Source organism: Ceratotherium simum, chromosome 37 (genome assembly GCF_057802395.1).
Source record: "Ceratotherium simum simum isolate JZ-2026a chromosome 37, ASM5780239v1, whole genome shotgun sequence".
NCBI lineage: Eukaryota > Metazoa > Chordata > Mammalia > Perissodactyla > Rhinocerotidae > Ceratotherium > Ceratotherium simum.
The window spans coordinates 23,649,143-23,937,500 of NC_141936.1; the positions used below are offsets into that span (position 1 = coordinate 23,649,143).

At 37.9% G+C, this 288,358-nt stretch overlaps 1 protein-coding gene across 1 annotated transcript; it reads left to right on the forward strand.

Moving 5' to 3' along the window:
* The first annotated feature begins 3,585 nt into the window (after positions 1–3,585).
* ABCA12 (ATP binding cassette subfamily A member 12) lies at positions 3,586–181,679 on the forward strand. The gene is made up of 53 exons (XM_087424852.1): positions 3,586–3,895; positions 29,836–29,929; positions 69,459–69,612; positions 79,152–79,243; positions 81,251–81,348; positions 83,995–84,180; positions 85,607–85,785; positions 89,839–89,951; positions 94,899–94,974; positions 98,292–98,410; positions 99,488–99,594; positions 105,391–105,647; positions 105,746–105,858; positions 107,071–107,195; positions 108,860–109,033; positions 112,035–112,199; positions 112,524–112,734; positions 113,754–113,893; positions 116,444–116,563; positions 119,535–119,625; positions 121,777–121,956; positions 122,510–122,825; positions 125,615–125,729; positions 131,604–131,933; positions 133,038–133,107; positions 133,196–133,330; positions 134,194–134,349; positions 135,267–135,453; positions 137,581–137,799; positions 138,989–139,185; positions 140,674–140,834; positions 142,208–142,444; positions 142,832–142,982; positions 145,413–145,665; positions 146,279–146,365; positions 147,156–147,249; positions 149,952–150,079; positions 152,060–152,147; positions 153,874–153,979; positions 157,818–157,872; positions 158,450–158,627; positions 160,117–160,232; positions 162,000–162,159; positions 163,280–163,533; positions 165,885–166,089; positions 166,892–167,001; positions 167,303–167,444; positions 168,476–168,610; positions 173,555–173,658; positions 174,899–174,991; positions 176,095–176,200; positions 179,040–179,177; positions 180,543–181,679. The coding sequence occupies exons 2-53, from the start codon at positions 29,869–29,871 to the stop codon at positions 180,648–180,650; spliced, it is 7,695 nt and encodes a 2,564-aa protein (XP_087280978.1). The 5' UTR covers positions 3,586–3,895; positions 29,836–29,868; the 3' UTR covers positions 180,651–181,679.
* The last annotated feature ends 106,679 nt before the right edge of the window (positions 181,680–288,358 follow it).

Sequence of the window (288,358 nt, forward strand, 5' to 3'; positions counted from 1 at the left end):
CCATCCCTGCATACCTGGAATAAATCCCACTTGATCATGGTGTATAATCTTTTTAACGTATTGTTGTATGTGATTTGCTAGTATTTTGCTGAGGATTTTTGCATCGATGTTCATCAGTGATATTGGCCTGTAATTTTCTTTTTTGTGTTGTCCTTGTCTGGTTTTGGTATCGGGGTAATGTCAGCTTCATAGAATGAGTTAGGAAGCTTCCTGCCCTCCTCAATTTTTTGGAAGAGTTTGAGAAGGATAGGTATTAAGTCTTCTTTGAATGTTGGGTAGAATTCACCAGGGAAGCCGTCTGGTCCTGGACTTTTATTTTTGGGGAGGTTTGTGATTACTGTTTCAATCTCCTTACTGGTGATTGGTCTATTCAAATTCTCTATTTCTTCTTGATCCAGTTTTGGAAGGTTGTATGATTCTAAGAATTTAACCATTTCTTCCAGATTGTCGAATTGGTTGGCATATAGCTTTTCATAGTATTCTCTTATAATCTTTTGTATTTCTGAGGTGTCTGTTGTAACCTCTCCTCTTTCATTTCTGATTTTACTTATTTGTGCCTTCTCTCTTTTTTTCTTGGTGAGTCTGGCTAAAGGTTTGTCAATTTTGTTGATCTTTTCAAAGAACCAGCTCTTGGTTTTATTAATTTTTTCTATTGTTTTTTTGGCCTCTATTTCATTTATTTCTGCTCTGATTTTTATTATTTCCCTTCTTCTACTGATTTTGGGCTTTGTTTGTTCTTCTTTTTCCAGTTCCTTTAGGTGCATTGTTAGATTGTTTATTTGAGATTTTTCTTGTTTGTTGAGATAGGACTGTATCGCTATAAACTTCCCTCTTAGAACCGCTTTTGCTGTATCCCATAAATTCTGGCATGTCGTATTTTCATTTTCATTTGTCTGCAGGTATTTTTTGATTTTTTCTTTGATCTTCCTTAACCCAGTTGTTGTTCAGTAGCATTTTGTTTAATCTCCACGTATTTGTGGCTTTTCTGATTTTCTTCCTATAGTTGATTTCTAGTTTCATACTGTTGTGGCCGTTGTGGTCAGAAAAGATGCTTGGTATTATTTCAATCTTCTTAAATTTATGGAGACTTGTTTTGTGGGCTAATATGTGATCAATCCTGGAGAATGTTCCATGTGCATTTGAAAAGAACGTGTATTCTTCGGTTTTTGGATGGAACGCTCTGTATATATCTACTAGGTCCATCTGTTCTAGTGAGTCGTTTAAGGCCAATGTTTCCTTATTGATCTTCTGTTTGGATGACCTATCCGTTGGTGCAAGTGTAATGTTAAAGTCCCCTACTATTATTGTGTTACTGTCTATTTCTCTTTTTATGTCTGTTAAAAATTGCTTTATCTATTTAGGTGCACCTACATTGGGTGCGTAGATATTTACAAGTGTTATATCCTCTTGTTGGATTGTTCCCTTGATCATTATGTAATGCCCTTCTTTGTCTCTTTTTACAGTTTTTGTTTTAAAGTCTATTTTGTCTGATATGAGTACTGCTACCCCAGCTTTCTTTTCATTGTCATTTGCATGGAGTATCTTTTTCCATCCCTTCACTTTCAGTTTGTGAGTGTCTTTAGGTCTGAAGTGTGTCTCTTGTATGCAGCATATATATGGGTCTTGTTTTTTTATCCAGTCAGCCACTCTATGCCTTTTAATTGGAGCATTTAGTCCATTGACGTTTAAAGTAGCTATTGATAAGTATGTACTTACTGCCATTTTTTAACTTTTTTTTTTTCTTCAGTGTTTTAGTAGTCCTCTGTTCCTTTCTTCTTCTATACAGAATTGATGGTCACTTTAGTTTGACCTCTGTCTCAAAGCTGTACTCTTTAACTCCCCTCCTCCCTCCTTTTATGTTTTTGATATCATATCTAACTTCTTTTTTGTGCATTTGTATCCATTACGTTCTTATCATGGAAATAGATATTTTTTCCTATTTGTGGTCTTCTCTTTTCCCCTTAAATCAGTCCCTTTAACATTTCTTGTAGCACTGGTTTCTTGGTGACAAACTCCTTTAATTTTTGCTTGTCTGGGAAAATTTTGATCTCTCCTTCCATTTTGAATGATAACCTTGCTGGGTAGAGTATTCTAGGCTATAAGTTTTTTCCTTTTAGCACTTTAAACATATTGTGCCATTCTCTTCTAGCCTGTAAGGTTTCTGCTGAGAAGTCAGCTGATAGCCTTATGGGGTTTCCTTTGTATGTAACTTGACATTCTCTTGCGGCTTTTTGGATTCTCTCTTTATCTTTAATTCTGGACATTTTGATTATGATGTGTCTTGGTGTGGGCATCTTTGGGTTTATCTTGTTTGGGGCTCTCTGTGCTTCCTGTACCTGGATGTCTGTTTCCTTCCTTAGGTTAGGGAAGTTTTCATCTATTATTTCTTGAAATAGATTCTCTGCCCCCTTGTCTCGCTCTACCCCTTCCGGGACACCTATAACACGGATGTTAGTGCGCTTGATGTTGTCCCAGAGGTCCCTTAGACTGTCCTCACTCCTTTTAATTCTTTTCTCTTTTACCTGTTCACCTTGGGTAATTTCTTCTAGTCTTTCGTTCAGCTCACAGATCCGTTCTTCTGTATCCTCTACTCTGCTTTTGAGTCCCTCTAATGAATTTTTGATTTCCAGTATTGTATTCTTCATTTCTGAATGGTTCTTTTTTATATCTTCCATTTCTTTGTTGACATTCTCACTGAGTTCATCTATTCTTCTCCCCAGATCAGTGAGCATCCTTAACACTCTTAGTTTGAACTCTCTGTTGGGTAGGTTGCTCATTTCTGTTTCACTTAGTTCCTTTTCTGGGGTTTTGTTCTGTTCCCTTGCTTGGAATGTATTCTTTTGCCTCCTCATTTTGCCTCTTTCCCTGTGCTTGTGTCTACATATTAGGTAGGTCAGCTACGTCTCCTGCTCTTGGATAGGTGATCTTATGTAAGTGATGGCTTAGGAGGCTTCCAGTGTGCTTCCCTCAGTTCTCAATGTTCCAGGGGTGTCCCCTATGTGGGCTACGTGTGTCCTTCTGTTGTGGCCTGTTTGCTGTCCCTGTAGGCACCCAGGGAGACTGAGTTATGCTCCTGGCCAGCTGTTGTAATGCTCAGCTGCTTGTAGTTGTTGTGGGCCCTTCAGTCTCTTTATCAGGTGTGGGGAGCCCCAGCACAGTTGGCTGCAAGTTCTAATACCACATTTGTGTTGCAGTATTTCTTTTAAGTGAGTAGGCCCCTAGTGTGGCAGGTTGCTAGGCTCAGGGCCTTACAATTGCTGTAAGCCTCTAGCCTATTAGGTCTCTTGTCAGCTCTCTGAGGATTGCAGCTGGGTGGGGCTGCCCTCAGGCACAGGAGCACCCAATTGTTTCAGGCTTTGGAAGGTGGGGCAAACCCCCTATGTGGGTCTTTGAGAAGCTCAAGTCTTCTGCAGCTGACAAGCCCTGCTGCCCACAGGTCCACACACACAGTCAACACACTCCTGCCCCGTGTGTGTGCCCCGACCTCCCCAAGCAGACCCAGTCTCTCCACGGTGGGAGCCCCACACACTCCGCCACCAGCCCACACTCTCCACCGGCTCCTTGTGGACTCCCTGCCCCGCTAAAGTTGGCTCAGTTGCCAGGCTGCAGAGAATCCAGTCACCAATCTATGCAGGCCCACAAGTTGCCTGAGGGCTTGTTGTTGGGTGGGACCAGTCTCTAGGGTGGGCTGCCTGCCCTGGCTGAGCTGGATTAAATCGGTGCTCTAGCGGGTGGGGCAGACCCTGGGGCAGACCCTGGGCTAGCAGGCCTCAGGGAGAACTCCAATGGCGTCTGTGTCAGCACGCCCACACCAGGCCACAACAATGGCCACCGCCAATGTCCCAGTCCCTGGAGAGGTCTCACCCCTCACCGAGATGCACTCAGGGCCTATTAGGTGAGTCTCTTTTCACCACAGCACTGTACACCTTTCTTTCTGGTGATTTTAGGATGCTTTCTGAAACGGGTGAGTTTGCGCGTGGGCCCTTTAAGAGCCAGTTTTAGTTTCTTTGTGAACCGGGTTTTCTGGGGGTGCTCCCCAGTGTTTTAGTAGCAGGCACAGTCAGATATTATGCCGCTGGTGTCAATTGTGCTGGGTCCACAAAATGCCCACAGCGGGGGCGCTCCCCGGCTCAGGGCCCCGCGCCTCCAGGGAGGCTGCGCACCTGTGAGCTGCTCCCGGCGGCCGTGACGCTGGCGGCTTGTGAAGGCGGCGTTTTTCCTCTCCGGGAGGGAGTCTCTGCCTCTTCCACCTCAGTTAGGATTGTCCGTTGTTGCAGGAGTTCCTCTCATCCAGTTTTCAGTTCTGTCTCAGGGGTAATTTTTCCACGAGTAGTTGTAAATTGGCTGTGTCCACGGGAGGAGGTGAGTTCCGAGTCTGCTTACACCGCCATCTTCAAAATGGAGAGTTTAAAATAAAACTTGAGACGTATGTTTTCAAATATTTACCAAGTTCTTTTGGATTTAACTTTTGTTTGATATCAGCTCCTTATGACTGCTGAACATCTACACGTCTTCAGGTTATTGGGTCCCTGTGTCAGTCAGCATTCCACCATAGAAGCAGAACCAGCAGGAGATATGTATTAAGAGATTTATTACAAGGAATTGGATTTTTCAGTTGTGGAGACTAGCCAGGCAAGTCTGAAATCTGCAGCGCAGGATGTCAGCGAGGGCGGGCTGGAACTCTGGGGCTGAAGCTGCTATCCACAGGATGAATCTCTGCTTTACCAGGGAAGCCTCCGTTCTACTCTCAAAGCCTTTCAACCATTGAATCAGGCCCATCCGGATTATCCAGGATAATCTCTCTTACTTAAAGTTAACTGATTACGGACCTTAGTCCCATCTACAAAATACCTTCACAGCAACACCTAGATTAGCCTTTGGTTGACTAACTGGAGACTTAGCTTAGCTATGTGACACATCAAAAGGCCATCACAGGTCCCAAAGTGTTTGTCCCCAGAGTTCCTCAGTGTCGCTCACGACCTAACTTTCTATCCTTCATCCCTTTAATCATAGGGGTTTGCGTGCATGTTTACCTGATATTTTTTGATGTTTAAACGGATTGATTCTAACCTACAAAGAAGCGTCAGTATAGTCAGTATATTCTAAACGTAGGAAATGCATGTTCGTATAAGCCATACATAATGCTATTAACTACTTTAAACCTTTGTTTACTAGTTCAGACTTTATATTTAACCAGAACCTTCCAAAGAGCAATCTTCTCTCAACTTAAAGTATAATCAAGAAATCTCGATTTATACTCAAATAGTTTTTAGAATGTTATGAACAAGTCATTTACTGCTAATTTCCTTCCTCTGTGCTGAAAGTTTAAATTTTGTTATACATTTGTACGCATTTGTTCAATACGACTGTGAATGTATAATTTCTAAGTCCACTCCTTTTCCAACTGACCCACTGCAATTAAAGTAGTATTTTTTTTGCTTCACTATGTCACGTTAATGATGTCAAATCAAAGCCTTAAAATATATAAAAAACATAAGAAAAATTTCAGTTATGAAATACCATGGCCACAGAGGAGTATTACTTTTATAACTTGTAAAGGAATTTAACGATTCTTTTGAGTTGACATACAATAGCAGATTTGTAACAATTGTTGTCATTTGCATATTAGAAGGAGAGGACCTAGACAAGTTTATCAATTCTCTGACAGGTTGAACATTTCTACCAAAGATGATCACTTGACACTTACTTGTTCATAAAATGATCATCCAGATGAAGCAGAGTAGGTTTACTTTAATTTTTCAGAGTACTATCAACACAAAAGCACCAAAATGTTAAATCTTCAAAAAGAATTCATGGGCTCCTAAGAACATGACACAGATCCTAGAAGGGTCTACACTTCTACTCAAGCTGCCTTGGGTATAGGAAAAATCAAAAATGACAATATTTCGTATGTCCTGATATGTAATTGAATATTGCTTTGAGTTAGAAATAATTGCTGTGGAATTAATCTCATTATCTTCCTTGATTGTCATTGTTCTGGAGGTTCCAAGTGATCAAGCATTATTTTAGCCAGTAATGATCGTAATTAACTGTAAGGAGTTGGAGAAATTTTTACTCCTTCGGGAGCTGCTGCCAGAGTTTTTTATGGAGAGAAAACAGTCCTTATTCTAGTGACTGATAAGCTTGGGTGCAAATGCATCCCTCTGGAGTCTGTTTGGAGGGCAGGAGGCACCCAGGCTTCAGAGAAGGAGGCAAAACTACTCAGCAAGAGAAGAGGAGACGAATTTAATTATCTCAGGAGAATAGAGTGAAGAGTGGAGGAAGGATGAAGGAGGAAGAATGGAGTGAAGAGAAGGAGATGGGAGGGGGAGAGAGAAGAGGCTGAGTCAATGAGATTGAGAGGCACACACTCTGCAACTGTTACCCACTAATCTCCAATGAGGATGCTAATCTCACCAAATACTTTGTGTGCATTTTTGTTTTGTTTTCCTGGGCACACCACCAATGGGTTGAGTTTCTATCTGGGTTGTGTAGAGTGTTAACTCAAGCCACACACATAGACAGAGGAACTAGGGGGCAGAGAGCCTTAGCTAACATCTAGGTTGTTTACATTTGTTTGATCCTTTAATTTAGTTCCTCAACAAATCTGTAGACTAGGCATAACTATTATCTCACTTTCTAGATAGAGCATTTGAGCCTCAGAAATCAACCTAGCCAGGAAGTAGCAGAGTGACCTCAAATCCGTCTCCTCACAAGACCCCCTCTGCTCTTTCCCCCAAAACACTCTACTTCCTTGTTAGTCAAATCTAACAATTAAATCTCCCTTAAATAAGCTCTTGTAGTGTTCTCTCTCCTTACAGTAAATTAGTGCCTTCTCTTTCATTCTTTCTTTTTTTTGTTAATAGACTGCTGCTGGGGAGCACCTGTCCCTTTTATTTATTTATTGTTTTGGTGAGGAAGATTGGCCCTGAGCTAACATCTGTGCCAAACTTCCTCTATTTTGTATGTGAGATGCCACCACAGCATGGCTTGATGTGTGGTATATGTCCGCCCCCGGGATCCGAACCCACAGACCTGGGCCACCAAAGTGGAGCATGTTGAACTTAAACACTATGCTGTGAGGCCAGCCCCAGTGCCTTCTCTTTCAAAATGATTTGGCGTTTCTCACATGGCCCCTAGTTTAGCGAATGAAGTTGCTATATCAAAATGGTATCTTGCCCATGACCTCCTGAGGCTGCAGAACCACAGCATCAACAGATCTCCACTTCAGAGGCCCCTTGTGCTACACAAAATGCTTGTCTGCTCTAAGCAATGAACTTTCATTGCGGAACAAAGGCAGAAGATTTGAGAGTCAAGCTGTAGGTGAGAATGGGATTATGTTTCCCATGAGAGCCTCAGTGGTAGGAAAGTTTGTGCAAGCCTCTCAGAGAGTTTTGAACAAGTTCCTTCTTTATTATCGGCTATATATTGATCACAACCAGCTTTCAAAACAAGTCCGTGGTCCAGAGAGAAAGCCCAAGTAGTGACAGAGTGGGCAAGATTAACTTTGTTGCATTCATTCAAATTGCGATTTTAGGTAGAAATATATTCATTTTGTGTTACATGTGAGGAAGGTTAATGTATAAACTTAATTTAAAAATTAGTGAAGGTGCAGTTATTTAATTTAGAATTGTTTTGAATTTGTGTGTTTAGAAAAATACTGTGGGTATATCTAGATGTTACGAAGTTTGATTCAAGAGATCTGTCCAGTTCTCTGTAGCTTTACTGATATCATGGCCATATGCTCCATTTTTCACATGCTGTCATTAAAGCACTCATTAAAATGCATATCTGGAGGGCCAGATGTTTCATTTTTATTACATATCATTTTCTTCACATTTAAAATCCATGTATGCTTATATAATGGCTAAAATTTTGTGAGTTTCTTTATATACTTATGCATATGCTTTGTATCTCTAGCTACATGTTTGTAAAGAGGCATATATGAGTATGTATTTATGTCTATATAAACACATGCAAACATGGATATTTTTGAGTGTGGACTTGTGAATTTCTTCCATTCTACTTAAAAAATATATTCTGTTGTTCAAAAGTGAAACTACCAGATACTAATGTACATGACAATTAGTTACTTCCTTCCGTTTCTTCCTGATATGCTTCCTTCTCCTTTGCTCCAACATATTGTTTGTGGGGCATGATGAAAAGGAAGTGTTATTAAAGGAAACCATATAAAGAGGCACAAAAACAGAGACCTTTAATTCTCTACATACTGGCTAAGTCTGAATCATCAGATTTTTCAAGTAAAATATTTTGTTATCAATTTGAATTGAAATTATTGGCCAGTCCCTTCTCCCCCAGTCCTATCCTTTCAAAGTAATTCAGTAGTAATACACATAGAAAATAGATAGAAAAATTGTGTGTTGCACAAGACTGAGGAGACAGATAACTGGACGACTTATTTTTCTTATACTGAAGGTTTGAAATTTTAAAATGCTAGGAATGATCATTTTCTAGCTTATTCAAGAAAAATCAATTTTTGTAAGATAGTTTCTGTTGTATACAAGAGAATGCATGCTTCCACATAAATTAGAAACCTTTAATATTTGTGATATTCTTTTTTAAATTTCTCTGGGACCAGGCCAGTCACCAAAGACTACACCACACGCAGAAATTGGTTAGCTATATTTTTTTGATAAAGAAAAAAGTGATACTAGATAAAAACATAGATTTGTCTTTTAAGCTGCTTTAGGTTTTATGGGGGAAAAGGCATATGTTGAGAAGAAGACAACAGTATTTTATTTTCATTTTTTCCTCTAAAGTGGAGACTTGATTAGAACTTCCACTGCAAAAAGAGCAAGACTGATCTTTCTTGCCTCAAATCTTTCCTTAAGTTTTAATAGATTGGCCAAGCCCCCCCCCCCAAATTTTACAGACTTTTATTATTTCTTATCCCCACAAGATTATAGCAACACATGTAGTAAAACTAATTAATTCAACATACTTTACCAGTTTAACCAAGCAAATTATTACTCATCCTTGGTAAGTGGGTGAGTAATTCTTTGCAAGATTGCAAATTACCCTGAAATTCCCAGGCTCACACGACTCAATGGTAAGTAAGAGCATCAGTTAGTTTATCAAACTGGTTCTCCTGAAAAGACCATGTTATTTGTGATGGGGCATACTGTACCATTGTACCATCTCGGAGGGAGGAGCTGTCTCACAACTTAGCTTGGAATGAGTGAGTCTTGTTTAAAGACTCTTAAAATATGTCTTAAAAATAAAATGTCATAAAAATATGTCTAAAAAAACCCCTTAAAATATGTCTTGCTTCCTGGTTTTGTGGATCAGATTTTTACCAGTTGCTTCCTGACACAATTCTTCTGTCCACATCCTTATTGAGTGTCTCAGTGCTGATAAAGTACCTGACAATGCCGAATCTGATACCTTCCTCACACCTACCTGTTTCATAGCATCAGCTGTCACCACCTTCTATCACAGGTAGATCTTAGGTAATGAGGTATTAGCAATTGGTGCCTCATCACCTTAAGCCTCTGGTGGAGCCCCACCCTCCTCATAAAAGAAGGATGTTGTTATTTTTGCCATGAGTTAGCTTCAGTTTCCCAACTTATTGCAAATTTCCACCTGGGTCAAATGCACACACTTGCCATGTTTTCTTATCCATGCTTGCTTTATGAGGACAGGCTTTGCAGACACAGAGACCTGGGTTCAAATTACTTTTCTGACAATCCTAAGCTGTGGGACCCAGGAAAGCTGCTTGACCTATGTGTCTTCATCTATAGAGCAGAGATTATAATATTGACCTCACAAGTGTATTATAAAGGTCAGATCCTGTATAAGATGAGCATACCACAGCATCCTAATATAAAAGTCAATTAATGGTGGGAAAACAGATAACTCATCACTGTAATGCCATGGATAAAAACCAGTTTGGAGGCTAAGGAGTAAAATTATGAATATGGTTGCCATTAAGATTCCTAAACTATTTTGCTTCATCATTAACTCAATTTCACATTTTTTCCCCATTCAAAATAGAGGTTTCAAATCTCAACCTGAATGTCTCGTTCTACTAACATTTGCATCTTCCCACAGCATCCGTTTCATCATGCCCTGTTTCTTTAGAAGAGTTGCCAGGAACTTCCCACTCTAAATCCTCAATGTGGCATCCTCCGTTCTTTAGCATTAAGGTCCCTCACTCTTCAAACTTTATCTTCTACAACTTCAAACCAGCTCTTAGATCTAGTCAGGCTAGAGTTCTCACTAGTCTCCAGGGATACAGAATTAATCCTCAACTCTTGGTGTTCCATAAAACATGGTCCCTGTCTTCAAGGGGCTCAGAGTGTAGATGGGGAGACAGACTGACAATAACAGAGACCAGTGATGAGTGGACTATCTTTGTGAACAGAGATCTATGGTAAAACAGATGAAGGGGTGATTAATTCAGCCAGGGGTTGGGGCGTGGTGGGTGGAAGAGCTGGGAAAGGCTTCAGAGAGGAAGCAACACTTGAGTCAGTCATTTAAGAATGAGCACGATTTCATTTGGGGCAGAAGGAGCAGCATGACCAAGTCCTGAAAGTGACTAGTCCTCAACCCGGGCGTTATAACACATGGCGGGAGGGACGGTGGACACTGGAGAGACACACCTGGTGAAGCTGGCGGGGGCCAGGCTGGGAAGTTCTTTGATGCTCTACCATGAAGCCTAAAAAGAATAGCTTTCCTTTTCCCGAATTCCTGATGCAGTTATTCTTTGTGCTCTCATTTTGGCAAGAATTTTTCATTGTTAATAAATCTCTACAAGGTATTTATAGGCTCCTACAGAACCAAGAAAACCCCTGAAGTTCTTTTCTTTCCTTCTCAGCTCTTTCCATGCAGACAGTATGCGGGATTGGAGGCAGCAGCACAGAGAGGAAAAGTATGGATTTAGGGTCTGAGATCCCTCTCTGCTGTTCCCACCATCCTCACTTCTAACTGGGTGAACTTAGGCAAGTTACATCACCTCTTTGAGTGTCACATTCTTCCTTTGAAAGTGGGGATAATGCCAGTTTCTATATGATAGGCCTTCTATGATGATTCCATAAATGCTTAACACGTGGTTGTTACTCAATTATTCAATGAGCATTAATTGACCACCTACTATAGGGCAAGATCTATGCTAGATTTCTATTATACAGTGATGAGTTAAACAGCAGGAGCTTTGTATTCTAGCATTTATTATTATTAATAGAGATCTTTAATAAGTGCTGTTGAAACAAAGTAATGTGTTTCAGCCACATTAATATCCTATCCATGGTCGGACTGATTCCCTCTTCCCCTGGTCCTGGAGTGCACTACATGACAATTGACTGACAAGATCTGCCACATCCAATGCTTATGGAGCCTGTCACTTACACAGTTGTGCAGCCTTGGCAGAGCCATCATTCTAACAAGATTCAGTAGGTGAAGTGACCCTGGAGGTGACCCTGGATGAGATCAACCTCAAGAGGATGACCATGCATGTTCAAAACTAATTCCGGGCATGGCTCAGTCAAATTTGGGCTGGTCGAACTATTCTCCAAAACTTGTAGTTACTAGAGTTCGGGAAAGCAGAAAGCTGGAATCCTGGAGTTAGCTAATTTTTGTGGAACCTGTTCCATGGTAAAGCTATATTTTTGTTTTTACTGCTGGTGAAGTGAGTGTACAAAAGGAAACACTGTCTCAGTTCTGGTGGATGTGATGACTCCTTGATTAATAAAGAGATGCATCTGTTGACTGCCAAGGAGTAGAGTTACCAAGAGCAGAGAAAGGGATTGGAGGCAGAGATTATGGACTGAGACTTGGAAGTCATCCTAAAGACAGGCTGGGTCTGCCTCTGGCAGAAGCACTGAAATGAATGAGTAGTGTGGCAGACCACCATATCCTACCAAATAGAGTAATTAACTTCTTGGTACAAATATAAGAATAAAATCTGTAAACAGCTTACTTGTAAATGCATTCTTTCATGAATTGTATTGTTCTAAGTTTGCCTCTGTTTATTTGCTGCTCAGTTTAGCTTTTTGCTTTTTAAAAAACATTTTTCAGCAGCTGTGCGTCCTGGGTGCAGCTTATTTCTGGTTGCCAAATTGTTCTCTTTTCCCTCAAGTGGGAATCCTAAGATATCTGCCAGTAACACCCCAATCCACAATCACGGGTGGGGCACAAAGCTCCACCTTCCTCTGTGCAAAAAAAAATAAAGATTCACTATCTTCAATCTTCTTCCACATTCTCTCTCCCATTTCCTTTTGGTTGGTCTAATAATTACTTCAAGTTCTGTTCTGATCAGAGGTTATAATTCCTGATTTATGTAAGCTATAGCTTCCAAGATTAATGTTGGGCAAGGCCTTTTCTGCAATGGAATTTTAAAAGATGTTTTTAAAATCAAATTTTAAAAGAAATTTAAAAACCTTAAAGAAGATACTAGAAGCCCATATGGTCAATATAGATGCCAAGGTACAGATATTCAAAGTGGGCCAAAATTTGGAGGTCTGATTATCTACGTACTACGACTTAAACTACTCTGGATCGTGTTTTGTGAAAGACTACCCTAGTCCCCAAAGAGGTGTGTGTGATGTGAAGGCATCGTGTGCCTTCAAGTACAAAGGAATATCTTACATATATTAAACACCTAAGGTATAATTTTGAAATCACTTTGAAGAAATCAATCTCCTGCGAGGTCATGGGTTGTAATAAATTGCATTATCTTTATCAAAAAATTAGAGGTAATAGATGAAGTTGTCTGGGCAAGAGGACCTCCTGAGAGAGAATCTTTAACCAAAGTTAAACAAACAACAACAAAACAACTCCACGATTATATGGAGGAGGTGACGAGCAGCTTTTGGGAGAAACCATTTGGTACCTTTCGAACTGAACTTTCACCTGCGTCAGTCACGTGGTGAGTCAGTTTTTAACCTGAAGTAACCTGACTGAATAAAGTGACCCTGTGGCGGTAAAGTGCCTTAACACGTAGAGTCACATCCTCAAATCCCACCTTATCTTCACAACTGAGTAATGTTTATTTGCGAACCACACCATTAGTGAGTTGTAGACTGTGACAGGTGGCACAGAAAGGGAGGGAAGCAGGAGCTCGAGTCATCGGCAAAGCTTGAGAAAGCCAGAGGAATCTTGGACACTGCATCCCAGGACTGGTGAAGGAGGGTATTATCTCTGAGGCCTTCAGCTGTCTGAAGAATACCGTGTCTTTAACCTTTCAGAAAAAAAATAAAATTTGTTGGATCTAGATATTCAGGACTGACTGCCTCACGAGGATTGGGCTTGGAGAGATTCCTCACAGGAGGGACAGAGCCAAATTTGAGGCAATGGGCGTGTGCCAACATGGCTCCAGTCAGCCCTGGGCTGGCTGCCACCAACATTGCAGAGCTGGCATGGGGACCAGGAAGCTGAAACAGCATTTGCTCTGGGTTTGAAGGGAGAACTCAAGTATTGCTTTAACTGATTCCACAGATAGAGTCTGGATCAGTCATGGAAAAGTGTGAGGATCGAAAGGGAGCTTCCCCAGCCTTGGCTCCAATAGTCTATTCAATTAAATTCAGCAGCTGTCATTGAGCATCGATCACGTGTAAAGTACAGTGATACAAAATAGTCCAGGCTTGGCCGGCCCCGTGGCTTGGCGGTTAAGCGCGTGCGCTCCGCTGCCGGCGGCCCGGGGTTCAGATCCTGGGTGCGCACCGAGGCACCACTCCTCCAGCCATGCTGAGGCCGTGTCCCACATACAGCAACTAGAAGGATGTGCAGCTATGACAGACAACTATGTACTGGGGCTTTGGGGGAAAAATAAATAAATAAAATCTTTAAAAAAAAAAAAAAAAAAAAAACAAAATAGTCCAGGCTCTCAAAGAATTTGTAATCTAGTGGGGAAAAATAAGACGTACAAAAATAACAATAAGGCAAAAATGTAAGTTCCTTGAGAGAGATATAAACAAGGAACTCTGCTGGATTCAAAGGCAGGAGAGAGGATATCTTATGGGGTATATGTAAAGAGTCTTCATGGATTATGTCAATTTGGGGATAATTTTGAAAGGTAGGAGCTTAGAGAGGGAGGCTTGTATCCCAGGTAGAGAAGATGGCATAAGCTAGTTAGGAATCAGAAAGCAGGGGTTGTGTTTGCACATTGTAATATACACAGTTTGGCAGATGGTCAAGCATTTGTAATAGACTATTGGAAGATGAGATTGGAAAATTGGCCGGAGCATTGAATATCAGGGCAACGGGTTGCCATTAAGGTGCTTAAGCAAGGTTATTTCCAGAAACCCTTATGTCAGACTTCTCCATCGTATATACTCTTAAATCACAATTAAAATTACTTAATTATAAAGTACCTTCAATAATTCAAGCATAGAGCCTTTTTTCTTCTCCTCTAATCTACACTTTATTTCTTCTGCTGATTTAGATATTTCCAGTGCAGTAGAACTGTCTTAAACCATAACTCAGAAATATCCTGGGTCAACATATGTCTACTTGAACCATAAAAGCCTAAAATAGGGTGATGGGGTGGGAGGGCGGCCCAGTGGCGAAGCCATTAAGTGCTCATGCTCCGCTGTTGTGGCCCGGGGTTCGCAGGTTCAGATCCCAGTGCACACAGATGCTTGTCAAGCCATGCTGTGGCGGGTGTCCCACATATAAACTAGAGGAAGAGGGGCACGGATGTTAGCCCGGGGCCAATCTTCCTCAGCAGAAAGAGGAGGATTGGCAACGGATGTTGGCTCAGGGCTAATCTTCCTCGCAAAAACAAACAAACAAACAAACAAACAAACCAAAAAGCCTGAAACAGTACAGCTTTCCTGTAACAGGTACATGAATCCCTGCCCCCCGAAATGAGGGAATCCATTGTATGTCATTTATGTCACGGTAGAGGAGGAATTTTTCCCTCCTTCCCTTCTAGGTTCTTTGGCTGGTCTAATAATTAAATTGACATAAGACAGGTTAACAGGAGAGAAATTTAATTTTGTACATACTGGAGCCCATAAAAATATGAGATTCAGAGAAGTGATCAAAGCAGGCAGCTTTTATACCTTTTAGACAAATAAACAATAAATTCGCGAAGAATCGAAGAGACAAAGAAGTTTGGGCTTAGGGCAGTAAATTAGTGAGGACGTAACACGTTTTGTTTATATAGCCTTCTCACCCTTGAATTCCCTACTCTGGTGATAAGCATGCCTTCTACCTGGTATAGAAATGGTACCTTTCACAAGGGAGATTTATATCCCGTTTCAGGGGGACTAAGGAGAATCAGAGTGTCCTTCTTGCACCTGCTGTTTCTTAAGTAAGTTTAATTCAAAATAATCAATATGCCAAAGTGGCATATTTTAGGATAGTATATTTTGCTCCCCTTTATCACCCATAGCCTGCCTTTTATTTTATGCATTGCTTAACCTAGTAAATTGTGATAGAAGGTGAGATGTAGCCAACATAGTTACTTCCCCTCAACTCAAAGCATTCCACTGAACTTTAGGCTGAAGATTGAGATTTTCTCTATATTCTCTAATGATGGGCTGAAGTTCAGAGCTTTTCAGCTGAGTTCTGGCCTTATTGACTTAAAGCATCTTAATGACACTTTAAATATTATAAGAGTCACTGGGCCCAGAGTCTATAAAATGCTCTCTGTGCCCTGCCTCTGCTAGAGCAGGCATTACATAGTAAAGAAGGTGAGAGAATGTAGGACAAGTCCTACTGGCCTGGCCAGAGTCCCACCTAATTCCTCATGACGTGTCCAGTGCAGGTGACACCTTCTCAAAGGTGTGGATAGGCAGTTAATTTCATGGAGAGTAGGAGGTGTGGGTTCAGCTTTTTTTTTTTACAGTAGAGCATTATCTGAATGATATTCATTCTTCCTTGAGTCTGGGCTTCATGCAACAACAGCAACTGGATGTTGTTTTAAAATAAACAAAAGCCACTGAAAGATCCTGATCTGGGTCCTTGTTTGGGAAGAAGAGTTGGTTGACAAGTGCTCCTTGGTCAAGGATTAACCCAAGAGAAAAATCCAGCAGGAAGAGATTTGCGGGTTTTTTACCCTAGCTCCCACGTAGTTATGCCGTGAAAAGGCTTTTGACCCATTGACACACAGCAACTTGGACCGGGTACCAATTCTTTTTTTTGAGGGGTGGAAGAAAAGAGAGGAATTCTCTTGTTCGTGGTGTTTGAAGGATGGCTTCTCAGTTTCATCAGCTTCGGGTCCTGGTCTGGAAAAATTGGCTGGGCGTCAAAAGGCAGCCGGTGAGTAAAAAAGGCAAGAGGGCTTGAAAGCGATGCTCCAGGCACTCCTAAAATGTGGCGTTAATGAGAGGTAAAAAGAAGAGTTTTAAGGCATTTTCTAAAGCAGGAAATTAAATATTTAGAAATCACCCCTGCATCTGTCTTCTACCTAATGGGGCGAGTCTAAGCATGCCCCCAAAGCAGCCTTTTGATTTCGGTAAATTAAAAGAGTAAATCAGAACGTGCCCTGGGCAAGGAAAAGAATACCTCTTGTTACTGGTTGAATTGGAACTAATGTTGGAACTGGTTGAATTGGAAACCAGCGAATTCTAGGTTTTGGGCCAAAATGCTTTCAAAAGTTTTCTTAATGAATTTAGTTAAAAATGAGATGAACAAAAGTATCAGATGAAAGGTACAATAAATGGGAGAGAAAGGTACTGAAAACCAGAAACATTAGAAAGCTTGGTTGAAAAGTAAGGTAAAGAAAGGAAATAGTTTGAAGGCTGTTGGTATAGAAAGCTTCTAAGAAATTTTAGTACCTAAAAGTTATTTACTAGAAATGCCAAACAAGAGTCAATATATGTGCCATGTTCAAGAATTTTCTTGACTCACGTAACTTTACTGCTGCGGTCTGTCTACTCTGCTCCTCACAACACGTTTTCTGTGTTCTCACGTTCACGTTTGCTTTTTAAATTACAAAGCTAGCTATCAGATCCTGACCAGATAGGGTCTAGGGAGATTGAGAAAGGAATTGGCTTCTGTGAGTTGTCACAGATTCAGAAGACTGTTTGAAAACCAGGGAAATCTGAAAAGGCACTGAATCTACTTCATTTTAGCGTGGTAATTCCCAGCCTTGAATGAATAATATAAATATTATGCAAATAATATGTGTCATAGAAACCAACGTCTCATCTATGCACCTTATCTCATTCTAGGTTAGCTTGTGGTTCCTGACCCCTTACTTAAGAGTTCTGATGTATATATTAAGAGGGAGAAGTAAATGTTCACTCACCTTTGTGAATTTAGTGGGTAAGATTTAAAATCATAAGGCGTTATGTGATTCCATGAGTGTGGGGTTTGGACATTACATTTAAAATCATTATTATTTTTATTTCATTGTTTTTTAATTGGAAACAAGACAAAAGTAAAACTTCCCATAATTATCCCATAGGTAGGTTCTGTGTGGAATTCAGCAGGGAAGGAGTCTGGGGAGGTGGATAGGGTCAGAAGATGAGAGTTGCATTCTTGGTTCTGGGCCTCACCAGCATCGTGACTTGAGTAGCGTATCACAATTTCTCTCAGCACTGGCTTTCCCATTTGTAAATCTATCTCACAGTGTAGTGAGAAACCAATGCACTAATGTATTTCAAAGTGCTTAATAAATGGTGAAACATTTGGCAAATAGATTATAGAGGGATTTGGGGCAATGTGTGTGTCATATTTTATTCAAAGTAATGGTGAACAGAAATCCAGAAGATGGGAGTGTAAGAGATTTATGTACAGTAAATTTCTTAAGTGATGAAAAAATAGTTAAAAATAACAGCATAGAGGAAGTGAAATCTTATATCTGTTATTGCTGATAAACTGAATGCTGAAGTTGTATATTTTCCTTACACCTCCACTTTACCTAAACATTTTTAAAAACCCTCAGGTAAATAATTTTTTTGACTGAGAAATTTTATCTTTGGGAACTTTAATAAGTCCCTTCCTCATCTGTAAATTAGCTGGTATATCAATTTTCTGCTTTAGAGTTTTTCTCCATTTTAGTCAATTTCTGCTGGACATGGCATATTTAGATGAGAAGGAAGTCAGGCATGCTAAAATGTTTTCACTATGTACCTTATATTATTTCTATTCAGATAAAATTCCTCAAAAGCCCCCGGTAGTTATACTTTTGCCTAGAAAAGAGAATACACAAGCTATTAGTTCATTCTGAGACATCAAATGATTCAGATCTTAAGTGCACCTTGAGAGTGGGACTCCAGACAGATAAGTTTGTTGCAGGAAGTGAAATCAGAAAAAGTCCAGAATTGGGGGCAATACAGAAGGCCCACCTGAATTCATTAGGACCAACTAGAGGGACACAAGAGAACTTTAGAAAACAGTGGTGCCAAAAGGAGGACAAAAGACAATTCTAAGTGGAGGACGAGAGGGCAAAGAGAGGTATATTTGTTCCTTCATAGTTTTGCCTAGGGCCAGCCCTATCTCTTGATATTGGAAAGAAGACTTGAGGACACAGATGGAAACGATATATGTGTGCCAGTGTTACTTAGGAGGAAAGAATGAAAATTGAAGAGGTTGGACAGTTAGGATTAAAGATCTAAAAGCAGAAGAAATGGAAAAAATAGTCAAAAGAGAAAATATAGACAAATTAGAAGACAGAATATGAAAAGAAGATGTATATAAATTTGAGGAGAGGACATAGTCTTTGTGTAGGAACTAGACTTTGTCATCCATCAAGCAATTATTTAAAATGCAAGTATTTTTGGCTCTATCTTAGTAACCGTTCTGAATATGCTACTTTAAAAATATATGCTTATACCCAGGAAAGTAGAAATTATGTTGTGCGACACTGGAAATGTATAGTCCTTACAGAATGTTAAAGAAAAAAGATAGTGTCACCACCATGACATCTTCTTCCAATTTGTTTTCAAGAGATTCTATCACAAAGCAAGGTGGTGGGGAAGACAGTCTGTGGAGGAAGAAGTTAGGAATCTATTAATGGATAAACAAATGATATACAAGAAAAACAGAGGGCCGGCCCTGTGGCTTGGTGGTTAAGTGCGTGCGCTGCAATGCTGGTGGCCCGGGTTCGGATCCCGGGTGCGCATCGAGGCACCACTTCTCCGTTCATCCTGAGGCCGAGTCCCGCATACAGCAACTAGAAGGATGTGCAGCTACGACATACAAATATCCACTGGGGCTTTGGGGGGAAAAAATAAAATAAATAAAAAAAAAAAAAAAAGAAAAACAGAGATATAACAAAAATATTAGAGTGGAGACTACTGAGGAAATATATTACAAAAGTATCTACTAGAATAGAAAGTGAGAAAAGGAATTTCAAACAGCTCTACAGTCTAAGAAATAGAATGACAATGAGATAAGCTAACTGTTGGATTTGGCTGCAAAAAAAGGGAAAGCAGGATCTTTAACTTTTGAGGTGATCTCCCTCAAAATTGTTCTCAGAGTAAATGTTTCTCTCTTTTTTGTAAAATCAAGTATCAGAATTCTGGAATAGTTGAGATTATCTAATTGCCTTAATTTTACAGAGTCCCAGAGAGCTACAGGGACTTGTCTAAGGTCACACACGGAATTCAAGGACTCAGAATCAGATTTTCTCCGAAATAGATCTCTTTTTTCCATTGCCTCCTGCTGCTTCTCTATTGTTCCTGAGTTGAATTTCCTTTTCCAACATTGTCTGATCCCTGCTCGGAGTTCAGTCACCAACGGAGAGATTGTATTTGCCAAGGAGGCCTTAGATATTGCTGTTTTTTTAATATTAGGGGTAATATCAATTCTCAATTATATTGCAAAAAATGAATACTAAAGGAGTGTGAAAAGAGATATGTTAAGCACCAACAGAAGTGTTAGGAAATAGAGAAAATCAATTAGATGCAGTTGCTTTCCTGCTGGGTTTGTAATTTAATTCTTAAAATAACGGAAAAATGAAGATATATTCCACTGGAGATGGTTAGGAACGGGGAGGCCAACACAGTGAGATGCTAGTTAATGACGGGAAACAGAGTCCTGGGACAGCAAAGAGACTGCAGGATGAAAGATTACCTAGTGCAAGACAAGAGTTCATCTTTCATTATGAAGATAGGTTCTAAATAGGCATATCAAGGAGTGACTTCAAATCTGTAGATGTGGAATCTAACTCCAGACTTATGACCGAAGAAGGAAAATTAACTTCAGCTGTTTATCTTCCCTTGTAACTGTTTGGCTAGTGGATCACACCTCAGCTCAGTTGATGATAGAACTAGTTTTTTTTTTATCACGGATATTCCACAACTTGATAAACTTTTTACACTTTGGATCAAATTTGGTGCTTTCTTCTCAATTCCCACCTTACCCATGTAATTTCCCCTTAGAGTGGCTAGAGAAAGAGGAAATCTTGGCTTCAAAACAAACAAATAAAAACAATTTAGAATTAAACTCTAATCTCAAATTAAATACTAAATCAGATTAAAATGAATTAGGTCCTGCGCGGGTCACTCAACTATGTGGTCAAATGTTCCAGGCCCTTTACTTTTTCTGGATCTGTACCACTTACTTCCTTAATTCCTTTTAATTGTTCCAAAAAATTTAGATCTACCTGTTGATTATGGTGCCTGGCACATAGCAGAAATGCACAATTTATTAGTTTAGTCAATCAGCGAAAGGTAAATAAGATGATGATGTTTTAGAAATGGGGCCATAGAGAAATAAATTAGCTCAAAATCCAATAAAAAAGAGTTGTTTTTATATACATCATGGAAAATTTACCAATCTCTGAAATGTATTATAACATGTAAGTATGGATTCCAGAAAATTTCCTTGATCCCAATTTCTAGATGGGTCATTTACATGGATCACAGTGTAAAATAGCAGAGAACCCAATTATCCCTCGAATGCTGTGCCACTTTCGTTTCCTTGTTTTGGGTGTGGAACTAAGGTTTATTCCAGGTCTAAAGTACCAAGCTCTTACTTTAGAATGTGAACCTTGGCATTTTCTTGGAAACATCAAGCAACAGTCATCCTTGACTTATGGGACAATACAAAAAGAAAGGAACAGAAGAGGAAGGAAGACGCAGTGTACTTTATAAATGGAAGGCTGGGCAATTTTTATTTTCAAGTTTGTAATAAAAAGTTATGATTCTAGGTTATAGGCCAACCTTTAAATGACTTTCAATGCTGTTATAGACTAAACTAATAAAAGCATAGTGTTATGATCAAAGAGAGCTAGTCATCTAGTCTGTCACAGTTTGGCTACGTAGCTTAATGGTTAACAGTGCAGGTGGTGAAGCCAGACTTCCTGGGTTCAAATATCAGCTCTACCATTTAGTGGCTTATGGAATAAAGATTTATTTAGTCTCTTTAAGGTTCTAATTTCCCATCTGCAAGAGGAAATGAGGTGATTATATTAAATGAGATAATGCATGTTAAGTGTTTAACATAGCGTTTTGCACATTCTAAGTAGTCAGTAAATATTAGTTGTTATTATTTCGAGTACTATATTGAATTCTGATACTAATTAGAAGGAGACCACTTGACAACAAGAACTCATCCTGGGGAAGATTTTTTTTTATTTTTTTTTGCTGAGAAAGATTCACTATGAGCTAACATCTGTTGCCACTCTTCCTCTCTCTCTTTTTTTTCATCCCCAAAGTCCCAGTACGTAGTTGTGTATTCTAGTTGTAAGTTCTTCTAGTTCTTCTATATGAGCCACTGCCACAGCATGGCTACTGACTGATGAGTGGTGTGGTTCCAGGCCCGGGAACCGAACCTGGGCCGCTGAAGCAGAGCATGCCAAATTTGAACTGCTAGGCCATCAGAGCTAGCTTGGGAAGATTTTGAAATCATATTCAACAGAGAATTGTTGGAGGTAATGGCATTAGTACCCAGGAGGAAAGGGGACTTTGTTTCTCTTCAAACACTTCCGAATTCTCATGTGGAAGAGGAGGCCAAACTAAGAGAAATGAGTGTTAGTCACGGGAAGGAAGATATCACCTTAATACGAGCAAAAAAATAAGATAATATGAGTTGTCCACGAGTGAAGTCTCTTGAGATAGTGAGCTTCTAGTCACTAGAAGCATTCAAGTAGAGGCTGGATTATTATCTGGCAGAGATGTTTTCCCTAACTCTTGAGATACCAGTCATTCTAGAATTAATCCTTTCCTGGAATCTTCTACCCCCTCCCCCATCTGTGGGTCTTCACTCATACGTTTCCTCTGCTTAAAAGACTCCCACCTCAGGGCCGGCCCAGTGGCGCAGGCGGTTAAGTGCGCGTGCTCCGCTGCGGCGGCCTGGGGTTCACTGGTTCGGATCCCGGGCGCGCACCGACGCACTGCTTGGCAAGCCATGCTGTGGCGGCGTCCCATATAAAGTGGAGGAAGATGGGCACGGATGTTAGCCCAGGGCCGTCTTCCTCAGCAAAAAATGAGGAGGATTGGCGGATGTTAGCTCGGGCCGATCTTCCTCACAAAAAAAAAAAAAAAAGACTCCCACCTCTTTCTCCCACTCCATCCAACACGCATATTCTTTCTTCTTCCTGACCCTTTTTCGTCTTTTAGGTTTTAGACTCAGCTTTCCTTGCTTTATCTTCCTTCCCCACTCTTTACTCCCTGTGTCTTAGCGTTATCTGTTACATTTGGTTATAATTATTTTTTTAATGTTTTCCTTCCTCGAAAGACTGAAAATTGTAATTGTTCTATCCTCAGTGCCTTTTACACAGGTGTTCAATAATTGTTTATTGTATTAATGAATGTATAAACCTTATAGAAATGATTACTGTAGTGTATATGAACCCCTAAGTTTCCTTAAGTCTCTGCAAGACTATGATTCCGTGAAGGGGAAGGGAGAATCTTTATCCTAAACATTTTACTTTTATTTATTTTCAGCATAAAGCAAAAAAATCCCCATCGCAATCTGGAAATTATACTGATATTCAGTATCGTTCATTTAGGACACAATCAGCTTCGAACCACTTTAGTGCAAGGGGCACAAATTCATATGTCGGTAGTGGTAAGACAGGTAATGTGACTGTGTGAAGTGGGCCAAGCATAAGACAGTACAGAATGGTGACATTTATGATTAAGACTAGAGCGTGAATGCCCTATTTAAAGACGTTCAAATAGTAGTAGTTTCCTCAAATTTTTAAATACGTAGTAACACAATTTAAAGTTCACTTGTATCTTATTTTCTTATTTACTTTTAGTAAAAATGATAAGAAAATAATAAAAATGGTAGACACAAATAGAACCCGATGGAACAGCAGTGATTAGAATAAAGGATTCTGACAAAGTAATGCAGTGTGAATGACCTAAAGGTGAAATTATGTGCTTTGCCCAGATTTTCCAGAAAATTAGATTTAAGAGGTTTTCAAAGATTTGAAACAGTATTTCTAGCAAATGCAGAGGCAAATGTTACTAGGTAATTAATTCAATTTTGTTACTAGGTACTACAGATCAGCTCTAAATGGAAATTTTGGAGTGAATTTACACTTGGTTCATTCAAGGAATTTCTTAAGATTTAAACTTAGAATTTTATTTTATTTTATTTTTTTTTAAATTTTTATTTATTTTCCCCCAAAGCACCAGTAGATAGTTGTATGTCGTAGATGCACAGCCTTCTAGTTGCTGTATGTGGGACGCGGCCTCAGCATGGCCGGAGAAGCGGTGCGTCGGTGTGCGCCCGGGATCCGAACCCGGGCCGCCAGCAGCGGAGCGCGTGCACTTAACCGCTAAGCCATGGGGCTGGCCCTAAACTTAGAATTTTAGGTGGATGACTTCACCGAAGTCAAGGTCACTGGAAAGGGGCCTGTCATCATCATCAATTCCCCCAATCTTACCACCTGCGTGCAAGAGGATAGAGTTCCTGGATATGAAGCGTGTTTGTTTTTATCTATTTTCTTGGTCCTTCATCACTTCTCTTTTGCTGTCTTTTAAAATTTGGTTCTGCATTTTCAAAGAGAATTATTTTAAAAACAATTTCTAAATTTTTAATTTTGAAACAATTTCAAATTTAAAGAAAAGTTGCAAGAACAGGGTAAATAATTTTTTTTCTTGAGCTAGTTGACAATGATGCCCTGTTATATCAGATACTTTAGTGTGGTAACTTACAAACAAGGACTCTCTCCTTTATAACCAGTACCACCATCAAACCCTTAGACCCAGGTCAAGCTTCATCAGTTGTCCCAACCATGTCCTTTATGGAAAAAGGATCCAGTTCAGAATCACATTCTGCATCTTGTTTTCTTGTCTCTAGTCTCCTTCAGTTTGTGACAGTTTGCTGGTTCTTTCCTTGACTTTCATGACCCTGCCACATTTTGAACATTCAAGACTAGTTGTTTTGTAGAGTGTCTGTTGTTTACTGATTTTTAGACTCAGGTTTTTCATCTTTGGCGGGAATACCACAGAAGTGATGCTGTGTTCATCCAATTGAGTCATATCAGGTGGTGCATGACGTTGATTTGTCTCATTTTGTGGGGAAATATTTTGAGAAGATGTACATATCCGGTTCCTCATTAAGCTTTCAATTTCTATGTTTGTTTGCTTATGTATTTATTTGTCTCTACATAGACTCATGGATTCTGTTTACCCCACTAGATAGAATCTTTCATTATCATAATGTATTTTAATGTTTAAATTTGTTCAGTGGGTAAAATTCGATGCACAAATTGGGCTGTAGGCTCGTATCTATGCCCTACTGATGTGTTCCCATTATTCTCTGAGCAGCATATCTATCATCCTTCTATGTATTGAGCTACCTACCTATCTATTTCTTTCTATCGTCTCTCTCTCTCTCTCATCTATCTGTCTATCTATTTATCTATCTATCTATCTTTCTATCTATCTATCTATCTATCTATCTATCTATCTATCTATCTATCTACCTACTTTCTATATGTATTCCGTAGCTCTGTCCAGGCTTGGAAACAATGACACTCCAAAAGTAATGAGCATACCTAGCACTCAGATGTCCACTAAAAGAAGCTAGTGTTTCCTGGAAAAATGGGTATTTTCTGGGCTGGGATGAAGTACACGATGACTCAGAAACAACTTGTGGAACCAGAAAGTAGGAAATAAATAAGTTATAGGCACACATTTATATCTATATTTCACATCTCTTTATACATTTTGGAAACCAGGAGTTTATGCCCATATCTTTAATTCTAACCCAATAATACAGAGTTCATTCTAGTTTCCTCCTTCTCTATGTTTATAATTCCCCTGATGGATAGTGAGAAACTTGGCTCCTCTACCAGGGATAAATTTACCTTTTTGGTCAACCTCCTTGTATGAAACCAATCGCCTGCTCCTCACCCTGCACATATGCTCTCTTTACTCCACTTGGGCTCTGACACCCCATGTCTGGCTGCTGTACTGTGGATGTCCTCTTCATCTTGCTAAGGACCCACCTCTGTCACTGTGTCACTGTGTTACTGCAGAGCCCCCAGTCCTAGTATGGACTCACCTTGCCGGGCCCCACCTGAGGACTTTTGGGCACTGAATTTTTCAGGAAGGGAAAGGAGAGAGAAAGAGAATAGAATGGGATATCTCAATAGAAAATAATCCTTGGAGAAATAAAAGGAGACAAATGCCATGGCCTACAAAGGGATTGTAAATTACTCAATGTGCATGTGCCTTTAGACGTCAAGAACGTAGTGGGGATGACGTGCAAGGGAGGCAATGCAAGAGTGGCAGGTGTGAGAGAATTAATATATTAGCAAAAACATGAAACTTTTTAAAACTACTTTTTCCCAAATTTTCAAGTAGCCCCAATGTCTATATGTGTAAAATCAATATATTAGCCGTTTGTCCAAACAAACAGAAGTCATCATGGCTCATCGAGTTAGTATTTGGATCCTTGATGCTGCATTTGCTTCTAGGTTGTTTATGATGATTTTTAGAACAGTGTTGAGAGAAATCCTGCTGCTATGAAAATTTAAATTTTGTTTATTTGTTGCTTTTGTGATTAACTGTTGACTTTAACATCTTCGCAATCCCAGTTTGGAGGGCTTTATATTTATTATCCTTCTAAAATGCAGTATGCAGAAATCTTCTCCAAACCTGTCTGACCTAAAATCCTGGGGAAGTCTTCTGATAATAGATTGCTTGTGGACTTGCTGTGGTTTTTGCCCTGAAGAGAGTCCTGGTTGCCTTAAACTTCTCTGATATAGAATACGTTTTTGTCTGGATTTAAATCATGTCTAAAATTAATTTAAAATTTACCAAAACATCCACATGAAACCCTCAAATTAGATCAACCAAAAGACAACATAAAGATGTGCCATGACATATGTCCCTTATTTGAATGTGAATGTACATTTGTGTTGGTACAATTGATGTCAGTTGCTCACTGAATTCTCATGAGGTTGCTATAGAAAATGAATAGATGCTCCTAAAAGGAGCTCTGGGGCACTAAACCTACCCAGATGAATCCTTTTTCTTTTCTTTTCTTTTCTTTTTGTGAGGAAGATCAGCCCTGAACTAACATCCATGCCAATCCTCCTCTTTTTGCTGAGGTAGACTGGTCCTGGGCTAACATCTGTGCCCATCTTCCTGCACTTTATATGGGATGCCGCCACAGCATGGCTTGACAAAGCAGTGCGTGGGTGCGCGCCCGGAATTGGACCCGGGCCCGGACCGTGAGCAGTGGAGCGTGCACACTTAACTGCTACGCCGGGCAGGCCCCCAGATGAATCCTTTTTTTAAAGAATAACTATGGCCTCAAATATAAAACCAGTCAATCCACACACATTAAATTGTTTTTAACCTTAATTCTTTACATTCTACATTTCAAATGGGTCACATGGAATAAAAACGGTACTTTGTATCTAGGATCTTTGAAAAACAGACCCTAATTTTCAAATATATCAGAGGCTAGGCTAGAATAATAACACATCTTTTATTTCTATTGCATTTGTATTTTTCCAATATGCTTTTTGTAATGCTTGCTTATTTGTTCTTCTGAGCAGTATGGTAATTTTCAAGAAATCCTAGCCTAAGTATTTTGATATTCAGATCTTTGTCCCCTGCTTCCCAACTGGATATGTGACTTTGGACAAGTTATGCTAACCTTCTACTCTCCAGAGAATAAAAAAGGCAGTTGGATCAGATCAAGTTTTCTTAGCCTCTTCTGTGCTATGGCTGTCTTTAGCAGCCTGGTGAAGCCTATGGCCCTTCTAAGAATAATGTTTTTAAATCAATAAAATAAATATGATTACAAATAAAGGCCAATTATATTGAAATTCAGTTATCAAAGTATTAACAAGAAAATTTACCATATGGTATTATGTATTTCTTTATTGTACCATTAAATAAATATGATGAACCATAACTACCGTAATTTTAATGTCATAATGAGTGTAAAAAGAACGTTGAGGTATCTGCAACAAAACTAATGTGATTTGAAAATATCTGTGGTTTCTATTGGTGATAAAGTCACAAGTACTTCTAATAACATTATGGTTCCTTGCCTACATTCATCATTAATGGAAATGCTAAATTTCAATCACAAGCCAGAGAAAATAAAAGTGTAATCTTTTTTTTCCTATCCAACTTCACAAACGTGCTGAATTCTATCCATTAGATGATCTCAAAGGAACTTTCCAACAAAAATATTCCAGGACTTTATAAATAATCCTTCTAGTTAGGTAGGATGGCGTACATTTAGAACCGCTCTACTCCAAGTGTGGGCCATAGGCATCAGCATCATCCATCTGGAGCTTGTTAGAAATGCAGAATCTCAGGCCTGGCTTCAGATCTACCGAATCTGAATCCACATATTTACATGATCCCCTGGTGATTTGGTCTACACATTAGTGCTTGAGAAGCACTGCTATAGATTAGGCTGTTCGGCTTGTCTGGAAGCTTTTCAGCTACCATCACACCGAGGTACTACTTAGGATTCCTTAGATCTACAGTCAACTTCTTCCATTTTTTAAAACTTGCCCTTATACCCAAAGTCTAAGTTGGTGACAGGCCTGCCAGCAAGGAGAGAGAACAGTGTTGTTAGACACACGATGGAGATTTTCACAGAAAATTGATGAATAAAGGACAAGCAATAGGGTATATTGGAGTGTGTGAAGAAGCCATTTAGTTTAAAACTAATTCGGCCTGGGTGGGCCCCGTGGCTTAGCGGTTAAGTGCGCGGACTCCGCTGCTGGTGACCGGGGTTCAGATCCCAGGCGCACACTGACGCACAGCTTCTCCAGCCATGCTGAGACCACGTCCCACATATAGCAACTAGAAGCATGTGCAGCTATGACATACAGCTATCTACTGGGGCTTTGGGGGGAAATGTAAATAAATAAATAAAATCTTTAAAAAAAATAAAAACTAATTCAGGCTGACCTTGTTTTTCCAAAAGGGCCTGACGTGGCCTGTTGAACACACACTGTACATTTGCTTTAAACATTTTCTCTGTCCTAAAGATGAGAATGATGCCCTTAAAGATAGAGATGTAGCTTCCCCCTCTTAAGGCATTTCCTTAAGGATAATCATCTCTTCCTGGAAACTAAGGATTAATTACTGACTTGCTGTGCTCACCTTGTGACCACTGACCTGCTGTGCCAGCTAAACATCTTGTGATAGTAGTAAAAGAGATATTCCTGTCATATGTGATGTATGCTCCTTGTTCCAAGTTGGTATGTAACCACTCTGTGCACCCCACTTCTTTAGCTCCCTTCCTTTCTTGGGGGAAGGAAGGCCCTGGGCTATAGTCTTCAAACCTGGACCATAATAAACTCACCCCAATTTTGATTTATAGATTGATTATGATTATTTACATTGATATAATTTAGGTTGGGAGTTACTTAAGGATCAATAATTAAATGAGTCTAGATTGTTTTGGAGAATCGAAGAGCCCTAGGCGGTAGTTTGGGATTTGGCAGAAGCAAATCAATTCTGAAAAGTGGAGGAGAAATGATAACAAGTCTGATTGCATAACCAGACAGAAAGGTAGTTCCACATTTTACTTTATGAAGTATAGGCAAGGTTTGTTCTGTAGGGTTTGGTTTGAGCACTGTAACTGTTTGCATATCACAGGTAACGTTCTTATGAATACATGTTTTTCATTGGTCTGGAACCAATTTTGTAGGTATGTAAAATATCAAGCAGTTAGTATCCTATGAACTGGATCATGTCTACATGGGGAAAAAAGCCATTCCTGAAGTGTCTTACAGTGAAATTCTCTAATAGAAATTTCAATTCAGTATCCGTATTTTGAGCATCTATTTTGTACCAGTAAATTCAGGGATGAATAAGACACTGTTCCCGCCGTAAAAGAATTGCCAGTTTATTTTATGAGCCAGACAAAAAATTATTGACAGTAAGAGTGGAAGTTCTATGATAGAAGCAGACATAAGATACTATTTATAGTGATGTTGGGGGCTGTTCATGGAACTTAAAGTTCCTGTTTACTCATTAACTCAATTATTCATTCATTCATTTGTTGAACAGTGTTTATTGAGCCATTATTCAATGTCACATAACCTTTATGGCTGAGCATAGAATGTTGACATTGGAAGTGGTAAGATATGTCTAGATTGAAATTATGTTGGGTTTTGTATGCCCTGTTTAGAAGGTTGAACCTTATCCAACAAATGACTGGGAAACTCGAAAAAATTTTTAATTAAGGAAGTTACTGATCAGATTTGAATTTTAAGATCATCATTCTTGGGGCAGTCGTGAGAGGTGACTGGAAAGAGGGCTTTAGATGATCCTTTTAAGGTTTGAAGCCTGGAAAGATCATTCCTGTGTTCATTTCGAGGTCTCTTGCATTTTTAAAAATCTCTCATTCCTTTCCTATTAATGACGTTTATGGGCAAATATCTGGCTTGTGTTGGAATTTTATAGTATGCTGTACTTCTTGTTAGGTTTTTTGATTCAGCAATATAATTAAAATGTTTTTTCTATCATTATTTTGCAGCTTTGGACCCTTGTCTTGATTTTATGGCCAGTTATGATTTTCCTAATTTTGGCTATTACCCGGACCAAATTTGCTCCAATAGCAAAACCAACTTGTAAGTAAATGAGATTTATTTGTTTCTCTAACTTTTGGGTTCTAGTTAAAATTTATTTTGGTACCACTGTAATGTTTTATTCTAAAATTTATTTTTTGGACTAGGATTCGTATTCGGAAGTATTTGTACAAATACTTAGTATGTTTTTTCCCCACTTTTTAGAATTAGTTAGAATGTTGAGCCTGTAATATTTGTCTAGAAAAAAATAAAGCATGTTGGAGTGTGAATATATTTTAACCTATATCTATAAAATTTTGAGTCATTTATTATTCATCTCATAAATCTTACCATGGTATGTACAACACAAACAGACAGCGATCTCAAAGCTAAATCATCCTTTACTCTTGTATTGTAGCAGAAACTGTAGACTGGCATTTGATCAACCGAATGAATGAAATCCAGAGTACTACAAAAATCACTGATCTTTCTTCAGGGCTGATATTTGAGTGGTGCAAACGTATCAACACATTTAGTTTAAGAGAAGATTATTTTCCAATTAGTGCTGTTTCAGTTATGTTTAGTCATTCTCAAGTTATAACATGGGCACGATGCCCGACTCAGTTTATTATTTTCTTTTGGATCCAGAATGGAAATGCAGAAAAGACAGAAAAATCCTCAGAACTGAGAGAGATAAGCTTTTTAAACCCAATGATCTGACCGATGTTGTTTTTGCTTTTGTTCTTAAACTTTGGAACCAGTTTTCTTAGTAGAGGAGTAAAAGTCAGATGAGACGTTTCACATTTCACAAAGCAGCCATCTCCTAAAAGCTTCCTGTAAATCAAATTTCTGTAAATCAGTTTGTATTTCAGATAAATTACGGCAATTTGCTATATTAAAGAATACTATGCTGAATTATTTGTCAAGAGAATTAGTGACTAGTGACTTTTAAAAGTAAGCACAGTGCTTTTCAATCACCCAGTCTTGAGAGGTCAGATCAGGGCCATGGTGGAGTCTACCTGAATCAGACACAATAGGATCATTGAAAAGAAAGTATCAAATCAATTACTGAGAAGCATTTAAACTCTTCATGCTAGAATAAATAATTCTTTACCTTTGAATAGCACCTTATCATTTCTCATGGACTTTTGCACAAGTTATTATGTAGAGTGGTTGATGAGATTGTATTAGGTTGTTTATAAAAACAGCATAATTTTGTTCTCTTCATATTGTGCGTATATTAGTTCTTTATAACAGGTTAATTCTGTCATAAACTGTTGGAATTTATGTATCTTGTATATCTTAAGTAGCACGAACTTCAGAAAGAATGCATTCAGCACATAAGGACAAATATTCTTTGAACTCTTCTGGTTTAAGATGCTATCAATTTGCTAACGATAGTGATAGAAGCTCCTTTCAACAACTTACTTCCACCAATTTTTTGTTTTTAAGGATTTTTCAGTTACATAAAGTTCTTTTTATAAAACTTCCAAGAAAGAAATATAAGGTGTGTGAGTGAATAGTCTTAAACTAATCAGCCTACCTGATAGGATTTAGAGATTCATAGAGAAAATCAAGAAGAGGTCTTATAATTCCACTAAATTACAAAGAAAAAATTGGAATAACCATGTGACAAGTGCCTCATAGACTTAATTTATTTATTTATTTATTTATTTTAATTAATTTATTTTTTTAATTTTTTGCTTATTGCAGTAACATTGGTTTATAACATTGTATAAATTTCAGGTGTACATCATTATACTTCTATTTCTGCATGGATTACATCATGTTCTCATGTTTACCACCCAAATACTAATTACAATCCATCACCACACACATATGCCTACTTATCCCTTTCACCCTCCTCCCTCCCCCCTTCCCCTCTGGTAACCACCAATCCAATCTCTGTCTCTATGTGTTTATTTATTGTTGTTATTATCTACTACTTAATGAGTGAGATCATACGGTATTTGACCTTCTCCCTCTGACTTATTTCACTTTGCATAATACCCTCAATGTCCATCCAAGTTGTCACAAATGGCTGGATTTCATCGTTTCTTATGGATGAGTAGTATTCCATTGTGTATATATACCACAGCTTCTTTATCCATTCGTCCCTTGATGGGCACTTAGTTTGCTTCCAAGTCTTGGTTATTATGAATAATGCTGCAATGAACACAGGGGTGCATGTATCTTTACACGTTGGTGTTTTCAAGTTCTTTGGATAAATACCCAGCTGTGGAATAGCTGGATCGTATGGTAGTTCTATCCTTAATTTTTTGAGGAATCTCCATTCTGTTTTCCATAGTGGCTGCACCAGTTTGCACTCCCACCAGCAGTGTATGAGAGTTCCCTTCTCTCCACATCCTCTCCAACACATGTTGTTTCCTGTCTTGTTAATTATAGCCATTCTGACGGGCGTGAGGTGATATCTCATTGTAGTTTTGATTTGCATTTCCCTGATAGTTAATGATGTTGAACATCTTTTCATGTGCCTGTTGGCCATCTGTATATCTTCTTTGGAGAAATGTCTGTTCAGGTCTTTTGCCCATTTTTTAATTGGGTTGGTAGTTTTTTTGTTGTTGAGATGCATGAGTTCTTTATATATTTTGGAGATTAACCCCTTATCAGACGTATGGTTTGCAAATATCTTCTCCCAATTGTTAGGTTGTCTTTTCATTTTGTCGATGGTTTCCTTTGCTGTGCAGAAGCTTTTTAGTTTGATCCCATTTGTTTATTTTTTCTATTGTTTCTCTTGCCCGGTCAGACATGTTCCTTGAAAATATGTTTCCAAGACCGATGTCGAAGAGCGTACTGCCTATGTTTTCTTCTAGAAGTTTCATAGTTTCAGGTCTTACATTCAAGTCTTTAATCCATTTTGAGTTAATTTTTGTGTATGGTGTAAGGTAATGGATAGACCTAATTTAAAAGGCTCTGCAAAAACATAATATCCAAATGCAGATGAATAACCAAATTTTACTATGGACCTATTATCCTACCTTAATAATAATTGGCTATGAGGTAATTATCTTCATGTTTGTGGGTGGAGAGAACAAGATTATAGAAAAGTTTAAACATTGAAAGTATTTTTGCTAGTCTCTCTTATAAGACTTAGTCCAAAAAAATAGTTCATTTGTTTGTTATTAGAACTGGAAGGGACCCTCTTACTTTACAGATGAGAACACTGAGACCCAGGGAGACAGCAATTTGCCAAAATTCAGAAAGGTGTTGGAAACTAACTTTACTTATTCTTTGTCCATGAGATTTGTGTTGTATTTTATCCCCCTATACAAAGAGCCAAATACAAATCATGTCCAAGATTTCAATTCGTCCTATAATCAATAGAGTATAAAAATGTAATTTTATAATTGTAGGTAATATTCTGTAAAGTAATTTAGAGAATCTAAAACTAGTAGAGACACAGTTACTTTCTTTTTCCTCTCTTGTGATAGAGAGGGAATAACTTCAAAATAACAGTTTGGATTTAGGTATTTTTAGTCTGTTTTTTTTAAATTGTTGTTTTTCTTTGTTTCTCACATCTATTACACTGAAAGATTAAAATGAGTTCACAGTAATAAATAGTAATGATAAATATTTCTTGATCTCATACTCTGTGCCAGATACTTAGTGAGGCAATGGCAGCATTATTCATTTCACAGTCGAGAAAACCAATGTCCAGAGAGATTAAGTAACTTGACCAAGATTGCACAGTTAATAAGGGGTAGTATCAAAATTTGAACCCAGGCAGTCTGGTTCCAGAATCTGGCTGTAAGCTCACATTTCTTACATCTACTAGTCAGTACTAATTTCTTATGTTGCGTTGTTTAGGTTTTGCAAAAGTAGACTAAAAATTAGAAATTAGGAATACAAATACCTCTCTGTCTCTACCATGAAATCAAGAAGAGGTGGATTCTGACGCATGGATCAGAGTTATCCTAATATTAGTATTCGGTGGAGAAAGCTGCCTCTGCCCAACTAATTCTGCATGAATCACTGTCACTGTAGTGTCATAGAAGTCAGGGCCCACTTAGAGTTAAAATCCTTTCTGGGCTACATTGACTTCTTCAGCACTAGTTGGGTAATAGAAATGAAGATGAAACTCCACACTACACCCCAGCTGAAACCCAGCCATGGTGAGAACGGGAGTTGTCATCCGTGGGCACATTCTACTCCCAGAATAGCCGGGCAGGTCTGTAGGACTGATAAATCATGCGGAACAAATACAATTAGCAACCCAAAGGACTCCCTCCATAGTCTTTTTGACTGATGGGTGTCTGGAGAAGCCTGGATTTTTGGTGAATAAGGAAGCTGCTTCCGTCTCTGCTATGGTGAGTGCTGGTGCAGAGCAAAATGCTTACTTTTGGCATCGCCTGCCTTCACTTACTCCCTTTTGTGTTGCCACAGACAGCTTAGGTAACTAGCTTCTGGAAATAATGAGTCCCAGGTAAAGAAAGCTTCTGAAGCCTGGCAGGCAGGCCCTGATGCTTCTAGTTCACACCGGCAGGAGATGGGCTGAGGCACCAAGCTTGTGATTCTTCCAACTCCTGTAATCGCTACATGTAGTGGCTTGTCAAGAGGCAAACCTTAAAGCCAAAATACAGTGCTTAGGAGCAAAGGCAAACAAAAAAAAACAAAACTCTCCAACGTGCATTTAGATGAAGCCAAGCTACAGTGTGCAGTGAGTTAATTTTGTCTCCTTTCGACACAAACATACCCATGGAAGTGCAGGCAGGCAGTTCCTAATTACCTCGGAACAGTAATACCCTGCCATAATGAGATAAGTGGACTCCCAAAAATGCAGTCTTGCCTAACAAGGAGTCATAGTTTTATGAAGTTAATGAAAAACAATATTTTTCAAGTGGTCGAAAACATCGCAAAAAGCACAGAGGAAATTATACTGTATAATTATGACCATATGCTGAATTAAACCCCAACTATCTAGAGGTGGTCACTTTCTAACACCCCTGCCCCCTCAGAAGATAAAAAATTCAGCCCATCCCAATATCCGAAAACAGGGGCTGGTGGAAGGCAGGAGCCAGCTGCTAATCGAATTATATTCAAATTTGTGCTGTTACAGCGTTAATACTGAATATTGTCCGTCCAGATGTGGCTCAGTAGCTTTGGTAAATGCAAGATCGACATTCCTAGCATGACTTTTGACCTCCAGAGCATACCTTTTGTCTTCAGAGAAGCAATAAAAATAATAATAAGGGTGAATATTTATTGAACAGTTTAACGTGTCAGGCACTGTGCTAAGTAGTTTGCATATATTTCCTTGACTGATACATCATCTCTTTGAACTATGTAATATGATTGTCCCTATTTTAAAGATGAAAATCAGAGGCACAGAAATGTTAAGTAATTTACCATCGTTCACATGGTTACTATGTGCCTGAGCCTGGATTTTAACCACAACTTTTACCTGCAGAGACTGGGGTTTTTTCCAGGTTGTGAGTGCCAACAGCAGCAATCTTAACGTCTGGTTCATTTGAGTTTATGGCATCTCCTTTTTCTTCCTCATATGATCTATTCGCACTATCGTAGATCAAACATGGCTGTAAAAGAGGACTCAATTGGTTTTTCTACTTGTCAGCAGCTCTAGGAAAAAATGTGAGAAGGAAGATTAAAATGATTGAATAATTGCTGGTTAGTGGGATTCATGCATGTTGTTATACCTATGTTACCTGAATCGTTAATTAAGAGGAAACTATTCTGTAGTTTTATGTTGAAAAAGCCTGTGAGGCCTCTCATTGGTGAGGGCTGTGAAAGTCAGAGGAGTGAAGTTTTTTTGGCCCTGCTCTTGATGTTGACTTTTCATGCGGTGTGTTTTTATAGAAGTGACGGCAGATATGTGAGACAGGATTCCGGGGTGTACCATCCTCTCTAGCACACCCGTGATTTAACAATAATAGTTGAGGGACTCATAGTAAATAGTTTTCTTTTCAATATTGGTTGGCTCAAAGTTAATGTAGGTTTTGTTCTGGGAAGCTCAGAACTCATCCTTTACCTTCTGTCAGGGATTGCCCAATCCAATTTCTCCATTCTCACACGTGCCAGCAATACCAGGCAGTCTCTCAGGTTAGAAACAACTGAGTCATCTCTGACTCCTCCCTTTCCTTCACCTCCCGTAACCACTAAACTTAGCGTCAGAATCCACCTTGGGAAATGTGTCCTAGAGTTACCCCTTCCTTTCCATCCTTCCTGCCACCCCTTGGTTCAAGATCTCATTGTTTCACGCCTAAATTTCTTCCATGGCTTTCTTTTTTTTTTTTTTTTTTGTCTCTGAAAGTGCTACCTCTAATTCTTCCCATATTTTGTCATCACATAATCCCCTGAAATACTCTTCGGGTCTATCAAGTTTCAACTCCTCTTTGCCCTACTTTCAAGACCTTTGTAACCAGGATTATCAACTTTCTATTCTGCAGTATGATGCCTGTGCCTAAAAAGGCGGTGTCTGAATGTCTTCCACACATCCCATGCTCATTTCCACTTGGATGCACATGTTCATGTCCCATCCTCAATATCTATTAAAAGACAAGCTCACATCTAAGGCTTATCATTTTTTCTTCTCTGACCACTCAAACTCCAGTTATTCCTCCTTTGTGTCTCTCTTGTGGATGTATTGGCAAATAGTGGTCTTTGAGCGCTTTGTGCTTTAATCGTGACTCACTCATTGGACGGATAGTACATTAATAGCAGAAATTGCATTGCACTATCACACTCGTATCAGATACAGTATGATTCCTAATACAAGGAACAAAATAAGAGTGCGATATATTGCTGAAAATTTGATACAGTTTGAAAGATTGATACGGGTGATTGGATTGCAAAATCTGCCTAGCGATGGGATAGTAAAAAACTCAACATGAGTCTGAGATGGATAAAGGACAAGAAGTTAGCTTGTTTTGGGTTTCATTTTTATTTCTCTCATCCAGGTAAATCTGACTAGGGTATCAAAAATGTCTATGATGCTAATATTGGGAAAATAAAATGGATATAAAGCTCCCTCATTCCCTCCTAGGTAGATCCACCTGGGAATTTCCCTCACAAATACCTAAGAGTTCTTGTGAATGCATGTGAAAGATTTTTGTGTGGGAGAGATTTACAGTCTGCTTCTTGCTTAAGTTCTAGAAAATTTTGAAATAGCTTTTGAATTTCGCAGCCAAACCTCATCATTTACTGCTTTCATTAGCAAATCAGTAGTTAACAACTTTTTTGGAAACATTACTGACCTTTTAGATAGCAAGATGGTGAATCTCATATAAACTGAGATTGGGATTAGATTTCGACCTTGCTCCCTCTAGCATTCTGCACAGAGCTGTAGGAAACCAGCAGGAGGAAGTGGAACGTGAACATGGCCCTGTCACACGCACATACAGGGATGGCTACAGAGCCAGCTGGTAGTTCCCATCTCCCCCAGCTCCTGACTTGGAATTCTGCCATTCTCTCACACACTGCAGTTGGGCACGCCCTAAAGCCAGATAACACGTTAAAAGGATTTCTCAACTAATGCCCTCTCAGGCTTAGTACGCAGAGTTGCATCAGAGAACAGGAAATCCCTTGAAGTACAAGAAAATTTAACAAGTAGAAAAATAGATTAAAGAATAGCTGTTGATTGCACAGTGGAGGATTTTTTGTTTTTGGTTCTTTTTCTGTCCATTCTGCATCATCCCTAGTTTTGATGATTTACTGTACGAGTTTCCCAGAGGTGACTGCCCCACTGAAATTGGCTCTGGGAGCCACGCGTCTTCTCTTTTTCACTCCTTTTCTCCTTCCTTCTCTTCATAAACAGGGGCTCTTGTTACTCGCAGCTAGGGACTCTAATATCCACGTCTTTACGAAAAAGATAAATAATTGATTATTTATCAAATTTTCGCAAGTATAGTAATGTCATTTGCTGAGGTCGCCAATATCAGTTGATGTTTCCAATACACCCTTGAAGCTAAGAGCCAGATTTAACAGTCATTTCAGCCAATTCTCCTTTCCTTATCAGAGAGCGTAGAGCCTGGGCACAGATTCACAGGCGAGAGTCTGGCTCCACGGTTGGCTGACATTGTGTTTTTCCAAGTGACTCTTTTATTAAACCTTCTTCTAAGCATCACCCTGGAAACCTGGTCCACCAAACCTTAGTCATTTTATGCTACTCTCACTATTCAAGTTTTCTCATCCTCTTTGATTAGGTCACATCGTGTCCTTTGCTTTGATAAATGCACCAGTGTCTTTTTAGTGTGAAGTAGCCCTCATAGAAAAAAATGCCACAGCACACGATATTCGCTAGTCTCAGGTCAGTTAGAATTTCATTGTGGATTAGAATTAGAATGACTGATAACATTTCCACATTTGAAAAAATAAAATCCTTGTTTTCATTATATATTTACATGTTTATATATAAAATTATTATTATTGTGAGAGGGAATATCAGGCTTAGAGCACAGACTCCAGATCCAAACTGCCTCAATTCAAACACAAGACTTGGATAAGTCTCTTGAATGTTCTAAGCCTCAGTTTCCACTTCTGTATATTGAGGCTAATAATAACACTTAACCTCATAGAGTTTTGAGAATTAAATGAGTTAATAATTGTTAAATACTTAGAAAAGTGCCTGGCACATGATAAGAGCTACATTAGTGTTGGATATTACTTTTTATATCATATTATTTATAATATAATATCCTATATGTATAGAGTATAACATCAATCACTGAGTATCATTGAAATAATCTAGTATCTCATCATTATTTGACAGATAAAGAAACTGAGGTTCAGAAAATTTAAGAGACTTGATTGAAGTTTCTGTTTATTCTTGCCATTATCACGTATTTAAAGGATACCGGTTACTTCTGTGCTGATCAAGAAAGCCATGAGCCTTCAGAGCAGTCAAGTCTATAGGAGGGTAATAAGTATATCAGAAACTGTAATAAATAAATATGCAATGTGATAAATTCCACTGCGGAGGTAGATCAGAAGCAGCAGAGGAGATGGAGTCCAGACAACTTTACCTGAGATGGGACTGTAAAGAGGTAAATGCAATGCAAAACGTGAGGGGCTAACAAAAAACTCAGTAAACAAGATCAATCATATTTCAATACAGCATTCTAAAATATGAAAATTAAATTTAAAATTCTATGATGAACAAAATATCAAAATTTTAAATACAGTCAATGTAGATAGTACTGATTTTCTTTTTTTTGCCTTGGGCTCCAAAGCAGCTCACATAGCACTACTTGGGACATCAAGAAAAGCTTCACAAAGAAGTCCTATGTAGCATGAGTCTTGAAGAACAAGTGGGAGTTTGTCAACTAGACAACTGGTGTCTTGCATTCCTAATAGAGAACAACTAACATGAGTGAAGACACAGGATGGGGCCAGCCCCGTGGCTTAGCGGTTAAGCGCGCGCTCCGCTACTGGTGGCCTGGGTTCGGATCCCAGGCGCGCACCAACGCACCATTTGTCAGGCCATGCTGAGGCGGTGTCCCACATACAGCAACTAGCAGGATGTGCAACTACGACATACAACTATCTACTGGGGCTTTGGGGAGAAAAAGGGGAAAAAAAAAGAAGGAGGATTGGCAATAGATGTTAGCTCAGGGCCAGTCTCCCTCAGCAAAAACAGGAGGATTGGCATGGATGTTAGCTCAGGGCTGATCTTCCTCACACACACACACACAAAAAGAAAAGACACAGGACATGAGAGAGTCAGATGTTCCAGGAATTGGGAATCTGGTTTGTCTGAAAAAGGAGGATGTTTGTTGTGAGAGTTGGGAGATGAGGCTATTTGATCAACATCGAAAGTATTGGACTTTATTTTGAAGAGGATGAGAAGCCTTTGAAACTTTTTAGTAAATAAATTAAATTTAATTTAAATTTAGTAATTTTGTTTTAAAATATTTGTATCTGTTTCTGACCACAGAACTACAGGCTCATTATTTTAAAATTAAATAATCCAGGGGCCAGTCCAGTGGTACAGTGGTTAGGTTCACACGTTCCACATGAGTGGCCCGGGGTTCACAGGTTTGGATCCCCGGCACAGACCTACATACGCACCACTTATCAAACCACGCAGTAGCAGGTGTCCCACATACAAAGTAGAAGAAGATGGGCAAGGATGTTAGCCCAGGGCCAATCTTCCTCAGCAAAAAGAGGAGGATTGGCAACAGATGTTAGCTCAGGGCTAGTCTTCTTCACCAAAAAAAAAAAAAAAAAACTAATACAAATATGCATTTTGTAAACAGCCGAAATCTTGCATAATCTCATCTTCTAAAGATAATCATTGTTAATATTTCAATGTACATTTCCTCAGACTTTTTCCACGAACATACCAAACACACACACACATGTGTACACACAACTAAAACATGACCATCGGGATTAGATAATGTTTTAGAAAGAGATCCTGCAGTGGCGTGGGAGACGGTTTAGCAGAAGCTGGTGATTGGATTGGGCACAGAGTTCTGGTTTTGATGCCCAGTTCAGTTTTTCTTTTCATGATCTCTTGATTGCCATGGAAATGCTATGGGACTAAAATGTCCGTAGACTTCTCAATCACAGCCAGCTATTTTCCCAGAATTTTTTTTTAACACCCCCTCCTTCAATCCCTCATTTTCTTTCCAGAATTTTAAATCCAGATTTCTTTAAGGAATAGAGAATTTTTTTTATAATATGGAGATTATCAATGCAGAACTAGCTGTAACTCTCTAATTTCATACTGCCCAAATGAGATTAACACAATTTAGGATAAATTTGAGGAGTGGAAATGCAGCTAACTAGTGAGAAAATAATATAGGAATCACACGATATTATTGGTACTTTTCCTCCTTGTCCTGTCTCTGTCTTCATGATTTACAAACAGATATATTCAACCATTCCACCTTAATCAAAATCATTTAAATATGCATGCTGAAAGATACAGATTCCAGAGTCATATTGCAGGATTTCTGAATTGGCATCTGGTGGTGGTGGTGGAGATGATGATGAGATGGTGAGGTAATGAGGTGATGAGGTGCTGATGGTGGTGAGAAGGGTGGTTTTGAGGACCAGACAGCTTAAAGAGCAATCCAGGTGATTCTTAAGCAACTTAAAGTTGCACCTCAGTTGCATTTTTTACTAGCTCACTACTGTTAAAGCAAATCAGGGAATGGATTTAATTCTTTGAATAATTTCAGGGAAGAATTGGCTTTCACCTGAGTTAGCTTGTAGCCCTTAAATGATTGCCAGTCCCTGCTTCCTTTTAGCCCTGGGTCTTTCACTGTCATTCTCAGGATGTCAGAAGTCTCACACCGTTTTTCATGTCTTATCTCGAAGGCAACATTTTCAGGACAGTTGAGGCGAATGCTTCCTCTCAGAGAGTACGTCAGATTGGTGACTAAGGAAGGAAGTGTTCATAATTTCCTAAAATCTTATGCACAGGTGTTTCTCCAAGATGATTTCATGGTTAAGTTTAAGGGGAACCCAGTCCCACAGAAACAAGTGCTTCACATTCTAACATTGTATCATTGTGCTTCTAGTTTCATAAATATCAGGAAAGCAAGAAAATGTCAAAAATCATTTCATTATTTTGAAATTGCTGCCCCATATGGAGATGATACAAAGATGCTTCTGGAAATTCATATTCTACAAAGTGTGCCTTGGGCTGTAAAGAAGAGATCTGCTTTCTTTCCTCAAGTTGCTTACAACCTAATTGTGGGGTGAAAAAACACTTACATAAAAGTGACATGCCATAATAGAGTTAAAAAATTAAAAGTTAAATATAACTAAAGTAAAAGTGTTAAATATAGCTCTCAGCACAGCGCTTTGCACATCATAGGAACTTAAATATTTATTGATTCTTAATAGTGACGTGATAGTGGGAGTAGTCAGGAAAATAAGTATTAAATAAGCAGCATTGATAATAAAAACTACTGGAAGTTTGAAAAAGGAAGAGATTGCTGTGAGTTAGTGTAATCAAGAATGACTCTGGAACTTAAATTAAGCTTGGAAGGGAAAAAAACGAATATGATGAATATGCAACAAGAAGAGATGTGCCTTTAAAGAGTGAGAAAGGTCATGGTCAAAAACTGGCTGAAGATGGACAGACTGATTTGGCCAAAGTGGAGTGTGCTGGAGAGTAGAGGAAATCGTGTTGAGTGGGGACCCAACATGTAGGGTTTTCAGTGCTAGACCTAGGAGTTAGGATTTTCTCCTGTAGTATAGAAACATTGGAAGTCTGTGAGGAGTTATTTAATTTTTCTTTTTCCAACATGGGAGGTAAACTAAGAGAAGTTTGAAAGGTTTTCCACCATAATTGTTTATCTTCATCCAGATGTTTCTATTGCAGACTATATTAGTTATTGATTGCTCTATAGCAAATTGCCTCCCAAAACTTAGTGGCAACAACAGTAAACCTTTATTATCCTCCAGTTCCTATGGGTCAGAAATTTGGGAGTGGCTTAACTGTGCATATTTGGCTGAAGTCTCTCATGAAATGATTGCAGTCAAGATTTGGGCTAGGGCTGCCCTTGTACCACAACTTAATTAGGGCTGGAAGATCTGTTTTCAAAGTGGATTGCTCACACGGCTAGTGAGCTGGTACCAATTGCTAGTGAGAAGCTTCAGCTCCTCTCCATAGGCTGTTTCAGTGTCTTCACGATGGGGCAACTGGCTTCCCCAGATGAAGCAATCCAAGAGACAGTCAGGAGGAAGCTATCCTTTTTATGACCTAGCCTTGGAAGTCTCAGAGCATCATTCCTACCACATTCTGTTCATTAGAAACAAGTCACTAAGCCTGACCCATATTCAAGGGCAAGAGAATTAGGCTCTATCTTTTGAAGGGAAAAAGTATCAAAGATTCTGTGGATACATTTTAAAACCACCACATAGACTAACAGGAGTCAGTGGTGCTATAATAGTGTGCACTAAAGACGCCTGAAATATTCAGCCCCATCATGGCAAAGTCCTTAACTGCTTGGGGCCACACTGCATTCCTAACACCTATCACAGTGCCTGCACATGGAGGTATCATTGAATATTTTTTTGAACTATTACTGTTTTATAGAGGAAGATATTTATTCTCAGAGATTTTAGTGACAGATTTCACTAACTCAGTCACTTGTTGAAGCCAAGATTAATTTGGTCTTACTACCCAAATCCTTTTTCTACACACCATGTTGTCTGTCAAACAGAATCACTTATCTCTTTTAGAAACACTCACCTTGCTGTTGGCATAGCTAACAGAACCACTCTCTGGAATATTGCCTGACAGTTAGTAGTCACCCAACAAATATTTGTTGAACAAATGAACGGGTTTCGTGCAACAATACATGAAGGCTAGAGATATGAAGAAATCTGTTCTAATTTGCTTACAAGTCAATGGAAAACTGAGGAATACAAGCCAGAATGTTTGCCTCTTGTGCAGGTTATTATGTCATCATATTCATTGAAAGCATACCATCTTTAAAGTGTAGAAGTTGGATACTAAAAATATAGATGAGGTGGAGCGCCTATGGTTTGAGAATCTTATGATCTGATGACCACACACAAGGATTCTACGGAGAATGAACTTTATATCAGTGTCATTGTTATGAATACAGTCTTTCCAAGAGTGAGAGTGGAGTAGAGGGGGAGAAAAACGTGTGGTTCAGCTGGAATTGCTCTCATGTGAATAGCGTTATGCCTTGATATTTAACCCGTAGACAAAGAGAATTTGAGCGGAGTCTGGCATACCTAAGCTCTCACACACTCGCTACACAACTCTAACACTATTTACTCTGGCAAAATTTTGTACTAAAATTGAACCTAATCTGTTTTGCAAACTTCACTCACCTTCACTGAATCCTTTTAGCTTTAATTAGCTGTTTTTAGAATTGTATGCTAAGCAGAGCTCTGAAAACCAGAAAAAAAATACAGAACTTTGTTACATGGATTACATTCCTTATAGAGGCGTGCCAAGACCTGAAATTTAAGGTCTTTATTTTGCTGATTTATCTTTAGTTTTATGCAGAAATTTGGCATTAAATATGTAATCTGAAGGGTAAATGATAGGGACCAGTGACTTTCACAGGCAAGTTCAGTTTTGGGGTTATTATGAATTCTGTGTTAACATTAGGTAATGTAACCAAACCTCCAGAACAAGAAGCACTCAGTTTTTCGGCAATGTTAATGCAAAGAATATCAAATTTAAGCTCATATAAAACCTAAAGCAAATGAACAAGAGTGGGATTAGGTTAATCTCAAGCGTTAGGCAGCTTGTTTAAGGTATTAGAGCCATGATTCTGAGGCCGACGTTTGTTACACAGATTTCTAGACCTCTAGCTGTGCACAACACTTGAACACTCAGCTGTTCATTAAACTAACACTCATTTATTATGGCGCTATGTGGAATCCAAAGGAGAAGAATACAGTGTTTTTAGATAAAAACATCAATAATCAAGTTGTGGGGGCAAGATATAATGTACCTGACCCTAAAACCCATAATCTATTACATAACCAACTTTGATAGCAGGAACAAAGAATCACAAATGCATTAAGATTTTTCTTTAAATATGATCTTTGGAGACTAGAAAAGTTAGCAAAGCTTAATATTGTAAGTAGGACTTAAGCTACATCCTGAGGAAGACTAATAGGTTGTTGGATTTGCATGGAGAAGAATGGGGAGATTTTCAAGGGAAGGAAGAGAATGAACTAAGCTCATGGTGGTGGGGATGTAAGGTGAATGGTCCTATTTTGTCTCAGGGAACCTTCCCTGAACCTCTATACTACATCAGTTTTCACCCCCACACCACCCCCTCCTTTATAATTATAATTTATTATATTTATATTTATTTGGTGTTTGGGTCCTGGTCTCTCCTTCATGAGGCCTGTGCCTAAGCCTGTCTTTTCCACCAAATAACAGCAGCGCCTAGCACATAACAGACACTCAATAGTTAAATAAATGTCCCCTCCCATTCCATTAGATCCTACTGAGAATGGGTAATATAGGACCATACCCAGAGTCTCAAGTACCAGGGAGATGATACTGGAATGTATTTATCTGATGAGCAATAAAGAATTACATATGGTAATAGGAATACGATGCTTTGCGTATATTAATCAGAGAGTGTGAGAAGGCTAGATTAGGATGAGGGAGGCTGGAACAAGAAAAAGAATCACAGTTATTGAAACTATAAACAGTGATGGGCACACTCACTCACACAACTGGAGAAACAGAAACGGAGAAGAATGAATAAGTCTTAAAGATACTGGGAAGAGAGAGTCAGTAGGATATGGTGGAGATTGGATTCTGGGGACAAAGGAATGGTTGGAAATAAATGTACTTTCCCGGCTTTCAATCTGGGAGTCTGAGAGACTGGAACAGCAGTAACTGTAACAACAATGATCTCTTTTGTGTAATATTGTCTTTTAATTCTCGTAAAAATTCTGAGAGATTCATTATGTGATTTCCATTTTACAGATGAGAAAATCAAAACTCTTATAGAGACAAATAGAGACTCATGATAAACCCATGGGCTCAATTCAGGTCCCAGTTTGACCTTAAGAAGTCACCTAACTTCTCTGAGCCTGTTTCTTCACCTGTAAAAGGAGGATAATCAAAGTAACTACCTCATGGCTTCTTGGGGGGAGATAAATAAGATAATACATCTAATAAGACAGCATATAATAAGATCATTTGTGATATCACAGAGAAGGATGCCTGCTGTCTATAGAGGCATACTGTAAGTGCTCAGTAAAAGATTATTATGATTAGATGACTTGCCCAAGATTAAACAGTTAGTGAGTGGAACAGCTTCTCACTTGAACCCAGGTCTTTTGATGTATTTGTTATGCATATCATGTTGCTACCAGAGAAAAAAATGAAGTCACAGGGATAGAGCTGTTTAAAATACTAGTTGTTTACTGTTTACTTACCCAAAGGACACCATTTGTTTATTGCAGTGTGCATGCTTTAAGAATCACTGATCTGGTGTTTGAGGAAAAAAGAAATCAATGGTTCTTATCTTAGTTCTGCCAATCTAAATTATCCTAAGATTTCTGAAAGGATATAAATTGTTCTTTGGTTTCTATGCTTATGTATTGGCTCATATATGTGAAATTGTGCCCAGAGAAACACACTGGATAAAAATCCTCTTCATGCTAAATTAGTCCTATAATCTTTAGCGAGAACCAGTGTTAATGGAACTCGTTTCTCTTCGTGAGTTTGCACTTTACAACGGAAGGCAATAAAGATGTTACATCAACTGTTTATAGTTGTGAAGCCAAGTACATTTTAATAGAACCAACATTCGAAAGATTTCTGCTTCCTCCAGCAGGCCCAGACAGCAATCACACAGGAGAGGTAAACTGATGAGAAAACAGATTCTGAGAGCAGAAATATTCAGAGGCTTTTTGGCTTGCATGCTAATTTGTAAAAGGTAGTCCTTGTTTTACTATCATATCCTTGCTAGTATTTGTCTTGATTTTCTTGACTACAGGGGTTCCTAATAGTTTCAGAGTAGTAACAGTCACTCTTTTCCTTTTGACATGCTCTTTTCCCATTCTTAGATGAAGGGAAGGAGAAGATTTTATGTGTATCTTAAAACAATAAGCAAGAGAAAATTACGTATCTTATAAGCAACCTATTTGAGCATAAATAAGACTTGAGAAAAACAACAACAGCAACAACAAGAACTTGAGCCATAGCTAAAAACAATCCAATCAAACCAGAGTGGGTGTTCATTCACTTTAGTTATTCCTGTCGTATCTCCGGGATCCTTATTTATACAGTGGAAATCTGAAGTACCAAAACCTTCTTTGAGTGTTCTGACCAAGATTTGATCCTTTTGTTTGTAAATTTGTCCAGGATCTCTCTGCTCTTTCAATGTGCATGGCTCTTAGCAGATGTTCAATAAATATTTATTAGATAGATGGATATATGAATGCTTTATGGAATGACTATATCAATGCGTTATTGAAGTTGCCCCTAAAATACCAACTCCCTGTTTGCTACTAAAACTCATTTGAGGAGCCACTGTGGCACATCACCATCAGCACTCAGCATTACTAATGACAAATGCATGATCGTGACTAGGAATTAATAGGCTTTTTTCCAAGAACACTTGTCTGCATTTTCATTTCCTTTTCTTTAATGAAATAAATTTTTCCTTTTCCCATTTGTTAAAATCCTAGTTTGGACTGATGACAGATAACCCCAAACTAAGCCTCTGACAGCTTCATTTCCAAATCTCCCAGTCAACTCACGATAAATGAATCTAATCCAGCTCAGTTCTAGCTATTGAAACCTAATGGTTTTTCATTATGTTAGACTAACCCAATTGCAATACATAAAGAAAAATAATTAAGAATATGTGGGTTTGTTATAAGTGTTCAACAAATCTATTACTAAATCTTTTATCTTCCCTTTCTCCCTAACTGGCCATTTGATAACATGGAGAATGGATCCACCATCCTCCGCGTGATCCAGAGCAGTAAAATGGTAGCCATCCTTTCCCTTCATCTCACATCCTTCAGTCCAAGTCCTATCAACTCTTCCAAATGTCTCTCGAAACTCTCATCTGACTCCATTTCCACGGCCACTGCCTTAGCTTAGATCTTCATCCTGTCTCTCTGCTGTAACTACAGTAGCTTTTTATCTGGTTTCCATGCCCCTGATCTAGCCCCCTTCAGTCTATCATTTATACTGACACCAGTTATTTTTTAAAAAACAAATGTATACATGCCATTTCCATGCTTGATATCCTTCTGACTCACCATTACTTTCGGGTAAAATCCATTATCTGTGGCATGGCACCTAAGACCTTCTATGATCATTCCCTGACCTAACTCTTCAGCGTCATCTCTGGCCAAGAGCCCCTCCCCATCACTCACAGCCACATATAGTTCACATTCCAGCCACTTTCAACGAGCTAAAGGAGATGCTGCTATGGTGTTAAAAGTGGGGTTCAGAACAGTCAATCAAGTAAAATGCAGAAGCCTGTTTTGCAAGGATAATGAAATGACCTGGTGAGCCAGTTGCTTTACATCTGAATTCAAGTTATTTCATTATCATGGGGTTTTATTGTACTTCAGGCTCCTCATGGGCTTTCGTACATTTATACCTTTGCATATATTATCCCCTCTCTTCCCTGTCATTCTCTCGGCTGGTTCCAACTTGTCCTTCAAAACTCCTGGCAGGTACCATCTTCTCTAACTAACCCCCACCTGCCCACATTACCTCCTACCACCAAATTGTATGAGGAGTCCGAACTTCACACTTTCATGGCATACCCAGTGCATGATCCTATTGTCATAGCAAGCATTGTGCCAATTGTAATCGTTTGGACACATGCTTGTCTCTTTTATTTGACCTTCCTAAACCCCTCATGACACAATACACACATGTGCAGGTGTGTGCATGCACACACACACAGAGCTTGTATGTCCGTTTGGGGTAAGAGTTTTATTTTTCACATCTATATTTGCTCTTAATATGCAGCCCAGTGGCAGGCACAAAGAATAAATTTGTGATCTAAATAGAAGCTGAAAATCTATATTTGCAGTAAACTGTTTCAATAAATACTTGCTATTTTGTGCTTTCGAATCTGTTAGGAATATCCTAAGCCAATCTGATCATTCATGATCATTAGGTTCTTCTAGGTGGATAATATTAATAATTGTCTGATAACTTAAGTGAACTCTGTGGGTTTCCTCCCCCACAATCCTGTTGGCAATTGGTATATTTACAATGAAAACAAGTATCACAGTTTGCCATCCATGAAAACATTTATTAGCAAGCGTGCACAAAAGAGGTCGCACAAACCTGTTCGCGAGCTCGGTGAAGTCCCAACTCCTTGTCCTTGCAGGCATTCTAACAAGGGCCTTGCTAGAAAAGTGCATTGGAGGTACAAGCAGCAATACATTTAGCAGCAGTAGGCGTTAGCCCAGAATCAGCTGGTCATTGCTGGAGCACAGGGCTGAACGGGACTCCTAGACTGCAGGTGTACTCCGGAGGGTATTAGGATCCTGGGTTTGCTGATTCTTATACCCTGTTCATGCAAAGGTGGAGGTACAATTACAGTATTTCTAGCCAAGCCACATTAACTTGAAAATCATTCATTTCACTGATGAATACTTACTTCTAACACATTTTGTGCTACCTAAGACACCCCAGAGCTGACTGAAGTAAAGGCACGAGAAGCCTTGCCTTCGCAGAGTGCCATCCTGACTCAGGTCCTCCTAGACTTTCCCATTTAGATTTAACTGTTCCTGGACTGTGTATTCCTGATTTGGGAACTTCAAAAGTTAACTAATAGCCGATGGGTTTTAGATTAGAATTACCTTCAAAAGTTAATGGATAGTTGAGAGATTAAAACTAATGAACATACAACCCATTGTATCCTGATGTATTTTAAAATAATGTATAGACTACGCAACATCAATTAACTCTTGAGTCCTTTGGCCAATCACAATGGTTTTTGTCAGCCCTCTCCTAAAGTTGGCGCACAATAATTGCTGCTGACAGCAATGGGTTCTGGCCAGAAGTATTGGTTAGCTGAACAAATATTCTCCCGTCATAGCTTAAAACACTTCCCATTACGTACTCCCTCTCGATGTTCATCTTCAGTTGATTGCTCTCTCGTTGTCCTGTCTTCAGTCCAGGGGTCCTGACTTTTTCCACCACTATCATTAGTTTTTATGTTTTATACTAAAATTACATAATGGTCTTTTCACTTATATTTGGGTTCTATCAATTACATAATATTGCTTGATTCTCCAAGTGACTATATTTTCCATTTCCTTGTGGTAGCAGATTGATATTTATTGAGCATTTCTGCCCTTCTTCCTTCCTTCCTCTTTCCCCTCTCTGTGGCAGTAACTTGAACGCCTGGCACAGTTACATATATAAAATACTAAAACATCTATGGAATGAATGAGTGACATTCAACATTATAGAAGGAAGAGCCTTACCCTTGTGCACATAATGCTAAATTGGAGATAGAATTTTTACATATAAAAGCAAATTAATTTAGTTCAGGTCTTGTTGAAGTAAATTCCATTATAAAAAATACTTATGTTTGATAACTTAACATTTATTGTGCCCAGGACTACGGTAAATCTTTTACCTACAACGTCTGATTTGATCTTCACAATATCACCCGAAGGTGGATGCTATTGTCTCCTTTTTGTCCCTGAAGAAAAGAGGAAGTGAAATCAATTGGCTAAAGTGATACAGTAGTGAAGCTGGAAACAGGTTTTGAGGCCAGGCCTGGGCTAACGCATACAAATCCTCATCATAACCTATTGCCAAATATATTTTGAAATCTTGATCTGGTTCACTTCGTTTCAATCAGTATTTACAACAGTGAAAGCCTAGTAGATCTAAGGTACAGGGAGCTCATTGTAATTGAGATTTGGACATTATAGCTTTAGGTTCTTACGTAGGCACCAAACACTGTGTCATTCACTCATTTCTTCATTAGTCCATTCAACGATATTTTTCTGAGCTCCGACTCCAACCATATTATCTATATATGGCATGATACACGTATAAAACCTTGCCAGTAAGGCAAATTGACTTTCCTGGAGAATTGTAACTATCAATAGGTTCCTGGGGTCAAATGAGCATATTAACCTTTATGCCGTTAGAATAATATTTATAAGAAGATTTAGGCCAAGCTCTCTCTTTTGAGGCTTAAGGATTTTAATTCATTCTTGATAGTTGAAAAGCTTTAATCTTAAACAGCTATTTCAGGTCAGTAGAAGACTCTTTGACCTTAGCATTTCTAGTTCCTTCTTCAATTTTCCATCTTTAGTTTTGAAGAATTACAGGAAGACGATTGCAACCACCTTGTTTAATTTGCGTAATAAGACAATCAACTGTTGTGACTCAGATTGACGTTTGGCAAATAAAGGGTCATTGCACTTTATTGGTGTCTGACATAATGCTGTTTGTAAACATAAGTTGTGATTCACAGGTAAATCATGTTTTGATATTTTGGGTGCAGATTGAAAATATTCTTCATAAGAAAGACGAAAGGTGGAATGAGAAACCCCATAATGGTAAACAAGAATTTCATAAAGACCAAGCTATATCAAAAACATTTCCATTTTGAAATGATGATTTAAGAAGAATATATGAATAGCAGTTAAAGTTAAGACACTCAGCATGGCATACCACATACTTTCGTCATTGGATTGAATACCCGTTATAAGCCACTTGACATGTCATGTGAGCTACTCTGCTTCAGTATACCCATCTGAACTAAGGTCTCATCCTCATTTTCCCCAAGAGAGCACCATGATGGTAAAGTGTATAGGATTTCTACGTAACATACTCTAGAGAAACCATACACATATCCACAAGACAACTGAGTGTGTTTAATTTGTTCCTCTCTTCTTGCAAATTCTTTCCAGTTGTCCAGTGTAAAGGGACTTTGATATGTAATCTCTTATGATGCCCAAAGGCAATTAGTGTTTTCAGACCATGGGACACTCCCAGCCTTTCTCCTTGGCTTCCATGATGCATCCCAGCCCTATCTGACACTTTTGTATTGAACACCGATGCCTAGGCCTCTCATTCTGATGTCTTTCTCAGGGACAGCCTCACGCTCAGGACAGTTCCTAGCCTCCTTTCTCTACCAAACTTTCACATTCTGCTATCCATTGCCACAGACACCTGTTCTCTGCTAGGTGACTCTACATATTAATGACTAACAAGCAGTCAATCTTGTGGATGTGTCAGATATCCAATATCTTACACATCTCAGGTAACATAATCTATAATCTGGCTTAAAAGCAAGTATCTGTAGAGAGCCATTACTGTAGGGAAATGCCTATCACACTGCCAAGCTAGGGAAGAAGATTTAATTATAAGCAGGGGGGACTTCTATGCTTCCATCAGCTTTCAGATCACACAGTATAAACAGAATGATATGGAGGAAAGAGTAAGGCGTTGGAAATCACAACTCTTAGCTTAAAGTTCCAACTTTGTTTTCTTACAAATGTCATTGAGTTTTTATTACCTGATCCATAACAGGGGAAATGATGCTTACCTTCCATGGTTATGCAAATGAGGCTCAGCTGTGATGTTATTTGTGAAAGTATTTTTAAAGCTAAAGAGCATTAAAATACATTATAGTTACATATGCTATTATTATAGTAATTGTAAAAGACACCCCTTTGAGCCAACTTTTTAAGGAGATACAACAGGTTTATGCATTCCAAGGACTACAAGAGGACTGGAGGTTAGCAAGGGGCTTGTGTATAAATGATGTGTCCCAGACTCGGGTGTTTATGCATCAGCCTCTTCATTGACTCTTCACAGGTCATTGGGCCTTCTTTCGCCTCGGCTTAGCCTTAAGCCCAGGAGACTGGAAGCAATGAGGAAGGAGAAAGAAGTCCTTGAACAAAGAATCTTGACTGCCATGGGCCTAAATTCCTATGAACTCTGTGGCACAATTATGAAAGTTTTATTGCAAAATATAAACAAAATGATTCATTTTAGTAGTGGGAGAGACATCCTGTTGTTGGAAGTTAGTAGAAGGTGGGGGCTGGTTGGAGTTCTGTTCAATGCTAAGGTTTGGACTTTATCCTGAAGGTGAGAAGGCTGCTCAGAAAAAAGAGCATTAAAATATTATGTAAATTAGGCATAACATGTATCTGCATATGGACTTGTGAAGAGGGACTCACACTTTCGTCTGAGGTCTAGACAACTTGTGTAACACTCTTAGTAAGAACTATTCCAATAGTCTAGTAAGAAAAAATTATCCAGTGCCTTTTAAATATTGGTTTTGTGTTAGAAACTTCAAGATCTTCTATTTATTTCATAGGGGAACAAAACTCCATTCTGAAGCTCTTCTTCCTAAACATTCCTTCTGTTCCCTGTCTCAATATCTCCTCTTGCATTCTCTTGGGCTCTCCTAAAGATATGTGTATTGTGTGTGCGTGTGTGTATGTAAACACACAAATATATATAAATATTATATAATATATAATAAAAAATATATATAGACTTGTATATAATTTTAAATATTAGCTCTGTGATGAATTATAAAGTAATGTGTGTTAGAGCATCCTAATGTTTAAAAGCAACTCACCTTTATTTAGAGAGAAACTAAATCTGAATCCCTCTCCACTGTTTTTGTTTGTTTTGTCAAGAAGTGAAGGTAGGTGGACTAAATAGAGCCAATAAAGACATATTTTAACTGGAGCACAACATAAAACTTAGAGAGGGTAATTGATGTCTTCCTTTTCCTGGCCAGAAATTGGCACCAAAAAACCAAGCTTAGTGTAGGAAGCAAAAATTAATGATAAACTAAATGGTTCTCAACTTCGATCAACTAATTCTCAATCAACTAATAGAGGAATATCCTAGCAATAGTCTAGAAAAGATGAAAAAGAATACGGTTCTGAGGGGGAAGGAAAGAGATGCTTGATTTACAACTCCTTTGAAGGGTTACCTAGTACTTCTAGTACTGTCTCTACGAAACCCGAGTTACTGCAGTAAGCAGGAAATGGAGAATTGAGTGTAATATGACTTAAGATACAATCTTGACTTCCCAATGGAGCATCCCACTGGACACGTGACGGAATAGACGTTACTTATAGCCGGGCTGCCTCCAGCGTATCATTCCCAGATTTTTCTTTTCCAACCTATAAAGTGTAAATGAGTAATTTTTGTCTTTTAAATAGCCTAGGGCAGTTGTTTCTTAGATTTATAAATATATATTCTTAAAGCATTGTGAAACTTAATTAGGAATATGTCTTAATTTTGTGATACATCCTTATAAATTTCTGACTCAGTTGCATCTAAAGAGGGGATATCCACTTTATATTTTTAATAGAATTTTTTAAAACTACACTAGAGGTTATTAATAATAGATCTAATTTTTCCATAAACAAGCAGGAAAAATTGTGTGGGACTGAAGATGCAAAACAGGCCTTTCAAATACATGCAGGAGGGGCCGGCCCGGTGGCACAGGCGGTTAAGTGCGTGCTCTGCTGTGGCAGCCCGGAGTTCACTGGTCGGATCCCAGGCGTGCACCGGCGCACTGCTTGGCAAGCCATGCTGTGGCGGCGTCCCATATCAAGTGGAAGAAGTTGGGCATGGATGTTAGACCAGGGCCAGTCTTCCTCAGCAAAAAGAGGAGGATTGGCAGATGTTAGCACAGGGCTGATCTCCTCACACACACACACACACAAAAATACATGCAGGATACTCCAAATTAATGTATGGAACAGGAAAGAAAATCTCCACCTGGCAGAGTTGTTATAAGAATTAGAAACAATATATGTCACATAAAAGAATACATATTGGGAATACAAGAAACTATAGCAATCCATTTATCCATTTATCCATTGGGGCATCCACCCCTAACCAGTATTTTGGTATTAATTCTATTGGTACGTCTAACTTTAATTTCTTTCCAACTTTCTATGTTGTACCTGATTTCTTCAGCCTTTTTAAATGTTGAAAGTCAAGTGCTTGGAATTTAAAGTTTTCGTTAACTTTTTTCTAAAAGTGTTATTAAGTAACATAAAATAAGAACTGCACAATGTTACCAAAAGGAATAATTAAAAAGAGTCTGGTGCTTATGAGGAAATTGGTGCATGTCTAGTAGCAATAAGCAAAAGCTGGCAACAAAACAAGAGAGACAATAATCAGGAAAAGATAAAATTGAATTGGAGGAAATTAATCTTTACTTAACTGTTCCTTTAAGCATAGTAAGCAGTGCGTGAAGTTAGACCAATTTTGATATTTGAAAATTGGAGCTCAGTTTGAGCCTTCAGACATCTTCCATGTTTCATTTTTTTACATATCAATATTCTCCAGGGCTGGCACTGAGGATTTGGTATTGAATATTTCGTAATGTCCCTTCATTTGCACTTTATTGTCTGAGAGCCAGAAAGAAAGTGCTGTGATTTTCAAGCTCTAATCCTTCAATTTCATATTGTTGGTCACCTTTTTCTGAAAAGAAACTCACCCGTGTCTACAGAAGGATTTTCTTGTGTGTTACAGCCTAGCTTTATGCTTCTTTCACTCTTTCCAGATATTAAACTGGGAGGAGAGGAGGGTATGAGGAATGCAATTTTAGTATCTATTATCTCTGAAGATGAAGCACTTGAAGACTTTTTACGTGCTTCTGTTTTTCTCCACATCATTAGGCTGAGAGATTAAAAGCATCTGCTTGCTTCAGACACAAAAGAGGCTGCTACAAAGTCCACTAAATAGGCATAAGAAGGGACAAGCGGGGAGAAACAAAATATACTATGCTACTCATCTAGTTCACGTGCTGATTCACATCCCAGTTTATTTTAATTATCGAATTTATGGGGAGGATTTAATTTCATTGTTGCCTGAGAGAAGTCTAATCTTGGAGGGGCGGTTCCAAAATAGGAAAAGAGGGGTAATTACCTGGAGGTTATTGTGTCAATTAGGTATAATTCTCAGATATTAATGGCCCAAAATAAAGATGAGGTGATCAGTGTTTGTTTTGCTAACATGATGAACCTTGTGTTTTTTCCTGTCTTTCATGTCTTCCTAGGGGTAGAAATCGTTCTAGTTCTTTTGTCCACCAAAAATATTTCCATGTTATGTACATAAAGGTATTCAATGGCCGTTTGTGGATTGATTGAATGAATGAGAAATGATACTGCATTGATGATGTAGACACACATATGGGAACAATATCTACTCAAAAAAGGACCACAAAGGGCAAACTTATCAGCTGGGGCTGCATAAACTAGGTCTTTTAAAATTAAGAAGGGATTTGAAGGCAACGTTGCCCGCAATTTAAAAGAGTAACAAGAATTCTATGACAGCATTCATGTGGTAAAGTCAGAGGAATCTATTAGATCAATATTCTCTCAAGCAGACAGTGAAGGAAGACAGAGCCTAAACACGATGCTCCATGATTTTGCATTACTTTTGTCTACTCAGTGATGGAGGCCACTGACTTCAGATTGACAATGACATCTGTAGGAGTCTGGGAGAATGAAATAACATTGCTTCCCTTGGTTATCATTTTTAAAAATCTGAAGAGATTGCAGAATGAATCTGACCCACTAATAAAGCTGTACCATTTACCATTAATTGTGAGAATATCTTTAAAGAGCTGCCAGCTGGCTAATGGCTAACCTGTTTGTTAAATGTTAGGAGAGAGATCCTGGGAATTCACATTTCCTTTAGCAGGAAAAAAAAAAAAAATACTCCCCAGGCAGCTCACTCGGTATAGTTTCAATAACTTGTTATGTCTTTCTAATCTGCTGAAATTCCGTAAGAGAATTAACTGAATATTTGCAGTTAAGAAAGCCAAAAGTTCCAAAAACCAGTTGAGATAAGCAAATAATGTAAATAATGTAAAGTGAGCGTGGCATCAGTTTGAACAGTGAGATGACTTTTAGAAACCCAGAAACAATTTAAAAACATGTTTATTAATAATTCAGAAGCAATGCAAACAAATGGTACCTTTGCCAACAACAAGTTTGGAGGATTATGAAAAACTGTTGAAGGACTTAATTAAGCTCAGTAATGGGGTAAACACAATAGCAGATGATGCTCAATGGAGAGAAGATGGAGGTAATATATAATGAACCGTTTGGAGTCGTGCATTCAATGAGTTCTGAATTAACCATCCTCTCAGGAAGAGAGATTCCCAGCCAGTATCATAATAAACAGGGCAAAGAGGGCAGTGGGCAAAAAAACCTAAGTCAGTGAGTTACTTAGAACGTTTACAAAAAGTGGATGGAATTTATCAACCGGAGTGCAGTGTTATAAAGCTATTCTTGAACTGGCTTGTAGGTAAGACTGCATTATAACGAGCTTTCTCTGGTACTTCAGTAACTAGAACCTCCTAGTTAAGGTCTAATGTAATTCAAGTATATTATCATTACAAAGAAAAGTGTGAAGTATTTCAAACACATTGGCAAGCATAAAAATGACACCAACATTCATGTATCCACTGCCTAACTTTGTCAAAACTTAACATTTTTTCACCATATTTCTTTCAGAGTTTTTTTTTTGTTTAAAACAAATCAAGTGTTAAGATACATTGAGGCCCCTGTGTAAACCTCCTAGGTCAATTTCTCTCCCTTCTTTCTTGCCTCCCTCCTTTCCCTCCTGAAGGAAACCATTATCATTAATTCAGTGTGTAACATTCCCATGCTTGTTTTATATTTTTTACTGAATATTTATATACCTGACTACATTACATAATACTATTTTGCAAGTTTTTTAAAAAAATTAGTAATTTCTGGATTTTATTTAATTTTGTTGTTATCATTGAACAAGCTGTCTCAGGAAGAGGGTGTTAGAAAGAAACTGTTATAGAATTTGGACGTTGGGTAATAATTGAGGAGGGTCCTAGGAAGCAGAGTTTTGTTCTGAATCAGGGACAATTCTATGATTCTTTGCAGAAGAGTGTCTTTGACAATTTCCTTGCTATGTAGTATATTAAGTGGTTCTTTTTCTTCGTTTTCTTCTGTCAACTGTGCTGCCCTGAACTTTTATTTTACATGCCTCCTAGTAAAACTATAAGTGTTGTTTTTGCAGTTTTTTTGAGATATAATTGACATACAACATTGTATTAGGTTAAGGTATACAACACAATGATTTGATATATGCATATGTTGCAATATGATTACCACAATAACTTTTGACCACAGATTTCTAAACTTTATGTAAAGGGTACCCCACTCTAGCATGGTTTTGCATCATGGTTTTTAGGCTGAACATTATGTCTTGCTCAGCATTATGTTTTCTGTGTTCATCTCTGATGATTTATGCAGCTTTAGTCTATTGATTTTGACTGCATACTCCATGCATAGATACATCACAGTCTATTTATCTATAGTCTTTTGATGAGCATCTAGATTCTTTTTTCAATTTATTACCAATAATACTGTGATGGATACTTTTTTATATGTCTCTTTGTGTGCATGCACCCGTGTCTCTAGAGTCTATATCTAGAGCCATGCGTATTTTCAACTGTTGACTGTGGCCAAATGCTTTCCACAGGAGCTTTATTACTTTACTTTTCCCATCATGAGATGCGAGTTCTCACTGTTGCGAATCCTCTCCAACACTTGATGTTGTCAGACTTTTTAAACTTTTGCCAATCTGATAGGCATAAAATGGATGGAATTTCTTGGTTTCAATTTGTACTTTTCTGAAGTATTTTGAGACCAAAAAAGAGTCTTTTCTTAGACAAAATAGGAAATACTAATTGCCATGTTAATATTTTTTGACTCTACCACTTAGGAAAATGTCACTGGGGGATTTTTCTCTGCTTTTTGTTTTTTCCTAATGAGACAGTGGCTTTAATGAAAAGTGGTTCTACAGAGAGGGAGGGAGAAGGCCAGCAATATGTTACAGGTTACAAAGCAAGCCACAGGTCATTTACATTGTCTCTTTCTGATTGGCAGAGTTCTCGGTAAGAGAATCTTTGGTTTAGGAGAAAGTCAAGTCTGACAAGAAGATGAGGTTGCTACCTGTCGGCAGTGCTGCTTGAAAGAAAAGGTTTCGACATACATTTTCCACTGGCAGGCTGTCACGCATATCATTTGTAAATAGACAGAATATGAATACCAAAGGCCTGTAATATTACACAAGCTGTTGAGGAGAGATAGGATCCAGAACGAGACTCTGTTCTTCCCAAGTGAATAGACCATCTGTTGAGTTAGAGAAGTTACTAAGCTTCTGCCTTTATGGGATCTATTTTTTTTTTTTCCTATACAATGATCCTAGCAATATATTTCACTGGCTTTCATTTTTACATGATAACACATAAAATTCTCTGCGGTCATAACTGATTCAGATTTCTGAATGAAAAAAATAGTTGTTAGTAACAGACCTCTGTAGGGGTAATTACTGAAATTCTTTTCTCCATATCATTACTCTTAATGGGTTACTGAGATCACATTTTAATTTCTAAATATAATTTTCATCTTATGTTAAGTGCTTAATACTTCAACGTGGCTAATCTCCTTTTACAGGAGATTCTTCTACTTGTAATAGTTGTGATGGATGAGTAGTCCAGATTTATTCTTCCTGCATAAGTAGGGAAATGACTCAAGGTAGAAGGTCGTGGTTACATAATAAATCATTTTCAAAGCTAGGATTAGAAGGATACTTTTTAAGTCTTGTTCCTGTCTGATAGTTCATTCACTAGAGTAATTCTTAAAATTTCTGCCAATATATAGCTCTTGGCAACAACTCATTAACTTAGCCCAGTCACTAGAAAGGCAAAGATTTGGGGGAGAAGTTTAGGGGACATTTTCCTAGCTAACCCCAAACAACTTTACACTATTTTCATTGTCTTGCTCTGTAGTCTGTTTATCATACCATGATGATGGTGCCCCAACTTAGCAGCTACCCCGTTAATAAATGGTGAAGGGAGAATAGCACCTCAGTTTCTCCCCAATCTTTGCTTCCTAATGGCAGACGCCTTCAGTCCCTGTTAAGGATGGGTCACTGGGATGGTGAATCACTTTCATTGATGCTCTGTGCTGGAGGGGGGCCAACAGGCTAGGACCCGCTGAAGTATACAGCTATCGGTGCCTGAGCGGTATGATTTCTCTCTGTATAGGAAAAGCTGTACCTCTCCTAACATGTTTATTTATTTTTATTTTATTTTACGGACACTGTGAACTTGGTAAATGATCATTTCTTTGCTTGTGGAGGACATTCAGATTCAAATTCGCAGCCAACCTCTAATAACACACAGACCTTTGGCGCCTGTTATTGTGCTGGCTCCTTTCTTCCTACCCTCTTTTGCTCTCATTCTGATTTTCTCATTACCTTATTTTTTTTCCTATTATAGAGTGTGTACTTTTATAAGCCTCCCCAAATATTTCTGGAATGAAATTCCCTTCTCCAAGCAGTGTCTTAGACAGATTTTGCTGAAGAACTCCCACAAATATTAATGCACAGTTGTAAGGGTCTCCCACAAATAAATGAGAAGATGCTTGCTAAATTACTATCTCTAAGCCAAGTGAGAGGGGTGGCAGTTTACAAGTAAGTTTTCTATGTTAAGACTTGAAGCCAAGATAGTTCCTTATGTAAAAAGTTCCCTCCGGGGGAAAAAATAAATAAATTTCCCATTCCAGGTCTCTTTTTCAGTTGGGAACATGTGAGATCATGGGTTAAGACACTGTTTCCTAAAGTGTGTCCCATGGAAGATTTGTTCCCGGAATATTATCCAGTACCACCTTACAAAAAAGGAAGAAAAAGAAAAGAAAAAAGTATTCTGCTGTCACATGTGTGGAAATGTGGAATTAAACAAAGTTATTCAGATTTTTTACTGAGTCTTTAGTATGCAAATATATTCTAGTTTTCCCAGAGCAGGAGATGAGTTTAGTTTTCTAAACTCGTTTGGCCCCAGAGTCTGGTTTATGGAAACCCTGATGCTCCCCTACTTTTCACTCCCCCAATTCCCAACATCACATCGGAGACCATCCTAATGGGAGAGGAATTAATTCCTCAGCTCATTCTCCAAGTGCAGGCTTTGTGAGTTAATTACCCGGATGCCTGGTTGATATGCAACATGGTTAACAATTAGCACAGAACTTCCCTCACAAATCAGAAGAGATGGGGTGGCTCTGGAGCAAGCTCCTCTCCTCCAGGATACCCCCTCCCTTTGCTATGTTGCTGGATCTACGGAAAGGGGCAGTGTCTCAGAGGAGCGGCTGCAACTGATGGGGCTCAGCGCAGTGGCTGTCAACCCACCAGCACCAGATCTTTTTTTTTCTTTCTTTGTGAGGAAGATCAGCCCTGAGCTAACATCCGTGCCAATCCTCCCCCCTTTGCTTCGGAAGACCGGCTCTGAGCTAACATCTACCGCCAATCCTCCTCCCTTTTTTTTTTTCCTCAGAGCCCTAGTAGATAGTTGTACGTCATAGTTGCACATCCTTCTAGTTGCTGTATGTGGGACGCAGCCTCAGCATGGCCGGAGAAGTGGTGCATTGGTGCGCGCCTGGGATCCAAACCCGGGCCGCCAGTAGCGGAGCGCGCACTTAACCTCCAAGCCACGGGGCCCGCCCAGATCTTTTTGATATTATGAGTCAGCCCAGTCATACCAGTGGGCACCCAGCTTCACATCAGGCCTGCTTTAGAGGCCAAGGGCGTTTTCCTGCTTAGCCACATGGAAGGAAAATTAGGAGATTAAGTTTTGTAGGAAGACTATCCTATAATGATATGAGGATCTAGTGTTCATTTTTCTTGCAACTTTAATTCAGATTTGGAAGGAAATAAAACATTTGCCAAGATTCTGCTTGCAAACGGCCATGGCAGGGAGATTTTTTTAAGATGCAGTTGTGAGTCTTTGTTTCTGAAAGACGAGTTTCAGAAAGCAAAATATTGGTTACTGTTAGGCCCATCTAATGAGACAAACAGACTCCACTCACCCAACGTGATCTATAGGACTCAACATTCTTTGCAAAGTGGGAATATTTTGAATAGTGTTAGTGAGATTCTTATTTTTAAACTTTCCCAGATTCAATCCACGTGGGACTTTATTATCTGGCATGTATGTGTTACTGTTATGTCTCCTAGCCTTGAATCAAACCATTTTGTTGATAATTTATGTAGATTAGGCCATGGACTTTGGAACTCATTGCCCAGCAGGGTCTCCTTAATGGCCAGAAAGGAGGGAGACATATTCTGTTTTGGAAACTCAATGAAGTGGGTTTTGGAGCACTTTGGGCTGACCACGAGTTCAAGCATGCACTTTAGGATCAAAGAGATAACATTCAAAGAAAGAGCAAGGTCCTGAGTCCAAACCACCTCATCCTCTTATCTTAAAAAGTAATAGGGCCGGCCTGGTGGCATGGTGGTTAGGTTTGTGCACTCCACTTCGGCGGCCCGGGGTTCTCGGGTTCCGATCCTGGGTGCAGACCTACACAGCGCACGTCAGGCCATGCTGTGGCAGCATCCCACATACAAAGTAGAGGAAGATGGGCACAGATGTTAGCTCAGGGCCAATATTCCTCACCAAAAAATAATAATAATGATAATGATAATAATAATAATAATAACAATAATAAGCCAAAACCATACAGAAGGCAGAAATCTTTCCCCCTCTTCTCTTCCACCTGCAATGTCATAGCCAGAGTCCCCAAATTATCTCCACAGGGACAATTTTTGTACCTTTCAAAACCTTTGGCTGTACTACTTGGAAGCAACTCTGAGGGATGTGGAGGATGTGGGAAAAATCCCAGCACATAGGACATCATCTCAAATGACCCAAGGTTTGTTCTTGTTTTCTCTGGCTTTAGCCATTAAACATATACAGATGCCAACCTTTCGAGTATAGGACATCCTCACCCACTGCCTTAAGGATTAGGCATCTTGCTTCAGCCCTCACTGCCAGAAACAGTCTACCTTTTTGCCAATGGAGTTGAACTTGGAAAACTGTCTGTACTGTGAAGCAAGACTCGCCTGGGGAGAATTAGGAAGAATGTCTCATGGCACCACACCCACTGAGCACGCAGTAATTGAAGCACTACACCAGTTGATACAGGTACATGTTATGAATTACTAGGGAGAGAAACATATCATGCAATACTCCTAACCATTCATTGGCTCAAGGCACAGAGATGGGAGACCAGGTAGGGCAGCAAAGTGCCAGCCACTGCGTGGAAAATTAGACAAATGTTGCAACAGCAGCCTGATGAGCAATGGTAACTCATGATCCTATAGGGGCTTTCCTGTTCAAGGTTCATAGGCCATTACACAAGCTTTGTCTAATTAATCTTCCTTACTCCTTGTGAGGTGGCAAGCCCCATTATCCTCAATTTGGTATATGTGGAAATAGAAACATAGAGAAGTTAATTTAACCCTGGTGATTCAGTGAATCAACAGCTAAACCAGAAGTGGTACCTATTTTCAAATTCTCAGTCTGTTCACTCCAAGATATACTGCAACTTAGCTGAACAAAATGTTGTTTTCGTTATTGTCATATATCGTGTAGTTCTAGATCCATCCGTGGCATTTTATTTTTCATGTGACCTTGAGCAAATTACTTGATCTCTCTGAGGTTATTTGCAAAATGGGTATAACTCTTGCCCTGCCCATCCTATAGGACCATCATGGGGCTCAGATGAAATGATGATTAACTCCTCCGAAAACCACAGAGATTTTTTTTAAATCAATTTACTATTTATTTTCAAATATATGCTATTTTTATACAAAATACTTCTAAGAATTCAGGAAAACAAATCACTTCTATATGCATTTTATTTAATAAAAATGTGATGAGATTTGAAACCAGGCTTGCTTTCTCTCTCTCACATGCGCGCACACACACACATACACACACTAATAACCCAGAGTTATATTTTTTAAATTTTTAAATAAAAAGACTTTTTAACGGAAGAATGAACCTTATTTAGCACCTCAACTCAGTTCTAAGCACACGGCATCTGTTCAGTAAACTTTTATTGAATAGACGATGGATGGATTTACTATGTGGATAGTAAATTCAGTGGTTGGTACTGTGGACATCAATATGTACTAGCTAGATTTTCAGAGAAACCAAGACCTAAAGAGTTTATAACAATAAATGTAATTGGTTTTATTAATCAATATCAATGGGCCGGCCCTGTGGCTTGGTGGTTAAGTGCGCGCGCTCCGATGCTGGTGGCCCGGGTTCGGATCCCAGGCGCGCACCGAGGCACCACTTCTCCATCCATCCTGAGGCCGAGTCCCACATACAGCAACTAGAAGGATGTGCAGCTATGACATACAACTATCTACTGGGGCTTTGGGGGGAAAAATAAATAAATAAAAAAAAATCTTTAATCAATATCAATCCTTCCATTTTAGTAAGGCACGTGAATATAATGCAATGTTACCCATTGTAGTTACTATCCATTGAACTTACTATATCCATTGGTATCCATTGAACTTACTATAATAGTGGCATAAAATTAGAAACTTTGTCCTACAAATAATAAAGATAAAGATGTATATTATATTAACGTCCTAAATCATGTAGTCTTCCTGTGGCCCTTAGGGGTTCATTCATTCATTGGTTCATTTATTAATATAGTTAATAATTACTTATAATGTGTCAAGCATTGTGCCACCTCACAGGGCACAAGGAAGATTAATTAGATAGAACTTGTAACTATGCAAGGATTTTTCTTTCTTTCAAATAGCTTATTCTTTATCCAGTCTCTCAAAAACAGCAATTTTATTGAGTTAGTGTCTCTGTCTGAAGATTCAATGTCATATGAGTTTTTAACTCTAGGCTAAGGTCAATTTGGGCCACAAAAGTGTGAAAGCCCTTGTTTAGAGGGACTGAAATCTGGAAGAGCTAGTGTATGTGATTTAACCTGGTGATGGGCAGGGGAACAGGACCCCTTCCCTCAGGGAACAGCCCGATCCTCCAAATGAAAGTCCATATGGAGGAGAACAGGGATAGTCCCGTGGGTTCCTGACATGATGTCACGAAATAATTTGAAAGGCCAGGTTTATGTCATTTATAATTCTAATTATGTCTTTAAAAATGTAATTGAGAATAAAATTTGCTCAAAAACTACAAGAAGAATAAAAAGACTTACTTTAATAAACCATTACAAGTGTACTTCTGAGATTCAGTTCTTTTCCTGTATTGTCTTTATTCATATTTGGTTACTTGATTATTTGTGAGTGATGTTTCTGGTTGTGCTTGTCTCATCTTGTACACTTGTCATGGTGACAAATTCTTGTCATAGCGTTTCCCAAGAAGACATCATTTGCCTGATCAGAAGGCTTGATACTTATTCTGCCAATGTAACCCTGTAACCAAAAAGTAGAGAAAAATATAATACCCCAAGTTAATAACTCCCTATTTTAAAATGTCAGAATTTCCTTCCAAGATTTATCATTCATCTCTTCACTGGGGTAAAGACCAAATTATTTTCACCTGGAAACATAAAAATACCATGTAGGTTGAGTTCTGATCTGCTTTGAGAAAAACACAAAGAAACACAGTACAAGTTCTCCAATTCCCCTATTATTATAATACCTACAAATGTCACCAAGGCAGCCCACAGAATGCTTCCTGAGCCTAATGATGTCAAATGGAAGCAGCTTCATTACTGAAAAGACTGTGACATTTCTTTCTGTAATAATACAATAAATAGAAAATAGCACTTCTGTAGATAGTGCCAACGAGCAACGTGCTCCTGAATTTATTATGGAAGTGGGTAAAAATCCTTCTGTGGTGATCAGAAAGGAAAAGGAGTGAGGGAGGATGTTGGGAGAAAGGTGCATTCCTGGCTGTGTCAATGAGTAAAGAGATAGAGGGATGGGTGGGAGAAATGGGAGAGGCAGGAGGAAGAGAGAAAAGAAGAATTGGAAATTGAGTGAAAAGAGGTGGTGGTGAGTGGAAAGAAAAGAACAAAAGAATGAGAAATAGAGCAATGGGGATCTTATATAGATTAGATGAGATGAGGGAATAGGAAAAGAAGAATGGGGGAAAAAGTGAAAAGCAGAAACAAACAAGGCAGGAGATGGAGAGGGACAAGGGTAAGAAAGGTTATCCTCCTGGGGGTTAGCAGACTACAGCCTGTGGGCCAAATCCAGTGTACTGCCTTTTTTTTTAATAAATAAAAAAGGATTTTATTGGAATACAATCAGGCGCATTGATGTACACATTGTCTATGCCTGATTTTCATGCTACAATGGCAGAGTTGAGTAATTGTGATGGAGACAGTATGGCCCACAGCTGAAAATATTTGCTATCTGACACTAAATGAAAATGTTTGCAGTCTAATACAGTTGTTCTCAAACTTTAGTGCGCATCAGAATTACCTGGAGGGCTTGTTAGAATAAAGGGCTTGCTAAACCCCATCCCCAGAGTTTCTGATTAAGTAGATCTGGGGTGGGATCTCAAATTTTCATTTCTAAGTTCCCAGGTGATACTGATGCTGCTGGTCCAGGGAACACACTTTGAGAACCACTGCTGTAATCTTTACATTACGGCACACTAATATTGTTCTGAATAAGGACTTTTGTGCAGAAAGGGAAAGGAAAGTCAAGCTTGATCCTCCTTTTAGGTAAACCAGGATGTACAGGTTGATATTACAGTTCTTTTTTCGATATCACGAAGTATTTTTTTAAATTCTTAAACTGGATCTTTTTATAATGCTGGTTTCATTCTTAAAACAATGAAAACTGAATTTGACTTAGTTAAAAGCTTGGCTAATTGGTGGTTTGTTCCTAAAAATATTTTATAGTTTGGTTGATTCAACTCCCTGAAATAACGTTGGTCTCTGTCGATGTTATTATTGGACTGTGTCAATAATGTTGACTGTATCCATTTTATGAGAATAACCTCTCCCCACCCATGAGTGGCTGCTCAGATGACCTCACTGCCTCTGCCTGGAGCCCCTGAGAGACTAATCCAAAAGTGGCTTGGCATTTTGCTTACCAACCACCCCACCTCACTTCCATGCAAGCTATGCTGGAGTATTCTGGCTCCAATTTCCCTGTGAAATTGTAAGTTCTTCAATAGCTTTTCTCCTGGAGATGAGTATGCATGCATTCCGGGTATGAGACCTTTGGGAATCATGATACCAAGGACTTTATTCTGTCTAAACATTCCACCCCAAGACCCTGAGATCTGTTTTTTTCTTGCAAGTAGTGCTATAGTTTGCACAGTTATGATCTTCCTCTATTTGTATCCTTAAATCTGTGCTCTGACTGTGAACATGGGCAACCAATTATTAGCCTTGGCGTGTTGCATACTTGCTGCATGAAAGTTCTGTGAAGGATAGAGAAACGTTTTTCTTTTTCCTGCATCCTAGCATTTAACAATATAAAGAGAAACGTAATTTTGGAATATGAAAGTGCCAAAGACACCTTCAGAATAAAATGAGCTCGACTTAGAATTAGCAGCTCTTTAAAACGTGTGATAGTTTGCTTCCACCATTGCTCTGAGCGGTTACTTCCTTGCACGCACAACGGAGATGCGCAGAAGATTTAAAAATCTTTTTTTTCACAAGGAAGTTACACTAAAGTTTAATTCTATTTAATTCTGACTTGTTAGCTTTGGAAGATTTCCAGATTTTGTGAAAAGTTGATGTGCATGAGAAAGTATATTACGGATATCAAAGAAGGATGAATGACATACCTGCCTAGCATAGCACGTGGAATACAGTAGGTGCTTAATAAATCAGTGCTATTGTTATTGTTACAACAGACCTCCTTATCTTAATGAGTGTGTGGTTCTTGGTTAAAAGATGATGGTAAAATAAATAATGCAGGCAGTCCATCCTCTGCATGGCGCTGTGTTAACTGAAACTTGTTCACACCTAAACCAATTCTTCATTTGCACGAACCCTTTGTAACTGACTAAATATCAGTCATCAAAAAAACTGTGCAAAACATAGACTGTTTGTACTTTGAACACCATAAGAAGTTGTTTTTAAGGAAATCTTGTGATGGATTTTCCTATAAAGTAAGCATATTTATAGTTAAGCACATCAAAGAATGCTGTAGGTTTAGATTCTTTCAAATTTCTCTCTAATAATTTGGAAATTGTAATCAATGCCAGAAAAAATAAAATTGCACGTAATGTGCCACCTCTTCCCAGGCCTTCTCCCCATGACGTCTTTTCCCTGCTTTTCCTCTCTTCCTGTTGCCATATGGCTTCTCCTGGGTTGCCGTTGTTTTCCGCACTGCCTGGCTCAGCCACACTGTCGCCTTGAAACGTGGCATAGAGCAGAAGGGTCGTCTGTTTCTGTTGCCCTTCTTTCTGCCTTCCGTTCAAACAACCTGCTGCATGTGTTTGAGACGGAATGGAAATAAGCCCATCTGTAGACCCACACCCTGAGTGACTGGGTGCATTTAGGATCTGTGTAACAAGGTGGATCACCATTAATGGTGAAATTCCACTGGGGAATTGTAAAGGTCTTGCCATATGCAGTTCACCATGGCAGAATTAAAGAGGGATTATGTGAAACACTAAGAGACAATTTGACTGTACTCTCTAGCTCATTCAGGGAATTGACTACAACGAAAACATGAAAGAATCACTGTAGTTTTCACTTGGGTTTACTGTTAGGAGAGACACTGGTCTTTCTGGTGTCAGAAAGAGGAGCTGCTTAGACGGTAGTAATGAATAGTTTGGTGGATTTAAGGTCTTTTCAGTTTCTTCTGAACTTCCAAAGCTTCAAAAAAAAATTTTTCCTACTAGTATTATTTTACGTATTAGTTCCTATGTCTGTTGTAACACATACTACAGACATAGTGGCTTAAAAGCAACCAACTTATTATTTAAAGTTCTGGAGGTCAGAAGTCCAAAATTTAGTCTTAGCCGGTAAAGATTATGGTGTCAGCAGAGCTACACTCCTTCTGGAGGCTCTAGGAGAATCTGTTTCCTTGCCTTCTCTAGCTTCTAGAAGTCACCCACTTTCCTAAGCTTTGGGCTCCTTCCTCCATCTTCGAAGTCAACAGTATAACACCTTCCAATCTCTCTCTTCTGTTTTCTCCTCTTTACTTCTCACCAATTTTCCTATTGCCCCTTCCATTTTATTTCCAATCTTTTTTCTTTATGCAGATCTGTATGTAAGTTACTTAGAACAAATTTCTGTATATTATTCTCTCTGCTAACACATTAATGCATACTTAGCCATGTTGCTCTATTTTCTTTTTTTTTTTTTTTAACTTTTTCCTCTTTCTTTTCATAATGAAAACAGACCTGCACTGATACTCTTTTTAATATATTCATGCGGAAGTTCAAGTTTTGCTTTTTAGTCTTCTTCAGTTTGGAATTACCTTACAGTTTCTAAACCTGCCTTTTTGGAAAGTTCTTTGTCTCTGTATTCTCCTAAAGGGAGGAATCTAGTGTTTTAATATCAAACCTAATTGTGAAAAGATTCGTACTCACAGCTTGCCTATTGTTTTGGCTCTGTGCGTGCCATTATCATATTTTATAAAGCAAAGGTTAAAGTAAAGGTTACAAAACCCTCTACTATTACAGTTCTTGTTTTCTCTGACTTTAATATTGAGGAAAATCTGCATATTCATTGACACCACTATTATTGTTTTTAAAGAGGAAAAAAATGTTGTGTGTATAAGATAATTTAGCTGTTACGTTAAATTTTTAAGAAGACCAACAATATTTCCTGGTATCAGATTGGTTGCATTTATAATGACTTTCTTACAAAAGAAGATATGTGCATTGTGGGAAAAAATGGTTACTATATGGTCAAATGAAAGTAAACAAAAATCATGTGAAATATACCACCCAGGAAAAAAATCCCTCGAGATTTTTTAGTGTACTTATATTTACATATTTTTAAAAGATTACGACTTCTGGTCATACTATTTTCTGATCTACTCTTTTTGATTAGCCACATATTATAAACATTTTCTATATTATCTGACAACATTTTTATTGGCTGTATTGTGTTTTATCACATGAGAACACTGCAATTTATTTTTAAAACACTCTAGCAAATGTTCTTTCAACTATTTCCTTAGAATAAAATCCAGGAAGAGAAATTTGTGGGGCAATAGGCATTTTTAAGTCTTTGATAGATGGGGGACCCAGACAGGCATAATCCCGAAGGTAATTTCACAAAACAGAGCTGCTGTATTTCTTTCCCTTCCCAAGCAAACATGTCATTGTGATATCATTATTGTTGTTTTTCATTTCAGGTTACCTTGCACCCCGAAACCTTCCTAGTACCGGTTTCTTCCCCTTCCTGCAAACTCTCCTCTGTGACACAGACTCCAAATGCAAAGACACACCCTATGGGCCACAAGATCTGCTTCGGAGGAAAGGGATTGATGATGCTCTATTTAAAGACAGGTAGGGGCACTTCTCAGCATGTTCAGCTGTTTTGAGAGATGAGATCTTGTTTCCTTCTGAGATACCCAGCAAGCCATCCTAGGTTAGATATACATTATTTTCGATGTCTACAGATATGATGATCTAAATATGAATGAACAAGGTGGGTACGAGCTGGAACTACCATGTTTATGTGAGATTAAGCATAATCTATTTTGGATGAATTACTCCAACTTTGCTTTTTAAAAAAAATTAATTTATTGAGGTCATATTGGCTTATAACACTGTGTAAATTTCAGGTGTACATCATTATATATCAGTTTCTGTATAGACTGCATCATGTTCACCACCAGTAGCCTAGGTTTTATCCATCACCATACATATGTGCCCCTTTCCCCCTTTTGCCCTCCCCTCTGGTAACCACTAATTTGTTCTCGTTATCCATATCAAACTTTGCTTTTTAAGCTGGGTGGCCAGGGCAGTCCTCTACTTCCCTCATAGGTTCTCTGTCACACCTCAAATTGTCAGTGACACGTGGCCTGAAGACTTGATCATAAGCATAAGGTGTAGGGCAATGTCAGGGGCATTATCTGCTGGAAGATGACATATTTATATTACTCTGAGTGGTACTTCCGGATATAACAGAAACCAGGAAGTGCAAAGGAGGAAATTAAGAGTCTAGAAATCAAAGTAATAAAGTTCAAAGTATACATAATGGAACAACAACCTTTAAATGAGGTTAATGTGTGTCTTAGTTTATGGTGTGAGAAGCAGGATTCTAAATCTAAAGAGACTCCCAGAAGCCCTCCTGTGTGTAGTGCTGAAAACAATATTATAATCTGAATCGACTATGAGATAGTTCTGGTAGAGATTTTTTTTAAGTGTCTCTCAAGGAAAAGATTATATTTATGTATAATCAGAGATATTTTTTCGCATGTAGCACCATTTCCCCTTTTACATCATCATCATGATTTGGTTATCAAATAATATGGGTGGTACTTGGAGAGCAACTGCAAGCTGTTTAGCATAAAATAAAAACATGTCAAGAATTGTCATGGTAAATGACTTGGAACACACATAATTGTTGGGTTGCTAATTCACATTGGTTTTGTTGTTTCAGTAAGTTAATTAGTCTTGATGCTTGAGATATTCTGATGTGCATTCATTCATTTATTAATTTACTTAAGAAATAGTGACTGAGACATTTCTCTGTGCCAGGCACCATTCTAGGCACTGAGATACAGAGGTGAATCAGAAAAATTCTCTATCCTTTTGTGACTTGCATTCTAATGGAAGAACAAGCAAAAATAATGATCAATCAAATAAATAAATATATAGAATAATTATGGATAATAATAAATGTGCTAGCAAGAAAATAAAGCAGAGATAGAAGAGATAGAAGTTGAAAGGTAAGAATTTAGTAGGGTGGTAAGACAAGGCCTCTACTAGAAGGTGACATCTGGGTTAGAGACCAACAACAGGGAGAAACCAGCACCAGCATGTGAACATCTGGAAGAGAGTGTTCCAGGTGGAGAAATAGCAAATCATCCTGAAGTGGGGACAAACCTGACCATTTAGGGGAACAGAACGTCAGCTAATGGGGCTGGAGATAGTGAGGGATGATGAACGTGGCAGGGGACGTGTTGAAAAGGAACACAGGAGACAGAGCATGCAGAATCGAACATGTAGGAAAAGGGAAGGGATTTGCAATTTATTTTCAGTATGATGAGAAGCTATTGGAGAGTTTTAAGTAGGAAAATGACATGACAAATTGTCTGTGAGGCTAACATGTTCTAAGCATATACAAGCACTACCTCAACCTGCACTGTTGTCTGTCTCTGTAAAGAGACCCAAAGCTAACTAGAGCCCATGCCCTCTTGTGTAATCAGCGTAGAGGTGAGGTGGAGCACGGCATCTTGATGGTTCAACCAGTTCACAGGTGGGCCCTGTGTCCCTATGTGAGTGGTGAATTAGGCATGCCCTACGCCTACTTTATGGCAGAGGAAGGAAAATATTAAAGCAACCATAATAACAGGAGATAGTGCAATGAAGACTGCCAGAAGGATGCTGAAGCAAGACATCTTCCATATTTAAAGTAGAAAGAGAGCTTTCAAATGGAGTGATCAGTCAAATCTTCATGAAGGGGTTATATTTGAGATGCATATTTTGTGAACCAAGCGTTAGAGAAGGTATGGAAAAAAATTAATGTCCGTTATTTACAAATTGAATTATAGCTTCACTGGGGGCTCTCTTCTTCATACTTTTTTTTTTCATTAAAAACTAAGTAACAGTGTGAGAAATAGCTAACAACATCTAAGAAGTATGTAAATATACCTCCCGCAGAAGGAGTATTTTTCTATGTAATCTAACAGAGAACCAAATTCATGGAGTTGCCTGACATGCACAACTGAGTTGATTTTGGAACTAGGATTATAGTCCAGGTTTATTTTATGCTCTGATTATTCTCTAGACAGCCGATGACCTCTGCTTTTGTTTGTTGGTTTTCTTCTAAACTCCAGGTAGTTTGTCCAGCTCAAGCTGTATATTGCTGTATATTCAGTATTTTCTCTAAACTACCAAGTAATTGGAGCTTAATTTAGAAAATTATGTACAATAATAAAATTGCATTAATGATATTTCCCACCATGCTATTAACTTTTATGCTTTATATAGCCTTGCAGTGAAACCCCGGCATGGCTGCTGGGTAAGCTGTCCCGCTAAATTGCTTCCCTTTGGTGAAGGAAGATTCACCAGCATAGCCTCATTAACAAACAAAACAGTCTTGCTTTTGTTTTGTAAGTGAGGGGGAAAAAATGCCATCTTTGGCCTCATCAAAGAGGCCCACCATGTTTATTGTAGTAGAATGGTCTTTAGAAAGACATGATCACACAGCAGTCACTACTTGCTGGCTAGTCACCAAGTATTTTGATGTGCTTTTGCATTGGCATCAGCCTTCTGTTATTAAATTCGTACTTCTCTAGGCATTAGCTTCAGGATGACATGCTTTAAAAAGAATCCAACACTATACTCGGCATCAACTCTTAACTAGCTGTCTGAACAGGAAACAATTACATGTATGCTTTTCTTGCTTATTTGCACAACGGATGATCCAACGTCATAGGACTTACCCTTGTGGTCCTTCCTCCCCATGCTGCCTCTAAGAATACATCAGAACAGTGGGAGCCCCTGGCTGTGCCACTGCTCACACAGCTGGCCAGTGGAGAAGATCATCCTCTAGAGCTCACAAGGTCATTATCTGGAGAAGTGACTCAGCATTCCTGCAGATCCTGAGGGGGAATTGCCTGAGGGGGATTTGCTCCCTCTCTCTGTCATGTTGACACTCATCCATGACCTGTGGTTTTCAAATTCATACCTCTGCTCCTATTGAATGGCTCCCACGGAACTTGAAACATAGCTAATCAGATTTTATTCAGGGATAATTTTAAAGTGCCAAGGCTTTTGTTTAGTATTGAAAAATATGGATGTGTTTAGAAACTGACCTAAAGATATTATTGGGAATGTAAGGTAAGTAGACACAGCCACGTGTCCTCATCTGACTATAAAGATGAGGTAGGATGTGTAGGTCTGATATTGTATTAATTTCAGAGTAATTTATAACTATTTATTAATAATTTTAGTGAATATTCATATAAAAATAAAGGTTAAAATTTCATTTATCAAACAACAAAGTAGAAGGGTGTCTTAACTGTTATGTAGGCAAAACTGTTCATTCGTTGAGTAAGAATGTATTGACCGGGTACCACGTGCTGGAGACTGTGCAAGCTGCTGTAGATACAGAGATGAATAAGGCATATCCCCATACAAACTCACAGTTTAGTGGGAAAGAGAGACAAGTAAACAGGTAAATTACTAGATAACATGGTAAATGTGATGAATATTTGTTTAGGTCTCACTGGGCCCAGAACTTTAGACAACAAATGGGGAACAGTTACACAGGCTCCGTAAGACATTGTTTTGCCTGAGGAATATGGAGCTTAATGTTGGGTATATTATTGGAGTGGGGAGAGGTTTGGGTGGAGAGATGTCAGGAGGGTTCCCCCAGAGGCCAAAGATGAGATCGTTAAGGATAGATAGGGTGGCGGTTACCAGACTAGAGGAAGATATATTGAGATAGGCCATAGAAAGAGAACCCCAGAACTTAAAGAAAGAGGGAACTACATGGATGCCTTTGTGTAATCAGCTTAGGAGAATAGGCAGGCAGCTTTGCTACTGACTGTGATGGAAAAATTACAAATTCCCTTGTAGAGCTGCCAAATTAATCTGCCTGTTTCAGGGCTGTGTAGAACATAATCTGTACAATGCCATGTGAAAGATACTGTGATGTTGTCTCCTCCTGTGGATTTTACCTGTTTCTGATACACATCTACTCCCTTGGACATGTCCTTATCTGTCCATCATAGTGCCTTTAAAAATTTGAAATGTGTTAGCTCTGATATCTATATATATCCCCCAAGTTTCTCCTAAAAATAGAAAATAGCCTAGGACAGGGCGACATATTAAGGCATTCCTAAATTGTAGCATCTTAACGGATGTACATTGTTGATTCTAAGTGGGCCACCAAGAGGAGAGATATTGTGAATATGGGCAGCAGGGATTATGTCTGAAGCATGGATGACCCTGAAGGAATGAAGGTCAGAATGAAACACAAGAAAATAATGAAAAAATTTTTAAATTTTTCTATGAATGACCTCAGTACCATTACAGCATCCTTATTTGTAGTTAGAAGCCGATAATGAATGTTGTCTGGAGATGGAACTCAGAACTGGGCCCAGAGCACATCCTGCATCTTCTTTCCAGGTGTCACTACATACCCATATAATTATAATTCTGGGGAAAAAAATATAAAAAGTTTAACTAACTCTGAGAGACAAAAAAAAAAAAGAGTATCAGAGTTTTCTTTCCAGGATTTGCCATATGTGTCTTTCCTGATAGGAATTCCTTTTATAGACAGAACGTACCATGGCACATATGGATACCACCTACACAGGTAGTCTTTCCACTCGCAGGAAATACAAAGACATCCAGTATAAGTGCATAAATTCTACCATTACGATGAGATCTATAAATGTGACATTTCCCAAATGTAACATTTCTCAAATGTAACTGTTGGTAGACATGTCTGAGAAGAAATAAAATCGACTCTGGGCCTAGTTTCCCTTCCAGTATCTTAAATTTCACATTTTGAATCCAAGATATTTTCTTTACTGAATTTCATTCCAAAATAGAGCCCTATAAACTCCACTGAGGCAGAATCTACTTCTTCAGCATCTTAGAAGAGAAGCCTTTAGCCATCTCCGTGCTGCTGTACATGTGGATGGGTCCAGTAAAACGTAGTGAAATGATGCCATGGGCGACTTGGAGATTTGATTCAGGCTTTCTTGCCTCACCCAGAAGGTTGAATTTTCTGGACTCATTTGAGCTTACATGCTGGATTCAGGAGGCATCCAAGTTTTGCATAATGCTTTAATATACCTCCCAGAGATATCCAGTACAAGATAGATTCTCTGAGAGTTCCTTAGAACTATTCAGAGTTCCTAACTAGGATTTTTAAGTCTACTTAGTTGATCCTAGGGCGTGGGAAAGGGGATGAGTCATCATGGAATAAATCCACTTCTCTGTGGTAGCTGAGTGCATGGTTTCTCAACCTCAGCATTATTGTTATTGGGGGCCAGGTAAATCTTTATTGCGCTATGCATTGTAGGATGTTGAGCAGCATCCTTGGCCTCTACCCACTAGATGCCTGTAGCACCACACCCCACAAGTTGTGACAATCAAATATGTCTCGAGACATTCCCAAATATCCCCTTTGCGGGGGAGCAAAATTGCCTCCAGTTGAGAACCACTCATCTAGTGAAAGAGTGAAGGAAAAATTTTAAGATAGCAAGAGGCTTAAATTAAGGTTATAGCTCTAGGATCTTGTTCTATAAGACACACAAATGGTAAGTCTGATTTAGTGGCCTTTGTCGTGTGTCCCCATTGTTCCCTGTGCACGTTCTCACTGAACTAATGCCATTAATGTATTATGATTTCTGCTTTTCTTATTTGACTTGCCCATTATATTATATTATATCTATATTGGGACTTTAATAAATGTTGGCGAGTTAATGAACGGATATGGTGAGTATAGCGTAAGATTATACATTGGTGTTTGTGGAGCCTTCCCTGGGTGTTTCCTCTTTCAAGGACCCAAACGAGGCAGGCAGCAATAGAGGACAGGCCAGGCCGTGTCAGAAAAGATGCTTCCTTAGCTATCAGTTCTTCCAAGTGATATTCTTTATTATCTAGTATTCAATACTTGTTGTGTGCTAAACACCCTACCATCTGCCAACACAGTGCACTGTAGACTTTTCTCAAGAACCTTAAAGTCTAAGAAGGGGAAAATTGGTCATTACCATAAATGGAAAATTCCTCCTATATGGAAACTGATAAAGAAGTTAAATAATAAAATGAAGAAGGGGTTACAAAACCCTGGAGGAGCTCCTTTGCCTTGTCCCACCTCACTAGCCAACGCTTGCAGGTTCCAGATCTGTGACTAATAGAGGTGTATCCATTTGGGGTCCAGAGATCTTGAAGGTTCTAGTAACCTAGAGGGATTATATCTGGTGCATAGATGCATAAGTATGGGGCCTCTGCTCCACATTTGATGGTGAATGCCGTGTCTTTGCCCCATCTTCTTTAGTGGGTACTTTGACAAAGCTAATATTGGTGAGTGCCTAAGACAAGAGGGCCCAGACAGGCACTTGATAAGCACATCTCATATGGTATTCACAGTAGCCTTGCAAGGTAGGTGTATCTTTCCTAATCTGTAGATGAGGGAGGTGATGGCTGAGATCTTTTAGGAAGAGGCAGATCTGGGATTCCAAAGGTATCTTCTAACTCCAACACTCTTTCTGCCGCACCCCAGCAATACTGTCTCTTTATTTAATCAGCCATCAGATTTTATGGTCTAGTCTGTGCTAGGTGTCTGGAATAAAAAGATGAATGAGACCTGCTGCCTACTTCCAAAGATGTCACAGACTAAAATGGAGAAGTGGTAGGAATAGGTACACAAACAAACATAAAACACTTAAAATTGGTGTAAAGTAAGTATGTAAACAATGCTTCAATTGTGTGAAAAAATGGAAAGGGTACTGTTTCTCACCCACACTCTGAGAAGCATAGAGTGCTCTGTCTGTAAACATGGTCATTCTAACTAGAAAGTTCAGAGATTACCATTAACTCAGTAAGACTGGCTATCTTCCTGCCTTTCTTTAGTAATTTAATGGGGGGTTAATAGAATTAATTACCTTCGCTTGGGGGAAGTAAGCTGTATTTCAACTTAAAAATTCATCTTTTTACTCATAATACTCTGTTGTACATTTATTTTGTGGTTTCCATTTTGACTTTAAAGACAATAGTTTTGTTGTGCAGTGGCAGGAGACACATGCCTTCACACTGCACATTGTAAATGCAAAATAAAACTGGGGAAAATTTGCAGGCAGATGAATGGCAAAGCACACGTGATATCGTGAGCTCTCACAAGACAAAAAGGCACACCCAAGCCACGTCAAAGGAGATGGCCCACCTCCTCACTCCTAACATGGAACGCGTGGGCAACTATGTAACCATGGGCACTTTAATTTCTAACTTTAATTAGAAATTAAAGCTTCTAATAGGAACTTTCTAACAGTTCCTATTAGAAAAGAGGCCTCCATAGTTCCTTATCTGGAAGCAGCCATTTTACTGTTGAGCAAATTCAGACTTGCTGAGCCAGTGGCATGCTGGGAAGGGCATGAGCTTATCTTTCTTTGGTGTTTAAAGAATATTTGAAGGAGTAGTTTTAGGACTATTATCTGAAGGTGGGAAGATGGGCAAGGTGTCCTCTGCAGAGCAGAGGTAGCTTTTGCTTCTCCAAGCTCGCACTTTGCTAGTTTTCTATCACCTCTTCTTATTTTTCTCCTCCCTCCCGTTTATTATTCAGTCTCTGTTTTCTCTCGCTCCTTCTTTGGTCGTTTTGAAATTTGTCATTCTCCCTTTGGTTTTTGTTGCTGTCCCTATTCGTTAAAATTTTCATGAAGGTAGCTTTTGCCTGTATCTTCAAAATGTGTTGATATTCAGTAGCCTTCCTTATGGTATTTCAAGATGAACTAAAAAAAAAAAAGATGAGAAAAAAAAAAATGAACCCGACTTTCTCAAACTTTCTAAAACTTCTGTGTGAGAGAAGAGAAAAGGTTCAGGTCAGTTCTTATTTTTATCTGAACAGTTTTCCCATCCAAATAGTCAGCATAAGGAATGTGAAAAGATTTAGGGGAATACAGTCATGGTCATGAATAATTCAAATAAACATTAAGAATGCAGAACTTTTGGAGCAACCGATACATATTGTAGAGAATATGGGAAAAACACCGGGGAATGGAAACAAATATCACCTCTTCTTATCATTTTTATTAAAAGGACACAATGGAAAACAACAACACAGATTGTTTTTTCCAATTATAAATCACGAAGTAGCCTGGAACCAGGATTCAGATCTTGTTTCTAAAAGAAAGTCAAATTGAACCAGAGTAGTAAACAGAACTTCTTGCTTTCCCACTGTTATCTTTGTATATCCATCCTTATGTACCTTAAGTAAGCTTTTTTATAAGCAACTACACAAAATTCACCAACTTTTAGGAATTCTGAAAAATATTCACATCCAGGCCTTTGGACTGATTTCACTCTTGAGATATACACATTTATTTTAGGCACTTCCTTTAGGTATATTGAATTTTCAAGAAAATATGATTATCTCCATTTTTGTAATAATCAACTAAACAGGAAGTGAATTTTTAAAAAGAGGGTAACTAAATCGTGAGAAGGGCCAATAACGTTTTCTTCCAAAGCTAGTGTGATCGTATTGCACAGGGATTCCTGGCACCACAGTGCTATTATTACTGCATTGATGCGTTCAGTACAATCAAAAATTTGCTTACATTGTTATTCCTGTAACAGTTGGTGCCATCTGTAATGATGCCAACCGCAGTGCCTACCACAGACTAGATACTCAATAAATGTGTATTCTTTTCCTTCTTCCTTGAATCTGTCTTACAAGTATTCATCTTTCACAATCTTCAAAATGCCATCTATAACATAGAAAATTTGTTTTGCTTTCAAGGTTGACAAACAAGCAGACTTTTGTTTCAGTCCCCAAAACACTCTTGGACTCTTATCTATTTGGGATTAATCATCTTTTTAAAAAGAAAAATAGTCCGTAAACACTTTCAATATTTAGCTCTAATATTTAGTCCTTTTAAAATAATTTCCTTTCTACAAGATTAAAGGAAAAATAAGGATTTTAAACCTTATCTAGGCCTTTTTCTCTGAACAAAAATTTCTCTTGTAGGAGACCTTATATATTCATTGATGTATGGGTAGGTGAGTTCTTACGTTAAAGTCCTAGCAAGTAGATTAAAAATTGTGAAGTCCTCGGAGAGCCCTGGAATCTGCTACGTAATACATTGCTGTAGCTAAGTGAAATTAATGTGGATGAAATTATAGAGTTCTTGATTTTTCTTCTCTAGTGAAATTCTGAGAAAGTCATCCAATGTGGAGAAGGACAGCAATTTATCACTCCAGAGCACCGAAGTTCCAGAAAGAAGGCACGCTTCACCGGGTAGGCTATTCTCTTCTGTTGAGTTTAGAACAGGCCTTTTGGAACAGCTGATGAAGGTCTAATCTTTAAAAGGGTTAGACTTTTAACTTTTCAAATAAAGATGGAGTGCCTAGCCTATCCCTAAGAGATCTAAATCTTCCTTATGTTTGCTTGAGTGTGGTTTGCAATTATACAAAGTTCTTGAGAATAATGGAAATTAAGTTCTTACTGAAATACTCTCTAGGAGCAAAAGCCTAGATGGTACTAATACGATGTTGAGAATTGCACACTTTCCCAGAATTGACCAAGGACTAGTGGTCTGCAATTAGATGATGCTGGGATGGCTAGAAATCCCAGTAATAAAAATTATTGGACGGAATCTCAGAGATTTGTCCAAACTTTCCATTTTACAGATGAAGAATGTGAAGCCCAACAAGGTAAAGAGCCCTGTCTATAATCATCCAGCACATCTGGAATTTAGAACAACTGCCAGGTTGGGACTCTTAGCTGTGCTCTGATTCCTTCCATTCAACGCTCAGCATCACAGTCATTCCACTCAATGTGATTGTGTTCTTCCTTCATTCAGGCGAGGCCAGCGGCCCTCAAACCCTAGTGTGCAGGAAATCCTCAGTCTAAGCTTCCTGAGCCTCATGCCCAAGTGATTCTGCTGCAGATGATCTTGAGAAACAGTCATCAGAAGCCACAAATTGAGAATAAACTCTTGAAACAGCAGCGCTGTTCTACATTCATTCGATAGATATGTATTGGGTGCCTGCTGTCGTGATGGCACCATCCTGGGGACTGAGGATATATTTGTAAACAAAACAAAGATTCTTGAATGTTGGAATATGATTGGTGCTCTGGGAAAACAGGAATATCTTTAAAAATGCCATGGAATATTTAAGAATCTATGACATTAAATAACATTCTAGTACAAGTTGATGGATCAGGTGAACAAAGTCCAGTGTTAATGTAGCAGGAGTATGGTGGTGACTGGTTTTCAGGAGTTAATGTTATCTGTTGTGAATGATCTGTGGGAGTTTGGCTGAGTAGGTTAAAGCACAATAGAAATAAGATCCTGGTGTTGTGGTCCAGTATGCTTTGCTTTGCTCGGTAGCCACAGATTATGTTTCTCACCCTGGCCAGTAATCTCACACATGTATTGCCTTGGGCTAGAGGAATCAGTTGATAAATTCTCCGGCCCCATAGGTATTATAATAAAGCCTAGACCCTACTGATGATAGGTCACCTATCTTTAAATATTAAGATTCTTCGATGTGAGGGTAACAAAGTATTTCTGTCAAAAATTTATAAAAGTTAACATACTGGCTTAATGAACATCTATGCCATAGACATGAACATACTCTTGTAGCTATTGCTTCTAACTCAGAACACTCTGCCACATTATAAATAGTACTAGATAAGGCCACTTTGGGAATTAATTAGAGGATACTGTAGTCCAAACTAATTGCTTTATCCCATTTATTTGATCTGAAATATCATTCAGAAACCACTTTGGGGAGGAGAGAATTTATGATCCTAAGCAGATTTCAGCCTCCCAATTGAATAATTAAAAAGAAAACCATTATCACCAGATGTGCATTGGCAGATCCTTCGAACAGATGTTGGATATGATGGATCTGTGGAGCTAGTGGAGGCACCTCAAATCCTCCAGGCCTGCACAGAAATGATTCAGTTTATTGGGCAATAATATTGGTGATGAAGTTTAATGACATAAACTGGAATGAAAGCAAATGACATCTAAAATGATTGGAAAAAACCCAAGAGTGGACCAAACCAAGAGTGGACCAAAACCATCACAATTTTATGTGTAAAGAAAAACTGATGGAATTTGCCATTTTACTAGCATGAAACTTTCATGAAAGATGCATATTTGAGCCCTTCTTGCTGTGGGGTATATGAGGATTTTTTATGAATTCTTATGTGATATTTATGGATTCTTATGTGAATGTGCCCATTTTGTGTGTGTGTGTTTAGAATGCTAATCTGTTCTTTCTTCTACTACAGCCACAGTATTTCCCAGTCCAAGTTCTGATTTGGAAAGTACTGGAGGAGATACTGTCAATGGTAGTCAAGTGCTTGCCTGGATCCTTGGTTTGGAAAAGGTAATTTCACTCAGTTTTGTAATGGACTGATAGTAAAGAACAGTTGAACAAAAGCCTCTTAGGGTAATAAGGGGATTTCCCAAACAGGAAGAGACTGGGGGCACCTTTCCCGTTTGCAGTACTATCTCAGGGAGATTCTTTTCCTAGGAGCTCTTGATAAAAAGCTTAATTCTGAGATATTCCGAATTCCTTAAGGTCTTGAATATTTATTTACTTCCCTGTTAAGTCCCTTAATTGAACTTAAGATTTTCATTTAGGAAGAAATAGGATGGTATTAGATGAGATCTTTTAATTTCCTGAAGCCGGGGAGAAAAGAGCTATATGGAAGCAAATAAGCTATAACACCCATCAAACTTGCTGCCTCCTTCATACTAATAATGCCTTTGGAAAAATTAGAGATATAGAAAATATCTCCCCAAAGTAGTAAAATCCTTTTCCTTAGCGTAGTTTAGAGAGCTTACCTGTGTATTTCTGTCTGTTTACTAGTCATCTACTTTAAGATCCCAGATTGCAAAATAATAAACATAATTTCTATCAGAGGTGTAACCTGGCAGCCTATGAGCTAAATGTGTGTGTGCGCGCATATACAGGGATTTTAAGAAATTGAATTTGAGTGCCTTTAGGCAGAACAGGTACTCTTTTGTTAACTATATACAATCCCCACTTTCCCTTATGATATTTCATCCAGCCAGATTCACATATTTAATCTGAAACTGCCTTTGGCTGGCCTCTATAGGTATGTGAGTTCTGCTTTATGAGCTCTTCAGAAATTAAGAGATCATTTTCAATATTTTGTGATAGACTATTCTCTCTCTCTCTCTCTCTCTCTCTCTCTCTCTCTCTCACACACACACACACACACACACACACACAATATATATCAATGTCTTATGTAGTAGAATTTCTTCCATCTGAATCATGGGGACATATCTCTGACTTTTATTCATATTCCTGTGACCATAACCACTGCTGCTTAATATGTCTCTACAACATTTTGTATAACTGAAGCATCTCGATAAACTGGTTGATGTCAACAAGCCCAAAGACAACACAGAAATGTATGCCAGGAAAAGCCACCCTACCTATCAGGGCAATTCTACCAGTGCTGGCTAAATATAAACCTTTCTCGTTCAGTCGTCTAGATGTTGAAAGCCTAGTCTATATAATAGCTCAGGTACATAAAGCACCCTGTCTGGCTTAGGAAGCCCCCCAGTGTATCCGCTTAATTCCGATCTAAAGCCTCCCCAAATCAGGCCAGTATGTAAACTAGGGAAAGTGATTTTATTCCATTCCATTTCTTCCATATTGGTTCCTAGAAGCAACTAGTCTTGCATTGGATCAGTTAAATTCCTTAATATCTAGAATAGCAATGCTATTCTCAAAAACACCATTTCATTGTATTGAAACTCTCAAGTTCTCTTCTCATAGGGAATGAAATTTCAGAATTTTGTGAGGCAGCACAGAGTCATATATCCAGTGGAGATAAGTCAAAAATGAATTTTCTATGTATAGGTACGTATTTTTAAAGTAGCTGGAGCAGGGAAAGGATGTAAAAATTTGGATGATATATTGATGTCTGTGTCAGCAATCTCTCTGATTCCTCTTTTCTCTCTTTACTGCTTTCTGCAACCCTTGCAAGAATGAGTAGAGAAATCATTTTGGGGTGAAGTTTATGTGTAATGTTAGGAAAGAGATATGGATGAAAGACCAGAAGACCTGGCACTTATAGTATATCCTAGAATAAGTGGATCCTGTCTTGTTCCATTACACATAGAAGTTGAGTCACTGGAAGGCAGAGTGTAGATTTTGTAATAGAAACTTAAGAAGACGGTGAAGTTAGTTGGCCCACATCTCATAGCGGTATAAGAATTAATTATTAGGAAGGACTTATTAAATATTACAACCAAATGTAGTTGGCTCTGTAAATATCTAAACAACTTAATAACGGTGAATGTGATCAATATTATAGCTGAAAATAGTGCTGGATCTTTGCTCTACTCTGTGAAATATATGGGGGATTTATAATGATTCCATTGTGAAAATGCTTTCCAATTATTGCTTTGGTAATTATAGATTTTTATGTATTTATATACATGTTTTTCTTTTTTCTTCATATGCACAATTCCTAAATGAAATAATTGCTTTGCAAGTGAAACGTAATCTATATTTGTCCACTTCTCTAAATAAACACTGTTGGTCTTGAGTATAGACTCTGAGGCTCCTCCTCTTTAAAAGTCCTACAATGATCACAGCCAGATTCCATGAAGTGTCACAAATTGTTAGGACATCCAAGACTCTGCTGCTAAATATCCAGGAAAAACTAAGGTTTTTCAGCCTGAAGTTTTTTGTTAGAAAAGATCTGGTGCATTAGCTTCTCTGGTCAGAGATAGGTAATGAGTTCAGTTAAACAAATCATATGTAAATAATTTAAATCATAACAATGACAAGAATTATCACAGTCACACATTCTCACGGTGACTCTTCACAGGTAAATTCAATGTATTCTGGTGTCATTTGAATAGTTGCTATAAGGTAAGACCTTAAAATGGCCATTGTGAAGACAGGTCAGTTTCCTTGAAGACTAGAATACTTTAATATCTATACTGACTAACTTTATTATCCCACTCTTCTCACATACATTTTTAGCTGTTAAAGCAAAATTCAACTTCAGAAGATATACGAAGGGAACTGTGTGAGAGCCATCCAGGATATATTGCTGATTCCTCCTCCTCTTGGACCATTCTAGGAAAAAATGTTTTCAACAAATTTTGTGTGTCCAACATGACCCTTTTAGAGTCTTCTCTCCAAGAACTAACAAACCAGTTCTCTGAGGTGAGTGCAAATATTTGAACATGATCAAGATCTCATAAACAATAGAAGCAAATGTATTGTTTCCATTCTCATATCCACAAAGTGATTCAACGTGAGTCAAGGAGCAAGCATGTAGCCCACGTGAACTGGGAAATGCTGACTGGAATATTTGCTCACCTTTGGCATGGATTCCTCACACAGCGAATTGCACACAGTGTCTAGTTTTAAGTAATGTCTGCTTTCCATTTCAATGTGCAGGATTGAAACGATTTCAATGTTGAACCAAAAATATTGCATTGTGGTTAATGTAGACACATCTTTGTAAATGAAATATGGCTTTGCTCTATGGTGAATGAATATTGTCCGTTTTCTCTGAGATATTTAAGTGAGATTACTCAGGATGTAATGCAAGTTTAATAATTAAACTATTGGATCCATGTAACTCTCAGAAGTTGGGATAATGGGTAATCTTTTAAATTTGTCTAACATCAAACCTAATATGAAAAGCTGATTTTTGATCAAACAATATATCCCTCTCCCCAAAATATTATACATTAGAACCAAGAACTTTATACTATGGAGTACTAACCACCATTTTTATATGTTAGCCTTAAACTATGATGTGAAAATAAGACACCTATAATCTACATTTAAGGAAACCCCACATACAATGAAAAATCAGAAAAATATTCAGAATTCTTTTGAAATTTTATAAACAGGAACAAGCGAAACATGTCCACTTCTAATATTTCCCCCTTGATTCTCTGAATTTTGTTGTAAGTAATTTTTATGAAGTACAGAATGCTTAAATTCCCCTTCAGTAATCTGAGTTGTCCAAATGAACCAGATTAGAGACACAGTTACAATAATCTTGATCCAATGCAGAGCACTTAAAATCCTTTCTTAACAAACTCAGCCATTGTGTAGAATAGAATGTGTGGTTAAGAATACATTGTTCAGGGGCCGGCCCGGGGTTCGCAGGTTCAGATCCCGAGTGTGGACCTACGCACAGCTTAAGAAGGCATGCTGTGGCAGCATCTCATATAAAGTAGGGCAAGAGGGGCACAGATGTTAGCCCAGGGCCAATCTTCCTCAGCAAAATGAGGAGGATTGGCAACAGATGTCAGCTAGGGGATAATCTTCCATAAATAAATAAATAAATAAATAAATAAATAAATAAATAAATAAATAAATAAATAAATAAATAAATAAATAAAGCTTTGTCAACCAAACAAAATACGCCAACTTCTGGAGGTATAGGAGAAAATCCAATTATATTTAAGAACGTTAGAGATAGTTATAGTTTTTCCAAGTAAAAGATGACTTCAAACTGAATGAAAATCTGAAAGAATTGTTTATGTGAAAATCTAGATTTTTAATGATTTCAAAGACTGTAAGCCAAATGTTGAAGTCTCATTTTGCCCTGTATGTGGTTTTCATTGTTAAGATATCAAGTGATCCCAACAAACAGAAGACAATATTTCAGGAAATGGTCAGAGTGCTCTCCTTCTTCTCACAAATGCAAGAGCAGACAGCCCTGTGGCAGCTTCTCTCTAGTTTTCCAAACGTGTTGCAGAATGACACGACACTAAGCAACCTGTTTGATGTTCTTCGAAATGCAAACAGGTAAGAGAATGTAAGAATTAAATGAGATGTTACTATTCACGAAGAATTTCTTTTTTTTTTAGTGTTACCTGTGAGGATCACTGGTAGGTAGTAATTTAAACACAGAGTAAATAATGTTTTAGTACCTTAGCGCAGATTTTAGCAATAAAGGTTGAGGGTATTGGATAAGCAAAGAAGAAACATACACTGTGGTCATCAGAGGTGTTGGAGTGTACCTGAGGAAGTGAGGAGAACACTCATCTTAACAACTGTATTGTCAGTTGGTGTCTCAGAGCTTCTGAGAAAGAGGTGTGTAGCAGGACCAACGGTAGATTGGAACATTGGCCCAGCCTCACTTGGGGACAACCAGACCTCTCTGCATCTAACATTTAAACTGCCCAAGAATAAACCATTTCCTTGGGTTTTGATTGATACCATCCAATATAAAACAACCTTGTTGGTTAGAATTTCAAACCAAGCCATTTCAAGGGAATTGACCTTCCTCAGGTACAGCCAGCCTATAAATGATCTTTCTAAGCCTGAATATTGGATTGGCTTTATTTGACACATGTGACACAAAGATTTGAAAATTTTTGCAGAAAAAAAATCCTTTAAAGGCTGCCTTCCTTATAAAAGGGATCCGAGTACGGCCAGCAATTAGAGTTGAATGGACTTGTACTTAGGTTTTGACTGTCCTGTCTAGCTTATTTGGAAATGTGCATTAAAAACCACAACAAGTACACCAACGACTATCAATTATTGAATGTGTCTTACATACCAGACACTTTACTGGGCCCTTTATATATATATATCACATTAAATCCTACAACTAAACTATTATATATTTATAAACAGAGGGTCATAAAAATTAAATATTTGATGAGGGTTTGAACCTGGGTTTTCTAACTCTAGAACCCAGGCTGCCTCTCTAATATGTCATTAAGAGCATGATATGTTCCCTCTCTAATGTCTGAAACACCAGAAGAGAGCATTCTCATCTGCTTTGGGAAGCTTCCAAGAGCTTATGTTTGTTCAAGCATCTTATAATAAGCCCTTATGTTGGTACATTAGTCTCATTTGATTCTCACAACAGTGTTTTGAGATGGAGACAATAGATATCCCCATTTTTTAGAAGAGGAAACAAACCCTCATCGATGTCAAACGATTTCCTCAAGGTTCTACAACTAGTAAGGGGCAAAGGGGGGACCTAAACTCAAGGAATCTGAATCCATGTCCTGTGCCCTGTCCACAATAGCACGTCATAAGTCAATTATAGAAGGAGCAAGATATTAGGAAGTTTGATTCTCTAGATTGGTCCTCATTTTAGCACTTAGGGAAATTTTCATTCACCCAGAATTTTGACACTAGATCCTCTTCCTTCAATTTATATTCTGCCTTAGGAAGCAAACAGGTAAATCAGTTAAAGGGGAAGGGGAATCATTTGAATTTTATAGTGTAATGATGAAAAGAGTCAAAATAATATTCAGACCACAATAAGATACCACTAGACACTCACCAGAATGTGTAAAATTGTATAAGATGGACAACCTCAATTGTTGGCAAGAAGGTAGAGAAACTCTCACACATTGCAAGTTAGAGTGTAAAACGATACAACCATTTAGGAAAACCGCGACAGCTGCTAAAGAAGTTAACAGTAGATCTGTATGATGTAGCATTCTACTGTTGGATATTTACCCAAGGAAATGAAAACATATGCCAACATGAAGACTTGTATGCTAATGTCTATAGCAGATTTATTCATAATAGCTAAAAATTGGGGGGGAAAACAAATATCCATAAACAGAATTGTAAAAAAATTGTAATTTATTCATACATTGGAATTCTACTCAACAAGAAAAACAGATTACTGAAATACACAACAACGTGAATAAATCTTACGAATATTATGCTGACAAAAGAAAATCAGACCAAAAAAAGAATACGTTGGATATGTCAATATTGTATTATTCCGTTTATATGAAGTTCTCTAATTGACAAAATTAATTTTTAGTGTTAGAAATCAGAGAAGTGGATCCTGGGGCAACTATTGGGAGCAGGAAGAAACTTTTTTGGGGTTATCAAAATGCTCTGTATCTTGTCAGCATGGTGGCTACATGAGTATAAACATTTGTCAAAACTCACTGAATTGTAACCTAAAATAGATGCATTGTATTGTATGTGAATTATACCTCAATGAACTTTGGTTAAAAAACAACAAATGAAAACCAAAAATCTCACAAAATATTATTCAGTAGAAGGTAGAAAGTCCAAAAGATACTTTAGGGTCAAAAATAAATAAATAAATAAAATATTTCAGGCATACTTTTGGTGGAGTAAATTATATAGGAAGGGCATTGCACTGTGGCTATTTTAATTCTCTTAAAATTTAACATAAAATTATTGTGTATTATAGCATTTTGCAAGAGAGTATGCTGTCAGGTAATGATTATAAATGTTGTAAACCATTCTACATAATAAGGAAGAAGAAAAAGAAATAGCTAAAAGAAAAAGCTTTAAATTATTTTAAAACAAATGACGTTTGACTTTTATCTAATCTGAACAACTCTTTTTTTAAATGGTCAACTTTTATTTATTTATTTTTTTAATTGCTAATTTATATACTTATTCTTTCTAATATGATAGACCCTAGCCATGGGTGATTTTTGACTAAGGAACTGAATTTTTAAGTTTATTTAACTTATTAATTTAAATTTTAGTCACTGATACTTGATTCAGTTAATGGTAAACCGTTTGGTATGTTGGAACAATGTGGTTATGTAAACCCACATTTTCACCTGTAAATGTGAGAATTCTAAATACAGATTAGGTATTTTCAATGAAAATTTAGCATCTGAATTGAGAAGCCCCCATAAGTGTAAAATACATGGTGAATTTTGAAGACTTAGTAGAATAAAAGACTTAAAATACTTCATTAATAATTTTTATATTAATTAGATGTTGAAATGATAATATTTTGGAAGTATTGGTGTTACTGCACAAAGGGCACGATCTCCTCACTGTGAGACGAAAGCCAATCGTCAAGAGGCAAGATGGTGGAAAAGAAAGGGCAGTTTATTACAGCTTGCTTGTAAGGGGGAAGATGGCTGACTCATGTCTCAATGAACCATCTTTAGGGGGCACATAATCTTACAGTAGTTATATATGCTGGTGGGTTATTGGGGAGGGGGTTAGGAATGTTGACCTGGTGTTACAGATGGGAGTGCCACACCAGATTTTTCAGTTTTCACTGGTGATGGCTATCAGCATAGACCCTCTTTTTGGGGGTCATCGCGTTCCTAAGGAACTCAAAAGAGCAAAGTTATCATCTTATTGCAGCTGGGAGGTACGTGTACAAGCAGTGGTCGTAAAATCTACAGAGAAGTTAGATCTCCTGGAGGGTGCATATCCAGTTGGGTTAGTTTGTCAGAGGTCATTCAAAGTTACAGTAGGGTTTCTTTTCTACAGTGGCTTCCCTCATGTCAACCTTGTCTTGAGCCAGTATCATTGGGTTAAATAAAATATATTAAAATTAATTTTATCTGTTTTAACTTTTCTAAGGTGACTACTAGAAAATTAAAAAGAGTAAAAATTACATATGTGGCTTGCATTATATTTCAGTTGGAGAGCCCTTCATAAATCATTTTTTAAAGTTAAATCTTTTTTACTATTGTTATTTAACAGTGGGCTTTATTTTTAATGAAAATAATTTCTAATTTAAAATTTTTCCCTTTGCTAAAAAAAAGAGGTATCCTTTCATTGGAAGTTACTGTTCCTAACCACTTATTTTTAAGTCTTAATAGTAACTATTGATGTGAACTTTACTCCCTTACTTTAAAGCCTTTGAGTCCCAAGGCTTCAGAATCCTGGAGTGGAGTGCTCTGTCTGGTTCAAGAAGATTTTTTTGGGATTTTGTGCATGAACAAACAAACAAGTAATTAAACGGCAAAAGCAGCATCTTGTCTTTTACGTTATAAGAATAATTTTCTGTACTGTAGCCATTTTCTCCTTGAATAACCTTTTGTTTCTGTCTGCAAACCTTGAAATGCAATCTGGTTTAATTGTTTTTCGACTCAGTGCGCTGCTGGTCCTGCGGAAGGTTTATCCACATGTCACAACCAACGAAGGTTTCAGAAGTCTCCATAAATCTGTTAAACATCTGCTGTACACTCTGGACTCCTCAGCTCAAGGTATTATATTTCCATCTTATTGCATTCAATTCTGCATTGCAAAGCCCATTAGAAATATAAAACAGTGTGCTACCATAGTAATCGTTTATGGATAATATTATTCTTATGGTGATATTATTCTTAGATATATGCTACAACTAAATCTGGGTCTCTAGCCAATCAAAGTGTGGAGGAAGGAAGAAATGGTTGAAAACAGGCTGTAACTTTCTAGGATTTTTATTTAGGTGAAAATGATCTCTCAGCTTATAAAACTATGTTTATACTTGCTATGAAAAAAAAATCTAGGAGTAAACCTCAACAAATAGATTTCCACTGTGACTTTTTGGAACAAAAGCCCTATAGTGAATTGCAGTATTTGTGCCCTCATTTCTAAATTTTGGTTTTTTAATCAGGATGTATCTTTTATTGCTAAAAATATACCCTTCAGCCAGGCATCGTGAAAATGCACGATGGACATCAGAGCGTGAAGAGATGGGTATAAATCTACTGTCACTTCCAGTAAGACAAGCTCTAGCATGTTGCTAGTGAGTCAGAAGATGTCACCTCTGCATATATAGAATAGCATTATATACCATACACATGGAAATACACAGACATATACACCCAGACACATACAGACAAAGATTTAGGGCTGTAAGCAGTAAATCCCTACTTCCCCAGTGAAATGTTTGGTTAGCATTCACCTCTCCTCAATGAGTTTAGAATTAAGCTTTCTCAACTAAGTTTGTCAGCTTTTAAATATGTAGACTTTACCTTTGGATTACAAGTATCCTGAGAGCATCAGGTCACAAGCTGATTGTTCATTGTAAGACCTTAGACTATTAGTTTTCAATTGAAAAGCAGGTTTGGAAAGGCTTTGAAGAATTCTCACTGGAGGGTCTAACAAATTCTTGGATACCAATTTCTATTAGTCTAGAGCATTTTTTTAAAATCTACAATTACAGAATTAATGACTAGCCTGCAAGATTGATTATTGTTCAATTCAACTGTCTTGACGAACATTAGGGGAAAAAAAGGTTTACTCTTTAAAAAAGTCCAAGCCAGAAAACCAATCAGTGCACTAACAAACACTAATTATTCCCCTGTATTTTTTTCTGTATTTGCATTTTAAAGACTTGAGAACTTCAAGTTTCTCCTCACCATTCTTTTCCTTTTCATCTGCAGACTCACACCTTATAATTACTTTATAAAGGGATAAAGTTAAAAATTTTTTTACACAAGGCGAAAGCTTATCAGTGCCTTAGAAGCCAGAGAAGTAAGCAGCACTTCTTATTAACTGAGGCTGCAAAACACTTTTCCTGGTGAACAATACAACTCATTTTTCAATATTTAATAATGGCCGTGTCTCATGCCTATGAATACGATAATGGTTTTGGCATGTATTCAAACATCTCCTTGGATGGTCTAGATAACAAGGAAATACATCAAGGAAATGCGTTTTTGTTTGTAAAATTTGATGTGCTTAAATTTGTTTGTTTTCTGATTTCCTACACCTATGACTTCATCAGTCTGAGGATACCAATGCAGTAGAATTAATGTCAATTCCTAAAAGCTGTGAATCTTAAGTCCCTACCCGCTTGAGCAGAAATTTTGTGGCCTTTGAAAAATCCTTCCGGGTATTTCTGGGAATCTTTCAGAAAACTCAGACTTGTTGTTGAAAGCTGAACCAGTGACCCTTGTTCAACAACACAGGGGTCTCTAGCCCCCCGGGTGCAGACACCTGCCATGTTGCCCAGGCCACCCCATGCTTAGTCTCCACGATGTTCAGCAGCATTTGTGAAGTGAACACACTTTGTCCCCTGGCTTTACTCTCACTTCAGCTGGAGTGGAGTTGTATCTCATAGCAGAGTTGCTCGGGTCCTCTCTCATGTATGACAGGGTTCAGATAGCTTTGAAGGTCTCACACCACTCTTTCAAAGAAGGAAAATAAAAAAGATAGTATTTTTTGTGTCAATGATAAGTGCTTTATTATCTTCAATCCCTTTTATCATCCAACTATGAGAGGTAGTTATTATAAAACAACCCTATGAGATATCACTATTATCCCATTTTACAGATGAAGCAACCGAGGCATAGGGATGCTGGGCACTTTGCCTATGTTATACATCCAGCAAGTAGCCAAACTGAGCTTAGAACCTGGATCTGTCTATACCCAAAGCCAGGTCCCTTAAGCTCTTTGCTAGATGGCCTTGATACCGGCTCAAGACAAAGTTGACATAAGGGAAGCCATATTGTAGAAAAGAAGTCCTATTGTAACTTTGAATGACCTCTGACAAACTAACCCAGCTGGATATGCACCCTCCATGAGATCTAACTGCTCTGTAGATTTTACGACCCCTGCTTGTGCATGTACCTCCCAGCTGCGATAAGATAATAACTTCGATTTTTTGAGTTCCTTAGGAATGTGATGACCCCCGAACAGAGAATGTATGCTGATAGCCATCATCAGTGAAAACTGAAAGATCTGGTGTGGCACTCCCAGTCTGTAACACCAGAAGGTCAACATTCCTAACCCCCTTCCCAATAACCCACCAGTCTGTATAACTACTGTAAGATTTCATGCCCCCTTAAGATGGTTCTTTTGGACATGAGTCGGCCATCTTCCCTCTTGCTAGCAAGCTGTAATAAAAAAGTCTTTTTTCTCATACCACCTTGCCTCTTGGCTATTGGCATGTCTTGCGGTGAGCAGAAGGCCCCAAGTTGGGCGGTAACAGCCTAACTCACATTACTCTCTGGGACATATGCACACCTGTTTCCAGGGGATCTCACGCTATTACCTGCCACCACCGAACCTCAGAACCGTTCCACTTTCAGCCACTGACTCATGGTGCCAGATTCCTTCCCACACAATACATTTTTCTGCAGCCATCCCCCCCATTCCTCTCCGCACTCTGATTTCTGCAAACTTCCTCCACTCTATGTTTATTTCTGATTCAACCTTGATTCTGAACACTCTTCAAGATTTCTTCAGGAGCCTCCTCAGCAACCATCAAAATATGGAGATGCTAATAAGCACTTGGGAAGAAGGCAGTCTCCTAACTTTCTGGCTTAAGGAATCTAATTCTCAGCTCTGCCTCAGCGAGGATCCCGGCTTCATAGTCTAGTATTTAGTATTTCCATTTATAAACACTATTTTGAGAGCAAAGATTACTTTTGTGACTCATGGAAGCTTGCCCCTTTGCAAAGTAGTAAATTACACGAAATTACATCTTTAAATAGAAAGCCCTCCTGGCTGATGGAAAGAGGTTATCTGTGCACTAGATTTCTTTCTATATCTATGGGCATTGTCTTTAAATATGACTAATTCTACAAATTAAAAAATCTCACTTTTTAAATGTCTGCAACATTTTCTATTTCATTAAAAGCTTATGTAGTGTGGTATTTCTTCCAAGATACTTCATAGTCCAGAAGGAAAAGTGGCCACAGAGAAAAGTCCCTACTTAACATCAGGTTCAAGTCAATCATTGATATGTACAAAGTTAATTTCTATTAGTTACTCATTTTAATAGCTTGATGAGGAAGTGAAACTCCATAACCATATAGTACACAAATGCCAGTGAACTTGCTCAGCATCACATAAAAGTTCAAAGTGAGCAAGTTTTAATCTTGGTGAAGTGGTTTTATATGCTTTTACATTGCAAAAGTATAAATCTCAACAGAATTCTGTCGATTATTCTATATATGGATGCCAATAAATGATAGATATTATCATTATTAAATAGGTTTATTTATTCTGGGTGTCTTCATTCTTGGTCCTTTAACTTACTGATGCATTGCTGTCGTTAGAGCAAGAATATTCAGCTGCACCTTGAGCGGAGCACAGGAAATCTCTCTGCTGAACAGGAAAACTGAAAAAGCCACTCTGCCAATTACTAGGGTCGGTTCAAACATTACTCAAACACAGCTGATACAGAGGTAGACAAGGAGATCTTGAATTCTGTGATAGTCTTTTTTACGTGCAAGCTAATTTAAATAAACTAAATGATCAGCACCAGAAAAGTATGGATTATTGCATAGTTTTGCACTAAGACCTTTTTAGAAGGCTTTAGCACTAACTGGAGAAAATGAGTTAGGAAGCTATTGGAAGCGATTAGGCCAATGTTAAAAATGACAGCACTGAGACACACTGGATTGTTTATAAGGAGTAAGTCATGTCTGAGTGAAGACTGAAATAAGTGATACCGTGTCCTTAAAGGGGCTGAATGAAAGTATTGGATTTAACGATGTTTTTATTTATGCAGTAGCCACGTAAAGTATTTTCATTTTCTATTTTTCATGTGAATGCTGTTGCACACTTACTCTTTAATAATACAACGTTATGTGGCAAGCTGAATCAGCAACCTATTTCTCTTCTAGGGGCAATTCTAGGTGTTGCATTAGATCTTCGCGTATAATTTCCACTAGACCTCACTTAGTGATTGCCTTCCACACTCCAAACCTTCCTATTATTTGAGACTACTCAGAACAGTTCTAACATTAGCCAATTTGCATTCACAGCTGCATTCAATTAAAATCAGTGGCTGCTTTTTGAAAGATGGAAAATATAGATTAGTGATGGCAGATGTTTCTTAAGGCTACATTCTAGATAACTGAAGGCAACAAAAAAAATGCAGTGACCCATAAGGCTGAAATTGGCTTCATTTGATTAACAAGTCATGTGGTAGTCAGTCTGCATTATAATATTCAAGAGTCACCCACGCATACAGGTCTTAGGATAAAATAATATAATGGTTTGATATACAGAGAAAGAATTAGTTCAAAATGCACGTGACCATTGTGATTGACATCTATTTCCTATAACTATCTTAAATGCTTCCAACAAAAAAAGCATAGATATCTTTTGCATTTTCTCCCCGTTAATTTGACCTGAAATGATTTTTGCTAAGAAAAAGAAATCCTTTAATCAAACATGTTAAATATTCATCTGCCTAAATGTTATTACTTTAGGTGGCTCTGCTAATACAACACATGTGTGGAGTGAGGAGGATGGGCAGTCATTGTCCCCAAGCAGCCTGGCTGCACAGTAAGTCTTTCTTTGTTGGTGTGTTGGTTTGTTTCTAAATTGGTAGGTAAGTTGGCTGAATAAGCAATTAAAACAATTCATGAACATAATTCTTTTATTCACGTGTAAGACCATGAAATAGAAAAATCAGCTCTTGACTGATCAAAGAAAAGGACGTAATTGAAGTGTAATAAAATTCAACTTATTTTTTGGTATTATTCTATGATACTTCTGGATAATGCAACTTGAGGATCCCTTTTTCAGTTCTAAGATTCCATAACTAGATCCAGTATGCCCTATCTGGATTTGTTACTTCATGTCTCTAAGGGAAATCTAGCTGGAAGTCCAATTTCCGACTCTTTCAAGGTCATTCATCATGAAAGATGTATAAGCCTCCAATTTTTCGCATTACTATTTCGTTGGATTTTTCAAAATCAAAATATTTTTTATGCCCAATCAAGATAATGCAAAATGTATTTGCTTCAGTAGTAGGCAAAACGGTTTATAGGTAATTTAATTTTGGACTCTTATTAGGGCATGTGAAAATGTCATCCCAGAAATAGGTAGTGGATCTGACAGCAGCAACCTTTGGCTTCTGAGGACCATTAATGTAAGAAGGTCCCTGAAGTGACTGTAATAATTATGGTAGGAAAAGCAAACAGTTGACTGTAGAAGCTGATTGAAGTAAATTTCTATAGTTCAAGGCAAATTTAGAGACTAAATGGCCTGTTATGTAAAAGTTGTTTTGTCCTGATAAATTATACTATTGAAATTCTTTGACTTTAGTCCCAAGGGATACATTTCTGTGCTAATGGAAATTTGTACAAATAAAAACAAATTGTAGGGCTTATTTTTAACCATTCCTTTCTTTTTCTAAAGTAGAATCTATGCAGTTGTTTATAAACTTTCTGTTATTTCACGAGCAGTTCTCCATCTCTAGGTAATTCTAAACAAAATCTCTCCATGAACAACCATTTGCAATTTCTGCTCCCACCTCTCTCCTCCTCTAAGGGGCCTGGACCAGATGCTTTTCCCAGAGCAATTGAGCAGCCTTGGGTGATTTCCCTCTACCCAGAATGCCATTTTCCAAATAATCAAGTCTTTTAAACACGTCCCCCAGATAGCTACAAAAAATAATTTTTAAAAAAGCCTTTGAATTGAGACAACTGGATGCTTATTGCTGAAGCCAGGTATCTTTATCAGAGCCTGGAGGCATCCCTAGCATTGATAACGCTAGCACTTCAGATCTGCAAATTCCACCGCAAATGTAGTTATTGACAACCAGCTGACAGTTTATTAGGAAGAATTCAATACTTTTAAGATGACTCTTGTTGAGAATGATAAAATTAAAGGACTTCTTATCTTTGGACTTTCTTTCCATTCCCACTTTAAAATAATCACAGAGTGGCAATACTTGACATAAGATAAAAGATTTTTTAGTCTAGAATTTTCTAAAGAAAGCTGCTCAAAAATATTTTTCCCTTATAGCTCTTCTCCCTTCTCATTATTTTTGTTCTAAGGTTATTATTTTTATTGTTGTGTGTGTGTGTACTCTTGCATGTACACATTTATAAGCTCATCTTTTATTGTAAGCATTCTTGGGAAGTAGGAAGGGTTATATACAAAGGACACATAAATTAAATAGTTTAAAGGAATAATTGGATTTTTATGTCAAAACAGTGGCATATAGATATGGAATCTTAATTTGGAGAGTATATTAAATCCAATCTCAAAAATCTTGGCAATCAAATGTTCTTTATGAAACTAAGAGAATGGCTTAGACAATATTTCAAGATCACTTCTAGCCTGACATTCTTCTATTTTAAGCTTGAAAATTCACCATGATGGAAATGGCTCTATGCTATAATAACTATGACAGAGAGGAAGACAAATACACAAGAGAGAAGGTAATATTGAGAAGAGAGTCTCTGGTCAAGGAAATGGATAAGCAAAAGCAAGAGGGCTTGGGAATGGGTGCTATTTTTTCTTTTTGTTTAATATGGAGGCTGTGAATTGTATTTCAATCGGGCAGCCATCTCACCGATTAGCTGTGCTCTGACTGGCAAGTTAGAGAATTTTCTTGCCATAGATTTTTTGTTTTTCAAGTTCCTCAAGGATCCAGTGTTGTTAACCCACACTGAAACACCCTGAGACTCCTTTAATGTTAATGCAAACATTGTCCTACATGTTTACTACCTATGCTGGGAGAAGTCACTTCCATTAGTATTTGATTAAAGTCTAAGTTAAACATCTGATAGAACTAGTTAATTTGTGTATTGTGCAGTTTGATTTAAAGTAGATGGTCCCCAAATCAGCCATTGACATTTATTCTACCTATATGTACATAAAATTGAATGGCAGACAGAGAGAAGTTACAAAATAAATAGAGATGCAGCATCACAACTGAAGTGACCAGGCATGCATAACACACACTTATTTACTCCCTCACACACATTCGCCTCAAAAATCTTAGGCTATGTCATCATATGACAGTCAATTTGAAGGGAAATCAGAAAGTGGTTAATTTGGGAACACTGAATTGGTTGTTTAAAGAAAAAAAACCACTTTTATTGTTCAACCGAATCCCACTATTTCTTTTTAATCACAATTAAATGAATTTAAATTTATTTAGGAAATGTTATAGGTGGAAGGGATCTAGCAGATCATTCACCCCCTTCCTCTCCTTTGGCAAGAGAAGAAACTGAGGCCTGGTTGGGGGGGGGAGGGGTGCCAGACTTAGAGAAAAGAAAAGAAAAACATGCAAGACTCATGGGTTGTACTTGCACTGAAAAATTATTCATTGTCTGAAATTCAAATTTCATTAGGAGTATTTTATCTGGCAACCCTTGCCCAGCGATTTTATTTTCTTTTTTGGTGAGGGAGATTGGCCCTGAATTAACATCTGTACCCATCTTCCTCTATTTTGTATGTGGGTCACTGCCACAGCATGGCTTGATGAGTGGCATGTAGGTCCACACGTGGGATCCGAACCTGTGAACCCAGGGCTGCTGAAGCGGAGCGCACGAACTTAACCACTACACCACCAGGCCTGCCCTAGAGATTTTTTTCTTTCATATAAATGCGCTGAGAAATGATCTTAAGATTAGTTATGATTAGATATTAAAATAATTAAATATAAAGATAATACCTTGCTCAGAGGCCCCAGAGTAGGGCTGCCATTCTGCATTTGGCCTGGAAGAGGGAAGATGTTGCTTCCCAGTGTTTCAATGCCCAAGGCAACCAAGGCCAAACTACCAGGGACTCAAGGGATCTCAGCAAAATGGCTTGGCTGTATGTTTATGTGACTTAATTTAATATATTCTTTTCCAATTCTATAGGCTCCTAATACTGGAAAACTTTGAAGATGCCCTCTTCAATATGTCAGCAGATAGTCCTTATGTTCCTTACTTGGCATGCGTGAGAAACGTCACTGCCAATTTGGCCAGTGGATCACAAGGTATTACTCTTCTTAACAGTCGAAGTACTGCTCATGGTTTCTAATTCTGCTCGAAAGTAGTAAGTCTTTTAAGACGTTTGCTTAAAATTTAAAAATCTTCGTTTCCATATACATCAGTTTCAGTTTGGTGGTTTGACATATGGAAGGAATATCTAATCATATTATTTCATGATTACTTCTGTTGCTGCTGCTAGTACCACCTAGCCACCTGGACAAATTTTAATGTATAATGTGATAATGTGTTGTGTGTAACCTGTTATGTCTTAATGACATATAACAACAACTAATGTGATAATGGCTACCTGGATAATGTCCAGAGTCAGTAGGGGCTCACACAACCCTTTGTGACATTTTCTATGCCCTTAGTAATCTTAGTTGTCAAAAAATAATAATAACGATAATATAGCCTTTAAAAGCAGATGTAAATTACATAATCAAAGGAATTTTTGCGGCAGACTATCTTTACTTCCTACCCTTACACACACACTTTATTTTTCAATTTTCTGCTTACATGGGCCACCATGAAGATTGCATTTAATCAAATGTTTCTTTTCTTTTTTTTAAAGAGAAAATATCTATTTTCTCACATTTTCTAGGAGATAGACATTCACTTTTCCTATACCAAGATAGTTTTTTGAGACTTAATGGCAAGCAAATAGAACAACAAATATTTAAGCTTGACCTCTGTTTATCAGGCATGAATTAATCAAAGTTGAAGGGCATATTTGTGTCACAATGATTATATATCCTATTCTCCCCTAAACACTTCAACTTAATAGTATATCCGAAAGTCAGAAATAAAAGCATGTTTAGTTCACAAAGAGTCAACAGTTTGTAGTAACTATGCTAGAAATATTTTTGTCTTTAAGCAGAATATCTGTGAATATTTTAAAAATAATGAACTCTATAGTCTCCATGGTTCAAGGAAAGGTTAAATTTTCATTCGTCTTCTATTTAGATTGTACTAGGCTATTATCTTAGAAGAAACTTAGTAATTAGGACGAAAGTGTCTTTCAAATGGGTTTCCTAAATGATCTTGCAATTCACATAAGGTAACTCTTCTCCCCTCCTTTCCAGAAAATTTAAAACTCCTGCAGTCCACAATTCAATTTAAAAGATCTTTTCTTCAAAATGGCTCCTATGAGGATGACTTCTCTCCAGATCCTGAAGTCCTGAAATCAAAAGTAAGCCATGAAAGAAAAAAATAAAACAAAATAAACCTCAACACTTTCTTGGAATACTCTGGCAAGATATATTTTTAGTTTAAGTTTTACGTCTGTATCTTCATAAATATTAGTCCTGTTTTGACTCTAGGTTAATGCTGGGGAAAGGATGACAAAAGTGTTCTAGTGCTCTATAGTGGTATTTTGTTTTTAACTGGTGGATATCTCTGTGTGCAATGACCCATAAGAGCCCAATTACAGTGTGCACACACATAAAGGAATGGCTAATAATACAGTTATCTCATTCAACTTCATAATTTGAAAAAGTATTCATAATTTGATTTCTAATTTGAGATGTCCTTAGTTTTTAAAACCATAAAAGTTAATTTTGAAAGCTTATGTGTTAGACTACATAGTGTACAAGAATCTCAGAAGTATTGTCATCATTAGCAGAAACGAATAAATCATGTTAAAATATATGATGTTGAAGAAAGGGGTGATTAGCAACTGAAAAAAATTTAAAACTAAAGTTTATCTGAATTGGTTCATGTTTTTCTATTATTCTTTGTTTAGCTCATGCACATAGTATGCAGGTTATTGTGACATTCACTTAATTTCTTAAATAACCCTATTAAATTTTGAAAGCTGCATTCCTAGCAATAACAGCAGTTTAATTGGATTTATGTTGCCTGGGATAAAGTAAAATTAAAACTGGTTTATTCAGAGCAAGCAAGATGACTTGCTGTATAGTCAACATGGTATAATTAAGCACGCGTCCAAAATATTATGTCCATGCGTATTACAAATAAATATGCTAGTTAGAGTGCCTACATTTTAGTCCTAGTCTCATATACAAATCAAAATTTCTAATGTACTTAATTTAGCACTATCTTAATTTGTTTGTGCAAATGAGAAGGAAGTTATGCATTCATCTGGAAAACTCCTACTCATCCTTCAAGGATAAGTTTAAATGTCACTCCTATAATATTAGAATATTGCCTTTCTCCTTGTTTTCCAGCCAAGATAGTGACGTTGTGCACATGTAATAGTTATCCATTCATTTGTTTCATCCGTCATCTGTGCTCCCATAAACTAATCTATTTATTTAAAGACATAATCTCTACCCCCAAAGTTCTTATAATCAATCCAGAGGAGGAGATAGGAAAGGAGACCAATAATTATGACACAGTGAGATAAGTGTTGTGTGGATGTGGATGGACAGTGTTCTGTGTAAGGCGGGATATCTAACTCAAGTTGCAGGGGATGGAGGTGGAGAGAAGACACTTCGTGGAGGAGATAATGCTTACTCTGAGTCTTGCAGACTGTGTAGCATTAGGTGATAGTTCTGCATTCCAGACATAGAGACCTGCATTTGTAAGAAAACAGGTGTGAACCTGAAGGCCAGATGTAGGTTACCTGGAGCCATGTGTCCAGCTAGAGCAGAAGATGCCTGTGGGAGAGGCAGGAAAGGAGGCTGCAGAGAGACCTGGCCCAGATCCCAAAGCCCTCTTTATGTCAAGGAATTTGAATCTGATCCTGAAAGTTGAGAATGTGAGGGTAACATTTGCATTTTAGAAAGAGATCTCTCTGGGAGAATTATGGAGAATAAATTGGAGGAAAACAGAGTGGGTGATTTTTGCAGTAACTTAAGCAAAAAGTGAGACCCTGCACTATGTCAGTGGCAGAGAACAGAAGGAAGAGACAGTTTCAAGAGCATTGTAAACAAAAAATTACAAAAAAAAAAAGAGACTGAGTTCACACGAAATGAGAGCCAGTGTGGTATGAGGCATAAGGAAAAGGAAGTCTGATGTCGGTGAGATTTCTGGCTTTTGGAACTTACTACTTAGCATTATAATTTGTTGTTTATGTAGTGTCTATTTCCTTCACTAGAGAGTAAACTCTGATGAAATTATGGCTTCTGCATCTCTAAAGCCCCACATCTAGCACATAGTAGGAGCTGAAGACTTGACTCATGAATGTGTGAACAAAAGAGGGTATTAAAGAAGAGCCCTGACAATGTAATCGTGTTACCTGGGCAGTTACTTGTTGTAGTTCTCAACCTGCAAAGTAACCGGGCAGCACACAATATACACTAGAGAAATGGAAACAATGCATTCTCAATCACTTACGCTAATGGAATGGGAATGGAGGTGAAAATAATTTAAAACAGCATCCACATTTTGAATATACTGCTCTTCTTGAGGGTTGCATTATGAAAAAAGTTCTAGAAACCACAGAAGTGGAAATAAACTACAAAATATTGTCACTTGTAACAAGCATGGCTGAGATTTGCAATTGACAGAATTCGTGCATTCCAAGACTACAAGCTCCACGAGGAGCATCACTAAGTCTGTCCCTTTACTGTTGTGTCCTCAGCACCTGGCATAAAGTCTGACACATGGAAAATATTCAGTGAATATTATTGAAAGAATGAAGACAAACTCCTGGTTTTGCAAGAGATGCTTTTACGTCTCTGCTTTGGCCTCCCTGGTAATTAGTATCTTGACCGTGACAACCAGTTAGGTCCCACTCATTCTAAAACCTTATTCATGGTATTTCTAAGAAGGTTTACACCTCTTAAAATGTCAAATGCCTGTCATTCATTGGTGACTTTTTCCTATTCTAGCCCTAACATTCTACTCTTCTTGAGCTTTTGTATTTTTTCTTCCCTTCATTGTATGTTTTATCCCTTTCTCAGTCCAGTCTCTTTGGTGGGAAGGATAACCTCTGATTGGGGAACTACACATAAAGTTGATATTACCCACATTGGGCGGAAATATGGATAACACAATATTTTTATTGTAACACCTTTACATTTTTAAATAGGCCCCTTTTCCCTTCATTTACCTGCCAAGAGCCCAGGAGTGTTGCTGTTTTATCATTTTTATGCCTACAATATTTTGAGGTCTACAACATCATGTCTCTTACAATTCTGATTCAGATGCATTGAGGAATCACAGGCACAGGGAATTCAGTCGCAGCTGGACATGGAGTTGGTTATGGGTCATTGTTCAAGTTTAGGCGTGAGCCTTCACTCACTATGTGGACCAGGATGGTGATAAAGGAGAGAAGGACTCTACATGAGGCTCTGACAAACGTGAAATCTGGACTTGACACGTACTTTTGAAGAGAGAATTATAATTCTCTCAATTTATGTTGATTATTAATGATCCATGAAGCTTCTAGAAGTTTAATGTATGTATTGCCTTTAGAAGAAAGTAGAAAATAATGACATATTAAATGACCATCGTGTTGCTCCTTGTTGTGTGTGCCTCACAGTGCATTCCACATTATTGACCCTGAATTAAATTCTTATTTCAGAGAACCAATTCTACTTCAGTAACATGGCTAGAATTCCATAACTTCTATAACTTTTATCTTCGCAAGCCAAGATTATACTATATGGACATTTACTGGTTTCTCATACATGTATGCCAAACTTGGAATTAAAAAATATATTTTGGTCTCTACTGAGTAAAAGTCATTTGAATTTTACTACAACTGAAAAAGCTCAATTAAAACAAATATATTGGGTCCCTGGTATTTATCCTTTTATTTAAGAAATCAAAGAATAAAAGTCATTGGAGGATGTGGCAGGAAGGCTCAGCTTCATTCATTAGGAGTTTAATTGTATATAGAATTGGGAAAATCAAAGGAAAAAATAGAGTAGCAAACATGTAGTTACAGCTGGTAAAATGATTGGATCTATTACATAATGGAAAATTTCTCATAGCAGTACAACTAGTAAGTAGCATTTTAATACATAGAAGCCATTTTAGATAGTTCAAAGCCAGAAGTCAATTAAAATATTAAATACAGTGGAAAGTAGACCAATGATATTCACTATCTAAAATGACCAATGTTTCATTGCTACTGCCTACATGTACTCACTTATAAACCTCTCATCAAAGATACATCATCCTGGCTTTCCCATTTGATATGTAGAAAGAAATATTCCTGAACATTTGCCTGTTTCATAAAATGTTTCATTTCTGTCCAAATGCAACTTCTGATTGGAAATGAAGCTGCAATGAATGACACATATATTTGCTTCTTTAGATGTTGCTCCAAGTTATTTAACTTCTTAAAAAGAATAGCTCTAGGGTAGCTTCCAAGTATAACAGAACTGGTTTTCCTGGAGGCGTATTTTTTTCCCCCAGCAGGTATGACTTGGGGATATATCCTCAGAACCACAGAGCACAGTGAAAGCAGAGAGGAATAGAGTTGACAGAATAGGAAATTAGTTGATTTCCGTTTTTCTCCTTTTCCTCTGGGTGTGAGATTTTAAGCTGTTTTAAGTACTGCCATTGAACAAAAGCACCTAATTTCCCTCAATAGGTGAGAGGGTAGAAGATAATGTCAATAGCAGTGCAGACAGTTCTGAAAGACCAGGTGTACTCCCATTCATGTTTTAAATGCGATCTTATTAAAATACGTGTGATTCTCGTGCTGTAGTTTACAAAAGGCTTTTTTTGGGTCAATTAATTATTTCAAATTGTGGCAAAATACATATAACATAAGATTTACCATCTTAACCATTTTTAATTGCGCAGTTCATTCTTGTTCAATACATCTGCATTGCTGTGCCACCAATCTCCGGAACTCTTTTAATCTTGCAAAACAGAAACTGATACCCATTAAACAACAACTCCTCACTCCTCTCTCCCCCTCGTCCCTGGCAACCACAATTCTACTTTCTGTCACTATGAGTCTGACTACCCTAGTGCCTCATATAAGTGGGATCGTCCAGTATTTTTCTTTTTGTGACTGGCTTATTTCACTTAGCACAGTGTCCTCAAGGTTCATCCACACTGTAGCATGGGTCAGGATCTCCTTCCTTTTTAAGGCTGAATAATATTCCACTGTATGTATATACCACATTGTGTGTATCCATTCATCCACCAATGGACACTTGGATTGCTTCCACCTCTCGGCTATTGTGAATAATGCTGCTATGAAAATACATGTACAGATGTCTGTTCAAAACCCAGCTTTCAATACTTTGGGGTATATAGGCAGAAATGGAATTGCTGGATCATATGGTAATCCTATTTTTAATTTTTTGAGGAATCATCATACCACTTTACATAGCAGTTGCATCATTTTCCATTACCACCAACAGTGTACAAGGGCTATAATTGCTCCACATCCTTTCCAACACTTGTTATTTTCTGTTTGTTTGTTTTTTAATAGTAGCCATCCTAATGAATGTGAGGAAGAAAGCCTTTTTGAAATTCCAAACCAAACCTGCTTTGCTATCTGCCCTTACTGATGATTTAAAATATAAACTAAAATATAAAATTAGTTTAAGTATTTGTGATTTAAATGGGATAAAACTAAACTAAATCTTTTTTTTTTTTTGTGAGGAAGATTGGCTCTTAGCTAACATCTGTGCCCATCTTCCTCTATTTTGTATGTGGGATGCTGCCACACATGGCTTGATGAGCAGTGCATAGGTCTGCCCCCGGGATTCGAACCTGCGAACCCTGGGCCACCAAAGCAGAGCATGCTACCTTAACCACTCATGGCACTGGGCTGACCCCTTAATCTTTTTAACCTCTGAATCTATAAGACATGAGTACAGTTGGGAAAGACATGTCTAATAGGCCCAAAAGTTTCATAAAATTCTTAAGAGAAAAATAAACTCAAATGACAGAAAATAGCGCTTTGTGGTAAAACTGTTGCCAAACACCAACTAACCAAACACAAGCAAAATGTTTTTTTGAAGTAAATCTGTTTGAGCTGCTCATTATCAACTACTAAATATTTAGAATCATGTAACTAATCTGTTTCCTACTCTTTCCCCCTTCTGGAAAGCTGTCTCAGCTTCGAAACTTGACCAAACTTCTGTGTGAATCGGAAACTTTCGATTCAATAGAGCAAATGTGCCAGCTCTCTCATACCGACTTTGGGAACCTGTGTGAAGAGAGTGCGTTTCATGTGCAACTCCTTGAAGCAGCAGAGCTCGGCACCGAAATAGCAACCAGCTTTCTGTACCATGACAATATCCTGTCTAAAAATCTCAGGGATTTGCTTACGGGGGAACCAAGCAAAATTAATTTAAACGTGGATCGGTAAGTTTTTCCACTGTTTTCTTCCTTGGTGAAATCCCTTCTTGAATAATTATTGATACACCTAGTTCAATTTCTTTTTCTCTTCTGTTTCATTCCAGGTTTCTAGAACAGGCATTGCAAATGAATTACTTGGAAAATATCACAAGCTTATTGCCAACCATAGAAGCCATGCTGCATGTCAATAACAGTGCAGACTCTTCTGAAAAACCAGGTGTCTCCCCATCTATATTTTAAATGCTGTCTTATTAGAATGCATGTGATTCTCATGCTGCAGTTTAAGAAGGGCTTTTTTGAAGTTCCCAATGAAACCTGGATCTGCCCTTACACATCAGAAACCTGAGCCTTTCAAATATGGTTACTTGTCTAACGTAAACACACAGAAAGCTAGAAGAGAATGAAACACGGAAATTTGATTTCACAGCAAAAAGATCTTCAAAATTTAACGAGTTAGACTATTCACCTTTTGTTTCTCTGATATATTAAAGTGCATTAGAGAGTTGGTCGCAAGAGCTAGGATGAAATTTATTTACTTCCACGAGAATAATCTGATTTAAAAAATAAAAAAGATGAGCTACTGTCTACAGAAATCTCAATTTAGAACCTCCTATTAGTATTCTGAGCATGATGCATCGTGCAATACGTTTCTTCTTTGCATAATACCTCAGTACTGAAAAGAAAGGCATTCAGAATTTTGGACAACAGGCAGCCACAAAATTGGAAGGGCACTAAGTCCAAAAATAAAGAAGGTATATTTGCATGAGGAATACTTCATAAAGAAATCTAAAGGCATTTGCAGAATGGAGATCACAGTCTGCTAAAATAAAGTCAAAATATTGTTTGTTATGCATTAAATGACCCAGATAGGAAATAATTATAATCACTGTCCTAAAAGAGTTTGGAGTTAAGCACGTTGTATTTAAAAGTGAGGGAAGGATTGTGAAAACCCTTTATAAATTGTAGTATGCTGGGCAAAGTTAAGGAAAAATGCTCTGTGGCATTATGTTGTGGATTTAGCAAACCTTGTCCTAAGTTGACAATATTATATTATCTGAGGTTAAAAAGCATTTTGAATTTGTGTGATATTTTAAATCAAATGGAGAGATATATATTTAGCACATTATGTCATCAAAGTCTGTGAGGAAACCATATTTTCTTTGAATCAACCTTGCATTGTAGACATCTCAGGAAAATTTATAACCCAGAGCAATCTGTTACCTTGGGTTAATGATATCATAATAGGAATAAGTCTAAATCAGATAGAAATAGATCCTAAAGATGCAAAGTTTGCCAAAACTGGGAGACATCTGTTCCTCACACAAGGCATATATGTTGAATATATGTATTAGTCTAGACGGTTCCTCTATGTTAGTACAACTAAAAAGAATTGTGTTGCAACCAACGTGTGAATTTTTTTTTCTTGAAGGTCAGTTAATAGAAATGTTTAAAAATGTTGAAGACCTGAGAGAAGAGCTGAGGAGAACAACAGGAATGTCCAACAGGAGCATCGACAATTTGCTGGCCATGCCTATTCCTCATAACAGAGCTGAGGTGGGTGTAGCGTATTTGTGCTTACATCCAGGTTTTGAAAGCTAAATAGCATTTAGTATATTTTGGGCACTTATCAGTAAAATCTTGAGAAGTTGCATGCAAATCTGGTGAATTTTCCGTGCAAATGATAAAATTAGAGGGCTAATTGGTAAGTGAAGATAGGAGAAAAATCCTGAAGCAAGAATGTTATGACTGTCTGTTCCTTTCCCTCTACTGTTCCTTCTCCTTCCTCTTACCTCCTCTGTTCTCTCCTTTTCTTTACCCCAGGATGGTTTTCTTAAATAATGGGTGCCAGCAATAATTCTCTGTATTCACTCTCATGATCACATTATCTGAGGTAAATTTGCACACTCTATTGTGATGATATCAAAGTCAAATTTCAATAACCTAATTTGGGGAAAAACAGAGAGATCATTTACAATTCGTTGAAACTAAAATAAACATGAATACCCATTTTTACTTTTTAAAAGTCCCAAGACATGACATGGTATATAAAACGGATATGGTCAAGGGAACTCTGGGTAAGTTTGTGGGTGCAGGAAACATTTTGAGGTGTGAAAATGAATAATGTCATTTCCTCATACACTGATAATAGGGTTTTCCACTCGAAATGTCTTATCTTTTATCCCTTTTCCAAGTCCATTGTCTGGAAGTGTCATAGAAATTTTCCACAAGAGCTGTAGAACTTAAGGCCTCATCCATTCAAAACTTAGGTGTGACAGCGTGTGTCTTCTCTAAGCAGAGCCAGCTGCTCTCCAATACTGGATAAGGTTTTTAAAAGCCTTTAAGGCTGCCTTTGGAAAATATTTATGTGTACTTGTGTCATGTTAATTGGTTCCCCCACACAAAAATTAAAACTACATTGCCTTCCCTTTTTTCCTCTTGTTCCAGCAAATACTATTCACATACCTTTTCCCTTTGATCTCACCTTTTGCTTCTTTGATCCTAAGATCTAATTTCAACAATCATGTTTTGGCTTCTGAAGAACAGGTTCATTTTAGTAAATAAAAACATATAAATGGAGAGCATACATTCTTATTACTTTCAAAAGGAAAGAGAGAAAAGTTTCAACAATCTTGAATTTCATAAGCTTTTCTCTTTATTTCAGCTTCGTGGCAATAGGTTTGACATCTTACTTCCCATAATCACACCTCACTTTTCACACAAGTGTCACTGTCCAGGAGGGTTGATTCATATTATTATGTGATTCTGGGCTTCTTTTTCTTTGCTTTTCACTTCTGGGCACCAGAGTTTATCGTACAGGATTATATAACTTCAAATGATTATAAAAATGAATGCAATTGGAATACACTAAGAATGAAATTTTAAAGGCAGCATGAGTCTTAAACTAGTATTTTCCCAAACTTTCTCCAAATAAATTCTTTTTCTTAGAACCATCAGTTACGCAAGAAAATCTGGGAATCATCATAGATTCTTCTCTGTCTCTTTTTCCCATATTATTTCTTAAGCTTTCCAGTGAACAATGGGCTCCCTGTAGTTTTATTGATAATAATTAGTGCTTGAAATAAAAAACTATTTGATTCTTGAGGCTAATTTGTCATAGTTTAAAATGAAGTCTAAGAGAATAAGAAAAATCTCTCAAAATGGACAGATGGTTTTCAAAGGATTCACAGCTAAAAAATTTTTCTTCCTCCAACTTGCAGATTATTTCTCGTGTGTTCTGGTTGCATTCTTGCGATACTAATATGAGTAATCCCAAATTGGAAGATGCAATGAAGGAATTCTGCAGCCTGCCTCTTCCAGAGAGAGCCCGTCAGTCTTACCTCATCGGACTCACTCTTCTGCACTACCTAGACGTTTACAACTTCACCTACAAGGCAAGTTGCTGTTGATGGAATGTTTTTATATTCACAGTATAGAATAAAAATATTTGATTACACATGTATGCTCCCTAAAACTATAAGAAATGAGATCCATTGATACAGCTTTTGGAATTCTAGCTTTATTTTACAGCTAAATGGAAGCTTAGAGACCATACGTTGCAAATTTGTACATTTTATAGACGAGGAAATTAGTATTATTGCCTTATTAACTCTCAGTTTGTGTATCCAAGACCAGGAATTAAATTTAATATATACTATACTAAAGTGTGAAATACAAATGTTATAATTTTTTTTTATAGTGAACAAGCATTCATTTGGTAGGATAAAACAAAGATTGGAGCAAAATTTTTTCTCTAAAGTAAAAGCAAAGGTTTTTTTTGGTGCTTTCAAAAAATTGTTTTGTGATTCCTTCATTAATTTAGATAGAGGCTACCATGATTTATCCAGTAGAAAAAAACAAATGGTCATTCTTAGGGCCAAGTAAAGTCAGCAATGATTCCATCTTGCAGTAAGTAGATGCTTTATAAGTACTTATTTAATAAAAAACTGAGAGAAAAATATAAACATAGGAAAATTAAACACCTATGTTCACCCAAATCTATACGCGGTCAAAAATATTTACATGTTATTGAAAACACTGAAAAAAATGTTTTTAAAGTATGAAAAACCAGAAGCAACATGGCTGGCTTGTATTGTTGAAACATTATAGGAAGAGTATGAAAATATTTTAGGACTAGTTATAAGTAATCCTGTTCTGGGTCATCCTTATCCCACACTATATTTCTGCAATGGCCTCTTAACTGGCTTCCCTGTTCCACACTCCCTGCTCTTTGCCTCCACCCCACCGCTCCCTAAGTAACCAGAGTGAGCCTGTTAAAACTTAAGTCACTTAGTATCACCCCTGCACTCAACACCTTCCAGTGGCTCTCCATTTATTCAAGTAAATCTCTGAACCTACAAGGGCCCCATGATCTGCACAACCCCTCTCCATCTCTAAAATCCCATTTCCTACTTGATGACTCCCTGGGCCCATGGCTGCTGGGTGGCACCGCTGCAGTAGGCACCTTCACATGATTTAGGGCTGTTCATCTTTACTCAACATTGACTTTCTCAATAAGGCCCCCTCTGACCCCTGTTTCAGATGCAACCAACCTCACCCACAGCACGCTCCAACCTCCTTTCCTTGTTCTATGTGTTTTCTATTGCCCTTCCAGCATACTATATATTTTATTTAATATTCATTTTTATTATTTATTTTCCGTTTACCCCCACTAGAATATAAGCTCCATTAAGCCTTCTTTGTTCACTGAAACATTCAAATGCTGAGAACAGTGCCCCATCCCTAGAGGAACTCACAAATACCCCCTAACTAAACTAGTGGTTATTTCACATAAACTATAACCTAAAACGCATAGGAAATGAAATTATTAATTTTGTACATCTAAAATTTTAATTTTTATTTTATAATGTCTCTGCAGAGCAGATATAAAACCAAATAATTCTTGTCGAGTCTAGTTATTAAACACGTGCATTTGACAATCAGAAGACCATTCCTAATTCTTTTAGGCATTACAAACAAAAGTAATGAAACATTTCTATCGTTGGTCAATTTATTTCACATTAAGGTAGGAATGCCTAGAATTTTGGCAGAACTGGCAGAAAAATTAAAATGTTGATTCTGATTTAGAAAAATCTGGTTGCCCTTAGTAGCTGTGCTGGTGAGGCGGCTGTGTTTTCATGATTCTCTCCAACTGAATCTTGTGTCATAATGGTGGTCTTTTGCTTCCTTGGGCATGCTAAGAGCTTTCCCTGCTCATGGACCTCACACATCCTTCCTCCTTTCCCTGTAACCTTTCTCTCCTCGTTCCTCTTGTGGTTCATTATTTCGCTCCTTCGGGGCACCATCTTGGAAAGACCTCCTTTGATTTCTCTGGTAAAGTCTCCTTACCTCCTCATATTCTCCAGCCTTTTGTTCATCAACTTGTTTGATATTTGCTCCTCCTATTAAACCAAAGCTTCTTGAGTGGAGGGATGATGCCAATATGTGTCCCCTCGCTCAGTGCTGGGAGCATAGCAGGTACTCATTAATGTTCATGGAATAAATGAATGAATGAGAGGATGAAATTACTTTAAAATTTTAAAATATTTTTACAGCAGAAAGGCATTATGGGATTATGATTAAGCCTGATAAATCACCTGAGCTCTTTGACAGAGCCTTTCTGATTTTAAGGAGCATGTTATGTGATTTTTGAGCAATAGTATACATGAAGAATTATGTAATTGACATTTGCATTTCTGACTTTTAAAATCATTTATTTTTGGCAACTTTATTGAGATATAATTTATATACCATAAAATTCACTTATTTTAAGTGTACAATTCAATGATTTTTTTAATAAATGTATAGAATTGTGCAACTATTACCACAATCTAATTTTAGAACACTTCCATCAACCCAAAAAGAAACCTTGTGTTCATTTGCAGTCACTTTTCATTCTGACCTCTAGCCCAGGCAACCTCTAGTCTATTTTCTGTCTCTATCAATTTGCCTTCTTTAGACCTTTTATATAGATTTAATCATACCGTATGTAGTCTTTGTGTCTGGCTTTTTTCACATAGTGTAATGTTTATGAGTTCCATACATGTAACATGCTTCAGTATTTCATTTATTTTTATTGCCAAATAGCATTCCAGTTTAAGGATATACACTTGGTTTATCCATTCATTTGGATTGTTTCCACTTTTTTTGCTACTGTGAGTAATGCTGCTGTGGACATTTGCATCCAAATCTTTGTGTGGACATATATTTTCATTTCTCTTGGGAAAATACCTAGGAATGGAATTGCTGAATTGTAGGGTAAATTCATGTATAACTATTGAATAAATTTCCAAAATGTTTTCCAAAGTGTCTCTGCCTTTTAATATTCTCACCAACAGTGTGTGAGGGTTCCAGTTTCTCCACATACATCATTTATTTTTATTCCTTTCTTGTTAGGTGTTTTTCCCCAGGGAAGATCAAAAGCCAGTAGAAAAGATGATAGAACTCTTCGTAAGGCTGAAAGAGATTCTCAATCAGTTGGCTTCCGGCACACATCCTCTGCTGGACAAAATGAGATCCTTGAAACAAATGCATCTCCCCGGCAGTGTTCCATTAACACAGGTAGAAAAGTCACCCAGTAATGTTCTTGTTGGAAAATTCTTTTTCTCATATTAACTTTTATTTGAGATTAGTTATAATACCTTCAGCTACAATATAGTACATTGAAAAAAATCACCTACAGGAAAACTCTTCTACTCTAGCAAAAGTTTTTGCCACTTGAATTGGTGAAGTTTAGCATTCTGCATTTACCTTTGGGATACATGTTTTAAAGCAATTATAGAAACTATAAGGATACTCTAAGCATTCTCAAGTTTTCTTCTATATTGTTTTCAGTAGCATTATAGCTTATATAATGTTAATAAATCACGGATTTTTATCTCACAGGCAATGTACAGAAACAACCGGATGAACACACCCCAAGGATCATTTAGTACCATCTCCCAAGCATTGTGTTCCCAAGGAATTACCACTGAATATTTAACTGCCTTGCTGCCGTCTTCTCAGAGGCAAAAAGACACCACCACCAAGGACTTTTTGACTTATAAATTAAGTAAAGAGCAAATTGCTTCAAAATATGGAATTCCCACAAATACCAGTGAGTATACTTCAAAACCAACATGGGAATGTCATCTCTTAACAACATTGTCTACTTTTATCTTAGCATTTTATAATAAATGAAGTATTAATTTTCCCCAAGAATAAAAATAGAAAACACTTATACAACACTTACCACACATCAAGCATGTTATTTGTATTAACTCATTCATTCTTTCCAACAACCCTATGAGGTGCGCATGACTCTCTCTCCATCTTAGTAAGAGGAAATGAGGCACAAAGAGACTAAGTAACTTGGCCATGGTCGCCCAACTTGGAAGTATCAGAACTGGGATTTGAACCCAGGCAGTCTGCTGCAAAGTCTAGCCTCTTAACTGCAACACTAAGAATCTGTCAGTAATAACTACTCCTTCCTTGCCAGTAAATAACACATAAATATGCCTTAAGTCTGTTCAGCTCAATATTTTTTCTTAACTTTCTAGAATTAGAAATTTGTACCACATATAGAAGAGCTTTGTGAATGCGGCAGAACTGTAAACATTTAGTGACACATCAAAGCCGTTTATTTGGCCTATAAACTTTGAGATGCAAAATGCAATAAGCTGAGCTCTTCCAAATAATATATGGATGTTTAGTATAGCAATTGGGTTGATTCATTTATTCCTCTTTTTATTCATTCAACAAACATTTACTGAACAGCTCCTGTATCTGGTACTATCTCAGTAGCAGATTTTTGTATAATTTTTTAAATTTAATACTAGTGAGGTGGATCTGTTAAAAGAAATTCTGAAATGTGGTTTTCAAACTAATTCTAACTTCTCTTGGCAAAATGCCGTCACTTATTATGGGTTTGCTTATTGGGTTAAATTTTTACACCTAAAAAAATTTGTCACTATGTTTTCTTACTTTGATACCAGATGCCTCACCTCTGTTAATAAAGGAAGTATTTACAGAGCATGTATTTTTGGGTGTAATAACAATGATCTGTGTCAATTTACCATGAGGAAATAGATTTTAATTCCATGTACTAAATGGTTTTATTACATTTTTTCTTTCCAGCACCATTTTGCTTCTCCCTTTATAAAGACATCATTAACATGCCTGCTGGACCTGTCATTTGGGCTTTCTTGAAACCTATGTTGCTGGGAAGGATTTTGTATGCACCATATACTCCCGTCACAAAGGCAATAATGGAAAAGGTTTGACTATTACAACTCAAGTTTCTATCTTGTGTATTAAGACGATTTTTAAAGTACTCAACTTTCAAATTTACTCTGGCTGACACAGATTTCTTTATATCTCACCTACTATTACTCTTGGCTTTCTGAAACTCTTAATAATTCTCTACTTCTGCCCCATATATGTGTAAACAGTGTAGATTGGGTGGTAGCCCTTTGAAGAGAAATGAACCATATTGACACTTGAGAATGAGGCTAGTTGAAGAAGGACTTCAGATTTTTCAATTTATCTCCAAAAGCAGAAAATTCTTCTCCAACTGGTGTCTAACTTTCCAAGAATGTAAAAATAATGGCACTAGAAAAAATAATATTGGAACATTATGTAACTAGTTTGGACAAAAACAATCCCTAAGTTACAGATTCTTGGCTTCATATTTGGTTGTACAATTTAACATCTTAGATTTATATAGAAGATAGATATTGAGAAAGACAACATTGCTAATAGTAACAATACTTATCATCCACCGAATTTAACCATAATAGCATTTGTCTTTTAAAGTTGGCTTTAATGATTTGAATTATAAACTTAATACTTTAAAATGATATGGTGAAAGTGAAAAAAAAATCTCTGCTTTTCCATTACTTAGTCATTAAACCATAGTTTAGGTGAATATAAGATTATTTTTAGGTCTTAAATGGACATGAAGTCATCACTGATTTCTAGAATGTTCTTTGTTTTTATTGTTTGTGTTTTAATGCCTCATTTGCTTGATTGACTACACTCTTTTACATAATTTTGAATAACTGGAGTCATTACATGCTTATTTTCTAAGTGCAGTCTTTTTGTGTGCGTGTGTGAGGAAGATTCGCCCTGAGCTAATATCTATGCCAATCTTCCTCTGTTTGTATGTGGGATGCCCCCACAACACGGCTGATGAGTGGAGCAGGTCCACACCCAGGATCTGAACCTGGGCCGCGAAGTAGAGTGTGCGGAACTTTAACCACTTGGCAATGGGGCTGGCCCAGGGCAGTCTTTTATTTTTTTCTTCTTTCCTTTCCACTTGACTTTCACCTCTTTTCCTCTTCTCTTGATCCTAGTTTTTCTTTCTTGTAAACCAATGAATGTTAGCATTAAGGATGTGTCTTTCTATAATTTGGGCACATTCTTCGAGTCCTTTAGAGTTTGTCATACTATACACACATTCATATGCAGAGTTTTTTGGTCATTGTTTGCACTATTAAAATGATGTGGCATTCTAATACTTTTCTATGTATTGCTTTATTCACACAACAATACCTTGTGGAAATTCTTTCAACTCAGTAGGTATCAGTTTAATTTGTTCTTTTTGAAGATAGTAAATTTTTTTTAAAAATTATTTTATCGAAGTCACATTGGCTTATAACATTGTGTTGTTTCAAACACATATAATGATACATTATTATTTATCAGTTTCTGTGTAGACTGCATCATGTTCACCACCAACAGTCTAGTTATTATCCGACGCCATACATATGTACCCCTTTACCAGCTCCCCCACCCCCTTCCCCTCTGGTAACCACTAATCTGTTCTCTTTATCCATATATTTGTTTATCTTCTACACATGAGTGAAATCATATGGTATTTGTCTTTCTCTGTCTGGCTTATTTCACTTAACATAATACCTTCAAGGTCCATCCATGTTGTTGCAAATGGCACAATTTTGTTTGAAGATTGTAAACCTTTCATACCATAGAATTTACTCAGCCAATCTTCAATTATTGGGCATTCATTTTGTTTCCAGTGTTTGCTTTTGTTTTTTTGCTAACGTAAACGATGTGATGCCAAATATGCTTATGTGTATGATTTACACAGTGGTGTTTTTACTTCAAGATGAATGTTCAAGATTGAGGGATTGAAAGATATTGTATTTTATTTTAATTACTGTTATCAGATTGCTTTACAAAAAAGACAGTAACACATCCATTTCCACCTGCAACATATGAGAGAATCCTTCTTCTTATATCCCTGAACTAGGATGTTTCTGTAATAGCAAAGTTAAGCATATCATTGGTAAAAATGAATAACTTGTGATAATTACAGAAGACATGCTTTCATTTTGGCTGTAAATTCACTATGGACATGAAGCAAACCCTAAATTTTCCATAATTTTTATAGGTGGTCTTTATTCTATAAAAGCTGCCTTTTAGGGGCTGGCCTGGTGGTGTAGTGGTTAAGTTCGTGCACTCTTCTTTGGCAGCTCAGGGTTCGCATGTTCAGATCCCAGGCACGGACCTACACACCACTCATCAAGCCATGCTGTGGCAGCATCCCACATACTAAATAGAGGAAGACTGGCACAGATGTTAGCTCAGGGACAATCTTCCTCACCAAAAACAAGCAAACAAAAAACAAAAGCTGTCATTTAAAAACTTTTGATCATGTCGGAAATTTCTGACAATATGTTTTTTACTGACTCAACTTTTTAGAACTATTTCTTAAAATTATGCAACAAAACAACCTTAAGATATCTTTTTGAAATATAGGAAAAATACTAACGGACCAGGTCTGTTTATGTTTCTTTGTCTTTAAGTCTAATGTAACTCTGAGGCAGCTGGCGGAATTAAGAGAAAAATCCCAAGAGTGGATGGATGATTCGCCACTTTTCATGAACTCTTTCCACCTGTTAAACCAGACGATTCCAATGCTCCAGGTAGGAGATTGTTCTGTCATTCACCTTTGTAGGAATTATAATTATTTGAGATTTTAATCAGCTTTATTATGGGAATTGGCAGATAGTAACTTAGAATCCATATTCAATAGATTAAAATTACCTCTCCTCTAGAGAGCAGGTCTGAGACAGGATAACAGATCTGTCACTCACATTCATAATCATCTTCACCTCTTGTAGTGCAGCTTCTCTGTCTGTAATTCAGAGATAATCCATTTTACAAGTTGATCTTAAGACATAACTAGTGATGTAAATCTTGTTTTCCAAAAATAAAATGCTGTAGAAACTACTTAAAATATGCTTGTTTTATTTATTTCTCCACTTTAAATTATATTTTACTATTTTAACAGAATCAGAATTCCTAAAATATTAATATTCTGGAGAAGAACATTAAATTTGGGGAGTTCTTTGGTTGAAACATAACAACACTCTAGTTTAGGTTAAATATTTGACACTTCAACTCAAATACAATGCACGGTGGTTGAAAGCATAATTTGCAATTCTTGCAAAAGATGCAGGGTTTTCTGAAGATGATGCAAAAAATGTGGGGAAATGTTCCCATCACAGAGATATTGACAACTAATGATCAAGTAGCAGAGTTAGAGCAGTTATCAATTGGAGAAGAGGAAACTGGCAGGAATGATGACAACATGGGAACTCAAGAGAGAATGGCTTGCATATCAAAGAATTGAGAGAGGCCAGTGGAAAACTGATGGAACCTTAAAATATTTTTGCAAAAAGGAAATGCCCTTCTTTAGAATCATGCCTAAGAAGTTAAACATAGAATGAAGACTTTGTTTCATACAACTTTGTCAGAAAAATTATACCCAAAAGATGCTTTACTTTGTCCTTGTTTTAACTAACAATTAGTGCATCGTTGCAATTACAATCTGAATTTCATTATAAATATTAAATAAATTTCTAAAGCAGATATTTAACACATTTAATTAATATAAAATAAAATTTTCATGAAACATCTTCCCCACAATTTACTATTAAATTTGACTCTAATTTTAAGCATGTTCATTTTAAGTGGGCTTTTAAAAATGAATCTCAGATAACAAAGACCACTTGAATAGGACTTTATTGACATGTAATTTCCTAAGTGCAAGATTGCTCTTTTCTCCTAAAACTTTTTTTCTGTGAGCAGAAAAAATAGCCACACATATTATTAATAGTTTCAAAGTGCAGTAATTTGCTGAGAAGAAACTCTGTGACCATGTCCATGAAGAGATCCTCATCTAATGGAAGTATCTTTATTCTGTTCTAGGCCAAATAAATCATTATTCTCAATTATTGAGGAAAAACTTATTTCTGCAAATGTACACAGAATTTGAAATTTCAAGCTTTTATAGCACAGACCTGGCTTTGCCATTGTGAAACATTAGGCAAATGACTTAAGATACTTGATCTACAGTTTACGCATCTCTAAAATGGGTATATTGATAAGCACTTCACAGACTTGTGCAGATCATATGTGTGGAAGCATTTGAAAATAGTATTATATTTCATAGAGAGGATTGATTATGAAAGGAGTGATGGGAGAATGGAAATAAGGTTCCATAGATCATCTCTGAATTGCAGCTAAGACAGTGCTTTGCTTATTAGTAACACTTGATTCAGATTTTCCATTATGCACAGGTTAATTCCTGGTAATTTTAGATGTTAAAGGCCTCAGGTTGTTGTAATTTGTAGCTGTGTGATAGCTCTCAGTCTATATGCTCCCAACTGCTCTCAGACCCCTCGGCAGCTATGGATTTAGCAAATTATTCTATTATATATATGCTCTATTAATACATATTATTCTTAATCATTTATCTCCATGGTAATAAAACTGAAGATATTGGTAAGAGGGACAGAATGATAAGTGGTACTGAACTGTCCTCTAAAGGGACAATCAACTTAAGCCCAGCTCACATAAACACGAGGCCATGAATTTGCACATAAGATAAATAAACATTTCTTTAATCAAGTTGAATTCTCTCTCTTCAACTTTTCCTTGACCGTTATTAATTGTGTGTCCTTAGGGGAATTTACACAGCTTCTTTAGCCCCAGCTTTGTTATCTATTAACTGGGGATAATGATTGTACTTACCCTAAGGTGTTATTGAAAAGTAAGAGAGAAAATCAAGGTAAACTCCATTAGACAGTCCCCATCACATAGTAAGAATTCAATAAGTATTAGCTAGTAGTGCTTCTACAGTGGCAGAAGTTATGTCTCCTAATTGGGAAGATAGATATAAAAGCCTATGTATTTTAAAGCATTTATGTTTTTTTAAAATTTTCAGTCTTTCCATGGATATAGAGTAATTTAAAATTTTATCATCGGTTTATTTTTCTTTGTTCACATAGTTGCACTGATTATGGCATAAAATAGTATTATAATAATTTACATTTGAACGTTCTGATAAGATGAATCATTCATCCCCACTTTACAGAAGAGTAACGTGAAGCTGGAAAAGGCTGGGTGCTTGCTGGGACCTCACAGCTAGAAAGTACAACAACTAAGATATGAATCTGTTGTGAAGTCAAATTCCATGTAGACACCACAATTTTTAAAAGTTGTTTTTGTTTCAGTTGAACAAAATTCAACCATGAACCACCAAAATCGTGTATAGCATATATTATAAACAAATGACATAATAGCGATGGAAAAGAGGACTGTTAAATTGAATATAATTTCCTAAAGTTGATAATTATGGTCATATCTTGCCACATTAACATGCTGACCGATTTGTGTCTACAGACAAGCAAAATCCCAGCCTTTCAAGACATTACCAGCCACATACCTTCTCTTTCTTTCTCAAGGATTTGTATGGGAGCCTTTGCAAGATGGTGCCCTGATAATGTCCAGTGGTGGTTACTTCATTTCACTGTGGGTGTTATTAGAGAGATGATGATTAAACATATTTTCTTCTTGTATTGAAACTGATTGCCTATTATTATTTGTTAGAATACTCTAAGGAACCCCTTTGTGCAAGTTTTTGTAAAATTCTCCGTGGGACTTGATGCTGTTGAACTATTGAAACAGATAGATGATCTTGGTGAGTCCAAATTCACAGAACTTTTATTCTATAGTTATGTCAGAAATGTGAAAAACATTGTCCCTTATGAGAACTCCTTTTCCTTTTCTTGTGTATTTGGTTTCTAACCGGTTATTTCAAGAAAAGTAAAATCTTGGATGTATCCATGCATCCTCTTCCCAGTTAATTGTACAACTACAAGTAGTAATGATTGTTTGGATACCCAGTATCTGTAGTTAGTTTCAATAACTATAATGCAATATACTCGGAGTAAATGCAGCTTTTCCTACAATCATAGGTAGATTGGTAGGTTGCTAGAAGTAAGAGGAGACTTTTTTTTTTTGGTAACTTGAAGAAAAGCAAATCCCTAAGGACCAAGGAAGATGAAATGGTGTATTTCTGGCTACATTTATCTTTTCATCTCCACTGGCCTCAGTATCACTTTGAATAACCCAGAATGTAACTGAAAGAGGTTAGAGAGTTGGCAAGAGCAAAACAAAGGTAATGCAGAGACTCAAAAGAAAAGAAACCTAAATCAGTATTCAAGGTTGGAGCCTCCTCTCATGGTCATTTAAAAGGAGCAGGCCAAAGAGGATCAAAGGAAGCTGTCTGAACCTGTGCATTCCCTCTGCCACATTCCCACCTTCAACCTAAGGGATGCGAGACGTCTAATTCAGTCTGTGTCTGATTCACTGTTGCTATGCAACCGCGAGAATGAGGAAGAGATTGAGAGCATCAGAATTTGGCAGCAGTAGAGCAAATGCCCCTTCTCCTCCCTGGAGCTACTGGGACATAAGTGACTTATGTTGTAAACCAGTGGGGAGGAATTATGCCTATGTTTGTATTGTATATGATTGTACACATTTTTTGATAGTTGACTTTTTAACTAAAGAAGGTATTAGTGGATTTGTTTTCTAAAAGTATCATTTGGGTAAGGAACTATTTGATCAAAATATCAGGAATATACTACAAAGTTCTTATATAGGTTTTATCATTCCTAACTTTAGATATAGGAGGGGAGTTTTAGAATTTAAAATAATACTAACATGAACATAGCAGTGAGACTTGATATTTGTGTAATTGTATATGTAACTTAGTATATAAGAGGTTGTATAGTTAGAATTGGGGGGGCCCCCACCCTCAGCTCTTCTTTGATTCTGTCCATCAGCATTTCTAAGGAATCCTTGGTGCTGTGTTGATTTCCAATGGCCGCTGGAGGCCACTGTTCAACCACAGTTTTACCCCTCCCCCACCAATGTCTCTATCAAGCAAACCATTTCATTTTAAATTCTAATGAGAGTGCATTTGAGAGTTGCTCTCTATGAGAAATTAAATCTTATATTGAACTATAGAACAGTCATGTTTGGGTTCTGTGAGCAGGGATTTATGATATTCACAGCGTTCTCGGTATTCATGATGATCAAGTCAATGAAAATTTAATTGGCCAAGTGATTTATTAACTTGCAATTTCATATTTACCCTTTGTCTCAGTTGATTTCCTCAGAAGGAATCATGAAATTGAAGAGCAATTAAATCCTCTTTCTTCCAGAGTAATTACCTGAAATGAAATCTTGATCATTTCGTCTAGATTAATACAGATATCAATAGAGATAACTCACATAAGATTTTAAATCAAACAGTATTAGAAAGTTGTAACTATGTGGTATGGATTCTCATAGTCTCCTAAGAAATGATTCTGTAGCACAACTTATTAAATAATATAGTTTATTTGTTCTACACACTCTAAATTGGCTTTTCTTTGTTTAAATTCTTACATTCACATTCTCTGAACAAAGTAAGCATTTCTGTTTATTCAAAACTTTCATTTCTAGTTTATACTTCTCTTCCTAAATACATGTACATAGATTTTTTAAAAAATTATTCACCTTTAGTCATTGGTTAATTAAACTGGAGCAGAATAAACTTTTAAATTATCTTGTATCATCCTTTGGACTTGGGTTTACTGTGTCTCTAACTCACTCAACATTCTCCTCTATGAATATTTGCACAACTGGACACATTTTCCTAAGTGTACGGTACTGTAAATTCTACAACTTCCTATTATTTATAATCTAGTTTAATGTTTAATACTTACCAAAAAATCAGTATTTTGTCTCATTACTACTAGAAACTTTATAATACAACATTATAATATGCTTTTCATCTCTTTAGATAGTCTAAGGCTGAAATTGGAGAACAGCATTGACCTCGTTGATCATCTCAATACGCTATCTTCCCTGACAGTAAATATTTCCTCCTGTGTGCTATATGACCGCATTCAGGCAGCAAAAAGTGTAGAGGAAATGGAGAGAGAGGCTAAAAGACTCTACAAAAGCAATGAACTCTTTGGAAGTAAGTGTTATTCTACTAGAGTTTGAGTTTCTCTTTGTACTAAAATTGGCCAAATTCTTCCCTCATCCCTTTCATCTAGAGTAGTGTGGGGGGTCCCTGTCCCCTCTGATGTCCTTGGAAAGGAGAACCTTTCATGTAGTCAACCAGCCATGTTGTCTGAGGAGCCTCCAACATGTGTGTAACTTTGTTGATGTGGTTAAAATTAAGACTGAAAAGGATTACAGAGTTACAGGGTGAAATTGAGTCCATCATCATAATCAGTCAAGATTATTCATTTTAAAGTGTGTGTGTTTTTTTTAACTTCAGTAAGTGACTCAGAGTGATATATCTAATCTGGCCAATTAGTTTGCGATTATATTCTCAAACTCCTGCTTTGAATCTCTGAGGCTGTCACTTCCAATTAGCCATCTTTTCCATAAATTAGGAGCCTGAACTTACTGTCACATTGCTAACTCAATTGCCTCTTTGGCGGCTCCCTAAGCATACCCTCCAAACAATGAATAATGTCAACCATAAAATAACCTTTCTGCTTTTGTCGACATTTTATTTTTAGGTGTTATTTTTAAGCTTCCTTCTAACAGAAACCAGCAGAGAGACTATGACTCTGAAAATGTCTCTCTTCCTCCTGTCATAAAATACACCATCCGCATGAGTCTCAAGACCTCACAGACCACAAGAAGCATAAGAACCAAGATTTGGGCCCCAGGACCACACAATTCTCCATCACACAACCAGATCTATGGCAGAGCCTTTATTTACTTACAGGATAGTATTGAAAGAGCCATCGTTGAATTACAGACCGGAAGGAACAACCAGGAAATAGCAGTCCAGGTCCAAGCGATTCCTTATCCCTGCTACATGAAAGACAAGTAAGTCTGGCCATTTCCCACCCTTCTTCAGAGTTAACCACTTTTTTGAGAGCTCACTTCTGTTTATTCATTCCCATGTATCAACAGAAAGGGGCAACATTCACCAAACCTTAGCCAAATGCTTGTTTCCAGAAAAGGGTCCACACGGTAGGCAACAGCTACCACTATAGCTGGTCATTGTTACAAAATGATGGTCAAGTTCTTATTAAACGATCTATGTTTTCTTTATCATAACCCTTAGCTTTCCAAGAACTTTGGCCCTTGAATTAAGAGAACTGAACTCCAGACCTGAGTGCATTGCTGCATGATTTCAATATTACCTGCTCTCTACTGGTCTCTACCCTTCTGTAGTCAAATGAGGGAGTTAAACAAGACAATCTTAAAATCTCTTCCAACTCTCAAATTTAACTAAAAATCTGTGCGTGCACAGTCAATTTTAAGGAAAAATTTTGATAAAACGCATGATAGGTCAACTCCCTGAGATAAATATTGTGCTATCTGAAACTATTTTATGGACGATCAGTCCGCTTGCTAGGAACCTTTATCTAAAATGGTTTGCTAAAGGAACAAAAAATGTAAAGATCATACTTTTAGACAATGGAATTTGAATGTTCAAAAAATCTACCAGTCGGGTGGCACTGAATGGCTCCTCCACTCTGACCACAGTGAAAAAATAAGGTCACAGGACTAAGGTTTTCAAACTCGTCCTCCTACACAAAAGCTTGAGGCTGGATATTACTTTAAAGGAATTGTACTTGTTATTCAGCTCAGACGTTGCAGCTTATGTACAATTCAGATGCTTCTGGATTTTTTTTTTTCTTTTTTCTGTCTATCGATGCTCGGTCTCCTTTGGCTGCTTCAAGAGCTGGAGATGAGATGAGGTTGCGTAACCCTTTGTGCAGCTGTGATATGGGGACAGATGAGGATTCCATCAGTGAGTTGTCAAGGGCAGCTGCTTTTTGTGGAGGCCAGTCAGGACTTTGCAGCCTGAACTGTGGATGAACTGCACAGCGTGCATGAATAGTAAAGACCTGTGGGTTCGACTAAATGAAAATTCTCATCTCCTTTCCTGCTCAGTTTTTGTAATTTTCATACCTTGGACCCTTGTAAATTTTCATACCTAGGGTGATGGGTACCTGGATGCTTCTTTTAAGAATAAAAGTAACAGTACTCTGCATTCTTTGTGGGAGTCTGATCCTAATGCCTTACATATACATATAAAGTCTTTGTTGCATACAAAGTGCTTTCACATATGTTATGGCATTTGTTCTATCCAATGACCTCATAAGGTAAGTGGGAGCAGGAATTATCAGCCATACTTTCCAGATGAAAAAACTGAAATCCAGAAAGTTTAAGTAACTTGTCCAAAGTTGTGTAGCCGGTACCGCACTGGTCCTTTGATTACAAGACCAGCATTTTCTCATTTATACTATACCAAATCTAAGATACGTAATCACTTGGAAGAAATTATACAAGGGGTTTGTTATTAATGAATGAAGGACTTCTGCCTAATTTTAGAGCCAGAAACAACATAAAGGCTGGACCTGATTCAAGACAAAATTCATTCAACAAATATTCTTTAAGTGCCAACCCCATGGCAGACAGTTCCCCAGGAACCAAAAAAAGTGGATATGGCCTCCACCCTTACTCCTCCCCCACCAAAAAATTTCATATTTCTGATGGTGATGAGAGATATGCTGATGCTAAAGTGATAATGAATGATGGGGATGTCATGTTCCATTAATATTTGCAATGTTCATGGGGAACTTGAAGGTAATTCCTTAGCCTTATAGATTAAAAAAGAAAATGGCGTTGGAACCTTTCTCCAAATGAAAGCTTCAGTGGAGCCTAATGTGCAAAACAGATCAGTTTAGAGTTTCTGTCATTGAAAACTACTCATTTGCCTTAGCTCATGGAAAGATGGTTATTGTCGGAACCATAGTTCTCCAAGTATGGCCCCTGTACCAGCAACATCAGCATCATCTGGGAAATTGTTTAAAATGCAAATTCCTTACCTGATTCTAGATGTAATAAATTAGAAGCTTATGGGTGGGGCTCAGAAATCTGTGTTTTAACCACCTTCAGGTGATTCTGATGCGTGTTCAACTTTGAGAAACACTGCATTTGCACTTTCAGGTATCACCAGCAGGCCACTCAGGAATACATTTGAGGCCTGATAAAGTCTTCTACTGACCATATAGTTGAGCACATTACCAGAAAAGACATTTCTATACTGTTTATGAAACATCTCCCAGAACATTATTTTGAGGAGTCCAAGTTCTTTGTCTGCATTTTAAATCTAATGCTTTCAGTTTACTTCATTTTGGGAAATTCAGTTTAATAATAACTAGGAGTTTCTGAGGAGTAGATAAATACAGTAATTTGGGAAGATATAGCTTTTAGCTAGATAAACCAATCATCATCTAATTTTAAATCTGCTTTTTGGATAAGAATTCAGTCTAGAAAGAAGGGTTTTGAGCCTTGCCGTTATATCCATATAATAGTTATTTTCCTGGACAGGAAATGCTCAAACACACTTTAAACAATATGACAACTTTAATAATCCAGAGCTGTTTTCCACTCTTGCAACATTACAGCAAGAAATCATGGGCCCACCGTTAAGTCAGCTTCTCATTTCATAAATAAAGGAGTAATATTAATGATTATTCTCAATTTCAAAACAGGAGAATAATTTTAGTGTAAGAGAGAGTGTGTTCTTTATATATTACAATCTGCAAGTATAACATTCATTTTGGTCACTGGATTTTTGTCTTTTTGTTTTTTTACAGCTTCCTAACCAGTGTCTCTTATTCTCTTCCAATTGTGCTCATGGTTGCCTGGGTCGTATTTATAGCTGCATTTGTAAAAAAGCTTGTTTATGAGAAAGACCTCCGGCTTCATGAGGTATGTTGAGATCTCTTCTTATTATGCATAAGTTCTATTTGTATAATAATTCCTATGATTTTCATCATGCCTATGCAAAGTCAGAAAGCCTGACCCATACCTTATGAATTACATAGAAAAATATTTTCTGCATCATAAACGCAGCTGATAAGGCAATATTTTGTTTTCTCAAAAAGTTACATAGAAGTTGTTTTGTAAGTGCTTCTGAAAAACAAAATCTGAATAATTTTGAATAAAATTTGTGTACAATTTATGATAAGGGTAATTTTTGCCCAAGAAGTTACCTGTAGGACTTAGGATCTAACAGAGGAAGTTTAAATAACAACAATAATACTATTAAGGCAAGAGATTGTTGGCATGGTAACTAAATAAATCCAAATGAAGATATAAATATAGATACAGATACAGATATAGGCAAGGACATATGGCTTGTTTCAGCTCTCGGGAATCGAATTCTCTTTCCAGTATACCTTGTCTCCTTTAATTACCTTCTCCTCTATCTCCCACTGACTCATGATTTATAGAGACTAAGAATTTCGTGTTATGCTACTGATTAGGTTAATAATATAACAATGGAAGACAGGACCTGGGATGTAAAGCTTGATCTCTTCTTGAGCATGTTCTTTATCATTATCCTCAAATCCAAAATATCTTACTCCTTTTTAGAATTTATAAAAAAGCATTGTGTGATTTTTGGATCGTATTGGAATAGAAAATGTTCTATCTGGTCATCCTGTAATGAATCCTTTCTTACACTCACTCATGGAGTGAAAAGAAAGCAGAAGCATTTCAAAACCGGGGCACGATAATTATTGCAAGGCCTGGCTGACAGTCTGAAGTAATGAGGTTGGGGTCACCTGTTAGTCCACTCGTACTTTTCAGACTCACTTTGCCAGTGCTCCTAGGCAATTGATTATTTTTCCTTCCAAGGTACAAATTACTGCTTCACATTTTTGTTAGTTCAGCATCAGCCTTCCAGGGTTGTTCTAGAGTTTGAACCTACACTTCTTACCTTTTCTATTTGAATTCTAGATGACCCTCCCAGCTGCGTTCTTATATTTCAGTTACAATTTGGTAAATGTCTCATCAACTTGTTTGAGCCCTGTTATATTCAGGACTGTGTGCAATGGTTTCTTAATTCCAATTTAGAAACTTGAATCCATGCCCTGGACCATAATTTTAGTTGCAAGCTCCTATCTTATATTTCTCTTTTAGGTTCCTGGTACTCAGAAGTGAATCTTCACAGATTAAAGGAAAACTTTGAAGTAGAGAACTGATAGAAAATGAGTTTTTTTCTACTTCAAAATAAATATCTATCTTAAAAATATTTGTGGTAGAAATACCTAGTAAACATAAGTACGTGTGTGTGTATGTACACATATACGTGTGTGATATATATGTGTGTATTATGTATATATATAAAATACACTCACATATATATGTATATACATATATACATATAAAGTACATACACACTGTATTATTTTGTGTTTGAAGGTGATGTTTCCTGAATGCATCTGTATATGTCACCAAAAAATATCACAGCATAATGAACAGTCCTTTCTCAACTGAAGACTTGAAAGACGTATTTTTAACCATGACCCAATTTCTGTTTGGCAGCTCTGTGTCTTCATTTTGCAAGCATCTGTTTTCAAAATTTAACCCCCTGATCATGGAGGGTCAAAGTCCTAGAGTAGGAGATCATTGAACTTAGAATCAGAGAATCAGGCTTTGAGTCTTCCAGCTCCTGGTCACTTGGGCCCAATCTCTTAACCTCTAAGTCTCGTCATCGAGACTTCATTCAGCAGTATCTTTCAGAATGTGCTCTCTCACTGCCAGAACAGAGGAGGATTCAACTATCCATATTTTGTCATTTCCAAGATAATGATTTTTTTCTTCACATTTTAAAGCCTCTGAAATTGGAATGCATTTGATAGATCAGTATTATAATTTGTTTGGCAGTGACTTTTCTTTCTTGGTGGCATATAAAATCGTAGCACATCTTAAAATCAGTGATGTCCAGAATTCAAAGGAATACAGTCTATGTGTGAGATGAATTGATGGAAGTGGGTGTGGCATGAGTGGAATATTCCTCCTGCTCAGCCTCCCTCCACTACCCACAGTTGTGAACAAACTTCCTCCTTTTTAAAGATGAAAAAACTGAACCCAGAAAGTGAGAGCTGACTTGCTGAAAACTGTAGAACCAGTTAATGGTAGACCTGGGGTTAGTACTTAAGTGTCTTGACTTCCAACCAATCCTCTTCCATATCAGAGCTACCTTCCCTCTTACAATCTTATTTTAGTAGCAGGACTTTTGAAGATGATGATGGATACTCTTTTAGGCTACCTGAGATTCAAAATCACCTTTAATACCATCTTTTTTTATATTCAGTTAAAGTCTGAAGCTGCCCACTCCCTACTTCCTTCTCATTCCAAATTAAGTCAAAAAGGTAAAAAAATATGTTTTTCCTTCTGTAATTGTTCTCAAATCTGGGCAAGAAAACCAACTTAGTTGCTATTTCAATGAAGCTGTTAATCCTTGACCTTGTTATGATATGCAACTCCAGTGAATTCCTTTAACTTGTTAAAGAAATTAGCACAAATATTAATGCTCAATAACTTTATTGATGAAATGAAGACTGCCGTTTAAAAAAACAATTTCAAAATGCTTTTTGATTGTTTTTTCTGCATTCTTTGCTTTTAAGAATTAAAATATTAAAGCTATACAAAACCTGATTTTATAACACGTACTTTTTCATATTATTTTCTTGACTTACGGATTAGTTTCGTCTATTTGATCTAATGTAAGTCATTTATGGGGATTTCAGCGCTTATATTCAGTTGGAGACAAAATTTTGAAATTGTTCTCTCTCAGTTCAGACAGGTAACCTTAAATATCTGTGGGATGCAGAGCAGTTATCAAGAATTATGCAAGGATTATTAGTCCTTTGGTGTCTCACTTTAGACAACTTTCTATGCTTTCCTGACATACACTATCCATCCCACCAGTGGGAATTTGCAATATTGCAAATAATGGTCACAGCGTCCTTTATATCTTACTAAAAAAAATAATATTAATGTTTATTGTTAAGAGAATTTTAAAAATTAAGGTAGAAAATGTTATTATTCCTTATAAATTAGTGCTTGACATTCTTGTTGAATTCAATAAAGACATTGCTGTCAAGTGAATATATGAATATTTGTGATTTCTTTTCCTGACAGCATGAATATCAATGCCTGTGCATAAGCTTCTCTTGAATGTGGCAACATGTTTATGCAAGATCTTACAGAATCTCGTTCTTCTCATTATTTTCTGCTGTAAGCTGGGGCAGACTTTGGCCACTATGCACAGTGGTTTTCCTTGAGCAACAGGTTATCAGCTGTTGAAGAATTTCTCTGGCAGGTTTGGGAGGCTGGAGACAAGTGACTCTTTGCTTACAAAGCCGGCACCTGACATCTGTCAGTTTGAGAAGGAACTAATGACATCTAAGAAAGCATAGCTGGCCGTTCTCTGCGGGCCCTCTTCCATCAGCAAGTTTGGTCTTGTTTTTTGTAACGAAGTTGGCGGTGAATCTGGATAATTTATGGATGACTTACACGCTCTCCTTGCTCTTTCTCTATATGAATAACAGCTGTTCTCCTCATGGCATAAAATCCTGAAGTTGAACACTGAAGTTTCATGGTAGAATGCTAAGTAGTGGATACTTTTGGAAGCATCTAACTCGAGCTATTTCAATAAAAAGCAATGATCAACCTCCAACTTTTATCAACTCTTAGGAATAAGAATCTGATCTTGAGTCTCAAAAATTTCAAAATTACAGTGGTAAACACCTTTAGTCCTGGTCTTCAGGTTTGCCAAATTATCTTTTAACAAGGCTATGAATGGAGAATTTTCTAGATACGTAAATGTTTTATACTGCAGCTATCAATTGTCAAGGAAGGAAAACACATTTATACACATGAAGTCAGCTTTATTTCATGTCCTTGATAGTGTCCTGGATATTTTATATCCACCTCGTGAGATATATTGACATTGTCTCCTACTGACATACATTGCTATTGGGAGGAAAGTATTTTTCATATAGGGCCCATGAAATTAGGTGGCGAATGTCAGCTTTGGAGTAGTTATATGGGTTCCATAACTCTTCATTTGATTATATTCAAATAGGTATAAACTCAGTAAAAAACTCGAAATACAAATAGCAGGAAAAGCAAATAAAAACAGCCAACGTAGTGTGGTCATATTTGAATAGGGGAGTATCTCTGAAGTGTAGTCGTAAAACATGACACAGTAAATTTTCTCAAATGGGTAGGGATGCAGGGAAAGAATTTCTAAAATAAGACCCGGGGGTCTTTTTTCACCCTGAAATGTAATTTTGTTTTCAGTGATAGATATGTAGCAATTGGAGGGGATCTTCATGGTGAATCTTCACTGCACGCTGACTTTTTTACTTTGACCCATACTTCCATTCCTATGGAAATATAGTTTGAGTCTTTACTGCAAAGGGTGGCAGGGCCGGGAGGAGAGAAGCACTAGGAGAGAAGCGGGTGAAGACGAGGGCAAAGTTAAGAGGAAAAGTCACCGGCTTTTTCTCAGTGGTGATTAGTTTAAGGCCCACAGCTTAGACTATTGGCAGTCAGGTAGCCGTTTCCATGGTAACAACCAGAGCAGCAGAGTTATCAAAATGTGATAAGTTGCAAAGGCAGAAAGTAAAATTTTCTCTTTTGCTTGTAGAGGAAAAGATCAGCATATTCACTATGTTTTTTTCCTAGACAAGTTAGATTTAACGGGATGGAGCCATTGAAAATGCTTGATTTTATGAAAATACTGGATTATAAAGCTGTTAATGGAGCATTTCTTTTGTTCTTTTTTTAAATGAAATATTGGATTCATAAGCTCAAAATTAATTATGTATTGTTAAAACTGGAAACCAGGATATCCAGGTTCCCCCAAAGTACCACATGTCAACAGATTCTAGACAGCCAGGTCCAGGGGACTTCAGATCTTTCAGAATCCTTTTGAGTTAATGCCTAAACACATCGTGCTCGTGTGTTTTTTCTACCTTGGTGGAATGCCTTGGCCTCTAGAGTTATCACTGAGTTATTAAAGAATAGCAATTGAGAAAGATATATAGATTATCTCAGATACATGAGTTTATTTTGTGTGTATGAATGTCTTTTTGGAAAACAAAGATGATAAACCTGAACTAGACTGCCAATGATTTTAAGGATGGGGAAGCCGTGGCAAAAGGCAGAAAGTCTCCCTTCAAAGTTCCCATGTTTTAAATTCTTAGGAATCAGGTCTCTTCTATTTCTCTCAGGAACATGAATATTGATTGTGTTGTTCATTAATGTTTAGCAAAAAAAAAAAAAATATATATATATATATATATGTATATATATATATGGAGTTTGTATATATATGTGTGGAGTTTTATTATCTCAGTCCCTACATTGAATTTAAAATAAACCATGGTTTTTCACCAGCTTGAAATCTTCATGTCGCCACAAATGTCAAATTTATGTTGTAAAATTCTGCAAGGAATACCATAAATTTTGATGATCTATTCTAAATTAGTTTAATCTGGAGTCATCAGTTAGATACCAGTTATAACATGGAATTAAAAAAAAAAGAACACATTATGTTGCGACACTCTGGGAGCATACAATCTAAGACGAGGCTGGCATAAATGGTCATATTAATTTCACATAGCAAGCACAGACAAATACTTATTATGTAAATAATTATGTAAATCATTAAAATGCCTCATTTCATGAACAAAGTCTCATGAGCATTTTGGCATGGTACAGGAATAATTGATATTTGAGAGTATATCGGCTTTAGAAGCAGTTAACCCTTTCTCCTTTTTACAGTACATGAAGATGATGGGTGTGAACTCCTGCAGCCACTTTTTTGCCTGGCTTATAGAGAGCGTTGGATTTTTACTGGTTACCATCGTCATCCTCATCATTATACTCAAGTTTGGCAATATTCTTCCTAAAACAAATGGCTTCATTTTGTTCCTGTATTTCTCGGACTACAGCTTCTCGGTTATTTCCATGAGCTATCTTATCAGTGTCTTCTTCAACAACACCAACATCGCAGCTCTGATTGGAAGCCTCATCTATATCATTGCCTTTTTTCCATTTATTGTTCTGGTTACAGTTGAGAACGAGTTGAGCTATGTAGTAAAAGTATTCATGGTGAGTCACCCGTCACAACTGAATGGCCAGTGTGTGAAAAGAACGGACGCTTTTTTTGTTTTTATACTCTCAAGGTGAAAGTACACTTATCTAAATTTAAAAGTTCATTGATAGCAAAATAAGCTTAATTGTCCTAATGATAGTTTTTTCTACATTGTCGTATACCATACCAGCATAAGACTATTAAAAGGAAATTTTTGCCCCAGAGTTTCTAAAACTATAATATGTGATGCTGTTGAGAAATAGTACCTGAAGAAAAAAACAGTTAAAATGTAATATATGGCATTTTAAATATCATCAAGAATTCTGACTTCTCTCTGGTTCAATTACTTAAATGTCTTAGAGCCTCTATTACTGGAATTATTGTCACATATGAGTAATTCTCATGGTTTTCATGGCATATGATATAATTTATAGGCGTAAAGACAAATGTACTGATAGCATATAACCAATTTTGAATCATGCTTTTTCAATTCAAAAGTACTAAATTAATTTAAGAATTTTAACAAAAGCATTAAGATTACTGACTTTGAATCTTGGAAAGCCGAAGTAAATCTCATCGTCGACTGAGAGTCATATTAAAACTTTGCTGTTTATGGAAATAGAAAGTGATAAGTAACTTTCATTTAACACTGACTACTTTGGGTTTAAACATTTAATTTTTTAATTTTTTGCATTATAAGCATTCAATCAATTGATATTTTCATTCATAATCTTCTATTACCTGAAATCAATTTATGAAGTAAAAACATCTTTTGGCCCCTAACATTTTATTTAACTTTAATCTTAACATTGCATTACCCTGTAATTACCTATTTTATAAATTGCTGAGCAATATTTAGTAAGTTTAGATCTATAGTTTGGATTTTTGAAAAATATTTTCCAAGTTATAATTTTCCTGCATTTGTCTTCTGCTATTTCCTCTCCTCTTCTTTCAGAGTAGTAGTGTGCTTGGTGAGGGACCTCTGTATTTTTAAATATGCTTAGAGAGGTAGTGTTAATTTTATCTTTATAAGCGTCCAAAGTTTTAAGTACATTAAGATCCCTCTGGGTGAGATGTGTGAAATCTACAAGAACTGTCGTTGCTGTTTATTTTCTTCACAGAGCCTGCTGTCCCCAACAGCGTTCAGTTATGCGAGTCAATACATCGCAAGATACGAGGAACAGGGCATTGGTAGGTTCACTTTCTTCAAAACTGATCTTAATCTTTCGCAACTGCAATACGTCTCACAGAAGAATAAGTACGTGTGCTCACTTTTTAGGTCTTCAGTGGGAAAATATGTACAGTTCCCCAGTTCAGAACGACACCACCTCATTTGGCTGGCTGTGCTGTCTGATCCTAGCTGACTCCTTCATTTATTTCCTTATTGCCTGGTATGTCAGGAACGTTTTCCCAGGTATGAACATGCTTCCTATAGATATATGCTTTTTATGGTTGTCATCATTATAAATCAACTAATATATATTTTTTAATATTTGATTTGCTGTATACAATCTCCCCCCCAAAATACTTAAATCCCAAAACTAAGCAAAATTTTTTAGGATGAGATAATGCCCTGGTGAATTCCTTCTCTGATGTTCTTTTAAAGGAAAAAGGAATCCAGTCATTCCAAACGGTCATGTGAGATATTATAAGGCAAAACCCAAGTCTCCTAAACAGAATTTACCAAATCTTAATAGAAAAAGCCTAGCTGGGTTTCCTCTCCTAGGTCTCAAGTGGTCATCACTTTTAACCTGCTAGGAGTTTTTCCACTAAGTCTTATTTATATTTGTACATTTTTCTGATGCTATAAATGAATGAAAGAGTATTCTTCCATTTATATAAAATTTCTATAAGAGACAAATATGTAGAGACAGAAAGCAGATCAGTGATTGGGACTTGGGGTGGGAGCAGGGATAATTTGCAAATGGGCATGAGAAAAATTTTTGGAGTTCTAGAAATGTTCTAATACATGGATTGTGGTGATGGTTGCACAACTTTATATATTTACTAAAAATCATCAAACTCTACACTTACAATAAGTAAATTTTGTGGTATATAATTACACCTCAATGAAGCTGTTTAAAAAAAAAGGATAAAAGAAAGGCTACATTTTTTTTTTACTTTACTTTGGAAGCTAAGACTACTCTTTAGTTTTATATAGCATCAAAAAAATGAAAATGCTTACTGAACCATATATAGTATTCTGTTGTTTGGCTTCTGTTGCTTAATGTTAACAGTCAGCTAATAATTGCTTTTCCTAATATGTGTTTATTACAGGTACATATGGTATGGCAGCTCCGTGGTATTTTCCAATCCTTCCTTCCTATTGGAAGGAGCGACTGGGTTGTGCAGACTTGAAGCATGAGAAGGGCAATGGCCTTATGTTTACTAACATCATGATGCAGAACACCAACCCGTCTGCCAGTAAGACAAGTAGGTCGACAACAAGCATTATTATGAGACAAGTGATATACAATTTGCATGACTAGTGATTTTAATTATGTTTTTCTAAATGGTAAAATTATCATGCTTTTAGTCATGGATGAATATGTCTACACATATGTGTTTGGAGTCTTATGGAGATTAAATTGTGGCTTTTTCTGGGCTCATTAGCTCAGTTGGCTAGCATATGGTGCTAATTAGGCCACGATTGCAGATCCCTTTGTGGTCCAGTTAGACTGACACAGAGAAAAATTTTATTCCTTGGCCACAGTCTGCACCCGTAACTCTAGCCATCTGTCACTAGTCATAAGGAGTAACCCAAGTAACAAGTATGGATAATTTAGCATAACCCATCACCCACACCGGACCAACAGTTTAAAGCTTATGTCTTACTGATATTGGGTGAGTAGGTCATCTTTATAAATTTGACCCATATAAGTGGTCTTTTTGTGATGCCTGAAGGAAATGTAGATAGTAATTAATGAACTGGATTCTATAAACCACAGATCTGAGCTAGCCTTATCACTGTAAAATCACACCTTGTAGACATTTATTCCATAAATTGGTATCATCCTATTCACTCAGAGGACTAAGACGTAGACTTGTCTTTTGAATATTTGAGATCTGTTGAATAAAGGATAATTCATCATTATGATTCTGTATGCTAGAACTACTTTTTCTGACAGATAAGGGTGATATAAACCTTAGAGAATGTGGTTTCCCACTCTCATTTATTCTTTAACCAAGTGAGGAGACTGAAAACTATAATTGATCATTTGTTTCTGAAATTGTTTTTTACTTGAAGTGTTGTATTGTTATAGTCTTCAATTTTTAATTAGACAAAATTCTAACTCTGGCTGCATTTTCCTTATTTGTGGGCTTATACTCTTCTGCTGATTTCTCTCCAGGTCCTGAATACATGTTTCCCTCCAACATTGAGCCTGAACCTAAAGATCTCACAGTTGGGGTTGCCCTGCATGGGGTCACAAAGATCTATGGCTCAAAAATTGCTGTTGATAACCTCAATCTGAACTTTTATGAAGGTCATATTACTTCATTGCTGGGACCCAATGGAGCTGGGAAAACTACTACCATGTATGTTACTTTTCATGTACGTTACTATTGTCATGGAAGCATATTACTTAATATTTCCTCACGTCTTTCATTAAAAATAGTTATTACATCTCCCAAATGGATTAAAATAGCTCAACTTGTATACTGTAGAATGGAGTCTAAATCAGCGGTCTCAAACTGTGAGCTCAAAAGCCAGATTGGGCCCACCAGCTAGGTTTATTTGGTCTACCTAGTGTTGGCCCGCCTGGTACTACTTAAAATTTTTAATTCAATGCCAATGTTTAAAAATGGAGGAGTTTCCTAATAAAAATAAATATTTGTGACATCTCTTATGTAATAGGAAGTTATTATCAACATTGGGTCTACAGTCTTCGGTAGGGACAATTGGTTGAACTGTTCTCTTAAAGGGAGTGTCTTCTTTCTGGTTCATCCCTGGTCCCCACCAATCTGTACTGCCTCATACACCCAGTCTGTTTCATGTATTTGCATTTCTATCCTGGCCCATGTAAAAGTTTGAGTTGACACACCCCGATATAAACACACTCAGCCCAGCTGCTCCATCACAGGGAGCCCTTGCCTTGATTCCTAAAGAAACAAAAGACTCCCCAGTTATCGGGGATAGATCAAAAAGGCCTCGAGTGACACATGGGCTGTTCTTTCTCACGCTTCACTTCACTAGCATTTTCCTGTGTCTGAATGGAGAAGAGATTCAAAGGTTTTTAAAGTGACGTGCTTCTGAATTTCTTTTTGCGATTCACCTCCAGTGGCCCACATCGCTTAGCTAGGAGTCAGCTCTAAGAAGCTATTGGTGCTCTATCCGTTATTTGAGAAACAGTGTCAGTTGCTGGATATCCTGTTTAGTATCATCATGAGTAAGCTCAGTGGCTGCCAAAAAATTCAAATTATTATTTTTTTTTTTGTAAATAAAAGGAGACAAAGGAAGGTCATGAAATGAGTGACCATGCAGCTGTTCTCATTTGTATGACCTGTTTAAATTCAAGTTAGCTTTTTAGTGAGAATTCAATGCTTAAAAGGCAAGACTTCTAATAGGCAATTAGAGGCCAAGGAATAAAAAGGATAGAGAAGGCTTTTGAAGAGGCTGTAATTTTAGCAGAGACAGCCCCCGTTTCATTTTCTGAATATAAAGAATGAAGTATATTATTTGTATTTCAATGTGTTTTCATGGGAAGAATTGTGTATTGTATTGATTCTCTGTTTAATCCACAAGAACCATTTAGGGTCTATTATGTGCAAGGCGCGAGTTAGGTACTGAGAGAGAGGGTGAGAAAGCAGTCCTCTCCCTGACCTCATGGAGCTTACGTTTTAGTGGAGAAGACAGATATTAAGTAATCGCCCAGTTCACCAACTAGCTGAAAGACGATGAGGAGTTATCTAGGTGAGAATACTCCAGTTACAGTGTAGAGAAAGAGACTGAGATGACCAAAGACCATCTGGGAAATAGAGTCAGGAGCCTACAGCCGTTGGTAGGTAATTGGTGATGGCAGCTTGCACTATGGTACTGGCTGGGAAAATGGAGAGATATGGGTGAGTCAGGAGATTGAGATAGGATGAGGATGCAAAAACAACTTCTGGATTCCAGGCTTGTGCAACCAGTATATACATTCGTCATGTGGTGAAAGAGGTAACATCAATGAGGGCAAGGGTTTGAGGGCAAAGATCATGAGTTAACTTTTAAACATGTTGAGTTTGAGGCCCCGTAAGACATTGCATGGAGGAGTGGCATTGTCTGTTGGATAGATAGAGCAAGTCCAAACTGAGTGCTGAGGTCTGGGCTAGAGATATAAATTTGAGACGTAATGACCTGTAGATTCTATCTGATACCAGGGAAGTGCATGAGTTTGCTCAAGGAGAGAGTGTACTTGCAATTAAAGAGCACAACAATTTCTAACATTATTACCACCTCACCACCGTCATCATCATCATTATGTGGTGTTTATTAACACTGTAAATTATCAAATGCTTGAAAGTAATTATTTTTATTCCCATTTAATACCATTTTATTTCATAGCTTGACCTCGCCTGAGGATATACACTGTGAAATTTTTTGCTAAAAACTGAGATACATTTAGTCCTAAAATCTAGCTTAAATGCTTGTTCCCACCTAATTTATCATTTCTTCATTTCCAGCTCCATGTTGACCGGGCTGTTTGGGGCCTCAGCAGGTACCATCTTTGTTTATGGAAAAGATATCAAAACAGACCTACACACCGTACGGAAGAACATGGGGGTCTGCATGCAGCACGATGTCTTGTTTAGTTACCTCACTACCAAGGAACACCTCCTCTTATATGGCTCCATCAAAGTTCCTCACTGGACTAAAAAGCAGCTGCATGAGGAAGTAAAAAGGTCAGTCTGACAGGGATAAGAACATGCGTTGGTGACTCCTCTCCAAGAGAAGTCAAGCTATGATAATAATACCAATAGAAAACATTTTCTCACAAAAAAATTGGTTTTTAGTTTTTTTACTTCTCTGATATGTATACATTTAATGTCATTATCCTCACCGACCAGTTGTTATACTGGAACTGTTTAACTCTCTTCTTCTCTGTCTCCCATGTTGCCCCAAATCCTCTGTTTCTAATCTCAATGGCTACTGCACTGGTCCAAGCATTCCACCGGACTCCTGGCTTCTACTCTCCCTTATACAGTCAATAGAGCAGCCAGGGGACCTTTTTAAACTGCAGATCAAACCGTGTCACTCCTTGGTTCAAAACCCTCTAGTGGCTTCCCATCACACTCAGTGAGAAACTCAGTAATGTCTTTGTGAAGGTCTACAAGGCCCTACATGACCTGCCCCCAATCTCGCTTCTGATTTCATTTCCTTCTACTCTCCTCCATTCACCCTGCTCTTGGCACACTAGCCCAGTTGTGCATTTGGTTATGCTAGGCCTACTCCAGCCTCAGGGCTGCTCACTTACTGTTCCCTCTACTTAGAGCAGCCTTCCCCAGACAGCCATTTGACTTATTCCTCCACTTTCCTGGTCTCTGCTCAAATGTCACCTTTTCTGAGGGGGCCACCATATATAGGATGGATACCTAAAGCAGCAGGTCCCTGGCACCCCTTATCTCATGTACCCTGCTTTATTTATTTTTTTATTGTACTTATCACCATGTGGCATCTTATAAACTTATTTGGGAATATTGATGGAATTTCTCCTGCATGCCTTCTGATATACACACATACTAGATCATAGTCTCCTTATGGGTAGGAACATTATCTGCTCACTGATTTTCCCCAGGACCTAAAACACGGTCTGGCACAAAATAGGCAGATAATCCATAAATATTTGTCAAATGAATGAATAAAATAATAAGCCATATATTCCCTTGTGTTGTTTTCTGAGTATTAATTTTGTATCTCCAAATAGATGATAAATAATAAAAAATTATATCTTGAGTCCTCAATAATTTATTGTACCTTGCTGAGCACATAATAGTTACTTAGTGAATACCTATCACTTAGGATGCTTATTATATTTTTCCAATATTCGAATACTCTATCTGTAGAAAATAACCACCATGCATTATTTTGAAGGACTTTGAAAGATACTGGACTGTATAGTCATCGTCATAAGAGAGTTGGAACATTGTCGGGAGGAATGAAGAGGAAGTTATCCATATCCATAGCTCTCATTGGTGGATCGACAGTGGTAATTTTGGATGAACCATCCACTGGAGTTGACCCATGTTCTCGCCGCAGTATATGGGACGTTATATCCAAGAACAAGACTGGTACAAGTACCTTCTTATAACTTCTCCACCCAAGAGTTATAATTTTACCCTCTGGGATGCACACAAGCAAGTTGAAGCCTTTTCTGTTTATGATCTCCATTAAAAGTCTCAGAAGGGCTCTTCCTTTTCCCAAGTCTTTTCTTCTTCCAGCTAAATTTCTGGGTCAATTAGTTAATACAATAGTTTCCCCTTATCCACAGTTTCGCTTTCTGCAGTTTCAGTTACCTGAGGTCAACTACGATTGGAAAATATTGAAGGAACAATTCCAGAAATAAACAATATATACGTTTAAATTGCACACCGTTCTGAATAGCGTGATGAAATCTCGTGCCCTCCCACTCCGTCCTGCCCGGGACTTGAACCATCTTTTTGTCCCGTGGATCCACGCTGTGGATGCCACCCACCCGTTAGTCACTTAGAAGCCATCTCAGTTATCAGATCACCTGTCACAGTATGCAGTGCTGTGTTCAAGTCACCCTTATTTTACTTAATAATGACCTCAAAGCACAAGAGTAGTGATACCGGCAATTCGGATATGCCAAAGAGAAACTGTAAAGTGCTTCCTTTAAGTGAAAAGGTGACGGTTCTCTACTTAATAAGGAAAGAAAAAAAAATCATATGCTGAGGTTGCTAAGATCTATCGTAACTTTTATTACAGTATATTGTTATCATTGTTCTACTTTATTATTAGTTATTGTTGTTAATCTCTTACTGTGCCTAATTTATAAATTAAATTTTATCATAGGTATAGGAAAAAGCATAGTATATTATAGTGTATATATAAAATACACTTATTTTGTCTCTGATCATCGGTACTATCCCCGGTTTCAGGCATCCACTGGGGGTCCTGGAACAGATCCCCCGTGGATAAGGGGGGACTCTTGTATCGATGTAGTGTCCACTGTGAGTTGATCCCTTAACTGGCCTGTTGAGAGCATGCAAATCCACTAGAAGTTCCGAATTCTGCCTGGAGGAGCTTAGAATCTAATTAGAGATACCAAACACACACAAACGAATATAAACTGAAAACAGACTAAATAAGTGCTAACAGGGTATGAAGCAAAGGAGCAATCACAGTGGAGTGGATTAATCAGACAGGAATATTCAAAAAGTCTTTAAAATTACTGCTTTTTCATAGTGAAGAAAGGGAGAGAGAGAGAGAGAAATGGAAACGAAGCTAAGGGGGCAAACTAACATATTGGGGGGAGTTTCCAAGGTCTACACTGTAAATGCTGAAGATTTAGCCATACAGAATAATAACTGCTTATTTGCTGCCAACTTAGAAGAAAAATATCCTCCAATATTTAAGGACACCCCTCCCAAATTTCTCTTGAGTCATTTTGAAAGCTCCTTCTGGTTGGTTTTTCAGGTGGCTCATACAACACGACTCCTCTCATAAATCACAGGATTTACTTGTGTTAACTCCATATATCTTGGGAACCGTATCTTCATTTTTCATTCTCGGTTGTTCTCCTCTGCATTTTCAAGCCAGAACAATCATTCTGTCGACGCACCACTTGGACGAGGCTGAAGTGCTGAGTGACCGCATCGCATTCCTGGAGCAGGGCGGGCTGCGCTGCTGTGGGTCACCATTTTACCTCAAGGAAGCATTTGGGGACGGCTATCACCTGACACTCACCAAGAAAAAGGTTGGTAGGAGAGAAAATATACCTCATTATGGGGTCGTAAATCAATTTTTATATGAAACAGAGGCAGAATCTCTCCAACTTTATTCATTGCTAAAACTCATGATTAATATGCTAGATTCATGTTTCTCAAACTTGAGTGCTCATCAGAATACCTGGAGGTCTTGATTAAACTCAGATTTCTGGCCCCACCCAAGAGTCTCTGATTCAGTAGGTCTGGGATGGGGCTCCAGAATTTACTGCAGTTCTAACAAGGTCCCAGGCGATGTTGATGTTACTGTCTGGGATCTCACGTTGAGAACAAGTGTGCTAGGCAAAAAGTGATCTAAATCCTAAGGTTACTGATGGAGGATCAGCCTTTTAGTTTCCCTAGCATTTCAGCCTGGAGGGCTCAAAATTAGATTTTGTGCTCTATCAAAAGCAGATGAAGAGAATATGTAGTCATGTATTCATTTTCTGATCAATACTCCTCAAGTGAGACTGACTCAGACCAATGGTGCTTTTATATCTCTGAAGAACAAAGATGCTGACTAAAGATCCCTGTTCCATCTAAAATAGCATATGATTTATCAGTACTGGGCAAGGCATATAAGTTCTTAGGCAGGTTTTGACTATTATCATTTATTTTATATCTGATCATCCCAGTGTGACTTCCAAAACATAAAAAGTAGTTCATTGTTATATCCATTAATTCATTCAAAAATTTATGTATTAGGTGTGTGTTATGCCTCATTATGTGTGCAAGGCACTGTCCTAGGCACTGGGGATACGGCAGTGAACTGAAGATATTAAAATCTCTGCCCTCATGGAGTTTAGATTCTGATGGAGTATAGGGGATTCAGATGATACAGTTAACAAGTATATTAGCAACTGATAAATGCTGTGGATAGAAATAAAGCAGAGGAAAGGGAGTAGGGAATGCTGGGCAGTGCCATTTTAAGTGGGGTAGTAAGAGAAAGGGTCACTGAGAAGGTGACAATTGAGCCAAGATTTGGGGCCAGGAGAGAACGAGCCATGTCACTGTCTGGGGGCAAAGGAACAGCAATTGCAAAGGCCCTGAGGAGGGTGTGCCTGAGCCTGGAGCACTCTAGCGACAGAGAAGAGAGTGTTGTCACTGGAAGAGAGCAAGTGAGAGGGAGGGTGGCAGGCAGTGAAGTTGAAGAAGGGACAGGTGAGGTGGGGGGAATGGAGCCGGTAGAATAGAGACATGCAGACAACTCTGGGGACCCCAGTGGGACAGGTAGCCACTGGGGGAGTGATTTGTGGTCTGATTCAGGTCTGGGGGAGCCAAAAAGAACTCACTACCTTCTGATTAGGGCCCTTGGGCACTGCAGCGTGAACACAAGGGAGCGTTTAACTTCTGTTTTTGTCTCTAGAGTCCAAATCTAAATGCTAGTACGATGTGTGACACGATGGCCGTGACAGCGATGATCCGATCTCACCTCCCTGAAGCCTACCTCAAGGAGGACATCGGGGGAGAACTTGTTTACGTGCTTCCTCCATTTAGCACCAAAGTCTCGGGGGCCTATCTGTCCCTCCTAAGAGCCCTGGACAACGGCATGGGTAACCTCAACATCGGGTGCTACGGCATTTCAGACACCACCGTGGAAGAGGTACACCTGGGCATTTCCTTTTGTCTTCAAGCTGATATAACTTGCTTTAGAATAAATATGCCTTAGAATAAATAATTGCCTTAGAATAAATATGTACAGTTTTTTAAAAAAGGAAAAGAAATATTTAAAAATAAATATTTCAGAAAATCTTAAAATTATCTCAATATCATTCTTATGTAGTATTGACTTCTGAGAACAAATGTCTTGCTCCAATTACATATGTTTTACAGGCAAAAATGTTCGTTTCAAGTCACTCTCAAAAATATTCACTTAAAGTCACACGTATTTGTCTCAATAAATATGACAAAAATTCAAAATCAAGACTGAATTTAGAAACTAGAAAAGACACGTTTTATGTTAATGAAGTGTTCTGGCTTCTCTTTCTAGGTCTTTCTGAACTTGACTAAAGAGTCACAAAAAAATAGTGATATGAGGCTTGAGCATTTAACACAAAAGAAAATTGGAAATTCCAGTATCAACGGCATCTCCACTCCTGACGACTTATCTGTGAGCAGCAGCAATTTCACAGACAGAGATGGTACACACCTAACGTACATCTTTTGCTTAATTCCAATAGATGTCATAAATGTGAGAAAATCACAGGACAGATTTTGATTTTCTTTTGAATTCAACTTTAAATTTTCTTTCTAAATTCAAAAAGACTAAAGAAATATAAGCTTTCTCTTTTTTATATATACAAAACATTGAACCAAATCGAATTCTCTATTTTAAAAATATTTTGAAGAACGTAAAAGAACTTCTTTGTTAGGGTGGTGGTGAGTAGTCCCTCTACCCACCGGAAGTCTTTCTCGAGAGGTAAATTACTACAATTTCAGGTTGTGTTCAAAAGGTTAGAATCCTTTTTGTAGTTGGCGCAGTCTGACAATGGATGAAGTTACCTAGTAAGGGAGTTCACTCACTGTTATTAGACACCTGCAAGTGGAGGTAATAGTCATCAAAAAAAATGAGAAAAAAAGTCATTACTCTTTTCTAGGGACCTCATTGGCAAATACGTCTAAGCTTCCCCCATTTGAACAATTCAGGTGCTGAGAAAATTCAGGCTCTGAGAAAATGCTTTCAGGGAGGGGTCTCTGAATTGACGAAGTTGGACTTGATGGCTAAGAACTTGTAATAATAGGTTTTTCCCTGCAATTATTCACACAGGATATGATTGAGAAATCATGTTTCTTGACACGATTTTGAGGAATGGGGCTCTTTTTAAAATAACTTTTATCCTCTCTTAGTCTCTGACAGTTAACTTATGCCTTTGGAAACACTATTTATTCAAGGAAGCATATAGTAAAATGATATATAAATTATGGAGTAATTTATATATTTTATATATATTTATATTATATATTACTATATTATATTATATTAAATATATTATAATATCTTAATTATAGTTAATATATTATAATAAGTATATTAAATATAATATATTAAAATTATATATAAAATTATATATATATAAACTGTCATTTCAACAGTTTGCTTAAATTGGGAAAAATCTCTAGGAACAGAACTTTTAATTAAACATTTGCTTGCCGCTAAAACTCAAAAAAGATCATCTCTGATGTTTGTTTAATTCTGGAACTTGGGAGAATCATTTGTCCTCTGCCATATTCTTCGTTTATCATCTTTTGAGGGCTACAGTTGTTGAGTCCTTGGAATTGAGGACTTTGATTAGAAAGTGGTCATCTGCTTTAGGAAGTAAATGTTATGCATTTGCCCCTGCATTTGTCTCATAATTTGAAACTATTCTTCAGTCGGAATGTTCCCCCCCTTGACATTACCTTTTGGAAGGCACATTTCCTCCGTTTGATACACCTGTAAGTCATCCACATGTAATTTCTCAAGAAACAGAAAAGCATACTAATTAACTTAAAATGTTCAGCTTCTTCTACCGTTCCCCTTTGCAGAGATATGAGTTTGCATTTACACTTGCTCACTCTGTTTAATTGGCATTTGTTTTAAATTAAGCAGCTTTGTATTTTTCCTTATCGGCTAAATGAAGATCATGATTTTTGTGCTGCATAATTTGTGACAGAGAATTAACAATACCCACAGAGTTGACGAATGCTGTCGTCTTATCACCTGTAAAGGAATGCTTGGTGGCAGGCCTTTGGAGAGAATGTTATATTTGAACCCATGTTTAGAGTGGGCTGCTGAAATTATCGGTGGTAAGAGCACTAGAGGGGAAGCGACGTTTGCGACGTCCACAGCTGCTCCTGCTCTCAGAAGCCATGGAATTCTTCTCAGAACCTGAAGAGCATTCCAGAGAGGGGGAGGATAGGCATCTTCTCCAATGAGTTCTTTTTTGTGACTGTAGTGGTAAAAATGGAGTTTTGAAACACCAAAAAATCAGTCCAAATTTCTAAGGAGAATGTAATGAATAAGTGTTTGCACTAGAATTATACTCGGGAGGAGAGCATTTTCCCTTTCCCGTGCGTAAGGTGAATTCATTGGACCTCACGTTAGAATGGGAGCCAATTAGACTGACCATCGCTAAGTTACCTGCAGTAAGAAGGAATTCTTAGACTGGGTTAATGCTTTGGTTTCTATTTATCTTATTTCAATTCAATCTATTGATAGAAGCTATCTCTTGAGTATTAGTAATTAGTAATACTGTGTCTGCATTGAGACTTTGGATATTGGGAACAATATTCATTTATAAAATTCTACGTGTCTAACTTTGACGTGCAAAATTACTATGTATATGAATGATAATATTTTGTGTATAGTGATTTATAATTTTCAAAGTACTTTTACATATGGATCTATGAGATGGATAGGCTTAAGCCCAAGGCTGATACAGGAAGAGCTGAACCTCAAATCCAAATCTTTAAAATATAAGCTTTTCCTACCACATCACATCAGATCATCCATCCATAGTTTTTGAAGTTACTTTATTACTTGATTTATCAGGATTTCCCAGAAACATGCCTAGTCTCTTTCTCTTAATCAGACAAAATCCTGACGACAGCAGAGAGGTTGGATGGTTTTGGACTGTTGCTGAAGAAGGTAATGGCTATCCTCATTAAGAGATTCCACCACACCCGAAGGAACTGGAAAGGTTTCATTGCTCAGGTCATTCTCCCCATCATCTTTGTGGCCACTGCCATGGGCCTTGGCACACTGAGAAGTTCCAGCAGCAGTTATCCAGAGATCCAGATCTCCCCATCTCTTTACGGTACCTCCGAACAGACAGCCTTCTATGCGTAAGTTTCTTTCCTTTAACTCAAACAACATTCCCACAATGCCTCCAGAGGTGTGTTTGTGCCTGAATGAATGCCATGAAATGCTGAAGAATAAGGAACTTAGGAGACACAGCAACTGATTCTGCCAAAGGAATGGACACTTTGATTTGTTGCAACATGACACTTCTATCACCAACAAATAAGTTTTTAAGAGTTTTGTGTTTGTCTAAAAATAAAATTGGAGTAGATCTTTATTTTTAATCACTAGACTTTAATCAAGAAAGCCAGGTTAGATGTGGCTTCCCAATCTGTTGTAACATATAGCAAATAACTTTTTCTTGATCTCACAAATATTGAATAATAATGTCAGAATTCTGTATAATATAATGTTATATATACAGTAGGTGATCCCTAAATGCATGTGACAAATTAGGAGAATAACAAGGCAGCCAAATAGAGACGTGGGCTTATTTTTTTCCATGACACTTTTTTTTCTGAGACTGACAGGTTTCATAGATTTTTAAGAAAATAGTCTTATAGATAGCATATTTCTTCAAATTATTCATGAGCATAAGTTTAATATGCGAGACTCGTGAAGGAATCATGAATTTGTTTCTGTCCTTTAATGTTACAGGAATTCTGACCCAAGCACTAAAGCGCTAGTCTCAGCAATGTGGACCTTCCCCGGTATCGACAACATGTGTTTGAACACCAGTGATCTGTAAGTGGTTCTTGTTTTTTCCTTTTTTCAACATTCCACTTTGTGTGTGTACATGTGCATGCATGTGTGTGGATGAGTGAGTGCATGTTATTTGGCTGGAGGAAGGCAGCACCCTGATAGAAATCTGTGTTTAACAGATTTTATTGATCTCCTTTAGTTCACTCATAGCAGTGCTATACTGTGATAATAAATGTAGGTGCCGTAGAACTCGAAAGTTCTTTTGTGTACATATTTTCACTTAACAGTCAAAACAACCCTGAAAATCATTAATCCCATTTTTAAGGTGAAGAAACTGAGGCTCACAGGGACTAAGATACTTGTCGAAAGAAATCTAGATAGTAAGTTGAATAGCTGAAGTGGAGACCCAAGTCTTCTGACTCCAATTCCCATGTTTTTGCACTATGTAGTGTTGCTTATTCAAACTTCCAAGATAGTACATAACATATGTAAACTTGACATTGGTGCATTATTATGCTAAAATATCCCCTTCCTGTCAGAGGACAGGATGAAAAGAACAAAGAGAAGAAAGCAGTCAAAGCACCCCGTCCTGCCACATGAAGATAACTCAATGAGCTTTGGTCTCAACACTGTTTAATCAATGAGTGCTCTCCTTCAATCTCCCATGTCAAATCACTTGAAAATGGTAGCGCAGTGTATATTCAAGTTCTGAAAAATCAGTAAATTGTAGCTAAGATTACACACCTGAATTTAATACCAAATACTCCCTTAAACACTCATACATGAACATGAGAACATGCACATCTCACTTCCGTATCATTTTTACTTACAGAAGGTGTTTAAAGCAAGACAGTCTGGGAAAATGGAACACCAGTGGAGAACCTATCACTAATTTTGGAGTTTGCTCCTGCTCAGAAAATATCCAGGTAAGATGGAATTCAGTTTCCAGGAAGCAGGAAAAAGACAGGAATAAATATCAAAACTTGAAGGATCTATCTAGGTTACCAAAGAATCAGTATAATTTCATTTTATGGAAGCTGATAGCTCAGAGATGTGGACCTGGGCAGCTTAAAAATATTGACTTTGAACTTCAGGTCACTGTTTTAAATCCATCTCAGGACAAATTTCCAAAGGTAAGTAATTCTATGATGGTTTTTGTGGAAACCAACTGAAAATGAATTTTTGGTGTCAGTTCAGTTCTAACTAAATAGCTCTATGTTGCACATAACAAAATGCCACCATCACTGTCATATTTGAAAACACAATGAGAATGCCACTGTAGTGGTCAGCTGGAAATTCAGTAATGTGTAAATCCAGAACAGAACTCCATATGTTTGTAAGCAACAGCTCCAGGCTGCAAGAAAGATCCATGTCCTGAAAGAAACAGAAAAGATTGTTCAATCATCACTTACCCTGTCTGTATTCTATAGATACATACCTTAGTTTTTTAGGCCTATCAATTCACCAGACTTTTAAGAAAACCAAATTCACTGGGGAAATTAAAGATTGTTGAAGAAGAGGGGTCACTATTAGTTTCTGAGAGTCACTACGTTGTCAACTTACTTCCTCTTAGGGGAGGAATCTAGTGATATTTTCTTCAGTGTCATATGATTGTACCCTGAATTATCTTGGTACAATATTTTAGAACGAAAATGTTTTCAGTAAATGCAATCTATTTTTGTGTTCTCACGCAAGACAGTTACTAACAATAAAAGCTGGAATTCAGCAAGCATCTTTTGGAATCCTTGCATATTTAAATATTAGTCTTACCCAGTATTCAAAGAGTTTTCTAATTCCTTATCTAATTTAGCTAATTTCTGAAATTCTTCATGTATTTCTTTTAGTTCACAGTAAAAGTCAACTAACTTAGCATTTAAAATTGGAATCTGTGTAAATTTTATTAATCAAAAAAAAAACTCAGTAGATTTAAAATTTTTCAACTTTATACTCTGCTGATGGGAATCTCAATTGGTGTAAACAGTTTTTAAAACTATTCGACAGTGTCTACTAATGCTGAAGATATACATACCCTATGGGATCCGCAATTCCATTTCTATTATATACCCACCAGAGATGTGAATAGGCTCACAGGACACATATACTAGAATATTCAAAGCAATACTATTCATAATAGCCACCCAAATTCCCACCCATAGTACAGTGGATAAATCAAAAGTAATGTATTTCCACCATGGAATTCTACATACAGGAAAATGAGAATGATTGATCTACAACTACATACATCATGAAAGATTCTAACAAACAAATGATGAGTGAAAAAAAAACAAGTACAAGAGAGTATACATGATACAATTCCATTTATATAAAATATAAAAACAGGCAACACTATTGTGTACTGGTTACTTTGGGGGTGGTAGCGATTGGAAGGGAGCATGATGAGGGGGCTTCTGGGTACTAGCATTGTTTCCTGACCTGGGTGGTGGTTACATGGGTGTGTGTTCAGTTTGTCAAAATTCATCAAGCGGTACACTTAAAATATATGTGTTTTTCTGCATGTATAATATAATTCAATAAAAAATTAAAGCTAAAAAATTACACTACATCCATAATTATTGTGAAACCAGTGGCGTTCTAGAATGTGATCTTCAAGTTGACACAAGTTGACACAATGCTGAAATTGAGCATTCATTTTTTAAAGCAACCTGCAACTTGATGTTCGTGGCACATACATGTGGTGCTAGCCTCAGGCTCTGGGGCATAGTATGAAGGGACAGAAGGAGAAGCTGGAAAGTGCTAGGCTTTTCGCAAACTAAACTTCATGGCAGTGAAGCATGGGAAGCTACACTGAAAAGTAAGTGGTCAGGGAGTGCAGAAAGCTACGAGCCTAAAAATAAGTGGTTAAAACTAAGCTCTGAGATTGGTTAATAGTAATGTACCAATGTACTTATTTTGGGCATATATGTGATGGTAATGTAAGATGCTAACAGCGGGGGAAACTGGGAGAGGGGTATACAGGAAATCTCTGTACAGTCTTTGCAACTTTTCTGTAAATGCAATCTACCTTTAAACGTATATATATCTAAAACTTTTATTTTGGAATAATTTTAGATTTCCATATACAAAGATTTGATTTAAATTTACATAAAATTAAATAATTTAGATTTAGATATTGTAAAATTGAGCTCTGACACCTGGGTTTGTTATCTTAAAACTAATATAACACCAACTTTTCATCCTCTGCTGTCAGTCCCTGAGAACTTAAATCTGTTAGTGTCATTTTTTCAATTTGGGGCAAACATTTTTTTTCTTTGTGAATTATGGAGGGAATTTTGCGTCATCTTAGTGTATAATTTTGTTCTCCAAACATATCAAGCCCATCAGTACAGTGAAAGAAATATCGTACATTAGTCAACTTGTATTCATTTTTGGCTTCAAGATAGTCGCAAACACATGTATATGCTCTATATAAATAACTATTTGTTCTAATTTCTTGGCATAGGCAAGATGACTTCCTTTTCAAAGTTCTTTAGAGTCAGAGGACAGTCTTATCACGTTCTACCAGTTGCAATAATAGACAGATCATGAGACTGAAGATCCTTAATATTGTCTATTTGATTTGCACAGCATTGGCAAGAAAGAACTTAATTTTTAACTTTATTTTTTCCAGGAATGTCCTAAATTTAACTATTCTCCACCTCACAGAAGAACTTATTCTTCTCAAGTAATTTATAACCTCACTGGGCACCACTTGGAAAATTATCTCATATCAACTGCTAATGAGTTTTCACAAAAAAGGTAAAAAGTACTCTGTTTATAACACATTTAATTGAGCACATCTTGCATTCTCATTTTAATGGTAACTGCCTTCTGAATTTGAGAAAATAGATTCAAATCTCTATTGATTATTTACATAGTTAAATTCTCTGTTTTATCTAAACACCTTTACATATTAAAATTTAAGTAATGACTCTAAACTAAGATTCATTTGAGCAAATTGAAAATTATTGGTTTCTTTAGGTTTAAAAATGTATTGTCAAATTTGTACATATTTTTTTCTTCAAGCAAAAGAGAAGTTATTGACTGGATTATGCCACCTTGGAGAGTTTTAAGGCATGGCTTTGGTGACAATTGGCCTTAGTTTCAATATGAATATCTCAAAACTTAGAGTGTGATATTTGTGTGTGGATAAAATGTGTCCATGTGTAGCAAGGCCACGGGCTCTGCATAAGCCTCCTAAGCATTTGCCATAGATGTAAGGTTGGCAGGCTTGCATTTCCAATGACATGGATGGACCTGGAGGACACTATGCTAAGTAAAATAAGCCCAACACAGAAAACAAAGACTGCGTGATTTCCCTTATATGTGGAATCTAAAATAGTGAAACTCATGGAAGCAGAGAGTAGAATGGAGTTTGCCAGGATCTGGGAGGAGGGGAAAACAGGGAGATGTTGGTCAAGGGATACAAAGTTTCAATTATGAAAGACGAATACGTTCTGGAGATCTAATCTACAGCAATGTGACTGTAGTTAAAAACACTATATTGTATACTTGAAATTTGCTGAGAGGGTAGATCTTAAGCATTCTCATCATAGACGCACGCACACGTGCACACACACACAAAGAAAATGGTATAACTGTGTGAGGTGAGGGATATGTTAAGTAGCTTGCTTATGGTGATTATTTCACAATATATACATATATCAAAACATCAGATTGTACACCTTAAATATATACAATTTTTATTTGTCAATTATACCTCAGTAAAGCTCGGAGGAAAAGTTGGTAGGCTTGCAATAGCTACTGTTTTCTCCTTTCCTCCATCTCTTCCCTCCTTCGTTGCTCAATGTACAAAAATGATAGATTCACTGTAAAATAGAAACCACAGATAAGCAAAAGAAAGAAAAAACTTTATCTCTCTAACCAGATATAACCACTACTGATTGTATATCCTTCCAGAAATTTTCTAGTCAGATATGCATGTAAATATTTTTAACAAAATGGGGCTTATTCTAAACAAACTGTTCTAAAAATCTGCTTTTTCAAAAAAGTAGACAATATACTATAGTGTTCTTTGCATATGAAAAATATAGCTCGATAACATCACATTTAGGATGATAGTCATCATTTAGATTATTCTAGTGCGACCGCACCATTATTTATTTAACCCTACCCTAATTTGGAACCTTTAAACTAATCTATTCTTAACATTACTACGTGGATTTTTTAAACCCACGTTTTATTTCTAACAGATCATTAACTGACAGGTAGTTACATAGACACAGCTCACCTTCAAACGTCCAAGAAGAGAAAAAGTATAGCACCAAGGTACAAGTTAGGGGGAAAGTTTGGGGAGTAGAAAAAATGAAGCCATTTGTAAAAAGATAATAAGTGATGTTATATCACTGAAGTATTAAATTACCTAAAAAAAAAAAAAGGATATTTAAGCACTAATATCCTATGTTTTTTGAGATGGTGCACAATCCAGTTAAGTTGGAGGAATTGGTTAGAATACATGTTACTTATTTTCAGAACGTTACTCCACATTTGCAATTATTTAGAAGGACTTTTTGCTTCTGGTTATAATGTACACTTTAAACTAAAATATGATTTAAAAAATTGATAAAAATATAAAATATTTGTCAGGGAGTATTTATTTCATACTATAAATGTGTTCCTAATGGAAAGAAAAAAATCGAGCTCTTAGTTAAACATTTTAGATCTATTTATGAATATTGTCTCCATTAAAACAAATATAAATTTTACAATTCTCTATAGATATGGAGGTTGGAGTTTTGGGCTGCCTTTGACTCAAGACCTTCGTTTTGATGTAACAGCAGTTCCTGCCAACAGAACACTTGCCAAGGTAAATCATGATATTTCTTCTGGGATGACAGACAAATGAGAAGGTGAACTTGGAATATTCAAGCATTTTTGTGAGGTTAAAACAAAACATCGCTACAGCCAATTTGAAAAGCAGTTTGGCATCATGCATATCCCATAGCACAGTGGTTCCGGTCCTGCGTGTTTACTCTAGGGAAACTTGTACATGTAAGTAGCAGGATACATATACAAAAATGTGCATAGTAGTATTTCTCGTATCAGCCCAAAACACAACACCAAATGCCCATATGCAGTAGAATAAATAAATAAATTGTTATATATTCATTCAATAGAAATTTCAGCAATGGAAATGAATGACCTCAGTTCCATACAACGAGCAAGGTAAATCTCCCAAACATTATTAATAAGCTAAAGAAAAACCAAAAAAGAACACATAACCACAATTGCATTTACTATAAACTTCGAGAGTAGGCAAAACTCACCCATATCGTTTAGGGGAGAGAGAGAGTATTATGATTTGGAAGGACACAGCGGGTCAGGGAGAAGGTGTTTCAGATGCTGCTAATTTTGTTTTTCAACCTGAGTATTGGCTCAATGGGTGTACTCACTTTATAATTTTTTGTTAAACTATACTGTTCTATGCACATTTTTTATGTATGTATGTATGTTTAACCTTGCTTCTTAGGAACATAGAGACTTTAGAGAATTCGATGGATGTAAATAACCCTGCTGACTTTTTTTCTTCTAGATTGTACCTATGCTTTGAAACAAGCTAGAGTCACAGAATCAGACACGTGTGATTACCTATATGATCAAGAGTAGTCTTCAAAATTTTAAATTGTCCTTCATATATTTCTCATTTGATAGTAAAAGACATACACAACCTTGGGGGAAGTGGGGAAACTAATATTCATTTAGTGACTGTTAGAAGTCAAGCTCTGGTGTCACCTTTTACACAAACTACTTGCTCTCATCCTCACAACATCCCTAGAGATAGATACCATTCAGCCTATTTTGGCTGATTTTCACAAGGTCGCATAGAAAGTAAATAGTGGTGCTGGTGATTTGAATGCTTGTCCCTCTTAGTTCTTTTCTCCCCTCTCTCCACACACACAGTCAATATTCTTGCACAAACAAAGGAGTTCTGACATTAAATAATTTCTCTGTAAATCAGATTTGTAATTTTGAATTATGAACTGAGTTTCCTGAATTGAGGCATACCCGTATTTTAAATCCCTCTGCTTTTGACATAGAAGGTAAAGTAACTCACTTCCTGGTGAGTTATAACTAGGAATAGAAAGTTAGTGGCGGAATTTCAAGGTTATCAATCTTGTTGCTAAGGACACAATGCTTGTATGTGCATTTAATTTCTTTGTATAGCCTGACCTATATGCCATTTGTTTTTATTATTACTACTGAGAGCCAGGATGCCTTAGTTCTAGTCTCAAAATCACTATAGGTCAGCCACAGAGATGGAGATAATAACAATTTCTCCAGTTTATTTCAAGCTTTGCTTATAGAGAAGATCAGGAATAACTAATAACTTGGTGCTATCACAGGAAAAACCTGGTTTCCCAAATTCTGTGGTCAGCACTCTGGGATATGGTTCAGAATCTTCCATGATGAAATAAGTTATTGGGAAATTGGTGCCTTTATTTTATATATAAATTCTGTAGGCTGTCAGATGTAAAGATAGCCTAATTTATTCGAACACAATACTGATCTTGCCTTCCTTTGGAATTTAACAGGTATGGTATGATCCAGAAGGCTATCACTCCCTGCCGGCTTACCTCAACAGCTTGAATAATTTCCTCCTACGTGTTAACATGTCAAAACACGATGCTGCCCGACACGGTAAAGTTATCTATATAGAAGCTTCTTATTTTGCAACTTTTGCTACTCTCCGTACAAAAATGCCTGTTAGATCCCATTTCCTCCCAGTAGCAGTTATTTTATGGTATCTAAATCATAGATCTTTAAAAGGAGTTTGGAAGTAGTAACTACCATCAGACGGACCATTCTGGATAATCCCTTTCACTTCAGGTTAATTTAGTTTCCTTTTCTATCAAGTCAGGATAAAAATGGTGACTTCATGCTCATTTCTGCTCTTGTACCTAGTACTATATCCCATAGGAAAATATTTTATACCTATTTACTTGTATATTGGCTTAAAAATTAAAAATTATTAATGTTAATTAATACTGTTCACAAATCTAAACATGAAGATAAAACTTTTAAGCTAAAAAGTTCTACACCTGACCAAAAGCATTACCATTAATTGACCACTTACCATATGATGTATGCTTTCTATGAAATATCGCTAATCTTACGTGCATCCTCTCAGGATGAGTATTTTTGTTTCCCACTATTATTTCTCTGGGGCTCAGAAGTGGGATTTGAACCTGGGTCTGTCTGACTCCTGCCTCTTCATTTTTCTGGTACTCTGTCCTCAATACTTCATTTTTCTAATACTTCTCTGGACTCAGCCAGGTCTACTTCCGTTGGATTTCCCAAGAGGCTTCCACATAGTTTTTAAAATAGGGTTTGGAATTTGAAAGAGACTGATGCATTTTTTTTCTAATTCAATTACTGTTCATCAAACCATTTCAACTTCTTAAGCCTTGCTCAAATTATTTTCCCATAGTGATCCTAAAAATATAATAATAAAGATGGAGAAAAACTGAGTAACATATTTGCTGACCGAGACTGAGTTTCTAGCCTAATTAAGAGACTAACAAATAGCCTATTCAATAGGAGAAAAAGACACAACATATCTTTTAGAATTGCTGATGTTGACTTTTCTTATTTCCCTACTGTTGAGCATAACAGTGTTGTCTCACATGTTCCCGTGATTGTAGAAGTAAACTGCAAATACTCATTCTAGCAACAGAATCTTTTGGAGTCTTCATTTCACAGAAAACAGTATTTTTCCCCAACTGGTTTGGCATTTTCTTAGCAGGAGGAACCATAAAGAAAATAACAAGATTGAAAGATAGTCCTTAGATCTAGAACATCAATAAAGGGCATAGTCAAAGGGGGTAAATTAAATTAAATGGTGACTAAAGCCAGGTGGGCCTAGTATAACCGAGTTTGAAATACTATTGAATGCTTGGCTTTCGCAGGATGTCTTATTCAGAGCGGAAGACATTTGCTGCTGTGACAGATAATGAAAGTATAAAAACCATAGAAATGACTAGGGGAAAATAGCAAAAGCCTGGAGGTGAGAACAAGAGACCAGTGCCACTTTTGAAGGGTCAGCTTCTGAAACATGCACTCAGGTTTTATTTATTATTAGTGTTCTTGACCAAGACCAAAGCAGTCTGAAGCACTCTGGACTTCAGCATGCTTGCTGTGGCTCCTACCACTGAATTCTTAAGCTACAGAGTCTAAAGAATTAAGAATTCTGAAACATAAACTTTATATTGACCCTAAAGGAAATTTATTTTTTTTACTTTAAAAATAAGGCTTAGCTTGAGTTATAGAGAGATTGGTAGTAGTGTGCCTTCTATTTTTAATTAACTTTTCTTATATAGACTTATGAAAGTGGCAGCTTTCCACTCTCTCTGGAAGGAGTTTGATTTCTTTCCAAGAAGAAATCCATGTTACCCTAAAATACTTTTATTGTCTTGTAATGGATGTGGGGGGTCTGTCGTGTAGTATTGTCTTTAAAAATCAACTCAGTTATTCTCCTGCCATGTCCCTTTACGACACTAGCTTTTTAAAGCCATCTTCCTTGGATTCCACATGAATTGGGATTTTGCTTTAGCTGTAAAATTGGTTTTCTTTGAATTCTAGCATGCTAATAAAAATCTTTTAATTAGCTTTCCTTTGCAACGTCAATATCTATTATATTCATGTGGTTCCCTCTAGTGGTTAATTTAACGTGAAAATTCTGTTCTTTTGTCCCAAGGAATATAGCTTTGCTTGTTTTCCCTAACAAATGTTACACAACTAGGCTCTTTTTCAAAAATACTGACAATTGTTTCCTCTACCCTGCTGTTTATTCTTATCCTTTATTGCATTAGCAGAAATAGTTGATGGGAAACATCTCCTTTTCGGTTTACAACTGTAGGGACAACAGAAAATGTATTATTTTTAATGTATATTGTATGTGGGGAAAATAATTGAAGTTTTAAGAGTCAATTAGATTTAATAAGCATTCATTGACTAATCATTGTACTCAAGACATTATGCTGGATGCTGTAGAACTTGCAGAGAAGATTTTAATACAGATCCCTAACTCTGACACATTTACTTGATCTTTCAGCTAAAGATATGTATAAACAGTTGGTTCAGCCCCATTTTTCATAGGGGAATAAATGTATTTGCAAAGATTCCTCCGGTGAAATAGAATATTTCTTGATTCTGAAGTACAAAGCAGAAATAAAAGAAATGTTTTCCCCCTGCCTGTATTATAGCTCAGCAACAAGGTTTAAGTAGGGCCTCAAGGAAAACTGAATCTCAGTCAAAAGAGAGCTCATTAATGTACACAAAAGATAAGAAAAGTTCATTCCTCCCATGATGTGATTAAAATTAAGGTCAAATTTATTATTGTTGTTAGTTTCTTTGTTTTGCTTTAACTATATATTATTTTCTTTAACATATAACAATTGCAGAATTCAACATCAAAATATGTCACATTCTAATTAAAATTATAAATTTAGGTTAATAGAGAGAATATAACTTTAGAATAATCCATAATTTTTCAGTGCTGTGAATGGGCCTTACTATCCTAATACAGTGAACATATACTATATGAGCAGTAAGTGAGAAACTTTTTGCTCAGCTTATGACTCTCTAGGAACAAGTATTTAAGGGCTGTCTTCCTCCCATCCCCTACCATTCTTTTCCAAAGTTACTCAGACAACATAGACTTTGTCTTCACACTGTGGTCCTTTGGGAAATTGTTGCCAGCCCATTTGACTCTGGCTAATCAAGATCCTCCAAAGGAGGAGAGAAAAGAACCTTGTTTCTATTTAAGAAAGAGACCAGCTCTGGGGATCTTAATAATTTAGGACTGTGTTAGAATGAAGTGATGACTTTTCTGGAGCCAGTTAGTTTCTCTGAATACTCCTGGATCTTTATATCTCAGTGAAAATCTCTTGGGGGTGGCTGAAGTTTTTAAGCCGTACTTTGGTGGAGTTCTAGAACAGTAGGCATCTTAGATTGTAAAGGATAAGGAGGGATCCATTCATGAGGGCTACAGTTATTCCCGCATCACAGCCAACAGCACAATAAAGAGGGATGGGGTAGTCAGTGTCTGTTCTGTAGAAGATCCTCATATAATTGGTCTCCTTTTAGTTGCTTCTTTAAATATCATACATTTCTGAAGTGCTGCAGAAATACAAACATACGTGACCAGATAGAAAGAAGAAAGTGGAAAACAATTACTTAAATGTAATAGATGGGAAAATGCTATATAAGAAATGTAAATTCTTGCCCCTTCCCCAAAGATTCTATACACAATGTAAAAAAACTTTTTTTTTTTTTTTTAATGTGAGTGCACCTAATTGTATGGCATTGATGAGATTAGGGGGAAAAAAACAATCATTTTCCTTTAAAAGAGTATCCCCAAAGTAAAATTCTTTAGATCATAGCATAAGGAGAAAAGTATTGTGTATTATTCATCTAAAAATTGGTATTTCTGGAAAACTAAACTCCTACTAATGAAAATAACTGTCTGTTCTTTAAGGCATCATCATGTACAGTCATCCTTACCCAGGAGTGCAAGACCAAGAACAAGCCACGTAAGTAGATACACCTGGCATGACTACTTTCTCCTTGGCATAGTCCAGCCTCTGTATAAAGTACTACAATTGGAAATCATGGTTGTATCTGAATGAATGCCATTCTAGAAGAGCTGGCAATATAAGTCACTGACAGGGATAAAAGGAAGTTTCTGAAAGGGTGTACAGTGCGGTTGCCAAGTAGAGACTGTCGACTGCAGACTCACAGAATCTGCTGCTTTTATAAGTCAAGTGCCTGGGTGCTTCATCATTTCAATTTCCCTGCATAGCATTTAAGTACTATTTCTATGCTCAAGAACTATGTCTCTCTTGCATACACCCCTTAACCTTTGGAGACTGAGGTTTTTCTATCAAATACCCCTAGTCAATTCAATTCAGACACACAAGAGCTGCATTTATTCCAGGGTCACAGCCGAGTTATGTAGAAGATATTATCTGGCTGCCTTGCAGGAAGACTTATTTGTGTCACAGCCAACTCTTTGGCTGTGTTGTTGATGGTTTTAGTCATGAATCTTTCTGAAAGGAAAAGAGTTCCAGAAACTTATGTGTGCTTTCCTCTCTCTGTTGCTCACTACAGAATGAGCAGCTTAATCGATATTTTAGTGGCACTCTCCATCCTGATGGGCTACTCTGTCACCACCGCCAGCTTTGTCACCTATGTTGTAAGGGAGCATCAGACCAAAGCTAAGCAGCTGCAGCACATTTCAGGCATTGGTGTGACATGCTACTGGGTAACAAACTTCATCTATGACATGGTGAGTAACTCGTGTCACTGCAGGAAAGACGAGATTGATCTGGGTAAAAGACATCAGTTTTATAGTCAAGATTTATTTACTCTAGTTTGTTCAGATTATTACCACCAAGTTAGTAAATTCACACACAAAAAACAATTTGCATTAGGCTTGTATTCATCCAGTAGTTGGAGGAAAGAGAAATCTATCGCCCTCATCTCTGTAGTTTGAGGACCGCCTGTATCAGGTTCCCCAGGACACTTGTTGAAATGCAGATTCCAGGGCCCCATTCCCAGGATACATCTATTAGATCCATATCTTGGGAGTGGAACCTGGAGAATATGTATTTTTAACAAAATTCCCAAGTTTGGGAATACTGGAGTTTGAGAACCACTACTGTGGAGAAATAGAAGTTGAGCAGAATAGCTTTGCCCAATGGTACCAAATAATCAAGCTTATAAAAATTTAATCAACCGGTAGTGAAAACTTCAGAGTAGCAGCCCCTGCTGAACGACACGTTAGAGAAGATAATTAGGGACAATAAAGGATGAATTTCATTGATACCTCCCTCATTTGCGTGAAAGGGTCCCAAAGTTCAGATGGTTTTTCTTGGTTTCAAATGTGCCAATATTGGCCAAAAGCCCAGGATGGGTGTACATTTGCCTGGTGATTATGGTGAAATTGTCCAAGTTGCTGTAAGATCATTGTTTTGAAGGGTTGGAGGGTAATTAACTGCATATCCATTTTGTTAATGTATCCAGTGAGGTCTGAAGTGCGTTTATTGTAGAAGTCAAATTCAAAAGGATAGTAATTCTCTGGACTTAATAGGAACTTTAATCTTAAGAAAGCTTCAAGTACACTCTTCTGTGAAGGGCTACTTACTACTTAGATTCCATTGTTATGTATTTGGTGCTCATTCCAATTTAGGAGATTTTCCCCCCAAATTAAATTACCATCTCTTTCATTGTGTGTGTCTTGCTGCAAACTCCTCAGCATTTAATATTTCTACTTGTCAATGAAACACTGAGTTCTTTGTTCATATACCTGTGATTCTGAGAAAGCAGGGGACCCGCTGCCCTGCTGTTTTGCAGAGTGGCTCCCATTGCAATCAAACTTTAGAAATCAACCATCTGAGTGTGTTCCAGCATTCAAAATGAAATCAATACTTTGAGGAGTGAATCTAATACCAAGATCGCTGGCTGTCTTATCTTTCTCTCTGAACCTCTGTCACTGAATGATCCCAAGTCTCAAAGCCTAGAGACGGGAACACCGGGGACTCCACGTATATCCATAAAGGTGGGGACTGACTTGACCTCATATTGCAGGAGACAAGTTCTAGAGTGAAATCCATGTCAAATAAGCTGAACCTTACAAGCAACAGGAACATAAGTAAAAATTCATTCTTTCAAATATTTCTAGGTCAACTTGTCACAGTTTTAGACTAGATGGGCTATAGACTTTCTTTTGAAAAATTCTTGCCGTATATTAAGCATGGTTTTACATATTCCCGTAGGTCTTCTACTTGGTGCCTGTGGCATTTTCAATCGGAGTCATTGCAATTTTCAAGTTACCTGCCTTCTACAGTGAAAACAATCTAGGCGCCGTATCTCTCCTACTTCTGCTGTTTGGGTAAGCCGCAGCGCAAGAAGCATTCACAGAATTAAATGTTCCAGGGCACAAACAGGACCTAAAACTCATTAGCTAATTTACAACAGTCTTGGGTTTCATTAGCCATGAGTGATGACTAACAATACGTTAGACCTGCTAGTTCACAGTTTGTAAAGTACAATACTTCTGAAAATTAATGTTGTTGTTATTAATAGTAATACCTCTCATTAATGAGCACTTACTGTGTACCAAGTTGTCATGTTTACCAGTTTACACATGTAATTTAATTTACATAAAAATGGAGGCTTTAGAATGATCGGAAAAAGGTGTATACGTGTATGGATTTATATATTGACAAATTATGAGTATATGTAGCATTATAAGGTACATAGATTTATGTATGTTTATTTTATATATATATATTTTATAGATGTCTAAAACACATGCATAATATCGTTTCTGCATTAGAGTAATATAGGTAATATAGGTTGATATAATCAATGTTTAGTGTAGCAATTCTTTCTGCCCTGAATGCATGGGCAGTATCCATTTAGTTAACAATTGTAGCTGATGAAGGATCTCTCTGTCTCTAGTTCCACTTCATTACCCCAAAGGTTGCTCAACTATTTGCTCAAAACGGTGTATCTAGCTTCTAAGCATGCCCTGTCTGCTTAGCTAGCCTACAATAATGTCATAATTTTTTCTCAACTTTAAATTAAGATTTGTATTGATTAAACTCATATTTCTGAGCAAAAAAAAAAAAAAAAATGTCTTGCCTGGGTGGGATAACACCATCTCTAGGAGGAATTAATCTGTAGTTGTAATGATGTAGGACTACTCAAAGTTCCTTAAAAGAGAGACTTCTTACTGTCATTTAAAAAATATCCTTTGGGGGCCGGCCCGGTGGCCTAGCGGTTAAGTGCACACGCTCTGCTGCGGCGGCCAGGGGTGGGTTTTGGCAGGTTCGGATCCCGGCTGCACACTGATGCATCGCTTTTCAAGCCATGCTGTGGCGGCGTCCCATATAAAGTAGTGGAAGATGGGCACGCATGTTAGCCCAGGGCCAGTCTTCCTCAGCAAAAAGAGGAAGATTGGCAACAGATGTTAGCTCAGGGCGAATCTTCCTCACCAAAAAAAAAAAAAAAAAAAAATCCAAAGGATTTTGAGTCCAAAAATCCTTTGGATTTTTTTTAAGGAATCCCTTTCCTAAATAAATAAATAAGAATTTAGATGGGGTTCCAAGTGAAAATAAACATTAGAGATGAGTTGTCAAGCCTTGTAGCTAGATCTCTCTTTTATTCCTCTTTTTGACCAAAAAAAAAAAAAAAAATTAAGGCGTAATTTTAATTCAGGCAGCACTGGTGGTCTGGTGGTTAAGAATCAGCACTCTCACACCTGAGACCCGGGTTTGTTTTTCGGTCAGGGACCCACACCACCCACCTGTCAGTTGTCCTACTGTGGTGGCTGCGTGTTGCTGTGATGCTGAGAGCTATGCCACTGGGATTTCAAATACCAGCAGGGTCACTCACGGTGGACAGGTTTCAGCAAAGCTTCCAGATTAGGACAGACTAGGAAAAAGGACCTGACCACCCACTTCCAAAAAAATCCGCCACAAAAACCCTGTGAATAGCAGCGGAGCATTGGCTGATAGAGCTCCGGAAGGTGAAAGGACGGTGCAAAAAGACCGGGCACAGTTCCGTTTTGCTGTCCACAGGGTCACTAGGAGTTGGAATGGAGTCCATGGCACCAACAACAACAAATTTTAATCTTAGTATTATTAACATACAGGTATGCCACATTTTCTTGGATGTACTTGCTGGCCGGGGTCTTCCATGAAACAGGAATGGCTTTCATTACTTACGTCTGCATCAACCTTTTCTTTGGCATCAATTCCATTGTTTCCCTGTCGGTGGTATACTTTCTTTCCAAGGAAAAGCCTAATGATCCGGTAAGGTCTTTTATTAGTCTGCTAAACTTCAGTGAATGTATCAAATGCTTCAACGTGTTCAAGGTAGAAGGATTCTCTGTATTTTGCATCATCTAAATAGAAAAGAGGAATTTCAGTTGATTCTATTCAATTTAGTGGAGAAGGAACTACAGCCTTTTAAAATTCTTTTTAAGCTCCATCTAAGTTAATGCTTATGATTGCGTTTACTCGGTGTCAAAACTATTGGCATTTGATAAGGCTTGAGTGGGGTGATGGAGGTGAAATCAGCTATATTGTATGCCACTACAAAAATCATGCAACCAATTGGTCAGCTAAACTTTTTACTCATTAACAAATTGTTATGGTGTTGTAGTGACAAGGACAATGGCTTAGTTATATGACTATGGGCTAAGAATCATCTGAACATTCATAGAAGAGAAACCCCCAATTCATTCCCTTTCGATCATGTATTAGAGTCTACTTCATTGTAAGCATCACTTTCCATTCAGAGCTGACTTTTATGATTAGTGAGAAGGGAAGCACTAACAGTGCCAGGCCACTGAATGGGAAAGAATAGAAAGGACATGAAGTGGCCTGAGAAATAGACAAGCACACTCCAGGAGGAAGAAGAAAATTCATGAGGTGTGATTGGTTGGCCCCAAGAGTGAATAATGTGAAAATGAGCCATTAGCTCTTCGTCGAAACAGGTCGTCTCTCCTTGCATCTCATTTCACCATTTTAGTCCCTCTTCAAGTAGGAATTACCTGGGGTTCTGAAGCTTTACTGTACTGAATGCCTCCTTTACTCAGGTACCAGCTGATACTCTGTATCAGACCCCAATACCCTGGCTATTCCTACATTCCTGGGATCTAAGGCAAGTCTAGAAGTGATTCTGCCTCCAGGGTTTGGCCTGACACCTTAGGTCATCTCAAGAAAAATATAATCCTTTTCTGCTTTTGTTTTAGTAATAAATCTCCTCTCCACCATTTGTTTACAGTAAATATTTATATGTAAATTCAGCATATGTGAAGTAATTGCCAACATAGATAAGGTTTCAATATTTGTCTACATCTAGTTTTAAGGTTTTGTCAGTTTTTTGGCCATCTAACACTGAGCTTCATTTTTATTTCTCTTATTTCAGACTTTAGAACTTATTTCTGAAACCCTCAAGCGCATTTTCCTGATTTTCCCACAATTCTGTTTTGGCTACGGATTGATTGAACTTTCTCAGCAGCAGTCGGTCCTAGACTTCTTAAAAGCATATGGAGTGGAATACCCAAGTGAAACCTTTGAAATGGATAAACTAGGCGCCATGTTTGTGGCTTTGGTTGCTCAGGGCACCATGTTCTTTTTCTTGCGACTCTTAATCAATGAGTGGCTAATAAAGAAACTCAGGTAAATACAATGAAAACATAGTGTTTGACACCCATAATGGAACTCAATTCAAAAGATTCAAGGAGTGGTCAATAGTCTAAGCCTTTCCATTAGTAATATGTTAACGTTTTGCTCAAAAAACTTTTTTTTTTTTGAGGAAGATTGGCCCTGAGCTAACATCTGTTGCCGATCTTCCTCCTTTTCTCCTTTATTTTCTCTCCAAAGCCCCAGTAGATAGTTGCATGTCATAGTTGTACATCCTTCTAGTTGCTCTATGAGGGATATCACCTCACCATGGCTTGATGAGCAGTGCATAGGTCTGTGCCCAGGATCCAAACCAGTGAACCCCGGGCCACCAAAGTGGAGCACACGAACTTAACTGCTACGCCACCGGGCCAGCCCTTCCAAAAACTTCTAAAAATTATAGCATAATTCACCATTCGTTTCATTCAGTAAACAGTTATCAAACCTTACTATGTGTCAGCAAGTATTACTGTGAAGGATAGACTGAAGATAAGTATAGACTGAAGTACAGAGTGAGGGAGTAAAATTAAATAAGCACAACGTTAGCCTTAAAGAAATTAAGATTTAGTGGTGGAGAGAAAATATGTACATAAACAAAAGATGGAGTCTTTGGATGAGTTTGGAAGAATAGAAAATAGAAATGGGGAAAGAAGATTCAGTGTGTAGCATATTAGCAATGGATTTGCGAAAAGAAAATTGAGTAAAGTGAGGACAGAATCATAAATGAAAAGAAATACACATCCCATTGACCCTGCAATTCCATTTCTAGGAATTTTTCCTACAGCTATGCTCACACATATGCAGAATTATGTATGTGTAAAGCTAGTCATCATAGCAAACATTGCTAATAGCAAAAGAATGAAAACAACCTAAACGTCCTTCATTTAGGGACTGATTAATTATGTACATACATTCATAAATTAAACGCTACACAGCCATCAGAAAGAATGATACAGTTCTCTATGTAAGATTTGGGATTACTTCTAATGTTTATTAAGTGAAAAATGCAAGGTTCAGAACTATGTATAAAGTATATTACCATTTGAGTTAAAAGGAAAAGAAATATATATTATTTATGCATACATATGAATAGAGTATCTCTAATTATGGGTGCCTCTGCTGAAGAAAACCATACAAGGTTGAAGGAGATTTACTTTTCATTATATATTCTCCAGTACCATTTTAATTTTAATACATGAAGTGCATATATCAACTATTGAAAGATAAACTTTAAGTTAATAATAATAAAAGGAAAGACAAGTGCAAAGAGAGAAAAACATCTTAGGGTATATTTGAGAAAAAAGTAATATAATTTGATTAGAACATAGAATAAGTGTAATGAAATAGAAGCTAAAGCATGTGTTTGGGAGACTAAGGAGTCTATTGAATGCTTGGTTAAAGAGATATGGTGACTTTATTCAACAAGCAAGTAGTAGTTCATTAAAGGTTTCTGAACCAAAAGCAACATGATCATGGTGCTTTAGAAGGCGTGATTTTGTAGAGGTAGTGCAGATTAGAATGGAAGAGTCAGAGACACGGGAGCAGTTTGAGGTTCCTGGAAAAATCTAGGTGAGAAAGAGTGAAAGCCTAGGATGGTAATAGAAATAGACAGAAAATGATCGATAGCAGAGTATTATAAGGCATTCCCAGTGCTGAGAGACTGACTGCATGAGTGGATTTTGGAATGGAGAAGATTCAAAGAAAACATCATGGGTAGAATCTCTGGGGAGATCATTAAAAGCAGCAGGGACATTGGGAGGAAGACCTGAATTGATTTGTTGGGTTTTTATATTTGGTTTGGTTTAGTTTGCTTTGGTATTCGTTACGCAAGCTACTGAGGTGGGTTTGAGACTTAGTGAATTTTCAGGGCTGAGAACCTTAACATATTGGCTAGATCCTAGGTAAGATATTCACCATGGAAAGAATATAGAATAACATTCACATTATTGATGATAAAGGAAGAAATATAGGAGATTTTTTTTTTTAAAGGTGCTCATCGATTGTGGGCTTTTAAGTGTTGAGTCTTACTAATGACTGGTCTCTCTGAGGACGTAACTTTCAAACCCAAACTGACCTGCTTGTCACTGAAATTAGGACCCTGAATTGTAGCAGTGGATCTGTTTAAGGCACAGAAAGCAAAAGCCGTCTCCCAAATATCACAGCAAACAGGGAGAAGAGCTTCCATACTAATTTTTAAGTTTTTGAGTAGCATAATGCATCACACATTTAAAACAAACCTAGTATGTGGTAGCACGCTTTTAGTGAAGTGAGAACCCAATAAAAGACGTTGGAATTGAGTGATGCCATTTCAAAATCTTTGATGCCAAATCACTGGGTCCATTTTTTAGAGTCTTCTTCAGAAAACTTAGTTCTTCACCTGTAAGAGAAATAATAGATGAAGATGACGACGTGGGGGCTGAGAGATTACGAGTTGAGAATGGTGGGGATGAATTTGACCTGGTCCAACTCCACTGTCTCACAAAGACCTACCAACTTATCCACAAAAAGATTATAGCAGTAAACAACATCAGCATTGGGATACCTGCTGGGGAGGTAAGGAACGATGTTTTGTTTCTAATAGTCCTTTAACTTGGCTATTTAATAGTCCTTTAACATGATATTTTTATTATATTATTATATTGGCATGGACACGTGTAAATTTTGTACTTACCCTATAAGTCTTCCTTCTTGGCGGGGAGGATTCACCACACTCCAAGTCCTGAGTCCCTTCCCAAGCTGCTGTCCTCCCTAGGGTAGACTTTCAGTCAAGAAGCCTGTGCAGAGTGCTCTTTTCAACTTTTACTTTCTAGGCCTCTTCAAAAGACAACATAAAAAAATCAGTTTACAGAAGCGAGGTCCTACAACTGCATCCATATTTATTCTTGCCGTCTTCATAGAAGTGATGCTAAGGCAGAGCTGCAAACTAAATACATCACTGTATTCGACAGCAGAAAGAAATTATTGCTCCAGTAGCTTATTCAGTAATGTTGTGATTTTGTGTGAATAACATGAAATCTATAAAGATAATTGCTTTGTCAGGTTAGCAGATCTTATTTGTGGGGTCTTTTATCATGTCACACAGAGGTGTGCTATAATATGATATGTAAAACAAGTCCTATGTATATATACAAATGTTCAGATGGTTAAACGAAAAAAATCTAGGTCAGAACCCATTTCTTTCAAAACAGTAAGTTTTATCAAATGCCAACAGAGCTTTACAATATTCATGAATAATTCCAGTGATTTACTTTTCTTGGTAATTTATTTCACCCAAGGAGAAGGAGGAAAGTGATACAATAGTATCATGTCTTTGGTTTGGATTAGGGTTTAATCCTTTTTTCTTCCCCCAAACCAGTGTTTTGGCCTTCTTGGGGTAAATGGAGCAGGAAAGACAACCATCTTCAAGATGCTGACTGGAGACATAATTCCTTCAAGTGGACACATTCTGATCAGAAATAAGACTGGGTATGAAAAATAAATGTTTCAACTTATTGAGCACAACACAATTAAATGAGAAAAATAATTAAAGTGAACTCTTCATGTTATTTTGTGGTTATATTATTAAATCCTTAGGGGAAAAACAGCTATGCAAGTGAGTGGACATTTTTAAGCCTTTAAGTGTAACTATGGTGGTGGAATTATTTTACCTCTTCTTATCAGAATCACCAATCACCATGACCAAAATAGAGTTATCTTCCCAGCATTTGGGGACTGGGAGGGGAATATATTTTGAAACTCACCTGTGTTTTTGATTCTCTCAATTCAGATCTCTGGCTGACGTTGACTCTCACAGCTCGTTAGTTGGCTACTGTCCTCAGGAAGATGCCTTAGATGACCTGGTAACTGTGGAAGAACATTTGTATTTCTATGCCAGAGTACATGGAATTCCAGAAAAAGATATTAAAGAAGTGAGTATAAATGTGAAAAACTAGTTCATTTGAAAACCGTTATTGTTTCTGCTTCCCACCCACCCACCGTCAAGACCAAGTCGACATCTGGAAAACTGTGACCTTTTCCTCCTGTCAATGATAATGGATACAGTGTTAGCTTGATTGTGTATATCACATACAGGTCTATGAACTAGGCATTAGAAACTCCTTGGCCCGTGTTTGTTCAGGTACCTTTTAATAACCTGATAAGATAAAGGATCATGCTTGCCTTAGGCTCTGAGTTAAGCATTGCTGGGCGATTCTTGTCCATTCTTTAGTGCTCAGATAAGTATTGCAACATGGAATTACCTACAAAATGTCCAAGTAAAATAGAATAGCTTCCAATTTTATCTTTCAATGAGGTTTTGTACTTCATTACAATTATTTGACTTTTTGATGGAATGGCTAACCCTGAGGGCAGTTTCCTCTATTTTTGCAACCCTGGGACCTGTTGCAATCCTCCTCGGATCCCACTATTTGCCAGGGTTATTTAACTGCAGAAGTAGCTGCAAGAACCCAAAATTCCTAAGTTAATACGCTAACATTTTGATACTGGGTCAGTTTTAAATAGATTTAAAGCCTTTGTGACAACTCACCCCTCAGTGAGAAGAAAGATGAAACGGAGACCACAATCAATGAGAAACCTGCCTTGTGAAGGGATGAATTCTGTTTTAGCTCTTTTCAGCTCTGCCAGGAAATCCTGTGTTAATGCAGTAGAAGGAACAAGTATAAACACACACATACACACACACATGCATATGGGGGAACAGAATCCCATTTGAGAATGAGCCTTTGCAGAATTGCTCTTATCTCTTTAAATGAACTATTAATTTTTAAGTGTACCTTTGAAAATAAAAATACAATCTATGTTGAATTTAAATGTTTGAAAATTTGCAGGTATGTATTTCTTCATAATAAAACTTTCTTTTCACAAATAGATTTTTTTCCTTTTAGTGCTTTAAGGGTTTTGACAGAGCAAGGTCAACCTAACTCCTCTTTTCTGCCCACAGACTGTTCACAGACTCCTTAGGAGGCTTCACCTGATGCCCTTCAAGGACAGAACCACCTCTATGTGCAGTTATGGCACAAAAAGAAAATTATCCACTGCTCTGGCTTTGATAGGGAAACCTTCCATTCTACTGCTGGTAAGGGAATCATTGTGAGAAAGGCTACTCCATAATTAGTACCCCACATCCAATTGTGTGTGTATAACATTTCATCATAGTTAATGCTATAAACATTTATCGAGGTCTCACTATGTGCTGGCTATTTTGCAAAGGACTTTATATATATGATGTCACTAAGGGAATTTATATTAACAAATAATTTGTTGCCACAATATGCCCTTAAAAATGGGCAAAATGGAAGCTATGGCTGTGTCGGTTTCAGAGAAAACACTTGTCATGGGAATGGGAGGTAGCTGAAACAAATTCAGGATATTCAAGTGAGTAAGTAAAATTATGGAATATGGTGGAATTTGATTCCCAGTTATTGAATAAATCAGTTCTATTAGTAACGGGTGATCTAACATATTTTCCAACTTCTACCAAAAAGGAAAGACACACTTTCAGACAATATGTTGTGCTAAAATTTTATATCCTTGTTACTTTAAAATATGAGTTACTTAGCTTGGGATGTGATCGACAATATGCCATTCTATTTTGTCTGAATATTTTGGAGGCAAGAAATGAATTCCACAATTATATTTTGGTTAAGAGATGGAAAATTAAATTGATCACCTGGAAATATAAATTCCATGTAAGGATAACATAGCATTCTGCTCCCCAGGCCAAACATTGTAAAAGGTTCTTATTTCAGAGAAATTAGCTGGCCCTTGTTTTGGAAGATCTCCTTCATTCAAGAATTTCCAAACTCCAAAATAGCCTTAGCTATATGCAATAAAAATCCAGTTATAAATCACCACATTATTCCAGAGGATCAATTCATTTAAACTGCCCAGATAAGGGTGACGCACAACCCAACTTTCTATAGTACCAGAAGCTTGTAATGCATTATATCCCTGCCAATCAATGCTTATAATGGAATTCTATTGTGAAAGTGTCCCTTAAATTAAACAAAACAATCCCTAGGCACCCCTGTGAGATAATAGATGTAAAATACTTTAAAGTGTTTTAAGTGCTATGCAAATGTTATGTATTAATGAGCCAAACTGAAATATAGGCTATGAGAGAAAGATACTGTGTTTCCTTCTATTTGCATTTACTATATATGCTATTGTCTTCAAAAATAGGAACATGGGCTGGCCTGGTGGCATAGTGGTTAAGTTGCACTCTCCGCTTCGGCGGCATGGGGTTTGCAGCTTCGGATCCCGGGTGTGGACCTATGCACTGCTCATCAAACCATGCTGTGGCAAGTGTCCCATATATGATGTGGAGGAATATTGACACGGATGTTAGCTCAGGGCTAATCTTCCTCACCAAAGAAAAAAAAAAAAAGAGCAGTGACAATATATCTTGTTTCCCCAAATTAACTCATTCCTTTCTTTAAATTTAAATTTTACCCCTTAACATAAAAACAAGCCTCTGGTGATCCTATGTACATACTTTCCATTACAGATATATGTTTTTAATTTTTACCTAATCTTGACCTATAATTTATTTTTAATCATCTGTCAGGATCTATTATTGCCTGTTTAGATTATCCCTTGCTACATTTCCAATTTTATGTCTGAACAATTTTTCAAAATATCATTTACTTTATGATTTTATTTATTTATTTTTTTCCCCCCAAAGCCCCAGTAGATAATTGTATGTCATAGCTGCACATCCTTCTAGTTGATGTATGTGGGACGCGGCCTCAGCATGGCTGGACAAGCGGTGCGTCGGTGCGCGCCCGGGATCCGAACCCGGGCCGCCAGCAGCGGAGCGCGCGCACTTAACCGCTAAGCCACGGGGCCGGCCCAATTTACTTTATTTTATTTATTTATTTTTTTATTGGTTTATAACATTGTAAAAATTTCAGGTGTACATCATTGTACATCTATTTCTGCATAGATTACATCATGTTCACCACCAAAATACTAATTACAACCCATCACCACACACATGTACCGAATTATCCCTTTCACCCTCCTCCCTCCCCCCGTCCCCTCTGGTAACCACCAATCCAATCTCTGTCCCTATGTGTTTGTTTATTGTTGTTATTATCTACTACTTAATGAAGGAAATCATACGGTATTTGACCTTCTCCCTCTGACTTATTTCACTTTGCATTATACCCTCAATGTCCATCCATGTTGTCACAAATGGCTGGATTTCATCGTTTCTTATGGCTGAGTAGTATTCCATTGTGTATATATACCACATCTTCTTTATCCATTCGTCCCTCGATGGGCACTTAGGTTGCTTCCAAGTCTTGGCTATTGTGAATAACGCTGCAATGAACACAGGGGTGCATGTACCTTTGCATATTGGTGTTTTCAAGTTCTTTGGATAAATACCCAATGGTGGAATAGCTGGATCATATGGTAATTCTATCCTTGCTTTTTTGAGGAATCTCCATACTGTTTTCCATAGTGGCTGCACCAGTTTGCACTCCCACCAGCAGTGTATGAGAGTTCCCTTCTCTCCACATCCTCTCCAACACATATTGTTTCCTGTCTTGTTAATTATAGCCATTCTGACGGGCGTGAGGTGATATCTCATTGTAGTTTTGATTTGCATTTCCCTGATAGTTAGTGATTTTGAACATCTTTTCATGTGTCTGTTGGCCATCTGTATATCTTCTTTGGAGAAATGTCTGTTCAGGTCTTTTGCCCATTTTTTAATTGGGTTGGTAGTTTTTTTGTTGTTGAGATGCATGAGTTCTTTATGTATTTTGGAGATTAAGCCCTTGTCAGAAGTATGGTTTGCAAATATCTTCTCCCAATTGTTAGGTTGTCTTTTCGTTTTGTTGATGGTTTCCTTTGCTGTGCAGAAGCTTTTTAGTTTGATGTAGTCCCATTTGTTTAGTTTTTCTATTGTTTCTCTTGCCCGGTCAGATGTGGTGTTTGAAAAGATGTTGCTAAGACCGATGTCGAAGAGCTTACTGCCTATGTTTTCTTCTAGAAGTTTCATAGTTTCAGGTCTTACATTCAAGTCTTTAATCCATTTTGAGTTAATTTTTGTGCATGGTGTAAGGCAAGGGTCTACTTTCATATTTTTGCATGTGGCTATCCAGTTTTCCCAACACCATTTGTTGAAGAGACTTTCTCTTCCCCATTGTATGTTCTTGGCTCTTTTGTCAAAGATTAGCTGTCCATAGATGTGTGGGTTTATTTCTGGGCTTTCGATTCTATTCCATTGATCTGTGTGTCTGTTTTTGTGCCAGTACCATGCTGTTTTGGTTACTATAGCCTTCTAGTATATTTTGAAATCAGGAAGTGTGATACCTCCAGCTTTGTTCTTTTGTCTCAGGATTCCTTTAGCTATTCGGGGTCTTTTGTTGTTCCATATACATTTTAGGATTCTTTGTTCTATTTCTGTGAAAAATGTTGTTGGAACTTTGATAGGGATTGCATTGAATCTATAGATGGCTTTAGGAAGTATGGACATCTTAACTATGTTAATTCTTCCAATCCAAGAGCACGGAATATCTTTCCATTTCTTTGCGTCTTCTTCAATTTCTTTCAGAAATGTTTTATAGTTTTCGGTGTACAGATCTTTCACCTCTTTGGTTAAGTTTATTCCTAGGTATTTTATTCTTTTTGTTGCAATTGTAAATGGGATGGTATTCTTAATTTCTCTTTCTGCTACTTCGTTGTTAGTGTACAGAAATGCAACTGATTTTTGTATGTTGATTTTGTATCCTGCAACTTTACCATATTCGTTTATTACTTCTAAAAGTTTTCTGGTGGATTCTTTAGGTTTTCTATATATAAAATCATGTCATCTGCAAATAGTGACAGTTTCACTTCTTCCTTTCCAATTTGGATCCCTTTTATTTCTTTCTCTTGCCTGATTGCTCTGGCTAGGACTTCCAGTACTATGTTAAATAGGAGTGGTGACAGTGGGCATCCTTGTCTGGTTCCTGTTCTTAGAGGGATAGCTTTCAGTTTTTCACCATTGAGGATGATATTAGCTGTGGGTTTCTCATATATGGTCTTTATTATGTTGAGGTACTTTCCTTCTATCCCCATTTTATTCAGAGTTTTTATCATAAATGGATGCTGTATCTTGTCAAATGCTTTCTCTGCATCTATTGAGATGATCATGTGATTTTTGTTCTTCATTTTATTAATGTGGTGTATTACGTTGATTGATTTGCGAATGTTAAACCATCCCTGCATACCCGGAATAAATCCCACTTGATCATGGTGTATAATCTTTTTAACGTATTGTTGTATGCGATTTGCTAGTATTTTGTTGAGGATTTTTGCATCGATGTTCATCAGTGATATTGGCCTGTAATTTTCTTTTTTTGTGTTGTCCTTGTCTGGTTTTGGTATCAGGGTAATGTCAGCTTCGTAGAATGAGTTAGGGAGCTTCCCCCCCTCCTCAATTTTTTGGAAGAGTTTGAGAAGGCCCAATTTACTTTAAAATATAATTTATATCTTTCTACTTGGCAATTTTGGCAAATCTTATTTTTATTTCCCCAAGGAGTATTACATTTCAATTAATAATGTAAAACTAAAAATACACCTCAAACATATTAACTGAAAAATCAAATTGTGTTCTTTCTACTTCACATAGCGTATTATCACTCACAGCCACAATTCTGCTATCAAGAGCAAGATAGCAATCTTGTTCATGTTGCTTCAGATATGTATGTGACAATGTAGTATTACATGTAAAAACAGCTTTGTCAGTCATTGAAGCAGAATTTTTCCCAAAGAAATATAAGAGACGAGTGTAAAGTAACAGGGTGTCAACTTCACTGAGACACTATTTTAAACAGATTGACAATTTTAAATGATTAATTTCGAGCTTTTTGACAGTAGCAGAAAGAAGCCTGTTAAGCATAAAACAAGTTTGTCACAGGACTTTGCAAAGTGATTCCTGTTCTAGGCAAGCGAGACGTGGTGATTCATGTAAAGGATCTCATCAAAAATTAATTAATTTGATAAATTTTTCTTGTAACTTTCTATTAAGGATGAGCCCAGCTCTGGGATGGATCCTAAGTCAAAACGACACCTCTGGAAGATCATTTCAGAAGAAGTACAGAATAAATGTTCCGTCATCCTCACGTCTCACAGGTAAACGGAGTGTGAGAACTATAAAGTCAAATGACACGATTTTAGGATGATAGATGGGAAAAGGTGGTCTCGTGTAATATATATTGCTAACGAACGACCACAATTGGATGAAAATATTTTATGTTTATAGTTGTAACAGCAAGTTAGGAGGATTTCATGGTGAGAATCTGGCTCCTGCAGTGGGACAGGACCTAAGCATTCTTTGTAAAAACAAATTTCTCATGACTTAAGGCCCTCTTAACTCAACTATGACTCCCTGTGGCTTGTCACATAAAGTTCAGCATCCCTCGGCTTAGTACGCAAGGCCTTTTATCATCTGGCCTCATCTAAATTTCTAGTCTTTTTTTCTACGATGCCCTCTCCTACTAGTCAATCTGATCGACTCGTGGTTCCACATACACTCAGTGCCCGTTCCTATCACCATGCCCTTTCTTTGGCTATGCTGTCTACTGGAAATGGTCTTTTCACAAAAATCTCTCCAAGTTCTAATCTCACCAGTCCTTTAAGAACCAGCTCACAGGCTTCCTCCATGAAGTAGACCCTTCCAATCAGTTAAGTGAAAAAGCTACTAAAGCATTTTATCTGTGCCTTCTTTGTAAGGTTGGCCTTGTATTAAGTTCATCCTTTCGTTGTAATTATCATAGAGTAGAAAAAGTGCTAGATTTGTTTATAATCAAGAGACTTGTTTATATCCTAGCCTGGTCCTGGCACACTGTATGTCCTGGAGCCAATCATTTCATTTCCGTTAACTTTGAATGAAGTGGACTGGGTGATACTTAAAATCTTCTTGAGTTATCATAGTCCATGAAATTAGAGATTATATAATCAAGTACAGGCTGACTAGTCATAAATACAAAACCATAAAAGCCAGCTGAATACGGGGCATGAGGCACAGTGAAAAAAATCTCGGTGTTATTTTGGAAACAATCCTTAGGAGACGTAGGTCTTGAGTCAAAGCTTGAAAGAGCTTGAAAGAAATACTGTGTTTAATAGAGAGGGCATTCCAGGTGAGAGAGATGGCCTCAAGTTTGAGAAGAAACAGTAATAAACTCTATGTGAAGACATTTAATTTATATTTTAAAATATTTTTTTGTGTGTTCTTCAGGGAAAAGACATTTTAAGGAACTAAAACAGTATTCCTAATATACTGTGCCAGAATGAAACAGTTAACACTTATGTTCATGAACTTAACCCCAATTTTCTGTGCCCAGAATTCTGACGTGATTCTGCTGTCTTTCAGCATGGAAGAATGTGAAGCTCTCTGTACCAGGTTGGCCATTATGGTGAATGGAAGGTTCCAGTGTATTGGATCTTTGCAGCATATAAAGAGCAGGTGAAGAACAAATGCATTATTTAACATATGATATAGGGTAATCAATCTACTGGTACTATACTCACCTTCATTATCTCAGCAGCCTGTCCTACAAAGAGTAACAAAATTGGAACAGAGAACCTAATCATTGACTCACCTTAAAGTTAAATTGTCTTACTGAGAATTAGATGTATTTTTAGTTAATAACCCGAAAATCTAGAAGGCCTAAAAGCTAAAATCATCATCATCTACAACCAAAATACTCTCAGGAAGCAGTTTCAAGAGTTTACTCAATAACACATTTTAGACCTTGACAAGTACATGAAGACATAGATTTTTATCTAGCATGTTCATTTGCCATTTGCACAGGCTTTCAGTAAGCTATTTAACATTTTTACCACATTCAAAACCTTTTAATCAAGAATACATTGGGGAAATGTGCATAAATATCATATTATCAAATTAAAATTAAATTCATATTTTATATTTGCCAGAATGCATATGCATTTATACATATCCACGTTAATCTCCAAACTTAGTGATGTTACCTTATACCATTATCTGTACAACAATTTGGCTTTCTTTTAAGATAGCGTTAACCAAGATAAGAAAAAAGGATGAAAGAGGTCTTATATGTTGTTCTCAGAGAGTCTGTCCTGACTTGTTTACAAACTCTATTTTGGGTGCAAACAATTAGCTAGTGTATTGATTTATAATTTATTTTTAAAACCTCAATGACTTTAATCTTTACTGTTGACACCAAACCTCCAATGACTTGCCTCCCAAGACCTTGTTTGCTTTAAATTAGAAAGTATCTAACCCCAGAAATGGACATCAATTGCCAATTCATGGATGTCAAAGAAAGTCAAGATTTTGTTTTCTTTCTAACGCAGCTTTTGTCCAGAGTCTGACTTTGTATAGTGGTAGAAATAAAAAAAAAAATTATGACAGTGCACTATTTCCAGTTTGCAACATGCCCTGAACTTTTATGGCAAAATGATTGTCTTCATATAAGAAAAGGGGCCGCAATGGTCAGCTTGGGTCTTATTTCATTATCTAGATTTCCAGGGGAGCTATTTCAGCAAAAGGTAACTCATACTGTATTTTGCACTCTTTCTTTCTAGGTTTGGGCGAGGATTTACTGTCAAGGTTCACTTGAAGAATTCCAAAGTGAGCATGGAGGCCCTCACAAGATTCATGCAACTGCACTTTCCAAAAACATACTTAAAAGTAAGAGATTGTCCTGTCTTTTGATCTTGACTGGTTTTGATAGTCATAATCTAATATTGTAGTGGATGTTTGCCATTTTCAAGTTGACTGTAGTTTTAATATTAATCTTATTATATTTATCCAAGATGCATAGGATACTCTGAAGCACACTTATGAACAAACAGAATCTTCAAATTAATTATATATTTCGTAGCTATTTAAAAGTAACGTAGTCCTTTTATATACCTTTATTTATTTCTTCCTCTCAAAGGCTTTATGACCATACTGTATTAGTTTTTGAGTTGTATATGTAACTATTTTACTAGCTATATACATCAGGGAACTGAGGGATGACAGATATTATGTGACCAAGGGCATTTCTTCTTAGAAACAAAAATTAGAGTTCCAGAATGTCACAGCTGGAAGAGATTATCTCCTCTGCTCCCCTCATTTGAAAGATAAACCTGTAAAGTTCTGAGTAGAAGTTCTTGGAAATCAAGTTCTTAAGTCTCACACTAGTTGAAATATTGTTCAATTAATTTCATCTTACGTATACAGTCATGCCTTGCTTAACAATGGGGATATGTTCTGAGAAATGTGTCGTTAGGCGATGTCATCTTTGTGCGAAAATCATTGCATGTACTTTACACAAACCCAAGTAGTACAGCCTACTGCACACCTAGGCTACACGGTGCTAATCTTTTTTTTGCTGAGGAAGACCGGCCTTGAGCTAACATTTATTGCCAATCCTCCTCCTTTTTTTTTTTTTCTTCCCTTTTTCTCCCCAAAGCCCCAGTAGATAGTTGTATGTCATAGTTGCACATCCTTCTAGTTGCTGTATGTGGGATGCCTCCTCAGCATGGCCAGACAAGCGGTGCACTGGTGGACGCCTGGGATCCGAACCCGGGCCACCAGTAGCGGAGCGCATGCACTTAGCCGCTAAGCCACGGGGCAGGCCCCTACACGGTACTAATCATATGGGACCACCGTTCTATATGTGGTCCGTCATTGACCGAAACATCGTTATGCAGCGCATGACTGTACATATCAAGAGAATGGGACACACAAAGATATATGCATATATCTCACAAACAACATACTTAAAATAAATGCACTTGACAAAAAAAGTTATCATTATAGCATCTTTGATGTAGAAGTAATTTGCACAGATGATTATAGCAAATGATGGTTTTTAAAAAGGGATCGGGTGCAGAATGGTGGAAAGAAATTGGAAGACTCGGGCTGAGGTCCAGCTCTGCCTGTGATTTCCAGCAAGACGTTTAAAATCTCTGAGCCTCATTTTTCTCATTTGTAGGATAGTAATAATGACATCTACTTCACAAGGTCGATGTGAGAACTGAATGATAAAATGTCCACAAAGATACTTCATAAACTATAAGGCACCATATTAATGTGAAGTGATTTTAGAGAGCAAAAAAGAGTGCATTTTTAAAAACAATTCTTTTATCTCTATGAAATACCTTTGCCTCAACCTCCCAAGCCTTGGCTAACTTCTCCAGGAAATAATAGCTTTTATGATTCTTATCAAAGTCCATTTTCTATCATCTAAATTAAAATCAAATCTAAAAATTAAAGGACACTTTCCTTGCACAAATCACGTGGGTCGTGGTGCTTTTTCTTCCAGTGAATTTCTGGGTTGAATCTGTGTTTATTCACTGAGGGATGAGATTTAGACTAGATTTCACCCTGGTCTGTTCCTCACGGGACCAAGGCTATACAAGGCCAATGCGGTGATGAGAAAGTTTGATTTCTTCCTAAACAGACCATTCTTTACAAGTGTGTGGTGGTTTGTAGATCTCTAGAAAGGAAAGAGCAAAACATTCCGGGAGAAAAATGAGTAAGATAGCCTGCCTGCAGTGACAGTTGTGATGCAAAGATAAGTTGGTAAGAGGGGCTAGGCAGTGAGCAAAGGCGTGAGAAGAAGCGTTTCCAATAACGGAAGTCTGGAATATCAGGCTGAGATACACAGTGTAGATCTGATCCACGGAGGTTGCAGGGGTAGATTCTGGAGTAGGAAAACATCCTGATCAAATTAGTGTTTAAGAAAGATTTTCCTAGCTATTCTATGCAAGAATAAATGAGTGTATATAGTTTTTGGCTTCTGAAGAAGCTGTTTTAGTAACTCAGATGTAAAGTAATGAACATCAGGTTAATAATACTGATGGTGCAAATAAAAGGAAAAGTTAAAGTTGAGAGTTATTTTAAAGGAAAAATAAATAGGATATGGTAACTGATTAAATATGCAGAAAAGAAAGACGTTAAAGATACTCCAAGGAAGTAAGAATAGATTAGTAAGTAGATGGTGATACCATGGACTAAATAAATTGAAAAGAATTTTAGAGTGAGTTGAGAAAGAATGTGGCATTATTTGAATGAGGCTTCTAGACAATCTTTCGAAATCTAATGTCTTAAGCCAATATAAATTGAACAGCTAATCCCTAGTCTTTTAGAACGATACTAATATTAAAAAAAAATGAAATTTCTGAAAGTGATGTCTGAAAAAGCTGTTTATGTGAACTAAGCATAATCTGACATTTGCAATATCATTCCGCAATATTTTTTTCTAAGCAAGACTATAATGACTTTATAAGTGCACATGAATGTGGAATGTTTGGAATTTTCATTAGCTTTTTAATTTATCTTCTCTTTGACATTCATAAAACTTTTCATCTCATCTTTGCAAGCTATTGGTTTCAGAACATACCCATTATTTACACTGCAGCATCATTTTCAATGGAATGAATTTCAGTATTTTCCTTAGCTTTTGGTCAAGTTATGCCCAGTCAGGTCAATATTTTCTGACATTGCAAAACACATTTTTTTCCTTTGGTTCCCACAGGATCAGCACCTCAGCATGCTCGAGTATCATGTACCAGTCACGGCAGGAGGCGTAGCAAACATTTTTGATCTGCTCGAAACCAACAAGACTGCTTTAAATATCACAAATTTCTTAGTGAGTCAGACTACTCTGGAAGAGGTAAGCTGGATACCAGGATCCAGGTGCACAATATCACATATTAATTATTACACATTTTAATTATTTCTTTTTAATGACATTCAATTTGTTTTTAATTGAAGCAATATCTAATCTTGCACTTGAAGAGCTTAGCTTAATTTATTTCTAACTGCATTTTTGCGATGTTAGAAAAAAGTGTGAAAAGCATTAACTATTTTTTAATGGAGAAAAGAAGATTTTTCTCTTCTACAAGACATCTGTATCCATCAGACTATAGGTAGATGTAAAGCAATAATTATTTTCACCTGTAAAACAAATAGCTGTTAAAACTTTCCTTACTTTCTCCTTCGTAGGTTTCTTAAGTATCATTTCTATTGATTGGCTTCCTGGATTAGGGTAGGATGAGGGAGTCTAGAGAGAATTTGGTGCCAAACCTTTAGATCTGCTAGACTCAGGCCATCAAAGTGGTAAACGCAGAATTCTTTTGTGTCATTCACATCATCTGTCTTACATTTATGTTCAATAACTTGAGGCTTCATGGGGCATCTTTTGCTCCATTTTAATGTTGTACAGCTCAGCCAACCTGATACATAGAACATTGGATTGTCTCTGTCACTGGAATGGGTCTGAAGGTGAGGACTTAGGGGCCTCTGAGTCAATATATGGTGCTGCATCTTATGGACAATTTTTTATGGGGATTTAAGACAATTACGGCTTTGCTGACACAGATTTAGCCTTTGACTTGTAACCAACTACCAGCACCATGTCTCGCACAAAATAGACTCTCGATATTTTCTGGATGAATCTTTAACTAACAGGTAATGATTTTAAACAAAGTAATAAAGGTTTGCCTGCTAAATAATTGGCTTACTGAACATAATGTTAATGTGGGCTTTCTATACAAGTTTTATTTTAGTGCATTAACTCTTGAAACTAGTGAAATTTCTCTCAACATCATCATACAAACATTTGATAAGGGCTTGGGTTGGGTTCTTTGTTTATGCTTGATAGAGATATTGATGTAGATCATATAGATACAGATATATGGCTATAGATAATCATAGCTTTAGATTTATATTAGGATTATAAATGTAATTATAGTTGTAGATATAGGTACTATTTTCAAACCCCAGTTAAATTTGAATATCTATACATTCAGATATTTAGTGAATATCAGATATTCACTACATCAGATAAAATATCATATATTCAGATATGCACACACCTAGTGAGAGTGTGTATATATGTGTTAGTATGCCCCTATAAAATCTAATTTTCTTCATTTGCTTTCCCATTGTGTGTGTGCGCGTGTGTGTGTGTGAATTAACCTTATTTCTTCCTCTGGTTTACCGAGTACTAATGGCTTTATTTTCCTTAAAAAATCAGGTTTTCATCAACTTTGCCAAAGACCAAAAGTCCTATGAAACTGTTGATACCAGCAGCCAAGGCTCCGCCATAAGCATTGACTCACAGGATGACCGGATAGAGTCTTAGCACCTCCAGGAAACCCAATCTCAGCAAATGACCAGTGGCTTCATTTTGAGGAAGAGCCACAGAAGATACCACTTCCTCAAAATATCTTAAAGTATTATACTGTATGGAAAGTTACAATTGTGAAACGCTACCACGTAACTATAAATGGAAAGTTTTCTTTCTAAGGTCAGTGCATGTTTTTGCTACTGACATGAATTCCTTGTACACCCAAGACTGTGAGCGAGCTAATGTATACACTAGTGATTCTTATGCAAAGGTGAATCTACCTGAAGATGAACGTCTTAATTTATTACTTTCAATAAAAAGACAGCTTAAAGACATGGTTATTAGTAGTTGAAAAGTAAGAGTGGAAAAGAAAAATAATGTCATTTGGGGTAGGTAGAATTGAGCGAGCAAACAAAATAATTTATTTCCAGAAAATAGTAGAATGAGCATCACTATGAATACATGAATCTACTGTGATGTATAAAGTGTTAATGGCCAGATTAACAGTGGCAGGAAGCAGTGGGCACAATGTCTGTGATGTATGTGTGTGTCATTTTCGGTACCTGTAAATACATGAGGACATACTGAGCTCCACAAAGTGCCTTTCTGCAAGAATGCCATAGGAGGGCGGTTTACCCTGGTGATAAACAGGACTTGGATCTATTCCTGCCATGCCTTGACAATAGGAAGGCACAGGGCAGAGCAAGAAGCGGCTTGCTCTTCGGGGGAAATGGGTGTGTCAGCTGGGCAGATACAAATCCTGAAAACTAGTAAAGAATTTGTGTGCTGCTGGCAGCCAACATCTTTTTAAGCTCATATTCTAGGTCTCTCTGCAGGACACATTCCTGTGGAGGGAAAATCAATATGAAGATAATTTTCAGGTGATTACTCGGCTGACCCAGAATCATGAATATGACTACAGGATAGACTTTATAATAATGTCAAATTATATGGCCCTCAGGGAAGGTGCTTCATGTCACATTTGTGTGTGAGGGTGTTTGTGTGTGTGTGTGTGTGTGTGTGTGTGTGTGTGTGTGTGTGTGTGTGTGTCTATACAAGTTTGCCAGCTTTGGCATGACGGTTTCTGTTTCAAAAATCAATAAACTTGAAGTTTAGAAAAAACAATTCATGAAGTCATTTCATTTGTTAGGGAAGAGCCAGGGACCTAAAGATTGGGGTCATGTGACCTAAAAGGTCCCATGTGATCTGGCCCATGCTTACCTCTCCACCCTCATGCCTTTCATTCTTCCCTGCATCTTTAGGGTCTAGCCATGCTGTGGCCTGTTTTCAGTGTTCCCAGTGCACCAAACTCCTTCCCCGCTCCAGACCTTCACATATGTCGTCCTCCCGGTTGAAATGCTCTTCCTCCACTCTGTGTCTGGCTAACAGTCTTCAGAAATGCTATTCTTTCTCAGAGAAGCTTTCCTTTCCCACTTTCTCGGTTTAAGTCCAGTCCCCCTGTTCTAATACTGTAGTTTATTGTACCTCCTACTTTTCTGCCGGAGCATCCATCCTAGTTTGTAATATATCCAGACTAACAATACATCCCTTAACAGATGGCAACAGAATTTCTCTTAGAATAGAAAATGTCTTTGTTGAGGGTAATATACAGAGAAGACTTTTGCAGTAGAAAGTGTAACTCTGAGAGCGTGGATGTCTTCAGGAGCCCAAATGACAAAAAAGAGGGTCAGCCTCCATGAGAGAATAAAAGGATTTGTTTATTATTCATTGTGCTTGGTATTATGGTGGTTGGTTGGTTGCTTGCTTCTGAGCAATGGCAGAAATGGAAGCAAAGAGAAAGGAGAGGGAGGTAGTGGGGGAAGGAAGAACCAGTGAGATGGTAGAAGACTGAATGTTGAAGAGAGATGGAAGTCCGGTGATACAGTGGAGGGTTGAATGGACTTTTGAAATGATGAATATCCAAATATAATTTTACATTCATTTTCTGTGCAGCCACGCTGTAGACTGTTTTCATTACCCCTAAATCTTCATTAAAGTCAACCACACTTAACAATACTTTTTGGGAAAGACTGTCTAATGGAAACTGAGGAGGGGATGTGTCGATGTCTTCTTTGAAAGACTGCAGAACAGTGACAGCTTTGCTGCAAAGGAGACCATGAGACAGATATTTGCCGAGTGGAGCTTCTGACCCCCATGGGACATGGCTCTGGGGGTCCAACCAATCGTATCTGCCTCTCAGCAGGCAGGGAAGCCCCAGCTGGCCTCTGGACTACCATAATTGCGCTTTTATTTGAGTGGTCATTTGGTGTTTCTCTTCCTCACTAGACGTGAAGCTCTGTGAGGGCCCCCCAGTACCTACACACACAATACATATTTGTGGCGCTCAACAAGTATTTGTTGGTTAAATGGGTGAATAAATAAATGAGTGAGAAACAAAAGAGAAGCTGGCGTGATTGGTCTAGAAACCAAGCATCCTTATTCAGTTTAAATCTCTGAAATGCAGTGAGGTTTCCCATGAGGTAGTTTGTTCATGGAGAAGATAAAAAGGAAAGATGGTGCTTTATTCCATGTTACAGATACTGCAGTGAATCCACTAGTATGGGAGGATTTCGGTATCTTCTTTGGAATCAGAATTCTAATGCTTTGCTTTTGTGCATTTCTGCCCATTTATTATTTGCTTTGTCTTTTTGTCTGTAAGGATATACTGTATAAGAGTTTCATGGCACATTTTTACATATAAGTAAGGAACATACATGAAAAACTGTTTGAACCCACATCCCTTTGGATTTCTCTGCAGTAGAGAAAATGTTTTGAGAAGTCTCAGTTCTTTTTTTTTTTTTTTTAAAGATTTATTTATTTATTTTCCCCCCAAAGCCCCAATAGATAGTTGTATGTCATAGTTGCACAGCCTTCTAGTTGCCGTATGTGGGATGCAGCCTCAGCGTGGCCGGAGAAGCGGTGCGCCGGTGTGCGCCCGGGATCCGAACCCGGGCCGCCAGCATCAGAGAGCACGCACTTAACCGCTAAGCCACAGGGCCGGCCCAAGAAGTCTCAGTTCTCAGAGGACTGCCTCCACTCTGGATAACATGTACAAAATCTGCTTTTTTATATGTTACCTGAATTACCTCTGAGGATTGTGGCAATCTTCACTTCATCTATAAAACCTGATTTTCCTGATATTAAAACATTTGGTGCAAAATCAGAAGAACGGAAAAATGATATGTACAACTACATTCTCCAAATACGCTCTCTGCCTGACCCATCCATTCTTCTCCTCAGAGATGATAATCCCCTAGATGAACAGCAAATGCCCTCCTAGGCGAGGGTGGGGGTGATGGAGCTGGCTTGCACCCTCTTACTCCCACCCGACACTGGGAGCCTGCTTGCTTCATTAATGTAAGTTTCTCAAGTTTTTAAATACAATAACAGCAAGCTAAAAGGGAATGATATTCCTTCCTTTGGCATCATTTGTGACAAAGTTAATCCTATCACTCCCTTGCTCATAAACCCAGACTGGTTTTCCATAATCTGTAGGGTGAAATGCTAACTCCTTAACTGATCCTCAAAGTCTTTCATAATCCAGCCCCCAGCGCTTCCAATTCTCTTCCCCATGTAGTCTCTGCTCCGACTTCAATGAATTTCTTGCTGCTTCCTATTATGTCAGATCTTTTCTCAGTTCTGTGCCACTTTGTTAACACCACTCTTTCCTCTTGAAAAACCTCTTTCCTGTTCCCACTTAGCTTTTATCTAGAAACTCCTCTTCATCTTCAACACCACCCTTCTCGTGTGTCTCCTTTTTAAAGAACACTTCCCAGAGAGACGCAGGCAGAGTTAATTGCTCTGTTCTCAGTTACAAAAGCATTTTGTGCGTGCCTCTGCAGAAGTATTTCCATGTTGCATTATAAATCATCTCTGTATGTATCTTTCTCTTCCCATGACACTCTCAATTTCTTAAGAGTAGTGACCTATTTTTCCTTCATCATTGTATCTTCCATATCCAGCACAATATCAACATATTGTTGCTCAATAAACCTTTGAAAGACCAAAGAAGTCTATTTCAGTTTAGAAATATTTTCATAATTTTCACTTTTAACTTTTTTGCAATTATGTTTATTTTAGTTTTAGAAGACCAGCTATAAAAATTTAAAGTTAACTACTGGGGAAAAATGTACAAATTACCAACATATTAAATTAAAAGGTTGATTCCGCATAAATCACACTTCATTAAAATGCCAAGCATTGGACATACTATTATTTTATTAACAATATTGCCTAATGTGGCATTTGCCCAAGGATATTAAAGTAAAAATACTAGTTCAAATCAAATACTTCCACCAAGATAGAGCTATGCTTACTCACTCCCATTGTGCATGTGGCAAAACTAAGATAAGACATATAATTAAAATAACAGCAGCTAACAGTTACTGATGCTTTGTTACTTGAAAAACACGGGGTCAAGTGTGCCACATTTATCATATTCTTATTTAATTCTTACAACATACTTTCAACTTATTAGCCCTTTTTTATTGACAAGGACACTGAAGGTTGGAAAAAAGTCATTATCTTGCCCAGAATCATATAGCAAAAAAAGTAAATTTGACTCCAGGAACTATATTCTGACATAGACCAAAAAAAAAGGACTTGAATATGTTGACTTAGATACATAAATTCACTAATAATTTAGGGGTGAACTGTATGTCTGTGTTGACCTGGCAAGGACGCCACTGGCCCTGGTGGCCCCAGTACTACCCCCTTGACTATTGCAGCACAGATCTCTGGCATGAACAAGAAGACTCTGTCCCTGACTATCCTCTTCCTCCAGAATGCTCAGGAAAAACCCTAGCCTTGTATCCTGCCCCCTCTGAAATTCCTCACAAAGAAACCCAACCATGTCCACTAGACACACAAAGGTTTGCTAATCATTTACATTTATTTTAACTCAAAAGAGTTTGCTCTGTACTTACCCGGATTTTATTGTTGTTGTTGTTTTTAATATAGTAGATAATTTTGTTATTTGATTTTTCCCCCATTTTATATCTATTCCCATTTTTATGTTTTATTATTCCTTTCAAATGGAATAAAATCCCTGGGTAAGGAAGCCAGCACTATGAAACGGTATATGCCCCAAACAAGTCATGTCCAAAGTGGCTCTTTCAACACCTCAAAACAGATTTTCAATTCTTGTTGCATGGGTTCCATTGAGAAGTCTCTAGTGAAAGAGGAAAGCCCCTCACTTTAACTACTCAGTAGAGTTTCAGGCCAAAATCCTTCTCGAAGACAAAACTCCAGTAACTAGCCCAAAAGAAATATTTAGTACTACAGGAGTTTTCCTTCCCGTTATCTAAAACAATTCAGTCACTAAATAAAGAACTAACATTCACTAATTAAATATTATTGGACTAAAAAGTTGTAAGCAAGGTGCCCCAACCACACTGTAGTTTAGGAATGAAAGAAATAGGAACGGGAAGTCCTCCCAAAGGAAAACTTCAGATATAAGTCCAGAAAAATCCTGAAACGTTCTGTCAGATTCTTGGGTGAGAGGCACAAACGCACATTAACCACGCTGGGAAATATTCTTTTTACACTAATCTCCTTCAAGAATTTATCTGATCCCTTCTTAGGTAGAGCTTCAAAAGCATTCTCCCATTGTGAAGGTCTTCTGAAAACTCTTCTTTGGTAATGAAATGAAAGTATGGACCACCTTATCAAATAATTTATCTTTATTAAAGAGAGAGCTTATAACCTTTCTTTACAAGTGGGACCTGTCTAGCATTTCAAGATCCCTCCATGAATAAGGAACCTGTAACATGACTTACATGTATAAAGTGTATCATTTACTGAGTAGAGAGAATTAAGCAAATTTTTTCAATTATTCTTTTGCAAATCTGATTAAAGAGAGAAAATAGGCTGTCGTAGTATAGTGGACACTATAAGATGGCTCTCAATTATCCTCACCTGGTGTTTTCATGTCCTTGAGTGGTCAACTCCCTTACTTGAGTGTGGGCAGGACCTGTGACTTGCTTCTGACCAACAGAATCTGGCAAAGGTGATTACATTATACAAGATTGTAATCTCCCTTGCTGGCTGTGATGAAGTAAAAGGCTATGCTAGGGAGGCTCGCTTGGGAAGGTATTTCAGGCAGCCTCTGGCCAACAATTGGCAAGGAACTGAAGAGACCTCTAGCTGACAGCCAGCAAGAGACTGAGACCCTAGTCCGACAACTTGCCAGGAACTGAATATTGCCAATAACCACCTGAGTTTGGAAACAGACTCTCCTCCAGTTGAGCATGCAGATAAGATTTCAGCCCTGGCCAACACCTTGATTGCAGCCTTGTTTGATAACATTTTTCCTTCAAATGCTCCTTCCCAAGGTATGTACCTCTCGCCATTACTCACTTCAGTATGTAATTAACACTCTTATTTATCCTGTTCTTCAAGATGATTTTTCTTCCTCTTGCTCTCCTTAAGGTGTGAACCCTTTGGTTAACTTTTGTCCACACCTATGCCATTATTATAAGTCACAGAAAGTTATCCTCTATATCTATCCATATTTTATCAACCACTGATGGACTAATCTCAATTTAGTAATAGCTAACATTTATATAATATAGCATACAATTTCATTTTTTACAGAGCAACTTTACATATATATTATATATACAATCATTTGAACCTCACAGCAACGTTGTGAAGTGTTATTGTCTCTAGACGGAGAAATAGGATCAAAGAGATTAAACAACCTGCTTCAAGCAACAAACACAATGTATTAAGTTATACTAGACAGCTATGTTTTTGTCTGCTCTAAAGTCTTCCCCTTTTCTGATACCTGTGGTTCTCTTGCTCCTATACAAGAATGAGGCTGTCAATGATGGTGGCCCCACTCCATCCCAGCAAGTAGGGTGGGCGCATGACCCAGGATGGCCAAAGTACCTTATTTCGCTTGACCACTTTGATTAGTTTAGAGATTGACATGTGACTCCAGCAAAAGTAGTCATCCTCCTTGAATTAACTTTTAAATTTTGGGAGAGAGTTCCTTTTCCTGGGATTGCTAAACTGGGTAGAAATGAGTCTAGGGCTTCCAGTTGCCATCTTGTTTATACCATGGAAAGAGCTCGCATACTTAGTCAAGTCAAGCAGAACTGACAAATGCAATGATAAACCAAGTTCTGATGACATTTTGTTTTTTTCTTTGAGGAAGATTAGCCCTGAGCTAAACTCTGTCGCCAATCCTCCTCTTTTTGCTGAGGAACATTGGCCCTGGGCTAACACCTGTGCCCATCTTCCTCCATTTTATGTGGGACGCTGTCACAGGATGGCTTGACAAGTGGTGCATCTGTACACGCCCGGGATCCAAACCCCGGGCCACTGCAGTGGAGCACGTGAATTTAACAGCTATGCCACTGTGCCAGCCCCTTGATGACATTTTTTAACCACAGGATCCAGTCAAGCCTGAAGGGTCACTCTGGCAGCTATGGAGGACAGGTGGTAGGGAGGCAAAGTGGAAGTCAGGACCATCTAGAAAACTAGTGCAAAGGAATAAAGTGACAGCTGCGGAGATGGTAAGAAATGGTCAGATTCTGGATATATTTTGAAGGCGAAGCTGACAGGACTTGTTGCCAGATTAGTGAGAAATGTGTAAGGAAAAAACAAGTCAAGAATGAATCCAAAGGTTTTGACCTGATCAACTGGATAAATGGAATTGTCATTTATTGGAGAGTGGGGAAACTGGAGAGGAAAAGGCAGGTTAGGTGGGAAAATCAAGAGCTAGGTTTAAAGTACATTAAGTTTGAGATGCTTAGACATTCTAGAGTTAATGTTGAGTGAGCTGATAGGTGTAGATACCTGGAGTTCATGGAAAGGTCCACACTGGAGAAAAGAGTGTGGAAGTCATTCAGGTATAGATAAACTCAAGCCACAAGTCTGGATGGGATTATTCAGGGAGATGAGTGTGCCTAGAGCAGAGAAACAATCTAAAGAGAGCATCCTGGGGCATTACAGTATTTTTGAGGTAGAGAAGGAGCATCCATAAATAATGTGTAACAAGCAAGCCAAGAAAAGGAGGGAGTTTCTAAAAAGGAGGGAGTGGTTGACCTTGTCCAGGCACTGCTAGGTAGATTAAAATAAGAAATGAAAATTGACCATTGGATTTGACATATTCATGGGTGACCTTGACAAGAAAAGTTTCCATGGAATGATAGGAAAGAAAGCCTCAGGGATGAGTTCAATAAGAAATAGGAAGGAAAGTGAAGATGAAGTATATAGTTAACTTTCTCAAGAGAGTAAAGGAAAAGGGAGCAGAGAAATAGGTGGTGGTTGAAGAGGAATTACCAGTTACATCAGAAGAGGGATCTTACAGATCCGAAGGGGGCAGGAAAAGGTCAAGTTTGCCGGGGGTAGTGCTCTCTGCCTCTGATAGTCTCAGGTGGGCAATGTCCCCTATTCTTGGGTACTGTTTTCCCTGTTAGGGTTAATGGCTGAAGCCTGGGCTGACATAACTTGTGATCTGGTCTTCTTGGCTTGGCTGGAGTCTGGTAGTGCTTCCTGGCTGACTCATCCTCACCCTTGAGTGTTTGTTACATCTCCCATTTCTCCCATAGGCACTGGGATTCACCATTAGCTCAGAGGTCACCTAGTCCTGTCAGGGTGGATACCGTAACAGGAACACTGCTCTCAAGTCAGTGACCATGCCACACTCAATGGAAGGTGGCAAAGCTGAGACCCAACGTCTCCTTCATTACACCATCCTGTGCCATCTAGTTCACTTTGATGTGGCATGTCCCAAAGTGATATACTGCGGCTCACCTTCTACGTTAAACTCATTTCATAAGTATTTAACATACAGAGACGCATACACTCCCGTGTCACAGCCCAGAGAGCAGAAAATTAGCACTAAGTTCACTCTTTTCTCCTTTACCTTCTCTCTCTTCCTTCTCCTACACTTAATTCCCCAGGATGGAAAGCAGGAAAACTTTCTCTATATCTGATCCCCCTTCTACAAAGGAACAGCAAATCTTAAGGCAGAAGGCATATTTTCTTTATATTACAAGAAAACTCTGTGATCTTGAACACATTCCCTAGTTTTCCAGGCTACGTTGTTAATCTACTAAATGGGATGGTGGGAGAAAATTCAAAGAAATTTAGCAAATCCATTCTTAAAATAATACCCTGTCCTTCAGAGTTACAATCCTGTTGTATACTCCTATTATGTTTGTCATAAACTGTATATTACTTTGGTCTTTTCCTCCAGATCATTTCTGGAACTTTTCTAATCCTCTAAATTCCCTCCCTATAATTCCTACCAACCCCAGCAGATAAATGCCTTGGGCTACAGGGAAAAGACATCATAATCAGAAAGGCAAGTGAGAAAAAGCTTCAAAGGAAAAGGGCTCTGGCAGGTCTATCCAGGAAGGTCTTTCCCGCACCAAATGGCCTGCATTACCCTTCACTGCACCTCAGCTCTGCAGGCTCAGAATCATACCTTAACAGGATGAAGGGGATATATCTCCCATGGGTGGACTCACATTAAAGTTCAGAACACTGATGGATAAATCTGAGTACCAGATTATTGATTTACATTGAGAACTTTAACTGAACATTCCTATCCCCCAGCCGATGTATTTTCCCTCCTCATAAGCATGCTACACAGGAAGTCAAGCGTTAATCAGAAGGTTGCTTACTGAGCAGAGACTGGGGCAAGTTGAGTTAATTATATGATTCCAACGTTTAATGTCATCAGGCTTCTGAAGCCTGAAGCATCCATCTGCATAGTAGGATACACCTTCAAAAAACACACCTTTGATTCTGGAAACTTTATTCCCTCATCAGAGCTGAGTGAGCCCTGAGCTCTGCCATCCTTTGTGTCTGAGAATCTCTCTTCAATGCTTCTATGGCCAACCAACTCCCTTTTGATGGACCCTTTTTTCTTTAGACATGATAATATAGCAGTTCCAATCAAGATACAGTTTTCAGATGTAGTGATTTTATGACTTCATTATTTATTGATTATATAGCTTAACTCAGAGCCCTGTTCCCAAACTTCCCTCATAATAAGAATCGATTAGGGCCTTTTGTTAAAATAATAATAATAATAGTAATAATACAGCTTCCCAGGCCCTTCCACTGGAGATTCTGATTCAGTAGCTTAGTGATTAGGGAGTAATTTGTATTATTAACAAGCACCCAGGTGATTTTTGTCTTCAGGGAGATTGGAGAACCATTGCTTTAGATAACAATCTAATGTACCTTATGTCTGTGTTCTTGACTGGGCTCCTCATTATGGCCAACATATACCAACAACATGTACATCGATTATATCTACATATTTATAAGCAGCTCATAAAATTGATCACATCGGATCTGAGAGGCAATATAAAACAGAGATTTAGAGAATTGCTTCTCAAACTTAAGTGAACCTGTGAATCGCCCAAGAGTCTCATCAAATGCAGATGTCCAGGATTCTGCCTTTCTAACGAACTCACAAGGAAGCCACTGCTCCTCAGACGTACTTTAGAACTAGAGGTTGGTCTTTGAACCAACTGCCTTAGCTCAACTCTTAGTTTTAAAATTCAACAGCCAGCTAGGGCAACTGGAAATGAGCTTCATTTCCAGTTGCCCTAGTTGAATATCTTACTTAGCCTCTCTGTAACTCAGTGTCCTTGTTTTAAAAATGGCGATAAGGATAATATCTACCTCACAGGATTGTAATCAAGATTGTATGGCTGTTAAATGTGCTTAGAAGAGGCTCTACTGTAAGTTCTGCATAAATGATAGCCCTTGTTAACATCTTGGTGCCATGGCTTGCTTTCAGCTATCAAGACCAGTAATGAATGCAAATTTGGAGACATTTTTGCTTATAGTATGTCTTCTAAAAGAAAAATCCTAAAAGCAATATTTTCTATGGATGACATGATGACTTTTTTCACTTAACGTAACAGTCTTGATGAACATTCTGCATTTTGTTGATTCCAAGAATCCCCTTAACTCAGTTTCATTAAGCCCACTCCCCTTAATGTATCTATTCAAACAGAAAAGAGTCACAACAGGAGATCACTAGTTGACAAAATCATTTCCATCTTAATCCAAATCCCAATTGTTATAAAATTATTGCTTTGCTTTATCTCTTTAGGTTAAATTCTCCCAAGAAAGGATCAGAGTGTAGTCTTGCCTTCAAAATGCTAATTTCCCTAATTTAAGATTATAAACTCAGCTCAGTTCGGTATATACAGGAACTCAGTAAGTGCTTTTTGAATAAATGGATGGATAGATGGATGGGTAAATTAAAGAATAAATGTAATAATTCCTAAAAATCCTATTTCAACTTTTCTCTCAACAAAATGCAAGACTGAGACTCACAATATAATATTTTATAAGGAGAAGAAAATAATTTTAGCCATATTTTTCCATCATGGTACCTTCTATTTCAGTGATTCTCCATTTGAGCTGTATGTTGAAATTACAAAGGGAAATAATACTGATTCCAGAGTTCCACCCTTCCCTGGAAAATTTGATATAGTTGGTCAGAGTGTGGTGTGGTTTTTGAGAGTTTTAAGAGGTCTTTGCGTGTTTCTAACGTACAGCCAAGGTTGAGGTCCATGGTTCTATCTACTATGGACAATTGATATGTCACTGAAAAAGTAAATTCAAGCAAAATATATAACTTTTCAGAGTCTTATTAAATTTATATTCATCCTTGGTTCCATAGATAGAATTATAAATTGTATTGCCTTAATATAGATCCCAGGTGCTAATACCCCTTGAAAACTTGTATTACAATGATGCCACTAAAATTAGAATTGGAAAGAAGAGCCATTTGAGACATAAAATAATGGTTTTAAATGATGTGAGAATCAAGTTACACCCCAGCCTTTTTCTTTTTAAACTTATATTTTAAAACTAATGCAGCTTTTTAAAAAAATGGATATGGACCCAATTGCCGTAGAGAAAGAAACAGCTGAACCTGTTTGGAGTCATTATTTTCCAAAGAAGTTCTTTCTGACAACTACGCTCTATAGGATTATCATGATGAACATTCTTTTGTCTTTTTAGCCAGGTGGTTCTACAACACTTATAGGTACTGAAACAGCTTCTAAAGTTTTTGTTCCTTTTGCTTTTCTAGTTGTTGCTCTATTCTTTCTTGTTTTCCTAAAATATAGCACAAAATATGTACCATGTTGAGCTGTTCCTAAAGAGGATGCTTCGTCTCAGCATCATATGTGAATCATCTAAATCCTACCTAACAATCCAAATAAGGCATTAAAGCATTATGTTTGTATCAGTGAGTGAGAACTACCACAGAGAAACGAATTTTCTTAGTAAATTGATTACTTTCACAAAAATGGCGACACAAAAATGTACTTCTATCTGTGAAGATTTTAGCACTGGAAAAGTAAATGGTTCATTACAATAGTTCAACAAAATATACTTTGTGAATAACTTTTCAATTTGTAAAATTTAAACATCTTTTAATAAAAACAAAGGTGCAACAATATAATATATATTTTGAATATTTTTAAAGCTCTAGTAAAGTAATATCACACAAATAGATGGATTGGAATGTAATAGAGGTAAAATCATGCTTCTAACTTAAAAACTAAAAAGAATAAAGCAGCGGATATTTATAAAATATTTTCCCTCATTCCTCATTCTCATTACGTTTTATTTCATTAATGGTTAAGTTAATTTTAAATTATTGAATTAAATATTTCTACGGTCTCTCTTAAAACTTAAAATACTACATAAGACTAAAGTGATTTTGACTCCATTCCCAGTTGCGGCTCCCTCCGCATCTCCCCAGAGATAACCACCGTAATGAGTTTAGTGCGTTTCACTCCAGAACTTTTCAGAGTTTTAAATAACCTTACAAATGTGCATGCATATGTACACGCCAATGGAAAATAGAGAAGCTGGCTCTCAGCCCAAGATCTGCTGGGCCCGCCTCTACTGCACAAACAGAATAATGGTAGATAAAATACAAAAGATAAAACCATAACTGGACTCAACAACCAGATAGGCTCACGGACCAGAAACAGAGCTGAAATAAGAGTCACAGCTTGCTGGAACTCTGGGTCCAAGAGCAAGAGGTGGTGGCCCTGAATTCAGCCCCTGGGGAGCAAAGGGGACTAAAGTTACCCAAATGAGATGAGGGGTACCAGAGTTCAGTTATTTAAGCATCCTCAGTGAATCCCTCTTCTTTAAATGAAAACAATGACTTACCTTAGCACATGTAGAAAATCAGATCTAGAGGGTAAACATAAGACAGTTGGCAAATATCTCCCATCAAAGCAGAGAGGTAGCATACAGGAAATGTATAGGTGATATACTTTCAGATACTGGAAAGGGTAACAAAGAGAGTGGAACAAGAAGTTCTTTCTATATTTTTCCCCAGTTTTGGTGGAGGAGTGATGTGGTATAATTCAGGTACATGCACATTGGAGAAGTTACTGATGTTGAAAATTTGAGTAGACAGTGTTTCCCTATTTGCAGGAAAGGGGAATTGATTATTTCATTTGCTTGCAAATGTAAACTCTAAATACAAATGGGAGAAAGTTACCTGCTTGGCTGAGAAAGCTTAACTCTTCTTCAGTTGAGAATGTGCTTTAGAGACATGGAGACCATGCATCCTGGTTTGCACGGGACAGTCCTGGTTTACATCTGAAAGTATTTTGTTCATTCAAAATTAGGATGCATTTGATTAATGGTATTTGATAGAATTAATATTTAAATTATATGATATTTTATTGTCTTCTAAATAAACAGTGTAACCATATAATTTTAAAAAATTTTGATACAATTTATTTAATATTTTATATAGTCCTCCCAATAAATGATTGACCATATGATTTATTGTATGGTTTTGAGAGTGTAACGGAGCATTATGAATAACTAAGCATATAGGAACTGTCCACAGGAAGTCTGGTAGCCAATTCACTTAGCCATTTGCTTACTTTCTTCAAGTGACTTAACAATACATCTTCAGCAGCCAAACTGGAAAGAGAACAGGTACTCAAAGATCTGCTTCCATAGCCAAGATCCAAGCCTGCCTGGCAACTCCATCCCACAAGCAGGTCCACACCCACAGCTCCCTTTCCCGAGTTTCAGCTTCTCTAAGTAGTCTGTACAAAATCCTTCTTTGAAGCAAGATCCACTTTCAAAACAAGCTCATTTTGCAGAAAGAACAGCCTGTAGACTATTACATCTCCAAATAGATAATATAACAGAGAGGTCAAACGGCATTGTTCAACAACAAAGAGTTGTCTTCAGTTTCCGGAACGAAAAGTCTATGCAGAGGATACTTTCTCCCTGGATCAATAATATGTGTTTTAACCTCTTCAAAGTATATACCATTCACTAAGACTTTCAAAAGAAAAAAAGAAATATACCAAGTGTAAGTTCTAAGTGGTTGCATCCAGGGTGTAAATATGCTAACTTAAATGGCATGCTCCTCTCTTGATCATAAGACAGACCATGAAAATACAGCAAAGTGAAAAACAATGAACTGGAACAAAGAAACTAAAAGCAATTAACGCCTTTGAGTTGGGTGTGATTTCCATCAATGTGTTTAACTCTCATAGTAGATGGTTCTAGTTTTTAATTCAAAATGAATTCACATGTTAACTTTCTAACCACATGAGAGATTTTTATTCTTATCCCATCATCACCATTATCATTGCCATCATTAGCATGATGGGAGATCTCATTACCCATTCCCAATGCCATCTGTCCTTGGTGAAATGTGAAGAAAGATTTCCTCAGAAAATGTTTGATTTTCTTCTCTTCTCTTCTCTTCTCTTCTCTTCTCTTCTCTTCTCTTCTCTTCTCCTCTCTTCTTCTTCCTCTTCTTCTGCTATAAAACCCAAACCTAAACCTAATTTTTAAATATATTTCTCATATAAGTAATTTGTTTTCCAAAAAAGTTTATTTTGGATAGTTTTTACTCAATTACTTTAATAGTTTTTTTCAAAGAAAGATCTCATTTAATATATTTTAAAATCTAATTTTCATCAATTTTGGCAGTTCTGAAAAGTTGCAGAATTAAAAGAAAAACAAAACTTGGTCAAGTGTCTTAGAAATTGCCATCTGACTGTAAAATGAACATAATGGAAGAAACTCTGCACTTAATTATATAAACCCATGGGAGACTGCCAATTTTTTTCTTTACAGAACTAGTAGATACAAAACTAAACGTACTCTTACCACGCAATTCAGCAGTTGTGCTCCTTGGTATTTACCCAGAAGAGTTGAAAACTTATGTCCTCACAAAAACCTACACACAAATGTTTATAGCAGCCTTATTCATAATTGCCAATACTTGGAAGTAACCAAGACGTCCTTCAGTAAGTGAAAGGATGAATAAAGTGTGGTACATCCAGTCAATGGAATATTATTCAGTGCTAAAAAGAAATGAGCTATCAGGTCATGAAAAGACATAGAGGAAATTTAAATGCATATTACTAAGTCAAAGAATCCAATGTTAAAAGGTAAAACTATGGAGACAATAAAAAGATCAGTGGTGTGTGTGGGCAGGGGGAGATGAGCAGGCAGAGCACATCGGATTTTTATGGTAGTGAAAATACTCTATATGATATTATAATGATGGATATATGTCATTATATTTTTGTTCAAATGCATAGACCGTATAATACCAAGAGTGAACCTTAAGCTAAAGTATGGACTTTGGGTGATATGTCAATGTAGATTCATCCTCTGTAAAAAATGTACCACTCTGGTAAGTGATGTTGATAATAGGAGAGACTATATATACGTGGAGGTGGGGATTTATGAGAAATCTTTGTACCTTCCTCTCCATTTTGTTGTAAACCTAAAACTGCTCTAAAAAGATAAAGTCTTAAGAACTAATAGAGAACTGCTTACAGTATTTTCTATGCTTCAAGGTGAGAAGACTAAAAGCTCTGCTTAGAAATGGTGAGGCATTAACACTATGTGACACGATTTTTCCAAGAATCATAGCCAAAGTCTGACATTTATGTTGAGATGTGATGAAGGAGTTAGACAGATAAAGAGGCAATGGGAAATGATTCCAAGTACACCTAAAAGGAGCAAAGCCGAAAACGCTATGGCTAAATATCATTCGCTTCTTGCTATAAAGCATATGTTTTAATTTAATTTTATAAAGCATCCTGACAATATCTACATACTATTCCCTTATTAAATCAAAGAACTATGTGTCTCATCTTCATTTTCTTTCCTTCCATTTATTTTAATGTAAACCAGAGGACAGGAGATTAATACAGTTGGAAATATACCTACAGTGGTCTATAATAAAATATCTGAATAATGTTAATCATCATGCTAATTACCTTTGGTTTATTTCCCATTTGTGTCCACAAGTAGGGGGAGCATTACAAGGGGGAAATGTGTGGAGGCCTATGGCTATGACTTCAGGGAGAATGAGCCAGACCACTCTGGCTGAGCAGTCTCTCCTTCCAACATGCCTTATCGTTCACATTTCATGCAAAGTCCTGGTTAAATTGTAAGCATCATCTCTGGAAGATATACACATTAAGTCACAATTTGCCATTAACACTTTACACCAGATTATTTTATTAGATTAGCCCTAGATGTACCAGACAAGAAGAAAGATCTAGAGCAGAGATGCAAAGCGCTGGCAATACTCTAGGCCGATCCAGCCCTCCTATGTACTCGGTTCCCAATGGTATAGTGTTCCTTGGCAAAATATTTTAAATTTTAACTATTTCCCAACATTTAGAAAAGCAATTTCCTTTTGAAATATAAATTCCTGGCTTCTCTAGAAAAGTGACATCTGGCATTATAGTCTCCCCTACTCTGCCCCATAACCCCCATTGTCAAGTGGAAATAGTCCACAGGAGTGCGATGGCACTGCTTGCTTCAGGTGAGACATGCACTTCTCCAGTTTCTCACAGCTGCCTCCACCTCAGAGTTTCTCCTAACCCTGCGGCTAGTGTTCACATACCTTCAGAAAGCCTTTTCTACCATTCAAACTGGAAAACATGCAGCAGCCATGTTTTGGTGGCTCTCTACCCCATTTGACTCTCTTTTATTCTCTTGATGATACTTCATCATTCTCTGAAACAGCCATACCTGCCCACTTGCTTCCTTGTTTATTCTCAACTCCATCTATGCTCTAGAATTGAAGTTCCAGCCTAGCAGATCGCAGTATCCCCAGTACCTAGAATACTGCCTGATGTATTGTAGACACCCAATCAATATTTGTCGAATAAGTGAACAAATTTATCATCATGGCTGCATTGCTGTTTCTCGTAGAGCAGAGAAGTATGTCTCCATACATTTGCCGTTATCTAAAGACCCTGAGGTAAGGAGCCACATTCTAAGAAATGAAATTCCAACAGAATTCATTTGGTCACTCTGGCTGTGTGGGTATAAAAACAATGGGAGCTAAACTGATGGTCATTACTATGGTGACTAAGACCATTCAGAGACTTTATTATGGACCACTGTAGGTATATTTCCAACTGTATTAATTTCCCAGTCATTGTCTCTCCTCTGGTTTAAATTAAAATAAATGGAAGGAAATATTTTGTAACATAATGTTGGACTCCACGAAAGTCTGACCTAATTTGATTAAGATGTGTGTTGTGTGGAGGAAGGAGGGTCAATAAAGGTTCTCTTTATAAAGCTGTGCTTAAGCTGAGACCTGAAGGGTATTTATAACACCTATGTAGGTGTTTATCTTTTTCTGGGTCCATTAGCGTCACTGGAGAATCTCTCAAAAACAGGTTTCAGAATTTTCCCCCAGACACTAAAGGAAAAGACAAAAGAGAGAAAGGAGACTGGAAGTTGAGGGCGGAACTTATGATTTGTTTACTGCTGTGTCCCCAGTATCCGTCACACTGTACACTAGGTGTTCAATAAATATTTACTGACTTACTGGCTGACAGGAGGCATAATCAAATGCTGGGTTCTTAAAGGCTTCTGCTGGGTCCAATACTGCATGGGCTTAAACCTAATATCTTAGGCTCAATTAGGCTTCGATGAAATGCCTACTAGTTTTGCTGTATCGTGTCTTGCAGGGAAAGCCATTTCTTACCCTGAAAAATACTGATTGTTTTAAGACGTTTGAAACGGCCTGTTGGAGTACATTCAGCGCCAGCAATTTGAATGTGATGTCAATCCTGTTTTTCATGCTAGGTTCCCTACACATTTTTAAAGGCACATAAAAAGGTTCTGTGTCCTGTCACCAGGCAAATCCAGATAGAATTAGACATAAATATTCATTAGAACTTCCCTCCTCCTCCCCTTAAAAATCCTCTATTGAAATGGAGATTTTGACTTTTAGGATAGTGAATAACATAAAAAGGCTTTATTCTTGAAAAATTAATAGATTAATAAAATGATATTTCTCTATTTTCATTAGGATGAATTTGGGGTTTTTTTTAAAGGACATTTCAATGTTCTGTACTTGTTTTCATCAGAAAAGCACCTTATCTTTCAGGGAGTGGAATAGCTCCTTAATAATGTGCTGTAATTTCTGTATTCTCTATTAATCCCCAATTAAATGCAGCCAGAATTGTATTCATTTTGGTACCTAGAGGAAACTTTGAAGCTCTCTTTTGTCTTTGATTAAACTAGAGGAGGCCTTAAGCTTTGCTCCTTTAGTTGGGGACTTACCAACAAACCATCTTTTCCCTTTGGAACTCTCAGAGTTGTTTCCTTTTCTTTTTCCTCAAAAGACAGAAACAATAAAAGAAGTCATTGTGAGGATTCATAAATACCTGCTTACACCATGTTCTAGAATGATATTTGGTACTAAAGCTTGCTTGTTTTGGAGAGAGTACCTGTATTCATTTTAGATAAAACTAGAAAACTAAGAAAAGAGAAATATGCTTTCAAAATATTTCAGAATAGAAACATTCAGAAGAAGGTAACATCTTTGTTTGGTTGGTTTGTTTTTGTTGTTTGATTTTTTTAGTTTGGTTCTCTTTTTTCCTGAATGGAATTGTCCTACCCTTGGAAAATCGAGATGCCTCTTCAGTGATTTAAGCCCAACGAAGAGAGATGATTCAGTGTTGCCCTCCTCCTCTCAAACAGCGTCTGTAAAATCTAGCTTCAATTTGAACAAAATGCGTGCCCTGGTATTTTCAGTCCTACATCTGTTATGGAATATAATTACAGCATGGATGTCTGTTGAATCTGATTGGTTTTCATTGTGCCTTTGCCTCTGTTCAGGGCGTTGTTTCCCAACTATTTTACTAGCCAGTTGGTCTTTGCCACATTCCATCTAAAGAGTGTGATTTGGTTTCTCAATTCATCACATCCTATTGTTTTTTATTACTTGGAACAGTGGTATCACAGTAAGGTATCTGTTCTTTTTCCAAGTATGTTTAAAGGGGACATCTAAAATTTACTTGAAAGAAATTCAAGACCTTTAATTAGAATTAATCTGTGATTCTCTCATAAAAAATATCAGTAATGTACTGATACAAATTCCTTTGCAAAAGTAACAAAAGTTTACTTTAAATAAAATTACACTTAATTCTTAGTAACTTTATTTTAAAAAAACAGTGATAAAATGTGATACGAACTGTTAGGTATGTGATACGAACTGTTGTCTTCCTAACTGGCATGTCCCTCCCACTCCCCACTTCTTTCTTGCTGGCCCCCATGACCTTCAACTGCAGATGCTCCAAATGTTACTTGGTGTTTTCTTAAATTTCCCTCCAGGTAGATCATGGGCATGTCACTCAATCCTGGCAGAAGGGACACAAAGGAAAGTCACCTAGGGAACTTCTGGAAAGGATTTTCCTTCCTATTGAAAAAAGAGATGTGGAAGGAAACTGCATTTTTTATGGCAGATGTTGTCATCTCTGCATGTAATACCTAAACTACAGCTACCCTCAAACCAAGAGGTTTGAATAAACTTAAGGCCCAAGAGAGTAAATCTGAGGATGGACAGCTGATGGATAGAAATATCTGAACCCTTCATAATATGACTAAGCTGTTGAACCAAGCCTGAAAGCACTCAGTTTTTAGACTTTTCATGTGTGTGTAAGATAATTATATTACTTTTGTTAAGCCGTTGAACTTGGATATTCTATTACTTGTAGCCAAAAGACTACAAGAAAAATCATCACATATCTATACCAAATAATATTTAGGCAAAATTCTAAATTACTCTCATTTGAATATGTCTACTGTATTCTCTCACTGAAGCTAAAGCAAACCTCTTCAACAAACCTTATTTTCCTGATTTTGTACTAAAAATCACATTTAGATGTATTCAGATTCTAACAATATTTTTCCTCTTAAATATAGCATTGACAGTTTGGCTGGTCTTTATTTATTTGTTTGGTTTTGATTTTGTTTTTTACTTTTGGGTCGGGTTGGAGGAGAGTTTCTATGAAGTCACATAGAGCTCAGAATTAAAATACACTGATCTGGGATTTTTTTTTAATTAAGATATTATATAAATGTGTGTGCACACATCCAACAATGCTAACTACAAATTTGCTAATGATAAAATGTAACTTAATGTTACCGTTTGATTAATTTCCAGTACACAAAGAGATGAAGTCTTCCTTTATTTTCCTCACAATCTGTAATGTATGTTTCTGAAAAGAAAACCCTCTTTTAAGTGAAGACCAACAAAACAAATGGGTAGTTTATAAGCCTATCACCTACTCACAATTCAGAATAACAGAATTTTCTGATTTCTTGCAACAAGGTCAGAATGGAGTTCTAATCTACCGTGGGTAATTTGGATGAAGAAAGGGGCTTTAAGAAGAAAGTCAACAAGCATTCCACTTTGGCTGATAGCCTAGATAAATTTAATGTGTGAGTGGAGCCACAGAAATGGGATAAGGATTAATGGAGAGAAGGAAACATGAATTTCACATTAAAAAGATTAGGGAAATCCCAACCTTTATTATAAAATATCTGTGAGCCTATAAAGATGATTTATAATACTCGAAAAGCTTTAGATATGCTTTGGCTAATGCCCCTGGGAGGTTCAGAAAACATAATCCAATTTACTAGTGGTGTACAAAAGAGACATACTTTAAAATAATTGCTATTTTAAACTGTAGCCTTCATGGAGCTATTGGCATCTAACCACAACATAAGGATTAACAGAAATTGTTAAACTACTGCTTTCAAAATGTGATATTTTTGTGTCATGTATATCACAGCCCATGATATGAAAAGCCAACTGTGTAAAAGAATTGTTTCAACAAATGCGCACAGCTTACCTAGGCTGAGTCACCACAGAGAGGGAAAAACAGAAACAGACTGGAAGTCACAAAGAACATTACCTCTTAATTAAGTGTTTTGAGTCATCCAATTGCTATTCTCTGAGAAAACACCGCTGTGGCTATCCCACATAACGTATGTTTTTGAAAGCACGTCCTTCCTCTTAGGCATTTGTTTTTTCAAAACTCACTGGAAGATTCAGAAGCATTTTAGTTCAGGATTAATTGTAGGATCAAACTAAAGGAATATGGTGATGTATTTACCTGTCTTACTTCTCAGGCAGTCTTATTTATCTCTTAACCAGTAGAAGAACAGGTTTCTTGGAGGATTTTTATGTTGTGAATTATGCCTTAGAAAGAAGTGGGCTCCAGAAATGTGACTTCCATCTGCATCACTTTTGCCCAATCATCAGCCTATGAATGTTTTTCTGCTACAGGATATGATGATTGTTTATTCCATCTTGACAGCCAGTTTTAAGATTTATGTGTTATTGCAGCATCGACCCGGAGTCAAGCAATTCTGTTCTAACCCCATTATTGGTATGATGGACTATTCAGTATTCAACCTAAGACAGACTTTAGTAAACAGTTTCTAAAAGCTAGAAATGTACCATAGCTGCAGCTCATTTTGATGGCTGATTTATCCAGAGATACTGCTCCACAACCAAAAAATCTTGGCAAGTAATCAAGTGATGTTGATCAGCTTAAAGAAAACTTTCATATTTCTGAGCTTCAACTATCCCTGGCAACAGTCAGAGAACAGATGCAGTTTATGAAAAAGGCTATGATATTCCTGTTTAAATTTACCATAAAAGCTCAACTCTATTAATTAGCTGGCTCAAAGTGATGGTCTGTCATCGAGGTAAGACCATAAGATAAAATAAGTTAAATATAAAAAATAACATTTAGTCATTTGAATAAATATTGAGTGCCTTCTGTGTTTGGGTATTGTTCTAAACACTGGAGATATATTTGTGAACACGAAAGATACAGTATCAGATTTGTTTTAAAATAAATCAGTGTGTATATGTGTTGAAGGCGGGATTGCAAGGTGTTAATACATGAAATTCAAGTGGCTTGATTTGATGATTCTTACATGCAGGTGGTGAATACACACACGAGGGTTTGCTACTCACTATTTTTCTGTAGCTTTGAAATATTCCATTGAAACATTTTTTAAGAAGAAAGGACATAGAGGTCTTAAAATAAAAAAGACAAAAGAAAGGAATATACTGTCTCTGCTGTCATGGGGTTTACCATCTAGCAGGGAGGGAAGGCAGACGTTGTTGTCTCAACTCAACCATCATTAGTAATTAAGAAAAAACAAATTAAAATCACAGTTAATACTACTAAATACCCACTAGAATAGCTAAAATTAATAACTGAAAATACTAGGTGTTGGTGAGGACATGGAGCAACTGTTAACTCTTAAACGCCTCAAGTGGAAATGTGAAATTGTAGAACACTTTGGAAAACCATTTGGCAGTTTATTAAAAAGTTAAACATACACCTACCATATGATCCAGCCATTCTACTCCTAGGTAATTACCCAAGACAATGAAAACACGTCAACATAAAGACTTGTATGTGGGGCCGGCCCCATGGCATAGTGGTTAAGTGCTCACAGTCTGCTGCTGGAGGCCCGGGTTCGGATCCCAGGCACGCACTGACACATCGCTTGTCAGGCCATGCTGTGGCAGCGTCCCTCGTAAAGTGGAGGAAGATCGGCATGGGGATGTCAGCTCAGGGCCGGTCTTCCTCAGCAAAAAAGAGGAGGATTGGCATGGATGTTAGCTCAGGGCTGATCTTTCTCACAAAAAAAAAAAAAGACTTGTATGTGAATGTTCATAGTGGCTATTTATAAATCCAAAAACTGGGGACGGGGCTGGCCCCGTGGCTTAGCAGTTAAGTGCTCACGCTCCGCTGCTGGCGGCCCAGGTTCAGATCCCGGGCGCGCACCAACACACTGCTTATTCGGCCATGCCGAGGCCGCGTCCCACATACAGCAACTAGATGGCTGTGCAACTACGATATACAACTATCTACTGGGGCTTGGAGGGGGGGGCAAACTGGGGGCAACCCAAATGTTCATCAACTCTTAAATGGATTAAACCAATTGTGGCATATCCATACAATGGAATTCTACTCATTGATAAAAAGGAATAAACTACTGATATGCCTACTATATGTGAATCTCAAAAGCATTACGATAAGTGAAATTAAGCAGTTATAAAAGACTACATACTACATGATTCCATTTATATGAAATTCTAAAAAAGGCAAAGCTATAGTGATAGAAAATAGACAAGTGATTGCTCATGGGTAGAGGGAATTGATTGCAAATGGACCCAAGCGATCTTTTTAAGGTAATAAAAATGTTATATTTCATGATTGTGGTGGTTACCCCATTGTATAATTTTGTTAAAACTCATTGAATTGTACACTTAAAATTGGTGAGCTTTTTTGCATATAAATTGTGTACCAGTAAGGTGGACTCAAAAAAATCCCTTCACATAGTAAAGTAATTACAGGGTACTGTTATGAGCATGAAACAGGGGTCTTAACCTGATTATTAAGGAGTGGTCTCCCTAAGGAAGTGACATTTAGGACACTTAGACTGAGACCTAAAGGATAGCTGAGTTAGCTAAATGAAAATAAGATGAAAATGTTTCCAAGTTAGGAGAAAAGAATATGACATGTATTTTGCTGAGTTGAGTCAGGTTCTAGTTAAAATGAAGAAGTTTTAACCAGGGAAGTTGGCTGTAGGAGAGTGTTGTGGGCTATATTGTGTCCACCCCAAAATGTATATGTTGAAGTCCCAATCCCCAGTATCTAAGAATGTAAAGATAATTTGGAGATAAACCTTTAAAGAGGTAATAAGGTAAATGAGGTCATATAGGTGGTCCCTAATCTGTGTGACTGTATTTGGAGATGGCACCTTCAAAGAGGTGATTAAGTTAGACTAAGGATGTTAGAGTGGAGCCCTAATCCAGTAGGACTGGTGTCCTTAGAAAAAGGAGAGACACCAGGGATGCTGGCACAGAGAAAAGGCCGAGTGAGGATACAGTGAGAAGGCAGTCATCTGCAAGCCAAAAAGAGAGGTCTCAGGTGAAACCAAACCTGCCGACACCTTGATCTCGTGCTATCAGCCTCCAGAACTATGAGAAAGTACATTTCTGTTGTTTAATTCACCCAGTCTGTGGTACAGTCATGTGTCACTTAATGATGGAGATACATTCTGAGAAATGCATCGTTAGGTGATTTTGGCATTGTGCAAACATCATAGAGTGTATTTACACAAACCTAGATGGCATATGATACTAATCTTATGGGACCACTGCCGTAGTATATGCTGTCTGTCATTGACCAAAACATCGTTATACAGTGCACGACTCTGTTTTGTTATGGTAGCCCTAGTAAACTAATACAGAAAGCATGAATTTCAGAGGACATCATGAAAGGTCGAGGAGGAAGGAGAGGTATAGAAGCTTGAATCAAGAGAAACATACGTATTAAAAATGAAAGAATTTGACATAGTCAAATTATCTTGGACCGTGAATGGTCTTCTCTGGTGTTAAGATATAATGATTTAAAGTTATTTATCTCGGAGACAAGACGATTGATGTACTGAAGATGTGGAAGATACTCAAGTGTCTGAGGATAGGGAAGCGAGTGGACTAACAGTTCTTGAAAGCCTACCCTTTACTAGTTATTATGTGTTCATAATCTCACACAATCCTTGCCATAACTCTTCGAGGAAGGTAGCTAATCCAAAATGAGGTAACTCACTGAAAGATTCTTAGAAAAGTGGCTGTTGAGATATGCTTGAACCCTAGTCTGTCTGAATCTTTTCCCCGCACCATGGCCAAAACAAGTCCTGCTCAGTGTCCATGAAAGGGTAGTAAGAAAATAGAAAAACATCTGACAGTAAGAAAAGACTACCACGTTAATAAAGTATTAGAAATGGATTTATAGAAGAACAGTGTCGAGTTTCTACCCTTGGGAATCTTTGAAAAACAACACTAACAATTCTGTCTGAGGAATTTGGGAATTGGAAATTGAGAAATAGGGTTCATCGTTCATTAACTTATCAGTCATTTACATATTCATTCAATAAACAGGTATTGAATATTTACCATTGGTTAGGTACTAGAGAAACAAAAGTGAACAACATGTTCATTGACTTCAAGGAATTCACAGTTCAGTTGCAAGGAGAAATAAACTATACTAATATTCACGTCATTGTGTAACAAAGACTATTAGGGAGGTGCTGTGAGGTGGGTTGAAGGAACATTTTGACGAGACTGAAGGTGAGAGAGTAAATGACTCAAGAAGTGCAATACAAACAGTTGAGTTGGTTTTATGCAGCATTGCCGCATCATATGCATGTACAAACTATAAAATACAAATGGAGTAATTTTGGTGTTTCTACATCTGAGTTAAATGCTTTTATTTTTGCATTTAAAACTAACATTGAACTATATAACGATGAACAGTAAAATTTTTTCTAACAATTTAAAATTTTAATTTTTGTTTATTTAGAACATTAGATAGGGGCCAGCCCTGTGAATTAGTGGTTAAGTTTGTGCGCTCCACTTCGGTGGCCGAGGGTTCACAGGTTCAAATCCTGGGCCCAGACTGACACACTACACATCAAGCCATGCTGTGGTGGTGTCCCACATAAAAAATAGAGGAAGATGGGCACAGATGTTAGCTCAGAACCAATCTTCCTCAGCAAAAAGAAGAAGATTGGCAACAGATGTTAGCTCAGGGCCAATCTTCCTCACCAAAAAAAAAAATTAATTAATAGAACATTAGATAGCAAATAAAAACATCATGACAAGTCGAAAGGCACAGCATAGAAAAAAGGAAAAATCTTTATATTTCATTGCCTTTAATGGCATTATTTTCCTTGGTCTTTGAACAAGGGATCCCACATTTTCATTTTGTAATGGGCCCCACAAATCAAGTAGCCCTGTCTGGACTTGATCCTGAAGGGCAATGAGGGAACATGAAGAATCATGGAAACATATTTTAAAAGAAAATTGACGTGATCAGATTTGTGCTTTAGAAAGCTTGCTATGGAAATAGGATGGTGCATGTATTTTGGGGAAAATTTATTGGAGACTAGGAATCCAATTAGAATAATGGCAGTAGAGATGTAGTAAAAAGGATTGATAGAAGGAAATGGGTTTCGAGCTACTAAAAGTTGGAATTGTTGACACGTTTTTTGTTATCTATCCTATACTGAGATTAAAAGTCCTTGCACTATCAAAATAATTCTTTTAGTCAATGTTTCTCAACTTTTTGGCATCTGTGGTTTACCTTATGTGGGTTTGGCCCCCAGAAAAACCATCGATTTTAGGTAAACTTAAAAATTTACCACAGTTTTAAATAATAAAATGTACTCTCACAATTTAAAATAACAATTTATTGGGGGCTGGCCCAGTGGCGCAAGCCGTTAAGTGCGCGCGCTCCGCTGCAGCGGCCCAGGGTTCACTGGTTTGGATCCCGGGTGCGCACAGACGCACTGCTTGTCAAGCCATGCTGTGGTGGCGTCCCATATAAAGTAGAGGAAGATGGGCATGGATGTTAGCTCAGGGCCAGTCTTCCTCAGAAAAAAGAGGAGGATTGGCGGATGTTAGCACAGGGCTGATCTTCCTCACAAAAAAATAAAATAAAATAACAATTTATTTATATCAATGAGAGGAAGGACATTACTTGCTAATTTTCCCTAAAGTAGTGATATCCATCTGTCTCAATGATTGGTCAACATTAAGTCAGGCAACACGTTGAAATTTTTTCCTTATTCTTTATTAGAAATTAGAAATGCTAAATTAGAAAATGCTCACCCAAATTGTAGATCAAAGATGACTATTGTCTCATTTTCCCAGATTATACCTGTAGTCCAAGTATAACTATTAATAGCAGCCCTTTCAATCTCAACTTTCTAGCTTGGACATAAATTACACATTAACCCCAGCTGTCATATGTGGCAGCAAACATTAGGTGAATCCCTTCAGTCAGTTTTGGATATCTGGATCCAACACAAGGCTTATCATTTTAGAGAGATTTCTGACTAAAAAGTATTTTCTGTTCTCCCCCAGAGACTAAGCCAATGAGCATATCATACACAAAAGCTGAAGGTTTGAATGTTTTACCATAAGAGATAATGGCAAACAGATTCTTAATCTGTTCTTTGGTTGTTTTCCAATCCAAAGAGTGTTTCTTCCTGTTCTGTTACAGCACTTGGCTGCAGTATTTAAATATGAAAACGGACTGATGTGGAAGAGATTTCTTTTAGTCACCCAGTATCTGTGTTCCCCTTTTCCCTTAGTAATAGAACCACTGGATTTTAGCTGGGCACATGGCTATCAGAATAAAGACTACATTTCCCAGCCTCACTTACTGTTAGGCAGTGCCATAGGACTAAGTTCTATCCAATGGAATGTAAGCAGAAATGGTGTGTGCAGCTTTCTGGAAGAATAATTAAGGAAGGAGGATGAATACTTCTTCACCCTTTCCTCCCTTTTTTTTTTTTTTTTGGTGAGGAAGATTAGCCCTGAGCTAACACCCATTGCCAATCCTCCTCTTTTTGCTGAGGAAGATTGGCCCTGGGCTAACATCTGTGCTCATCTTCCTCTACTTCGTATGTAGAATGCCTGCCACAACACAGCTTGATAAGTGGTGCGTAGGTCCGCAGCCTGAGATCTGAACCTGCGAACCCTGGGCCACCTAAGCAGAGCGCATGAACTGAACCACTACGCCACTGGGTGGGCCCCTCCTCCCTTCTTTGGAGCAAATTTAACACATCTGAATACCACCACTCAAATCCTGTGACATTACATTAACCCATAGAAGGAGTTGGCAAGCTGTTTCTTAAAAAGCCAGATAATAAATATTTTAGACTTTCAGGGCCACAGAGTCTCTGTCTCAACTACTCAACTCTGCATGTAGAGCCCCAAAGCAGTCATAGACAATAAGTACATGAAAGGTGTGGCTGTGTTCCAGTAAAACTTTATTTACAAAGTGGCCAGGCCCGCGGCCACAGTTTGCCAGCCCCTGGCCTAGATCAGTGTTCTCAAGCTTAGAATTCTGCACACTAGAATTAACTGGGGAAATTTTAAATACACCAATTTCCGGGGCTTACATCCTGAGCTCCTGATTTAATCATTCTGCGGTGAAGCCCAGGCATTTGTTAGAAGTTCTCACTGTAATTCTCATGGAACGCCAGGCTAGAGAAATGCCCACCATACACTGCCTTTGCATTACCAGTGTTGGGCATTACTTAAGAAGCAACAGTTAAATGTCCTGGATGGTTTCTTTTTGTTTTTATGTGTTTTGAATACCGCTGTCTGTCCTTTCTCAGAAAAGATTTATGACAGCGTGTTTTATTTAGTTAGACTTCCAGTGGCCTAAAGGATCTGGATGTTAACAAGATAATTTGGCAATAAACTCTAGACTGGTGCAATTAAATCATGACCTGTAACAAACTAACTGTGCCTTAATTGTGAAGTAATTGAAATTCATGTTTAAAGAAATATAGTGTAGGAAACAAAGTTTATTTAATCACCTAGCCAAACTTAGAAAAATGGAATTGACAGCTATTATCTAAGTCCTACAAATGTATTACAGGTGGGAAAAAAATGACAAATGATTTTCATTTTGGGACCTATTGTCTTTTAAATGTGATTCTACTGCATCATTTTTGATTATTGCTGATCTTAACTCCGAAAGAGTTATGTAATCTAAAAATTACATAGCATCAAAATATGTTACACCACAAATAAAATTGTTGTTGGAGTAACTCCAGAAATATATTAGTGTAGGTACCTACACCCTGTAAAGATTTAGGTCTAAATTAAAGATGAGGTATGACTTGGGTGTTAAATAAATCTGATGAAAAAATAGAATGGCCGTAAGACAGTAACAACTCATTGTTATGGTGCTTCATAAGTTGATTTTACAGATAACAGAAGCTGACTCCTTGAAGTGCCATTGTTTTTAATACATTTTGAGAGAATTCTTTGAAGTGTCTTATATAATTTCTGCCCTCTAGAACAGAACTGAATATTCTTGATGACTCAGGACCATCATTACCGGCTTGGGTTAACATACTGAGCCATACATTGACAGCTTTCAAGGCCTTAGAAAAATGGGTGACCACAATGTAACCTTCACAGAAATCGAAATACAATGATGTACACCTGAAATTTATATGACGTTATAAACCAATAAAAAAAAAAGAGAGAAAAATAAAAATGGTTAAGAGTGAGGATTCTGGGGCAGCACAAATAGGTTTGAAATTTAGCCCTCCCACTTACCCAGCCATATAACCTGGACTGGTGACTTGCACACTAGTGCCTTAGTGTTCTCACCCACAAAATGAGAATAATAATAGTACCACCTCATCAACTTGTTGTGAGGATGAAATGAGTTCATACATACAAAGGGCTTAGAAGAGTGCCTGGCACGTAAAAAGTGCCCAACAAATGTAAGTTAGTGTTATCATTACCCTTGAGGTGTTTGTTTCTGCGCAAAATAATCCTGCACTCTTTCATTTGATTTTGTATTTGTTTTATAGGTATTTATTTTCTTTCTGCTCCTTTAATTTGGGGATGTTGAGGTCGTATCTGGGACGTCAAGAGGGCACGGCCATTGGCCAGCCATTTAGAGCATGATGGGGCAGGCAGGGAGAGAAATTGCATCTACATCGTCTGGCACTGGACCTGCCACGAGGGGGAGAGTAGCACACTCAGAGAGGAGACAGTGCTGACAGCAGAGGTTCAGACAGAGTGACAAACGTAGGGTCAAGATTTGGTCACCCTCTCAATTCTTCAGCTGTGGCCGGTACAGTCAGTGGCAGAGTTTCACAACGAAGAATCATGGCATTCTAACATGAGGAGAATCTGACTTTGGGGCTGTGGATTAATAGCTCAGCAGACAGGAAGTTGGAATTGGAAATGTCCTTCACAGGGTGAAACAGCCCTACGAAGTAAATGGGGATGAATGGGCTATGGGTAACCCCTAGGAGGCAGAACTCCAATCCAGGAGAGATTTGGACATCAGGTATCAAAATAGCATCCTGAAAACAAGGACCTAGACTGAAGCCCAGTTAGAAGAATTAGGAGAATTGGGGGGCTTAGGAATGAGAGAATACCCAGTTATTAGAACAGAGATGGAGCTTCCAGGTCAGATCCACACCAAAGACAACTTAATGCTGAGCTTCGGAAAGTGGTTCTTTAAGTGTTTAAGTTTCTATTGTCCGTGGGAATTGAGAATAAAGGTGAGTCTGTAGAGAAAGAGCAGCTAGCCCCAGGGTTTTGTATGGTGGGGGATAGAGCATGGAAAAGGGGGGAGAGATGCTAGGGTTTGGAAGCTATTTAGGCCTAACAGCTCAGTTACTTCTTGTTGCTGTCAGTGAACTTTCCTCTAGCAGCATCTCCTATCCCAGTCTCCACCAATCTACTAAGCCACTTAGAATTATCATCAGCTAAAATACGGCAGACTGCATTTATTCTATTTGCGTGTAAAGTAAGAGAGAATAAGTTCTCTGAGTCAAGCCTGGAACGGCCCTCTTATGAGTAAGTAAATACACTTTAACGTCTAGACTTTGTACTACTATTTTGGCTGCTCTGAAATCTTTTCCGTTTTCTTCAGCATTGTTATCATATGTTTGAGATAACCAGTTAAGCGTTGTTAAAATAAGTGATATGTTGACATTATTTTAATTGATTCACCTCTTTCTCTTACACAATCTCACAAAAACTATTCGGCCTGCCTCCATTCCTCTTTCCAGTGGCAACATGCTTTCTCTTTTAGGAGCAATCCAGAAGTTTGATCTTGCTGTCTCTGTGGAGTGGGTCCCCCTGCAGAATTCTCCTGTAGTGTTATGGATCATCTCCCTTAGTTCCCAGCTCTGCCATGGAGTTACAGTTCCGTAATGCTAATGACTGCCTGAAATCTGTGTCATAGTGTACCCAGTAAGCTTATATGGCCACAGTGGTAGATTAAAACATGTCTACAAATTCTTTACTGCTTCTTGCATTGAGAAGTGTAGTCTAATTCCTCTCCTCTTAAATCTGCGCTCGTCTTAGAGACTTACTTGAGCAATAGATGTAGCAGAAGTGACATCTAAAATTTTCTAAGGTGAGGATATAAGAAGGTTTGCACTCACTCTTAAGATTCTCGGCTGGTATGTAAAAATTCTGAGCTCCCTGAGGCCACCTTGTGGGAGAAATTACATGGGGAGACCATGTGGAGAGGCCCTGAGATGGCATGAAGAGAGAGACATACATGGCTGGCTGCTCCAGCTCTCAGCCATGCAAGTATCTCTGCAGAGATCCCACCCAATGTGCAGGCTTGTAAGCATAATAATATGGTTGTTGTTTTATGGCTTAAGTGTTGGAGATGCTTTTTACGCAGTGGTAGATAACCAGAACTGCCACTCTCCCCTGGCTCCAGAGATTCACAGAATAAGAAAGCCTCCTTTCCTTGTATTAACCCACCACTTTAGTCTCTGCAAGACAACCACACCAGAGGTTTGGCCAAATGCAAATTTCTTTACTAAAAGATGAAGGCAATTTCAGAAAAGAAGTATGACATAGATAGCAAAGGTTATAATTGAATACTAAAAGGGAAGACACCTAAGAACTGGATCCTGCATGGGAGGTCCCCCATGGGCTTCTCCACACCTCATTTGGCTCCCACGCCTCAGGTAACATCCCCTCCTCCAAGCGTCTCTATCTGCTAGTCATTTGCCTGAATTTCTACCCACCTCCACAGAATATTCACCTCTCCCTGAATCCATCTCCCTCCTCCTTTAAAATAAACATCCCAAGTCTGATGCTTGAAATGGAGTAGCAGCCCCAGGGTTTGGCAAGACGGTTGGTGAAGCAGGCGGATACCCAAGCCTCACAGAACAGGTGAGGTAGAAACGGCTCCGAGCCATTGGGAATGCTAAAGCAGGAGCCTCCTTGTTGGATTTTTTTTCTTTTCAATATTTGTACCAGTGTATGCTGCCATTCAGTTGATCCTCATCATTAAAGGACATTTAAGTGAAACACATATCCAAGAAAAGTCATTAATGTGGGGGGAATAGGGCATTCTAAACCAAGAATCACAAATTGAGGCATTTGGACTTCAAGCGGATAATATAAATGAGTGAAGTGAGTCTGGCGTTATTAGTGTCCGAAGAAGAGGATTATGGCAAAGTAGAATGAGCTGGCATGCCTTTGCAAAGGGCACAACAATTGCTGTTTTGCAGGCATATAGACAGTGTTGTCCTCTTTCTCTCTTCAGAGATCTGGATTTATATGTGAAATGTTCAATTTTTAAAACACTGAGGAGGCCAAACAAAACACACGTCTAGCCATTGAATTTGGGGCGCCAGATGAAAATAATTTTGAGAGAGTAATTTTCTCAATTATCAAGACATCTTTCTCTTCACCCTTCTCTGGGCCCCATAATTGTATTGAGTAGCATTTAGAGCATTGCTGTGCCTGGGGGATCTACCTGAATAATTAATTACATTAGCCTTTAATATTGACTCCCATTTTTTTCTCAAAGAGTGACCCCTAGATATGATTAATTCCTAAACCCTAGCCATCTCCCTCTAATGTGGAGAGTGGAGTGTTTGCCAATTCTTTTCTCTACAAAAATTTTAAAGGCTTAGAGATGAGAGCTTCACTACTGATATATAAATTCTGAAACTCTATCTCCTTTCATCCTTTCTTAAGCAATATTATATTAACCAGGTTGTCATTGGTCCTTATCTAGGTATTTCTGCTATATACAATGCCTGGTTAAGGCTCTTAAAATTGGGATTTTAAACAAAAAATAACTTGATGAGCATCTCATGGGAAATAATATTTGATTTGCTAATAATTAAAATAAGCACAAGGTCCGGCCCCGTGGCTTAGCGGTTAAGTGCGCGCGCTCCGCTACTGGCGGCCCGGGTTGGGATCCCAGGCGCGCACCGCCGCACCGCTTCTCCGGCCATGATGAGGCCGCGTCCCACATACAGCAACTAGAAGGATGTGCAACTATGACATACAACTATCTACTGGGGCTTTGGGGAAAAAAAAAAAGGAGGAGGAGGATTGGCAATAGATGTTAGCTCAGAGCCAGTCTTCCTTAGCAAAAAGAGGAGGATTAGCACGGATGTTAGCTCAGGGCTGATCTTCCTCACACACACACACACAAAAATAATAATAATAATAAAATAAGCACAAAAATTAATTATTTTTATTCTATAATAAGTTGATAAATCCTGCATTGAATTTCTACCATCTCTTCCCCGCACCCCCCCCACACCCAAACTCTCCTGGCAATAATTCCTTACACTGGGATGACATGCTGTTCTAAGATCTGCCAATATTTGAAAAAAATTCCCTATTCTACTCTAGACAGCACTTTGAGTCTTTGTATTACAACATGGAAAAAGTGGGTCAACAACAATGTATAACTATATTCCCTATCCGTTGGAACATCAATGTATGTCCAGATGATACCACAATGCTTTCAGCCATCAAGATCTTACATCATTTAGACTGCTCTGATTCCCTAGTCTAGTGCTGCTTAACACTTCAAGAGTGAGCAATGAGAGGTTTGACCCAATCAGAAGCTGATGTAGGCTTTCTGGTCCTGAAGCTTTTACAATTTGAGGACCCTCCTTAAGAAAAAGAACATAAAATTACCAAAACAAACTTATGCCCAAAATACTCTAAAAAGTGAACATGACATTCACCTGATATTTTTTTTTTAAAATCAGACCTAATGAGAACAATCCCTCAATCCCTTTCAAGTGGTAAAACTGGGAAATATGAGCCAGGGAGTTGCTGGTGGCTGGGCCCCCAGAAGTACTGACTGGCTGCATTAGGATGTAATGAAGTTCCCTCATAGAAACAGTTGTGAGAGGGGCCAGCCCCATGGCCTAGTGGTTAAGTTTGGCGTGCTCCACTTTGACGGCCTGGGTTCGGTTCCCGGGTGCACACCTACACCCCTCGTTGGCGGCCATGCTGTGGTAGTGACCCACATATAAAATAGAGGAAGATTGCCACAGACGTTAGCTCAGGGCCAATCTTCCTCAACAACAACAACAAAAGAAACAGTTGTGAAAGACAGCAAGAAATAGTCTAGTTTAAGTTGTTCAGAGGCCCATTCTATAATCATGTTAAAGATGTTTCAATGAAACAAATGAGACATTACTGACACTAACTTGGACTATACAAATGGTACCATATTTGTCATACATAAATGTATATGTTAAAGAACTGAGGAAACTCAGATAAAAAATAATGGAATACAGGGGCCGGCCCGGTGGCTTAGCCGTTAAGTTTGCATGCTCTGCTTTGGTGGCCTGGGGTTCACCTGTTCGGATCCTGGGCACAGACCTACATACCATTCATCAAGCCATACTGAGGCGGTGTCCCACACAAAGCAACTAGAAGGACAACAATGACATACAACTATCTACTGGGGCTTTGGGAAGAAAAAAGGAAAAAACAGAGAAAGATTGGCAATAGATGTTAGCTCAGGGCCAATTTTCCTAAAAAAGAAAAAAATAATAATAGGATACCAAAAGAATGAAGAATCATAAAAATTAATAGAAATGATTCTGACTTCAAAAGGACAACTAAAGCAACGGCAAAAAAATCAGATCATACCCAAAGCATTAAAGTCTATTTTGAGGCCCTTACAAGTGAGATGGCCCTACAGCCTGAACATCATTGACCTCACAATAAATCTGCCTCTACTTAGAAGCTCCATCCCATCCCCTACACAAGAGTCCCTGAGGTCATTCAAGCACAGAGGGAGGGCTGGCCCTTTTTTACTATTTTCCTCAATGCAGAATATGTGAGTTCAGTAAAATGCACTCATAACTTCCTTTTATCTTATTTAGGAATAAAAAAGTACATGTTTCTTATTTGTCTATGAGACACTCCTATAAAGAGAGCAAGCAAAGAGAGTCCCTAAAAAAGCAATTTAAGAATGATAATGAAGAAATATAATAATGTACACCTGAAGTTTATATAGTGTTGTAAACCAATGTCACCTGAATAAAAATTAATTAAATTTTTTTTAAAAAAAGGATGAGAGTTGTAAAAAAGAACAAAGATTAAGATTGCATGGTGAAATTGAAAAAAAACCCCGAGAGTTGTAAATGTTACTCATACTCCCTTGGGGCAAATATTTGGCACATATTTCAGACAAGAGATTCCTCGCGTGAGAATAGTTGAATATTTGTTAGTTTCATCTGTCCTTTTAGGATGGAAAAGTCATGTTCTATGTCAGTGACAAGCTTCTCAGACTTCAATTAGAGATTCTCATAAGGATCTTGGTTAAGACTTTTTCTTCTGTCTTCCAGATTCACTTTTCTCTTTACTTCTCTCATGGTTTCCTAATTTGTTCTACCACTCGAGCTGTCCATCATCTCCAAGAGAGCTTCTGTCTATATTTGTATTCCTGCTGTGGTGAGTTGGAATATGCCTTCTGCAACTAACTCAATGTCTGGATAGAACCATGTTTACTAGACCTTTGCTATCTTCAGTGCAAATCTTACAAGTTTGCTTTACTTTTAGTTTCTATTCCTTTTCTAAAATTTTTATGCCATTTATTGCCTTAATGCTTTCACTTCTCTGACTCAAGGTTGTTTTTATTTTATTTTTTCTAGAATCTGTACCCTCCTTGCTGTTTCTGATTCTCCCTACAGGCTTTTCTTCTTGTTATATATGTTTGCCTTCAGGCTATACCTTTTATGTTTTCTTCTTTAGTTCTTTCTTCCAATAGTTCTAATTCTTGATATGGTGGGAAGAGAGATGTATATGCCCTTTAGGAAATGTGATCACTTAGGCAGTAATAAACTGACTTGCTCAAAAAGACCTTGTTTTCTATGAGTCTTACCCTGCCTTTTCAGGATGTTATTCGTCATTCACTTTAAAGCATCCTTTTGCTCAATGATGTTCTATTTTGAGAAGACACAAATGCCATTTTGGAGGTTTTTGAAAGCTTTTCCTGACCATGCAAGTATTAAAAAATGCACATTAGGGCCGGCCCTGTGGCTTGGCGGTGAGATGCGTGTGCTCCGCTGCTGGCGGCCCGGGTTCGGATCCCGGGCGTGCACCAATGCACCGCTTCACCGGCTATGCTGAGGCTGCGTCCCACATACAGCGACTAGAAGGATGTGCAGCTATGACATACAACTATCTAGTGGGGCTTTGGGGGGAAAAAAATAAATAAATAAAATTATAAAAAAAAAAAATGCACATTAATTGAGACTGGCCGGAAACAAACAGCGGGCTAACAAGGAAGAGTATCCAATGGAGCTATGTAGCCCTCAGGTAAACTCATTAAGATTCTACTGCTGGAGCATGGATATGCACAGCTACCAATTTGCTTCTCTGCACCCAGCATCACTCCTTCTAATAAGGGGATGAAGATTCTCTTTCAATGTTATAGGAATAAACTGTTCACAACGTGTTTTTCTTTTCCATTCTCCACCCAGGTAATCCACAGCATATCTTCTGTCTGGGGTCCATATCAGACACTGGAGACAAGATTGTTATATGAAATGAAGAGTCAGCTCTCTATTTGGAAAAGATTTTTAAGGAATATGGCAGTAGCAGGGCAGTGCTCGTGGTGCAGAGAAGTAGTTTTTAGTAGTATGAGAGCTCCAATCTATTAAAGAAAGCATAATTGAGTTGTGCCACTGATAAATACTCAATTAAACAAGTAATTTAGATATTTAATAATCACTTATATGAGATGTTATAATTATTTTTTGCTATCTCACTTTGCTAAACCAATTTTTGAGAATTTATCGGTAGTGAATTTGCTATATTTTCAGGGGAGCCAATTGGTATGCCTGTGGTGACTGGTTTGAATTATAATTCATTTTATGCGCACATCCAATTACTTCTCAAAGAAAGAGTTCAGAAAAGTTCCCAACTCACCAAAGCAAAGCCATGGCTTCAGAAAATATGCATACTTTGGTGTTTTTCATCTTTTTTCTTAATAAAATGAAAGAAAAAGTAAGTTCAGCCATTCTGTAACAAAGTATCATGTTTCTTCAAGTTGGAATGACATTAGAATAAAGGATTTTTCTAAAACTCTTTGTTCATAATTAATATACTTTCTCCAAAATTTTGGAATATTTTCTCAAACTTAAAAAAAAATTAGATAATGCTAGTAGGATAATTCTCCTCCTAGAAAGACATATTGAGTTACCATAAAAGTGAACTAGAGTCTGGACCAGGTTAGATTTCTGGGATATAGCAAAGATTTAGTGTGAACCAGTCAGAGGTTATGTCAGGAAGCTGTGAGGAATGAATTGCAATTTATTGGCAACTGAGAAAATAGAATTCAGGTCATGGCAATATACTATGGATTGGTTCAGAGGTTGGCACTCTATTTAGTTCTGAATGACTACAGCAAAGTGAGGTAGAAAAATAAGAAAAAGAAAAGAACATCAATAGGAGATTTAGTGAGAGATATAGACGCATGAGAGGAGGGAGGAAAGGGGAACTTGGGGGAAATACCAGGTTAAACTAGAGTATTGTGAACTGATTCAGATTTTTAGGGTCAAAGTGTACCTGTGTGAGTTGTTCTCAGACTTTTCTGATTGTTTACCTTGTTGTACTTAGTTATTACTGCAGGCAGGATAAGGAGTTTTGACTCGTCAAATTGACAATCTCTGAACCCCAGGCGTAGGTGAAAGGATAGTGGCATCCAACACTGGGCATCGCCCATAGATGTAAGCAGGATAGAGGACTATAAGATTGTTTCCTGATTCAATATCCAGGAATACTACAAAATACTTCCAGCAAGGGTTTTTTCAGCATGTACTATGACCACAATAAATTCTGTCCTCCTCCCAGGGAAACGATAGTTTGCAAAATCAACCTGTCTTAGCATAATGGACCTGAGATTAAATCAATGTCCTGAAAACATTAGTGGTAATATGAATATTCCAGATTTCTGCAATATTCCTGAGTGGTGAAAAAGGGAATTATACTAAATTGAAGAAGCTAAATTAGAAGCAATTAGGACTAAACCAGGATAAAACTGTGATGTATGGAAGTCTAGACCATTTTTGAAACAATTTTGTTTCATTTTTCCCTCATGGTGACATCCCCTATTCCCAATGCATATGAGCTATTTGCGCTCTCTACTTCCACACAATGGAAACCTTTTATTTATTTTAAGGTATAATTGGCTGACAATCTAGTAAAACATTATCCACCCTAAAGATATTATCAATGCAATAAGAATCAAAGTAGTAATCCAAAGAAGAGTCATTAATATATATGTAGGTACTTTTTCTCATGGCAGACTTAACAAAATCTAAAATTCTTTCCCACTGAGACCAGATGAGGCCACAGAATCTTTCTCAAGATTGGTATTCTGAGTACCACAAACAACTCAACAAATCAACATAAAAACTTATTTATAATTCAGGATCCATGTCATAAAACTCTAATGATTGCATTTTAAGTATCAGTCAAGATGTGTGAACATGAAGAAAGTATGAGCTATATGGAAGGATGAAAGGATTAGGACTGAGGGATGATAGTCCACAAAATTATAAATCTAGTCCTGCTATTAGATATGATACTGAAGGAAAATGTTAGAAAAGTTGATAGTTAATGACAGAACTCACGGTAAGAGTATCATAAATCCAAATAGCTGATAACTATAAAATGCAAAGAGGTCATATTCAAGATCATAGGTGTAGATTGTTGAGCAAAGATTGAAGCACTGTTTGAAACTCTAGGTGAGGAAGAACTATTCCTCTATCCTCTATGTTCTTCTGGCTGATCTGAGAATTAAATTGACATGAGACAGAATAACAACACAAAATCAAACAAAATTTAATAACATGTATACATGAGAGAAACCCAGGAAAACTGGGTAACTCTCCAAAATGGTGGAAGCCATTACCTTAAATATCATCTTCAGCTAAAGATAAAGAAGGATGCTGAGGGTAGTGGTTTGGGCCTTCAAAGGGGAGGAAGGCAATTTACACGAAGTTGGAGAAGCAAATAAACAAACGTTGACCATGATTTGCAAAGACAATGAGAGATGGAGAGGACTTTGATTAAAAGGCTCATTAGCTTTTCCCTGTCTACCACACCTAGTTTATATCGTACTATAGTTATCTTGTGGTATTAGCGCCTTCCCAGAACAGGCCTTCTCTTTTAAGTTCTTTTAGGCAGTTAGGGAGAAGGTCAAAGTTTCTTTCAGAGTCTTTTGTTCTTAAAAATAATCAAGCCAATGAGGCACATTTTGAGGTGGCAAATTCTGATCCCCCACAAAAGCTTTTATTTAAATTTTTATAGTTGTAGTTGTAATGGGATGGGTGGCTATTATTTTCTGCATACTTGGTATATAATGTTTCTGCTCTTTAAGAAACAAAGCAGAAATTACAGATCCAAATTACTCTATCCCATTCAAAGTAGCTGCCCTGACGGGATATACATTTATTCCAGCCATACTGCCATTGCTTAAAACAGTTTTAGAACTCTTGAAATTGCTTTCAGAGCCTGAAGCTAATTTCTCTGACTATCCTCAATAGTGGCAAATCTTCATCCTCTGACAGGAGATTTGATTTTTTAGAGATTGCCAAAAGTCAAGACTAGTGAATAAAGTAGTTGGTTAAATTGGATTGCACTGTTTGGGGTTTCAAAAATAAGGTGAGCTAAAGTTATGAGCCAAGTTTTCTCACGTGGCTCATAAACCACTTTAGAAGGGGAATTACAAGGGGGAATTTTTTAAAGTAGATTTTTAGTTTCCTCCTTTGTAAAATGAGTGGATACCACTAGCTAATCTCGAAATTCCCTTCCAGCTTTATAATTGTATGATTCAGTAATTCATTTATTTAAACACCTTGAAAGATTTGGTGCTATTTTAAAGAAAAATAAAACAAATCTCAACGTGATCAAAAATGTTTTTATCTTAAAAAGGATATACCAGAAGAACATATTTTGTGTTATTAATGATCACTGAGATTCATTTTCCTTTGCTGTAAAATGAGGGAGTGTCTTGGATAGATGACCCTCCAGCTATAGAGTGATAAGCTGTTGTATTAGACATCTATTGTTGTAAATCGCTCCAAAATTTAATGACTGAAAGCATTTATTTCACAGTTCCTGTGAATCAGGAACCTGTGTCCTCTGCTTCAGGATTTCTCACAGGCTGCAATGAACGTGTCATCTGGGTTGCGATCATCCCAAAGATCAACCTAGAAAGATCTGCCTCCAAGCTCACTCACACAATTATGGGCACTATTCAATTATTCATGGGCCTCAGTCCTTGCTGGCCATTGGTTGAAAGCTGCCCTCAGTTTCTTTCCACATGGGCTTCTTTATAAGGCGTTTCATAACACGGTACCTTGCTTTATCAAAACAAGTAAGCAACTAGAGCCAGAGACAGAGAACAAGGAAGATAGAAGTCATGATTTTTATAGCCTAATCTCAGAAGTGATCCTAATCCCATCACTTTAGAGAATACCAGAAGGTGGGGATAACAGGGAGACATTTTACAGTTCCCCCAACTATATTCCCTCTGGCCCCCAATGATTCTCATCCTTTCCATGTGAAAAATATACTCACCATCTCTCAGGTGCCTGTAACATGCACCCATCAAATCAAAGTCCAGTATCCCCTCATCTAAATCATATTCAAGTGTGCATGAGTCTCCTTGAGTGTAATTCCTTAAGTACAACTCTAAGAGTACAGTTCCTTTGTATCTGTGGACTTATGAAACCACAAGTTCTGGAATTGTGATTCTCCTATTGTCATTAACTTCACAGCTACCCTACAGGTGCCTCTGTACCACAGGGTCTGCTGCATCTCAACCTACTACACAGACTTTACCTGCTCTGGGTCCTACTCAAAGATAGCAGAGCAATATTCCCAAGTGTGTAATAAAGTGCCTTAAGAGCCCCAAAGCCACCAGGAATTATGTTTCTTCTAGGGATGGAAAATGTGAGAACACAAATGTTACCCTTTTTGAAGGAGATGTCTTAGGTTGCCTCAAACCAATGAACTTCTAAAAAATTTAACTCATGTGGCAGGTCTTTGAACCTTCAGAGTGTTTATCTCCTACTTTCCGGAGCACGTGTCTTACCTAGGCTTCCAATGTATTTACCTTGCCACTTTTTGCTCATCTGGTCCAATTAATATGATGTCATCAATATAAGGGACAAAAGTGTTGATAGATAGATGTCCCAAATGTCCAGGTCCCTCCAGACAATACCATGACAGAGGTTTGAAAATTAACCTAGTAATAGGGCAAGATCATCTGTGTTTATCCCACATGAAAACAAACTGTTCCTGATCCTTCTTTCTGACAGAGATAAAGAAAAGAAAGAATAAATTAGCCAAATTAATGACTGCATGCCATGTACCTGGAGCCCTGTTAATCTGCTCTAACAAAGATACCTCTCCTCTGGAATATCAACTACTGCTTGGTTGAGTTTGCAGGAGTCTACTTTCATCTTCCAGGACCCATCGGGTTTTTTAGGGGGCCAAAATAGTGAATTAAATGGAGATATGATGGGACCATGGCCTCTGTTTCTTTTAGGTTTTCTGCTATTCTCCCTGGGATGCAGTGTTGGTTTTTTGACTTACTATATTTCACAAATGTGTGGGGGATGAAAGGGGAGAGAGAAATTTCCACTTGGCCTTCCCACTGGAATAATTTTTATTCTGCAGTCTAATGAATCATTAACTACCAAGTATCTCCATTTCAATTATATATCCTGAGATGGAAGAAACAATCACTTTGCAAGTCAGTGAACTCAATGAACCAACTACTGCGAGCTGGACCTATGCCAGAATTCTATTAATTATCTGGCCTCCATATGCCTTCACTTTAACATAGGGGCAATGATGATACTTTATGTTTCTAGTTATCAGTGTCAACTCAGACTTGACATTTAACGTTCCTCAAAATATTTGTGTAGTCCCTTTTCCTCAGAATTTGGTTGTATAAGTAAATGGCTATCACTCATATTGAGGAATGACTTGCCATTGTGTTACAGGGCCTCTCCTTCAATTGATAAGTTTAGAATCAGAAACTGACCCAGGTACAGAAACTGGATGAGAGTTTGTATCTTTTTACCAAGTAGATTGTCTTCAGTCTCCTGATCATCTATCCTTGATTTATATTAATTTTTCAGTTTGAGAAATACCCTTCTTGGCTGCTCATCTCCCTTGCCTCCAGGCATGTTGTGTACACATTATGATAATTGCACGGTGGTGGATCGTGTCCTTGCATAATCCACTCCCCTTGAGTACAGGTGGAACCTGTGACTTGCTTCTGACCAAGAAAATATGGCAAAGGTGATGGGATGTCACCCCCATGATTCAGTTATGTTTTATGACAAAAGTAATGGGATGTTACTCCCATGATTATGTTACCTTATATGATTCTGTCTTAGCAGACTGGAAAAAGAGACTCTTCTGCTGGTCTTGAAGAAGTGAGCTGTTAATGATGTAAATTGCCCATCGAAAGGGTCATGTGGCGGGAAACTGAAAGTGACCTCTAAAAGCTGACAGCCTCAGTCCTGCAACAGCAAGGAATTTGGAGCAAATAAAAGCATAAAAACGACACTAATTCATGTCCAGATATAGATAGAAATAAATAGTGATTATATAGATATGGATGTAAATGTAGATAGATACATAGATAGATAGACGGATAGATATTTACTGAATTATAAGGAAAGGTATAACTTATTCTGATGTGGACCATAAATCTCTTCTCACTAAAGGCTGTTGAAGTATACTTAGGCCTCAAATCCATCTGTAATAAATTTTGGTGAATTGTGTAAGCTAGAGGCTACAGTTATTTATTGATTGATTGACTGATTAATGTCTTATTTACAGGCCTAAATTTAAAATTCTGATAACATCAAGTTCTGGCAAGAATATGGAGTAACTGGAACTCTAGGATACTACTGATGGGAGTGAAAATTAATACAAACACTTTGGAAAAGCTTTCATCAGTATCTACTATAGTGGACACAGTCATATCTTGTGACCCACAATTAGGTTTCCCAATTCAGCGACTGCAGTTCCCACTGCAAGGTCCAGCCTACATAAAAGAATAATCACATTGCTCTTCAAGGATTCTGGAGCTTTCCTCACAAATTTATTTCTCCCAGTAGTGGTGAAAGATATGTCTACTGGCCCCTCCTGGTGTGGGCAAGTAAGTCTTAAATGACAATCCACTCTAACATTCCAATCTCCCCTAGCCTTTAAATTCCTTCTTCTACATTAAACCGAGTCAGGTCCAGTATTCTAATTTGCTCACTGTGGGCATCTTTTGGTCCACGTTTCAGCCAACTAACAAAACAAATTCCTAGAAAGACACATATTAACAGAACTGACCCAAGTAGAAAGAGAAAGCCTGAATACCCTTATATCAATTAAAGCACTTATAACATATTTAAAATCTTTTCCACAAAGAAAACTCCAGGCCCTGGTGATTTCACTAGTGAATTCTTTCTAACATTTAAGGGAGAAATAATACTAATTTTACATGAGCTTTTTTAGAAAATAGAGGACGTAGGAACTTTTCTAATTCTACATGACTGGACATATATGCATCCATATACAACTCATTTTATATAGCCAGTATTACACTGATACCAAAAAAACAAACAAACTAACTTACGGCTTCCAATTCAGCTTTAATTTTCAATCAAAGTGGAATTAAAGAACTTCGAAAACGTAATAATTAACTTTAAATTCAATTCATTTTGACAATTATTGAGCATCTACTATTTACGAGTCATCGCACAGGATACTAGAACAATTCAGAGCCTCTAGAAAGCTTCTCTCTCTCTCTCTCTCTGCCTTGTGCCCTTCCTGTTTTTAGTAACAAAATTCTCCACACTAGCTGTAAAAACGAAAGCAACCATTCACTTTAAAACATTCTTTACTGTTTATCTGCTTCATGGATACTATTTGATTTTGTAGCTGGAAGATAAAACAGAGGAGTTGTTAATTCTATTTGACTTTTGAAAGAAGCATTAGAGTGGCCTACATAATTTAAAAATTTAAGAACCATCTGATTCAGTTTTTTAGTAGAGTTTTGTGACAGGGTCTTGGTCAACATAGCCAGCAACCAAATTTTTAACCATCTATCTTACAGATATACATAAACCTAACAGTGTAAGATTTAATAACTCCATCGTTTTGCTTTTAGATAAATTCCACTCATAAAATCAAACATAAAACTGAAGAAAATAGTGTGCTTCCTCTCTTTTGTGTACATTTCTGAGAAGTAGCAGATAATCTGCAGAATGATGCCGTTTTCTCAGTATTGTTTACTATACACAAAATCTGTCTAAACTCACTCAAATGCTTCCATGCATGTTTCTTGGTTACAGTTACCATTCCTATAAATTAAAACCATAAAAATTAATATTAATATAGTGACTGATAATTGGCAGAAAGACTAATTATTTTAATAAATCATATCAGATGTATAAACTGTAGAACAACCAATATAAATGTGGAATGAATACAGAAATAGCACTTTTAGTGGGTAATTAAAACATGTAATTTGTTTTTTCTATTTTAAAATTCTGTCTCAATAATAAGGCGACCCTTGAGCAATGATTTGGAGTTGAATGCAGGGTGTTGGGAGATGGATAAAGACTGGCACACTGTAAGCTGCTGAATGTCACCAAGAGGAGAAGTGGATTACGTTAAGTCACACTCTTTCAGGTCATAACTTTCCTTTTAAATCCAATCCTTTTAAGTTAAATCCTCCAATTTCCCTGTATTAACTTCTCTTCTCCTCTCTGATGATAACGAAATCTAGGAGTTATGCACTTGTACAGGAGAAATCATTCTTCTCCCATGTCCAGAAAAGGCTGATGTGCATCTGGAACTTCAAAGCCTTTTGGAGATGCCATGTTCTGGCATCATGCCTTTCCCAATACTCTGTCCTTGGTCTGCCCTATCCAAGATTCCTATCGCTTCTGCTACTTCATCTCCCAACACTACCATTCTTTGTTCTCGACTACAGACTACGAAAGTAGCAGTCTTAGTTTGTCGTTAATGCTGCTCACTGAATATTTTCATTTTGTCCTCCCAGGTATATTGTAGTATTGTACTTTCTCACCCCCTTTGAAGTTATTTGTGGCCTTGGACTTGCTATGGACATTAAAATGTGAGCCAAAGGGATGTGTATGACTCTGGACATAGCTTTAAAAGCCAGTGTGCAATTCATCACTCTGTCTGTTCACTTTGGGTGACTGCAATATTCCAGGTAGTGATTTCTTGTTCCAATTGGGTCCTAGAGTCAGGACAATGGGGAACAGAGCCCACAGTCAACTTGCAATGGACATATAATGTGAGCCAGAAATAAACTTAGAGGTTTTAAGTCATTGAGATTTTCAGGGGTTTTTTCCACTTCAGAATAACCTAGTCTATTCTGATTGATATGTGTTTGATAGTTTTCACATCTCCCACTTATGTTCTCTAACCTACCCAGAGGAATGGTGTCACTCACTGCCTCTGTCCTTGAATCTATGCCTTGTATTTTACAAGAATGTTGTTATTTTTCTTTCTGCATCTACGTATTCTAATTCTCTCTCTCCAGGTTGGTGGTTTAAGATAATATTAGTCATGATTACTTGTCTACTTTTGATCAGATTAATATGGATCCAGTGGATTGCTTCTCTATTCAAAGGAGTGAAAATTGAATTCTCAGGCTCAGCACTGTAAGAAGCAGCAGAATTTTTTTCTAACTCCACCCTCTCAACTACTACTTTGAATCAGTTATATCAGTAATATTTGGATGCCCGTATTCAATCAACATTACATTCTACAACCTTGGTAGAACATGGTATATTGAGTATATTTTTCAGCCCATAAAGGTGATGTGAGCTTGTCTGTGAGTTCACAGTTTTGATCTCCCCTAAAAATGGTAGGCATTTTGCATTCTGCAAATAAGCCTGTTGATAGGCAACAAATGCCACAGTATACGTATTTGTCTTAGATCTTTTTTTTATGTCAGATAATAGCATGTTTTTGAAAGCTTTGGCTTAGAAATTAAGTTATCTCTGACCTTTCCTGGCTCTACTTATGGCAATTACGTCTCAACTTCCACAAAAGAATTGATATAAAACAGAGTTCCCAATCTCATCAAGATCCCCTAATGTGCCTTAAAGCAATAATATGTGACTTAATATTCTTGCTTTGGAAGCTTAAATGTAAACGATATATCATTATCCAAAAGATAATCTCTTGAATCTGACAGGTATTACCTTTATAAAATCTTATATGGCCTATATAAGTTTTAATAAAAATAGTAAATTTTTTCATGTAGAAACTAATATGTAATTATTAGGTTGATCTATTTGAAATTTCCAGCATTTGACAGGTTTTGACCTATAAAAATGGCAGTTCCATATTATTCAGCCTAATAACTTTATATGTATTATATTGTTGCATTTTCCTTTATATATGAAAATGTACAAGAAGAAATTGGTCATTTTCTCCCTCAAATTCTACTCCTATTTCTATATTCCTTATCTTGATGAATGCACCATTGACTACCCACTTGGCCAACTAAACCTGGAAGTTATAATTAAGTCTTCCATCTTCCTTTTCTTTTACATCCAATTGGTAATGAATTCTATTTTTCCTTAAAATGTCTTAAAATTTATATTCAGCCTCCATTGCTACTGCTATGGCTCAATTTGTGATTTGTTATAGATGGGATTCCCCAGGAAGCAGACTGAGATAGACACTATAGACAAGAGATTTCTTAGGGAGTGTTCTTGAGATTGCAAAATGTGGAAGGGAAGAGAAGGAAGCAGAACGAAGCAGAAAGGAAAGTTGGGCTGGGATGCACTCTCAAGAAAAGCTTCAGCAGATGCAGAGATGGCCATTTGGAGTTACACTAAATTGGCTTTTATACCTCTGCACAACAAATCATTGAATGTGGCCTGGGAATAGAGCGTGGCCTTTGGAGAGGCCACTATCTTAGCCTATGGAATTTCAAAGATGTCTGGCATCTAAGGATTGTCTGCTGGCAGTATTCCCAGATGGGAGAATAAATTTTTCAGTTCTAAAGGGAAATTTGGGTGGCGCATCACAGCGTCCACTAAAGTCCATCCTTTGCAAGGTTCAGATCCACTTCTTCACATAAGTTCTAGAAGCAGTTCTTCTAGGATTCCATGGGCCTTTTTTCCTAAAGGAACTTAGAAGAGGAAAGTTAGTAGAACAAAACATAACCTTCATCTCTCTAGTGGTCTCTAGGCCACAGCTGAATGCCTCTCTTCCCTACCATGCATTCAAGATTCCTCTCACTTGCAGCTGTACTTCCTCTAGTCTCCATGTTTTCCCTGATGGTGTGACCCAGACTCTCTCTGAGAGGTCTGAGCCTATGGTAACTGTGCCTTTCTCAGGCATGAAAATTGGGAAGGGGTTACCAACTGATGTTCAAGTGGGTATCTAGGGGCCAAATATGTTCCTCCCCACCTCACTAAGTAAAAACAGCCCAACATTCTCCTGATTGTTAGGGTCAGTTACTCCTGCTAAGAGGGTGACCCCTCTTTTTTCGTGCTAGTCTCATGGTATGAGGAGCCTGAAGTGCCCAGGCAACAGCTGTAGGTTCTAGTTAGATGGGACTCTTGCTGTGCGTCTTTACAGTAGAGTTCTCCCTTTGGGAACCAGGACCTCTAAACTCACAAAACCCAGAGATGTGGAAATAGAAAATCCTCCCCAAATAGGTCACTGGTAGTGATGGCAAGTAGGCCACTTCTGCTTCTAACTCATGGGTCCCATACCAATGGATTTCAACTACAAGGAAATAGCACCTTATAAAGGTCATTAATTTAAAGCAAGCTTTCTCAACCTTGGTACTGTTTACATTTGGGGCTGGATAATTCTTTGTTGTGGGGGCTGTCCTGTGCAATGTAAGATGTTTAGCAGTCTCCCTGGTCTCCATCCACTAGATACCAGTAGCATCCCAGTTGTGACAACCAAAACTGTCTCTAGACTTTGCCAAAAGTCCCCCAGAGGGCAAAATTGGCCTTGGTTGAGAAGCACTGATTAAAGTATATACTGGAGGATGGTATTCCATCATTGCAAGGTATTGCCTCTGAGCTGCCATTGCAGCTGTGTGGCTAGCTTGCTGAGTGGTGCAGAATGTGATGTGCCCAGGGAATCCATTGGTTGTGCACTCACTCCCACACTTCCTTTGTCATCAAGTGGGTCCCTTAGTCTAACACAATGCATGTAGCATGCCACATGAATGGAGTAAACACTAGGTGAGTGCTCAGATAGTGGTGCTGGCTGAGGCCCTGTGGGCAAGAAAGGGAAACAATACCTGAAATATCTATCTCTTCCTGTCAAAAAAAAAAAAAAAAACCCAGCTGCATCTTGCAGAGTAAAGGGGGTCTAATGTAATCAACTTGCTACCAAATAGCTGACTGTTCTCCTTGAGGGATGGTGCCATATTGAGGGACTCAGTATTAGTCTCTGCTGCTGAAAGATTGGACATTTGGTAGCAACAGTAACTACATCCATCTTGGTAAGAGAGAGTCCATGCTATTGGGTCCAGGTACAGCCTCCAACCTCACCATCATGGCTACTCATTCATATGCCCATTGTGACAAATGAATGTCACATGTGAATTTTGACACATGAATGAATATAGATAAAGAAGAGACTAGCTGACACCAACTGGATGAGTTTTTGGCCTGCCTGATTCTTTAATGCCTCTTCCATGGTGAATGCTCTCCAAGTGCATTACATGTGATATAAATATGTTCACACTCTGTGCCCACATGCAATATGTCCACCCATAAGCTTCTACCCCAGATCTTCCAGGTCCCTGTCTAGTTAGCCAAGTCACTTGCTACTGTGTGTGAACTTGCATATGTTCTAGCTTCAGGGTATGTCTCCTTTCACACAAAGTAATGAAAAGGTGCATCATCCAAAGTTCCACTCATTAGGAGCATTTGCCCTCACTGTTTTCTTTCAAGGCCACTCCTAAGTGGGATCCTAGTGTATGTACTACCTACATCAGTTTGCACCTATATACCAACTCAACTCATCCATAAACCAAGAATGGATTTTTTTTCTCCCCCATCAGCTGGTCATAAGGGAACCAATATGCAGTCAGAGATGTCAACTGAAGGAAAGATGCTGATGCAACTGTGATGGGTGATACATGAGTCTAGACTCGTGCAGTTTGCATGTGCTCCCCAGTCTTGCTCATGCTTAATCTCAGATGCACCACCTCCATCTTACCATAGACTACCCGACTTTATCACATACAGGGTCTTTCAGCTCACGATGGGCAATTCTGGCTACATGATCACTTGATGTCACATGGTCAGGCATTTAGTCTCCACAAGGGCCAAGTAGCATGCCAGATATTATTTTTGAAAGGTGTATAATTCTCCACTGCAGATATTATAGTTTTACTCCAGCACCCTAGGGGTCTATATTGTGATTCTTCCTTTGGGACTTGACATAAATAGAACATCTCTTCCCACCACCAATACCTCTAATACAATAGGGAACTTGAGATTGTATGGTCAAAGAGGTAGGGCTACTATCACTGTAGCCAGGACCTGCTGCAAAGCCATTCCTTACTTGAACCGGTAGCCTTTCCTGTCATCTGGTATATGAGTTGGAGCGGTATTCCTAAATGTAGAATCTTCTGTCTCAAAAAAAGCCTACCAAGCATTGTGCTGCCTTCTTCATGGTAGGAAGTTCAAAATGCAATAATCTGTCCTTTGATGTCCTAGATGTCTGGACCTATACCAAATGTACTGATGTGTTGGGTCCTGGAATCCTTGTAGATTTATCTACATCTGGAGTTCTTGTGTCTTACAAAGGCCTCCTACCTGTTACCCATAACCACTCTATGATGTTACCCATAGAGTGAAACAGTGTGAAGTTCTGTGGAGTGTCCAGGCAGTCCAGGGCTGCTCTGGCTATATTATAACAGACGACAGAAGAGTTGCCATAGTCCTGGGGAAAGACTGTAAATGCACACAATTGTCTGTTCTAAGTGATGAAAAGTTTTCTGATCCTCTTTTTGATAGAGATGGAAAAAAATACATTTGCCAGCTCATTGACTGAACACCACTTACCTGTGGCTGTGTAAATATACTCTAGCAAAGATCCCACATTTGACACAGAAGCTGCAATTGGAGACACTATTTGAGTTTATGGTAGACCATTGTCTTCCTCCAGAATCAGTCTAGTCTTTGCAGAGGCCAGATGGATGAACTATACGGAGATGTGAAGGGAAACATCACCCTTGAGTCTTTTAGGTCTTAGAGGGTTGCACTAATCTCTGCCATTTCTTTGGGATGCAATATTGGTTTCAATGTACTGCATTGCCTGGGGAGGGGAGTAGTTTCAGAGCATGTTCAATTCTCTGAGCCTTTTTAATCCTTTCTTCCATGGTCTGCTGTGGCAATTCTAGTATTTAATACCTCATTTATTGTGGGTTACCACTTTTACCATGCTTGTAGGAAAAAACTCCACACCATATGGTCTTTTCCAAGTATTAAATTCTGTATATTGGAGAGACTTTCCAAATCAATAAACAATGTTATGTTTTGCCCCCTTTAATCCATTACTCTCAGAATCCAGTCCCATGTGTATTCCCCAGCTTCTGCCAGTATATTTTGGCTCTTACAGCAATTTGTAGGTTGCGTTAGTTTTTATTTGCTGCAAAACAAATTACTACCAACTTAGTGGCTTAAAACAATACCATTTTTTAACTCACAGTTCTATAGGTCAGAAGTCCAGCACTACATAGTAAGGGTCTTTGCTCAGGGTATCACAAGTCTTAAGTCAAGGTGTCAGCCAGGCTGGGTTCTCAACTGGAGGCTCTGGGGTAACTCAAGTCCTCCAAGCTCATTCTTACTGTTGGCAAAATTTAGTTACTTGCAGTTGAGGGACTGAGGTCTCCTTTCTGACTGGTTGTCAACCAGGAACCTCTTTCAGCAGCTAGAGGCCTACAGCATTTCTAGACATGTGGACTCCTCCATTTTTCAAGCCAGCAATCCTTCTGTGTCTAATATTTCTCCTTCTTCAAATTTATGACTTCCTCTTCTCCAACCAGATAGAGAAAACTTTCTTCTAAAAGGGTCATTTGAATAGGTCAGACCCACCCAGATAATCTTCTTATCTTAAGGTCAACTGATTTAGGACCTTAATTATATCTGAAAAATTCCTTCATAACAATGTTTAGATTAGTGTTTGATTGAATAACTGGGAGCAGGTGTGTGTATATCAGGGGCCAGGAATCTTGGGAGACATTTTAGAATTCTGTCTACCAAAGGAGCAGGGGGCAGGGCCCTTTTCCCCTTGCACTAATCAGTTATTGGATGTGGGTGCTCATGGAAAGGGAGCGTGACCTTGAGGGAGACACATCTGTTCAGCCAAAGCAATTTTTCAGGTGAGAGGGCTGAGAACTGAGAGCTATCTGTCAGCAGCAGTGCCAGGAGCTGGGGGGATAAATTCTTCCATCCAGAAGAAAGATCTGGGCAGTTCATTTCATTTATTACATCATCTTTCTTGTCTAGATTACTGTACCCACTTCCAGTTTTGTGCTCTTCCAATCTAATGACAAAGTACTCCACACAAATGACAGAGTACTCTTCCTAAAACACAATTCTAATCATGTAATTCCCCTTATTAAGATAATCCTAGTTATCCAGAGCATTCACATCTTTACCCTTAATACTGTGTAATATAAATCCTCATGATATGGTCCTTCTTTACCTTTCAGTGTAAGACTATAGATCTTTCTATTTCTTGTTCTCTCTTCCTAGAATGCTCGGTCCATCCCAACTCTGTCCTTTTATCTGAGTAACTTTCCCAACCTTCGAAATGGACCATGGATATTACCTTCCTGAGGTGGCCACCAGAAAGCCTTTTCTTACTGTCCTTCCATCGTCTGGGCTAAGTCCATGTCCTCTGTGCTTTCCAGAGCAACCTATGCTTACCTCTGTCAAAGTGATACCGAACCTCTTAATCTCAAGTTCACTTGCTCAATGCACAATAAGCCAATCACTGAGACATTGGTGCATGGAGATGCAGAAAGGTTTGTTCAAATTGACCAAAACAAGAAGGGGGGACGAGAGGAGTGATGTCAGCATCATGCCGAGTGAGCTTCCCCCATTGAACTCTCCCCCTCTAAGACACAACAAAAAGGACATTCATATTCCAACAGAAGCTATTCACACAACACAGGGGACGTCTGAGGCACCCAGGCAGCCATACACCTGAGGACTGAGGTGCTGGAATCTCCAGAGTAAGTGGAAGGAGGTAAGAGGAGCTGCCTTCCTTTTCCAAGGACTGTGACCCAGAGACTGAGACTATGCAGCTCTCAGAGGACGGGGAGGGACGGCTTGCCGTGTGAAAAACGGCACTCTCCAAGACCCCTCACAGCCCGAGGCGGATCCCCCTATGGAGGGAGAGGAACTGTTGCAAAGGTAGTTTCAACAAGCTAGCCCCTCAGGACTGCAGAGAGTGACAGTGAGGCGAGAAACCTCTGAGATGGGGGAGGCAAAAGTAAGCGCCCCTCCCCCACCCAGCCTGCCTGACTGGTGCTTCAGCACAGCGGCGTTTCAGCTCAGCCCCATCCCCCAAGGCAGCGGCCCCCTTGCCCGGCCTGACCAGCAGTGGGGCGAGCCTGCACTCCCGCACTAGAGGCAGCAGCAGCTTTGTCCCCACCACGCCACACCCCCAGCTGCTTCAGCTGGACCAAACCATGGCTCCAGCTTCTCCGGCTCCACCATGCCACGGCTCCAGGTCTTTCGGCTGGAACATGCCCCAACCCCAGCTCCTTTGGCTTGACTGCCCCTCTTCCCCCGGGTCCAGCTGCTTCAGCTTGTCCTGTGCACAGGCTCCAGCTGACTTGGCACCAGCAACTTCAGCCCACCACACTCCAGTTCCAGCTTCTTTGGCCCAGCACACTCCAGTTCCAGCTTCTTTGGCCCAGCAGCACTTCAGCTGCAGCTGCTTCAAGCCACCTGCACAGGAGCCCCAGCTGCTTTGGCCTAGCTGCTCTCCAGCTCCAGCTGTTTCCATGCTTCCCCTCCAGCAGCCTCCACTCAGCCACACTGCAGATCAGCCAGGGGCTGACAAGAGTGCCCACGGATTGAGGCAGACCAGAATACACAGCCTTTGACCCCCACGCAGCAGCAGCAAGAGGAAACTGAGACCATATGCTTTCACTATGATGAGAGATAAGCCAACACCAACAGGCACCATGCAAAAATATATTAAATCTCCAGACCAAAAGGAAAATGAATAGCACCCAGAAGTCAACCCAGAAAGCACAGAAATGTATAACCTTAATGACAGAGAATTCAAAATAGCCATCATAAAAAAGCTTAATGAAATACCAGAAAACACAGACAGACAATTCATTGAAATCAGGAGTTTCTTCACAAAAGATGTTGAAATTATAAAAAAAAAAACAAACAGAAATCTTAGAGATGAAAAACACAATAGAGGAGATAAAGACAAATCTAGAAGCCTTAAGCACCAGAGCTGACAATATGGAGGAAAGAATTAGCAATATTGAGGACAGCAATGCAGAAGTGCTCCAGATGGAGGAGGAAAGAGAACTAAGACTAAAAAGAAATGAAGAAACTCTCCAAGAAATATCCGACTCAATTAGGAAATCCAAGATGAGGATTACAAGGTATTCCAGAGGGAGAAGAGAGGGAAAAAGGAACAGAGAACTTGCTCAAAGAAATAATATCTGAGAAATTCCCAAACCTGGGGAAGGAGCTGGAAATACCAGTTAATGAAATCAATAGACCTCACAAATATATCAACACAAAAAGACCCTCTCCAAGGCATATAGTAGTAAAGCTGGCAAAAGTCAATGACAAAGAAAAAATATTAAGGGCAGCTATACAAAAAAAAAATTAACATGCAAAGGATTTCCTATAAGCTCTCAGCTGATTTCTCGACAGAAACTTTACAGGCTAGGAGAGAGTGGAACGATATATTCAAAATTCTAAAGGACAAAAACTTGCAGCCAAGAATACTCTATCCAGCAAAAATATCCTTCAGATATGATGGAGAAATAAAAACTGTCCCAGATAAACAAAAGCTAAGAGAGTTCATTGCCACAAGACCCCCACTACAAGAAGTGCTCAAGAAGGCCCTCATCCCTGAGGAAAAAAAGAGAAAAGGGATTCCAAGTTTTGAACGAGGAGGAAAATAGGTTGACAAAACCAGATAAATTGCAGTCCTCTATCAAAATAGATTAGCAAACACTTAATTATAAAACCAAAGATCAAGGGAAGGTAAGCACCAAGCATAAATATAACCTCATCATGTTAAACACGAACTCACAACACAAGAAGGAATAAGATGTGACAACAATAACATAGAAGGGGAAGAGGAAAGGGATCAAATCGACTTAGTCTAAGGGAATAAGAGGCCATCAAAAAATGGGCTATCACATCCATGAGATTTTTTATACAAACCTCATGGTAACCTCTAACCAAATAATCAGAACAAAATCACACACGATAAAGAAAGAGAAAACTAAGAGAACACCCATACAGAACTACCAAACTGCATTGGTAATCTGAAACACATGGGACGAGAAATAAAAGAAATGCAAAAGAACCAGAAAATGAGTGATAAAATAACAACAACAAGCCCCTATGTATCAATAATTACTCTAAATGTAAATGTCTCTAATCAAAAGACACAGAGTGGTGAGATGGATTAAAAAACAAGACCCGGCAATATGCTGCCTCCAGGAAACATATCTCAGCTCTAAAGACAAACACAGGCTCAGAGTGAAAGGATGGAAGACAACACTCCAAGCTAATGGCAAACGAAAGAAAGCAGGTGTTGCCATACTTATATCAGACAAAGTTGACTTCAAGATAAAACAGTAAGGAGAGACAAAGAGGGGCATTATACAATGATAAAAGGGACACTCCACCAAGAAAACATATCACTTTTAAATATATATGCACCCAATACAGGAGCACCAAGGTGCATAAAGCAACTATTAACAGACCTAAAAGGAGATATTAACAACAACACAATAATAGTAGGGGATCTTAACACCCCACTCTCACCAATGGACAGATCACACAGACAGAAAATAAATAAGGAAATAATGGACCTAAATGAAACACTAGATGAAATGGACTTAGACATATACAGAGCACTCCACCCAAACACAGCAGATTACACATTCTTCTCAAACGCGCGTGGAATATTCTCAAGAATAGACCATATGTTGGGAAACAAGGCATGCTTATATAAATTTAAGAAGATTGAAATCATAACAAGCATCTTTTCAGACCATAATGCCATGAAGTTAGAAATCAACTACAAGGAAAAAACCAGGAAAGTGACAAAGCTGTGGAGACTCAATAAGATGCTACTAAACCACCAATGGATCATTGATGACATTAAAAGAGAAATCAAAGCATATCTGGAGACAAATGAAAACGAAAATACACTGTACCAACTCATATAGGATGCAACAAAAGCAGTCCTGAGAGGGAAACTCATAGCAATGGAGGCCCACCTTAACAAACAAGAAAAAGCCCAAATAAGCAACCTCAAACTATGCCTACCAGAATTAGAAAAAGAGGGACAAACAAAGCCTAAAGTCAGCAGAAGGAGGGAAATAATAAAAATCAGAGCAGAAATAAATGAAATTGAAATTTAAAAAACAGTAGAAAGGATCAACGAAACAAAGAGCTGCTTCTTTGAGAAGATAAACAAAATTGACAACCCTTAGCCAGACTCACCAAGAAAAAAAGAGAGAAGTCTCAAATAAATAAAATTAGAAATGAAAAAGGAGAAATTACAACAGATACCACAGAAATACAAAAGATTATAAGAGAATACTATGAAAAATTATATTCCAACAAATTGGACAATCTAGAAGAAAATGATAAATTCCTAGACTCATACAACCTCCCAAAACTGAATCAAGAAGAAATAGAGAACCTGAATAGACCAATCACAAGTAAAGAGATTGAAACAGTAATCAAAAACCTCCCAAAAAATAAAAGTCCAGGACCAGATGGCTTCTCTGGAGAATTTTACCAAACATTCAAAGAAGACTTACTACCTATCCTTCTCAAACTATTCCAAAAAATAGAGGAAGATGGAACACTTCCCAACACATTCTACAAGGCCAACATCACCCTGATACCAAAGCCAGGCAAGACAATACTAAGAAGAAAAACTACAGACCAATATCCCTGATGAACATAGATGCAAAAATCCTCAACAAAATATTGGCAAACCGAATATAGCAATACATTAAAAAGATCATACACCATGATCAAGTAGGATTTATACCAGGGACACAGGGATGGTTCAACATCCACAAATCAATCAATGTGATGCACCACATTAACAAAACAAAGAATAAAAACCATATGATCATCTCAATAGATGCAGAGAAGGCATTTGACAAGATCCAACATCCATTTATGATAAAAACTCTCAACAAAATGGGTATAGAAGGAAAGTACCTTAACATAATAAAGGCCATGTATGAGAAACCCAAAGCCAACATCATACTCAATGGGGAAAAACTGAAAGCCATCCCTCTGAACACAGGAACAAGACAAGTGTGCCCAGTCTCGAGACTCTTATTCAACACAGTAGTGGAGGTTCTGGCCAGAGCAATTAGGCAAGAAAAAGGAATAAAAGGAATCCAAATAGACAACAAAGAATTGAAAATCTCATTGTTTGCAGATGACATGATCTTTTTTTTTTTTATAATTTAATTAATTTATTTATTTTTCCCCCCAAAGCCCCAGTAGATAGTTGTATGTCATAGCTGCACATCCTTCTAGTTGCTGTATGTGGGACGCGGCCTCAGCATGGCCCGAGAAGCGGTGCGTCGGTGCACGCCCGGGATCCGAACCCGGGCCACCAGCAGCGGAGCATGCGCACTTAACCACTAAGCCACAGGGCCAGCCCGACATGATCTTATATATAGAAAACCCTAAAGAATCCATTGGAAAACTATTAGAAATAATCAACAACTACAGCCAAGTGGCAGGGGACAAAATCAACTTACAGAATCAGTTGCATTTCTATATACCAACAATGAACTAACAGAAAGAGAACTCAAGAAGACAACTCCATTTACAATTGCAACAAAAAGAATAAAATATCTAGGAGTAAATTTAACCAAGGAAGTGAAAGATCTATGCAATGAAAACTATAAGACATTACTGAGTGAAATCAATGATGACATAAAGAAATGGAAAAATATTCCATGCACTTGGATTGGAAGAATAAACATAGTTAAAATGTCCATACTACCTAAAGTGATCTACAGATTCAATGCAATCCCAATCAGAATCCCAAGGACATTCTTCACAGAAATAGAACAAAGAATACTAACATTCATATGGGGCAACAAAAGACCCCGTATAGCTAAAGCAATGCTGAAAAAGAAGAACAAGGCTGGAGGCATCACAATCCCTGACTTCAAAACATACTACAAAACGATAGTAATTAAAACAGTTTTGTACGGGTACAAAAACAGACACACAGATCAATGGAACATAATTGAAAATCCAGAAATAAAACCTCATATCTATGGGCAGCTAATCTTTGACAAAGGAGCTAAGGAAATACAGTGGAGAAAGGAAAGTCTCTTCAATAAATGGTGCTGGGAAAACTGGACAGCCACTTGCAAAAGAATGAAAGTAGACCACCCTCTTTCGCCATACACAAAAATTAACTCAAAATGGATCAAAGACCTGAAGGTGAGACCTGAAACTATAAAACTCCTGGAGGAAAATATAGGTAGTACACTACTCGCCATCAGCCATAAAGGGATCTTCTTGAATTCCATGTCTACTCAGACAAGGGAAACAAAAGAAAAAATAAATAAGTGGGACTTCATCAGATTAAAGAGCTTCTACGAGGCAAATGAAACCAGGACCAAAATGAATAGGGACCCCACCAGTTGGGAAAAAATATTTGCAAACCGTATGTCTGACAAGGGATTAATCTCCATAACATATAAAGAACTCACACAACTGAATAACAATAAAACAAACAACCCAATCAAAAAATAGGCAGAGGAAATGAAGAGACACTTCTCCAAAGAAGATATACAGATGGCCAATAGGCACATGCAAAGATGCGCAACATCACTAGTCATCAGGGAAATGCAAATCAAAACCACACTAAGATATCTCCTTACACCCGTTAGAATGGCTATAATCACCAAGACATAAAGCAACAAATGCTGGAGAGGCTGTGGAGAAATGGGAACCCTAATCCACTGCTGGTGGGAATGCAAACTGGTGCAGCCTCTATGGAAAACAGTGTGGAGATTCCTCAAAAAATTAAAAATAGAAATACCTTATGATCCAGCTATCCCACTACTGGGTGTCTACCCAATGAACCTGTAATCAACAATCCAAAAAGGCTTATGCACCTCTGTGTTCATCACAGCATTATTCACTATAGCCAAGACAAGGAAGCAACCCAAGTGTCCCTTGACTGATGAATGGATAAAGAAGATGTGGTATATATATATACCATGGAATACTACTCAGCCATAAAGAAAGACAATTTGCAACAACAAGGATGGACCTGGAGGGTATTATGTTAAGTGAAATAAGCCAGAAAGAGAAAGACAAACAGGGCATGATTTCACTCATATGTGGAAGATAAACCAACACATGCACAGATAGAACAGTTTTGTGGTTACCAGGGGCTAGGGGGATGGGAGGTGGGCACAAGGGGTAGAGGGATGAAATTATGGTGACTGATAAACAATAAAGTACAACAAAAATTTCACAATAAAAAAAAAAGAAGCAGGGAGGGTAGGTTCTCTCAAATCCACCTTCACAAAAGAAGAAAGCAGGGGGTTTTTATAGAGCTAAGGGACTCGGGAGGAGGAGTTTCAGAGAAACAAAGGAGAAGTCTGTTTTCCTTTCACTCCAGATAAGCCCTTGTGCAATTAGATTTCTGGGCATTAGCTGGGGGCTGGTTATCTGGTGATCATACCTTCCTTAAAAGCATTCTTTTTCTTCTGCAAAACAAGCTCATAAATCTTTGTGACCCTTGAGTCACCCTTCAGGTTAAAAAAGAAAACAGCAAATTAACAAGATTAACTTCTTTTCATCTGTGTCTGTTTTGGGAACAAGGTTGAAGGGTAACCATGTTCTTATTGAATATTTACGGTAACCCTCAGGTATCTGGCTTCAAGGCATGTGACATTCTATTTAGTAATATTTATATTTCTTTGTATCCACAGATACTTGAAGGTAGAGAATGTTTTTTTCCTCTGTATCCTCATCATGTTTCTAAATCTCTTTCATTCTTCCCTGTGCTTGCTACATATTAGGCACTCATTAAACATAAAAGTAAATAGATTTTCAATGATCCCATTTTTACTTCAACAAATAACAATAGAATACTCAAAAAAACAAGTATCAAGATATTAATACTGATTATCTCTGGGTAGTGGGGTTATGTGATTTTTATTTTTGGCTTAAATTGCATTTTCTAACTTGTAAGTAGTAATCAGAAATCATTACTATAAAAATCAAGACCAATCACAGTATCTACCCACCTTCATGTCCAGAATATTTTCAGATGACAGAAAATATATCTTTAAAAGAGTATTTCTATCATGGTGCTAGAAAATAAGGAAGCCATCAGGGGAATGGAAAGTCATCAGTGACAGAAAACAGACAGGATCATATTGACAGAGAAACAAAACTGGAAGAAAATACGCACAGAGGAAATGACTGGAGACATAAGAGAAATTCTAGGGATGTTCCAATCTCAACGTGAAAAAATGCAAAGAGGCTGAGAAGGTATTGAAATATCATCAGGGCATTAATTAATTGTGTTTAGAATAGCAGTGGAGAGCATGGATATTGCTCTCCAGGCAATGCTCTGATAACTTCTTTCTAGACCTAGAAAACTGTCTGCCTAGAAGGTTCCTGGCATGAGTGCTGGGGTTGGATAGAGAAGCCAACCCAACTCTGAGTTCTCTACAGACCTCTATAAGAATAGCAGGACTAAAGAAAAGACAAGAGAGAATTTGACTCCTCCCTAGACCAAACTAAACCATAAGTATTATTTTTTAAAGTAGAAATGCTCATATAGAAGGCCCACAGAGTGGATGCTAGAGTTGGAGAAGAAGGCCAATGCCCTGGGTAACTTATGATTTCCAGGAGGAATGAGGACCCAAATGCCCTGATCCCCACGTACCCTGCACTACTCCTCTCCTACAACTACCAGGGGTAAGTTGCTGTAAACAGAACCTAGAGTCATCAAGAAAGAAATAATAATTTTCAAATATTAGCATAAAGAACAAGCAAAATCACCAAACACTTAAGGAAAAACTATCAAATAGAGGCACCAAACTCAACAGAAAATCCACATCAGAGGAAACAGTTAATAGGGAAAACAAGAGTAAGGGACTATGCAAAGAACAAGTAGAGATCATAGAAATGAAAAATAAGATCCCTACAAGAAAACAGTCAGTAGACAGGTAGCTGGAAACAACTGAAGGTTGACTCAGTGAGGGGGCAGACTGAGCTGAGCAGATTCTCTGAGAATGGAACTCAGGAGAAGAAAGGGGCAGCAAGTACAACAGGGAAGTGAAGACTGGAGAACACATTTAGATGTTCCCACCAACATTCCAGAAAAAGAGAGCAGAGAAAATGGAGGGGAGGAAATTATATTTAAAGGAAGGAGAGAGGAGAGCCAGCCCTGATGGTCTAGTGGTTGAAGTTTGGCAGTCTCACCACTTCGGCAGCCCAGGTTCATTTTCTAGTTGCAGAACCACACCACCCACCTGTCAGTTGCCATGCTGTGGCAGTGGCTCGCATAGAAGAACCAGAAGGACTTACAACTAGGATATACAACAATGCATTGGGGCTTTGGGGAGGAAAAAAAAATAGATCCTTAAAAATATTTTTTAAAAAAAGGAGAGAGAAGAAGGAGGAGGAAGAGGAAAGTAAGGAGAAGAAAAGGGAGGAGGGGGTGTGGAGGAAGAGGTAATTTACCAGAGCTGAAAGGCCTACCAGGTGCCTGAAGTCTGACGTAAAAAGACCCACATAAGACACATCCTACAAGTATTTCAGAACCCTAGGAAGAAAGAGAAAATGTCTAAAGACTTTCAGAAAGGAAACAAACATGTACCCATGAAGAAATGAAAATCAAACTAGTGTCACACTCAGGGCCCCCACAATTTTACATCCCCAGAGGGAACAGCTCACACAGTGCTCCTGAGGGGCCAGTAATGTAAGTCTGCAGCATAGATGGTGTTTCCTGCAGTTGTGCAATACAGCACCCAGGCCAGACTTGTTCCTGTAATGATCAAGCTAGAAAATGGTGGGAAAACCACTTCAAAGTTCTGAGAGAAAATTAGCTCAAATCTAGAATTCTATATCCATTCAATTTAGTGTGAGAGCAAATAAAGACATTTTTTCAGACATACACAGCTCAAAATGGTTACCATCTATAACTCCTTTCTGGAAGAATTCCTAGAGAGAAACTCCAGGAAGAGAAAAAAATCCAAATAACAGAAGCAAGCAAAGGCATCTTGAATTTTTGATGTACAATACTTAACAAAAGTTCATTTGAACATGGGAAATGATGAGAAAGGCATGGAGGGTGTAACTGAAAGCGAATTATTGCTGTTTTGTTCAAGGGAGGCTGTAGTGTTAAGAAATACATTTAGCTTCAAGTCATAGAGAAATATAACTCACAGAGGGATCTATTTTTCTCATAACAATTCTGGAAGAAAGAAAATGCTTAATGACACGTCTACAGTTCTCTTGGTCTCTTTCTCAGGCTTAGCATCTCATGGTTTCAAGGATACCTGCTACAGTTTCTGATGGGTCAGCCACATAGGTAGTAACAATGAGCAGAGTAGATGCAAATCATTTCTGTCCCTCTTATTAAGAAAGCCCGAGAAGATTTCTAGTATGTCTTATTGGCCCCAGCTCATGTCATATGACCACCTTCAGCTAGAAAGGAACCTGGAAAAAAGAGTATGTAGCTTTTATCAGAAGCTATTTATGGAAGAAGACAGGGAAGAAGGGGTTTGGGAATGATGGTGTCTCATCCAACCAGCATGTTGACGTTAATAGTGAAGGGGATCCCAATATACTACCCAAAAATATGTCACTTAGCATAAGGATTATTTTCGGAGGAAGAGAATTAAGAATCAACAATACAGGAAGAGTTCTCTGCCCTCCCCTTATCTGCCTAAAAGCAGGACATAAATTTCCCTTTTGAAGGTGACATAAATTTCCCCACTGCCCTATACCAGGATGAGAAGAGCGATCCTTATCATCAGAGTTGGAGAGCAGGCACTGAGACAGGTCTGCATGAACAAAGTTTACTAAAATAACTCTTATCTTCCATTAGTTTCCCTATATGTTTCCTAGTCACTTCTCCATGATTTATCATCCCTTGAAGCCTAAATACTCTTTCCTTTGTTAAGGAGGGTAAATAAGCTCCCATGTCTAACCATTTCTTTGAGTTTCACTTCTTTTCTGTGAACTCCAGTGTGAGTAAAAATATTAATAAATTTGTTCCTTTTCTCATATTAATCTCTCTCATGTCAGTTAAATTCACAGGGCCCCAGCACTGAATCTAAGAGGGTAGAGGAAAAGTTTTTCCTCCCTGACAATAGAAAAGTATAAATTCAAACATTTGTGTTTACAATCATGAGTAACTATAAATGTAAACATATGGAAAAAAATCTTATTAGCAACAGGATGACAAATACCTACCTCCTAACCTCCAAAGAGGGGACTAGACAGTTTGCCTCGCCATTTGGAGCTGAGTCTGAGATTCTAAAGATGAAAGAATGATATGGTCCCTGAACTATTCCTCATGTGGGTAGGGAAACTTACTTACAGGACTTTTGTTTTGCCGACTGTCATATCCAGAGCTGAGTTGTTCAGAATGTTGGGAACCAAGAGGACAAAGAAGGAATGGTGAGAAGTTAGAAGTACAGCTCCCTTAGTACTTTCACCATTCATCAAATAAGTGTTTTCGGGTGCTCAAAACAAGTGAACTTCAAGTACGTGGGCAACATGACCCTATCTGTAAAAATATATGAACACGTATCCTTAATGTATGCATGTTTTTAGTTTATAAATATCTACATGAGTTATTATACTGGATGTTATGTAAGGACACCAATGTCAAATGCTGTTTTATTATTGATGAAGCTTAATTTCTTCTTTATTTTTAAGATGCAAAATAAATATAAACATCCTGATTTTTTTTATGCACCTCATTCTAGAGGCCAGTGCTCTTGACACCAGATTTGGAAAGGACTTTAAATTCCATTTGGAAAAACAGACCTGCCTGATAGAAAGCCAGGGACAGCAGAATGTGCCCAGTCTGCTCCAAGGAGATGTTCTGATCTCAGCCGTACAAGGCATCAAGATGGGAAGGCTGCCTGAAAACAAGATGGTTTGGGGATTTCTCTGTACTGCGATTGTTCACCCTGGTGTTTGTGAATGGAATTCAAATCATTTTAAGCAAGCAGAGGAGTTGCTGAATCACCTTGACTGTGGGCTTGCAAGGCTGCAGCAACAAACAGGAGGGGCAAAAGCTTAAAAACTCCGCTGAAATTTCTAATTACAAAAATGCAAAATTGAATTTAAAATCTTTAATCATAATGAATTATAAGTGAAAAAATTATTACTTGCTCTTCCTGTGACCTGTAATAATTCACAGGCAAAAATTATTGAGATTTATTTACAGTCCTGTTATTTGCCAAGAAAGGGCCCCCTTCTTTTTTTTTTTTATATAATTTTATTTATTTATTTTTTTCCCCAAAAGCCCCAGTAGATAATTGTATGTCATAGTTGCACATCCTTCTAGTTGCTGTATGTGGGACCCGGCCTCAGCATGGCTGGGGAAATGGTGTGTCGGTGCACGCCCGGGATCTGAACCCTGGGCTGTCAGTAGCAGAGCGCGCGGACTTAACCGCTAAGCCACAGGGCCGGCCCCCCCTTCTTTTTTTAACACATCAGGTAAGGGTCTTTTTAATTTTGCTTATATGGTGTTATCGTTTGAGTTTACCATTTCCGTAGCATGACACAAAGATATCACCTTTACTTGAAGCATAGTTAAATGATGTCAAAATCTAATAAAATTAATCGCCCAATTCTTTCCAATTGCTCCAATATATTTCCTTTTTTAAACCAAAATTATGAGTAAAAATACCATTTCTTTTTAAAATGATTTCACATAATAAAAATATGAAGTCTAGATTAAATTGATCTTTCTACAACCATTCATTCTGCTTTATTCCCTTTAGAAAATTGATGTTTCACATTCAGTTGTTTAATTTCAACTGAAATTGGAAAACCAAAGCAACTTAGGCTATATAATAATAGAATTACCTCACACTGGTACAGCTTCATAGTTTTCAAAGCACTTCTCATTATTGAATTTTGTCTCAAAGCAAATCTAGCTATTATTATTTCCCTTTTGATGTATGAGGAAAATGAGGCACCAAAAGGTTAAATGACTTGTTTTTAGTTACACCATTTAATTAGCGATGGAGCTAAGACTGGCACCGAGTGTTTCTGCATCTGTTACAGAGTTCCTTCCCTCTATGACTATTCCTCGAGTCCTCATATTGTCATGGAACTGAGCCAGGAGCGTCCCTTCATCAGCTAAGCTCTAAGCTCTTCAAAGCAGGGTTCAAGGAGATTATCAGTTCTTGGAATACCCTTCCAAATTCTGCAAGAGACTGTGGCAACTGTAATGAGATTGGCAATCTGGTCTTTGGGGGAATGATGATGGTTCAAGACTGTATCGGTCCAAGCAGGAATCAGACAAATGCAGCATCAGATGAATGGGTCAAGGTTAAGTCCGAGAAACAACCTCATGAAGTAGCAAGCTATAAATTCATGGTTAACGCAGTCTTTGTGGATGTTTTTCAGGAAGTGGGGTGTTCCTGGAGGAAGATCAGAGGTCTGAAGAAGAGAGAAACATTCTAATTCAGGGCCTTTTTCATGCTTCAGGAGTTGAAATAGGACTATGCAGCAGGTTCCTCTCAATGAAAGCTACGTGTGACTAGAAAATGTAAGTATTTTCAAGGCAATTAGTGCTAGGGACTAGAGGGTAGGATTTTAGATTTGTAGGGGAGGAAGAACTATTCTTCTACCCTCTAGGTCCTTCTGGTTAGTCTAAGAATTAAATTACATAAGACAGAATAACAGGAGAAAAGCAAACAAAGTTTCATTACACGGACATGGGAGAAACCCAGGAAAACTGAGTAACTCACCAAAATGGCTGAAGCTACCACCTTAAATACGATCTTCAACTAAAGACCAAGGAGGATGTTGAGGGAAATGGTTTGGGACTTCAAAGGGGAGGAAAGCAATTTATATGGAGATGGAAAAGCAAATGTTTGATAAACAAATGTTTGCTGAGCCATCTATAGACAATGTAACCAGAGGGAGAGAACTTTGATAAAAATAGGTTTAGTAAGGATCCTCCCAGTCTATTATACCTAGAGTTATCTATGGTGATGGCCTGTCCTGGGGAGAGGCCTTTTATCTTAAATTCTTTTAAGCAGTTAAGGGGAAGGTCAAAGTTTCTTTCAGAGTCTTTTGTTCTTAAAAATAATCAAGCCAGGGACTGGCCCCATGGCGTAGTGTTTAAGTTCGCGTGCTCCGCTTTGCGAGTCTGGGGATCGCACTTTGGGGACCCGGGGTTCACAGGTTCGGATTCCAGGCATGGACCTATGCACCACTCATCAAGCCATGCTGTGGCAGCATCCCACATACAAAATTGAGGAAGACTGGCAACAGATGTTAGCTCAGGGCCAATCTTCCTCACCAAAAAAAGAAAGAAAATCAAGCCAAAGAGACACATTTTGGGGTGGCAAACTCTGATCTCCCACAGATTAAAATTAAAATTTCAAGGCCTGGCATTCAGAATTGTTCAAAGTTTCAAGGCCTCAAATGTCTCTTATGACCCAAAGCTGGTACCAGGAATACAGATATCCGGGAATATAGGGATTTGTGAGGGCTGGCATATCCATTCTGCTCATACAATTACAAGAAGGAGACAAGGCCTCCGCTCATGTACCAGGACTAGAGAGACTGTGCCAATATGGATCCAACAAGATGCTCTAGGCCCAAGTCAGCAAGATAATCCCAATAGCTGTGGGTAGTTACAAGAGCTATTTTTAGTAAGATTTTTCTGAAGAAGCTCAGATAGCTAAGGGACATGGGCAAGATGGGAAAGAAATTTCCCAAAACTGGTGGAGATAATTTAGGAGGAGGAAGAAAGGGAGAGATTTGGCTGCTTTCAGGTTATGGGTAAACCAAAAGGGAGCTTGCATAGGAAAGTACCAGTTCAAACTTGGGGAACTCAAGTTGCTTGATATGATTCAGCCGCCCAGCTCCAGTTGCGTTCTCCACAGGAAGATTTCCCAAAGAGAGGAAAGCCCAGTCCCCCACAGAAGGATGCACAGGAAAAGCTTCAGGCTCTGGTTAGACTCCACTCACTAATGTACAGGTGGTGCAGGCTGCCTCTTCACCGACAGGATAGGTGTGAGCACCTGAGCACCAATCCCCTTGTATTCTGAGGAAAGCAGAGGAGTGCCTGGACTCTGTGGGGTGAAACAGCTTTTTTTTCTATTGTGGTAAGGATAGGTGAAGGGGAGGAAGACTATCCTCTACCCACTCTGGGTTCTTTCTGGCTGGGCTACAAATTAAATTGACATGAGACCGAATAGTGGGAGAAAATCAAACAAAGCTTTATAACATGTATACATGGGAGAGACCCAGGGAAACTGAGTATCTGGACAAAATGGTGGAGGTTTTCAGCTTAAATAGATTCAGGTGAAGACAAAGGAGGATTTGGGGGGTGGAGGAGTCAGTTATGGGAGATTACCAGAAAAGCACAGTTTTATGTTATTTTGGTTATTATGCAGATTTAAGGTCTCACCTTCTGCATTGATAAGAGTTTCTAGAGATGAAGTCATCCCCCTCTCCTCTCAGTACAGAAAAGGAGATACCTTTACAAATGGAGATTTCCCTCACAAATGTAAATGCTTGGTAAACAGAACTTTTATAAGAATGGGCTTAGCAAGGACCCTCCCAGTCTCTTGATACCCAGAGTTATCTATGGTGATAGCCTGTCCCCAGGACAGGCCTCTTATCTTAAATTCTTTTAGGCAGTTTGAGGGAAGGTCAAATGTCCTTCTTGATTCTTCTGAACCTTTATTGTCTTCGGCTTGAAATAATCCACATATCAGAGTGGCACATCTTGGGGCGGCCTGCCCTGAACCATGTCATAGGCATCTCAAAGTGGAGTACATCTGTGAGGTAAACTCTACCTTGGTCCTCCAAAATTTGAGACCAGGAAACAAGGCAGGAAGGTATTCTAGCTGGTTAGGTATTCATGAAGGTATTCATAGGTATTCTAGCTGGTTAGACTTACCTATCTTCCCAGCCCCCTCTCCCCTTACTGGAGCCAGGGAGCCTGAGGGAGGGACTGACAAAAGCCCAAGATAGCCCCCAGGGACAATGGGAGCAGTGGTGTGGGAAGAAAGCATAGAGTCAAGTGTCCAGGCTCTGGGTAATTAAAGATCCAGAGTGGGCTTAGCACCTATTCTTCCAGGCAACTTTATGTCCCCGGGCTCTTGTAATGAAACAATAAAAATGTACTGATTATCCACTTCTGCAAGAACCACTGAATACTCCAGACTGCAAGGTGGGCTAGGGTGGGGAAGACGTCCTATGGGAAGAAGTGAAAATATTTCCTGTATCCACACCCTCGCCCATCCTAGTATAAGTGGCTGAGCCTCAAGGCTTGAGAACCACATATAAATCTTGAGTTTTTCTCCCATTCATTCAACCTAAAGGGAGAGAGTTTGTATAAATGATTTGTCAGGATAGAAATATTTTCTTAGGGGAATATATAGTACCTGGAAAAAATATTCTTTTCTTTGCAGCTGGTAGAATTCCTTTGTAGGAAAAGACACAGATTTATTGAAGAGATACCTATAGCAGGGTCTAAGGAAGCTTCTTGTTGGCCCCCACGATTCATGAAGAAAGAAGCTAATTCTCATAATATGAAGGGAAGGGAGGGGTGAGCATAGGTGCTGGGAGTGGTGAGTTTTCAGAAAGAAAAGGACAACACATTTAGTAGCCCAACCTAACAGGTTTGGGGAAAAGAGATATTTCTAAGGGGATATTATTAAATCGTTGGCTAAATGACATAGGGAGTAAAACTCCTTCACCTCTGCTGTGAAAGTACTTGTAAATCTTATATTTCTTATTAATGCCTTCATGGAGGTTTTATTTTGTTTTGATTCTTGTAGGAGGAGCACAGAGGAACAAGCTGTCTTCCAGACACTTGAGGTACCCCAGGAGAAATAAAATGCTTCAGAAACTCAGCCATTGATCCTTGTTTCATCATATGTTTATAGAATGTCTTGTAGTTTAAAAATGTCCTCATAAAATCATTACCTTCTGTAAATAGGTCAGTATCATACTTTCCATTTTCCTGATGAGGAACTGGGCTTCACAGGGAATAAGTAACTTGGCCAAGAGAAAAGTCACTTGAACTTTGATTCTTTTCTCATTTAAGGCATTGCTGATTTTTTTTAAAAAGACTTTATTATTCAGAGCAGTTTTAGATTCATAGCAAAATCGAGAGCAAGTACAGATATTTCCTATATGCCTCCTGTCCCCACACATGCATAGCCTCCCCCATTATCAACATCCTCCACCAGAGTGGTACTGATACTGACTCAACACAAGGATGACATGAGGGAAGCCATGTTGTAGAAAAGAAACCATATTGTAACTTTGAATGACCTCTGACAAACTAACCCAGCTGGGTATGCACCCTCCAGGGGATCTAATTGCTCTGTAGATATTATGACCCTTGCTTGTGCATGTACCTCCCAGCTGCTATAAATTGATAACTTTGTTCTTTTGAGTTCATTAGGAATGTGATGACCCCCAGGCAGAGAGTCTATGCTGATAGCCATCAGGACAACTGAAAGATTAGGGTATAGGGTGTTGCTCTGGTCTCTGCTGCATATCCAGTAAAACCAAAGACTATCAGGAACTAAGACTAGATGTCTGCCCCCACCCTGAGACCACATGCCTCCCCCACCTGGAGACCAGCCCCTATACAACCGGCCTGTAGTCTTTGTTCTGTAAGATGGTTCTTTCAGACATTAGTCGGCCATCTTCCCTTTTGCTAGCAAGCTGTAATAAAAAGTCCTTTCTCTCCTGCCACCTTGCCTCTTGACTATTGACATGTCTTGCAGTGGGTCGCTGATCTCTCCCCCCTTGGGTGGTAACAGTACATTTGTTACAATTGATGAACCTACATTGACACATCATAATCACCTAAAATCCATAGTTTACATTAGGGCTCACACTTGATGTTGTACATTCTATGAGTTTGGACAAATGCATAATTACAAATATTCATTGTTATAATATCATACAGAGTATTTTGTTAAAAAAGAGAAAACACACCCCAAACGGAGTCACTTGTGCTAAGCCCCACATCAGCATCAGTGAACCAAGATTTAATACCTAACCTAATTGCAGTTTCAGCCTCTCCCAGGAGTGGAATTTTAAACCAATCACTCTGGAGTTTCCTGATCAATGATCCCAGGTAATCTGCCTAAGACCCCTGCTGTTCTGGCTCCTAAGGTAAAGTGACCTTACCTGAAATAATCAACTCTTTGTTTTTATAACTTCCTCATTCTGCCTGGTTCTGCCTATAAAAACCCATTTTATACAACCCCCCACACACACCCAGCTCCCTTCTATTTGCTAAATGGGATGCTGCCCACGTGATTCATGAATTGTTTAATAAAGCCAATTAGATCTTCAAATTTACTCAGTTGAATTTTCATTTTTTAACAATTTTCACTGCCCTAAAAATCCTCTGTTCCCTCCTATTCATATTTCCCCACCCTGCCTCCACAACCGCTGATCTATCATTGTCTCCATAGTTTGGCTCTTCCAGAATGTTATATAATTGAAATCATACAGTATGTAGCCTTTTCAGATTGGCTTCTTGTACTTAGTAATAAGCATTTAAGTTTCCTCCACGTCTTTTCATGGCTTGAACTTTATGTTTTTTTGTGTGTGTGTGTGAGAAAGATTGGCCCTGAGCTAACATCTGTTGCCCATCCTTCTCTTTTTGCTTGAGGTAGATTGGCCCCAGCTAACATCTGTGCCAGTCTTCCTCTATTTTGTATGTGGGATGCCGCCACAGCATGGCTTAATGAACAGTGTGTAGGTCCATGCCCAGGATCTGAACCTGCAAACCCCAGGCCACCAAAGCAGAACATGCAAACTTAACCACTATGCAACCGGGCTGGCCCCTGATTCTTGTCAATTTGTTTTTGGTTGCAAGGAACAAAAACCTACTCATACTTGTTAAATAAAGGGTCTCAGTAGTGTGCTGGGAAATGTTTAACAACTAGCTTTCCAGGGGGAAAAAAAAGACCAGGATTTTTTGCACTTGCTAGATTTCCATGGTGCAAACACTTTTCATCCATGGCTGATTTCAAACTACCAGTGGTGATGTCACTGAGTGCAGAGTTGGGACAAGATGCACACAATTGGCAAGAGCAGGTAAGCACGGGCTGTACACCACTAAGAGTTTTATAGTAGGGATGCAATAGGCATCTCAGGACCATCCAAGGACAAGAAACAAATGACAGCTAGGACTCCTTTTAGAGCATTTGGTGAGGAATCTTGGACCCTTTTTTTGCTTTGCTTTGGACAGATTCGCTGATCTTAATCATGCCTCTGGCAAGTTTACCTTGCTAAAGTACGAGAGTCCAAAACAAAAAAGGGAAATCGTGTGCAGAGTCATTAACAATGGTATCTTTCTCTTTATAGAAAATGAGTAGGGGCAAGTTGCCTCTGTTAATGGAGTACAGAGGTGGAACACATCAATGCTGTCCCATAACTCAGTGGTGTGCCACAGGAGACAACCATCTGGTGGACCACAATTCAGAAACATGCAGCATGAAGAACTAAAATTCACGGGGCCACCCCGGTGGTGAAAGCAGTTGAGTGCACACGCTCCGCTGCGGTGGCCCAGGGTTCGCCAGTTCAGATCCCGGGTGCGTACCAACACACCGCTTGTCAAGCCATGCTGTGGCAGCGTCTCATATAAAGTGGAGGAAGATGGGCGTGGACGTTAGCCCAGGGCCAGTCTTCCTTAGCAAACAGAGGAGGATTGGCAGATGTTAGCTCAGGGCCGATCTTCCTCACAAAAAAAAAAAGAAAAAAAAAAAACTAAAATTCACAGTAGAGTATTTCTCTTTTCTAAGTTCTGGAACTTCTGTCACAGCCCAGTGACAATTCTTTTGAAATCGCCTGAGAAGGGACAATTTCCCTATTAGAATGATGCTGTGAGGCAAAACCAGAAATAGGATTAACTATCTTGGAAACTTCCATTGACAGCAATTCTGAGAATTAATTTCTGTTAACCTAGCATACTTTGGGACAAATAGTAGATACTCAATAAATACATTTGAATTAATGATTTTTCAAATACTAGCACATACAAGTATAAAATTTATTTCATTTATGACAGGATTTTAACATGGTCAATTAAAATATTTTTAAATTTCACATATAACTTGAAAATGGTTTTGTCTGTCTAATATCTACCTTCCCACACCTTTTGAGGATAATTAATTTCTCCAGTCAATGATGAAATATACACTATGAACCAGGTTAAGGGCTAGCTGATGCAAAGACAAGAGTTAATAGAACATAGGCCTGTAGGAGCTCATAGACTAACTTGAACTTTCCGAATTAAAACCAAAAACACAGGGTACATGTGTATGGTGATGGATGGTAACTAGTCTTTGAGCGGCGAACATGATGTAGTCTACAGAGAAATCAAAATATAATTATGGGCCGGCCCTGTGGCTTACTGGTTAAGTGCGTGCTCTCTGATGCTGGCGGCCCGGGTTCGGATCCCGGGCGCACACCGACGCACCGCTTCTCTGGCTACGCTGAGGCCGCGTCCCACATACGGCAACTAGAAAGCTGTGCAACTATGACATACAACTATCTACTGGGGCTTTGGGGTGAAAATAAATAAATAAATCTTTAAAAAAAAAAAAAATATAATTATGTACACCTTAAATTTATATAATGTTATAAACCAATGTTATCTTAATAAAAAATATTGAAAAAATATTATTTTTTACAAAAATAAATTCAAATAAATCCAAAAGTTGTGTTTTAATCATCGTAATTTTCTGTCTTTAGAAGTAAATATCTGGTGGTAATGCACTTTCTGTTGGCCTGCCTCCCTTATGAGGACTATAGGAGTAATTCTCGTAAAGTGCCTGGCCTCTGATGCATCTGTACATCTTTCATTTGACACCATTTTAAGCAGGTTACTATTGTCAGTAACCAGACTCAATCTTGTTGTGGATGCTCTGAGAGAATGTGTGGAATACACTACATAATTGTGACACTAAGTTGTGAGTCCCAAGCAAGTCTCTTCCCTTAGTTGTTGAGGATTTGGTTGCTATTACTGGCACTAAACCTCCAGCATCTCTGGGTGGCATGAGCAACTCCCTCCCTGTTGCTTCCCATTGTCTGGGGCTCATGCAAATGCTGACCTCTCCTGAGGCAGATGCCTCACAAAAGGACACTTCTCCTCCTTAAGATCTGCCTTCACCTTCTCTCATTGCTTCTAGACCAATGACTGGGGTCAAGTCTCAGCATGGATCAAGTGGGAGATCACTGTCTCTTTTATTTAAAGAAATAGATAATTTACCCAAAGGTCTTCAGAACCTGGTTAGTATGTGTCAGTAAGAACCAAGAGGGTATGCATGATATGAATTTTGAGGGTGTTGTATGGGGACTGGGGATGAGGTAGGGATAGAATATAAACTTACTAGAGAAGTATTTACTGATATGGGACACTCTCTCATGACTTAGAATATAGCACCTTGACAAGGATGCTTGGAGTCAGTCCCAGTATGCTGCTGGAATGACTCCTTGAAGTTTGGAGGACAGGATGGTCTATAGTGGAGATGCCATCAATTCCTCAACAGACTTATTGAGGAAAGAGTCCTGATGCTCAGGTGGGTTTATCACTTAAGTCTGGAGAACCCACCAGCTGACTCTGTTACCTAGAAGGGCCTGGGCAGGCACTCTTCACTAAAACCATAAAGATGTGCTAGTGAAGGGGTGCTGGTATCATTGAAAAACTAAGTGATGGATGTCATCTCTAGGCCAGGGTTGACAGTAGGGGAGACTGATATGAAATTGAGCTTCCTAGTGATAATAGAGATGATAACATTCTGGAATAGCAGAGGCCAGGTGGCATCACTTAACTATCAGAAGTAAGGTTGACATAATCACTATAACAGGCACAGGCCATAATGGTAACCAAGGAAACTTGACCCACAAAAGATTTGTAGTCATGGTTAATTGACCAGGGTGTGTCTTGGAGCTAGATAAGTAGGCAGCCAATAACAGTTATTTCTTGGTTTGCATAAGCAAAAATAATCAAGAGCTGGAAAGCAAATGGTTGATGTCAGCCATTGCAATGGAAGATCATGATCATTCACCTTATGTCCAGATCAGAGCCAGTTCTCAGACGTAGGGCTCATCGATCAAGAAGGAGGAGGCCAGGTTCCCTTTAAAAATGGCTTTGCAATGCAGTAGAAGGTATATAAAATTGATATTTCACCAATCCGTCTCCGGAAGAACCTGAGGCCTTTTATCATATTAATTGTCTGCTGGAGAAGCGGTAATACCCAGACCGTTCAAGCCTGCTTTAAATAGGGTCAAAGATGACACTAACACTGAGGGACACAAAATATCATCATGGTCTATGTTAGACTGGGGATGTGTGGAGGCTAGATGACAAAGGGAGGTCCTATGCCAAGTCTGTCCCACAAGGAGTCCAATGAGTCCGAGACTCCCCAGGTGACTGATCATTTCTCCATTATAAATGCAAAGTTGGATATTCTTAGCAGCTAGCAGAAACCTCACATCGGTTCCTTGACTTGTTAAATAAAAGCCATGATGGCAGGAAAGGCCACATAGATGTCTCTGAATCTGCCCCGGCGACCTGGCCAAGAGAGTAAATGAAAAGCAATCTATATATCAGTTGGAATAGCAGAGATTTGTGCCATCCTCAAAGTCTTAAAAGATGGACTGCATCGTATTCTCATTTAATTCACTGGTACTGCCCCTACAAAAATCAGGTTGATCACAGCAAATAATAGTGGACCACCATAAAATTGACCAAGTGGCAGCCTTATTCACAGCTCCTGTGTCAGATGTGGTATTGCTACTAGAACAAATCAACACAGCTGTTACTGACCCAGAAAATGAATTTTTAAAAATCATTATTAGGAGAGAGGATCAAAAGCACTTTGCATTCATCTGGATGGAGAGCAGTGCACGTTCAGAGTCTTGACCCAGGTCTTTGTTAACTATCCCACTCTCTGTTGCAGTAGAATCTGAGAGGACACTCCACAGAACATCACTGTGGTTCACTGGGTGAATGACATCATATTAATCAAACTAGTAAGCCTGAAGTGGCAAATGCTCTGGATGCTCTGGTAAGTCACATATGAACTGGAAATTAGACAAATGCTAGAAACATTCATGGTACATCAGTGATATTTTTATGGTCCACTGTTTTGAGGAATGCCAGGACATTTCTTCAGTGCTAAAGGACAAGTTATTACAGCTTCTACCACAAAGAAAGACGCACAGTGCATTAGCCGTCTTTAGATTTGGGAGATATTCTATTAGTTGGGTTAACTATCTCAGGTTTCTTGCTCCTTGGCGGCAAAATTCAGAGACGTGTTCCACTCAGTCTCTTAGAGGATACCCAGTAGGGCTGAGTCCCAGTTGTTCACAGTGGTAACCTACTTATTAACACTAAATCTTTTATTGGCTTTACTCCTTACCCTTCTCTCTGCACCACTCCCTACAATGCCTCCTAAGATCACCTACTAAATAATTACATCCAAATTCTTGCTCAGGATCTACTGATGGAGGGACCTAAACCAAGGGGGCCCATAAGGGTAGAAACTGGGAAAGTATTTACCAAGTTATTGCAATAATCCAGGCAGGAGATGAGGATGGTTCAGTCAGAGTGGTAGCACAGGAGGTAATTGTATGTGGTCAGGAGTTGTTGAATTCTGGATGTATTTTAAAGTTAGATGTGTGATGTTGGATGTATGATATGAGGTAAAGAAAGAGTTTATGGTAGCTCCAAAGATTTTGCCTGTGTTAACTGGGATGATTGAATTTCTTTCAAGTGAGATGGAAAAGACTTCAGGAAGAACAGATTTTCTGGGGAAGATACAGAGCTCAGTTTTGATCACTTAATTTTGAGATATCTAGTAAATATTCAAGATAGGCTTTCAAAGGCGCAACTGGATACTTGACTCTAGAGTTCAGAAGGAAGGCCCACAGAAGACATATAATGGGAGTCATTGGTATATAGATGATACTTCAAGCAATGAGATCACCAAGAAAGTGAACCTACGGAGAAAGAAAAGAGGACTAAGGCCTGAGCACTGTATCCCTCCAACGTTAAAAGGCTAGAGGAGAAGAGAAGGAACAGACAAAGGAGATCAGAAAGAAGCTATCAGTGGGATAGGAAGAAAACCCAGGAACAGGGTAATAGGGCAAAAAAAAAAATGGTATATCAAAGAGGGTGGAGTATCAGTTGTACCAAACGCTGCTAAGTCAGGTCAAATAAGGACTGAGCATTTACGAGTGGATTTAGCAATGGGAAGATCAGTTTAAGCCTGATGACAAATTTCTGGTGTCCAAAGCACTTAATGAGTCCCGAGTTTTAATGGATATCTGAGCATTCCTGAGAAATCCAGGCTTTCTCAAGAAGATGGGGAAGGTATGCATGAAAAGAAGGAAGAACTCATAAAATGAAATTTTTCTACTTTTCAACTTTGCCTAGGATCAGCCATGCCATGTCAGCCATGTCAATTTTGCCTAAGGACAGTGAAACATTGGGAATAATATGAATGACAGATGAACAAACTCCTCCTGGTGCTTTGGGGGGAAAATACAATAACACGAGAATCTCCTGGCAGTCAAGCCAGATTAATTTGCTGAATGTTTTTGTGATAGATTTTGCTGTAAAATAAATTGCATAGTAGATTCTATTGAGCAGTAGTACCTAAAATTTCCAGTGGCAGAGTATTTTGGCCTATTATAATCAATGGGAGGGCCCTAGATGCCCCGGAAATGATGGCTAGATCTGGGACGGTGCAGCCACCTAATAAGGCAGGAAGTCGTCTGGCGGTAAGCCTTAATTGTTCAATGAGAACCGAAGAGGGATAACGCCAAAAGCCTTACACACAAAAAGCCTTACACACTCCCAGAAAGTGGAGGAAAAATAAGTCCATACAATCGTTACATCCATTCTCAATGTGGCAAAAAGTTGTTCTGTGTCTAGTTTTAACTTTGGTACAAATGATGGATTTTTTTTTTCTCTTATGATAGCATTTGAATTTGGTCCAGGAATGACATTTAGCTTTCTTCATCAGTGTGCAATGTCATCGTCTCTCCTCATGGAAAATACTGCCTACTTGGTTTGCATTTCTCCCTCCACCATCATTCTCTTGGCAAGAGTAACACTTGGGATAAGAATAGTATCTGCCTATAGGGTGGTTAAGAGGATCATGTGACTTAATCTAGCTAAATCACTTAGAATAGTACTTGGGAAAGAGCTTGTGTCATATGTATGAGCATTACTTCTTATTTTTACCTTTACATGATAAGGGTTCTACCTTTGCATTGCCTACCTTTATATGGATTTCTGTTACATGTGACCACGACAATTGTAAAATATAGAACTTATCAAATCATTTTGAGAATGAATACTTCTAATTCTAAAATGTACCAATGTGCAGGAAATGATGATCATGAAACCTTCAGAAACTCTACAAAATATGGAGACAAAGGTTGAATACGAGCCACTCATGTTCGAAAGGCCTGGATTAGATCTCAGAGTCTTAAGATCTCTGAGTTTAAGATAAGCAATTGACATATCCTAAATGAGTATTTATGGCAACTGCACACTTTGGAAAAAACCAAGACACATATACCCCCACCAACCCCACCTCCATCTCAGATTCAGGAGGTCTTGTATTTGACCCATATAGGTCACTGCTTGTTGTCCAAGCCTGGACTTTCTTTGTGAAGAAGCTTTGTTGGTAACATGAGCACTGAGATCCTTGCAGATGCTGGGAGCTTCGGTGATTGTGTAACCACGGCCCACTAGGACCAGTTCGAACTGACCCCATCTTATCAACAGAGTGATTAAAAGTTGTTTTTCAGGGGCCAAAACTGCAATTCACGTAGCCAGAGCATGCACAGAGGAGAAAACCTTGACTTGACATGACACCAGAACCAAAGATTCTCCTCCATGGAACCAAAGGACCGGGACACAACCAGAACTTGAAAGTTGACTCTTATCAGAAGTGAGGGGTGTGTTGTCTAGGAAGATCCAGTGTTAAAGCCCCTTCCACACCTCACCATAAATGTTTAAAACCTTACCAATCTTAAATGTGTAAATCCCTCCAATCAAAATCTGCTCTTCCAGCGTTTCCAAGGACCAGCCTGTTCTCCCTAACCTCTTAAATTTTGCCCCAAACCCTGAATTGGGGAGACAGATTTGAGAGCTTTGCCTCCTGTGTCCTTGTGGGCCAGCCTTGCAATAAAACCTTTTCTTTTCTCAAAACTTGGTGGCGTAATAATTGACTTTTTAATGCTCATCAGGTAGAGAACCCTCTTTTTGTGAGGTAATAATTGGGTACAGCCATTCTTCTGTGAGCTCCTAACATCTCCCTGGGATACAGTGAGGAGGTGGAGTACAGGTCTGATAGTTCCAGAACCCCTAATCAGCAACCCTCCTGGGAGCCTCTTTCAGTTTTTATCATGTCCAGTTCCTGATCTTAGAGTCTCAGAGCCCATCCGTTTCCTTGGACTATCTTTTACAAAACAAAGTTTTCTTAACTCTGTAAGACAGCTCCAGGTCTCCCTTCAACTGAAAGCCTAGCTGGGATTGAGAAGGGTATTAGGGAGAGAAAAAATAGTTCTTGTGTTTCTGATGCATCTACAGCTATGCAAACAAAACACAAATTAATATCTCAGTGAATTATTCTGGCACATGGTAATAAAATGGGTCATACGATCTCTTGCCTCTGACCTTCACACATGCTGCTTTCTCTTCCTGGAATATGCTGCTTCCCCTTCTTCTTTTCCTGGCTAACTTCCACTCACTCTTCACATCTTAGTTTAAACATCACTTAGCAAATTTGAACTATGCCTTGATTCATTATTCTAAAAAACCAACACAGATTAAAAACTTCAGGAACATAAATCTACTTGCATACGTGAAGTTCACTAGCGTAGCTTAAAGTGAGGACAGGGTGGCCTCAGACAACCTGTGAGTAAGGCCAGGTTTCTCATCAAGGGCTCCTACTTCCTTCCTGAAACCTCCTCCACTAAAGGACATCCACCTTTTAGGGAGCTGTGTGCTCCCCTCCCCTTTCCTTCACTCCTTCCCGAAGTCTTCCCACAGAAAAGAATCTCATTTGCATCTTAGTGGAAATGCAAATTGCTGTGCTGTCTCCCAGGGCCTTTGCAGGTTAAACCTCAGCAGTCTAGTGGAATAAGAGGCTCTGTTCCCAAGAAAAGTGATGTTAAGCTACAGGGAGGATTTAACTTATTTCAGTACAGCACTAAGTGACTTTGGGCCTTCCCTAACCTCTCCCTATCAGTAAAATAACACTAAATATATTCTGATTTTCCCAAAGGTTATTTTGAAAACCAAATGAGATAATGTATTTGAAAAGTGTCCATAAACTATAAAGTATTACACAAATGTCAGTGCTATTGTTAGTAAGTTCTATGAATTTAACATTCATTGGCATTCAAGGCAAATCTGGAGATTCCTTATTCATAACACCCAGGCCTCTCAGGCAAAGTTGCTGTATTCTGTTCTGCATTCAGCAGAGGTTGTAATTCCACATAGATTTAGGGACAGGTTCCGAATATTTTCATAAAGCAAGAAAGCATTTTTCTTTCAGAATAAAATGATACAGGTGTCTTACAATGATTTTTTTTAATCTTTTTGAGTTTTCTCTTTTGCCTCAGTAGGAATCTTCTGAGCCTTCCTTATTTTTGTTCCAGAAGAGCATTTTCTTTTCCTATATGACTTGAAATATTTTTTTCTGTCTGACCCAAGAATTGAACTTTGATATTTATTAAAATAACTCATTTCTTCATTTTTTTGTAAAAATTGATTAGATTCTCCATTACCTCCTATTTAATTAGGAGAAAAAGATTTTATTATTTCTTCTTCTTCTTCTTTTTTTTTTTTTGTGAGGAAGACTGGCCCTGAGCTAACATCTGTGCTGATCTTCCTCCACTTTATGTGGGACACCCCCACAGCATGGCCTGACAAGTGGTGCATCAGTGCGCGCCTGGGATCTGAACCTGGGCCGCCAGCAGTGGAGTGCGTGCACTTAACCACTATGCCATGGGGCCAGCCCTTATTATTTCTTATAAGTGAATTACACAGGTCTATAGAGACTTATCTTTTAAAAAACTATGTTTTTCTGCCAAACCAAATGTATGTAGTTCAAATGTTAGCATATATTACATATTTCCTGCATATCACTCAGGCACTGCATTTTTCCTTTGATCAAATATTATGAATTTGCATGACTAAAAATGATCATTGTCTACCCATATCAAAAGTTTGTTTAAAGATTGGTCTTTGTTTAAAGTGGTCTTTGTGAATCTGTTTTTCTCCGAAGCCTGAAAATAGTTTCAGAAAGCAGGCAGTGAATTATGCTAGGAAAAAAGAAACAAAAGAATCTGTTAGCTGATTTTCTGTGAAACTGATATATACTAAGTATGAGGATGGCTGCTCATGTGGCTAGGTCAGAGGCAATGCCCTCTCAACCAAAATCCAATGAGCCACTGAGCACCTCACAGTGATGCACTTAAGCACAATCAACAAACAAACAAATAAACAAATGAATTCATCCATCCATCCACGCATCCTCAAACTCAACTATGCACACCATCAGACCATGTACGTACTGCATAGCTCTGAGTGTCAGAAAAGAGAGCTGCAATGTCATGAGTCAGCACATTTAGACTCTGAGGATGTTGGCCATTTTTTTGTTTATTGTAGTTCATTTACTCGTTCACCCACCCACCCAATGAATATTTTTTGCCACCTATTATTTGCCAGGCACCCATTTAGGTGAACAAGTGCCTGACCCAGGCTTTCAGATGAATAAGAGAGAGAGGATCTCCTGCTTTCAGGGAGATTATGATCAAGTGCGTAGAAGCAGACAATAAACAAATGTATAAAACAAGGTCAAGGAGCAGGAGGGCTGGCCCCGTGGCTTAGCGGTTAAGTGCGCGCGCTCCGCTGCTGGCGGCCCGGTTCGGATCTCAGGTGCACACGACACACCGCTTGTCCGGCCATGCTGAGGCAGTGTCCCATGTACAGCAACTAGCAGGATGTGCAGCTATGACATACAACTATCTACTGGGGCCTTGGGGAGAAAAAGGGAAAAAAAGGAGGAGGAGGATTGGCAATAGATGTTAGCTCAGAGCTGGTCTTCCTCACACACACACACACAAAAGCAGCAGCAGGGTAATGAGGGAGACTGATCGGCATAGGATTGGAGGGCGACTCATTTAGATTAGACAGCCAGGAAGGGCTCTCTGAGGTCATGAAATTTGTTTGAAGATCTGAGGAATAAGAGGAAGCCAAGCATACAAAGAACTAGGGAAGAATGTTCAAGGCCCAGGGAACAGAAATGCAAAGACCCTAAAGAAGGAACAGATTTGGACTTCTCAGTGTTTCTGCAAGAAGCCAGTGTGGCTGCAGTTTAGTGAGCAGAGGGGAGAGCGGTAGGACATGAATTAGAGATGGAAGTAGGGGCTGCATCATGAAGCTCACGAAGACTGAAGCGAGGGGTTTGAGTTTTACTCCAGTGGAAGAAGGAGCCATAGGAGAGTTTTAAGCAGTGAAGTAACAGGGTCTGTTTAGGTTTACAGTGTCACTCTGGCTGCTGTGCGGAGAACGAACTGTAAAAATGCAAGAAGAGAAACAGGAAAGCTAACAGTGAGGTTACTGCCCTGGTCTAGGTGAGAGATGGTGGAGGATGAGGGTAAAAGCAGAAGAGATGGAGATAAGTTAATGGATTTGTGGTATATTTGAAGGTAAAGCCAACAGTTACCAAAATATTGATTAGATTAGACACTGAGGAGGAGATGAGGGAAAGAGAGAAATCAGGATATCTCTTAAATATTTGAACTGATGCACTGTGTTGATGGCCGTGCCATTTATTGATATAGGAAAGCTAAGGGAGGGATATGTTTCTGGTGGAAAATCAAGAGTTCTATTAAGAATGTGAAACCCAGGTAGGAGAAAGTAACATATCAGAACAATATATCTACCAGGTTGGAGAAAAAAATATATCAATCAACGTTAGCTGAACTACAATTAAGGAGGAAAGAAACGTAGTTCTTTTAGAGTTATCTTTTTTACGCACAGAAGTCTAACAAGTAGGCACAAATAATTTAATGGACTGTAGCTTGGGAAAGGCAGTGATTGTGTTTAGGTCAGAATACATGGATTCACAGGTCTTTTTATAGAACATTATAAATGTTATAATATATTATATATATATTTATTTTCATCATGCAAGTTAGGAAATACTTTACTGGCAGAAATATATATATATTATAGAACTTGAAATGTGCCTGATAGATAGTATATGCTCAAGAAATATTTGCTGAATGAATGCAAATATGTATAAAATATAAAATAATTATGAGTACATGTGCTTATGAGAAAAGCCACTAGCTAAGCATCATGAACTATTTATAAATGTGTCTATTGACACTTGCTTGTTAGGCAAATGGTAGCAAAAAGCAAAAGTGAACATATAACAGTAGGGTTCAAGCAGGCATATAGTTTGAGAACTGCTGAGATAGTAGGCTCCATTCTGAATTGGAGCCCAAACTAGATCCAGTTATCACCTTCCATAGAAATTATTTAATTTGGGACTCTCAAACACAAACATCTACAGTAGCTAGGAAGGAAACAGATAAACAAATGGGCCTAGAACTCTTAGGAGTGGTGAGCATGGGATAAACTAGAGGACACTTGGTTGGTTCCAAGGGGAGCCCTTTCTCAGCCTTCTGGATAGTTCCCACCATGCTGAAATAGGAGTCCCATATGGCCAGATTTTTCAAGACTTTTAAATGTTGGCAAATTCCATTTTTCAGAAAATGCTGTGTGAGCCAAACAAAACATATCAACAGGCCAAATTTGGCTCTTGGACTCTTAATTTTGACCTTGGACTTAATCTTTCTGGGCCTCAAATGATATAATTAGGTGATAGTGCTATATAAAATTAACATCATTTTTTCAGTGGTTCTGAACATTTGGGGTCACAAACCCCTTTAAAAATCTGATGAAATTATGGAAAATTTCCTCAGAAAAATATTTGTATAAATGATATTTTGCATAAAATTTCAGGATGTTCATAGGCCCCCTGAACGTTGTTCATGAACTAAGTGTTCCATGGACCCAGTTTAACAATCCCTGACTTAAGCAAATGCAAAAATGAAAATATTATAAAGATGTCTCTTCTTTAACTGCCAGACCCAGATCTGTGGCTCAAATATAATAATAACCTAAAATCTTATACTGTCTACTCTTCTGTTCGGTTTTTCTCCTTGGTCTTGACCTTCTAAAATTCCTTCTATCTTTTGAAATGATAGATTCTTTATTTATGTTTTGATTTTAGTTTTTTATTTTATTGCCAGCATTTTTTTGCAAGCTACCTAAAATTCTTTGAGAAATAAAGAAAGAAATAACAACAGTAAGTTGCAATTTATACGTGTAATTCTGTACCAAATAAAAAAGTAAGAGTAACTGTGAGCTGGAGACAGTTTGTCTCCAATGTCCTCAGACCTCTTTTCTCTTTGTTGGTGATTCCTCTCCCTGTCCTCCTGATTATGCTTAGCTACCTTGCTCAGAGTTCTCCACAGCTGTCCCTACCCAAGTCTCTTGCTCATAGTAGAAATCTGCGTCTTGAACCTGGCTTGGGCTGATGTCCTTAGACCCCTGCTAACGTCTTTCTCTTTCAGCAGAACTCAGAAACACTTCCTGACTGTATATCTCATTTTGACATTTAATCATACTCTGCTTTCTAATGTTATTAAACATTTCACATGACTGTTCCGTATAGTTTAGGGTCTTTATAAGCCCCACAGCATTTAGCAAAGTGGGAAGCATAGCTAAACCCTTAGTAGATGTGGATTAAGTTTGATTGTACTGCTGTTGATTTCAAAGCCCATTTTTCCATTTTTTTCAAATAGGGCAAATCATTCAAAGAATGTGTCATTTTTACAATAAGCTTTCACCTGGCGATGGAATGAAACCTGGATCCACAAGGAAACATGAGGATTTGGACAGATGAAGGATATTCCTGTTTGCAAGCTCTAAGAACTAATGCTGTAATTGATTTAGCTGGAGACTAGGGATGATTAAGTGGCCATAGATCATTGAGAAATAGAAGATTAACTAGAAAATACGTTCTTTGCCATAGAGTAATAAGCTGGGAGTTTATGGTTTTTGATAATTTCTCAATCCATTTTACATTTTTATTACATCTGCGTTATTAGAGTATAAGTTAGCAGACTTTAGCAGTAGCCTGTTATTCATTGCAAAACACAGCCTTCAAATAAATGCAAATATTGCATCTAAAGGTTACTGTTGCCAGTGTCAGATTTTTCTAGGCAACAGTTTAAAAGGCTTGACACTTGCTGACTAGCCCCTGAGCAATTTTCTCTTATTAAAAGTGCTCCTCCTCCCAGAACATAGCATTTGTGAGAGCTAGACTCATTCAACAAACATTAATTGAGTGCCTGCTATATACTAGGCATGCTGGTATGGAGGAAAAGGAGGGCCTGCCTTTGAGACAGTAGAGATAAAGAGATTAAATAAAAACAAACACCTACTCCCCAACTTCTCCTCATTGTGTAATGGGGAAACAGCACAGCAAGGACAGGTACCCTGAGAGTAAAAAGGAACAGCACTATGGCCACTAGTGGACCCCGGGGGCCCAGAAAGCCTTCCTGTAAGAAGTGACAAAGCAGGTGAGTTTTCAGAGATGAGTAAGACTTAAGGCATTTAATTTTCTGACATCTATCACCCCCATCTATTAACTGTGTGTTAATTCTTGTTGAATTTATATTAGGTAAACTGTCATCTAAGGACCAATATCATCTTACCTGAAACTTTTCGTACTCAGACTACAATAGTTCTAACTGGAGTGGGTATGGAGTTATTCTGAAAACTATGCTTACCTCATCCAATTGGTGAATTTGTTGTAAAGACTACATGTATCAAATTACATCCCAGAGCAAAGATATCTGGGAATACCTTCAACCAGAAGGTGTACATGGGTATGAGTGCTATACGGTTTCTCAGGCTTCAAGAGACGCCTTCTATTACCAGAAGCTTATTGAGAAAGTATTGTTAAATTAATTAGATGAGGAGGCCGTCAGACTGAGGAGGCTCTAATGCTGTAAGCCTATGAAAGCAAACCAAAAGCTAGCCCTGTCAATGCCGTGAGGTTACAAAATCTGAACGCTAAGGACAACCAACCAGAAACAGCCAACTAGGGGCCGGCCCCGTGGCTTAGCGGTTAAGTGCACGTGCTCCGCTGCTGGCGGCCCGGGTTCGGATCCCGGGCGCACACCGATGCACCGCTTCTCCGGCCACGCTGAGGCCGCGTCCCACATACAGCAACTAGAAGGATGTGCAGCTATGACATACAACTATCTGCTGGGGCTTTGGGGAAAAAAAAAAAAAGGAGGAGGATTGGCGATGGATGTTAGCTCAGAGCTGATCTTCCTCACAAAAAAAAAAAAATTAGAAACAGCCAACTAGGTTTTAAATGTAAAATTAGAAACAGCCAACTAGGCTTTAAATGTAGCCAATCAAATAACTTCTTTTCTTTTCTTCAGCTCTTTCATTATGTTCTGTATCAGTCTTTGCCTTGGCTCCTGTCAGCGGAGTGCTCCTAACCACTTCTGGTTTGTTGCTGCCCAATTGGAATAGATTTTTACTCAAATGAACTCTTAAAAATTTTAATATGCCTGTTATCTTTTAACAGTATGGAGTAATAGAACCTATTGCCTAGCTAAGCCTCACAAAGACTTTGAATAACGTTTCTCAATCTAGCAGCATTAAAAATAGTAGCTTTTAAAAGAAAAAAACTTTCAGAGTCTGATGTTGATTTAAATATATATGAAAATAAGACTAAGCCTCAACTCCTTAGGCTAATGGCTCTTATAAACTAAAATAGATACACAAATAAAATCAACAAATTTTCAAGTTAAATATAAATCAAAGTACAAAACTAATGCAATTTAAATTAAAAACATTAACCTAATTTGATTTGTGCTACTATTTTGGTAAAACTAGATAGAAAGATTTGAAAGATGTAGACTCAGTCAGGTTTTATATTTGCATATGTATTTTTTTTCATCTCAATAATACTAATACAGAGAAAGGCAATTCACATTAATGTATTAATACTGCTAATGCACTAGTACTAATGTATTAGTACTAATACATTAGTATTAATAATTTTAAGAATTTACTTGGTAGTTGAAAACAATCAGACCTCATACTTAATGAAAATTTTGCCAGGAGCAACCCTTGAGTGTCAAATTATTGAAAATTACATTAAATAAGTACCTAAATCCAGTTATTGTGTGGAAAAGAAAACATTCTTTAATGAGTATCTCCTACTCTATTTAGTACACACAGAGATGGAATGTGCACATACATCTCCATATTAGTTTCCTATGGCTGGTGCACAAATTACCACAAAATTGGTGGCATAAAACAACACATATTTATTCTCTTACGGTTCTTGGAGTCAAAAGTCCAAAAATGGTTTCACTGGGCTGAAACTAAGGTGTTGGCAGGGCCAAGCTCCCTCAGGAGGTTCCAGGGGAAAATCTGTTTGCTTGCCTTTTCCAGCTTCTAGAGCTGCATTCCTTGGCTCATAGCCCCTTCTTCCATCTTTGATGTCTGCAATGTAGCATCTTCAAATCTCTCTTTGCTCACCACCTTCTCCTCTTCTGTCTCTATAGTCAACTCTCCCTCTGACTCTCTCTTAAAAGGATACGTGTGATTGCGTTTAGGGCCCACCCAGATAATCCACATAATCTCCCAATCTCAAAATCTACACCTAAATCACATTTGTAAAATCTCTTTTTTTATGTAATATAACTTTCACAGGTTCCAAGGATTAGGACCTGCATCTCTTTGGGGGCTACTATTTAGCCTACCACAATCTCCTTGTAGTGCAAGTGTGGTCGTACTGACAGTTGTGGCGAAGGGATTTTAGAGCCCAGCATGTTGTGTGATCACTCAGTATTTCCAACACTTCTCTCAAATTCCCTTACTGAGAAACTGGTATTGACTTTAGTTGGCCTTTACTCGACATATAAAATGTAAGCGCAATGTAGACACAAGCATGAAACTGCATGATGGCGCTCAGCTATTGGGTGGCCATCCCAGTGATCCAGGCATGGATCCCTTTATTTTGTCACGCCATCACGTTTTTCAGCACGCAGTGTCTCTCTGGTCTATTTGTCCACCGTCACGGCAATTTAGCCCCTCCCAGCCTGAGTTCTGACTTCGCCCACTGTAAGGATCCAAGTGGTCAGCCCAGCAGCAGTAGAATATGTTATCTCCTTTGCACAGAGCTCTCATGCCAGGCTGCCTAGCCCGGTCTAACAGTCACGGAATAAGCATCAGCAGGTCCAGTTATTCATAAAGCACTTCCTACAGAAGCTTCTCTCAAAACGGGGGTCCAGGCACGGTAAGCAGTTTCTCAGAGGTGTGAATTTAGTTGCATAATTTCTTTAGTAAACGCATTCCATGATTCTATGAGCCTATGAAATACTGAGGGTCATTAAATAGCTACAATTGAAGAGATAATCAATTCAGGGGAGAATACTCAAATTCATTAAATCTTTTTCATTATCAGTTACAGCTGTATACAAGGCTAAAAGGCTAGCTAAGTGCTTAGGGTAAAGAGGAAAGGGGGTTGAATTGAGAAAATTGTCCATGAGTTGTTATATCTTTAATGATTTCTTGCATGAGGAAAGGGTCTTCTCTTTAGAAGAAAGGAAGGAAAAAATACTTTGGGTGTAGGAATAAATGCAGAAGCAAGTAAAAGTGAGAGAATCATGTAGGAAAGACCAAACTGCAATTTGTCTGACAAGCAGACCAATTAAGTTGGAGAAAAGCAGATGAGGGGATGTAATAAAAACTTAAATTTATGAATATTGTGACTTCTGTAGTGAGTGGGAGTCTACTTTAAAATCCCGGCATCCAGGCACACAATTCAGGGTTCTTCTATCATAATTTGATGTGTGTCATTTATATTGTCATGAATTCCAAACTTCAGAGAAATAGAATAAAATGACAGACGATGTTTGCAGTTTCCATAGAGACTGTTTGGAAAAAAGACACGGCAGTTATCACAGTCCAGCATTTTCATAATCTTTTTTTTATGCACTTCTTATGGTAATATATAATTTTTTAAAACTCCTTGGGAAGTTTTAAATCATTTTGTAATTTTTACGTACTGCTAAGTTTCTAGGAACTTACTAAATTGTGATATGCATCAACTAAAATTACTGTGTAATTGAGTTTACTGAGGAATTTAATTCAAAGCAAGACTCACAATCATTGAGAATCATCTTAAGATGATTGTTTGTAAGATGTTGTTTGTATTATTTCCCTGACCTATCTTTATATACTTAACACTTTTTTGTTAACCATTAGCTGGAAATTGAGAGGGACATGTGCATGAGACATAGAATTTTTTGCCCCTGCTGGGGACCAAGATCTAAAAACTCTAATGGCCACTGTCCTTCTAATATTGCTAGAGCAGGTTTGTGGCCAAAAATATGGGAAATGTGGAATCAATAAGTCTATTGTCAGAAGTGGTCCCCATTGTTGAAAGCAATGAGAAGGTCCACAGAATATTTCTTTCTAAATAAAGAAATGACACACACACAAAATGCATGTTTCAAAAAGAGCATAATATGGACCAAATTACTAGAATAGAAAAGCATTAAAGATGGCAGAAAGCAGGTGCATCTCTATCTGTATCTTTTCATTTACTGATTACCTGTTGGCCAGCAATGGCTTGGTTTCTAATGCAGCCAAATGCAAAGCAATTTGGCAATGAAGACGCTTCTTCCAAAAGCAAATCTTTTTTTGCAAAGCCAAACAAATGCATTTTATGATGCAGTATAGTGATTTTTCCTATGTCAGTTGTAAAAATAGAATGTGGAGATTTAAAATTATAAATGGGATTTTGCCAGATTGTCCATTTTAATTATTTTTTGAAAAGCAAAAGATAGACTTAAGTTTGGTTTATATTTTTATAATCTTAATTTTTACAATATTTTACAATCTTAATTAATTGCATAAACATGATTTGAACATTCAAATTAATCCAGAGAAACTTTCAAAATGAATCAATACAACCCTTTAATAGAAAATTTCCAGAAATGCTAATTGGTAGAGTTAGCTTTATTTCCTAGCAACAAGTCTCATACCAATGTTATATTTTTCTGACTGTAAATATGCATTATATCATAAGGATATAATTGCATTTCAAATTGTCATAATTTATAGTTATTTTTTTCCTATGTGTACCAACAACTTAACAAAGTTAATGTCAAACCTAACAAACTGACTAATAATTTTAACCAACTTAAACTACTATAGAGAAAAGCCATTAAAATAGAGAATCTTTCGTTTGTTAACTGCTTAGCAGCCATACTTAGACAATGGGCAAGCAATAGCTTTTTCTGCTTTATTTTTTATAGTTAAATTTTGAGATAAACAATTGACTTTCTAATGACTAGGTTTATATTCCTGAAATATATTATTAGGACTTAAGAATAGCATAAAAAGATTTCCAAGTGTGCACTAGGAATACACTTCTCAATTATATTTCCTTTGTATAAAAATTTAGTCATTTATAAGATGTTTGAAAAAACAAACCACTCTTGATTATTCAGAGATCAGAGAGGTCTTTTTTCTGAGTTTTCATAATCAAATTCCTGAATTCAAATAAAATTGTATAGAAAAGCAAAATACAAAATACTTACAAATACATAACACAAAACTGGCCGTGTATAAAATTAGTCACCACGGAAATGACACAGAATTCTCAATGCCTCACACTAGCCTCTATACTCTCCATTGCTTAAAACATCAGTATCTGGACAATATGATGTAAAATACAATGCAATCAAAGTCAAAGTGAAAATGCAAATATTGCACAAGGTGCAAACTTTCTTGAAGTCTCTGAAAGTGATAATGGAGAACTGCTAGAATTGCAGGCAAACAAGAATTAACCCATTCAACCACTGGAGAAGAGAAAAGCAACAAACATGATGACAAGGTAGAAGCTTCAAATGAGAATTATTTGAATATCAAAGGATTCAGAGAAGCCCTTGGGAAAATGTGGATTGAGGATGTCACAACTTAGTGTCAAAAACATTTCTTTGTCATGTTACACCCAAAACCAATGAATTTTTGGCTCATTCTTTGTTCATTCTGAAAATGAACACATAATTGCAGTTACAAGCTAAATATTTTTAAGTATAATCATTTATTTTCACAATTTTTATTTCATTTTTTAAGCTAAAGATTCATCAAATCTCTTTCATCTTCCCGTTCTTCCTCTTCCTCTTCTCCTCCCTTCTCTTTTTTTCATTCTCCTTCAGTATTTATTATGAACTTTTGGCCCCAGGGTTAAGAGGATCCCCCTTAAGCGGACTTTCTTTAGTACGAAATGGTGTCAGATCATGAGGACCTTCTGGGCAAAAACAGGAAAAGGAATGAGCCAGAGCCATTTCATATTTCAATATTATGAAAAACATGAAAGAGAAGGCACCTTTGGGACAGAGATAATAACGCTTATTCTGCAATGCTATCATCTTTTTGGGGGTAGAATATCCAAAATCTGTGGCCTTTTTCCAGTCCTCAACCCTTGACCTCTCTTAGCACTAGAGGAGAGTCTTCAAAAAGAAGAATGTGAGCAATAATGTTTTTCAGTTTCTCCCTCCCTGCACATATCGTACTCACTTAGAATACCAAACTCTTCTTCAAAATAAGGTTTTTCAAGCTGTTGGTGCAAGTAATCCATAATCAACCTATAAGTCAAAATTGGGATGAGTTTATTGTATGAGCCAGTTTGAGGCCTACAGCCCGGAGGAGAACCTTCCCCAAGGAGGGAAGCACTTCAAAGAAGTGAGGTGCACAGCATAGCTATGTATCATCTTGGAACAAGGAATATACGTCACATATGATAGGAATATCTCTTTTACTATAGTTACAAGATGTTTTGCTAGCACACAGGTCAGTGTTCACAAGATGAGCACAATATGTCAGTAATTAATCTTTAGTTTCTGGGAAGAAATGCTTATCTTTAAAGAAATGCTGAAATGGGAGGAGGCATACATCCTCATCCTTAAGGGCATCATTCTTGGCTTTGGGACACTGTCAATGTTTAAAGCAGACATACAATGTGTACTCAACAGGCCACATCAGCCTTTTTGGAAAAATAAGGTCAGGCTGAATTAGTTTTAAACCAAATGGCTTCCTCATACCTTGATATATCTTATTGCTTTTCATTTATTCATCAAAGCTTAAATATTAACTCTATGCCTTAATTTTTTTCTTTTAATCTCCTGGATCATCTTTCTTCTCCTGTCTCCTGAATGAAGGCAATCCCTAAGGTGCTTGTCTTTCTTTTTATCTATCCTCTTTTCTTGAATGTCCTGGAAATTAGGCATCATGTTTTTGAGTTGCTTTATTTATCACCTGGTAAACAGGTAGATTTTAGAGATCTTTCTAAATACTTTTCTGACCAAAAGAAAATTGTTTTCTACACAAAAATCAAGTGTTAACAAATCAAGCCTGTACAATATGCAAAATCTCCATTCCTGTTGTATTATTATTCTGCAGTGTGTGGAAACAAATCTCTCACTTTCTTCCCTTTCATTCTGGACTTGAAATCAAATCTCTTCCTATTCAGTGTATTCTTTTTGTTAATGCTCAGTATCAGAGAATACCAACACCAGAATAAATATTCAGACTCTTCTTCACTTGAGTAATTGAAAAAGGGGATATGACTGAACAGCTCTGCTCATCATGATTCAGGCAAGACCATTCATACAGTGAGGAATAAGAAATATTGGTACCTACCCTGCTGGTACATACTAATGGTATGGTAATTAGTATTTGATCTTTGGGTCACCTCTAGTTCTAATATAGACACATAATAAAAGTGAGTATTAGGCATAAATTTTAGGCTGAATTTGAATCTTAGGAGGCTATCACATGTGCAAATTATATTCTTTGGATATCTTACAATTGATCTTAATAGGTTATTTTAAAGAAAATCTCACCAGAGATATAGCTCCAAGGTAAAATGTGAAATGATGAGGAGTGATGTCAGCACCATGGCAGAGGGAGTTGTTCCATTTGTCTCTCCCCTGTAAGTCACAACTAAATGGACATTCACTAACCAACAGAGGATTTGCTTCACAGCAGAACAGGACACCTGAGAGATCCACGCAGCCATACACCTGAAGGTGGGAGGACTGGATCCCTGGGAATTGATGGAACTGGGTGAACGGACCCCTCCCCATCCCTCACAGCAGCAATCCAGGTCACAGATCCTCACACAGTGGCCAGCATGACTGTAAGAGTAGGCAGAGACAGCCTGGCTCATGTGCAAATGCTGTTGGAATGGTGGCCCTGCTTGCAGGAGTGCTGACTGTGCTTCAGCAGCCCCGCATGTGGGAATGCTCCCTGCCAAGTGGCAGCAGCTCAGTCACTATGAGGGATCCCTGCCCACCAAGCATAGTGGCTCAGCTGAGCTGCCCAGGAGCAAAGAGCCAGCCCATGCACCAAAGAAAGCTCCCCTCCCATCCTGCCTAGTGCAGCAGCTTGGCCAGTCCCCTGCCAAGCACAGAAGTCCCACCTGCATGAGAGCAACCTGCTGGTGGAGCACAGAGGCCCTCACCTGTGCTTGCATGCATGAGCCACCAGCCAGCTGTGGTCAGGTCATGCAAATGCAAAGCAGACTGATTGGCACAACTTCCAGCAGAGAGGCTGGGATCAGAAAACACAGCTCCTGCTCCCCAGCAGTGACAGGGGGAATCTGCGACCTGATACTACCAGAAATGTGCCAGCAAAGGATCAATTCATCAAACACTATGAAGAACTATGGTGACACTTCAGAGCAGAAGGAAAATGACAAGTCTCCAGAAACCAATCCAGAAGTCACAGAAATTTACAATCTAAATGACAGAGAAATCAAAGTAGTTGTCATAAAGAAACTCAACGAGCTACAAGAAAACTCAGAAAGAAAGTTCTATGAGCTGAGGAATAAAATTAATGAGCAGAAGGACTACTTCACCAAAGAGATTGAAGCTCTAAAAAAAATCAAGCAAATTCTGGAGATGAAGAACACAATTAATGTGATAAAAAATAATCTAGAAACCTTAAAAATCAGAGCTGATGTTATGGAGGACAGAATTGGTGATTTAGAGGATAGACATATAGAAATGCTTCAGGTGGAGGAGGAGAGAGAACTAATATTAAAAAAAAAAATGAATAAATTCTTAGAGAAATATCCAACTCAATTAGGAAAAGCAACATAAGGATTATATGTATTCCAGAGGGGGAAGACAGGGAGAAAGGAACAGAGAACTTGTTCAAAGAAATAATAGCTGAGAACTTCCCAAACCTGGGGAAAGAACTGGATTTACAAGTACGTGAAGCCAATAGAGCTCCTAATTACATCAATGTAAAAATACTTTCTGCAAGGCATATAATATTAAACTGGCAAAGTCAATGACAAAGAAAAAATACTAAAAGAGGCAAGGCAGAAGAAAATAACCTACAAAAGAACCCCTATCAGGCTTTCAGCAGATTTCTCAGCAGAAATCTTACAGGCTGGGAGAGAGAAGAATGATATATGGAAAATACTGAAAGACAAAAACTTTCAGCCAAGAGTACTCTATCCAGTAAAACTATCCTTCCAATATGATGCAAAAATAAAAGCCTTCCCAGATAAACAAAAGCTGAGGGAGTTCATCGTGACAAGGCCTGGCTTACAAGAAACATTGAAAGGAGCCCTCCCATCCGAAACTAAAAAGTAAAGGTTTACAAAACCTTGAACAAGGAGATAAATAGACAGATAGAATCAGAAAATTGCAGCTATATATCAGAATAGGTTAGTAAACACTCAAGTATAACATAAAAGATAAAAGGAAGGAAAACATAAAAAGTAACTGTAAACACTTCAATTTAGTCACAAACTCACAACACAAAAAAGAATAATTTGTGACAACAATTACTTAGAAGAGGAAGAAGAAAGGGATGCAACCTGCTTAGGCTAATGGAAACAAGAGGCTATCAGAAAATGGAATATCTCATATATGAGATCTTTTATACAAATCTCATGGTAATCACTAAATGAAAAATCAGAGCAGAGCCACAAATCATAAATAAAGAGAAAACTGAGAAAACCATCACAGAAAACCACCAAACTGAAATGGCAGTCTGAAATATAAGGGAAAAGAAACAATGGAAATATAGAACAACTGGAAAACAAGAGATAAAATGGCAGTATTAAGCTCTCAATATCAATAATCACTCTAAATGTAAATGGATTGAATTCTCCAATCAAAAGACACAGACTGCCTGGATAGATTAACAAACAAAACCCAACAAGATGCTGCCTCCAGGAAACACATCTGGGCTCTAAATACAAACATAGGCTCAGAGTGAAGGAATGGAATATGATACTCCAAGCAAATGGCAAGCAAAAGAAAGTAGGTGCTGCCATACTTATTATATTAGACAAAGCAGACTTCAAGATAAAAAAGACAATGAGAAACAAAGAGGGACAGTATATAATGATAAAAAGGACATTCCACCAAGAGGACATAACACTTATGAATATATATGCACCTAACACACGAGCACCAAAGTATATAAAGCAACTATTAACATACCTAAGGGGAGAAGTTGACAGCAACTCTATAATAGTAGGGATCCTCAGCACCCCACTTACATCAATGGATAGATCATCTGGACAGAAAGTTAATAAGGAAACAGTGGCCTTAAATGAAATACTAGACCAGATGGACTTAATAGATATACAGAGAGCAGTCTATCCAAAAACAGCAGAATACACATTCTTCTCAAGTGGACATGGAACATTCCCAAAGATAGACCATATGTTGGGAAACAAGGCAAGCCTCAATAAATTTAAGAAGACTGAAATCATATCAAGCATCTTTTCCAAGCACAATGCTAAGAAACTAGATATCAACTACTAGAAAAAGGCCACATGCTGCTGAACAACCATTGGGTCAATGAAGAAATGAAAAAATATCTGGAGACAAATGAATATGAAAATACAACATACTGACTCTTACGGGATACAGCAAAAGTGGTACTAAGAGAGAAAATTATAGCAATACAGGTCTGCCTAAACAAACAAGAAAAACATCAAATAAGTAATCTTAAACTACACCTAACAGAATTAGAAAAAGAAGAACAAACAAAGCCCAAAGTCAGCATAAGGAGGAAAATAATAAAAATCAGAGCAGAAATAAATGAAATAGAGACTAAAAAGAAAACAAGAGAAAGGATCAATGAAATTAAGATCTGGTTCTTTGAGAAGATAAACAAAATTGACAAATCCTTAGACTCACTAAGAAAAAAAGACAGCTTGCTCAAATAAATAAAATTGGAAATGAAAGAGGAGAAATTACCATGGATACCTCAGAAATACAAAAGATTATAAGAGAATACTATGAAAAACTATATGCCAACAAATTGGATAACCTAAAAGAAATGAGTAAATTCTTAGACTCATACAACCTCCCAAAACTGAATCAAGAAGAAATAGAGAATCTGAATAGACAAATCACAAGTAAAGAGATTGAAACAGTAATCAAAACCTCCCAAAAAACAAAAGTCCAGGACCAGATGGCTTCTCTTTAGAATTCTACCAAACATTGAAAGAAGATTTAATATCTATCCTTCTCAAACTATTCCAAAAACCTGAAGAAGACACAATACTTCCTAACTCCATCTATGAGGCCAACATCACCCTGATCCCAAAACAAGACAAGGACAACACAAAAAAGGAAAAATACAGGCCAATATCACTGATGAACATAGATGCAAAAATCCTCAACAAAATATTGGCCAACCGAATACAGCAATACATTAAAAGGATCATACACATGATCAAGTGGGATTTAAACCAGGGATGCAGGGATGGTTCTACATTCTCAAATCAACCAATGTGATGCACCACATTAACAAAATGAGGAATAAAAATCACATGATCATCTCAATAGATGCAGAGAAGGCATTTGACAAGATCCAATATCTATTTATGGTAAAAACTCTCAATAAAGTGGGTATAGAAGGAAAGAACCTCAACATAATAAAGGCCATATATGACAAACCCATAGCCAACATCATACTTAACAGTGAAAAACTGAAAGCCATCCCTCTGAGAAGAGGAATAAGACAAGGGTGCTTACTCTCATCACTCCTATTCAATATAGTACTGTAGGTTTTGGCCAGAGTAATTAGGCAAGAAAAAGAAATAAAAAGTAACCAAATTGGAAAGGAAGAAGTGAAACTCTCACTGTTTGCAGATGACATGATGCCATATATAGAAAACCTTAAAGAATCCACCAGAAAACTATTAGACATAATTAATAACTACAGCAAAGTTGTAGGGTACAAAATCAACTTACAAAAATCAGTTGCACTTCTATACACTAATAACTAACTAGCAGAAAGAGAAGTCAAGATTACAATCCTATTTACAATTGCAACAAAAAGAATAAAATATCTAGGAATAAACTTAACCAAAGAGGTGAAAGATCTATACACTGAAAACTCTAAGACATTATTGAAAGAAATTGAAGACATAAAGAAATGGGAAGATATTCTGTGCTCATGGATTGGAAGAATAAACATAGTTAAAAGGTCCATATCACATAAAGCAATCTACAGATTCAATACAATCTCAATCAGAATCCCAATGACATTCTTCACGGAAATAGAATAAAGAATCCTAAAATTTATATGGACCTCATATATTTATATATATATAATTTATATATAAAATTTATATGGACCTCAAAATTTATATATAAAAGACCTCAAGTAGCCAAAGGAATCCTGAGAAAAAAGAACAAAGCTGGAGGTATCACAATCCCTGACTTCAAAATATACTACAAAGCTATAGTAATCAAAATAGCATGGTTTTGACACAAAAACAGACACACAGATCAATGGGACAGAATTGAGACCCCAGAAATAAAACCACACATCTATGGACAGCTAATCATTGACAAAGGAGCCAAGAACATACAATGGAGAAAGGAAATCTCTTCAATAAACGATGTGGGGAAAACTGGACAGCCACATGCAAAAGAATGAAAGTAGACCATTATTTTGCACCATACACAAAAGTTAACTCAAAATGGATTAAAGACTTGAATGTAAGACCTGAAACCATAAAACTCCTTGGAGAAAATATAGGCAGTACATTCTTTGACAACAGTCTTAGGAGCATATTTTTGAATACGATGTCTACTCAGGCAAGGGAAACAAAGAAAAAATAAGCCAATGGGACTACATCAGACTACAAAGCTTCCACAAGGCAAAGGAAACCATGACAAAAGGAAAAGACATCCCACCAACTGGGAGAAAATATTTGCAAATCATATATCTGGCAAGGGTGTAATTTCCAAAATATATAAAGAAATCATAAACTCAACAACAGAAAAACAAACAACATGATCAAAAAATGGGCAGAGGATATGAGCAGACATTTTTCCAAAGAAGATATACAGATGGCCACCAGGTACATGAAAAGATGTTCAACGTCACTAATTATTAGGGAAATGCAAATCAAAACTACAATGAGACACCATCTTACACTGTCAGCATGGCTATAATTAACAACACAAGAAATAACATGTGTTGGAGAGGATGTGGAGAAAAGGGTACACTCATACACTGCTGGTGGGAATGCAAACTGGTGCAGTCACTGTGGAAAACAGTATGGAGATTTCTCAAAAAATTAAAAATAGAAATACCATACAACCCAGCTATCCCACTACTGAGTATTTATCCAAAGAACATGAAATCAACAATATAAAGAGATTTATGCACCAGTGTGTTCATTTCAGCATTATTCACAATAGCCAAGACGTGGAAGCAACCCAAGTGCCCTGCTATGGATGAATGGATAAAGAAGAGGTGATATATATATACAATGGAATACAATTCAGCCATCCAAAAAGACAAAATCGTCCCATTTTCGACAACATGGATGGACCTCGAGGGTATTATGTTAAGTGAAATAGGCCAGACAAAAGCAAACAAACACTGTATGATTTCACTCATATGCAGAAGATAAACAAACACATGAATAAAGAAAACAGATTAGTGGTTACCAGATGGGAAGAGAGTGTGGGGTGAGGGAAAGGGATAAAGGGGCACATATATATGGTAATGGATAAAAATTAGACTATGGGTGGTGAGCATGATGCAGTCTATACAGAAATTGATAAATAATAATGTATACCTGAAATTACACAATGGTATAAACCATATGATGTCAATAAAATAATTGAAAAAATATATATTGATTTTTCCAAACATGAATACTTTTACCTTTCTTTTTTTTTTTGGTGAGGAAGATCAGCCCTAAGCTAACATCTGATGTCAATTCTCCTCTTTTTTCTGAGGAAGATTGGCCCGGGGCTAATATCCATGCCCATCTTCCTCTACTTTATATGGGACGCTGCCACAGTATGGCTTGACAAGCAGTGCATTGGTGCGCACCTGGGATCCGAACCTGCGAACTTCAGGCAGCCACAGCAGAGCGTGCACATTTAACCGCTGCGCCACCGGGCCAGCCCCAATGTTTTTAACTTTTACTGTATTAAAAAGCAAGCCAAACCTTGTAAAATAATAAGTACTATATTTTTATTTAAAATTACTTCTAGGCATTTTATGAATAAACTGTCTGTAGTAAGTAGGACACAAAGAAGAAAATAACACATGAAGCTGCTTTAAAGTACAGAGGCTGCAGTACAATCTACTTGGAATATGATCGTACTTCTCTTTTCTTCCAACAAGCTTGGTGCCATTTTTCACCTTAAGTTTTTCCTTTAAGAAGCACATTGTTTGGAATTCATACTGCTCTCTTAGCAAGGTTAGGTTCTTGGTTGCCTTGACAGGATACGGAGGTCTCAATTCATGCTTGCATAGAGCTGAACTACCACAGTATAGCATCCCAGCACGGAAACTATTTTGCAGGCTCTCTGTCACACTACAAATTGATTTTAAAATACATTTGCCTTATAAAGGCAAAACGGCATTGCTTGTGCCTAAACACTGCATAAACCAAATTTAGTGACCTGTTTATTCTTCACGCTTACATGGACCAAGTCGTTTGCACTTCGGAATGTCCAATTGTCTACAATAATTTACTGCAGAAAAAAATAGTTTCCTATATTTCTAGAATCTCTTACTCTTTAACCTTACGAATTTGAGTGAGTCAGTTTAATCTCATATCCTTCTACAATAATGTATTTGTGTGTGTGTGCTATTACATGTATATACATTTGATCGCAGTTGTAATGTGGAGTGAGTGGTTTGTTCTATGCTTACTTAGTTGTAAAATTTAAGTAAAGCACGACAGAAATGCGTACACATTCTGACTTATTGACAAAGGCTGCAAATGTATTTCAGTTTGTGGAAAAGAAGACAATGTATTTATCTACTGTATTGGCTTATGAGGGCTATATTGGTAGCCTTTGTTTTCAAAAATTAATGGCAACTTTGTTTAGAAGACCAATGTATCAAATACTGTTTAAAACTGGTATTACCGCTATTTCAAAACTGGTATGCTTGTCAACAAGTAATACTTGACATACAAGAAATACTCATTTCAAGTAATACTTAACAATTTTTGAATAATTATAAAACTCTTAGCAGAGCCGAGCTTGTCAAGATTGCTTGATCTGTGTACATGTTAGTGCTGTAATTTTATTCAAAGAGATATAGTATACAAATGAAAATAAGAGGAAACATAGGGCTATGGTTCTGTTTGATTTGATATTAAGTTTATTCTCTGAGTGAGCAGATTAAACAGTTATTTTAATTCAATATTTTTAAAAATTATCTTTAGTTATGGATTTTTTTACTATATTGTACTGATGTTGTATAACAAAAATTTATCTTAAGTCTGAGGATATCTCTATTCAAATTACAGGGTTTTTTTGTCTGTGGTTCAGGTACCAGGACAGAATGAGTTAGATTATGCGATTCTCGCCCAATGCTTCAACCATTTATCTGGCATCCTATAATTCAAGAAAGGAAATTTAATTCCTATTTGGAAATGAAACAGAGAGGAGAAATTTCAAAGCAAGTCACATTGTCTACTGATCATAATGGGAATTGTACAAAACCTTGATAGGTTTTTTAAAGAAGGTATTTTCTTCTACAGAGGCAACTGTGCACTGACAATTGAAGTTAATAATTTTGTTTTAATTTAAACAAATGTGGGGTTGACTGAGTACCTCTTATTTTGAGTTTAGACTAAGAGAAGTATAGTAATAATCTCTTACGTGTATGGTTTACAAACTGCTTTTACATAAGGCATTCTCATTTAATCCTCACAGCCACACTATGAGAAGGAAATTATCATTTTCCCCATTCTAGAGTTAATAAAGGGCAGCAGAGATTATAAACTCTATGAGATCAGAATTAGGTTGGTCTTAGTCATCCCTGTATTTCCAGCACCTAAGATAGCGATTGGCATATAAGCTCTCAAGAATCATTTGATGCATGAGAATAACTGGAAGGATACATTAAATGGCTTAACTAGGGTCAAAAAACTAACAAACGGGAAGTCCAGAGCTTGAACATATATCTTATAGCTCCAAGAACACTGCCCTGGTTTTGTTTTGTTTTGTTTTTTCCCACTCAGTAGTAGTTATCTCATCCCTTCTCTTTTCCCCTTACTGCTCCCCATCAAAAAAATAGATGCTCATGAATTCTTTTAAAAATATGTATACATTTAAAGTATATTTTTCCTTTGAGTTTTAAATACTCTTACCCATTAAAAATAGCTGGAAAACAAAAGGTATTTTTCCTTTTCCTGTTCTTTCTCTGTTTTAATAATTACTGCTATCACAGCATCCAAGTTCACCTAAAGCAATAAGCCAGAAAGATGTGAAAATCTTTGACATCAAGGCACTGAGTGTGAAAATAGAACTCTATTGAGAAGATAATATGATCAGAAAAATTTCAGGTAATATACTTCATCCATAAGATGGTAATTTCTTGCTTCTGCAAGGATAAGCCTGCATTTCATGGGCTGTTTGGACAGTTTTGAGAGTGGGCCCATAGAAAAGAAACCTGAAACACCTTCTAGCACCATAGCCTTTGCCCATCTTGTTCTGGTAGCAAAATGTTTCCCCTTGGTGGTAGAAAGTATGTGATATTTAAAAAAACAAAACAAAACAAAAAACCCAGAAGCCCATTGTTATCCAGCCCTACTGAGATAAAACAAAAGATTAGGTTTCAAACTAGACTCACACAAATCTGAGGTCTTACCGTCTTTGCTAACAATTTCATACTTTCCTAATCATTTCACGGTCCCTGATTGCCAGTTGCCCGGCACGTTTTTTCGGGCACGTGATGATGTGCTCTGGCCCTTATCTGTAAACAATAATGTGTGTAGCTACTTCACCTTCACAAAAGAGACCTACCTGTTCAAACATGAAATATCTTCATCTCTACCCTCAGTTACATAGCTTACATGGCATTTTCCAGGGAGCCAGGCCCCATAAATCCACAGATTGCAAGTTTCTTTCCATAGCAATCCTATATCCAGCTAAAAGCATTCCATAGTTAAGGATTTGTTCTTGAAGTTCTCAGCCACCCAACTCCTGGGTCTTTTCACTGGCTGTCTTTTCTTGTTGCAACTCCAATCACATGACAATGTTGTTGGCTCCTCTCTCTCTGCCTTCTCATTCACCCGTTCCTTCCTTTTCCCTGGCCCCAAATCTAATTTCTCTCTCCGTGTCCCAAGGAAAGTAGTTTAAACATTGCCTATAGCTACTTTGGCTTTTGTTAATATTGTCACAGCCAAGCCTCTTATCAAGGATTTTCAGAAACTACCCCACGAAAGAAATCTGGTCTGAACTATTAAGAAACTGCATTTTTTATATTCTGATTTTACACACTCATAGGTTTTATTTTTCTTCAGACAATTAGGTTATATTATAATGTTCCAGTTACAACTTTATTTATAGTTGGGGATTGGTGTGGGAGGGAAAACTAAGCAGCACTCACCAAGGAGAAGAGTTTGGTCATAGTTAGAGAACTTGTAGGGCACAGATGATTCAGGAAGTTCCAGGAAAAAACTTAAGTAAAGAGAAAATAGAGCAAGTTTAGTTCAGAAACAATGCCCCTAGCATCAAAGGTTCAAGCTGACTTTGACTAAACCATAATATCTCTCACTTTGTCCTCATTCATTCATTGGTTAGAATACCTACTACACCCTCGGTGCTGTTCTGGGTGCTGGGGATATAGCAATAAACAGACAAAAATCCCTGCTCTCTTGGAGCATGCATTCCATAAAGAAATACAGATAATAAATTAGGAGACTAAGTTAAATACGTAATATGTTAGCTAGTGATAACTGCTGGAAAAACATAGAGAAGGTAGAGTAGAGGAGGAAGTGTTCCTCCAAACCAGCCCCTCATGGACTTGTGATGTGAATGTAAAAAGCACAACAAAACCAAAAGACCCAATTTCATACAACATTTCTGAGAGATACTGAAGGCACAAGGTAAGACTCAATTAGTGCAAAGTAGGTAAAGATTGGGGAAAAGGGATTCCCCCTATTTGAGTAGGTCAGTGTTGGCATGGAGGACCTTCCAAGGCAGCAGCTGGAGACAGTTTTGGATGTTGTAGGGCCCGAAGGAGCGAGGATTTCAAGACCTTAGAGCATGCCAGGCTTCTCAGACAGGCAGCAGAAATCTCTGTGGGGCTCAGAATTAGAGCCTGAGAATAGGGAAAATCTGGATGCCCTATTGTAGCCAATAACACTGTGTTTGTAAGTGTGAAACACAGCCTGAGACTTCCACGGGGGGGGCAGCTGGGGGAGACACCAGATCTGAGACAACGGGTAGACTCACTGATATGCTGGGAAATGTCAAACAACTCGCTTTCTGAGTGTAATTCTGACACTTATGTTGGTTGATATTCGTGTTAAGTTGAGTGAGACAAAAGTGAAACTAGTTTGTCAACGACGTGAGTGAATTGTTTATTGAATCAGTTTTGAATATTGGAAGAGTAAGTCATCAATTTTTTGTGCCTATTTACAATACAAGAGCTGCAGACATGACATACTAATATGTATCATTAGCATCTTCTTCATCTAAGTCTAGAATAAACAACGAGCAGAACAATATATCAAGCCCTAATTTGTAGCATTGACGAACCATGGTGTAAATACTCTTACCATTGCTGATATCAAGCTACCAAGGTGATGCTACCAAACATGGAGTTGGCAAGAATGTGCAAAAGCTTATATACTATAGCATTTCCACTATAGTGATAAAAAAATGTAAATCACACCAAGAGGATAGATAAGAAAAAGTAGTAAAATACTTAGGATGTGATGAGATTTGAATATTCTTATCTTTGCTTTAAGAAACAGTTCATTTAATTCTAAATTTACATAACATGATTTTTAATAATGGCTATGTTTAACAACTAGTATATTTCCTGCAAATTTAACATTGGCTCTGTGAGCCTGTACAAGCAGCTACCACACACCATTGGTGGATGCCAAAACTATATAAACGTGGGTTGTTATTATTAATAATGTGACAATTATTTTCAGGCTCAGGTTGCCCTGAAAAGGCAAGTTTTTTAAAAATAATATTTCAGTCTTTTAATTTTACTCTATTTGCTTTGATTGGACGGGGGCTTTTCTTTGAATATCTAAGCAACGTATTTCCAAATATCTCTTAGGGTGCATACATGGGCAGATAACAATCTCAGCTATTATTTGTTGATTCCCTCTCAGAAGGTGATTTTTCACTGATTCCTCCCCAAATTCTAGCAGTTCCTATTTCATTCATCTATCTACTACCCATAATCGCCGCATCTAATATGTATTAGTTTGAGCCAGATAAAATTGCTGTTATCTGACCATTTTTGACCTACAAAAGCAGTAATTTCATACGCTTCAGTCTAATATCTTTGCTCTAGTCAAACTGGTGCTGATGGTACCCTATAATTTGTGTCTCTGTTCAGACGATTTTGCCCATCTGAAATAATCTGCCTCCTCCCTTCTACTAGTTCAAACCTCTCTGTCTTCCAAGACAACTCCCACCTCCACCTCTCCCACCAAGACATCCATGCTCACTCCAATCTTCATTAAGCAATTTTAAGCATTCTCTCCCTTGGCCTTTTGTGATACTTATATGCACACCACACCATTGAACACTTAATTATAATCTGTCTCATATTATTTGTATTGTTTCTTATATTAGTCTTGTCTGTAACTAGACAGTAAAGTCTCTGAGGGGAGAGACTATAAGTTAAACTTCTATAACCTTACAATGCATAATTGTGCTGAAAATCAGTATGCATTCTGGTATTTCAACTGATTTGGCCCTAAACAACATCCTTTGAAGTTGAACTTAATTAAAACTAAGTGTTTTATGTTTTAAATGTAGGTGTTTAAAACTTGGGCTTTGAAGTTAGGCAGACCTGGATCTATTTCCTTGCTCAGCCACTTATAAGCTGTGTGCCCTGAGAGAGTTATTAAAAAACCTGAAGCCTCGGGGCTGGCTCAGTGGTGTGGTGGATAAGTTTGTGCGCTCCGCTTCGGCAGCCCGGGGTTTGCAGGTTCGGATCCCAAGCACAGACATACTCACTGCCTATTGGGCCATGCTGTGGTAGTGTCCCATATAAAGTGGAGGAAGGCGGGCGCAGATGTTGGCCCAGGGCCAATCTTCCTCAGCAAAAAAGAAGAGGATTGGCAACAGATGTTAGCTCAAAAAAAAAAAAAAGAAAAAAAAAACCTGAAGCCTCTTTTCCTCTTCCATCAAACGGAGAGATAATGGCTCTATACCATTGGTGATTGTTAGGATTATGTGATAAGTCTGGATTATATAGACTCTTTTCTGGAAATTTAAAACCAATGGAATGTATTTTTCTCAGTGATTTGAGTCATTCAGGGGAAAGAAAGATTATCATTGTGTATGTCTGGCTTAAGCATGAAAAGAGTTGTCATAGTTATTTTTAAGATAATGTTTTTTGGTTTGACTCAACTTTCCAATCTCTCAATTTAATATGTAAAAATGGCACAGACATATATATTTTTGGGGGCGGGGAGACATAGATATTTTAAAAAGTTGAACCATACTGGATTCCTGTCTAGTTGAGTATCCAGAAGGATATTGTGGTTCTTACTACCCGGGAATAAATTTTTATTATTATTCTTGAACCTAGAGCTTTTTGTACAGTAATAAGTGCTAGCATTTATTCAGAACTTGTTACCAGGTAATGGCCCACTGCCCAACAGGCATAGAGGCCAATACTATGGCACTGGCTTTTGAGAAAAGAAAGGGCATTATTGCGAGGTTGACCGGCAAGGAGACAGAGGGCAAGGCTCTCAAATATGTCTCCCCAGTCCAGGGTTTGGGGTAAAATTTAAGGGGTTAGGGAGGGCAGGCTGGTATTTGGAAGTGTTAGCAGGACACGTTTAGGTTGGCAGGACTCCAAACAAGACCATTTATAGTAAGGTACAGAAAGGGGCTTTACCACCAGAACTTCCTGGACAATGGACCTCTCCCTTCTGGAAAGGGTCCACCTTTCCAGTTGCAGTCGTTTCCTGGTGGTTTTGGTTCCCTGGGGGGGAATATTTGGTTCCAGGTGTTATTCCAGGTCAAAATTTTCTCTTCTGCTCATGCTCCAGTTACACGACTTACAGTTTTGGCTCACTGCCCCTGCAAAACAACTTGAACATGCTGTCGTTGATAAGATGGGGTCAGTTTAAACTGGTCCTGTAGCTATAAACTTACTATGTTTCAAAGACTTTGCCTAAGTGCATTAGTTTATTTTATCCATATAACAGTAATGAGGTATTTTCTGTTATCCCTACTTCACAGATGAAAAAAATAGACATTATCTTTTGAGAAAAGTAACTCAACAAAGGCATATGCAAAAATATTGAGGAGAGATTTAATAAACTATCTCTCACAGTGATTTTATAACAGTAACTAAATTTTAATTCAGCTTTCTAAACTCTAAAATGTATTGCTGAAGGGCTATTAAGGGTTAATACCAATATTAGTAAAATGAATCCAATACAAACATGACATAATTTCCAAAACAATATATATGGATGGAAAAAAAAAAAGCTGAAATGCACTTTGTCATTGATGATTGCTTTCAGGGGTAGTGTTATCTAGTCATTTCCTCATTTAGTCCCCTATTTATTGAACATATACTGTGGAGGAGGCATGCTTAAATATACAGGTTACCTCTCACTTGTCCTTTGAAAGAAATTTCAATTATTGCATGAATTTTGATTAAACTGATTACAAAATTTTGAAACACAAAAGAACCCAAACTAGGGCCAACGCTCATTTCCGAAACGAACATTTTATGTGCAAACAAACAGCTGCTGGAATTCAACAGAATTTAAAACAAGCTGTTTGTAAATTTTACTGACAGCTGTTTTTGGTGATTTTTGTCAACAGGATTTTCCTGCTTTGCATTACAGCGTTCTTTTATTATAGTGTCCCCTCAAAGAATAACTTGCTTGCTTTAATCATGTTCGCAGAGATTTATGACTTGTTGCTTATTCAGTGGTAGAGCTTCTCAACACAAAATGTCAGTGAGCCTGTTATAAATTGCTTCTGGCATCCCTACTCTATCTTTTATTTGGCTGGGAGTATTTCCACCTGAAAGAGATAAATTCCTGCTATAACCACTTTATGTGCTTCAGTAATTACACTGTACAGAAAAAGGGGGTTTCTACTGAGGTGTCTCCTTAAAAATAGCAAGCAATAAAAGGCAGTGGAATGGGCTGAACTCTGCAGTGTGTTGCACAAAAAACAATGACCAATGAAATATCTGTGTCAGATAGAACTTGATAAATGACCAGGAAATACAGAAGATACCAAAACCTTTAAAACCACTGCTGTAGGGACATATTAATGTAACTATGTCCTTAGACTTGTTACTTTTGATCCTGTGACAGAAATTTAGCAGACGCCCACAAGAATGGAGTTAACCTCCTTTCAAAAGCCATCTCAAAAGATCTAGATGCTTCTAGAGACTTGGGTAATTTTTCAGGATATGCCAAGGTCTCTGTGACATTGAGACTGTGTCTCTATGGGCAGGTCAAAGAGACTGCAGCATGTCAAAACAGTTCAGTACAATCCAATGCAGCCAATAACTTAATCAATACATCTATGCACAACTGTACTGATCAAGAGGGGGTCCACATTAATCATTATGGCATCCATGGGTGGTGGGTACTGATTAGTTTTTTGCTGAGGTTGTTTTTTGCTCTTAAAGGAAGAATGAAATGTTGTAAACAAAAGCTCTCCAAGGGGCTGGCCCAGTGGCGTAGTGGTTAAGTTCAACGCTCTGCTTTGGTGGCCTGGGTTCGTGGGTTGGGATCCCAGGTGCGGACCTACAACACTCATCAAGCCATGCTGTGGTGGCGACTCACATACGAAATAGAGGATGTTAGCTCAGGGTCAATCTTCCTCAAGCAAAAAGAGGAAGATTGGCAACAGATGCTAGCTCAAGGCCAATCTTCCTCACCAAAAAAAAAGCTCTCCAAGTTAACTGAACAAAAACCATAAAGATTTTCAATATCATACCTGAACATCATGCCAAGGATGGTGTTAGGAATCCAGTGGATATTTTATTTGAGATGATACTAAAAGAAATTATGAACATCAGACAGAATTCAAGCTTCCTTTCAGAGTTATTCCATCATATTTGCAAAGGAATTTCTATAGCAGGTATCTCTGTGCCAATAGTCATGGAATGACTGGCTCCTTCTTGCTCAGAATATGTACGCTTTCATAAGAGAATTTTAAAGCAAGTATAACTGGCTTAGTGCAACTCAACAATGCTAAAACAAGTCCCCAAAATGGAAAAACGTATTGAGGGCTTATTGTGAGTTAAGCTTTAATCTATGTATTAAAGTTCAGTACAGCCTATTGTGAAGGGATTCCCCTTGGTTGTGCTGCACTACTGG

What these genes read in the sequence shown, in the direction of transcription:
- ABCA12 (XM_087424852.1), top strand. Translation starts at nt 29,869, where the DNA reads ATGATTTTCCTAATTTTGGCTATTACCCGGACCAAATTTGCTCCAATA. An exon ending in AAGCAATGAACTCTTTGGAA is followed by an intron (nt 121,957 to 122,509) that starts GTAAGTGTTATT and finishes TTTTATTTTTAG; the next exon opens with GTGTTATTTTTAAGCTTCCT. An exon ending in TTGCAGCATATAAAGAGCAG is followed by an intron (nt 174,992 to 176,094) that starts GTGAAGAACAAA and finishes CTTTCTTTCTAG; the next exon opens with GTTTGGGCGAGGATTTACTG.